The 247713-nt window shown below is 48.3% G+C and overlaps 4 protein-coding genes across 15 annotated transcripts; 2 read left to right on the top strand and 2 right to left on the bottom strand.

Moving 5' to 3' along the window:
- The first annotated feature begins 9350 nt into the window (after positions 1 to 9350).
- On the top strand, positions 9351 to 174496 carry STIM1 (stromal interaction molecule 1). 7 transcript variants are annotated; one of them, XM_039525511.1, is made up of 16 exons: positions 9351 to 9491; positions 10306 to 10537; positions 11326 to 11426; positions 11691 to 11970; positions 89088 to 89218; positions 105558 to 105672; positions 112512 to 112623; positions 115101 to 115216; positions 142431 to 142608; positions 149840 to 150017; positions 153737 to 153904; positions 158142 to 158242; positions 159375 to 159610; positions 160688 to 160768; positions 165341 to 165740; positions 171441 to 174496. In XM_039525511.1, exons 4-16 carry the CDS (start codon positions 11862 to 11864, stop codon positions 171988 to 171990), a joined length of 2475 nt encoding a protein of 824 aa, XP_039381445.1. In that variant the 5' UTR covers positions 9351 to 9491; positions 10306 to 10537; positions 11326 to 11426; positions 11691 to 11861; the 3' UTR covers positions 171991 to 174496. The 7 variants fall into 7 exon arrangements, with proteins under 7 accessions (XP_039381445.1, XP_039381428.1, XP_039381455.1 ...); XM_039525494.1 differs by having other exon boundaries at positions 10306 to 10883; XM_039525521.1 differs by lacking the exon at positions 11326 to 11426.
- Positions 174497 to 175970: 1474 nt separating this feature from the next.
- Positions 175971 to 215143, bottom strand: LOC120393412 (sodium-dependent proline transporter-like). 6 transcript variants are annotated; one of them, XR_005592035.1, is made up of 21 exons: positions 214872 to 215129; positions 212646 to 212843; positions 212216 to 212336; positions 211232 to 211401; positions 208375 to 208528; positions 205773 to 205923; positions 196938 to 197166; positions 189886 to 190017; positions 187739 to 187887; positions 187015 to 187064; positions 186316 to 186454; positions 184459 to 184593; positions 183911 to 184014; positions 183300 to 183424; positions 180905 to 181017; positions 180054 to 180188; positions 179627 to 179726; positions 178843 to 178961; positions 178253 to 178426; positions 176855 to 177507; positions 175971 to 176814 (listed from the first exon to the last, which is right to left on the bottom strand). XR_005592035.1 is itself a non-coding variant. In XM_039517952.1 (20 exons), exons 6-20 carry the CDS (start codon positions 205857 to 205859, stop codon positions 177370 to 177372), a joined length of 1929 nt encoding a protein of 642 aa, XP_039373886.1. In that variant the 5' UTR covers positions 205860 to 205923; positions 208375 to 208528; positions 211232 to 211401; positions 212216 to 212336; positions 212646 to 212843; positions 215024 to 215143; the 3' UTR covers positions 175971 to 177369. The 6 variants fall into 6 exon arrangements, 5 of the variants coding, with proteins under 5 accessions (XP_039373886.1, XP_039373855.1, XP_039373865.1 ...); XM_039517952.1 differs by having other exon boundaries at positions 175971 to 177507; positions 215024 to 215143; XM_039517921.1 differs by having other exon boundaries at positions 175971 to 177507.
- Positions 215144 to 216040: 897 nt separating this feature from the next.
- RRM1 (ribonucleotide reductase catalytic subunit M1) lies at positions 216041 to 240038 on the top strand. Its single transcript, XM_039520053.1, has 19 exons — positions 216041 to 216193; positions 217844 to 217932; positions 221170 to 221347; positions 222059 to 222159; positions 222926 to 222985; positions 225177 to 225216; positions 226008 to 226170; positions 226845 to 226986; positions 227569 to 227652; positions 229113 to 229274; positions 229974 to 230053; positions 230612 to 230813; positions 232192 to 232341; positions 233854 to 234075; positions 234354 to 234430; positions 235471 to 235606; positions 236315 to 236410; positions 238198 to 238386; positions 239001 to 240038. The coding sequence occupies exons 1-19, from the start codon at positions 216175 to 216177 to the stop codon at positions 239187 to 239189; spliced, it is 2379 nt and encodes a 792-aa protein (XP_039375987.1). The 5' UTR covers positions 216041 to 216174; the 3' UTR covers positions 239190 to 240038.
- Positions 240039 to 244967: 4929 nt separating this feature from the next.
- Positions 244968 to 246026, bottom strand: LOC120397498 (olfactory receptor 52K1-like). The gene has a single exon (XM_039523441.1). The coding sequence runs from the start codon at positions 246024 to 246026 to the stop codon at positions 244968 to 244970; it is 1059 nt and encodes a 352-aa protein (XP_039379375.1).
- Between the last annotated feature and the right edge of the window lie 1687 nt (positions 246027 to 247713).

Genomic DNA, 247713 nt, shown 5'->3' with positions numbered 1-247713 from the left:
AAGCACATGGTGCGAGAAGGGGATGCTGAATGCTCCGAGGTCAGACCCAGGAAGGTCGAAGCTGTGGAAGCTTCTTGCCCTGGAGACAGTCTGCTCAGAGAGAGGAGGCTCCCCCAGAGTCCTGCCTGGCTTTGTATGGAGCACTTCCAGAGCATCGCCCGGTGACTCTGTGACAAGGCATCACTCTGATCGCTGGCGACCATCATGTGGGGAAAACCCCAAAACCCTGCACCAGCTGCTAAAAGAGTAAATGAAGCTCTAAGGAAGGTGTAGCAGGGTGCGGCAGACCCCCCTGGCTTCTGCCTCTGCTAAGCTCACAAAGTCACTCTAAGACCTTGGGTTTTGTAACCACTGGTGCACTCTGTTCTCAGGCTTCTTCCCACCATCATTTCACCATGTACAAGTAACCGTTCACTGTCTGCGCACAGGAGGAGAGAGCTACCTCCCTGCTCCCATTGCTTGCCTGCCTGCCTGCCTGCCTGCCTGCCTGCCTTTCCCCTTTCCTCCTGCCCTCCCCTGGCTGCCTTCCCCTCAGGCTTCTATGCAGCCCCAGGCTAATTAGGTAGCAGCTGTTTCCACCTCCCCAATTAGGGCCAGGTTATCTCCAGCCGGCTCTAATTTGTTCCCCTAATGAGGAGAGGGCGTGACAGAGGACTGACTCTGCAACCCTTTGCCCAGCAGCCTGTCACAGAAGGGTGTGGAGTGGTGAAACATGGGGGGGGGGGGGGGAGCTTTACATTCTCAGTTGACACAACTAAGGGAATGATAGTCACCAAAAGGAAAATTCACGATTATAAAATGTATCTATATGGACAGCAAATAAGTATCGTTAAAAGTGTCACCTTTTTAGCTGTGATATCTGATAGCAAGCTCAGCTCACTTGGAAGGATCATATGGAAAATATTAGAGATAAGCAAAGGCAGGATCAACTCATTTAAAAGTCTTTCTGGAACTTCCTGGGGTGTGGCTAAGGCAGACAAAGCGCTAACGAGACCCATCGCCAAGTACAGGGAGAGTTTAGAAAGGACGAGTGTCCAGAGTCCTGAGAGCAAAGCGAGCTCAGGAAGAGCAGCACTGGGCGGAGAGCTCCGGGGTGGGGCTGGCCCTGGAGGAGGGAGCGGCTGAGAATTCCCTGGGTGAGCAGTAGAGCCGGACCAGGCTGGTAAAAGCGGAAGGTAGGGGGTCACCTACAAACTTTCCCAGGCCAGAGAGGGAGGGCTGAAGGGTGAGACCAGCTGAGGTAGATGGCTGCTGGATCCCTGAGCCAGAGGGCCAGAGAGGGCTGATGGCTAGGAGTGATGGAGAGGCGAGCCCACTGAGTTCTTCAGGCAAGAGATGGAACCCAAACCAGGAAGGAAATAGGGCGGAGAAACACGCCAGCTAGAGGGGCTGGGGTGAGGTGTGTGACAGCCACCAGAGCCGAGCTTGCGGGGGGGGGGGGGCGCCGGAGCCGCCCCGGGGAGCTGAGCTGGGGCTGGGTGGGAGCCGCAGGAGCCGCCCCTGGGAGCCGAGCTGGGGACGGGTGGGAGCCGCAGGAGCCGCCCCTGGGAGCCGAGCTGGGTGGGAGCCGCAGGAGCCGCACCTGGGAGCCGAGCTGGGGCCGGGTGGGAGCCGCAGGAGCCGCCCCTGGGAGCCGAGCTGGGTGGGAGCCGCAGGAGCCACACCTGGGAGCCGAGCTGGGGCCGGGTGGGAGCCGTAGGAGCCGCCCCTGGGAGCCGAGCTGGGGTCGGGTGGGAGCCGCAGGAGCCGCACCTGGGAGCCGAGCTGGGGCGGGGTGACAAATGCCGGAGCCGTATGTGGTGTAGGACTGTTGGGACAAATGTACTGGTTGAACAGTGCTGGGGGATTCTCATTTATGGTAGTGGGATGTTTGGTAATCAATTTACCCCACAAAAACGGCTAGCTGAATAATTCTCCAGAGGTTGCACTGAGTCTAACTGAGGAATCAAGGGGGAAACTGATGCCAGGGCTTCTGGCAGGGCTGCCTGGAGGCCATGCGTTCATAGGCATTTTTTTCCATGTGTTTTACAGATGGTTGGGAAAAGCCCCCACCACCGTCCAGAGCACTGATCCTCCAGAGCTGTCTTTTCTCGCTCACTCTGTGTGCAGCAGCACCCTCCCCCGTGTCACTCAGGCCTGTAACCTGGGCAGCTCCGGCAACTCCTCCCGCCTGTTCTCTCTGCCCATGCGCTTACAACTCTCATCTGGTCCCTCATTTTCTCCTGACCTGCGGCCTGCCTCTTCCACCTCTTGGTTCCCCAGCACCCGCGGGTGCCCGCTCCAGTCCGTACAAAAGCAGACGCCAAGACCACTGTCCTTGTCTGCTGATATCCCCCATTCCTTAAATCCCTCCACCGGCTCTTCCTTCCAGTGACTTTAACGTCTTGTCCTTACCCTCCAGGACTCTATAGAGCTCAGACCCTGCCAGAGGTGGACTGATGTCCATCTCTGGGGGGGCAGCCATCTCCTTGGGCTTGGCGGGAGTGTCCCTGAGCATGTGGGCTGGCTCCTTGCTGTTCCCAGCTCCTCTGGGGCTCCTGGCCTCTGCCCCTTCTGCCCTCCCCACCACACTGAGGCTTGTGCCGAGGTAGCTTCTCTCCAGGAGCAGGGATTGTAGCTCAGTGGGGCAGGCCCTTTCTGGCTGCTGGGCCCTGGGAGCAGTGGCTGCGGTAGGGGGCAAAGAGGGGGCAGCCCTACGCTGGTGTCAGTCATTGCCATGGTTACCATGGGGCCCACCATTGCCATGGTGGATGACTGCCCTTGCTGTGAGCGCAGGGAGATGGTGGGTGCCCGCCTGGTCCCCTCGCCCTTCTACGTGCTGGAACTCCCGGCGACTCTGGAGGCCAGTGGGAGCAGGCAGTGTCCCCTTATATCAGTGCCCAGGGCCCTGTCTCGGCACACAGGGATGGTGAGAAAGCACATAGCTCCCAAGATGTCTTTCGGGGCCCCAGCAAGTCTGGGGGAGGGATGAAAACAGGCCAGGCCTCCCTTCAGCAACACCACACCCTCCTGACGAGAGGGAGCGAGGAGGAGCAGAAAGAGCGGGGTAGCTCAGGGTCGCTCCGCCCCTGGGAGCAATGGGGACAGGACGGTTCCTCTGCTCCTGCCATCAATGCAACACCTGGCCTAGGGAGGGGCAGAGGGGACCCCGCTGCAGGCTCCCCAGAGCTGGGAGGGGGGGTGAAGAGCCCCTGGAGCTGTAGAAGGAGCAGAGGTGAGGCGAGGATTGGGGCAGAACTGATGAGGGGGCCGAATTGTGGGAGGACTGGCACAAGGTGGGGGGTCGCCTTGGGGAAGGCAAGGCAGGAAGAGGGGTGACGAGAAGGCAGCTGGTGAGGTGGCAGTGGACGTGGAGAAGGGAAGCAGGGGGCAGATGGGGAGCTGTCAGGAGGAGGCTGATCTGGAAGAGGCAGAGCAGAGAGGGAGGCTGGAGCATCCTGAGGGCACAGAAGGGGAATGTCAGCTGACGGCAAGGGGGGTGATGGGGGTCACTTTCAGACAGACATTGGGGCAGAGGGGTCGGGGACCCTGGAGGAGCAGCGAGAATGGGCGTGTCCAGAGGAGGGAGGGAAGGCAGGTGGAGGAAGGGTAGGATTTGGGGGGTGAAGTCAGGGGAGGAAGGAGAGAGAGAATGGGGTAGAGGAGGGTGGGGAGTGTGAGGATTAACACAGCACGAGGCAGCCCCTGCTCTGAACTGCTGCCATGGAAAGGGGCAGGACAGACACAGCACAAGACGGGATTCAAGCAGACGTCCCATCGAGAAGGGAAGGGGCTTGCCCAAGGTCCCACAACAGGGCATCAGCAGAGCGAGATTAGAATCCAGGGGTCCCGACTCCCACGCCACGGCCCTGGCCTCTGGACCCTGGGTGGAACCAGGGTTACTTACGGGGCCACCGCATCCAGCCTGTGCATCGCTCTCCCTCTGATACTCAGCACCCTGGCCCTCTCCTCCAGCCCCTGCGCTCAGCCCTGGTTTGCTGCATTGAAAGGGTGGCCACAGGCCATGTGTGCTGGCGATCTCCCTTGCAGGAGGTCTGAACAAGGGGAGTTCATTTCACTTGATGGGCTCTGTTATAACGGCTTGGTTTTGTCTTGCAAGCTTGGTGATAAAGGTAGTGTACTGCTGCTGCCCGATCTGCTCAGCCTCCCTTACAGAGACAATCACAGCAGGGTCGGCATTGTCTCTGGTGTCCAGCTTAACTCAGTCGACACTCTCTTCTGAGACGGCGTTGCCCATGACTTCTAGTGCCTCAATAAGTGCCTCGACATGTCATGCAAAAGAAGTCTGCGCACCTTTCACCCGCTCATGGTGCTCTGTGTTAGACCCTTCTCACGTGGTTCCTTCCTCCGCTGCAGCTTCAAATTCTCCTGTCAACCTGGCCACCTCCGGTCCTGCTATCATCCAGCACCAAAGGGCCTCTGGACTTTGTGTTAGGCCAACAGCTCCGCCATCTCCTTTGACTATGGTGTTATTTTGCTCACAAGCTTGGTCAAGCACGACTGCAAAGAAAACATGCCATGACTCACAAACTGTGACGTTCCCTGTAGTGGGGTGGTTACCCGCTCCAGCTCTGACAGGGTTAAAGCCAGCCCTGGGAGAGGGCTGTTGCTGGAATAAGTAGCTCCCAGGCTGATTGGGGAAGCAGCCGCAGCTGGGGCCATGCCCCAAACAGACCCAGCTGGCCCTGTAAAGGCCAGGGAAGCCAGGAGCAGAAAGACTCTCTCTCTAGTCTGTTGAGAGGGAGGGACCTGGCTGCTGGGAGCGTACCAAGGTACCTGAGCTGGAGCAGGGCTGGGGGAAGGCCCAGGGAGCTGGGGAGCTCCCACCTGGAAACCCCCAGGCTGCGGCCTAGTGGAAGGACAAATAGGTACTGGGGTTGCAGGGGGCAGCCCAAAGGGGTAGGCAGAAGCAGCAGGTCCAAACCCTCCTTGCCAGTGATGAGTGGCAATACTGCAGTCTGCCCAGTGAACGGGGCTAGATGGGGACTGGCAGTAGCCAAGACTGAGGCAAGGTGGGGATAGGGGGGGTGGGGATTCCCAGGGAGGGGAGACTCACCGAGACTGTGGGGGTACTGCAAGGGGCAGACCCCAGTGGAAAGGGGCACCAGGGTCCGGGAGGGACACGGGGGCCCAGCGACCACAAGACATCGGCCTGCAGAGGGCGCTCCAAGGCTGGAAAAAGAGTTAATCCCAGGATGCCAGCAGGAGGCGCCGCAGGGGTGAGTCTCACGCCGTTACATTCCCCTTTAGGAACTCTAGCTGTGTCTGGATGCACTGTGCCATGTCTCAGAGGCGAACAGGTGCCCAGCAAGCATAATCCATATGATCTAATGAAAGAACCAACGCACTCAACGCAGAGAGCAAAGTTTGCCTGGTGGATTGATGGCACACAGGTCAATGTAAGAGGCTCCTGTTGAAGCGTGGTATCCCCTGGGGGCATCTTCCCTCAGGACATTGGGTATACAGTGTGTGCACATTTGGAGCAAGATGTACAGACTGCTGGCTCGGCACACCTAGTATGTGTGACATGAGACCAGTGCTTAGTTTGTGCCAGGGATGAGTCCCGGCACCTCTAGGCTCGGCAGTTCATAACCCCAGTACCTCCAGACTTTTCGCGTCAGTTATGAATGTAAAAAAATTGCTTGAGCACCAGCACCGAATTGCTTGAGCCTGGGCACCTCTTTCGTTACCAGTTAAGCACTGCATGAGAGGCTTTCAAAGAGTCAGCTACTTTTGGAGAGGCCACTTGGGCCTGAGCAAGGGCTTCCGTCCATCCACTATCTTCTAGCCTTTCTCCAATCCACTTCAGACTTGCCATTTGTCACGGAGTGTGGGTGAGTCAGGGTCCGGCACCCCCGGCTTCCTGCGATTCACCAGGACTCTCAGCCAGCCAGTAAAGCAGAAGGTTTATTTAGACGACAGGAATACAGTCCAGCACAGGTCTTGCAGGCACAGATAACAGGATCCCCCCGGTTAGGTCCATCTTGGGGCCCCAGGAGCCCCACAGCCCCCATTGGGGGATCAGAGCCCTGTCTGTGCTTCCCTTCCTTCCCCAGCCAGCTCCAGTCTGCCCAACCCCCTCCAGCCCCTCCTCTCTGTTCAGCTTCTTTCCCGGGCCAGGAGGTCACCTGACCCCTTTGTCTCCAACACCTTCAGTTGCACCTTGGCAGGGGAGGGGCCCAGGCCATCAGTTGCTAGGAGACAGAGTGTCAGGCATTTGGGTGCACTGGCCTTTTGCTTTGCTAGATACTTAAGAACTGCACAGGGGACACTGAGGCACCAGCACAGCATTCACAGCCCCAGTAAGAACAGTCCCACTTCGTCACACCATTTCCAGATGAAAACCACCCAGCATGACAGATTTGTCCTCTCCATACCCAGCAGGCTACATCAGTTTGGTGATGGTGAAAAGGGGTTGATCCACAGTGATCGCTGGCACCTGGTGTGGGTTAGGTGGTGTACAGCGTTCCTTATCATATCCATGGCGAGATGAATCATTGCCACAGATGTGGAGTCATCTGGAAAGAGGGGAAGAAGCTGGGGCGGAGTCTGGCTCTGGCTGCATGCTGGCAAGGTAAGCTGCCCCCCAAATGGCTTGATCTCCATTTAAGGTATCCAGACTTGCTGCTTGCCTTAATTGTTCAAGCCACCTGCATTCTCCTTGCAGGGCTTGGGTAATCAGCTGGCAGTCAGTCTTGATTTCAGCATTTGCGGTGGGATGGGAGCGCTGGTTTTCTTCACGATCAGTAGAGGGACAATTGTGTAAGACTCAGGAAGTGATGATAGAGTCTCCTCCACTGGTGCTGCAGCCTCACAGTCCAAGATGGGAATTCCACAGACCTCTCCCTCCTCTTGAGCACTGGGATGCTGAAAAAGTGAGATCCCAGTTCTGTGGAAGGAGTCTCTTGCTGTGGTAGAGCTGGGCTTGTGGTCTGCAGCCACAGTAGTGAACAGACTACCAGGAAGCTTTAGAAGACAGATATATTCTCATCCTCGAAGTGTTGGCATGCACTGTTTGCCGTGCTGGTAGAGATGGCCAACACTGTCGTAGGAGATGGACAATCTAAGTTTAAAGATGGTAGCTACTAGCTCACTTTTTCACGTCTGTGCATGTGTCAAACCAGTGTAGATTGGTGAAGGCGTTTCTCAAGCTTTGTTGTGGTGCAAACTTTCTGTTCCTTCACGGCAACGGATATTGCTGTCATGCTGCAACTGTATTGTGCCGAAATAAGAGTAGCTGGATGAACGGAAACTTGCTCTGAGTGAGTTTTAATGTTTGGACCATCCAATATCATGGACATTAGAGCCAATAGTGACTCAGGCACAGATTTTGCTTGGCCTCCTGGGTTAAATGATCCAGAGAACTAGGGGCCACCAAATGAAATAAATGGGCAGCAGGTTTAAAACAAATAAAAGGAAGTTCTTCTTCACATAGCACACAGTCAACTTGTGGAACTCCTTGCCTGAGGGGGTTGTGGAGGCTAGGACTATAAAAGGGTTTAAAAGAGAACTGGATAAATTCATGGAGGCTAAGTCCATTAATGGCTATTAGCCAGGATGGGTAAGGAATGGTGTCCCTAGCCTCTGTTTGTCAGGGGGTGGTGATGGATGGCAGGAAAGAGATCACTTGATCATTACCTGTTAAGTTCACTCCCTCTGGGGCACCTGGCATTGGCCACTGTCAGTAAACAGGATACTGTGCTGGATGGACCTTCGGTCTGACCCAGTATGGCCATTCTTATGTTCTTATAAACTGTGTTTTCATTTGGCGTATGTCTGTTCAAATTTTTGCTGTTTGGGACAGGTGAAGTGCTTCTTCGTCACAGTCTTCCTCACACGCTTTTCTGAGGGCATGACAGTATCCTGGTTGAAGGCAAGGAGCACATCATGTCTGTCTTTGCATGCTTGGGGATCTGGAATGTGTGAAAGGATGTGTGATTTTAGTTCAGTGCTGTGAATGTCGCCCCCAGCTGTTCTAGTCTCTCTGTATAGAGCCTGGTGAGGTCTGCTCATCTGAATGAAGATGTGGCTCCAGTCTTTAGTTTTGTCTCCAACGTATGCTATCAGTTCAGCAAAGGCAATCCCGTGTGACATCTTCTCTGTGTTGCTTTGCTCAGTTTTCTTCTCCCTGACTTTGTTGTAGAGAGACACCAAACAGCTTGCGTGATACTTTGCCTTTTGGGTCACTAAGTCCCCTGCCCTTGGTTTTGCAAGCAAGCACTGGTCTTGCAGCTGCAGTGCACACTTGACTATTAATGCCCAGGGTAGAAGCTTCATGGAGGTCTTCTGCTGGCTTGTTTGTCTCACAAATCAAGCACGCTTCTTTTCCTGGAGGTCCTTTGTGTTGGTCGCTGAAACGTGTATTTCGTCAGCAGTTCCTCAGGGTGGTCCACAGCTTTTTCAGTTTGGTCCTGTTAAACTGCTGGAGTACGATAGCCAGATCTAACATGCTCTCGTTTTGATTCTGCTGGATTAGTCAGCTCTGCACCTGGGTCCTCCTGACAAAGCGCACACTTGCCCCTGTCTGTAGAGGAATGGGATGTCTCTGCTCATGGACCTGTCTCCCAAAGATTGCATCTTTCTGACACATTTGGAGCACCAGTAATAGGCAATAGTAATCTAATATCTTTCGCTACTGCAAACAATCAATATTATCACCAAGCAGCTTTCACACAACCATAGTAGCATCTGAAAGAAAAAAGAGAAATGTGATTAAATTTGGCCAAGGGCACACTGACAATCAAAATTTTATGGTCATGTTGGAGGAAAACCAAGAATAGATCCCTTGCACATCCAGACGTAGAACAACGTTATTTGCTGATTGTGACAATGTTGTTAAAATGACAGCCACAGCCAACATGGAAAGAGTTGGCGATGGCCCCATACCTGAAATTCTTTATTAGATCAGGCCCTAAGACTGTGGCAAATGCCCTGCTTTAATCATCAAGCCCTCAATTCCATCATCTTGTTGCACAAATAGGGCAGAGGCTTTGGGGAGGGTGTGTGTGTGTCTCCCTCTGGGCGGATGCTCTGGGTTCAGGACCTGGGGGCTTCCTGTGCTGGGCCCCTGCGCTCTAGGGGTCTGCAGGAGCCACAACCGGCTTCCCGTTGCCAGGCAGCGGGGCGCACTGTCCCCCAGCAACAGCCAGCCTCGCCCCGGGCCAGCCGCCGTCTCCCCTCCAAGCGCCGGCCCCGCCTGAGCCTGCTTAGCTCGCGCGCTCTGCCGCCCTGCTCTGAACAGCCGCCTGCAGCTCCCGCCCTTCGCCGCCAGAGGCCGCTGCCGGGCAGCGCGGAGCCCGCCAGGGGGCTGGGCCAGGCGGTCGTAGCCTATTGGCTGCCAGCGGGAAGGGGCGGGGCCTCTCCTGGTTCCTGCCCCGCCCCGTTTGGCGGCGCGGCGGTTGGCGCCTCCGCTGTCAGTGTCCGAGCGTGCGGCGGCGGTGGCAGCGGCAGCGGCGCTTCAGCCCGCTCCGGAGCTGGGCGGCGAGAGCGGGGTAACCGGGGACGGGGGGGTCCGCCCGAGGGGAGACACCTCTGCCGGGGGAGGGGCCTCGGGAGAAACTACCGGGCGCGGGGGAGCGACGGCGGGTCTGGTGCTGAGAGGACTGCCCGGGAGAGACCATTGCGGAGGGGGGAAGGCTGGCCCGGCCTGGGAGAAACCATTGCTAGGGGTCAAGGGGTGGGCTGGGTGAGACCATTCCTGCTGGGGGGAGGCGGGGAAGGGCTAGCCCTGGGGGAAACCATTGCTCAGTAAAGAGGGGTCAAGGGTTAGCCGGGGTGAGACCCTTGCGAGGGTTAAGGGTTAGCTTGGGTGAGACCATTGCTGACGGGGGGGGGGGAAAAGGGGAGGTTAAGGGTTCTTGTGGGTGAGACCATTGCTGGGGGGGGAAGGAGGGAGAGGTTAAGGGTTAGCCTGGGGGGGGAACCATTGCTGAAGGGGGTGAGGTTAAAGGTTAGCCTGGGTGAGACCACTGCTGAGGGGGGGAAAGGGGAGGTTAAGGGTTTTTGTGGGTGAGACCGTTGCTGGGGGAAGGAGGGAGAGGTTAAGGGTTAGCCTGGGGGGGAAACCATTGCTGAAAGGGGTGAGGTTAAAGGTTAGCCTGGGTGAGACCATTGCTGAGGGGATAGGGGGAGGTTAGTGTGGGTGAGACTATTGCTGAGGGGGAAAAGGGGTTAAGAGTTGGCCTGGGTGAGAGCACTGGTATGTGGGGGAAGGGCTAGCCTGGGAGGAATTTTTAGGGCTGGGGGAGAGAGGGGGTTCTGAGCAGAGAGACTAGAACCAGCATTAACGATACTGGCCTGTCCCAGGACACCCCAGGCCTACCGCGTGAGAGCTGCCGCAGGAGCAACGAGGACTAATCCCGGGAGAAGCCAGGCCTACTGGATGAGCAGACTGTCCCTGGAGAAGCCTGGAGTTGATAGGCGCTAGGTCTGACGAGTGAGAGCCATCCTGAACGCTGCTGGGATTTCTTATGTTCTGCTCGGACAGACTCTCTTGGGAAAATCCATGATTGAATGGATGCTGTTGATTTAAACTGGGGTAAAAGGAAAAAAATCCTTATATAGCCTATCGTATCCAACAGGCCTGTGATAGATCATCACTCAACTCTAGAAAGAGAGCTGTGGTGGAAATAAATTGAGCCAAACGAAGAGAGATTCTGGCAATTTTTTGAGTGAGAAGAGTTGCTGATAAAATAAAGTGATCTGGAAATCCCAACGATAAACTGAGATTTGCTGAAGTGCATAAAAATAAATCTTGATCAAAACTGAGTGTAAACCAAAATTTGGATTAAACGGTTCAGAGGCTTTTTGGATTAAACTGAGAAATTTGCCTTGGGTAAAGATACTAATCCTGGGAGACAGCAGACAAGACAAACCTGTTTCAGGTGGTAAAACTACTGCAGTTTTGTGCTGCTGAAGTGGGAATAGAGGACCGGATAATGGATGTTCTTCCATATTTTTTTTTTTAAGGGAGTGTTAGCAAGAAGCAAAGGAAGGGATAGGTTACCTGATACCTGGCAGAGTCCAGGTCTGTTAGTCTCCAGCTGAATAAGGTGGCCCTGTTTGGCATGTTTTTTATATTTTGTACTGTAATAGAGGATTGTGTCCTGTGGGGCGCTTTAACACTTTAATGCTGGGTTTTTAAAAATTCTTCTCTGCATCTCTAAAAGAATGTGCATTAGTGTCTTTGCAAATATCTTGCTCTTTAAAAGTATCTGATTAAAATGCATGTTATTGGAAATTTAAATTAAAGCATTAAGTTGTCACATGCACAGACGTTTAGCTGACCAAAAGAAAATTATTTTAAACAAGTTTGGTTTATTCTAGTCTTGCTAAATGGTTTGGAATCTGCAAGTGGGTTGAAGCTGTGCTTGACTGCGAACAGTTAGAACTTGGATGCTGCAGCATTTTGAGTCGAGACTTTGCTGGTAAATCATTCATGAATTTTTTTTTTGTACTTTTTAATACCAAAAATGTTAGGTATATTTTATCTTAACTAGTCTTTAAAAATACAAGACTTAAGATAACTTTCTTCAGGGCTAGCGAGGCTAATTTAAAATTTGTTTTATTTGGAGATCAATTTAATTGTGAGGCCATTTTTTGGGAGAAGCCATAGATTTAGGGCAAAATTTCAGTGTATGCTGGAGGAGGGGAAAAGAACCTCAAAGTATCTCCATCCTTTACTTCTGTAGCCTTTGGAATTAATCTGGCACTGCTCCTGGGATATCAGACACTTTACTTCCTACACCATTTTGGGATATAAAGGTGCAGAGTGAACTAAGAAACTCGAACATATCCATTGGGGACTGATGCTGAGGAAGAGCTGACATACAAAGGGATAAAGTCCGTAATATTATACAGAAATGGATGTGTGGTCAAGAGTAGCAGTGTGGATCCTGTGTGGTTTTCTTCTGCACCAAGGACAGGGGGAGAGGCCCCCAGGTACCTATTTGGATGAAACTGCAATTGCAGGTAAGGAAAAGGCTTCAGAAATGGTCTGTTTTTATATCCCCTCCTTCCCAGCGATGAGGAAAACATTAGAACTTACTGCTCGGTGAAACTTGTTGGTAGTCACAGGTAGGGCCTATATGCTGTTAGCTTTGATTAGTTCTTTGACAGAAGATAATCAGTTTTAGTTAATGATGCTTTCAGTTTCCCATACATTGCACGGGATTGGTTTGTCACATGGCGAAACTTAGAACGTTAAATTAAAGTTTTCAGCTTCTTCAGTAAGTGATGTCCTCAAGAATATATAACATATTAGGTTAGTGCAGACCCTGTAATAAATGACACACCCTGTTGGTGGAAAAATGCTCATCAGTTTTGAGAATCTTGCTCATGAGTTAGATTCAACTGATGTGTCAGGGAGTCAGGATGGCACATGGCACTTTCTCTGAAACCCATTGCTTTCAGAGAGGTTTAAGATGACTAAACAACAATCTGTTTATTTCAAAACGGATGCCAACTTTTCACCAGCTGCGGATTATTTCACTGTTTATTGTGGATACTGACGTCATCTGTTTGGGAAATTTCAGATTTAATGTAGTTTTTGGTTGTTTTTTGTTTTAAAGCCACCTCCCCAATGACTGCAAAGAGCACTGTCCCAGAATATAAGGGGGAAAGATAAAAAGGAGAAATTGCATACTTTGCATAGAAAAATCACAAGTCTAAAAATATTTTTTTCACTATTGCCCTATTGACGTTCTTGGGGAAATAAGCGTTTGATCATGTCTTGGCAGGGAGAGAGAGAATGAAAGTATGACAGCTGAATTTTTTTGCTGTCTAGTCCCGCCCCCCCCCCCCCCTCGCCTCCAAATCTGTCTGTCTCAGTCTGGTTCCCAATAGACAAATGTTGGCCGTGCATAAGCACTTGACTCCTTTGCTGACAGCTTGATAGTCTCAGTAGAGGAGTAGGTCATTTTTTGGACTGATATACCTCCACTCCGAGTGATTGTCCCTGTATTTCAGGATTGAGGTATAGCAGAGAAATTTGTGCTGTTGCTGCTTTTACTGTCACTATCTGTAGCTAAACAGTGGCCTTCAGTATTCAGGGCTGCCAGTCCTGCACTTTCACCAGCACTGAATTCAGATGCGCACACAAGAAAATAGAAGGGAATCCTATGAGCACTGGGAGACAAAAATATAGTTGATTTACATAGCAGAAAAAGTTGTTGCAAAAATGCTCTCAGGTTGGATGCAGGCCAGCTTTTAACAACCGAAGCATAACTTGCCTCTTGAAAGCATCCCATCCAGCAGTGTCATCAGCATCTGGATGGATCCTATAGCTGGCGGTACCCAAAAGCATTAATTGCATTCAGAATGGTTTGAACCTGATCAGAAGACTCATGAATGCAGGTTTCCAAATAAATACTTCTTCAGTTAAGAAGTGAAGATAAGGGTCCCTGGAATAAAAGGAGGAATGGCTGATTTATGAGTGCTGAGTAGTGTGTGTGTTTGTTAATTTTAATACTGTTATGGTAAATTTCACTTTTGTTAGTAACCAATAATTTTACTTGGTTTTAAAACTGTCTGTTACTAACAGTGTCAAACTCTTGGAACTCTTGAGCCCTGAGGTGAGAGAGAGAACATGTACCTGGTACTTCAGAAAGGAAACAGGATCTCTGCAGTCCTTTTGAAATAGGGTTTGTGCCTTCAAGTGGGGTAATTTTTGAAGGCATTGCAGAAATGTGGCAGCCCTGGTGATCCAGTTTCTAACTTGCTTTTACCTCTAAATGACAAGCAATCAAGTGCAGTGTGGGAGAGGAGAACCCTGTGAGGTATGCAGTCTTGGCGTAGATTACCTGCAGGCAGGCTTTCCCTTCTAAGGGGTTCCTATTCACTGTGTGTACTCCTGTCTGTTCAGTTCTAGTCTATATACAATTTCCATTTGTTTTTTTGATAAAAATAACTTCAGATTAACACGTGGCACCTAGAAAGAGCACCATAGTGATTACGGTTCAGAAATCAGCATAGAGATAAACGAGATCTGACTGGACTGCATAGACACATGTTGATGCATAATAGAGGTATTCACTCCCGAGGTCAGTAACTCATGGCATTTAACTACTCTGTGTGCGTTCCTTTGTTGGATAATCGTTGAAGGTTTTATTGTGCATGCCACACTTGGTTCAAAAGGCCCATAGCAAAAAGGCTCTTTAAGATAGTTTTTAACATTTGCTTTTTAGTTGTCGTAGTTACTACAGTACCTGTATTTAAGTGCAGAAGGCCCTCATACATCACATATCACTTTCTACCTCATGCAGTCCTCTAGGAACAGTCAGTATGAATTCTGTTAGTTGGATGCATGACTATACATTACCGTTATCATTAAATAGATGCAAACAGTTTAGGACTACTAGGTTTTGAAATGAGGTACAATTGTCTTTCTTTGACGTGGCCTGTTTTTAATATTTAAAAAAACTGATTGGGTTGGTCACTTGTCATCTCTGTAGAAAGTAATGAGATTCTCAGAAGCAGCAGGAAAGCAGTTTACTCAGAAAGCAGAGGGGTGGGTGTTGGAACAGTGTTTGCTGATTAGGCTCTTCCTGCTTTCAGAGCTCTAGATTCATGTTCATGCCCAGGTAAATTACATGCTTTATACTGGATAGGAGTGTATGTTTGTGATTTCTAGGCTGTTTAGCCCTGGATTTAGAGAGAGAGAGAGAGAGAGAGAGAGAGAGAGAGTGTGTGTGTGTGTGTGAAGTTTAACTCGGTCTCTGGGAAAACCATGCTTCAGACTGTGTTCAGCTTATAAACAATTGTCTTCATGGGCATCTGTTTTCTTTGAAAAATGAACATAAGAACGGCCGTACCGAGTCAGACCAAAGGTCCATCTAGCCCAGTATCTGTCTACCGACAGTGACCAATGCCAGGTGCCCCAGAGGGAGTGAACCTAACAGGCAATGATCAAGTGATCTCTCTCCTGCCATCCATCTCCACCCTCTGACAAACAGAGGCTAGGGACAGCATTCCTTATCCATCCTGGCTAATAGCCATTTATGGACTTAACCACCATGAATGTATCCAGTTCTCTTTTAAACGCTGTTATAGTGATCATTATGAGATAATGATTAGCCTTTTCACATCTAGGTGTCTGGTTCAAGTCTAGCTAAGGTTGGTAGTGCTTGAGAGGCTAGTTGTCTGGTCATTATGAGAAATGAATTGGCAGTGCTGTATAGTGGATAGATTTTTACGGCACGAAGGGACCAATATGGTCATCTTCAGTCGGACTTCCTGCATAACGAAGGCCAAACACCAGCACCTTGTAATCTCTGCATCAAGCCCATAACTTCTGTTTGAGCCAGAACAGAAGCTTTAGTAAGACATCCAGTCTTGATTTCAAGACTTCAGATGTCCCTAGGTCAATTGTTCTAATGATTAATTACCCGCATGGTCAAAATTCTCACCTTAAATCTAGTCTGAATTTGTCTGGCTTCAGCTTCCAGCCATTGGATTTTGTTACGCTTTTATCTGCTAGATTTTAAAGAGCTCTACTATCAGAAATCTCTTCCCCATGTAGGTACTTGCAGAACATAATCAAGTCTCCTCTAATTCTTCTCTTCGATAAACTGAATAGATAGAGCTTTGTACGTCTCACTGTAAGGCATATTTTCTAGACTTCATATTGTTCTTATAGCTGTTTTCTGAACACTTTCTAATTTTTCAACATTCCTTATGAAGTGTGGACACCAGAACTGGACACACTATTCCCGTAATGGCCTCGCTAATACAGTACAAAGAGGTAATACCATCTCCCTACTCCTACTTGATATTCCCCTGCTTATACATTCAAATATTGCATTTAACCCTCTTAGCTATAGCATTGCACTGGGAACTCATGTTTAACTGGTTATCTACCTTTGCTCCTAAGTCCTTTTCAGTGATCCTGCATTCCAGGATACAGTCCCCCATTTTGTAAGGGTGACCTGCATTCTTTGTTCCAAGACACATGACCTTGCGTTTGGTTGTATTGAAATATCTCTTGTTCAGATTAGAGCCCTGCGATCTGACCTGAACCAGAGTGGGACCCTGACTACATGTGTCGGGTCTGGGTTGGGTGGGAAAAGAACCAGACTCTCTCAACATCAGATCAGGTCGACTCTCCTTCTCCTGCCCATGGGGTCTGCATGGCAATGGCTGACAGCGGTATGCCCTGCTCCTGGTGTCCATTCCTCCCCCCCCCCCCCTTTTCTGGTGCATGGTGCGGAGCGAGTATGCCACTGCACATATGCAGTGCAACAGGGGGCAGCGAATGGCGGGAGCAGTGGGTGTGCAATTGCCAGTGTATGCTACCCTGCAGACCCCATGGGCAGAAGGCAACAGCGGTGGCAACTCAGATTCAGGGAGGAGGGGGAAGGTTTGGAGTTGGTTTGAAAAATGATGTGACCTGGTTGGGTCGGGGTGGACTTCGGTCTGGGTCAGGCCTAAAGATTCAGTCTGATCAGACGTCTAGTTCAAATGTATTGTCTGCAAATTACCAGCAATGGAAAGTGTGCAGCCTCTTCACTTTGACTTAAATCCATCTTCTGTTTCCGTCTTCATGTTAATAACAGGTGCCTGTGCGCCAGCTTTCCTGTACCTTACTCTGGCTTGTGTCCATACTATTTGAAAGGAAAAGGCTATGCCTTCCTGTTTCTGTGGGGAGAAATGCCGGACCTTGGTGGGATGCCTTGTATGAAGGAAATCAGTTTGTTCCTCCTTATGGCATGGCCCAGATAAAGTAAAGATCCTTGCTCCTGTTAACATTATTGTTGTGATATTCCTTGGATAACAGCTGTGGTAGATAGCATTCAGAAAGTACAGCATCTAGTCGTTCTTGCACTAACTGAGTAGCTAAACTGCAGTTGCTGACTTACACAATGCTTCCTCCATTTCTCTACATTTCCTTGGAAACTTGCTGGCTGTGGCCTGGAAATCACTTGACCAGTGTTGTAAAGTTCTCTCTCTTTTTCTCTCTCTCTCTGTGGCAGAGATGTGTTGAAAGGAAAGATCCCAGTGCTTGATTACTGCAGTAGGATAAATGCTTTTGTCATGGGCTGGGGGTTTTGCTCCTTGGCTGCTTCCACACTATAGCAGTTAGTTGATGTATTGTCCTCTGCATGAGTCGCACTCCACTGCATTTGAGGGTAAATGGAAGAAAATACATTTTCTTGGGGTCCTACTCAAAAGCCTAAGCAGTCTTTTTGTGTGGCTCCACTTAACTGTTGTTCCAACAGCTTGAGAACAATTTGCTGCTCTATCTATTGGTTAGGCAAATAGTGAGCTGAGACTTCTATTTTTCTGCTTAACTTTGTTTTGTTATCTCATTCTCTCATCCCATTTGTCTGTTTTGTCCACCTGTTGTGTCCTGTCTGACACCTGGACCATAAGCTCTTTGGGGGTAGGGACAGTCATCTTTATTGCTTGTCTGTACACGACTTAGCACAATGAGGCCTTGACTGGAGCTCCCAAGTGCTACCAAAATACCCACAATAAAAATGAATAGGATAGTAATAAAGGTAATAATTGGAGATATACGAATCTCCTAGAACTGGAAGGGACCTCGAAAGGTCATCGAGTCCAGCCCCCTGCCTTCACTAGCAGGACCAATTTTTGCCCCAGATCCCTAAGTGGCCTCCTCAAGGATTGAACTCACAACCCTGGGTTTAGCAGGCCAATGCTCAAACCACTGAGTTATCCCTCCCAGAGGGATGCTAGAGGAGCAGCTTGAAAGCATGTTGTCAGGACCACTCCATGTTTCTAAAGCACCGGTCTAGAACTGTTTATCCTAGATATCTTTAAGGCAGGGGTCCCCAACGTGGTGCCTGCGGGCATCTTAGTGCGCCCGCGTACTGGCCGGTGGACGCGCATCCGCTGAGATGCCGCCGAGAAGCAGCGTCATCCAGTGGCGTCGCCGCCGAAATGCCGCCAATCCCAGTGCTGTAATCGACCAGAGTGTCTACACTGGCACTGCTGCGCTGTAGCCCTGGCACAGAAAGCCGTACGCCCTCTCGTTGGGGTAGTTTTTTTTTACAGTGCTGCAACTGCGCAGTTTCTGTGCACTGAGTGGCTTGGCAGTGTGTACAGCTATGCATTGTCAATGGAAAAATCTTTGGCATATTGAAAATGTGGGACTAAAATACATTGAGTTAATATAAAACCAGACTAGCTGAGGTACTACTGAACTGGTTCATTTTTATATTCAGTTAACCCCCCCATGTTTAAATTTAAATGAAGCTGCTGCAGAACTTCATCTGTCACACGAGGGTGCCACAGAATCCAGGAATCTTGCTGTAGAATGTAGATTCAGTTTACTGTAGAGTACACAGGCCCTTGAGATAAAGTGGAAAGTAGAGATAAGTGAATAATGTAAAGAAGCAAAAGAATATGTGAAGAGAAATGACACAGGTTGTATTGCAAGATAAGAGAACTGAGTGGGACATGTGAGTTGAAGATATCAAGAGTGAAAGACAAGCACAGGCAAAGTAATTGACGATGAACAAGCAATGAAAATGGAAAGTATTTTGAAGAGCTGTACAGTGTGCAGAACACAGTAGGTGAAATGGTCTCGGAGAAGTTCTCCAATACAAACAACGGAAAGCAGATATGGGAATTCTTAGAAGTAGTAAAGATCTTGATAGAAAGTTTTGAAATAGGAAAATGTGCCAGGAGGTGACAACATGACTGCACAGCTGTTGCAAACAGGCAAAGTACTCACAGTAAAGTTGATGCACAAGCTGTTTAACAAGATTTACAAGGAAGAGTGAGAGCTGAGCGAATGGAGGAAAGCAATAATAGTACCGATTTATTAAAAAGGGGATAAGTGAAAATGCAGTAAATAGCAAGGAATCAGCTTATTGAGTGTTCTAGGAAATGTATTCAACAAGATGTTGCAGAGGAGAATGAAGTATGTGGAAACGGCATTGCAGAGGAACAGTCTGGATTTAAACCAGGATGAAGTAAAAAAGATCAGTTATTTGTGATAAGACAGGCAAGTACATCATCGGCGATCCCTTGAGGTCCCTCGTAGGTTTTATTTTTCATGGGTTCTTTGGTGACTGAAGAGTCCAATATTTGAGCCACAGGGTCGTTGGCAGATGTTGCAGGTGGTGTTGGAAGACAGGGTTGGGCTACAATTGCTGCGTGATAGTTGTCTGTCCTTTCTTTTCTGGTGTTTTTCTGTGACCAGGGCAAGGCGATTTTCGTCAAAAGTGGACGTTACCTGTCTGACAAGTCTTTGCCAGTTATCCCTAACCTGGGCTGCTGTCTTCCAGTGTGTGGTGTTGATGCCACATCTCTTGATATTTATCTTGAGGATGTCTTTAAAGCGTTTCTTTTGGCCTCCCCGTTTCCTTTCTCCTTTGAGTTGGGCATACAGCAGTTGTTTTGGTAAGCATACATCAGGCATGTGCACACAGTGCCTGCTCCACCTCAGCTAGTGCTGGATAACCAGGGCTTCAACACTGAAGATGTTGGCCTCTGTGAGCACACTGACATTAGTGCGATGATCCTCCCACTTCGTTGAGGATCGTCCGAAGAAAGTGCCGGTGCTGACATTCCAGGTTTTTCAGGTGTTTTCTGTAGGTCACTCAAGTCTCTCAGCCATTCAGGAGAGTTGGGATTACCACCGCTTTATAAACCAAAAGTCTGTGTTCTGATGATGTGATTGTTAAACACCTGGCGAGACAGTCTGCCAAAGGCACGGCTGGCGCAGTGGATTCTATCCTGAATCTTGACATCTATGTCTGTCATCTGTGAGAGATGGCTACCAAGACAGGGAAAGTATTCTAAACTGACAAAGAAGAACTGGAAAATGTAGTCCTTCTTTGCTGGGTCTGATGATTGACCGGGCATTGGCTGGTGGAGAACTTTTGTTTTGCTGATGTTCAGAGTTAACCCTAGGCTTTTGTAAGCTTCAGAGAAGCAATTAAAGGCTGTTTGTAGATCCTCCTTTAAGTATGCAACTACAGCACAATCATCTGCTACTGTTGCCGATATTACTTTAGTTCTGGCATAGAGACGAGAAAGGTTGAAGAGGTGGCTGTCAGTCCGATATTGGATGCCAGTGCCCTGTGGTAGACGGTCTTGGATTAATGTTTTCATAGCTGCTAAGAAAATGGAGAAAAGGTTGGGTGCCAGTACACAGCCTTGTTTTACGCCAGTTCGGATGACAAAGGGCTTAGAGGTAGAGCCACTGCACAAGATGGAGGCAGTCATCTGGTCGTGGAGGAGTCTTGCAATGGTGATAAATTTGCTTGGGCAGCCAACTTTGACATGATTTTCCACAGAGCCACACAATTGACAGAATTGAAGGCTTTGGTCAGATTGATAAAGGCCATATACAGCTCCTGGTGGTGATGTTCTTGACGTTTTTCCTGGATCTATCTGGCTGCGAAAATCATGTTGGTGGTGCCTCGTGATGGTCTGAAGCCACACTGGGACTCTGGAAGTACTTCCTCTGCAAGAGGAAGCAGGTGATTTGGTAAGATTCTAGCAAGGATCTCCCCAGCGATGAAGAGAAGGGCAATACCTTGATAATTGCCACAGTCGGCCCTGTCTCCTTTTTTTAAAATGATGACAATGTTAGCATTACGTGAGACAGCAGAGATTTCTTCAGTGCACCAGATTTTGAGGAGCAGCAAGTGAAGCTTGTTAGTGTTTCTCCCTCCGCTTTCAGTACTTCAGCTGGTATGCCATCAGGACCTGGAGCTTTATTGTTCTTCATTTGTTTAATTGCTTTGCAGACCTCCTCAGGTGTTGGTGGTTTGGCAAGAGTTTCCCAGATTGGGTGCTGAGGGATGGAGTCAATGGTGTCAGTCACAGTCGAGTCTCGATTTAGAAGCTTTTGGTAGTGTTCCTTCCAGCACTCTTTGATGGATCCCTTATCTTTAAAAAGGGCACTACCATCTAACAATTTACAAAGGCTTCTTGCGGATTCTCCATTAGTGACAATTTTAAAATCAAGATTGGATGTTAAGAAGGAGTTACAAAAAATAACTGAAAAGGTAAACGCAGAAAGCAGAACATTAGGACTGAAGATCAGCACAAAGTCACAACTGTGGCAATTGGCAGACAAGAGGAAAATGCAAAGATGAAAGTCAGACACAGAACTAGAACAAGTGGAAAAGTTTTTGTATATTGAAGGACTAGAATTGAAGAATGGGAATTTGAAAGTAACATAAAAAGAAGACTCTGTAATCGCTGTTGCATTTGGAAAATTCTGTAAGATCTGGAAGGTTAAAGTCATTTGGTAAAAATGAAAATATGTCTCTATGGGACGGTTGTCATGCTGATACTGCTGCGCGGGTTGGAGTGTTGGAGTATGAGGAGAGCTGATGAACATAGGTGACTGAGTGCAGAAATGAACTGGCTGAGGGGAGTACTGAGAGATTTAAGACTGCAGAAAATAAAATATGATGTCATAAGAAAACAGGGCAAGAAATAAAAATGTTACAGAAGATTAAAGAGAGAGGTGTCAAGAATGGACCGGAAAGGATACTATACATGGAGATACATAGCAGAGTGCAAGGGACTGCAAATAGAGGAAGACCGAGGATACATTGGATAGATACGGTGAAGAATGACCGAGAACAAAAAGGTATAAAGATAAACGAATCCATTCAGCTAATTCAAGATGTAAAGTGTTGGAAATACTTAATTCAGCCCCATTGTCACTGCTTGGCTGATGGATGGGAATCAAATTAAAAAATACAGGCCAGTGGCCATATACATGTGTATGATCATTCTGTTCCCAGTCCAGCCTCATGGGAACTCCGACTTTCTGCTGGAGCTGTGTGTTAATAATTATTGCATCCTCTTCTCTGCCACAATTCTGAGGAAACTTGCATAATAAGTGAGAAGGTATTGAAAGCTGCTTTTAGTTGGTGCTCTTCTAGATCAGCAAGGATTTTTGACCTTTTGCCTTCTGCTTCTGGCTTCAGTCAGTTCCAGTGATGTTAAATCACTTGCCTGACAGGCACCTTAATGAGAGGCATGAGCTGCAAATGCTAATGGCATTTGATTGGGTAACATGGGAGAATTTTAGTGAAAGGTGGAATGAGTGGTTGGGAAAAGTTCTCTGTTGTTTGACCTTAGTCTGTTTGCCAAGGCAGAAGTGCTGACAGGACTGGGTAATGCCCACTGCCAGTGCGTCAAGGTTAAATCAGGTGACCTACCTGGTAAAATGCTCTCGACTTGACTTATTTAATGTGACTTGACCCTCTGTAGAATTGATACTGGCTTTACAGTTTTGGCATTGTCCATTGAACACGTTACTGAAGAGACCATTACTACTTCCTTAGAGCATTTTTAAGAATCTTATCTGAAAATGTGAGGAGCCTGTTCCAGCTTGCATGGAAACCTGAATGGACAGCGCAGTCTTTGGCTTATTCAGAAATGGAAAAAGGATTTATCCTGGAGCCAACGATGTTTTGAGAACTGTAGAAATTGGAGCTAGAATCCATTTAGATATTTATATAGTCCCCATCATCATAGTGTCTGACCCTTTCACAAGTATTTAGGGACTTACCCTCACAAAATCCTCGTGGGTAGGGAAGTAGTATCTATCTGTCTTAGGTATTTATAGCTAGGGCAGGGTGATTAACTGATTTTTTTTTTGGTTTGCTGGCAGTTCTGAAGAAACAAAAAAGAAGAAAAAAATTGACCTGAACCAAACCCCAGATTGTTCTGAATTTTTGGCAAATCAAAAAGTGGATAAAAATTTTGGTTTGGGTCAAATGAAATGTTTAGTTTCAGGCCACTTTTAACTCTTTTTATTTTTATTTTTTTAAATAATGCGAGCAAGCAATCTCTCCATTTCTCCTGTTGAAGCTGTTCCAGTTTGTATAACATACTTGAATAGTCAGAGAGAGAGTGTGAGTGAAAGACTCGCTCTCTAGCCTAGTAGTTAGGGCACTTGTTTGGGGTGTGGAGACTAACGGTTCAAGTCCCTGTGCCAATGAATAATAATTTATACAAAGTGCAACAGCTTCAACAGGACCGAGTGAGCGAGCCGCACCCTACAGCCTGTGGTTAGGGTACTCACTTAAAGGGGAGGGAGACCTGGGTTCATAATCCCTGCTCCAGTGCAGGTTGTTCGTAACTCTGAAATGTTTGTAATGCTGAACAAAACGTTCTAGTTCTTTTGAAAGGTTGGAACTAAACATTGACCTAATACAGCTTTGCAAATTTACTATGCAGAAGAAAAATATTGTTTTTAACCATCTTAATTTAAATGAAACAAGCACAGAAACAGTTTCCTTACCTTGTCAAATCTTTTTAAACTTTCCCTTCATTTGTCTAGTAGTGTACATTTAATCCAGTACAGTACGTATTTGCTTTGTGTGTGTGTGTGGGGGGGAGGGGTTTGTGTAATTCTGGTTCCAAATGAAGGGTGTGGTTGACCGGTCAGTTTATAACTCTGGTGTTTGTAACTCTGGGGTTCACAACACCTCTGTGAGGCAGGGCTATTTTTCCCATTGTACAGATGGGGAACTGAGGCATTGAAAGACTAAATGACTTGTCTAGAGCCAGTAATTGAATGTAGGTGTCCTGAGTCCCTCTTCTACACAAGACCTTCCTCTAGGCCATGAACTGTTATATAATCAAGGCCAGCTCCCTACCAGTGTACAATTGTTATTTGTAGTACATTTTTCTAGCTTTAGGAGTAGGGTTGGGCTGTGTGATATCCTGTCATATATAAAACAGTTTAAGGAGTGACCTGAGCTCTCACTCTCCAAGACTGAGGAATGGACTCCCACAGGAGCTAAGGACTAACACAGAGCTCGCCACTTGTGGAAGGCATATTTGTTTGACCTTGCCTCCTCTAACACAAAGCTATAGCTCTCTCTCTCCGTGTATTTATCACTGTTTCCAGAGCAGTAGAGGCTTGTGTTACCACTTGCCCTGCAACCCAGGGTGCCTTACAGTGCTTTGCTGCTGTAGCTCCCAGCCTGGGATGCTCACAGCCAGTCTACAAGCATGCAGGGCACACCTAAGTGTCTTTGAACTAGACGGCCCTGGTTCAGCAGCTCTGACCCCAGTAGTGTGGCTACAGCCCTATTCTGACTTCCACCACGCTTGGTTACAACCAGCAAGGTGACACCAGCGCACGCCGTGTCCCGAGTTTCCCCAAATGGCATGTCCTGTCCTCTCTTGGATAGCTCAGAGAAATAATAAGATGTGTTTCTCCCTTATAGAGATATAAGCTGTATTGTGTTTTTTAACTTAATTGGGGTAAATATATTCTGCCCTTCAAACATATTAACTGAGTTAGTTCATAGTAAAATAAAACAAAATTATTAACAATAGGACATAGGTCAAGTGATGCCAAGTGAAAAATAAAAGTAGCGATGCAAATAAGTGAAAACACGTCTAAAACTTAATCTAGCAAAGTACAGGCGTTATTCAGGATGCTGGTTTCCCCTGTCTTCCTAGGGGAAAGATCTTTGCCTAAATAGGTTTCTCACCTATATTCAGTTACCAGAGACTTCAGCACCTCTACCCTGCCTTAACTGAAGGATCCATCCTTTTCTGCTTGCAAGAGAACTGTTCCCTTGTGTCTGTCTAGTGATGGATGCCAAATATGGCTTCTGTCTCTGCTTATATTTTCCAAAATTCAGTGACCTTGTTTCAAGAGACAGGATGATCTCATGCTACTGTTTTCCTTCTTGTGGGCTTCTTATCCCCTGATGATTTGAATTTAAATGGGGCTTCCATTGTTTTTGGTTTTGCGTAATTTCATTGGAGACGGGTAGGCAGCTGTGATGTTCCCTCCTGTCTGGGAGAAACTTGTTTCTCCCTTTGTTTGATCACAGACTGTAAAGCATAATATTAATAATTATCCATAATTCCTTATGTAGTATTAACACATAGAATTCACAGATATTAATCACTAGTGTGTCTCAGGCTTTCATAAAAGCCCTCCCTTTATACACTTAGGGCCCTACCAAATGGACCATGAAACCTGGTCTTTTGTATTCTTTTACCCTTTACTATACAGATTTGACAGGGGAGACCAGCGTTTCTCAAACTGGGTCCCGACCCAAAACAGGGATGCAGGGAGGAGGGGGTTTGCAGAGTTATTGTTGAGGTGCTGTGGTATTGCCACCCTTACTCCTGCACTACCTTCAGAGCTGGGTGGCTGGAGAGTGGCTGCTGCCTCAAAGTAAGGGTAGCAATACTATACCAGGCCATCCTTATTTCTGTGCTGCGGGTGCTGGCAGTGCTGCCTTCCAAGCTGGCCTCCTGGCCGACAGCTGCCGCTCTCTGGCTGCCTAGCTCTGAAGGTAGTGCAGAGTAAGGGTGGCAATACCCCAATAACTAGGGTGACCAGATCACCACACTAAAATATCGGGACACATTGGGGTGCCATGAGCCCTGCCCACAATCCACCCCCGCTCCTCCCAGGCTCTGCTCCAGGTCCCGTCCTGTCCCCTCCCCACTCGCGCCCCCCCACGCCCTTCCTCATCCCCTGGCCTGCCGCTGGCTTGCTGCGTCCCTCAGTCCCCCACCCACCGCTCGCCTCCCTGCCCGCTCGCCCACTTGGCTCTTCACATTGTATATGATATATATAAAAATCCAAACCAAAATGCACCTCTGCACACACCTTTCCCCCGGGAAGAGGATGAGAGAATAAGCATGTGACAGATGTCAGTCACGTCACTTAATGCATTACTGGAAGGTGCTTTGGTGATGAACACCATATAAGAACCTGTATAGAATAAAGTAGACCACATGGTTAGCCTGAAAATTATGTGGCCTACTAGCGAAGTGGTGCATAGGGAAGATACAGGGTCCTCTGTTCTGTGTTCCGCTCTTGCCCATTCGGTTTGTGTGTAGGCGGCAGGTTACATAAAATCCCTGGGTGCAGTGCCTTCATTCCTTGCTAAGTGGCCACAGCCTTTACTTCTCTGGGCAAGAGACAGATCTGCCTCTGGGCACGTTAGCGCTTGGGCAAAGATTGCAGGGGCAGCAGGGGGGTGATCTCTATTGTCAGGTGATGAGAGAATCTAAATTATTTTGTTTCTAGAGCTGTTTGCACGTTTCATTGCAGAACAGCACAACATTACAGCGTCATTCCATCGGGAATTATTTTTTAAATAAGGACATTTACCTTGAGGCTGTCTCTGTGCCTCTTGCAGTTCCAACTCTGAGGCTGGGCTAATTAAAATGACGGCAGTAGCACATATTCTCTTTATAGCTCATAAAGCCCAGATCTAGTGGAGAGGTTACCCTTTTGCTGCTTGACTGCAGCTGGTGCAGAACTTCTTTAAAATAGAGGTTCTAAAATTGCACCACGGTTATTTGCACTGAAAAACCTGCTGAATTGCTTCATTAGTCAGCTATACTGTAAAAATAAAGCTAGATGCTGGAGAAATGAAGTCCTGTGTAGTTCAGGAACAAGCTTGAAGCTTGGGCTAGTCTGTATGGAATAAGGTTATTTCGTGCAGCAATCCTGGGATGAACTCCAGTTCATTAGAGTGAATTTTGGGTTCTTCTCCTTTCTCCGGCAAGACCAGCTCATTTGGCCGAGCTATTAACATCTTGACCATGAGAAGAGAATATAAGGCAAGTTACCTTTTTGTTTTAACTGATTTGAATACTTGCTTGGCTCTCCAAACAGCCAGAGAGTATGTGGAAGACAATGTGTGATATTTGGCAAGGTTTTAAGGGTTTAGAAAGTAGTTTTAATTTTAATCAGCCCCTGCATTCTTCTCTTCGATTGTCACCTATGTGATATTCCAGCCCATTCTGTAACAGCTAACTCTGATCCTTGGGTATCTCAGTCTTTCCCTGAGCACTGCTCCATTTGTTACCCGTGTGAACACAGAGTCCTCTGGCTTCAAATCATAGGGCCTCTTGTGGAACGTGGTGCACCGTGGCGACTGTTAAGCTTTCTGTAGGAGTTGAATCTTGGTCACTGGGGTAGAAATGTGGCACTGAAGGCTTCTGCAAGTGTTGCTTTTTGACTATCTTCTTAAAACTAGGATTTGGCCCCTGAATTAAGAAGGGCAGACGGTATCTCAGTACATTATATTGGAATGTCAGGACCGGGTTCACCTGCAGGTGAGCAGATCCAGAGGCTGAATGTCAGGTTTGAGATGTAGGTTTTCTGAAGTGGAACGGGAGCAGTTTGTTGGGATGGGGATAGAAAGTAACAGAGTGAAGTTCCTTTCTCTAGAATAGGTGGTAGAACTTGTGAAGAAGCTACAGGAAGTTTTTGAAGAGATTGTATTGTACATCCATTTGTAAATGAGCCATGCATATGATTTGGTTATTTTATAAATATGAAGTAATGTCCATGGGGTTGCTTTGGATGTATGTCTGCTTGAATTTTGGGTCCATCCCTTGTGTAGCGTGTTTTTCCACCTTGGGAAATATATTGGTTCATTATGAGGTAGTCTGAATTTGTGCTCAGGCTTACTTTAGGAACCACTGGGGATTTCGTTAAGTTCTCTGAGCAGTATACGTCTCTTACCTGTATTGAATATTTATGTAGTTGACCTTTGCTGCTGCAAGCTAATTTTCCAGACTTGTGTGAACCACTCATGCAAGCCTAATACCCCTTTCAAAGAACAGTTTCCCTGAGGGGATAGTTTCACATAGGGTGACCAAATAGCAAGTGTGAAAAATTGGGATGGGCCGGGAGTAATGGGGTGTAATAGAGGCCTATATAAAACACAGCCACTAATATCAGGACGGTACCAATAATATCGGGATGTCTGGTCACCCTAGTTTTACATGCTCCTGGCTCTGCTGTCCCCTCACCTTTGGTGTGGGGGCTCTGAAATTGTAGCAGGTTGTTCTGATTCCAGCCAGCTGGCTCTATGTGGAAACATAAGGATGAGAACCTGATAGGACACAGTGATGCTTGTTAGCAAATATACATCTGCATATCCCACATGTCGCAATAAATGTAAATAACATTGTCTTTTAAGTACCTCCCACCTCTTTTCTTGAAGGAGAAGAGTGTTAAAAACATTGGTCGAATTCATTATTTCAGGTTTTGAGAGTCAGTGCCTGAAATTCTGAGGTTCTCAGTGGATAGAAACATAATAAACACATGAGAACTTTAAGAATGTTCAACATTCAAATTATAAATGAGCTGCCTTCTTGTTTGTACAGTTTGCTCATTTTCTTGTCAAGCTCAGCTTTGTGCTGCAGGAAGGGGAAAAATAATTCAGGATTAAAGCTGCTAAGCAATGGGTATGTTTAGGGTTGTAGCAGTGCCAGTGCAGTGATGATCTGTCACTCAGTGAAATGTTAGACTTCCTTCAGGAGGGGGTTAGATGCAGCATGCGACCTAATGAAATAGGTCCCATAAAAGCTGATTGTCCAGTTAACATGTGTGTCCCCTTCAGCACAAGTCATCCTACTTGCTTTACCATTTGAAACATGGTTCAGACTGGGCTGTATTAAAGAGGCTTGGTGCTCCCCTCCCCCCAAGGGGGCCATCTTGATATTTAGAATTGTAATATAAAGTCTGTAGTCCTTACAGCTGTGAAGATAACCTTCAAGATATGAACCAGATGTAAACTGACATGTTATTTTATAAACTGATCCCATTCATCTGAAGGATGTATTAACTCTGAAGCCTAACGATAACAAATAATTCTCATTATTACCTCTATTTCACTGCTGATCAAACCATGCCAGAAAGAAGGCAGTCGTGAAGATCTGCACAATCTACTGTGAGTGGCACCTCTAAATTGGTGGAACTAGGGAAAGAACCATTACGTTCTCTTCCTGCCTGCTCTCACTACACCATTGAGCTATAGAAAACAAAGGATTTTAAGGCTTTTTAAACAGAGAGACTCAGTTTTAGCTGCACGTTTCTTTTGTCAGCTTCATGATATCTTGCTGGATACTAATTATTATAGAAATACATCTTTTTGGTAAAACCTTAGTGTGACATTGTCTAATAAACTATAACCATGCAAATCATTATTGCTACCACTGCTATATAATTGCAGAAAATCTTATACAAAATATAATTCATGGCCAGAAAGGATTAAACAGCTTGCACGCTGACCCAAAGCCGACCTTTAAAGACATGTTAGAAATGTTACTTAGGACCATTGGCTGCCAAATAGGCATGATTTTCAAACGTTTGTAGTGGTGACCCCTTTCACACAGCAAGCCTCTGAGTGCGACCCCCCCGCTTATAAATTAAAAACACTTTTTTATATATTTAACACCATAATAAATGCTGGAGGCAAAGCGGGGTTTGGAGTGGAGGCTGACAGCTCGCGACTCCCCACATAATAACCTCCCGACCCCCAGTTTGAGAACCCATGGGCTAGAACTTTGAAATGCAAACCTATGTTGTTAGAAGTTAGAGGTAATATTAATTGTGTGTATCTTTAGATGCTACCCATGTAATCGGACAGTTCCTATCTTTCACTATAGCCACTAATTCAGAGATCAAAAGGGAATATTAATATTTAGATGAATCTTTGGTGAAATAATGTCTTGTCTATGTCTCTTTGAAGTTCGTAATAAACTGCCTAATGGATAAATTGCCCTATGTTAATTTGTGTAGCTAATTACTGGTGATGTTTAGAAAGCAGGAAGTTCCATCAAAAGCCTGTTATTTACCCAGGGCTGAGGTCAAGTGGATGCTAGAAAACTGTATAAAAGACTGTTGGGTCCTGATTTTGTCATCTCAGATCTGCTTGAGGCTTCATACAGGGGAAGCTTAGGCCATAAGGACTGAGATCTCAGTTCTAACTGGATCGCCCTGAAATATAAAAATTGGACGATAACCTATGGACTATTTCTGAAAGAACTCTTTGCAACTACAAAGCTCGCCATCTCTGCTATGAATCTGAATCTTAAGAATTGAACTCATGTCTGTATGTATATTGATCTTTTAACCATATTCTCTCTCTTTTTTGTTTTTTAATAAATGTTAGTTTAGTTAATAAGAATTGGCTGTAGCATGTATCTGGGTAAGATCTGGAATATTCAATAACCTGGGAAGTAATGTGTCTGATCCTTTAGGATTGGTAGAATCTTTTCTTTTATACCAGTAAATAAGATTTTCAGAAATCATCATATTTGACTTAGGTACCTGGATGGAGGCCTGAGGCTGGATCACTTTAAGGGAACTGTGTTGTTTGGACTTCTGCGTAACTAGTAAGGTAGTGAAGCTGGTTTATGCTGGCTTGGTAAATCTAAGTATTGGAATATCCACCAGCTTTTTGGGGATCGTCTGCCCCATTCTTTGCAGTTCACTCTGATTGATCACAGCTGGTCCCCACTGGGACCCTGTCACACTTAGAAATGGACATTAGAAACGGCTACAATCTTCCACGGGTTATATCCCTTTCTAATTCAGTTCCTGGATTTGTTTCCTCAACCTGCCATTCAGCTGCCAGTCTGTCCAAACTCATGCAGATGTAACGGGAGGGAAGGAAGGCATTCATGCTAATAACGAGCTGTCTTTCTTTTTTAGATGCATTGAACAGTTACTAGTTTTTGAAAGCTGTTCAGTACATAAGAAATTGGACATGGGAATAACACCTTAGTCGTATCAGTCATGATTCTGTATAATAGACATAAACCTGTAAGAGTCCATAAATGGTTTAGGGGTTTATTTGACACTGATTCAAGTTCACCCTGGCCCATCTGATCAGAAGATAGCAGTGAAGTGTCACTAGTTATTTCATCTTCTTTCCTGATGAAATTGTAGGTTAAATTGCAAACCTATCTACATTGTGAACACTTTTTTTTTTTAAATTCTGGAGAGGGTCTGAAGAGAAAATGTGGTATTTATCCCCATACCTTTCATCCAAGGATTTCAAAGCACTTTCAGAACATTAATTAAACCTCATCTCTTCCACAGGACTATATATGCATCACTTCACCAGTCACTAAAATGCAGCCATCTCTGGGATAGATGCAGCAGATTTAAACAATGCATAGCAGTGTAGGACAGAAAGTAAAAAATATTGTAGTCAAAGTGAAAGCCCACCAGCATCACTTTAAATATCCAGTGTTCCTTGGAGGTTTCTTGTCCATGTACTGACCTGGCTTATTTTGTAAAATTCTGATAGGACCACAGTGTAATGTAATATGACTGCGGCCAATTTAGTAAGGGGGCTAAATTATCGCCTCATATGTGATCAGCTTCTTCCCCACACAATAGATCATGTCAGATTTGTTGTGTCATCACTATGATAAAAAATTCTTAGCATGTGTCCATATTGCAGTCTTCAGTTGAATTTGAGTAAAGGGACATGGACCCGCTGTAGTGAAACTCCTGAATATTGATGCTTCCATAAGCCCCCAATCCATACTGATCTCTGTTCTGTGGGAAAACAGTTGCTTCAGTAATATTCTCATGCATTTCTGGGACTTTATGGGTTATATCCTCCTGCCAGCAGGTGGTTATTGTCAAAAGATTTCCCCAGTTTTGCCTCTCAGCTCTTGATATAGTGTTGTGGGTTGTTTTTTTTTTAAGCTTTGTGCTTTCCAGCGGGGGTTGCAGCCTCATTGTGTTTTTTAATGTGTTCTCTTTGACTCATCCATTTCAAATAGTTTGGTCTCTTCCAGGCAATACTGTATGTTATCTGAGGTTATTCTCTATGTTCTCAAAGAATATGAACAGAGGAGGAGAGGTTTCAGATGGTAGGGGATAATGTGAAGGTTCTCTGCTTGACACAGAAAGTGATGATTTAAAACTGCATGAAAGCCCTGAGCCTAATGAATTAATGTATGTAAATGACGTGCAGGAGACAAAGGTGGACCTGAGGCCACAATAGATAGTAGTACAGCTGTCCCCACAGATAAAGGAATTTCTTAGCTGGTAATGGAGTCCAAAGTAAATTCAGAAGGGAATACCATTGGAGCTTCCTGATTGAGCAGACTAGACATACTGTATACCCTGTTGGCAGTGTGGGCAGACGTGTGTGGGCTCACCTTACTGTCTAAAAGACATGGACAGTTGGAAGTATCTCTTCCCACAACTGTGGTAGAAACAAGAGCAATGTTTTTGGCCCTGCTAAACTTGGAAAAGATGTCATAGAGCTCAGCAGTAGGGGGGAACATGGAGCAAACTTCTCTCTGTCCAGTGTAATAAACTATTTGCCTTTGATGATATTGCATTTAGATGGTTCTCTCAATATCAGAGTGGGTTGGTTTAGTCATCCGCTAAACCCCTGGAAATGACTGATCAACCCACACTTTCAACAGCTGTGCTGACAATGGGACGTGGGGGTGGGGGTTCCAGTTGCAGACCTAATTGCATTCATGTAGAATTGCAGATTGCTTGGTTCCAAATTGAATGGTTCCGTTTGTCGATTCCAGGAGAGGCAAGTGGTGATAGGTATAGCCTCACTACTGTCAAGTAGCCGTGTAGCGGTCCTCCTAGAGCTGCTGTTCTGCAGAGTGCTACAGACCTGTGGTTCTCAACCAGGGGGCTGAGGCCCCCTGGGGGGCTGTGAGCAGGTTTCAGGGGGGCTCCCAAGCAGGGCCAGCATTAGGCTCGCTGGGGCCCAGGGCAGAAAGCCAAAGCCCTGCCGCATGGGGCTGAAGCCCGGGCCCTGAGCTCCGCCACTCGAGGCTGAAGCCAAAGCCTGAGCAGTGTAGCTCTGCGGGGGCCCCTGTGGCATAAAGCCCCAGGCAGTTGCCCTGCTTGCTACTCCCTAATGCCTTTTTATAGCGTGTTGGGACGGGCCTCAAAAAGAGAACCCCTGCTACAGCCCTTGCTGTCCTTGGTGGCTCATGCTGGATTATGCAGTCTCCTGAAGATTGTATTAGTATTTGGTGAAATCTGGGTTGGGCCCTCTGCCAGAATGACTGTGTGTGTTGGAATCTGTAAAATTCTTCATTAAAACTGGTTTGAGCTGTGAGAGGTGGTATCTCATTTGCTCCCTTTCCCTCCCCCACCTTGCTTGACTATTCCCCTTCTCGGGGGCGGGGGGGAACTGGGGGGCAGGGAGGGGAGAAATAATAGCTCTGTGTGCCTTAGTCAGGAAGTGACAACAGGTGGCATTTTCTGCTAAACCACCCTGAAGCTACATGTGCACACTAGAGCTCAATCAGTAGACAGTTCATTCCTTGTCATGTAACCTGCCTCCAGCTCGCTGCTGTGTTTGATTTTGCATTACAGCTGGGATAAGTTGGCCAGCTGGTTTGTTTTTCATCTTGTGGCTATTTTCAGTCACCCAGCCGAACAAGGTGAAATGTCTGAGATGCTTTTCTATTCCCTATGACTATGCTATAAGGAAGCATAGCACTCATTCAAGAGTAATCTCAAGGGAGGGCTTCACCCTAACATTTTCTATTGCTTACTAGCCTTTGGCTACCAACCCTTTTACTACCTGTTAACTTTATAAACGGCTAAAGAACAATAGGAGTGCCTGTCCAGACTCAAATATTGAGAGGTGGACTGAAATCATTTAATAAAACGGCTCTGTCATCTGGTTAAGAGATGTAGCAAATCCAACTCTTCAGCTGGAATTAGGAATCTTCTGTGTCACGTAGGGGTCTTGCTCCATTTCTGAGGAACACTGGCTGTAATACAACTTAAACCTTATTCCTAAAGCATGTGAGCTTTATAATTCTTTGCATGCCAGTTTGTAACACAAGTATCTGCCTCTCAGATCAAAGGTAGAAGATGGTTGCTCTGGATATGGAAAACAAAACCAAACTTTCCTGTCTTCTGACTGTAAATGGGTAACTAACTTGTACATATTTACAGTTCTCCTAGGTATTTGTTTAGTGCCAAAAGGAACTTTGAAACCACCACTCCCTCACCAAAAAGAGTAGTTTCAGCAAATCCTTTTCTCCCTTCTTCATGTTCTCTGTGCACCCCTGACTATAGGCAGAAAGGAGTAGCTCTCCCGAGTCGGGGCCAGCATTCCTAGGCCTTGACTGCATGGGAGATTGCCCCCACTTCTGGCACTGGTAGCAAGTGATCAGTGAAGCTGCAGTGGTGCAACTCCCTAGTATTGACTGCCTTTTGTTTATCTTCGGTACCTATCAGGCCCCCCTTATTGTAGTATCAGAGTGCACTGTTATCCCCATTTTGGGGAATCGAGGCACAGAGCGGTCCCACAGGAAGCCTGTGTCAGAGCAGGGACTAGAACCCAAGTCTCCAGCTAGCTCCTAACCCCTCTACCATCCTTCCTCCTGTAGACAGACTAAATCGCTATTTGTAATGGAGGAGCTTGCTTCTGGCCACTGATGGATGACTTTGGACAGATCCCTAGTATGGGAAAGACCCTGGAACTGTAGGGAAAGAGAAAAGGAGGTTTGTATAACTCACTGCTGCCCCCTTTTGGGAAGAAAGCCCAGCTAAGTGGATGTTGCTTTCCATGTCTGCCAGCTGGGACTGGATGGACTGCTGACTTCACCAAGGTGACCCTCCTACATCTTTACTCAGAACTGTGGTGAAGCAGCAAACCAGGATTAGATTTGGGAATACACAGCTTTTTCAAAGAAGACTGCATTCAGCAGTGTCATAAACAGTTAGTTAAGGGTTAAGGTTTTTGTCTACCTGTAAAGGGTTAACAAGCAGTACCTGTGGACACCTGACCAGAGGACCAATCAGGGACAAGATATTTTCAAATCCCTGTGGAGGATTTTTTTTTCCTGTTCTTTGTTTTCTTAGAGAGTCTCTCTTGGGAATTAAGAGAGTCCAGACATCTTAATCAAGTCCTCCCAGGTTTCTGCAATAAATTCTTCTATTCAAGCTAGTGAGTATTAGCAAGGAACTAGTATTCTTATACTTTTATTTCTGTATTTGCAATTCTGTGTTTTGCTATAGAATTTCTTTAAGTCTGTACTGTGATTGCTTTTACTGAGAAAGAAGGGAGGGGGAATTCTCTCCAGAGATTGATAAGTTTAGACCCTGTATATTGTTCCAATTTGGTTACAGAGACAGTGACTTTTCTTTTTATTCTTTAATAAATTCTTTTCTATTAAGGACTTGGTTGATCTTTCTTTGGGTGGATTCTCAGGGAAAGGGGAGGGGGAGGTATCCCTCTGTAGTTAGATCCCGGTGTCTCTCCTAGGAAAAGGGAGGGGGGAGGAAGCAGGGGGGAATGGTTTATTTCTCCTGGGTGTAAGAACTCCATGGATTTGGGGCTCTTGGAATCCCCTAGGATTTTGGGGAAGGACTGTGTCTCAATCCACGTACTTGATTGAGTGGTGGCAGCTTTTACTAGATCTAAACTAGGATTTTAGTTTAGAGGGAAACCAGTGCAGGTCCCCACATTGGAACCCAACAGCTCTAAGTGGGGGTGAGACCTATGACAAGCAGGAACGTGCTGCAGCCTGTTGGTCAGTCCAAACTTGCATTACTCTGGGGGGAAGAAAGGAGTGAAATCTTGCAGTATGTCTGTGTCTGGAGTCCTTCACTAGTCAGACTTTGAGTCCCAGCTCTATTAGATATGCTGATTTAAAAACAATGCTAACTTTTTAAAGCAGAAATCCAGTAGTTGAAACTTGATAGCCAACAGTAATCTGCTTGAGTAGGACAGTGTTGTGGTGGTCCCAGATATTATTAGTTAGTGGTCAGAGGGTTATAGTGGGTGAGACCGTTGGAGATGATGTTTTGTTTCTTGCATTTGCTCGGGAAGTAGATGTCACTGTTAAGTTTTGCTTCCTTTTTCTTCATGATGTGGAGTTTCCATTTCAGACAGCAAAATTTGATATCTTCCATTCTATTCACAGTAGTTGGTCCAATAAAAGATATTACCTCACCTTGTCTCCCCGAGTAGACCAGAGTCTAGCAAATCCCTTTATGTTAATCGAGGGAGAGAGAAGCTTTGGTTCAAGGCACACTGTGTACACTAGCCCCAGAGGTCATGCTGCTTGAAAGGCAGATTCAGACTAAGCAGGGAGTCAATAGGTAGCTCCTTTATTCACACCCCAAGCTCCCTGAATGCTGTTTTTATTCAGGTAAGAACATTTTTCCTCTGGTTTTGTAACTTTTTGAACCTATTAGGTATAACAACAAATACACTTTCCCCTTCTCCTTGTCCATTTTCTGGTCCTCTTTCCCAACAAACACATAGTAGAAGATGGGGAGAAGAATCTTCTGCAGAGCATGTTTGGGCTCTATGGGTCTGGCAGCCTCATTTTACATAGTAACACTTTCATATAATCTTTATCTGTTCTAGTGGACCTCGGAAAGTCATGCAAACTATATGAGATCATCTTTTTCTGTAGTGTCCTACAAAATATACATTTCTGCTGTTCAGGTGCAACAGAGGGGAATCTAGCCCCCTCCACTCTGGAGTTACCTAATGTTTCCACCTTCTGACTAGCCCAGTTAACTTTTGTGTATTTGCAAACTACAAGAAAGACTTCTGGTGCTTTATATCTGTTGATTTTCTCATCCCTAATTCAAAATGCTGGCTGACCTGTTCTTGGTAATTTATTTGTTCACTGGTAGTTATGCTCTTAAGACTTTACCTTGTCCTTTCTTGGTTTGGTCTTTTGGGCTGTTGGCCAGATTTGGTAGCTGATTCTGGTTGCTGGGCCATGGCCAGAAAGAGCTCTTCAGATCCCCATCGTTTGAACTAGCTCCCTGGAATTAGCCAGTTCTAGTACTAATCCCAATAAAGAGCTGAAACAGTTTTCCAAAGAATTTTAATCAAAGGGCAGACCAACCCTTCTCTTCTGAATTCCACTAAGTCGCTTTAATCTGCAAAATTTTTCTATTATAATTTGCCGTTGTCTGTGCCAAATAGTTGAGTAGAAGTTACTGCTGTCATCAACCCATTTTGCAGGCTAATTGTACTAATGCTGCAGTCTGTAGTAGATGTGCAAAGGTAATTTTTGTGTGTTTTTTTTTTTTGTAGTGGCTAAACTCTGCTGTGAATGACAGGAAATGCTCAATGAGGATTTGTACATTAAGGCAAACTTAGGCCCTGTTTACGCTATAAATACAACTCCAATAGTTGTACGTTCAATAGTGTTGTGCCAGCATAAAACTGGTATGACAGAGTGGAGAATCAGGTCTGAACCCTTCATCTTTCTCTACTTCAGCGGTCTCCTGTTCATTCAGTTCTTCATCAGTGTTTCAGGAGAGTGTTCTTTCCACAACCCCAAATCCTATCCAAGTAATAGAAGGAAAGCTTTCCGCAAGCAGCGGAGAGCCCAGTGGCTCAGAGGAGTAGGTAGGGAGCAGGTAGGATATAATACACTAGCATTCAGCCTGAAGGAGAGCAGCAATTTAAAAATAAAAAAAGTAACCTGTACCATGTTTTCTGCTTTACGGTGTGTAAACAAGAGGGGTGTGTGTGTGTGTGTGTGTGCGCGCGCTTGCACACAATTTCTGCTTAGATGTCTGCTGGAGGACTTTAGTGGCAGTGTGGGTTGAATCTTTAACAAAGATAGCCCCTTTTCCAAAATGTTGATGGGTCATTGAGGTTAAATAAGTTTTTTAAATAAAACAACCCCTCCAGAATTTTAAAGAACCCAACGGAAAACTTATTCCCTGCTCAATTGATCAAGTTTTACTATCTTGGCTCTGGCAATGCCATCGCTTCACTAGTTCTCTGGTTGTCAGAGACTTCCAGGAACAAAGATACTTGTTTATAATGGGAAGAAAACAGAGAACATTTATATATTTTTAAGAAAGAGATGAGTCTTTCAGGCGGCATTCATATACAGGCCAAGCATGATATAGTTTTCTTTGTAGATCATCTTTAAAATGAAATCAAGCCATTTCTGGCAGCCCTCCTGGCTTTGATTATGTCATTGTGCCTTGAAAGGGCCATTTAGCGAAACTTATTGTTCTAGTGGATAATCTCTCTTCTAAAGTGAAATCCTCAACCCTTTTTGCAAAAAATGACCCTCCAGTGATGGGGGGGCCTCGTAAATATCTAGAGCAGTGGTCTCCAACCCTTTTACGCCCAAGATCACCTTTTTGAATTTAAGGCAACCTAGGATCTACCCCACTTCCCTGAGGCCCCTCCCCTTCTCCAAAGCACCGCCCCGCTCACTCCATCCCCCCCACTTGCTAACTCTCCCCCCACCCTCACTCACTTTCACCGGGCTGGGGTAGTGTGTTGGGGTTTGGGGTGTGTGTGTGCAGGCTCTGGGCTGGGGCCGAGGGGTTCACAGTGTAGGAGGGGGCTCTGGGCTGAGCCTGGGGCAGAGGGTTGGGGTGCAGGAGGGGTTGAGGGGTGCAAGTTCTGGGACGGAGTTTGGGTGGAGGAGGGGGTTCTGGGCTGGGGCAGAGTGTTGGGGTACAGGGTGCTGGCTCTGGGAGAGGGCTGGGGGTTGGGATGCAGCCTCCTGCTGGGCAGCACTTCCCTCTGGCGGCTCCTGGTGGTGCAGCGTGGCTGCCGCTAAGGCAGGCTACCTGCCTACCACAGCCTCACGCTGCTCTTGGAAGGGGCCAATGCGCTCCCGGAAGGGGCCAATGCCACAGCTCCCCTTTCCCAGCCAATGGGAGCTGCTGGGACGGTGCTTGCAGGCAGGAGCAGCCTGGGACGGGAGACCCTCGCCCCCTGGGGCCGTGCTGGCCGCTTCTGAAGCAGCGTGGGGCTGGGTCAGATCGACTGTGAGGTGACCACTGATCTAGGGAGAGCTATCTCTTTTGTTTCAGGCACACCTTTTAGTTTGCTGTCAGGTACCTAGCCTGATAGGCAGAAGCTGGGGACGCCTTTCGTCTCAGGTCCTGGAAAACCACTTTGCAAAGCAGTCAGTTAAGGGCTGCACCCAATTACTTCAGAGGAAAAGTATTAGGAGACCCTCCTAGCAACACAGCAATTGAAATGGCGGGAAAAGCTGTCCCTGCCTTCATCCAGACAGTCAAAAGGGATGGTAGAATGATCTGTTATAGGAGCAGGCAGCCCCTTTGAATCTGCCGCTGCAGGCTTACAGAAACGTCACTCCAGCTTCTGCCAGAGAAAGCTTCTGAATGATACTTTTCCCCACCAAGCTCCTTTAAGAGCAATAAAACATAGCTCCAGGCCCAATTTGTCTAAGAGCACAATGTCCATTCTTCAGTCCCTGCTGGTGAAAGGCTGGTTCAGAAAGGTAGAAATTGTGCAGAAAGACATTGCAATAGAGCTGAAGAAATTCCCTCTGCCATGTTCATTCAATGAAATGAATGAGTTCAGTATAGGAAGTAGGCCATCTCTAATGGATTTAAGGTAGGCACTAAAGTGCCAGCACCTCAGATTCTAGGAAGCGACTCCTCTACCTTTACTGCTCCTCTTCAGACTCTTAAACGGGGCTCAGGACCATCAGAATAAAATGTACTAGAATTGGATCAGGTTTCACTCTGCTGCTGCTTCTGACTCGACTGCTTAGTGAACAGCAGCCTCCTGTGCACAGTCATAGAGGAAGAAAGGTGTTAATGTCCTAATGACAGTTAAACTCAGTCACTTGCTTTCTGGCCCAGCAGGATGTAAGCACCGCAGTGATGGTACATTCAGCCCTGAAGGAGTGAATGCCACTTATCTGAGTAGTGACCTAGTTGATTTGGAGTGAAGAGTGTCTCCATTAGCCCTCCCCAACCAGCCTTGTGACTGTGAGGCTGAGAAAAAGCCAAAGAGGAAAAACGGGGATTGACCAGAAACTTGCCATTAAAAGGGGTGCATAAAAAAGAGGAGAGGAAAAGCTGTGCACCACCCAGGAGAGAAAGAGGGAAATAGTACCCAACTCCACCTTACAAATAAAGCAGGTCACTTCTTTGGGTTTCTTTCAGCTCCTAATCAAATGAAGGTGGCTACAGGAATTGGTAACCAAAAATCTGAGAAATTAAACTCCCCCCTTGCCTTTCCTTACAAGCACAAATGGGATCAGCTCCCTGATATTGAGCATACAATGGTACCAGATGACCGAACAAGGAGTAATGGTCTCAAATTGCAGTGGGGGAGGTTTAGGTTGGATTTTAGGAAAAACTTTTTCACTAGGAGGGTAGTGAAGCACTGGAATGGGTTACCTAAGGAGGTGGTGGAATCTCCTTCCCTAGAGGTTTTTAAGGTCAGGCTTGACAAAGCCCTGGCTGGGATGATTTAGTTGGGTTTGGTCCTGCTTTGAGCAGGGGGTTGGACTAGATGACCTCCTGAGGTCCCTTCCAACCCTGATATTCTATGATATGGCAGTTGCGCCGATGGTAATGATTGTATGACTTAGATGCAGAAACAAGCAAAGTGAGATGGGCTTTGAGGATCACAGCTCTTGTTCAAACAGAAATATCTGTTGATTAGCAGTAATTTGCCTCAAACATATGGAAAGTTAATGGATTTCTGCTCAAATGACTAGCTCAGCGTGGACAGCTTTTTGCAATGTACTTTGAAACGGCAGCAGGAGTTTTTGATTGACAGCTGCTAAACTGGATTCCCCATTTGGGCGGCCTTTTTGTCTGTTTGCAGAACTGTAGGTACATGCTTCCTGAATGGCATGACAGCTCAGTATTGATTGGATATGCACAGTGCAAGTGACATTTGCATTGCAACAAAGCTGAGGTAATTTTACCAGTAGGTTTTTTAGATATCATGCTGAGGCTGAACAAAGCAGTCTGCTGTAGCACCAGCCCTCTGCAGGCTGGCTTTGTTCAAGTTAGAATTCAAATTTCATGAATTTTGATATTCTGCAGAGCACGTAGTTGCTGATGAGGTTGAAATGCCTTATCTTAAAGTTCAAGAGCGCATCTTAGTGCACCTCCTGTATGTACTGTGCTTGCTTAACTTCTTACATTGAGTGCGTAAGTCTTTACAGTAAATCTGCCCAATAAATCTTCCCTTAACATAGAAGCATAGTCTACCAGTTGAGCCCGCTCTTGGCCACTCAACAGACTGCTTGGATGGGATCCAGCTACTGAAACCTGCGATGTTCTAAAGTCTGAACAGAGTTCAGGCACTGCCACTGTCTTGGGGTCCATAGCCACACTCTTGGGATGCAGACCCCTGGAGACCTGTGACCAGGCGGCCCACTGCCCAGCCCCTAGAACTGGTGCTGGCCCTTCAAACACTCTCTCACTGCCTCAGCTTAAATGCACCCTCTCCCAGAACTCCTGCCAAACGTGTTCTGGGCCTGCAGTTTAAAAATAAACCCTACGCACATTTCCCTGCCTCACTTTCCTCACCACTCCAGGGCATGTTTTGGGTTGGGGCCAATGTCATCTGTGTCCGTCTTGGATCTTTTTGCTGCAGTGCATGCTTTGTCTTCTGAAATATGGAGCCTTCTCATCTTAGGTAGCTTTCTCTGACCTTGATTGGTCCAACCCCTTCGTTTTTTCTGTCTGAAGTTTCCTTTTCCTGTCCCAGTGAGTCTCTCTAGTTTTTATATATTCCACCACCACCATCTGGTTCCTTAGGTTTATTGCTAGTAACTTTCCACTTTACAGCCCTCATCCCCCTACCGGACAAGCTGGATAAAGTGGCTTCTCCTAGCTCCAGCTAACCTCCTTAGCAGATCTGTTGACTGGTTAGAGTACAGTCATTAAAGTTAAGTACTCTCCAGTGTCCTTAGTCTGGTGTGTGCCTGCTACAGGTTCTGGCACCAATGATAGATGCACAGACGTAGATAAAGGTAATAAAAGGTAATAACTGGAGATATACCAATCTCCTAGAGCTGGAAGGGACCTTGAAAGGTCATTGAGTCCAGCCCCCTGCCTTCACTAGCAGGACCAATTTTTTGCCCCAGATCCCTAAGTGGCCCCCTCAAGGATTGAACTCACAACCCTGGGTTTAGCAGGCCAATGCTCAAACCACTGAGCTATCCCTCCCCCCTATTAGGCCTTGGCTACACTGGCGCTTTATGGTGCTGCAACTTTCTTGCTCAGGGGTGTGAAAAAGCACCCCCCTGAGTACAGCAAGTTACAGCACTGTAAAGCGCCAGTGTAAACAGTGTGCTGTAAACTAATCCCCACAGGGAGGTGGAGTACCTGCAGCGCTGGGAGAGCTCTCTCCCAGTGCTGGCGCCGCGACCACATTCGCACTTCAAAGCGCTGCCATGGAAGCGCTCCCGCAGCAGCGCTGTACAGCTGCAAGTGTAGCCATCCCCTTATTCTATGATACAGCAATTTTCATAGAAACAACCTCATAACATCAACCAGAATTCATAAGCTATATGGACAGATTCCCCAAATCACCAGAGCTTATAGTTGAAACTTGATTGTGACCATCTCACTCTTCAAATCTCTTTTGGGAAAAGACCGGATGACAAGCTTCGGTTGGGATTGAACTGGTTTGGTTTTGTTTTGTTACCTTCCTGAGACAAAGCACACACTGTTCTTAAAGCCGCTTAAAGTTTGTGCGGGTATCAAAATGCATTTGTTTCCAGTTTTGGACAGTGTTTAAAATTACATGCAGAAAGGTCTGACTTAATTTATTCTTTAACTTTGCTACTTTGAATGAAAGCCAGGGTTGCAAAAAAAGATCCCCTTAAAATACAAAGTATTTGGTAGCACTGGTATTTCATTTTACTGTTGTTGTAGAAGATGGCCTCTTCCATCTGTATCATGAAATAGTGGGTCTGTTAAAGAAGTAAAGGTGATTTTTTGTTTGGTGAACACCATTTATACACCTTAAGCAGTGGTCTCTTGTTTGAAGCCTCACTGGTCTATAATTGACTGAGACATGAATTAAGTGTCCTCTCTCAAAGCTGAGAACACATGAAGGACGTTTATTTCAATTATTGCTGGCTGTGGAGACTAACGAGTGTTTAATGCTGTAGGATTAAAATAAAATGGAAAAGCATTACCTTTTCAGCACTTTGATTCTGCAGGGCTTGGTGCTATAGGAAAACCTCAGAGAAACACCTTCTAGTAATTATATTTTCATTAAAATAGATAAAAAATCAGCTGCGCAACATTTGTTAGAGGTGTCAGCCTCATGGCTAAAAGAAAGGGGAAACAGCATTAGTGCCGCGGAGTAGAATGACATATCACAGGAGTTATACAATAGGGAACAATCTGGCACTAGCTGGGGGCGGGGAAGTAGATGATCTAATAGGTCTTTTCCATTTCTAATGTCTGATTCAGTCGAGTGCCAGTTGTAAATCTGCAGTTTTTTCCCATGCATGTGTATGAAGGCATTGGGTGGTGGGAGGAGGGGGGGCGCGGGGAATAATTTCCGTAATCCCAGGCCAACTATAAATCCCTGCTGGGAATTATTTCTAGCCAGAGAGACTGGTTAGAAAGAATACAGAAATGCAGGGATTTTTAGGTGATCAGTACCTACATACTCTTCATACCTGAATTGTAAATCTGTGTTCCTGGAGGATTTATGGGGAACAGAGCAGCATAGTTTCTGCTTCATTTTCTACAGTTCTTGTCCTGTCGTGCACATCCAATTACCTGGTGTGCACTGGGACCTTTTGATACATTAGCTTCCAGGGCCAGATCTTTTGTTTTTTTTCCCAGTGCAGGTGCTTAGCTTCTCTTCCAAAGCCCTACAAGATTTGTGCCCCTTGTTGAAACTTTGTAGTGCTGGTATCTTACAAAAATAAATACACTTTGGAAAGCTAAACTATTTGTTAGTAGAAATAACAACCAGGGCCAAATTCAGCTCCCTTATTGGTGTTATGCCAAGGATAAATGTCACCCATTCCGTCAGTCTTCAGCATTTAGTAATTAAGAACTGGAATGTAGCTACCAGCATTCCTATTTTGGAAGTTAGTTAAAGTTTTAAGTGTAAACTTTCAAACAGGCCCATTTGCAGACTTCAGTAAAATTTTAAAAATATTAATTCATGTGGAGTATTGTAATGTACAGGTTTGTGTAAATGTCCATCATACCAAGAAGCAGCAAAATAAACCTTATATCACTACGAAAGTGCAGAAAGTAGGAGAAGAATGTTACCTTGTTAGTTCTGCATTCTGATGTCTTCATTTAAATGAATCCATTGGCGATTTCCTGTAGTAAGTTGTGTCCCACCTGTCTGGCTGGCTGCTTGTTCTGGTTTCCTTTACAGATTTTAAAGTTAGTGGAAGATAAAGATGGAAAGTTTTATTTTCTCCGTGGTGTTCTGCATAGGCTGTGGCTTCCTGCGGGGTGCTCAACCTCCCACTCTGCCCCAGGCCATGCCTCCACCCGATCCCTTACCCCAAGCCCCTGCCCCCGCTCCGCCCTGGCCTTGTCCCCATCCCTTCCTGCAAGTCCCCGTCCCCACCTCTTTCCCACCCAGTTCCGCCCGCTCTTCCTCCCTACCTCCCAGAGCCTCCTGCACCCCGCAAAACAGGTGATCATGCCAGGTGGTAGGCACTGGGAGGGAGGGGGAGGCGTTGATCAGTGGGGCAGCAGGCAGGCGGGAGGCACTAGGGGGTGGAGGGAGTTGGCTGCCAGTGGGTGCTGAGCACCCACTAATATTTTTTCTGTGGGTGCTCCAGCCCTGGAGCGCCTACGGAGTGGGCGCCTGTGGTGTTCTGTATCAGTCCAAATGCTTGAGTCATGCTTCTCTCTGCAAGCAGATGAAGAGAGGACTTGAGATTTTGACGATACCATCCTCCTACCTGTAAGTTGTTTCCTACACCAGAATCTTCAGTTATTTGTCTCCCAGAAAGTAAAACTGCTTCCCAGCCTCTCTAGCAGAGAAGAACCTCAGGCCTGATAAACGTGATTCTCACCTGCCCACCCTGCTGTATATGGGCAATATAATATCAGGGTGGTACTGGTTCCTGCTCCCATGTGCTGACTTTGGTGTAGGTCTCTGAGGATAACAGAGATGTAAGAGGCAAGAGGTGCCCCAGATGTAGGGCCTTTATATGGGCTTGTCTATAAGAACTCTTAGTTCACAGCAAGCTGGGATTTAAATTTACCTCTCACTAGCATGCAGCGCACTAACTGTCCGTGTGGACTCTGCAGCTGTGCACTAAAAGTTCCGTAGTGTGCTTTAATCTACTCCTGTTTCAAAGCAGACTACATCACAGTGTGGAAGGGAACTTGTAGCAGGGTCCACACAGACTCTTAGTGCACAGCAGGCCAGCGGAAGATAGATTTACATTCTGGCATTCCACGAACGAAGGGTATGTCTGCACTGAAAATGCTACAGTGGAACAGCTGCGCTGTAGTAGTGTCTACACTGAAGCACTAACTACACTGACAGGAGGGGTTCTCCCATCGTCGTAGGTAACTCACCTCCTCAGAGAACTGGTAGCTAGGTTGACAGAAGACTCCTTCCATCCACCTAGAGCTGTCTACACTGGGGGTTAGGTTGGCTTAACTATGTCGTTCAGGGGTGTGGATTTTTCACACCCCTGAGTGACATAGTTAAGCCGACTTAATTTTCTAGTGTAGACCAGGTTGAAGTGTTCCTAGACACAGGCCCTGTGACTGAACACTTGTGTGTATCTGTGTGTCCTTCCACCTAAACTGGAGAATTTTGCAGGACAGAGGGGTACCCTAGGAGTCAGATCTGCCTTCAGAAGACTGCCTAACATGGGGGGGGGCAGGGAGGGCGGGCGGGCCTGCTTTCTGTGTATCATTCAAGCCTGCTGTCTGAAGCACCTTCACTGAGTCTGTGTAACCGTGGGATCTACCACTGTTATCCTCACTCTCCTTTCTAGTAGTTTGTCGGTTACACCCCTTTGACACTGTGATGGGTTAGATCACAGAACCCCCCTTGGGAGCTGCCGGCTGGTGTGCCAAGACTGCTACTGCTCCTGCGTTCCCTGCCAGCTCAGGACCCCAGCACCCTGAGCCAGACACGCCCGTCTGCTCCAACACAGACACAGGGTCTGAATTAGTTGCCCCAAAGCTGCAGGCTTCACTGAAAGCAGCTTACAGAAGTGTTCTTATCTTTAACACTAAGATGCCTAACTCCCAGTGGGGTCTAAACCCAAATAAATCCATTTTACCCTGTATAAAGCTTATGCTGGGTAAACTCATAAACTGTTCACTCTCGCTAACGCTGATAGAGAGAGAGAGAGAGACACTGCTGTCTCCCCCCGCCCGCCCCCCCCGGTATTAATGCATACTGTGGGTTAATTAATAGGTTAAAAGTTATTTTATTAAATACAGAAAGTAGGATGTAAGTGGTTCCAAGTAGTAACAGAACAAAGTGAATTATCAAGCAAAATAAAATAAAATATGCAAGTCTATGTCTATACAGTAAGAAACTGAATACAGATAAGATCCTCACCCTCAGAGATGTTTCAATACATTTCTTATGCAGACTGGACGCCTTCCTAGTCTGGGCACAATCCTTTCCTCTGGTACAGCCCTTGTTCCAGCTCAGGTGGTAGCTAGGGGATGCCTCATGATGGCTCTCCCACTTTGTTCTGTTCCACCCATTTATAGATCTTTTGCATAAGGTGGGAATCCTTTGTCCCTCTCTGGGTTCCCACCCCCTCCTTCTCAAGGGAAAGACACCAGGTTAAAGATGGATTCCAGTTGAGGTGACACGATCACATGTCACTGTAAGACTTCATTACCCACTTGCCAGCACACACGTATACAGGAAAACTTACAGGTAAAACAGAGCCATCTGCAGTCAATTGTCCTGGTTAATGAAAGTCATCAAGATTCCAAACAACCATTAATGGCCCACACTTTGCATAATTACAATAGGCCCAAAGAGTTATTGTATCTAAAACTAGAAATATGAAATATAATGGTACATTTATATAAATAGGATGATCACACTCAGATTATAAGCTTTGTAATGATACCTTACAAGAGACCTTTTGCATGAAGCATACTCCAGTTACGTTAGCATATTTTCATAAAATCATGTAGAGTGCAATGTCACAGTCACATCTTGTGTCCAGACATAATGGGGCCTCAATACTGAGGGTGTATCTGTATTGTGGAGCCTATATCAGCAGAGCTAGTGTAGACGCGGCTTATATCGACAGAAGGAATTTCTCTGTCCCTGTAGGAACACCACTTCCCTGAATGACGTTGGCTGTGTTGGCAGAAGCACTCCTCTATTGACATAGCTGCATCTACGCTGGAGGTTTTATTAGCATAGCTGTGTTGGTCAGGAGCAAGTATTTTTCACACCCCCAACAACATAACTGTGCTGACATAATTTTTAAGTATAGACCATTCCTGATGGGGCCGCTGAGTGTTCTTGTGCTATAAATAGTAGGTCCAGCGCTGAAGTCCTGGTGAGCAGACAGGCTTTGGGAAAACTGCCTCTTCTAACTTCACTTATGTGAACTCCCTAAGGGAACTTGACTCTTTTTTGGCAATGGGTTGTTTTGAATATTTGTTGCCTTTCCATTCCTGCTATTAAACAATACATAGCTCAGGAAATTCTTCAATAGTGGTACGGAAATCCTGGAAAAAATAAGCCACCATGCTGGAGTTGAACACACTGACGTGATAAAATACAAAGGCTTCCCCAAATTTCGACAACTTTGAAATACACAAAAGAAGTTGAAAGCACAAATGTGAAGTGAATAAACAAATGTGAGTTATTCTGGGCCAAATTAATCCTTGATGTGACTCCAGTGAAGTTAATGGAACAGTAATAACATTAATAATGGAGCTATACTGGGGATGAGTTTGGCATACTCTCCTCTATTCAGAATGTTTTTCTGTTTTATAGCATTGCTGCTATAAATTACTCAGTGTTCAGATAAATTACGGCCCATTGAAATTGTTACATGTACGTAGAAAATGAAAACCACATTGCTGAGGGGGTCCCATCAGCTTTCCTTTAAATTAATTTTATTCTTATGGCAAATAACCTTGAAGGCTTTTGAGGGCAATCTAGAAAAGATGATGCTTGATTATTTTCCAAATCATTATTGTTTTTATGCTGGAAGATGTCAATAGCTGCCATCAAGTGGGTCTTTGATCTTCAGACAATTGTGGACCACATTAAAGCCGACGGGTGTGTTGAGCACCCTGCTTTCAGGCGAAATGGGAGGAGCAATTAAGACCTTCATGTAGTGAGATGGTTGGTGGCATCTACTGTTTCCAGCTAAAGCGCGGGGCAAGACCTGTTCAGAAATTAACCTGTGCGGGTTGACTGATTCCCTCTCTGATTGCCAACACGGATTATGGCATTGTTGGGCAAACTCTGTGCGAGAGAGAAGAAAAGTGAACAGAGCACCAGCAGACTGTTAGAGAAGCAGTTGTGATTGTGTCCCTGAGAGGGAGTGGGGGACATACCTCCTTGTGGCACAGAGCAGACTGGAGGAGCAGACTTGAACATTGTGAGAAAGGAAACTGTCTCCTTTTGTTTCTACTGTGTTTGGGGAAACAGGATTTTGTGTACATCCTTCGTAAATAAACAGGATTGCACTAGAGTATAACCTGACTCGTAGTGTACATTGCTTCTTCTAATGGAAATCCTGCAACGCCCTGAGTGTTGGCTAGTGACTCAGGAGAGAAGGACAACGTTGTTAGTACTTATATGCAGTAGCACCATCTGCAGCCTGCTAACAGGTTGAGCCCCATTGTGTGAAGTTCTGCAGAAATGTGTAGAAAATAACAATCCCTGCCCCAAAATACTAACAATCTTAAAAATAAATAAATAAATTGCTTTTTAATACCTCTGTAGTCTGAAGCAATCCCAGAAAATTTGGCATACAGATCGTTGAATGGAATGACATCTGCAATGATCTCTGGTTTTGTTCCATTTCATTGATTTGGTTTTAGAGGGCATGAAAGGAAGCTGATGGCAAAGGAAATTGCCTGTTGTTCTGTGCTTGGAACAGGTGGACTGGTGGATTAGTTTAGAAATGGACTTATATCTTAAAGAGACAATCTTCCTTTTTCTTTTTGTTTGCAGTTAGTAATAATCGTCTGTTTGCAAGAATCCCAAATGATCCATGACCCAGATTGGAAGAAAACAGCTGAGTTCTCTTTTTGAGTGGAGCTCAAATGTATTGTCTTGAACACGTTTTGGTGCTTAGCTGTAAAATACCTAATTCTGCAATTCACTATGAAAACTGGCTGTGTTCCCCACCTGCCTTTGTGAGCAGCAGGCTGGAGAATGATTATGGGTCTCCTCAGTGTTGCTATCCTGTAAGTTTAATGGCCTGAGTGGTTTTGAAAGTTTAAGATGTCTGAACTGAACAAAAGATCTTGTGCATTAAGGCTAGGGAAAAACATAACTGAACAAAGCCTTTACTTTCTGCAATGGACCTGTCTGTGAAAGGGCTGGTTTTTGTGACATCAGAATTAGTTGTTACTTGTTAATCCTCCTTTTGCTTGAGCAAACACCTGTAACTATATGTAGTGGTGACTTAAAAAAAAATCACTGCTTTGAATTTGGAATAAGTATAAATATTTGATTGTGATTGATTTGTGTTGCAGTAATACTGAGAAGCCTCAGCTGGGGATCAAAAACCCCATAATACTGGCTGCTGCACACACGTAATAAAAAAATATAGTGCCTTCTCCAAAGAACTTGCATCTAAGTGTATCATAAAACATACACATGCTTGTGGGGAGAAGACAGTAATAGTGGAAGTGATCACGTTTAGTATAACTAGCAGCAGTGACTGCATTAAATTTCAATGTTGTTTAGGCCTGGGCTACACTCGTGGGGGCGTTTGAACTAAAATACGCAACTTAAGCTACGCTATTCGTGTAGATGAAGTCGAAGTATCTTAGTTCGACTTACCTGGCTGTCCTCATGGCGGCGAGTCGACTGCCGCGGCTCCCCCATTGACTCTGCTTACTCCTCCTGCCGAGGTGGAGTATGGGCGTCAGCGGATTGATTTATCGCGTCCAGACGAGACGCGATAAATTGATCCCTGATGTGTTGAACACTACCTGCCGATCCAGTGGGTAGTATAGACGTACCCTTAGAGAGGCAGTATTATTCAGTATTTATATAGTGCCCAAATTGTGCTTGTAGACAAATAAGGAGACACAGGACCTGCCCTGAGGAGCTTACAATCCAAATAGATATAGTAAGGACAAATAAGAAGAAAAGAGATGCAACAAAAAAGAAAAGTGAACACTAAGTTTAGCATGTGTCATGTTAGTTCCATATTTGATTCTGGGTTTTTTGTTGTTGTTTTTGTTTTGTTTTGTTTTTTAAGCTTTCCGAACAGATTTTTTAAATGCCAGTATTACATTTCATGAAGGGGAGTGCTAATTTTTACAGGCTTTTTGGGGGAAAAGTGTGTTTTGAGGAGGGACTCAGAAGATAATGGGAGAAAGTAGTGAGTGTGGAGTATGGGTTAGAGACCATGGGATTGTGTACCTGAACTCCTAGGTTCTGTTTCTGCCTTTGCTAGTGATTTGAGCAAGTCCATTTAACTTCTCTCTTTTTGCTTTGGCTTTTCTCTCTTCAATTGGGAGCAATACCACCTCACAGGAAAGCTGAGAATCCAGAGAAGAGCAAAGATGGACTTATGGCTAAGGTACTAGACAAAAACTCAAAGATCTAAATTCTATCGCTGGTTTTGCCACAGACTTGCAGCATGACCGTGAGCAAGACACAGAACCAGATGTTACTTTTGTTGAAATTAATAACAAATTTCCCTTTGACTTCAGTGATGTAGAATCAAATCCTTAATTTCTCTCTGCTTCAGTTCCCTCTCTGTTAAGTGAGGATAATACATCCCTCCATCACAAGGGATTTTGGAGGGTAAATTAACTAATGTTTGTGATGCATTTGAATACAAACAGCCTATAAATGTATGAACTTTCTTGTAAAGTGCTTTGAGATCACATGATAAGCACTGATTGTGAATTGGTAAGTTTGCTGCATTCCAGAGGGATGGTTTTTAGTATACAAGGAACCCATCCATTTGATTTTCACTCTTTTAGTATTTCTTTATGTATTAGCTAAAAGGAGGATGCCTATATTTCCTGCCTTCAGTTACAAAAGAGTCCCCCAAATACTTTACAGATTGTATAATCACTTCACTAACATGCAGACAGCTGACCCATCCATGAAATAGAGGAAAAATGGTTCAGCGGTTAGGACGCTAGACTCGGTCTAGAGACCTGGGTTCGAGTCCCTGTTCTGCCTCAAACTTCATGGGTGACCTTTGGCAAGTCACTTAGCTTCTCTGTGCCTCCCTTCCTCATTTGTAAAATTGAGATAATAGCACAGCTCTACCTCACAGGCTGTTAAGGATAAATGTTAGATTGTGAAGTGCTCATATACTATCATAAGTGGGGCCACATAAGTACCTAAGATAGACATGATGGGGTCAGGAGAGCTACCACTTTATTTCTATGTGCTACAAAGACTCTTGGGTAGATAAAAGAACTATAAGAAATCCAAAGCCATGGTAAATTTTGGACTTACTTTAATACTGACGGGTGGCAAGATGGGTGAGGTTAATATCTTTTATTGGACCAACTTCAGTTGGTGAGAGAGACAAGCTTTTGAGCTATGCAAAGTCCTTCTTCAGGTCTGGGAAATGTTCTCAGAGTGGCACAGGTAAATACCAGGTGGAACAGATGGTTTAATTCTCCAATTGTTGGGGGAAAGAAGGGAGGGATCTGGGGAGGGATTAGTAGATTATAGATTGTTGTAACAAACCATAAATCAAGTGTCTTTATTCAGTTTGTGATTTTTAGTGTCCATTATAGCTATGAATTTAAGTTTCTAGGCTCATCTTTTGATGTGGTGTGCAGGTTTCCTTTGAGGAAAAGAGACTGAGAGGTTAGATACAGAATTATGGAAAGTGTTCATCTACAGGTGATATTGTGTGGGTTTTTTTTTTTTTGTCTTTTATCATTTTTCTGTGAGAGTTCATTCAAGAGTGTAATGATTGTCTTGTTTCACCCATGTAGTTGTTATTGGGGTATTTAGTGCACTGGATGAGGCACACCACATGTTGTGATAGGCATGTGTAGGACCCATAGATCTTGAAAGGTGTGTATTGGGGGTTCTTGATCATTATAGCAGTGGAGATATGTCTGCAGGTTTTGCATCCGTTGTTCTGGCTGGGTCGGTGCAGCTTTGAGTTGGTATGTAACAATGAGTTTGGTGAGACTGAGAGGTTGTTTGAAGGCCAGAAGAAGGAGTTTGGGAAAGATTTCTTTCAGGATATACCCCCCAGAGTACATGCTGCATATAATATTGTGCGGTGACATTTGAGGCTCTGTTCTGCAAACAGTTATACCTGTGTGAAGATTACTCACATTAGAGTCTTATTGGAGCCAGTGGGACTTCACATAAGAGTGACTCACTCACAGGCGTAACTGTGAGCAGGATTGGGCCATTGGTCAGTAAAATAAGATATAATCTGTTGTGACCCTCTGGTTTTATAAATGAGAGGGTTGTGGAGGTGAAGCACTAATTTGTATCTCCATTAGGTTGCACATTGCCACACTGCGCATTACTCTCCCTTATTGAGGAACCTTCCAGTTTTGGTGGTTCTCATTAATTACATGGAGTCAGCTTTTTATACTCTCAAATCCTCTCTCCTCATTTTCCCAGTCACCTTCAGAAAAATAATCCTTGTAGTGTTATTACACAGTGTGTTTAATTTTCAAAGTGCTTTACAATCACCAGTCCTCCCAACATCGCGTAGGAGGGAGGGATTCCCATTTTACAAACGGGAAAGGTGGGACACAGAGATTGGGATTGACCCGTGGCCATACTCTGAGTCAGTGGTAGAAGAGCAGGACCTATACTTGGGAATCCCTAGTTTCTGTGCTTAGATCTTTGCCCCTTTTTGAAAATCTTACCCTATAAGTAAGTCCACGGTTGACAGTTGACTCTAGAATGGGAGCTTTATTGTTAAAGACTGCACATGTTACCAGGTTTTGTTGAGTTTCTTTGTACTGCATATATTCCCCTTTCATCCTCTTGGCTGACTTAATTCAAGTACCCTCTCTCCAGAGGGTAACTTGTTTTTAATGGAAATAAAGTACAATCACAATATCTTTGCCTTTGTAGCTATACCAATATAGCTATACCAGCAGAGCCCCCTAGAATAGAGGCAGTTTATGCCAACACACCGACTCCCAGAATGATATTAGGTATGCTTCTGTCAGCATAGCTGTGTCTACCCTGGCTTTTTTGCCAGCATAGCTAGGACAGGTAGAAGGTATTGTGTGGTGGTAGTTTTTTTTCACACCCCTTACCAGCATAGCTATGCCAACAAAACTTTGTAGTGTGGACCAGCATAAGTCTGTGTTCTATACTGTTCTCCTCCCACTGCCCTGAGGATTCTTAGCAGAATTCTATCAGTAAATTGCCATTTTTCATAACTGGGGTTTTGCTTGGCAATGAATCACTTCCCTCTCTCTTTTACATCCTACGTGATAGGATGTTGCGAAGGTTTTTACAGGGAAATTACACAAACAAGCAAAGAACTCCAGGTTACATAAATTCTGAGCATCATTACCATGTGTGGTTGGTTAACAAAACACGCATATTTCCTTAATATAATAATATTTAGCAAGTTTTAAAAGAATATGTAATTCCTTCATCACTCTTATACCTCCCCCACCCCTCCAGTAATGTTGTGTCTTTTGTTCTACTGCAGTGTGTACAGAACATTGACAGCTGGTATTGTCTGAGCAGGTGGCGAGCTGAGACTATGGTTTGTTATGCAAAGCATGTTAGTTTTGCTGTTACCTTTTCCCCCTTCCTACATTCCCGTCTCACTGTTTGCCTATTGCCTTTGTCAGCCACCTGTTGCATCTTGTCATACTCCTCGATGGTTAGCGCTTTGGAAATAGAGGGGCTGTTGTCTTTTTACTTGGTTTTCTGCCTAGCACAGTTGGAGCCTGATCCTGGGACTGGGGCATCTCAGTGTGACTGTAATGCAAATAAATGAAAATAATAGACTCTTACTCTTTAATCTCAGGCACTAAAATCCCCACTCTGTTTTATCATTTATTTATTTTTGCTTCTTCCAGCTTGGAAAAGTGCCCTCATCTGGTGCTTTAACTGAATTTTTGGTATGGAGATTTTTAAAGAGACATTTCAATTAGTGTAAAACGTATAGCATTTTTCTAAGACATGTGCCCTGTAACCTCTTAGGCCAGATGCCAGCCTTTGAAAAGGAACCATGTCTCAGCAAGAATTTGCAGGTACATTATCCTGCCCCATGTTACACATTTGCAAATAACAAACTTAATGCTTGTGCTATCTAAGTGGGAGGAGCCTGTGCCGTTTTTACCGGGAATAGTACTCCTGTAAATCTATCAATAAACACAGTATTCTTAATTATATAGAATGGAGTTTCCTGCTAGCTCCTGGCTTGGAGTCTTGTTCCCACAGGCAGGATGTATGGCCTTCATGGTGCATGGCCCTGTTAGATAGAGTATTATTTCATTTTTGTTTTTCCCTTTTATTTTATTTTATAATTTGGAGATATACCTATCTCCTAGAACTGGAAGGGACCTTGACAGGTCATCGAGTCCAGCCCCCTGCCTTCACTAGCAGGACCAAGTACTGATTTTTGCCCCAGATCCCTAAGTGGCCCCCTCAAAAATTGAACTTGCAACCCTGGGTTTAGCAGGCCAATGCTCAAACCACTGAGCTATCCCTCCCCTCCCTTCCAAGGGCTTTGCCTTTTTTCATGCTTTCAGACAAAATAAAACCTCCTAGATGAGCTAAACAACTCTTTTAAAGGTGATTCATCCAAGGGCAGCAGAGATCTCAAGAACACACAGCCGACCCGAGTGAGGACAGTCTTCCCTGTTTAGTTTATTGGTGAGCAGTGGTTGATTCCCTGCTGGGAAGAGTTGTTCACCTTGCTGTTGCCAGGTTTTCTGCTCTTTGGTGGTGGCGATGTGGAAACTGAGGCAAGAGGCCAGCTCTTCTTTTAAGCCTCAGTTAATCAGGGACTAAGGATATTGAATTATGGTCTGGAAGTTATAACCTTTCATTTGTGTTGACTGGTTTTTTGGTTTTTTTTGTCAAGAGACTACCTAAGGTGCCCTAGACTCTCAAGCTCCCGCAAGAGGCAGTTCCCAAGCAAGAGATCCTCTCCATCTTGACTTTCTCTGAAGCTCTGTTCCCGTCTGAGGGAATAGTTACAAGCCCTGGCTATTTCCCCTGGGGTGGATACTCAGAGTGCAGAAATGGCAAGACAGACAGTGCTTCTAGTGGCTCCTAGAGATAAGGAAATACGCAGTCCTTGAAAAGTCTTTTGGAAGCTGCAGTTTTGGTGATTCATGCTCTGATCCATGTGGTATGTATTATGCTGCTATGGTTGGATGCAGATTCATAGTGGTGATTGCCTTCTAAGGAAATTCCCTTCACTGATGTATTGATCATTAGCTTACTTCTGTGGCATCATTTGCAATAGATTCTGGTTCTCTTCTTGCAGCATGAACTGTCATGCTCAGCTGTGCTCTGTGAGTCTGACTTGCTTAGTTGATCGGAGCTCAGAACCTGCTCATTCGGCACTCCTTTTAAGGAAGGCTTCCACAGGGTACTGAAGTTGTCAGTGGAAGCTCCTCTTGGTGGCCTCTCCCAGGATAGACTGCAGACATCCAGCACTCTATGAACCAGGAAACGTCAGGACTTGGATTTACTACCCAGGCTCCTGTAGTTGGGAATGGTAAGGGAAGGCTGTAGAGTGGTGCTCTGGGTCCAAAGCAGCTTGCTGACTCTGTCCGCAGTGCATGTACCCAGAAGGCTCATCGTCTCTCATGTGAGAGGTTCCATGTATTAGTAACTTGTTTTGTCTTAGCAGACAAATTCCTCCAAGAGGTAAATTTCCTTGATTCTTCCATGGATTTTTAATTTAAGGAATTAGTGCCCATATGCACCTGCATTCAGAGGTGTTTTTTTTTGAGGAAAACTTTTGGCCATTTTTCATCCTGAAAACACTCCACCTGATAACCAAATGAACATCCAGGTGGGTAGGAGAATTGCAAGGCCCTATCGTGTACAGAATTCAACTTGGTGTTTCACCAAGAGAAGGTGATAGCTAGGGAAGAAATGAGTAGCTGCCCTAAGGTGGATCACCATGTTCAGTGCATCTAGGGTGCTGTCTCTCAATAGCTTTGTTCATATGCTGGCAGTAACAAAGGGAGGAGACAGCATGTTTTTTATGGGATGGACATTTAATCATTCCTTTATAGCATTGTGAATCTAAACTACTGCTACTTTGTGGTAGAGCATGAGACCCAGGAAAGTGAAACTGACTGTACAAGGTGAAATGCAACTTGTAAGAACTCAGCATAGCTAGTGAATTCGGTTTTCCTCTAAGATCTGATAAGTTAAAATCTTATAACCGAAGCAAACTCTCTTTTAATTAACTGGTTCTTATTTTGCTTGGGAATTCATGGAACTTTATGCTTGTAAAAGTTACACAACCATCATTTATTGTAACACTTGTGAATACATGCCAAGGGCACCACCAAAACTGCTTTTTCAGGAAGATCAAAGAAACCGATGAGTAGAAAAGTGAAATCCCTTTCAAGTCAGGCAATCTCTTAATGATCTCTTTTTCTCAAAAGATTAAGAGCGTTAGGAATTCCACAGATGAATATTCCTCAACAATTCCAGTTGTGATTTAATATATTGGCCTTTTATGGAACACTTGAAAACTCAAATAGAAAAATGATCAAAATATTAGTAGTACTAGCAGCTACAAAGGATTGAAAAAACCCTACTTCTGCTCTTTTTGGCCAGTTTGTTACATTGCTGCTTAGAGCCTGGATGTTGGTGAAACATGTTTAAATACCAGGAAAGTTTGAAGGATAAAATGAAACCTCTAGAGGAAAGAAAATGTATACAGTACTGAAGAAAAAGCTTGAATGTACTGGGTAACTGACAGTATCAACACAAACAATTTCTTAATCAGAGAGCTCTGAACTGAAATAACACAGATCCAGATTCTTGCTGGCAGTAGAGTTACATACAGTGTATAACAGCAGCTTTTCATCTTGGCAGGTATGGGACTGCAGTCATGAATGTTTTGAAAAAGCCAGGGAATGTGTATAAATAGCTGTATGTGAGTGCACTGTCCCACCCTCTGTCCTGATTATAGAAAAATATCAAATGCACTCCGCAACATTAGCTCTTCCTTTTTGCAGAGGTGTTTGATCTCAGCCATATAACATACACATATAACAATACAAACTGTTTCTGTAAGCCTGCAACTCCCTTTTCCTATGTCTGCATAGTGAATAATTGCAAGAAAGCATCAAATTGGAATGTATGCAGGGCCTCCAGATTTTGCTGACAATCTCATGAAGCAGTCTTAGCAATGAAGATCATTACCTATGTAACAAGGGCCATTCTGGCTTTTGGCTTTAACTAGGTCTAGGCTTAACTCACACCGATTTACATTTCTCTACTCCAAAGTAAAGTAACTGGGTCAGAGTTCTGACTGGCTACAAAGCTCATCCAGAACCATTCAAAAGAAGTCCAGTGATCCTCTCTGGAAGTAGTGCCAGCTCCCCTCGATATCTACTTCCTGCTTCTCCCTGCAACAGCATCAGTACCTGGCAGCATAAACCCCCCAGAAATTCCATTTGAAGAAGAAGAACGAACGAGGTGGGTGAGGGATAAATATATAGGACTGGAAAAGAGAAGCAAATATACATGAGCTTAATCAGCTCATGCGCGGTGAAAAGGGGGTAATACAGGTGGGTGTGTATAAGCTGATCCTTTTGTACATCTCTTCTTCACACCTATGCCTGATTTACAGCTAAAAATTAATTTTTGCTCTGTGGGTAAAGAAGGTGACTCGTGTAGTATATGAACATGTATGGTAGCTACCGTGGGGGCTTCAGAGCTGCATGAATCCCAACTGTGGTGCACAGCCTCTGGGCAGTAGGGTTAGGAGCTGCAGGAGCGCCACGTATTCATATAGCATAGGATGCTTAGAAGCTCTGTGTGGTCTACAGATCTGGTGATTCTCCTCTCTGTGGAACTTATGAATACTGCCAGAGCAGAGCCACTGGCTCCAGGAATCAGAATGAGTTTCTGATCTCTGCATCCTATATGACTCAGGCCTGGTCTACACTGGGGGTGTGTGTGTGGGGGGTGTTGATGTATCTTATTCCTACTTACCTCCCGTCCTCACAGCGCGGGATCGACGGCCACGGCTCCCCCGTCGACTCCGCTACCGCCGCTCGCTCTGGTGGAGTTCCGGAGTCGACAGGGAGTGCGTTCGGGGATTGATATATCACGTCTTGCCGAGATGCGATATATTGATCCCCGATAAATCGATCGCTACCCGCTGTATTGGCGGGTAGTCTGGATGTACCTTAAGTGTTGATTTGCTCTATAAGCAACTCCCTTAAAAATGGTGCCCTTTTTGGTGGGGAGCTGGAAACGGTGGGCTTTACAGCTGACTGAGGTCAATAAATGTTAAAATATTACTGAAGGGTAGAAATAGCTCCCGCAACTAAGGTGTGTATATATAAAGTGTTCTTAGTCCAGGACTGACAACTGAAGGAAGCTCTTTTTTTTTTTTTTTAAATCGGAGAACAGCTTTTTACAAATACAGCACTTGCCTGTGGAGACTATGGCTATTTTTTTTTTAATTATCCTTTAGTTTTTTTTAACGCATTAAACTTTTTATACATTTGCCATAATATGATCTTGGGCCAGTATAACTTTAATTCTCTGCTATATTGTATTTATTGCAACATATACTATTTTTGGCTTGGGCTTTCAGTTATTCTGGTTTTGGCTGAATACTAAAATTAGACATGTAGTGCACCCAGTCTTTGATACCCTAGTGAAAGGTGCTATGCGCTGTGTCTTTGTAGCATTTAGTGAAGATGCTACCTGTGCTGATGGGAGAGCTTCTGCCATCGGCATAGGTACTCCATCTCCCCAAAAGGCCATAGCTGTGTCAACAGGAGAAGCCCTCCTGTCGACATAGCACTGTCTATACCGGGCGTTAGGTCAGCCTAACCACGTCGCTCATGGGTGTAGTGACACAGTTATACTGGCATACGTTTGTAGTGTAGACCACGTCTGAGGCCTAGTCTATGCTACAGAGTTAGGTTGACACAAGACAGCTTACGTCGCCTTAACTATGGAAGTGTCTATGCTAAAATTTTGTTCCCACTGACGTAATTGCCCTGCTACTCCGACTTAATAACTCCACCTCCTCAAGAGGCGTGGAGTTTAGGTTGATGTAGTTAGGTCAATGCAGTGTCAGTGTAGACACTGCGTTGCTGACGTTGACTGTTACTGGCTTTCAGAGGCCATCCCACAATGCCTCACACTGACAGTACTTCTGCAAGTGCTCCTGGTAAGGATGCGCACTGCCGACACAAGTGTAGCATGGACACGTAAAAGCAGCGTAATTACTGTGGCGGCTGTATATTGATGTATCTTAGGTCGACATAATTTTGTAGTGTAGACATGCCCTGAGAGAGAGGTATATCCTTTGTGCTCCTCTTCCAGCATGACAAAAGCTATAAATTGTTGTTTCAAAGCACACTACCAAACTACAGTCCTTTAGGTACTGTGCAAACTTGCAGTTGCCATGCTGACACCATTGAATTGGATTTGTGCATCTCTTCGCCCTGGTCCTACCAAATTCTTTTTATTATCCCCATCTTTTATAAATGTACCAAGAGCTGAGGTCTGGAAGTGATTATTGTTGGCCGAAAACTGTTACAATAATCTGCATAGTTCGGTGAAAATTAGGAGACAGAAACCCACTCACTTAGCAGGTTGCTTTGGGCTCTTTTAAATGCTGCAGGCAAGAATGACTCACCAACCTCCGTTATGTGGTTTCCTAGCTTTTAGCATTTTTCTCTTTCCTTTTTAAAAGAATGATTAGTTTTGCATGTGTAATACACAGCAGTGTGGCATTTAATCCTGTATAACGTGGGCTGTGGGTGATTGAAGCAGTTGATTTGTGTCTGTTATAGGCTTTGAACCTGCCGTTGTCTTTTTCCCCGCCTCCCTCCGGCCTCAGTTTTCTCTTTCTGAGGAATTATAGATCATAGAATTACAGGGCTGGAAGGAACTTTGAGTGGTCATCAAGTCCAGCCCTGTGTGCTGAGGCAAGTAAAGTAAAACCGTTTCTGATGGTTGGAGACCCCCTGGCAGCATTTACAGGAATAGGGGTGTTGACCCTCGTGTCCTCGCCAGAATCCAGCTACGATAATTGCATTCTGCTTCCTTGAATTCCTGATGGTTATAATTAAGGCCGGGAAATGTCCCGGAGGTCACGGAAATCACGGATTCCGTGACTTTCTGCAACCTCCGTGACTTCTGCAGCGGTTGGTGCAGCTGGCCCAGGGGCCACCTGAGCAGCTCCCCAGCACCAGTGGGGGTCCTGGGCTGCGCGCTGCTGCCTGCCTCCCCGGCACCAGTGGTGGTCCCGGGCTGCTCCCCCCTGACAACTTGTGGTATTCTCCAGACTGCCCCCCCAGTGCCCCAGGCACTTCCCCCCCCTAGCACCCATGGCGCCCGCTGGGCTGTCCCCCCACGAGCACCTGTGGCACCCCAAGTCCTCCCTCTCCCCAAGATTCAGTCAGGGGTATATAGTACAAGTCATGAAGAGGTCACGGGACATGAATTTTTGTTTACTGCTCGTGATCTGTCCATGACTTTTACTAAAAATACCTGTGACTAAAACGTAGCTTTAGTTATAGTATTTGTCCTCTCTTCCTGTCCTACACTGTTCTGGAGGGTTGTTGTTTCCTAGGAAGTGGCTACCTTTTTGGTGGTATGGGTGGTTGAGTCATTCATATCGCTCTTAAAGGTTCTGTATAGGTGCAAGGTGCATCTTGTTTGATTAAAAGGTGTTATATAAACATATAATAGTTTGTACTGAAAGACAAGGTGGGTGAGGTAGTAGTATCTTTTATTGGACCAACTTGTGTTGATGAAAGAAAGATGCTTTCAAGCTTACCCAGAGCTCTTCTTCGTGCCTGGAATAGGTACTCTCACAACTAAATACAAGGTGTAACAGATACGGAGTAAACACATATTGCAAGAGACCATTCCAGGTACAGTGGGCAATTAATATTTCTACAGTCTTAGGACAAAGGAGGTGTCATAACTATAAAGGGAAGGGAACAGCCCTCCTGTGTACAATACTATAAAATCCCTCCTGGTCAGAGACACCAAAATCCTTTTACTTGTAAAGGATTAAGAAGCTCAGGTAACCTGGCTGACACCTGACCCAAAGGACCAATAAGGGGACAAGATACTTTCAAATCTTGGTGGGGGGAAGGCTTGTGTTTGTGTGCTCTTTGCTTTGTTCGCTCTTGGGACTTAGAGGGACCAGACGTCAATCCAGGCTCTCCAAATCTTCTGAACCAGTCTCTCATATTTCAAACTTGTAAGTAACAGCCAGGCAAGGCGTGTTAGGTTTATCTTTGTTTTCTCAACTTGTAAATGTTCCTTTTTGCTAAGAGGATTTACCTCTGTTTGCTGTAACTTTGGACCTAAGGCTAGAGGGGGTTCCTCTGGGCTCCATGAATCTGATTACCCTGTAAAGTTATTTTCCATCCTGATTTTACAGAGATGATTTTTGCCTTTCTTTTTTTAATTAAAAGCCTTCTTTTTAAGAACCTGATTGATTTTCCCTTGTTTTAAGATCCAAGGGGGTTGGATCTGCACTCACCAGGAACTTAGTGGAGAAGTCTCTCTAGGCTACTGGGAGGAAGATAGTCTGGGGGGAAGGTAGACAGAGTTTCCCAAATAACTCTTAAAGGATTTGGGTGGTGGCAGTAAACCCAGATCTAAGCTGGTAATTAAACTTAGAGGTTCTCATGCAGGTCCCTACATCTGTACCCTAGAGTTCAGAGTGGGGAAGGAACCTTGACAGGAGGGTTAGGGGGCTACAGGTTGTTTTAATGAGCCATAAATCCAGTGTCTTTATTAACTTCGTGGCCTTTGGTGTCTAGCAAAGTGATGAATTTAAGCTCCCAGGCTCATCTTTTGAAGGTGTTGTGCAGATTTCCTTTGAGGATGAGGACTGAGAGATCAGATATGGAGTGATCATTTTGTAAAAAGCGTTCTCCCAGAGGTGTTTTTGTCTTATAATTTTTGTGTATGAGTTCATTTGAGAGTGTAATGATGGTCTTGTTTCACCCATGTAGTTGTGATTGGGACATTTAGTTCACTGGATGATGTATACTGCATGTTGTGATAGGAATGTGTAGGACACACAGATCTTGAAAGGTGTGTTATGGAAGGTATTAATCACCGTAGCAGTGCAGATATGTCTTCAGGTTTTGCATCTGTTGTTCTAGCAGGATCTGGTGCTGATGTGAGTTGGTGTGTACGAAGCTTGTTTCTGACGATGAGCTTGGAGAGGTTGAGGGGTTTCATGAAAGCCAGAAGATAGGGATTGGGAAAGATTTCTTTCAGGATGTGATTCCCATTGAGCATGGGTTGTAATCGTTTAATGACACCTGTAACCACGCCAAACATGCCTAGAAATCTGTTATGTACACCTAGGCGCACACAAACCACAGAGCATGCTTCGAGGAGAGAGTTTGGGATACACACCTTAACACACTTTAAAACTGTCTTCACTAAACAAAGACACTCCACCAGAGAAGTTAAAACATTAAAACTTTAGAACATAAGAACGGCCATACTGGATCAGACAAAAGGTCCATTTGGCCATTGTCGGAAGACAGGATACTGGACTAATGCCAGATGCCCCAGAGGGAATGACCAGAACAGGTCATCAAGTGATCCATCCCCTGTTGCCCATTCCCAGCTTCTGGCAAACAGAGGTTAGGGACACCATCCCTGCCCATCAATGGCTATTTTCCATGAATGTATCTAGTTCTTTTTTGAACCCTGTTATAGTCTTGGCCTTCACAACATCCTCTGGCAAAGATAAGTTGACTGTGTGTTATGTGAAAAAATACTTCCTTTTATTTGTTTTAAACCTGCTGCCTATTAATTTAATTTGGTGGCCCCTAGTTCTTGTGTTATGAGAAGGAGGAAATAACACTTCCTTTTTTACTTTCTCCACACCACTCATGATTTAATAGACCTCTATCATATCCCTCCTTAGTCATCTCTTTTCCAAGCTGAAAAGTCCCAGTCTTATTTATCTCTCTTCATACGGCAGCCGTTCCATACCCATAATCATTTTTGTTGCCCTTTTCTGAACCTTTTCCAAGTCCAATATATCTTTTTTGAGATGGGGTGGCCACATCTGAACGCAGTATTCAAGTTGTGGGCATACCATGGATTTATACAGTGGCAATATGATATTTTCTGTCTTATTATCTATCCCTTTCTTAATGATTCCCAACATTCTGTTCACTGTTTTTGGACTGCCGCTGCACATTGAGTGGATGTTTTCAGAGAAAGTACATCTTCACACAATGCACAGTTAATCTGTGGAACTCATTGCCAGGGGATGTTGTGAAGGTAAAAACCATAACTGTGTTAAAAAAAGAATTAAATAAGTCCATGGAGGATAGGTCCATCAGTGACTGTTAGCCAGGATGGTCAGAGATGTAACCCCGTGCTCTGGGTTACCCTAAACCTCTGACTGCCAGAAGCTGGGACTGGATGATAAGTTGCCCTGTTCTTTTCACTTATGTTCTTAAATATGCACTCAGTCAGCCTTTGATTCTGCATCAGACTTACTGCATTGCTGCTAGTTCGCTTGCATAACCTTGCTGATTGGCTGAAATCTCCTGTCACTCATAGCTGTGGAGGGGTAATAAAATAAAGGGGAAAAGTATGAATCTAATTTTTCAACTTTTATATAAGCCCTTTCTCCTCTCGCGAGATGGATATGAATCCCTTTACAGGCGAAACTCTCAGAAGTCACATAATCTAAACAGGTTTCTAAGGGCATTTCCATAGGAAGTAAATTCTTAGGCAAATTGCTCTCACTATATGCCTCAGCGTACCCTATTTGTGAGAGGCGATATTTAATTACTTACTTCCAGAGATGACTGTGAGAATAGCCTGTGTAAAGCACTTTGAAATTTGTCAAGGGAAGGAGTTTTATATTATAATAAAGCCTGTAGTAAGGAACCTCACAAAGGAATGATGAGGACTAGTCACTGAATAAAGATATCTGAGAAATTGTTCTTGAAAAGCTGAAAGGAATCCCATAAACCTATGTATGATTGATAAAATATTTTATATAAAACATTTTAACTCCATGTACACTTCTTATATGAATACATGTACTCAAATACAGAATTTTAAGTACAAATGGTCACTTCTAATCAAAATTATGAACCATCTGCCAGAATTACCCTAGCTGTAGGAACAATAAAAATACTTAGTTTATTGCATTTAACTACTGTCAGGTGCTTCAGTACAAAAATTTAACCCCCTTTGTTGAACAGCATAAGTGGGAATAATTTAGTGCAGAAACAGATCATGCGCAGAAAATGTAAAGTAGAAAACGACCTCTTGAATCACAACCCCGTGGTGTGTGTTGTCAGTAGCTACCGGTGTGGTGCTCTGCTCTTGTTTGATGATGATAACAGTCGGCTGCGTACGTGTTCCCTCTGTGTACTGCCCCAGTTCTGTGCAGGTAGCTGACACAGCAAACCCCGAGAGAACCCCCAAAGACCACAGACTCTAGTAAGGTACGAAGGAACCCGAGCCAGGTTTATTGTTAAATGAAGCACAGTAATAATTTCCTATAGACTCTACAGGACATACTACAAATATGTGCCGCCTGGCAATGGACACAACTCAGTCAGTGGCGGGACACTCCACTGGGCCGGACAAAGATATGCACTCTGGGACCTACTTTCATACAGTTCCAGGACCGATTACTCATCCCTACTGACGTATTGAGGTACAGCCCCCTGACTCATTGGGGGCTGTCTCCCCCTTTGATTATGTTGTTTCAAACAAACAGATCTATCCATCATGCTGTCCTTGTGTCCCTGTCTTTAAGATGCACCTGCCTGTTCCTTGTTATCTATGTGGAGTGTCCTCGTATCGGGATGTCCAGGTGCCATCTTGGCACAAGTTCCTCTTATTAGCACTTATATGTGAATGCACCTGCTTCTAGCAGCCCTCTTCTTGCCAACTTCTGTGAGTGGGGCTTGCCTCTGGCTCACAGGCCAGCTTTTGCTTAGCAGTGCCTGGAAGTACTTTGGTTCAGGCCTCAGACTGGGCCTTTGATATGAGAGTTTATGTTTCAGGCCTCATCTTACTACATCGTGGCTGTACACTTTGAAGCAGATGCACTGACTGTGCTTTGCCAAGCGCATTGTCTACATTTTCATGGATGTTTAAAGAAGAAAGTACATGAGAGAGAGAGAGAGAGAATGAATGTATTGTCATTCCTAAAAATCTTGTGCACTGTAGTTTGCCCTTTGAGACTTCACACCTTAAATTTAATTGCAAATATATAACCAGTCAGGCTGAAAATACTTTAGGAATGGAATTTGATTCCGTGATACTGAGAGGTGGTGGATGATTTGGGATGGAGGCCCTAAGGAAAATTCCATATCTGATGACAATACATTGTTTTCGTAGACTTTTGTATTGAAGTGAGCTCACAGTAACAAAAGTTGCCAAGCAACTTAAATGAAAGTTTGAGTCAGAGGAGAGGAGCAGATGTGAGAAGGGTCTGCAAAAAATCTGACTGATACTCTGAAAAACGGTGGCTGGTCTAGAAAAAGATGACCTTGCCATATATGTGATGTAGAGCACCAGCCTTTTTGGAAAACACATTCACTGATATTTCCCCCATAATTTTAAGTTAGTTTTTCTGAGTTTATTAGGAAAATGGAAGGTTTTTTGTTTTGTTCAAAATCTTTTTCTCTCTATGGTTCTGAAGCTCTAGTCTCTGGACCACTAGTGGCCTGAAGAACGGTTACAGGAAGTCCATAGAATGACACACTTTGGGAACCATCAGCAGGGTATTGGGAGGGGAGGGGTGAGAGAATCTCTTAAAAAAAATTGACGCACAGGATGAGAAGCTGGAGTCAGTGTGTGCATGAATGGACATGCCCAGGCACACGCAGCTTTATAGAATCACTCATTAATATGAGACTGCTGGCTTTGATTTTTAAGCGCATTGTACTATTTACTGTAAACAAAGGCCCGCCTTAGTATATAAACTACTGAGAGTAAACTTTGAAAACTAAGGAAGTTGGTGAGCCAAACATACATTCCTCTTCCTGGCCACGTTCTATGAATAGTAAGATTAGTAGAGAGAGGGGAAAGAAAAGATCTCACTAATCTAAAAATGATTATCCTGCTTTATTAGCAAGACAAGGTGGATGAGGTGGTAATCTTTTATTAGACCAACTCCTATTAGTGAGGGAGATAAGCTTTCAATCTTACACAGAGGTCTTCTTCACGTCTGGGAAATGTACTGTTAGGGTATATCTATACTGAAAAATGCCCTGCTGGTCCGTGCCAACTGACTCAGGCGCATGGGGCTTGGGCTAAGGGGCTGTTTAATTTTGGTGCAGACATTTGGGCTTTGTGCCAGAGCCCAAGCTCTAGGACTCTGTGAGGTGGAGGGGTCCCAGAACTTGAGCTGTAGCCAGAGCCCAACATCTGCACTGTAATTAAACCCCTTAGCCAAAGCCCCACAAGCCTGAGTCAGCTTGGATTAGCTGCGGGTGTCTAACTGCAGTGTAGACATACCCAGAATGTCCTGTCTGAGTGTACTTCCGAGACCTGAAGAAGAGCTGTGTGTAAGCTCATCTCTCTCACCAACAGAAGTTGGACCAATAAAAGATATTACCTCACGCACCTTCTCTCACTGATATCCTGTGACTAGCAAAGCTACAATAACATCTGCAGATCCTGCTTTATCATATTCTTGTGTGCGTGCACACACACACCCTTCTGCCTAATTGTGTCACAGTCCATTGGCTGAGCCAGTACAGAGCTGTTCAGTCAAGCGCAGAAGGAAAGAATTTTTCCTGTCAGCATGCTGTACAAGAACTAGAACAAAGTGTCACTCACTAATGACTTAATGACTCTCCCTGAAAACTTTTGGCCTCTCTGAGCTTATTCCTATATTTGGCAAGCTATTCACTGACCTTAATAGTTACTTTCTTATTCCTCTGCAGAAAGATAGTGTGCCCTGTATGTGGCTACTTCTGGATAATGACATCTTCACTGATAATGTGTGTGGTAGAGACTTCATCACTTGAGCAGCATGATTGTTCAAACCTTTAATGGGCTGAGCTAGGTTAGGCTTAGAGTGGGGTGGATTCTGTCATGTACTGTCTGAAAAAATACACGTTACTTAGTGGTGAATCAGGAATGAAGACCAAATTCAAGTTTTACTAATGGAAGAGGATTGCACTTGCCCTCATGTAGTCCCAGACTTAGTGGACTCTTAAGAGAATCAAGCTGTCTTTCCCACACAATGATGTAAATCAGGAATAATTCCATAAGGGGAATCAGGGCCAGAACTTCCAGATGTTGGCTGTGGTCCCCCAGCTCCATGAATGCTACTGTTCCTGCACAGACAGAGTTTGAGTCACAAGTTTAAGGCTATGTCTACACTGCAGCTTATGCTGACATAATTTATGTCACTTTGGGGGTGAATAAATTACTCTCAGAGCCATACAAGTTACACCGACATAAGTGCTCGTGTGCACAGCACTATGCTGGGAGAGCTTCCCCTGCCAACATAGCTTCTGCTGCTCATGGAGGTGGGTTTTTTATTCCGACAGAAGAGCTTTCTCCCATTAGCATAGAGCGTCTTCATCATACGCAGTGCAGTGACGTAGCTGTATCAGTACAGCTTCAGCACTGTGTGTATAGACATGGCCTAAGTTACGAAATCAGTACAACAGACCTTAGGGAAGGGAACTGTGATGGTTATGACCTAATAGAACCCCTGTGAGTTTGAATGCGAAGAGGTGTGGGCAGCTCACAATAACCTTAGCATGTAGGTTTACGTAAACTGATCAGTCTCCCCACAGCAGCATGCACACCCACCCACCTCTTCTGTTGTTTGTTTGTTCTGCCAGAAAGACCAAAATCTAACGCTTCAGAATGCTGGGCTCTGTAGGCCTTACAGACTTAGGGCAAGTCTACACTTAAAATGCTACATCGGTGCAGCTGTACTGATGCCATTGCACTGCTGTAGTGCTCTAACGAAGACGCTCTAAGCCGAGGGGAGAGAGCTCTGCCGTCGGCACAGTTAATCCACCTCCCCAAGAGGCAGTAGCTATGTTGGCAGGAGAGCTCTCCTGCCAACAGAGGCTGACTACGTGGGCGTTAGGTTGGTACAGTTATGTTGCTCAGGGCTGTGGATTTTTCACACCCCCAAGTGATGTAGTTATACTGATATATACTGTAGTGTAGACCACACCTTAATTTACTCCTTTAGTGTGGTTTCTGTCATTCCGATTGCCCCTTCAACCTGTGCTCAATATCCAAATAAATGAGTTTATCTTTTGCTACATTTGACCTTTCTTCAAAACTCCAGTGTATTTAGTCTCCAAGGAAACAAACAGGTTTGCTTGTTTTATGGCGATAAATTGCTTAGGATGGATGCAACAATATAATGATCTTTGGAGCCCAGGGCATTGAATGCAGTAGCCCAGGACCGAAGGTACCCTATGATAACTTTTGACCAGTACTAGAAAACTTCCCTGGATACTGCACCTTATTGCGGGTGGAGGCTTGTGTGTTCCAGTGGCCCTGAGAGCTTATGTTGCAGGGGGTTTTAACTCCTGGAAGGGCCACCCAAGCTGGACAGGTCGGAGGGTAGGGACCAGATGAAAAGCAGTCCACTCATCCTCCAGGTTGCGGTTGAGCAATAGGCCAAAAAACTGTTCTTGTTTTAAAAAAAACCCCCAACAAAACAAAAACGCCACACCAAGAGAGCCTGTTCTGGCAAATAGCAGGATTGTCAGGGAGGGCAGAGCCTTGTTCGTGCCCTTAGCAATGCCTGACAGTGAGGGAAGCAGAGAGAAGGTGGGTGAGGTTAATATCTTTTATTGGACCAACTTGTGTTGGTGAGAGAGACAAACTTTCGAGCCACACAGAGCTCTTCTTCAGGATTCAGATGTGCTACAGGGCAGTACTCTAAGCCGGAGCTATTTTTAGTGTCAAGCTGAAGCTTGAACCCTAATGTAGAGGTGCAGGTTTGGACCTGCTGCCTTGGCCTACCCCTGGGCTGCCGTCTGCAACGCCCAGTACCTGTTAGCCCTCTGCTAGGCCACAGCCTGAGGCTTTCCAGGCTGGAACTCCTCAGACTGTCCCCAGCCCTGCTTCACTCAGGTACTCTGTCCTTAGCTCCCTGCAGCCAGACCCTTCTCCCTCTATAGCTAGAGAGAGACTGTTTGCTCCTGGCTTCCCTGGCCTCTTTATACAGGCCAGCTGTGGCCTGATTGGGGTGTGGCCCAGCTGCAGCCACTTCCCAATCAGCCCAGTTTAGCAGCTCCCAGCCACAACCTTCCCCCAGGGCTGTTTTAAGCCCTTCAGGGCAGGAGCATGGTAAGCACCCTGCCACACCTAATAATAATTTTTATTCTTGTAGAGTGTAGAGCAGAGTAGAGCAAGACCTTTCTGGATACTATGGCGATGGGTGCCAGTGAAAGAACAAAGTTAATCATCTTCCTCCTCCCCCCGAAACTACTTACCATTTTCTTCTGTCCTTGCCACTCCCTGGTGAGAATGCAGAGTTCCTCACGGCCTACTGCTGCTCTGTTCCTGACAATGTGATTGCAGATGCACTCCCTTCACACTCTATTTCTGTTACGTTCCATGCCACTTTCATTGCTGTGGTCACCACTGCTCATTTCCTCCCTTTGAAGTAAAGAAAAGTGTTCAGATCTTTAATTATAACACAACTTACTTATTTTGGCTGAATTTAATGGAGCTTTGTCACAGGAGAATCTTTTGTTACTCTCCTTCTTAGTTTGATGAAATGCAAATATCTATATCTTTGAAACCCTGTGGAAGCCAGTCTAGCTAGCAGCAGTTTTTACAGGGAACAGGGAGGGGAACTGCTTTTGTTTAGCAATTGAAACACATTTCGTTCTGACATCTGGGGCTATGTCTACACTACACAGCTTTTAATGACATGGCTGTGTTGCTACAGCTGTGTCGCTAAAAGTCATGCAGCGTAGCCACTGCCGACAAAAAACTTCCACCCCCAATGAGCGGCATTTGTGTTGTCGGCACTGGTGCTTGTTGTGGCAAAACTTTTGTCTTTTTGGGGGGGCTAACACCTCTGAAAGACAAAAGTTTTGTCGTTCAATTGTCCGTGTAGACGTAGCCTAAGTCCTCTAGCATTTTGTAGTGGCTTTGCTGGGACTTGCGACACAGTCAGTTATCTGATCTTTCCTATCTACTGTTGTCTGGATTATTGAGCATTCCAAGTTTTCCATAATATTAGGGGATGATTGCAAGTTACTAGCAACTTTACCCTCCTTGAGTAAAGGTAACAAGGTCGAGTGAATCTAATAACTTTATCTGGCTGCTTCTGCTATTAAAGAACATTGCTTGAAGAGGCATTTATACTGACTGGAGGCCTCTTTAAAATTGTACTTTAAATCAGTATGCTCTGCACAGCCCAGAAGCGCTGAATTCAGTTCCTTTCAACAGAAAAGGAGAGTGGGGGAATCATCAGTTTGTCAGTCCAAGTGCCCAGGTTACTATGAACTACGCACACCTCCAATTATTCAAACTTACAGGGGTTCCATTCCCTCATACATAGGATGTTAAAATTTCACTAACTGCTCTGCTTGTAATGCTGCTTCACTTTGTCACCTTTGCAAACAATGGCTTAGCTACGAAGATTGGACAAAACTGTTTCCCTTTTCAGGATTTTTTTTTAAAATGCAACTTTGCAATTTTGTGCCCACTGCCCAAAGTAAACATTATGCAATCATTGAACCTGAACACAATTCATTTAAATATAAAATAGATATGGATGTGAGCATATTAAATACACAGGTTTGAGACTCTCTAATGGACTGCAACTGCTAACTTGGCTGTATATCATGCCTTCTGGTGGAAAAGCCTGTAGGAGGGGTTTCCCCCATCACTGAGCTGGTATGGGCAAAGTCTCTCTGGAAAAGCATGGGGAAGACCACCCCCAGATCTGGTGGATTGCTGTGAGGTCCTGGCCCTCTGTGTAGGGGTCTTGAAATTTGGCTGGGAATTAAGAATCCTGGAGAGGGAAGAAGCCAGACTGGTGCTGGAGGAAAAGATCTAAAGGCAACAGTTATAAATGGTGATCTAAGTGGGATTAGCAGTGAAAAGGAGGAGGAGATTGGGTGGTAATTGTAAATGTAGATGCTGGTCAAGAGTGTTTTTATTTTTGATGGAGAGAGATCTTAGCATACTGTTACTGAGAGGGAGATGAGCCAGAAGAGAGCAAGAGGAGGGGATGAGAGGGGGGACAAGGAACGTTAGTAACTGGGCATGGATCAAGTACGTGGCAGGGTTAGAGAAGAAAGCAATTGAGAAACCTCACTGTTGGTTACAATGAAGAATGAGGAGAGTGTATTGCAAGAGATGTGGGGACGGGAGGAGGGGAGAGAGAAAGGGGAAGTGACTGCAGATCTCAAAAAAAAAAATCAAAAAAATCAGTGAGTTCTTGGGTGAAGAAGCAGTGGTGGTGGTGGGGTAGCTTTTAGGAGGGAGTCAAAGGAGAGCTTTGAATGTTGCCCTGTGTTTTGAATGAAAAAGCCAGCAGTTTTTCAACTGTGTCACGCTACTGGCTCAGGAAGCCTCAACTAGGGAGGCAACCAGCCTGTTGGAAGGAAGTGGTTGGGTGGTTAGAATACTAGGAATACAGCTCACGAAGGGCTCAGTTCTGTAACCCCTTACTCACCTAGGGTAACACTTCCATGTGTAGTCCCATTGATGTCAATGGAACAGCTTAAATGATTAAAGTGCCACTCAACATGAGTACGGGCTACAGAATCGGGCCCTGTGGGTTTTGCAGGCTTTCCTTCCGCTGGATAATGTTGAAAGATTTTGTTTACTGCTGCTGTTAGCTGGAGTTGCCTGAAGTGGCACTCTAGGCATCACTGCAACCTTTAAGCACAGGTTAGATAGTCTGACCTTCTATGCAGTGGCCTGATTTCTGTTTGTATTTAGTTGTTTTACACCATTGTAATTCCATTAACTTCAGTTTACTCCTAATTTACACCAGTGTGAGTGAGATCAGAATGGAGCCCACTGTGTTGAATTTGAGGAGGAAGCTGGCAAATGTACTGGAGAATTCCTAGAGGGGCACTGCAGAGCAGTTTACACTGCAATAAAAAACCTGGAGCCTGGAGCCTCAGAGCTCAGGTCAGCTGACTTAAATAGCAGGGCAGGTGTTTGGGCTCAACCTGGAGCCCGAGCTCCAAGACCCACCACCCTTTCTTGGTTTCAGAGCCTAGGCTCCAGCTCAAGCCCTAGCATCTGTGGGGCAACCTCTAGCCCCACAGCCCAAGATCTGTGAGCCTGAGTGAGTGACCCAGGCCAGCTGTGGCCATGCTGCACGTCTTTTCTTTTAATGTAGGTGTATGGTTAGGAGAGACTGGTTCACTGTTCTGATTATGGTGTGCAGCAGGGAAGTGAGGCTGCTAAAAAGAAAAGCTCTTTGGCCCAAAAAAATGGCTGTTGCTCACGCTCAATTGGCTACGGGCATCTGCCTGGAAATAAAGCACTTGATTTATGTACAGTATTAATGTTTAAATGAAACCTGTCACCCCTTTTAATAAACAATCCTCAAACTCCTGCTGTTTCTACCTCACTAATGAATGTACTTCCAAGAAGATTAACAGAAAGAACAGGACAAATTTCTCACGAGTCTGGAACAGCCACTTCATACAAAAATGAAACAATCTCTTGCAGCTTCTAATCTGATCTGGTTATTAAATTGCTGTGTTCAGGTGAGGACCAAAAATGATTTGCAGTGTCTGGTGTAATGATGAGGTGGCAAATGGAAGAACCCCCCTGAATTCCCTCCCAGTCACAGTACCCCAAACCAAGCGGCTGTGGAGGAGATGGCAGTTCAACATAACGTAACAAGAATGTGCTGCTCCAGTGGTGCAAGCAACATACCTGCTTAAACACCTTTCAAGAGTGGGTTGATTCTCCATGTCACGGTTATTTTAGTAAAAGTCATGGACAGGGCAATAAGAAGAAATTCACAGGAGCTGACACCTTTCTGTGACTTTTACTAAAAATAACGGGGGAGAGAGAGGGCTCGGGGGTGGGGAGAAGGAATGATAGCTGGAGCCCCATGTGAGGGACTGAGAGCCCCTGCCCCACCGCCACAGGGGAGCACAGCCTCAGCTCCAGGCCCCACCACAACCATGCGATGGTGTGTGTGTGTGTGTACAGCCCCAACTGAAGCTGTGGGGTGGGGGGGCACGCAGCAGTGGCTCCAGCTCAAGCCAAAGGGACAGGGAGAGGGGGTGCACAGCCCTGCCTTCGGCTACAGCAACAGAGGATGGCGGGGGACAGAGGGATGTCCGGCACCAGCCGAAGCTGTGCGAGGATGAGACGGGTGGGGGGAGGAGGGGGAGGGAAGAGCGTCTGGCCCTGCCACTGACAGCTGAAGCCAAAGTCACAGAGGTCTGTGACCTCTATGACTAAATCTTATCCTTGGCCCTGATAAATCACGCAATGAACTTCACAATGAAAATTAAGCAGTGGGAATTTCTAGGACTGTGCAGAGACAGGGAGAATGACGTCCGTGCTTTCAGTATCACAGTCAATTGGGGTTTGGCTGTATGACTTTTTGGTATGAGGAGGATCAATTCATTACTCTGTCACTTTCAAAATAGCTATTTTGGCTCAGAAGACACTATTCCCTACTACAATACCATTAAAGGAAGGAACTTGTAGGAAAGAAATTGCAGGAATTTAAAAACAAATCAGTCATGGGGCTCTGATTGCTTGGGGGATACTGAGCCTTTCACTTCTAGATCATTGGTCAGTGGTGATTTAGATGAGATTCTAACTGCCATCTGACAATATCCTGGTTTATGTGGAGTGATGTGGGGGCCTGTGTAAATTCTAGGGCAAAGACGTCAGTGTGAACATAACCAGCACCGATTATCTTCCTTGCAGGTAGTTTTAGCAGCCAGACCCTGACTAATGTAGGGCAGGGAGCCTGAACACCCCTGAGAGTGATCCCTCCAGCTCGCTGTTGAGGCACATCTGCAGGGGTGTGTGGGAGAACCTGGAACTGTTCTTCACCTGTTCTGTGGGGCAAATGGAGAGCTTCTGTCTCCTGGCCCGTCCCTTTGATACATTTCAACAGTACTAAAAACACTTGAAGAAAAAGAAAACTGTAGTTGGTATGCCTGCATTGGGCAGTGCTCTTAGCACCTTGCCAGCTGCTGTGATCTACTGCCCTAGAGAATGGTCTTGTGCAGTGGCACTTTCCATTGGATGACTTCTGCAGTATGAAATTGGGCTCCAGTTACCACAGGGTGGGAAGGATTAGGGGAGAATTTTGTCTTGTTTCTTTGGCAGTGGTCCTAATCCTGGTCAATTTCAGCATTTTAAGAACCTGAGCTTGATTGTCTTTTTGTTATAGCGACTAAAAAGTAGAGACAGACACCTATGAAGAGAAACAGGGTCAGAAAGTTTATTTTATTTTATTATTTTTTTAATTAAATAAACTTGTTTTCTTATGTAACTTAACACCTAAGGCTGTTAGAGTCCACCCTTGTCCCAGACCTGAAGAAGAGCTCTGTGTGGCTTGAAAGCTTCTCTCTCACCAACAGAAGATGGTCCAATAAAAGATATTACCTCACCCACCTTCCCTCTCTAATATCCTGGGACTGATGCCGCTGCAACTACACAGCATGCAGAGTCTACTCTTGTAATATCTGCATCCTTATTTCTGGTAGTCAGTGGGTATTGAAGATACTTAGGACCTTGGGGTTTGAGTCTATTGTAATTTCCCTGTAGATACCCCTCTAAACTACCATTATTTAAAGCATCGTATTAACCTCAAAATCACCAAAAATCTAAAGGAAGAAATGACAGGCTCTGGGAATGACTGCTGTATAATGAGAGGTGAAATCGTTGAGGCAGAGGCAGACCAAAGCAGACAGTTTCCTTTGTGACTCTCGGTTGGAAATTCTGAGGTGAATTCTGTGAGAGTTGCTTTCTGACAGAGGTCATTATCCCCAGAGTGAGCTTCGGGGGGGGAATAAAATTTAAAATACTTATCTTTCATGTTTGTTCTTCTAAAGTGCTCATCTTTCTTCATATAATCTCAGAGACAAGATTGCCCTGTCCCATCATTTAATGAAGTGTTTTATACGTGGATAAGTATTTCAAGCTCAGACAGTCTTAACTTATTCTGCAGCCTCAGTGAGCTGCTCTTAGTTTACATAGCATAAGCAGAACTTCCCAATGAATTCCCTTGTCCCATCATAGAGACACATCTAGTTATGGGTCCAGTTCTGCCACCCTTGCTCATGTTGTGTAGTTCTACATTCTGCCCATAGTCCCAACAGAATCAGCGATAATACCTTTGTCTTCCTCTGGTGGCCTGTTGGCAGGTGTAAATGTTACACTGCCTGAAAGCTGGCGATTACGTGGGTCTGGGTTTTGAAGCTCTTCAGATACAATTTCCCCTGACTTCTTACTCTCAAGTTTAAGTAAGTAATATGCTAAAATGCCCCATCCACAGTTCATTTGGGAAATTCATCCTGTAAAATTATAGTTGGTGTGTCGGGGTATGTTTCAGGTCCCTTTTCGACAGCTTTTGAATGTCAAATATGAAGTGACTAGTGGCTAATGGCGCTGCATGTAATATAGTATGCCTAGCTGTACAGGGTAAAGTGGTAGTTTTAATAGTTTCTGTTGTCAGTGGAAGGGCAGCATCATACTCATCACTTTGTGAAGGTTGTGTTCTGTAGTAACTAGAGCTGGAGACGTAATACAAGGATTCCTAGATCAGTGGTTCTCAACCAGGGGTACGTACACCCCTGTGGGTGCGCAGAGGTCTTCCCGGGGGTACATCAACTCATCTAGATATTTGCCTAGTTTTACAACAGGCTATATAAAAAGCACTAATGAAGTCAGTACAAACTAAAATTTCATACAGACGATGACTTGTTTGTACTGCTCTATATACTATCCACTGAAATGTAAGTATAATATTTATAGTCTAATTGATTTATTTTATAACTACATGGTAAAAATGAAAGTAAGCAATGTTTCAGTACTAGTGTGCTGTGACACTTCTGTATTTTTATGTCTGATTTTATAAGCAAGTAATTTTTAAGTGAGGTGTAATCTGGGGCTGCCCAAGACAAATCAGTCTCCTGAAAGGGGTCCAGTAGACTGGAAAGGTTGAGAGCCACTGTCCTAGGTTATTTTCCCAGATCTCCCACTGATTGCTGTGTGATATTTTATATGTTACAAACCCTCAGCTTTAAAATAGGAATGATCCCTCCCTCCCTAACTTACAAGACTCTTTTGTGGCTTTGTTGGTGTTCATAAATTGCTTTTAATGTTCTCAGCTGAAAGGCCCTGAAGAAAAGCAGAGTATTATTACTTCTATGGGGGACTGCTGAGGAGAGAGGATAAGCTGGTGCCGCCTTGCTCAATTTAGTTAAACTCTTTAAAAGTCCTATTCTCAAAGGGAAGTTTATTTTCTGGATGCAGTTCCAGTATTAATAAACTGAGTTACATAAATCACAATTCTTAAAAGTGAACTAAGCTGCCATCTAATCCTATCGCAATGGCTGCCTTGATTATAATATTAAGTGCTGCTGGAGGCAATCAACTGTAATGGTATTAAGGCAGCTTTTCAAATGTTATTAGAGATGATAGGAACTCATGGATGAAAATTAAGAGAACCTGCAATTTAACAACCACTAAAAAATATCCCCCTTCAAAGCCATTTTCCCCAGGGAATAAATGAAAGTTCTGGAGTGAAATGTTTTGATGCCACTGATGGGTATCGTGAAAGCCGGCAGTCTTAGTGCAGCAGGCCCTAATGTGTAGCGCAGAATCTGGAGCAGCTCTCTGGAGTACAGTACCTTTCGGGGACAATCTCAGGGCTATTGGAAACAGGACCTGAAGCTTCCTGAGCACTTCAGAGTGGAGAGAGAGGATGGCTTTGTGCTGTGGCACTTGTGGCATCTGGGTTTAGTGTCTGGATCTACTACAGATTACTGTGGGATCCTGGGCAAATCACTTAATCTTTCTGAGCTCCCATTTTCCAACCGAGAAATGAAGATATGTCCTTATAAAGCGGCTGTGATAAATTCAGTAATGACTGCAGGGTGACTTTATGCTACAGTGACTGAGGACCCCACAAGTGCCTGCCTACAAACTACATTTCCTAAATTCAGGTGGTGTTTGGGCACCTTTCTCTAGCTTCTGGTGTATTCCAAACTGTAGAGCCTTCAGTACTCAGTGCCTCAGCTAGCAGAGCGCTTGTAATCCAGTGCAAATCGGATGCACATGTACTGTGCTGGAAAGGACATAAGTGTCTGTGCCCCAAATGGCTAATGAAGTGGCCAATACAACCTACAATACTGTTTGACTTTCATCTTCCTCCAAGGAGTAACACACTGCACAATCCCCTTACCCTTTATGTCACTTGCTGCATCGTGCTAAGGGCCACAGAGATTGTGTGGCCTGCATTGTGCAGGAGGTCAGACTAGATGATCATAACGGTCCCTTCTGACCTTAAAGTCTATGAGTCTATTAAAATAGACACTGTTTCAGCCTGTTTGCTGCTTGCGAGTGTAACCCACACACCTTCTGGGTGTGGTGTTCTGTCCCATCTAGTGGCACTGAGACCACTTAGAGAGAGTTCAATGAGTCTGCACTACAGCCTTAGCTGAGAGCCAGTTGGCTTTTAGCTCATGCGGTAGCGGCTCATGCACTAAGCTCCAGAGGCCCCAGGTTCGATCCCGCCCACTGACAACCCGTCTGTCAACATTACACGAGCAGACCCAGACCTGTCAGTCTCCAGCAGCAGGGAAATGCCCTGCCCCTGAAGTTCCATCTTGTATTATATGCCTCTCCTGTGGCCAGCGTCTCGTCCTGCCCTCCCCACTCCAGAGCTTTTCTGTGGGAAGATCCAAACTTTTATTTCAAAGTCCTATTTAAATTTGGCTCAGTAATGTGCCCGTCCAACTCCCAGCTGTGTTTGCCTGTCAGGGAGACTGTCCTGTCAGCTTTGCTTCCCCTTCTGTAGAGCCCTGCAAATCTGTAGATACCTGCTTCATATCTGTCAACCATGTTTGCGGATTGGGGCTCAGCTGTGGATGCAAATTTTGTATCCATGGAGGGCTCTACTCTTCTGTGGCGTTTGTGGTGGCTGGTGTTCCTGCAGGCTTCAGGGAGCGAGCTAGGCCAAGAAAGCCAAAGGCAAAAGGAAGGGCCTCAGTCTCCTGCTTTCACATTCTAAGTGGGCAGAGGGCAGTTCCCCCTTACAGCCCAGTCCAGGTGCATTTGCCTCAGCCGCCTCCTTTCTGGGCAGGACTGGGAAAGAACTGGCTCTGGGGCAAGCAGTCCCCCTCCCCGCCCTTCTCAGTCTCTGAGAGGATAAAGCCAGAAAGCAGCAAACCGAGTGGAAGATCAAGTCTGAATCCCTAGAGCTGCATCAGCAGCCACTCTTCTGACTGTGGAGCTCAGCTGCCGCTGCTCAGGCTGCAGCTGGAGGGAGGGAAATGGATGCAACACGGAGGTTGCCTACGTCAGAAAGAGCATTAAGGGACTTTTGGGCCCAGCTTCTGCCACCTCTACAACAGGCCTGTGCTACTCACATCCCAGGCAGGGGCCTCCAGAGGAAATGCAAACCTATCTGGCCCATGATACCCTATAATAGGTATCTCCAATTATTATTATATTATTTATCTCCTAGAACTGGAAGGGACCTTGAAAGGTCGTCGAGTCCAGTCCCCTGCTTTCACTAGCAGGACCAAGTACCCTAATAATTGAAAGGGGTAAAACCACTGGGGAATCCAGTCTTGAACCCCAGTACTTTCCTTCCAGGACCCAGAAACCCTATTTTGGGAGAGAAGACCGTAAAGCCAACATCTTTGAGGGCTGGGAGATCACTAATCTCTCAAAAATATTTTTGGAGCAATGTCTGAGCCCAATTTCACTCCCTCCTCTGAGGCGGGATGGTAGAGACAAACTCTCAGAAAAGATATATATAAATAAAGTCAGCATCCGGTTCCCTTGCTCAGCTTCATGGAGTGCAGCATGGCAGATTAACAGAGAAAAAAACAAACAAACAAACAAGCCAAAGTGCTGTGCTGGTTCCTTGGGTTCAAGTTCATCCAAAAAGAAGAAATATTTAAAAAAAACAGGACTGCTTTCTCCTTAGGGGGGGAAGGCCAGCTGTCGAAATCAGTTTTGTGGGATCAAATCACATGTATAATAAAATACATCAAAATCAAACAAAATAAAAAACCCACCCAGAGGATTGACTGTTTCAGCCGGAGCACTCTGAGTGATCATTGAACAGCTGATCATAGAATATCAGGGTTGGAAGGGACCTCAGGAGGTCATCTAGTCCAACCCCCTGCTCAAAGCAGGACCAATCCCCAAATATGTTAGAGATCTGTGACTGCCTGAGACAAGCCATAGCTGTTTATGCCTCCTCATGCTCCTTGGGAAGATACCATAATAGAGGAATGGCAATTTCTTGCCACACCTAAAAGACTAGCAAAGTGTTGAGTTGTCATCGCTTCTGGCCTTAAAGTCTGAGAACTCAACTGCTGCTATGGTCACCATGCCCTAGTTATTGGGCTGTTGTCCCTGGCTACTGCTGTGGATCCCCACACCCAAAGTACAGATCATTGTTCCTAGATACGGCTGCATTTTGCCATGCCTTGCTGCCACGACCACTTCTACCTCTTGCTTGTGGCAGCTGGCCATAGAGTGAGGAGAGGGAGAGCAACCCAAACGTGGGAGAACAAGCAGGCAGGAAGGGGCTCTTGGCTCCCCATATACTACTTTGTAACCTCGGTGGCCTCCATTTTGTAAGGCTGTAAGGCTCTCAGCATGAACCAATCGAAATTTAACTTGGCATTGCTATCAAAGGTAAACATGGCTATTGTCCCTAGGGGCCAAGGTCTCACTGTTTCTAAAGGGATGATAATTTACTTGAAAGAGTGGCCACTGCACTATCTGCAGACAGCCAAGTCTGGGCAGTGTTACCTTTTGGGCCTGAAAGCTCTCAGGTGGCATCAGACCACCACCATCAAAAATAAAGTAAAATTCTGCAGTGTCATTTGACCCTCTACCTAGCACCAGTACCTAGCCAGCAGTTCACTGTCAGATTCTTCTGTCTTCCTTCGCTCGCAGGACAGGAAGGATCTCAGAGAAGATCACTTGGACATTCTTCTCCTTCAGCGCCCTCTGAGTTCCCTGAAGTCATCTATAATCTGTAAGCTATCCCACAGTGCAGTGTCATTATGCGAATATATACCGTGACCATGGCCTGTTGACGTCAGAAGCCTGTCTAATCTTAGAGTGATGTCTCATGTTTTAGCTCTGAGAAGAAAATACACCGTTCTGCTGTCTGCCTGTCCCTTGCAGAACATTCATCCATTCTTCTTAGTACAGAATCTTCAACAAGGATTGTATGTCTTCCTTTGATGGTTGAAGCTTGATTTTTTTCTTACGGGTTGTGCTGAGAAGCCATCCACCGATGTGTTCCCCACACCTCTTCATGCCATTTGACTAGCTGGATCTTCAGAAATATCTTCCACAGTTTCCACAAACAGGACCTGACATTGATTGGAAACTTTTAGCTGAGTGGAATTACTCCTAGTCCTCTTCTCACAACCTGCCCATCCATGTCTGCCTCCAGCTGTGTAGAATGCTGCCATATCCTCTTGTCTCTGATGGTTATGAATGACCAAGTGTGACATTCCGTACCTTGCAGGAAAACCTGTAATCTTCATGTTCCTCATTTATATATTATTGTGATCTTGCATATAAAGCAGGCCATGTGAGGTATTAGGGGAAAGGTTATGATCTGCTTCAAGTCATTTTTCTATCCATATATGTATATCATTAATGTGTATGAAGGTATGAGAATTGTGTAGTATGGTTATCACTAAAACATGCTGTAAGTTGGGGAAACAGCCAGATATTCGCTCCCCAGAGGTAACAGCAAGGAAAATAACCAATGCTCAGATTGGGTGTCAAACAACCCATCAACAGCCATTGTCCAGCAGGGGGGCTACAATTCAATGACTCACCCGCATGAGGCCACACCAAGGGAATTGCTCAACCTTGCCTGGAGATTCAGCAGTGCCTCCAGACATGCCTGGACTTGTGTTCTCCAAGCACATGGAACTCAGGGCATAAAACAGAACAGAGCAGGCCCATGCTTCGCCTTTCTCCTGCCCCCACTCATGCTGCAAGCAACAAGGACGCTGAGAAGACTTAAGTGGAGGAGACTGACCCAGATTTCAAGGGTGAAATCTGTGTACTATGAACTGCAGTATCCAGTGGGGTGAGAAAAACTGGTCAATCTAGATGTTGCCCAGTCTAATAGGGTTGAGAGTTTAGACTGCCTGCTTAGATTTTATTTTATTTTATTTTATTTTGGTAACTTACTCTGACTTTTTGCAAATCACTTAATATCACTTAAAATCTACCTTTTATAGTCAATAAATTTATTTAACTGTTTATCTTTACCAGTGAGTTTGCCTAAAGTGTGTGGCAAATGTGCTCAGGTTTGCAAAGGCTGGTGTATGTCCACTTTCCATTGATGAAGTGTTGAACCAATTAATAAATCTGCACTGCTCGTCTCGAGCAGTGCAAGACGCTATATTCCTGAGGTACAGTGCTGGGAGCTGGGGGGAACTGGCTCTGGTGCCTTTCCCTGTGTGATTCATGAGTGGCTCTGGGAGCATTCATGCAATCTAGCTGGGTGTGGGGCCAGGGCCGCCCAGAGGATTCAGGGGGCCTGGGGCAAAGCAATTTTGGGGGCCCCTTCCATTAAAAAAAAGTTGCAATACTATAGAATCCTGTATTCTCAGGGGGGCCCCTGTGGGGCCCTGGGAAAAAATAAACATTTAAAAACCTTCTGTATCTCAGCACAAACCCAATTTTGAGAGAACTTCTTTTCAAGTCACCTTTACAAGGTATCACTGGTTCTCAGCATCAGCTAGTGCTAAAAGGCACTAAAGCTCATTAAAAGGGTTGGACAAATATTTTCCATCAAAACTTTTTTTTTGGATCAAAAACTAGGGATTTTTTAAAAGTGGGAAAAAATCACAGACAATGTCTGTTTCCTTCAAAATGTGTTGTGGTTTTTTTAATTGAAAAGCTGAAATTAGTCTGCCAAAACCTGAACATGAGTTGGGGTTTCAGAAGTGTGTGGCCAAATATTTGCTGCTTGCTGTATTTGATTGTTTAAAGAAACAATACAAAAATTCTGCTTAAAAAAAATCCAAAACTTTTGAACCACCTCAGCTTGTGACCAAACGCCTGAGCCTATCCAGGCAGAGACTTTTCCAGGTTTCTGATACTCTGTTGGCTTCCTTGACTCACATCTGTCTCCATAACTTTGAGTTCATTTAGGTTGGAACATAAGAACATACTGACAGTGACCAATGCCAAGTACCCCAGAGGGAGTGAACCTAACAGGCAATGATCAAGTGATCTCTCTCCTGCCATCCAGCCCCACCCTCTGACAAACAGAGACTAGGGACACCATTCCTTACCCATCCTGGCTAATAGCCATTAATGGACTTAACCACCATGCATTTATCTGTGTCCTAGAGACTGGCTCCGTGGGGTCCCTCACAAACTGACAGACCCCCAAATGTCCACGAACCAACCCCCCTTCCCCTGACCACACCCCCAGAACCTCTGCCCCCTCCCTGTCCCTTGACTGTCCCCGGGACTCCCTGCCCCTTATCCAACGGCCCTGGTCCTTTGTTGAGCTGTGTGGAGAAGGATATTCTATTTTGCAGAGGATTTCAATAGGGAGGATGGAGCCCTGGATTCTGAGCCAGTCTGGCAGGTGAGTTGTTAGGATCCAAGCAGGTGACCTGGCAGAAAACCAGGCAGGTTTAACTGAAACCAAACCAACTCCACAAAACACTTGTATTTCAACAAATGCTAAACTTCAAAGAAACACTTCACCGGAATATTTCTGACCAGCGCTAGGTCCTAGGACTGGGTGCGTTGCTGTGTTTAAACTCCAAATGCTTGGTCCATTCTGCTCCATTCCACAAGCAAAGTATTTGATCTTGAGAAGTGTTTTATGAGCCCCAGGGTTGAGTCATCTCTGGCAGCAATGCTTTATCACATGCAGAGAGAGAGTAAATGTCTGCAGTGGCAGGGAAAAGCACCTCAGCTTTGGTTTGGATTTGGCATATTAACAGCGAGCCCCCAGAAAGAAAGCATGGGTTTGTGGTTAAGGAGCTGGTTTGGAGTTTGTGCGATGTGTGCTCAATACTGGCTGTCACAGACTTTTTGACCTTTTATAGCCCAGGCCTCAGTTCCCCACCTCTAAAATGGAAATAAATCTTTCCTTGTTGGTCTTGTCCATTCAGATAAGAAATGTTGTGGGGCAGGGTGTCTGTACAGTGCCTAGCATCATGGGGCCCTGATCTTACCTGAGCTCTCTAGGTTCTGTTGCAACATGAATAATCCCCCAAGATCGCACTCCTGTGCACCAGCTGGTCCTGGATCTCAAGAGGTGAAAAGGCAAGTCCAGCAACCTCCATGGCTATCGAGTCCTTATATCTTTTCATACCAAATTTCAAGGCAGAGAAATTCTATTAACACCCTCATTAAAACCTTGATTATGATGGAAACACTGACTGGGCATTAGCTACATTGGTGCAAACTTCAACCGTGTAACTATAGTACAGAGGTAAAAGGACTCTTCAGTCCCCGGGACTCCCTGCTCCTTATCCAACCACGCCCCCCCAGCCCTGGCCGCTTACCCCCTCTCCCGGAGCCTCAGCATGCGCGTCCAGGAGCATCCCTGGCCAGCGCTGCAGCCGCGTGCCCCTGGCGGGGCCTGAGCTCCTCCCCGCTCAGAGCCGCGTGGTAAGGGGGCGGGGCTGTGAGCTCCAGTGGGACCAGAGCTGAGGTGCCGGGGGGATGGCAGGGGCGGGGGGCGAGCCTTAGCCCTTCTCGTGGGGGCCCCTGTGGGGCCCGGGGCCTGGGGCAAATTGCCCCACTTGCCCCCCCCTCTGGGCGGCCCTGTGTGGGGCTCCACATGTGGTTGTGCTGAGTGATAACAGCACCTGGAGGGGTTTGCTGCTGGTCACTAGCAAGGCATTGTGAGAGACAGCCCAGGCTGGAGAGAGTTCAGGGGGACACAGTGGTCCCAGAGTCCCAGGCTGCACCCCGGAGATCCCGTCACACCAAGTATCATTTATTATTTTGTCTTTCTCATTCCTGGATGTCCAGTTTCTTCCTTGAATCTGGGGTAGTGATGCTTCCTGAGGCGGGTTATCCAAGAGCTGTTCCTTCCTGAGGCTGCTTATCCAAGAGCTCTTCAGCTTTTCTGGTGGTCGGTAGGATCTGTACTTTTGTCCTTCCAATCTAAGAATCTTTTCTTCCAGCACAGTTCCTCCACGAGGACTCTAATGAGAATGTCTATGCAAAAAGGTCAAGTCTCTGTACTATAATGTTCTCAATACGGTCAAGAAAAAGGAAGTTTTGTAGAAACCCTGACATTAAACGCTTCCTTAGATCAACTATCCAGATTCCAACCCACAGTGTTTGGAACCTCATTCTGCTCCTTACTGCACTACCCTAATTGAACCCCTGTGGCTAGTATCGTTACAATTCTTATCCATTAAAGCAGACTTCCTGAGAACTACTGTTGCCAGTTGGATGAGTTTATGAAGTTGGGAGCATTCTCTGAGGAGGCCCATTCAGACATGCAGTCCTCACATCTGTCATAGCACTCACTTGCAAAGTAAATTCAAGAAACGTTCTTTTTCTGTCAAGCATGAAAGTCTAATCTGTAGGAGCACTGATAACTTCAGGGCAGAGAAGTCATGTCTCCTGTATTGAGACCAGCTCGATGGCCATGTAGCCATAAATTCACCAAATTCTACATATTGGTCATCTAATCATTAGCAAATACCATTTTTCGGCAGAAGCCTTTTCCAGGCCTCAGCGTACAGGATATATAATTTACCTCATTTTGGTTGTCCATATTTAAAGGATGATCCAGCTTCCCACCCTGGAGGCACATTGCTGTGAAAATCCCATTGTTAAGGCTCTGTAGACCCTAGCTCCATGTAGAACAGAAAAAAAAAATTGTTTTGCCTGAAAATTTCCTTTCCTTGAGTAATAAGGTCCATAGATCTGGCCCATCTCAGAGACAAATGGATCATCCAGAATAGAGAGAGGAATTGATATCCAAATATTCAGGTTTATTTTGTTAGGGAGATGTATCCCTGTGCTCTGCATTAGGAGAAATTGTTGTGATTTCACTTTAAAGTATAGTTAACACAATCTGTAATTTAGAAAAGTAGAATGGAATCATACCAGCAATGGACATTGTCTTGATTGATGGGAACTTCAGGGGTGGGGCACTCCCGTATTGCTAATGACTGACAGATCTGGTTCTGCCTCCAAGTTGTTAAGTAGGCTGAAATTCCCCTTGTAACAGATCTGTAGACCTTATTACTAAAAGAAAGGAAACTTGTAGGTAAGCACAAATACATTTTCCTATTCAGATGTCTTACCATGTTTGACCAAAGCAAACATTGTCAGCTAAGACCTTGTCTACCCTAGGAGAGTTTTGCTGGTATAGTTGTACTAATATAGTTATGCTAGCAAAATCCTTTAGGGTGGATGCACTTAATTGGTATAAAACGGCTTATAGCAGGGCTTTTACCAGTGTAGCTATCTTGGTAAAATATCACACCATTAACTGACAGAGCTACGTTGGTAAATTTCTAAGTGTAGACCACTCCTAAATTTCAGGGAAACGACATTTACATCTGAAGCCTACCCGTGGACATCTTTTTTTTATTAAATTAAATTCAATGGGGCATTTCCTGTTCCCAGAGGGAGGTCAGTATTCAGGAGGTCCTGTTCCAGAAGGGGCTGACAGAGCCCACAGCACTAGGAAATCAAGAAAACTAGCCCAGTATTCCATATTTAGACATCAGAGTATAAATGGGACCGGATACTTAACCATGATAATTGTAGCTTATATGCGCAGGGCTTAGCTGCTTACCTAATTTGGGAAGACCTTTTTTCATGGTATATTGGCAGGGGCCTTGGGGATTTTTATTTTTTCTCTGCGGCACTGAGTTGGGAGAGGGGGTCATCTGTTAGGATCTGCTGGGCATATCGCCCATTGCCTGATTTCCTGTGGTTGCAGGGGTTGGGTCATGGGAGATGGAAACTGGTGCTTTCCATCTTCTGTTCTGTGTTTATATTACACACTAACATACTGGAATTAGATCAGTATCAATGTGAGATGTCCTGTTCCAGCACTAGTGCCATAACTACAGCCAGGATTTTAAATGGGCCATCCCTGTGTAAAACTACATACATTTGTCAGGCCTTCAAAACACAACAGTGATGAACATGATATGAGAACTTGGACTCGTAGTTTGATCCTCAGTGAGACGCTGAAAGTGTAATTGGAGAACCTAGCTCTAGGTGCTTTTGAGAGAGAATGTTGTATGCAAAGTATGAAATTGGAAAGCATACATTTATTTATTGTAGACAAACATTAAAATGAAACTCTGGGTCCTCTGCTCTTGTAACTGAAATTGAAAAAAGTTTGTGGTCCTTCATCTCTTGGTTGTTAAGCCTCAAGGTAATAGCATCCTGTTTATAAGGTTGGTACCAAGCCACACCTGGGGAGTGTGCAGATATAAGCCAACATCTAACAGAGATCAGAAGTTAAAGGTACACCCACAAGGAAAACTGCTGCTCCCCTGCATGGTAGTGCAGCTGTAGTTTCTCACTGATGAATATTTTGGGACGAGTGACATTTATGGCTGTAGTTGCATTAGGTTCAAAAACTTTGGCAGCTGTATTTCCTGTACATTACAAGTGACCATTCAATTCTATGTGACCCAGTCATCTGTCTTTATCTGATAGAGGCACCTTTATTTCCAGTAAACGGTTAGTGATCATATGGTGCTGTACATGACACATACGCAATAATAACTTACCCAGGCACCTGTATTCTGAAAAAAGTGCCAGTGCTCATACATCTCCCAGACTCACCCATCCCATTTTATCTTCCATGCTCACTTAAAGCGCTCTCACCTGTATTTCTTGCCTGTCTCACTATGGCATTTGATCGGCTAATACGCTACCTGCAGTACCAAATGCTGTCATGCCAGGCATTGGGGCACTGGTAGCAGCTGAGAGAATTGCAGTCAGTGTTTGCTTGGGGAAATTACGTGCACCCGATACTTTATTTGTGTTTTAAACAGTCTGGAGAGAGAGGAGTGGGAAACCTGGAGAGTTAGTCTGGGTGTGGGTGGGACTAGGCCAGGAGCACAGGGTCATTGGAAATCTGATAGCGGCTGCAATGGCTTTTTTCATAAGGATGTAAGAATGGCCATACTGGGTCAGACCAGTGGTCTGTCTATCTAGTTATCCTGCCTTCTGACAGGGTCTGGTCCCAGATGATTCAGAGGGAATGAACAGAACAGGGCAATGATCGAGTGATCCATCCCCTGTCATCCAGTGCCAGCTTCTGGCAGTCAGAGGTTTAGGGACACTGCCACCATGGGGTTGCCTCCCTGATCATCTTGGCTAATAGCCGTCGATGGACCTATCCTCCAGGAGCTTATGTAATTCTTTTTTGAACCCAGTTAGACTTTTGGCCTTCACACCATTCTCTGGCAATGAGTTCCACAGGTTGACTGTGCATTGTGTGAAGCAGTACTTCCTATGTCTTCTCTTTTCTAAGCTAAAAGTCCAAGTCTTTTTAATACAGAAGCTGTTCTGTACCTTTTCCTGGCTGATGTTAGCTGTATGTGGCTAGAGGTCTGTGCTGGTAGCAGAGGGCTTCTAGGGTGGATCTGTCATGAAGATTGCAGCAGCCAAGGTATCTGTGAAAGCTAACGGGGGCAAGTAAAACTAATAATGAAACATTTAAAAACAGTTGGTGTGAATTTAGTGCTTTCAGAAGATTTCAGATTGACAGACCAAGAGACATAAATCTCACTTCAGTCCATACTTAGGCCCTCCCTGATCCAGCCAATCATTTAATTAAACATGTACTTAACTTTTTAAGCATATGCGTAGTCTCATTTCCTCTGGGTTTTTAGGTATCAAGTTGATAGATGCCTTAATAAATGCCAATTTATCCTCAGAAAAGATACGGTTCATATGGCAGCAGTGCAAGATTCCCTCTGCTGCCAGGGTGCCTGTTTTGTTTTAGAAGGACCATCATGAAGTCAGAGGGGAATTCCATCTCCAAGGCCCTTTTGGGTATGTCTATGCTGCAGTTAGACACCTGCGGCTGCCCCAGGCCAGCTGATTTGGGCTTGGGCTAAGGGGCTCTGGGATCCTCCCACCTCGCAAGGGCCTCTGTCTACTTCACAATTAAACGACTTCTTAGCCTGAGTCAGCTGGCACAGGTCAGCCGTGGGTTTTTAGACACATCCTTTGTTCCTTAGCCATTCTGCTTAGACTCAATCAGAATGCCAGTTCTAGTGGTGGGTTTTGTGATTTCATGTAGTCCTCAGAACTGCCATCAGAGGGTAAAAACGTTCAGTCAGTAGCAACCTGGAATAAATGCGATCTAGGTACCTGCTAGGTGAAAGGCTCTTCGTGCCATCAACAAATTCCTATCCGAAAGCCTCTAAAATTTCCTGTAAGCATGACACCTGTGTTTTTGAATCAGCATTCTCTACTTTTTAAGGATGAGGCACAATTTAAGGTGTTGGTTTATAAATATAAAGCTCTAAATGGCCTATCCCATATTTAATGGAAATACCATCTTTTTATTGAATAATTTATATGTATAAAACGAATAAAATAAATTTAACTAAACCCACAAAATGTCCTGTGGCTAAGCACTACTGTAATATACATAATAATGTCCTAATGACACACACTAAGCCTATATGAGAAATGAATCCCACTAAATACATACTAAAACCAATCCAGAAATCCTTCCCCCAGGCTAAAACTGATAGGTACGTTATAGGGGAAAACAGTCTCTGGCCTCTTGTGGAGAAGGCCCTGCCTCCCATGCACTCAAGCTGATCAGCATTTCCAGCGCTACTGCAGGAGCTCGTCCCTAAGATAGATTGGCCCAGGTTAGGCCCTGACCCATTCTTTTTTGTCAGGATTTGCAGCTATCATAGAGACCAGCTAGTCTTACTTTATGTTTGTGGGTCTGGAACACTAAAATATCCCGATGTATTCCTGCCCCAAACACTTTTCTTGCTTTTCCAAATGCAAGATGCGGAGCAAGAGAGTGAGATGGAAATTCTTGTGGTGGGGGCTACCTAATGCCAGTGTTTTCTCCCCAAACAGAGTTCTGTCGAATTGATGAGCCCTTGTGCCACATCGAAGATGAGCAGCTCAGCTTTGAAGCCGTCTGCAATATCCACAAGCAGATGGACGATGACGCCAATGGCAACGTGGATGTAGAGGAGAGCGATGAGGTTAGTTCACAGCTACTTTTCTTTCTTTCTCCCTCCTGTCCTTCCTCCCCTTCATGCCTTCCTCTTTAGGAGGGCAGCTCTACTTTGGATAATACTGTGTCGAGGTGGCCAAGATCAGCTGATAACATTTTCCAGAGTAGTTGTTGGCTGCCTTCATCTTCAGCCTGCACAGACTGAAGCTCCCAGAATTCCATAATAAGAGACCAATCCGTGCCCTGAATTGAAGGGACAGGCAAAGACACAGAGATGTGGCTTGCCGAAGGTCAGGAGAACCGAAGTATCATGACTCCGCAATCCAGTACCTTATCCATTAGGCCACACAACCCCCCAGCATGATACAAGCGCTATCCACTAGACGAGCGATCTCACTCAAATCACCACGAGGGCCACATGAGGACTAGTACATTGGCCTGAGGGCTGTATCCCTGACACCTTTTCATACAAAGATACAAAAGCCCCCCCTCTGCCCCTATTCCTGCCCCCACTCCACCCCTTCCATGAGGCCCCACCCCTGCCCCCCCTCTTCCCACCGCTTCCCTGCCCCCATTCCAACCCCCACCCCAACTCCTCCCCCTCCCTGCCGCATTCAAACCCCTTCCCCAAATCCCCACCCGGTCCTGCTTTTTCTCCACCACCTCCCCTGAGCATGCCGCATCACCGCTCCTCCCTCTCTGAAAGTCCTAAGCGCTGGGAGGTAGGCGGAGGAGTGGGGATGTGGCACGCTCAGGGGGTGGGAGGCCGGGGGTGAGGGGAGCTTGGCTGCCAGTGGAATTGGCACCTATGGTGGGCCACAGGAAATAACTCCACGGGGCACGTGTTTGAGACCCCTGCACTAGACCCTGGTACCTCCTCGAGGCAATACAGCAGAGTTGAGCTCTGTGTTGTAAATGGGACAGTTGGATCCTTTTAAAAGAAACTACAAAAGTGTAATCTGCAATTTCTGCATTGTGAAGTGAAGCCTTTGTTTTCTCCATTGTGACTGGTTTGGTCGGTTTACTGTGATGTTAGCTCTTGTGTAGTGCTCTGCCTGCTGAAAGCTCTCTACTAACATTGGACTGACTAATCCTCCCAACAACGAGTCTCTGCACCACCTCGCCCCCCTCCACCCCCGTATGATCCCCGTTTTGCAGATAAGGAAGTGGAGCCCCAGGGAATTTAAATACAGGCCTGAGCCCACACAGTAAATCCATGTGTCACACAAGCCCATAATAATGAAGCAGCTCTTCCTTTTAAAAATATTTGCCGCAAAGAAAAGGCTCATCAGTCCAAAATGTGAAACCATGTCAATTCAGAGCCAGCGTCTGCCCTCCTCGCTTGATGGGGCAAGTTGTTTGTTCTGTCACTACAGAGCTCTTCTCTCTTTGTCTCAGTTTCACTGCCCAGACTGATCAGAGCTCCCATCTGGATTCCCCGTCACTGTGAGGAAAACATTTTGTACAGTCCCTTTCCCTGTCTCAGATGACTTTTTATAAACTCTGGAGTTCTAATCCTGGCTCTGCCGCTGACTCATGGTATGGGCTTGGGTCAGTCAGTTCACTTGTCTGCCTCAGTTTTCCCATGTGTAAAATGGGGACAATTCCCATGTTGAAAGAGTTGAGGATTAATTAGTGGGTTTTGTATAGCACTTTGAATGTGCTAGATGACATTATAGAAACGCTATGTAAAGTATTGTTAATCTACAAATTAGTTTGCATAATTAGTTTTCAGGTTCTGATGCAAGAATCTGTCTTGTGTGTGCTTTGTATTGTCACTTTACTCTGGCCTCTGTGCTACTGAAATACAAATAATTAATATTATTATACTCCCTGTGGACTCCTTTCTGGATGGTTTTCTGAGCCTTCCCAACCCCTGGCTTGGCTGTATATTGAAGTTGCCACCATTACTACTGTCTAGTTTAAAACACTTTAATATCCAACCTTTTCAATCTGTTCAGACAACTAAATATGTCATCCAAGCCCTCTTCATCTCTTGTCCTGATTATGAATCGCTGCTTCCAGTCCATTCAAAATGCAGCTGCTAAGATCATATTCCTTACCCATAGACCTGACCACATCACCCTCCACTGGCTTCTCTTCTCCATGATGTCAAATACTTCTTGTCCTCACCTTCAAGGCACTCCCTAAATCTGGCCTCCGGGCTTCGCTGACCCTGGTGTCATGTTGCAGGCCGCTCTTTCCACTTCTTCAGTGACACCAATCTTGTTGCTTCATTTGTCTGTTTCTTGCACAGTTGTCCTTGTGGTTTTTTCCATGCTGCACTTACACCGTGAATGCCCTCTCAGAACTAATCTGCAAGACCATCTCCCACTCCAGGTCCCTCTTTAAGACCCACTTCTGCTATGATACTAAAAGAAATTAGCCAATTAATATAGTTTCCTAAAGCAGATACGATAGGAAACACACACACTCAAACAACTTTAGGCAGATAAGTCTTCCTTATTGCGTTATGCCACACACTAGCCCTCATTCGTAAGTCTACACTCTTTTTGAAGTTCCCTGCCATCCTCTCCCCAGGCCTGTGCTGTGATAACTGTTTAGTTATCCTTCCATTCCGTCACGTCTCATATTTAGTTTGTAAGCTGCTTGGGGCAGGACTCATGTCTTCCATGGTATTCTCTGGGCTGTTGCTTCCTGGGAATTTTGTAGTGCTGTCACAGCCTTCTTGAAACAGGCCATTAGAAAATAAATATATAGAAAAAATGACTCTCCCCAATGTACATAGGAGAATATTTCCTTATTATTATGGATAAAAAATGATTTTTCTCTTGGAAATTATAAAAGCTTTGTATTTCAGCCAACTGAAACAGCTAATTTTCAATGGGTTGCCCACCTACAACTTGGCTGTGAATTAAAACTCAGCTAAAAGATGAGAAATTGCAGCATCCTCTAGTCCACTAGACTGTCTTCCTCAAATTCTCCATCTGTTCTGCTCAACTGTAGGGCAGTCACAGCCTCAGCAGCTCTGCCATAAAGAATTTGTCTTTGTCATCATGTTTTCTGTGGCTTGATGAAAGAGGAGAACACCAGAAGCCATCAGAGGCATTGACTTAGTTCTCAATTTGAGGCCCAATTGCACATTCCTGCCTGCTGCGACAACTGTTGGAAATAAGCCTAAATCCGCCCCTCACACTCTTGTACCAAGGGCTGCTAATGGTGCAGGGTTAGTTTGATTGTCTAGCTCCTTCCCTTCTCTCTCTGCCTATTGCCTGGGGAACAGGATTTGCAGACCATTGACCTTTCATATGTCAAGAAGATGACTGCTCAACAGCTGTAAGAGAGGAAAGTCAGCCTTTGTGATGCAGAGCCATGTCGTTCTAGTATTTAAAGGTCCCTTGCGCGTCACTGAAGCTGTGAGAAGGGTTTTACCCCATGCTTTCCTCTGCCAGATACATGCAGCTCTGACATGGTGGGTTATAGGTCAGACGCTGAAGTTTGCTACTTGGATGACTTCTCTGAGAAACCCACAATGGATTAGTAAAGCTTTCTCAAAGCCTGGAAGTTAATTGTAACATGCAAAGGCAGATTTTCAGTAGGAATGTAGCTGTGTGCTTCTTGCAAATAAATCTGGGACTCTGAGATGTATATATATATTTTAAGTGGGGGTGGGGTAGCTCTGCAACATGCCCAGATGGGGCGCAAACACAGGCTTTGTCGGGATGGGGTTATCAGAGACAAGCCCCCTTCATTGGGAATGACCTACACCAGATTTGCAAATCTCACCTCAGGTATCCCAGCTGATCTCATCTGGTGAAGTAAAGCACAGAGAGAGAACAGCATCTCTCAAACCCAGGACCCAACCATAGCAAGCATAGTAACCGTAGCATAAATTGCACTTGGAAACAAACTGGAAGCCAATGCAGTCAGTGGAACACATGGCAAAATGTGCCACTCCATGTGTGAGTCACCAGTAAATCATCAGCTGCATTCTGCACCAGCTGAGGTCTCAAAAGAGTCGTCACCTGTGTAGAGCACACAGAATGAATCTAATCTGAAGCTGACAAAGGCATGGCTAGCTAGCGAATTCCACATCTGAGAGGGAAAAGGGCACCCTCTTAGACAATGGAGAATGTGCTCTGCCACCACTGCTTTGTGACCTCCAGCAGCAGCAGAGAAGCCACTAACCTGAGAACCACCACAAGAAGGCAGCTGTATGCCATCAATTGAAAGGGCAGACAGTACCTGAAAATCACAGCACTTTGTACAAAAGATTCAATACATATCTAAAGAGAGATGAGCCATATTTAATTATTTACAAAATAATATTTGCACACAAAATAAAAAAATAGCAAATGATTCTGAAAGTAAATTTCAAAAAGAAAATCCTTGGATTCTGATGAGCAGAAACATTTCAAAAACAAAACCTGATATATATACTCACAGACAAAACAAAAAATTATACTATTTAGCTTTGCTGTTTTTTTTTTTTGAACGAGAAGAAGACTGTGATGTGATGTTAAAAGTTCTGTTCTGGAAGTATGTACTGGAGGGAAGTCAGAGAAATTGTAAAGGCCAACTTGGAAGGAAAGATTAAAAGGAGTTAAATAATCATAATAGACTGTTTGCATTGGAAGAGTTCAGAACTCACTGTGGGACTTGAACACTTTGCCTTCTGACACAGAAGTAAATGGTGCCATTGTATGCTACCAAACTCCTGAGTAAGGGGGGAGCAAAGTTGCTTTGCGGTTTACTTTGTAGTAGACTTACTTCTGTGTCAGAAGGCAAAGTGTTCAAGTCCCACAGTGAGTTCTGAACTCTTCCAATGCAAACAGTCTATTATGATTATTTAACTCCTTTTAATCTTTCCTTCCAAGTTGGCCCCTTTACAATTTCTCTGACTTCCCTCCAGTTGACATACTCCTTTCCAGAACTGATAATTTAACATCAGTGACCATCTTCTGGTTCAAATTTGAAAAAACAGCAAAGCTAAATAGTAATAACTTTTCCTTGTCTGTGGAGAGTATATAACGTAGTCAAGGTTTTGAATTTGTATCTGCTCTCAGAATCCAAGTGATTTTCTTGTTGAATTTACTTTCAGAATAGCTTGCATCATTTGCATTTTATGTGCAAATATTGTTCTATGCAAATATTTCTGTGTAAATATGGCTCTGTAGATATGTATTGATCTTTTGCAACTGCAGGAAACGCATCATCATCTCTGTTTGCTTATTGGCAGAGTTAAGTATTGCAAAGTGCTGTGATTCCAGACTTCACAATGCAATGCAATGCAACGCGTCACTAGTAGATATAATTCATTGCCATTGGCGAAGCTTACATGGGAATCTGTGTCCAGAGCTTGCCTCTGTGTAAAAAAACTTGTAAATTGTATGGTCAATGCTAGCCTGCCTGGACACATCTGCACCTGAAGCTAGACTTGCCTGTTGAGTCAATGTTCTCCATCTTTCAAGGCTATACGATCCTCCTTATTTTGTCATGTATTTAAAACTTTTCTTCATTGCTGGCTGGAGGCCAGCTCCTGGGCAGATTATTTGAATGGATATAAATGCTCACAAATGTGAACCCGTATGGCTGTGTTTTATGTCTAATTTTCAGAGTAAACACAGCAGTTGTTCTGAGGATGTGAGGGAGATTCCCAAACCTCTGAGCCATTCTTTTTAGGTGACAAATCTGAGGAACTGTCCCAGATTGAGGTGTCATTAGAGGAGGTTTTGGAACAAATTGATAAACTAAACAGTAATAAGTCCCCAAGACGAGATGGTATTCACCCAAGAGTTCTGAGGGAACTTGAATGTGAAATCGCAGAACTACTAACTGTCGTCTAACCTATCATTTAAGTCAACTTCTGTACCTAATGACGGGAGGATAGCTAATGTGACACCAATTTTTAAAAAGGGCTCCAGGCCAGTAAGCCTGACTTCAGTACCAGGCAAACTGGTTGAAACTATAGTAAAGAACAAAATTGTCAGACACATAGATGAACATAATTTGTTGGGGAATAGTCAACATGTTTTTTGTAAAGGGAAATCATGCCTCACCAATCTACTAGAATTCTTTGAGGGGGTCAACAAGCATGTGAACAAAGGAGATCCAGTGGATATAGTATATTTAGATTTTCAGAAAGCCTTTGACAAGGTCCCTCACCAACGGCTCTTAAGCAAAGTAAGCAATCATGGGATAAGAGGGAAGGTGCTCTCATGGGTTGGTAACTGGTTTAAAAGACAGGAAACAAAGGGTAGGAATAAATGGTGAGGTAGCAAAATTTACTGATGATACAAAACTACTCAAGATAGTTAAGTCCCAGGCAGACTGCAAAAAGCTACAAAAGGATCTCTCAAAACTGGGTGATTGGGCAACAGAATGGCAGATGAAATTCAGTGTTGATAAATGCAAGGTAATGCATGTTGGAAAACATAAACCCAACTACACATATAAAATGATGGGGTCTAAATTAGCTGTTACCACTCCCAGAAAGAGATCTTGGAGTCATTGTGGATAGTTCTCTGAAAACATCGAGTCAATGTGTAGTGGCAGTCAAAAAAGCAAACAGAATGCTGGGAATCATTAAGAAAGGGATAGATAAAACAGAAAATATTGTATTGCCTCTATACAAATCCATGGTATGCCCACATCTTTAATACTGCGTGCAGATGTGGTCGTCCCATCTCAAAAAAGATATATTGGACTTGGAAAAGGTTCAGAAAAGGGCAACAAAAATGATTAGGGGTATGGAACGGCTTCTGCAAGAGGTAAAATTAAAAAGACTAAGACTTTTCAGCTTGGAAAAAAGGTGACTAAGAGGGGGCTATAATAGAGGTCTATAAAATCATGATTGGTATGGAAAAAGTAATTCAGGAAGTGTTATTTACTCCGTCTCATAACACAAGAACTAGGGGCCATCAAATGAAATTAATAGGCAGCAGGTTTAAAACAAACAAAAGGAAGTATTTTTTTTTCACACAATGCACAGTCAACCTGTGGAACTCCTTGCCAGAGGATGTTGTGAAGGCCAAGACTATTACAGGGTTCAAAAAAGAACTAGATAAATTCATGGAAGATGGGGCCACTAATGGCTATTAGCCAGGATGGACAGGGATGGTGTCCCTAGCCTCTGTTTGCCTGTTCTGTTCATTCTGTTCACCTGGCATTGGCCATTGTCAGAAGACAGGATACTGGGCTAGATGGACCTTTGGTCTGACCCAGTATGGCTGTTCTTATGTTCTTCTAGGACATGAAATTATCCTGAGAATAACTGTAGAATGTCAGGCCATTTTAGTAAATTTGTGTGAAAACGACGGAGGTAATAGTCCGTTCGGAGAAAGCCATCGTTTTACCTGTCCACAGTTGACACCAGGAGCAAAGGCTTGGCCTGAGATACCCACCGAGTTAGTGTGAACAGAAAAGCAACTGGAAAAACTGTCAGTAGCTCACACATCAGGGAAGCTGGACCACCCAGCCCTTTAATTTAATGGTAGCCAGTGACATCAAAGGGTATGGGAGCTATTTGTTTCTTGTGTGCGGAAGTACACCTAATAATGTAGGCCCAGGGAAGTTCTCTAGCACGATCCCTGTGAGCCCTAGTTAGTTGAACCTGAGCTCTAGGACTCGGTGATGCAGGGTTGGTTTTTTTTGCTTTGTAGACAGACATCATCTGGCTTGCTGTCAGCATTCCCGGGTTCTGCTGAAGATGGGCTTATTTGTGCATAATAGAAGAGGCCTTAGTCCTGGGGCCAGACACTTCGTCATAAAAGCAAAGCCTTAGAATTGCTTTCCAATTCCATAGTGCGCAAATGGGGAGTCAGCTGCTGGGTTGTAGAGGAATATCCCTAATGCTGGAAAGTCCCTGTTTCTGAGTCAGTTGCCTTTCTGTCCATCTTTAATCGTTTCCTCTGTTAACTTTCTTGAACTAGTGAGGGGGAGATTAGGGGTGATTTTGAAGGTTGAGTGCAGTCACCTTAGTGAGAATTCGTACATCTTCAGCAGATGTTCTGAAAGGCCAGCAGGCCTGAAAGTCCTCCTGCTGGCTTGTTTGGCATGTTGTTATCCCTCCACTCAGCTTGCTCCGTTCTTGTGAGCAAGCTTGAGTTGCAGAGTTGTGATGTCTGCATGCTCGTGAGCGCAAATGAAACCCAGTGCTCTGGCTTTGTAGTGAGTTAGTCTTTGCTCAATTGAGAAATTGGGATTTTATCCACACTGTAGCCATCTTTTCCATGGGGGATGTAATTGACACATTTTTTTTCTAAATTAAGGTCTGTTTTTAAAAAACAAAAAAACCCAAAACACCTATATTTAAGACCAGTGAAAATTTGTCTGTTAACCTTAAACTGTCCTTTTAAAGCATCATTGTTTTTTCCTTTTGTTGAGATGAATTTTCATCAAGTTTAAATATGATAGCGGTGACCCCAATTAAAGAGAAAGCCCTGGCTCTTATGGGAAAACCCTTCTAATTAGCAACCTATTTGTGATCATATTCAGTCAAAGGTGGTTCCAGTTCTGTTTAAGGACACCTATGTCTTATGATTTAATTGAACAAACTTTAGTTTGTGGGATGTTTTTTCTATTTAAATTCCAGGTCTGTAGTGACCAAAATATCCGCAGCCAAGATTTCTAGAGCTGGATACAAAATTTGTATCTGCATCTGATCCATGATCCACAGACCATTTTTGTGGATATCCACATCTTCGGATGCAGATATCTGCGGATATAAAGCAGCCTTGTGGAGAGGTAGATGAACCTTACATAAAGTGTGGCAGCCAAAGGGTTAAAATGTTTAATGAGATTATGTAAATTGATTTATAATTATGCATTTGTTTCTTAAGGTGCCACATAACTGCTCTCAAGAATCTGAAATTCTCATTTTAGAAATGTCTCTGAAGCTTGTGGTTGCAAAGAAAACTTTCTGGCTGTGAACCTAAAGGAACCATTATAGTGATGTCAGAGTCTGCACGCAGCCAGAAATAATAGTTCTGATAGATGTTGGACTTGCTCCTGTTTAGCTACCCTGGGTGTTAGTTAACGTTGAAGCCTAGTGGTGATAACTCGGCGATTTGTGAAAGGGTAGTTATCTGATGCTATTTATCAGTAACTTTAATTACAGTGGCTTGAACACTTGCACTAGTATACTGCACATGATCTGTGTGGCCATATGCTAAAAACTAGGAGCTCCCATATTTCCTTTGGGTTCCCCCCCCACCCCCAAGCCCCTCACCTTATTGAAATCCTCAAGTTGTCTGTACTTGGCTGTTAGCCAAGATGGTCAGGGATACAACCCCATGCTCTGGGTGTCCTTAGCTTCTGATTGCCATAAGCTGGAAGTGAACGACGGGATGGAGCACTTGATGATTCCCTGTTCTGTTCATTCCCTCTGGGGCACCTGGCACTGGCCACTGTCAGAGGACAGGATACTGGGCTTGATGGACCAGTATGGCTGTTCTTACGTTCTTATGGCACTTGTTCACCCCTTAATGTAAATGTTTTTTCTGCACCGTGCTAGCCAGGTTCTTAGTCCCCTGTTCTTTTTCACGTGTACAGATGGTGTTCTCTTACTTGTGTTGACATTTGACAGCTCCTGCTGTGTTTCACAATTCTCATTCCAGTTGGTTTTGAACACCAAATGACTTTAAAAGAAAGTGTAACAATGCAGAGTGGCTGTTGACTGTTATGTCCAGCAGTGGTCTCTTCTGCTTATGTTTGCCATTCCCTGTAATGGTAATTCTTTTCATCGTGCTTCCAAATTGTATGCTCTCTTCTTGGGCTTATTTTTGACATTGAGATTGCTTTAGAGGAGTTTGTTGGCTACACTGTGAAGCTGCCATAGGAGAACGTATATCTGTGAAGTTATCACATGCATATTTATCTGTGAAGTTATAAAACTTGCCTCGGTTGAAATCTCTTTATGTTCTGTAATGTGATGGCAACACACTCTGTGGTTCTTGTGCACTTAGTGACCTTCCCTGCAAACAGTTACAGAAAAGGAAATCTAATTTTAACACTCAAGTGAGCTTCAATTTTTCATAATTTAACTGCCTTTAATGTGTCAAAGCAGTTAGTTTGTCTGAAAGATGCAGTAGGAAATAAAGTTGTGGTGTATTGTGCCTCTGCTCTTTGTGCAGGTCACTAGTAGGTCACCTTAACGGCTTGTCAGAGGAGTTGGGAGTCTTGTAACACTATCAAATCTAGCTTTCTTCTTCCATGAGAGAAGTTGAAAATCCCATACAACACTGTCCTCTTCTGAGAGTACTCGGAAATCTGGTTTGATGGTGCTCTGTTTAAGGAAAGCGGAGAGATCACTTTTCCTTTCTGTACTCCCTGAGCTAAATATACAGAGCAACAGCTGATCTTCTGTGTCTCTGTGGGTGTTTACAGGCACTCTTAGCAGCCCGTTGTGGCAACTCCAAATGACATTGCTGCATATCCCATGTAGGTCACAGATCAAAAAAGGGGGAAATAGACAAGTTTGCATCTTTTGCTTTGCTCCCTTCTTTGGCTCACTTATTTACTAACTTAAAGCTTGGTGTCCTGTGAAGTTTATAACCATAATGGAGCATAAACTAGTACTGCTGAGAAGAACTGAAGGGAGGAGCTGATGTCACATGGGGTGGTGATCAGATTTTCCCCCCTGCCTTTGTAACTTCAAAATGTTCAGCTAAATCAGGGGTCTGCAACCTTTCAGAAGTGCTGTGCCAAGTCTTCATTTATTCACTCTAATTTAAGGTTTCGTGTACCAGTAATACATTTTAATGTTTTTAGAAATCCTCTTTCTATACGTCTATAATATATAAAGAAACTATTGTTATATGTAAAGTAAATAAGGTTTTTAAAATGTTTAAGAAGCTTCATTTAAAATTAAATTAAAATGCAGAGCCCCCCGGACCAGTCAATGTAAGTGCCACTGAACATCAGCTTGCGTGCCTCCTTTGGCATGCGTGCCGTAGGTTGCCTACCCCTGAACTAAATCAATATGGTCTTTTCACCACTATTCAGCAGAGCTATTCAGAGCAAAAAAATAATTTTAAGAATATTGTATAGTATACACTGTGTATACATATCAACTTGTATAAGTGCAGCATCAGCACCTTATACATTTGAAAACAGAGCAAGGTAAGTCCTTTAGAGTTCCTGGTAATAATGGATTTTGCTTGCCTAATTTTACTACTAATCACCAAAGAGAGTCTGTTTTTTCTTTTTTGTGAAATTGCCTTCATGGATCATCACCCTGGGAGTCCTGCACTCTGCTGCAAGGATGTGGAGTAATGAAATAAAGTTGGTCAAGCTCAGACCATGTGTCCTGATGCAAGTTTCAATTGACTGCACATGTAAGGTAGAAGAAAGGTTCTGGAGGCCAAATTTAGGCTACTAGATAAGAGAGAGAAGTCCAGGACCTCATTGCATTCTCTGAAATGCTTCCAGTTCCCCTTGCAGGGCCAGTTAGACAGGCAGAACTGCAGGGTCTCAATGTGTGGATGAGATGATGGTGTAGGGAGAAGGGATTTAAGTTTATTAGGAAATGGGGAACCTTTTGGGAAAGGAGGGGCTCCACCTAAACCAAAATGGGACCAGATTGCTGGCATGTAAAATTAAAAAGGTCGTAGTGTGGAGTTTTTAAACTAAGAGTTTGTGGAAAGCCGAGAGATGCTGAGGAGCACGTGGTTTGGATGCAGATATCCCATAGGGGAGGATCTGTTGGCAGGGATTTTCTATATCCTACTAAAGAGGAGAGACTACAAGTTGATAAAGTACAGGTACGAACTGAAGAGAAACAGTCAAATTAGAGTCCCAGTCAGTTACATCACATAATGACAGACAGCTAAAACATGACAATTTTTTTTTATAAGTGCTTGTATATAAATGCTAGAAATCTAAATACGAAGGTGGGTGAACGTGAGTGCCTAGTATTAAATGAGGATATTGATATAGCAGGCATCACAGAAACTTGGTGGAATGATGATAATCAGTGGGACATGGTGATACCAGGATACAAAATACATAGCAGGAGTGGCCAAACTTACTGACCCTCCGAGCCGCATACCACAATCTTCAGAAGCTCGAGAGCCAGGACATGCCTGCCGGGGCTCGGGGTTTTGCCCTGCTCCTGCTCCCGGCAGGCATGCCCCGTGGTGCTGAAGCCACGCGACATATCTTCCCCTCTGCCCCCCTGCTTTGGTTGGAAGAAGCTGGAGGTGACACATGGGGGGCACATGACCAGATTTTTGCCAGGGTTTGCTGGCCAGGCTCTGTCACATGGTGCTGCCAGGCCCTCTCCCTGCACAGCAGCTACTGGAGCCATCAAGCTGGGAGCTGTGGCCCTGGGGAGAGGCAACGGCAAACAGCTGGGAGCTTCAGGGAGAGCCATTGCATTTGCTGCTGCCTCTCCCCATGGATATAAAGCAGCGGCCTCTCCTGCAGCTCCCAGTTCTTTGCCTCTGCCTTTCCACATAAAGCTAACACCTGGGAGCTGCAAGGAGGGGCCGCTGAGGTTAAGAGGGATATGTGTGCCGGATGGGGGGGGCGTGATTCAAGCTGTTGGGGGGGGGACTTTAAATTGTGCCCCCCACTCTCAGCAGGCACCAGTCGTCTCTGGCAGAAGCGCTGAGCTTCCTTTCCTCAAGTCTGGTAGGCGGAGAATGGGGGGAGCCTGGGGAGCTCTGCGAGCCCCACTTCTGATACAGAGAAAGGACAGTGTAGGTCGTGCTGGTGGGGGAGTGGCACAACATGTGAAAGAGAGCAGAGTGTCAAACATAGTAAAAATCTTAAATGACTCAAACTACCATAGCATGTCTATGGATAGAAATTCCATGCTTGAATAAGGGTATAGCAGTAGGAATATACTACTGACCAGGATGGTGATTGTGAAGTGCTCCAGGAGATTAGAGAGGCTATAAAAATAGAAAACTCAATAATAACAGGGGATTTCAAGTATCCCCATATTGACTGAGTACATATCACCTCAGGATGGACTAGAGATAAAGTTTCTAAACACCATTAATGACTGCTTCTTGGAGCAGCTAGTCCTGGAACCCACAAGAGGAGAGGCAATTCTTGATTTTAGTGTCAAGTGGAACACAGGGTCTGGTCCAAGAGGTGAATATAGTTGAACTGCTTGGTAATAGCAACCATACTAAAATTAAATCGAACATCCTTTTGTGGGGGAGGGAGGGGAAATATCAAAGACGCTGACCACAGCAGCATTTAACTTCAGAAAGGGGAACTACACAAAAGTGAGGAAACTAGTTAAATGGAAAAGGTACAGTCACAAAAGTGAAATGCCTGAAAGCTGCATGGACTCTTTAAAAAAACAAACAAACAAAAAAACAAAAAAAAGGCACCATAATAGAGGCTCATATTAAATGTATACCCAAATTAAAAACATAATAAGTACCACCATGGCTAAACAACAAAGTAACAGAAGCAGTTAGAGGCAAAAAGGCATCCTTTGAAAACTGGAAGTCAAATCCTACTGACAAAAATAGAAAGGAGCATAAATTCTGTCAAGTGTAAAAGTATAATTAGGCAGGCCAAAAATTTTTTGAAGAGCAACTGGCAAAAGACTCAAAAGCCAACAGCAAAAAGTTAAAGTACACCAAAAGGAGGAAGTCTGCCAAACAATAAGTGAGGCCACTGGACGATCAAGATGCTAAAAGAGTACTCAAGGAAGATAATATGGCCATTGCAGAGAAGCTAAAAGTATTCTTTGCAGCCCTTTTCATTGCAGAGGATGTGAGGGAGATTCCCACACCTGAGCCATTCTTTGTAGGTGACAAATCCAAGGAACTATCCCAGATTGAGGTGTCAGTAGATGAGGTTTGGAACAAACTGATAAATTAAACAGTAATAAGTCACCAGGACCAGATGGGATTCACCCAAGAGTTCTGAAGGAACTCAAATCTGAAATTGGAGAACTATCAACTATGGTATGTAACCTATCACTTAAATCAACTTCTGTACCAGATGACTGGAGGATAGCTAACGTGGCTAATGTGACACCAATTTTTGAAAAATGCTCCTGAGCTGATCCCTCCAATCCGGGCCAATAAGCCTAACTTCACTCCTAAAGAACAGAATTCTCAAACACATAGATGAACACAATTGGTTGCTGAAGAGCCAACTCAGTATTACAATAGCTGTACTCCTGGGTGAATTCAGAATCGTACTTGCTGACGTTAGTGATAAAAATATGTTTTTACTGCTTTTTATGACTCTTTTTAGCTCTGCAGAGCCAACCTCCAGTCTTCATCAGTGTCTAATACCTGATTGCCTCTGGCACTGCTGGTGAGAAGACACTGGCAGGCTATCTTAGCATCAGCTCTTTGGCCTGTGACTCCAGTATTGAAGAGAGGATCCACTTTGGATGACCTTGATTTTAGAATCCAGGACTGAGGATTTCTTATTAAGTCTGTGCCTACAGTGGTGTAGCTTTTGGAAACTGGTTTAAAGTTGGTTATGTTCTAGTGGTGGATTGGTAATTTGTTCAGTGTTTTGATTTACAGAAAAACAGGAATAAAAATTGCAGAGTTGGGTTAAATGCATAGTAACATGTCTGCTTTAAGGGGTCACATTATCTAATTGTAGGTACCTAATAATATAGTCAGGCATTTTGTGCCCTTGCTAGATGAATTGCCACTGGTCTTGTACACTTGCTTTTGTTTATTCACAATAATATGTTCCGTCAGGCAGTGCCTGTAGACCATATTAATGTCCATGCATTCGCAGTCATGTCCGGTTGTGCCTGCAGTTGCTAGTTTTACACGTGCAGCTGAGGCCTATCTTTTTGAAAACATAGCTCTTGCTTTCCAACTGCTCTGTGTGAGCTTTGAAGCAAAGCAGGAAAGAGGCTCCAGGGAAGAGCTTTTGGGAAGTAAAGCTGGAATTCTGTGGGCAACTTGACCCTAGAGATTTGATAGTAAAGTCTCTGACATACCAGATCTGTATTTCCAGTGTCTGAGATGATATCTGGGTCAGTTGACAGAGACCTGCAAATCAAAACTGGTCAAAGTCACATTTATATTTTTGTCCTGTTACACTGGAGTACACCTCTACCCCGATATAACGCTGTCCTCGGGAGCCAAAAAATCTTACCGCATTCTAGGTGAAACCACGTTCTATTGAATTTGCTTTGGTCCTCCGAGTGCGCAGCCCCCCCCCCAGAGCACTGCTTTACCGCGTTATATCCGAATTTGTGTTATATCGAGTTGCGTTATATCGGGATAGAGGTGTAGTTTACATTTCTTGCTATGGCATACAGGAGAATGCCTGAGGCACTGTAATCCAAAGAAAAGAAAAGGTTGGAGTCCAAAAAGCCTGAATAGTTTTCCATATTAATTTAAAAATATATTTCCTTTCGTTTGCAAGTATTTTATTGGATACAACCTGATTTGCCCTCCCACAAATAGAACTTTCCAAATGCACTTGAGGGGATGTTCGTGTTTAGCCAATTCAGCATACCCTGTCCAGAGCAGGGATGAGTAATACTTCTGTAGCAATCCTTTTGAAACACACTAACTTGATGCTACTGAGTCTGAGTTTTTGCCAAGTTCAGTTCAATGTCTTTCATTCTCAAAATGAAGTTCTCCTGGTTAGTTTTCTCAGGGGGCTCCAGAAAAGTTGAATATATCAAGGGAGTAACAGATCACCAAATCCTCTTCTTCCTTGGCTGTTTCTGTTGATTAGGTGGTTTTAAATATTGCTGATTGGGTCAAAGGTCTCTTGTGTACCTTACTGGTATGATATAAATCATTGCTGGTAAAATGTGCAGATGACACAACATTTAGTGGATGGTAAATGATAGCTTGTATATAGTGCAATCTGGATCACTTGGGCTCAGTTGAACAATACAGCCGAATGCAAGATCCTACATCTAGGAACAAAGAGTTTGGGGCATACTTAAAAGATGTGACACTCTGTGCAGTGAGACTGAACTTAGGGATATTGGTAGGCAAGCGAGCATCGGCTCCTAACTAAGGGGGTGTAAACGTCCACTGTTGGGGGTTCGCCCCTCCGTGGGGCGGCTGGGAGCCAGGCCGCCTCACTACACAAGTCCCAGTGAGCTGGTGAATTAATTCAAGACTGGGTGTTTTTCTAAGAGAGATGAGATAACACAAATAGAATCCTCGAAATGTAGGGCTGGAAGGACCTCAAGAGGTCAAGTCCAGTCCCCTGTACTGAGGCAGGACCAGTTATACTTAGACCATCCCTGACAGGTGTTTGTCCAACCTGCTCTTAAAAAAACTCAATGAAGTGGTTTCCAACCCAACTTCCTTTGGAAGTTGAGTGTTTGCTGCAAAAATTACTGGGTGATTTTCTATTGTTTGTGTTATGCAGGATGTCTGACTAAACGGTCATTAAAAATCTATGAATTAATGACTAACCCCTTTGTATTCTTTTCCTAGTTCCTGAGGGAAGACTTAAATTATCATGACCCAACAGTCAAACACAGCACCTTCCATGGGGAGGATAAACTCATCAGCGTGGAAGATCTCTGGAAGTCATGGAAAACGTCCGAAGGTAAAAATTCTCATATCTAAACACTGATGCATCCATTTTGTTTGTATTTTCGGCAGAAAGATCATGGTTGGTTCCAGCCTCTTCTGTCACTTTTTGCATGGACTTAGTTTTCCAGAGGGATAAGAGGAGCACAAATAAAATATCCAGAGTAGTCCATTGAAGCAGAAAATTGAGTGTGTACAGAGAACAACAATACAGTTGCATTCAGCACCTTAGTAACAGCCAGATAATAAGAGAGAAACCCCACAGAAATCATCTAAATGTGAGGACTGTTAGACGGTGGAATTGATTTCTGAGGAAGTATTGATAGCTCCATTGCTTGAGACATTTCAAATTAGACTGGACAGACACTAGAATTGTATCCTTTAGAGCATGTGTTCACAGAAACAAGTAGGAAACCAGTGTGGCTTCTGGAAAACAAGTAGGTATTTATCTGTTCCCTAAGGCTGTTTCTGTACTAGCTGAAACTTCGGAGTGGTCTTTAAAGATAGCCCCATAGTGCTCATTACAATAATCCCGTTGGCAGATCACAATGACATAAATGGCCATGGAAAGGGCCACATTAGAGAGCTGGCCATAAGCTTCTAGTTTACTGTATACGCAGGAAGAAAAAGGCATTTCTGCTCACCAGTAATGCCTCGTGCTGCTGGGTTAATTGGGATCAAGAAAACACTTCTAGATCGCATACTGCCTTCACAAAGGGTGTGAGCACCTCCTGAATAATATACAGATGCCTCTTCTGCCGTTCTTTGCAAATACTTCCCCTGCCTTCCTTTATGATATGGCTCTGGATGTTGTCACTATTATTGCCTCATCCACCTCAAGGGGCTGTTAAATCTGAAATTTAACAATGACAGTGAAAATGTCAACATTAACCATGCCATTACTGAGAATGTTAGCAGAAGCATCCAGCTAACTGTGTGTATCCCACAGTCTTGAACTGCCTTTAATGGGGACAGAATCCCCATGTGTTCTTAGTCCAGCTACCCAAACCTCCAGCTTCCCTGACATCTCCGAGTCATAAATACTGGAGCTGATCAGAAATTTTTTTATGCTGATTTGTCAGAAAATGCTGATTTGTCAAAATTGAAATGTTCCACAGGAATGTGTCGGTTTCAACAAAACTTTCAAAAGAAGCCAGGCATGTTTCCATCAGAAACCTGCTTGGTTTCCTGCCCACCTCCCTGGCTCCTCAGCTGCCGGGCTGCTGGGCTCCCCAGACTGCCAGACTCCCTGCCTGATGGGCTGCTGCGGTGCGTGGGGCTCCCAAGCTCACCAGCTGTCCTAGAGCCTGGGTTCCCAGACTCCTTGCTTGATGAGTTGCCAGGGCTTTGGGCAGCTCAGGGAAATTGGGAGCACTTCAAAAAGATCAAAATGAAATGTCACGATGTTTTCCTAACCAAACTTCAGCTTCCTGTTTTGAGGGACACTTGGAAATGTTTATGTAGTTTGTGTTCTAGTTCAGAACAATATATATTTTTTTCTCTCTCAATCAATCAGTAAGTTTGGAATTTCCTAAGGAATGGAAATTCCAGTTTCTGGCCAGCTCTAATAAATACAGAAATCTGCATTACCCAACAATGAAAAGGCGAGGGCAATGTAGAATAAGTGGAATTTAATATTGAAACGCGGGGCCATTCTGCTGACTTTATCATGCGTTGTTTATTGAATTTAAAATCTCCATTTTTAATTTAAGTGAAGCTCCCACAGAGTTTCTAGACGGAGAGTCCATGCAGTGTGCCACATGCAGCCAGCTTGTCGCAGAATATGTGCCTTGACAAAGGTTGTAATTTATAACACATATATCCTCCTCCCACTCCTTCCTCCTTAGTCCATTCATGCCCTTCTATCATCCTGCCTTTGCACCTGGAACAGCCTTCTCTGCCATCCATCCTCTCCTCCCCTCCGCCAAGTCCCTTATTAAAATCCACCCGTCGGGCAGTTTCATAAACTCATTAAAGTAATACTTCTTCAAGTAATCTTCTGATCACTTTATTGACAACTTCCAAACCTTTCAGCTTCTCAGCCTCGTCCTGTTTCTTTTATGTCTGGCTTGTTTCATTTACATTATAAATTCTTTGGGGCAGGGAGCATCTCTGTCTTCAAAGTGCGGTGTTGACATGTGTCTTTATATAAATTATAATTTAAAAACAACAACTGGTTTCATTATCCCTTATGGTCTCTGAGGAGCAACTTAATAAGTCACCAACAGCGTACATGAGTCTGTGGTACTGGAAAATGAAGCAATGACATGCATGAATGTGGAATCACTTTTCTAGGTTCCAAATTACAACCAACTGGAAATTCTCTCTGGAGAAAAGTGTTGGGAGAAGAACAGAAGAATGGGGTATTTATTTAAAAAAAAATTGAATTGTTTGGTTCCCTGTCCCATTTGTTTTATTCTTCTGTTCACTAAGGTGGCCAATATGTTTAAAACTTCTTGTCCAAAGCACTTTAAAAATCAGATTGATTCCTACAGGGCACTTTGTCTTCTGTATGTCCGAGGAAAGCCTGACATTAGAAATATTTATTCTATTGTATCGTTGTTTACAAATGGCTTTGCCTAAGTGTATCTGAATGGCCGTTTAAACTCAGAAGCTCTTAAGTGCTGGAACATCCTAGGATGCTCTCAAGATACGTTACTCCGTTGTTTTGATTTCTTCTTTTTCCTGAAACACATTTTAAGTAGCATTTCCTTAAAATGTTTCTGTTACGTGATTTTTCCCCTGGCTCAATTGGGCTTAGTTATCTCTTCAGTTTTTCTGCTGCAACATGCCTCATCTTGTTAATAAAATATGAAATGGTTAGTTTCCAAGGTTATTCTCATTCTCATACGGAGGCTAATCCCTCTGAGCATGGACTTCTTTTGAATTCATTAGTACATCCATTGTGGAAGACTGGTAGAATCAGGCCCACAAAGAAGCCTGTGCTTTCTTGGTGCAATTGTCAGGTGAAAGATGGCTTTGAAATGGTGTGGTAGGAGTCTCTCGCTGACTTGACGCCCAGAGCAGATTTGTTCCGTTTACAAATTAAATGCTTTTTTAAACTGCCATCTCTGCAGATTCTGCTGAGGTCTGAAAATCAAACTGTTCTTTTTGCCTTTTACACTGTCACCAGAACTAAAGATTCTTCAGCTTTTAGCTTTGAAGTTCAGACAGAATAGACTCCAGTTCACTCTCCTATAGCTTTGTTGACTCTGGACTGCTTCTTAGACAGTTCCTCTAAGAAAACAAAGACAAGACAGGTACATAATGTCCAAAGGAAAGACTAAAATAGGTCGCTTCTGAGGAAACCAGGGGCTTGAATTCATGTAAACATACCCAATGACCAGTGTTTTAAGCAGATGATGATCAACTGTTTAGGTGAGCTTAGATGTGAGGAACCAAAAAATGTCTCCCAAAGAGAGCAGAGCTGGCAATACAGCAGCCATGAGGGGGAAACTGCCTTCAATACAGTAAAAAAGCTCCATTTAGCTGAGGGCAGCACTACCAGTAAGGCAGGTATTTGCCACGCTCTCTGGTGAGGAGGTTTAACAGCACAGAATTTGGAGCGATAAGAATTCAGCTGGGCACAGGCCCAAGAGTGGGGATCTACTTTCTACTGTAAGCAAGAATGACTTCGTATTTCTAGCAATTTTCTTGTGTTGGAGGCTGCAGTTCCTCTCCTTGTAGGTAGGAGGTGCAGAGAAGAAGGCTGTAAATCTGAAGTAGATTTGTATTTGCCTCTTTGACAGCAGAACCAGTATCCAAATAAGCATTAAATTTTGTCTTGATTTTTTTTTTTTAAATAAAAGGAGATTTAAAGTGGGCATTGATACTCATTCCAGCCCCTCGTGATGCTTACTAGTAGAGATTAGAAGGCTTTGGTATTTAACACCAGGTTCTTAAGATCCAGTTTTAATTTCTAATTCCCTTGGGTGTGTTCATGCTTGATAGTTGCCAGATGTAAAGGGAATGTTTTATGGCCCACAGTCTGGCTTCCATCATGTCTAGTATCTAAATTAATGCCGTAAGAGAGTTTTCTTAAACTGGTGGGGTTTACTGTCATGGTTCGTGCTGCTTTGTATCTCTCTGTACTGACAATCCCGTGAGATTGCATTAAAACTATATCCCCTTCCTCTGGCTCCCCATATTAGACTCTAGCTTCTGTCAAACAAGGGAATTCCCACCCTGTCAGGCCTTCTCTCCAGCTGGAAGTATTCATCTCCTCTGAGGGAAGTGGAAGATGTTCTTACATTCTTATGCATCCATTCAAAGTTAGGGAGCTGAGGTATACATTACTGTTGGTATTAGTTGACTATTGACTTCAATGTAATAGAACCATTTCAGACCAGAGGTGAAGTAGGCTGTGGTAACTAGTTAGAGATCTAAAAACACTGTGTATGAGAGATCTCTTCTGAAGTCTTGGATAGAAGAATGTGCAATAGTCATAACCAATTGAAGCAATGATTGGACAGCAAATAGAGGATCCTGTTTGAATGATTTGGGATTTATCTCAATGCCACTGGATGAACCAGGCAGATGCTGTATGCAGGCTACACTAGACATATCAGAGTAAAGCAAACACCCACTCACCCCTGGCTAATGCTTGTATTGCTGCTTGACTTTTTTCTGTTTTATCAGTGTCACTGGGGTACAATCAAGATTAAAGGCAAGAGAGGAAACTAATTTTGTAGGCCAAAATTTTCCACTGTCCACTTATTTTGGAGTCTTCTGATATCAAGCTGCGTCTACATGAATGCACCTAAAATTAGTCGACACGGTTTTCAAAGTTGGGGCCAAAGAAACTCCCTCCAGAAGCCTAGCAAAGCATGTGAAGGAGGTGAAGAAAGCACTAGACAAGTGCCAGTGATTTCGTCCAGCAAAGCAGTTTCACGGACCATTTTTAATCTGTCTCCTGAGTGCTTTGTATCGCGGCTTTTGAGAGCCTCTCAGCTTCCAATTGTTATGATAAAGCCACAAACGCTGCTGCCTAGGAGTTGGGATTGTGCTGTAATGCACACAGTGAGGAAATCGAACACGATCTTTGCCAAGAGCGGTTTCAGACTGCTGGTATATCTGATTCTGTCCTCCTCCTCCTCCAATGAGTTGTAATTGTGGTGTAAAATCCCCCCCACCCCCGGAAGGTTTATTGCCTTAGATAGCTGTTGGGGAAAGTGACAGTTTTGGGACATTGTATGCTGGTTCCTGTTTGTCCTAAATCTTCTGCAGCAGACTTATCATATATACAGGACAGACTATGAAAAATCATCACACAACCAAAGATGTTACAGGCTAAAAAAAAACCTATAAGGTCACCTAGCCAATTCCCACGTGACATTTTGCAGGTCTTCATCTAGTTACTTAAGGTGGCTTATCTGTGTGTGCAGTGCTGCCAGATTTGCTCCATGTTTCCAGGGGGATGATGGGCTTGTCAGGTGCATCCTAGCACTCCTAATACAGCTTCCTCGAAATGTGCTGCTCAGACATACGAGCAGCCTTCCAGCAATGAAGGATTTAAACCCTTGTCTCCGAGCTCACCTTCTCCTTGGCTTCAAAGCATGCTCTGCCTCACCCAGTCTCAGTCAAGGAGGTTTATTTCTTTAGCATAGGTTATCAGACAAACAGAAAACTGACTTAACTGCATCCTGGGCCCCAGGCTTCAGGGCCACCCCTCTCAGGAGTCTCCGGCACACCAGCTCCCTAGCCTCAGCCAGCTCCGGTCCCTTCTTGGAGCAGAAGCCACCTGGCTGCTTCCCTGAGCCCTTGTTCCAGGGACCCACCACATGTTCTAGTTCCACTCCAGTGTGACTTTCCCTCTCCAGGCTCAGTCCTTACTCCTGCTGACTAGCAGCCCTTTATAGGCTCAGGTGTAACCCAGCCCTCTAGTTAGCTGGAGTGGGCTCACCTGCCCCAGGCCAGGGGGGCTGGGCTTTATCTGTCTACAGGGATCAGCTACCCTGTGACAACCCTCCACAGCTTTTATCTTTACTGTGCAGAAGGAGAAAGGGAGGGATGCAGCAGGGGAAGCTACTGTCCTGGGGTGTTGGGTATGATGCTCTATATAAATATATCAGAGGGATTAATATCAGGGAGGGAGAGGAATTATTTAAGCTTAGTACCAATGTGGACACAAGAACAAATGGATGTAAACTGGACACTAGGAAGTTTAGACTTGAAATCAGACGAAGGTTTCTAAGCATTAGAGGAGCGAAGTTCTGGAACAGCCTTCCAAGGGGAGTAGTGGGGGCAAAAGACATATCTGGCTTCAAGACTAAGCTTGATAAGTTTATGGAAGGGATGGTATGATGGGATAGCCTAATTTTGGCAATTAATTTTGGCAATTGATCTTTGATTATCAACAGGTAAGTATGCCCAGTGGTCTATGATGGGATGTTAGATGGGGTGGAATCTGAGTTACTGCAGAGAATTCTTTCCTGGGTGCTGGCGGGTGAGTCTTGCCCACATGCTCAGGGGTTAACTGATCACCATATTTGGGGTCGGGAAGGAATTTTCCTCCAGGGCAGATTGGCAGAGGCCCTGGAGGTTTTTCGCCTTCCTCTGCAGCGTGGGGCATGAGTCGTTTGCTGGAGGATTCTCTGCAGCTTGAGGTCTTCAAACCACAATTTGAAGACTTCAGTAACTCAGACATAGGTTAGGGGTTTGTTATAGAAGTGGATGGGTAGGATTCTGTGGCCTGCGTTGTGCAGGAGGTCAGACTAGATGATCATAATGGTCCCTTCTGACCTTAGAGTCTATGAGTCTATGAAGATAGCAGATGTGTTGGTGCTGCCAGCTGACTGAGTTTCAGCTCCACAAGAAAAGGATTCAGCTGTTTGGTTTTTTTGTCTTCCCTTGCAGTGTATAACTGGACAGTTGATGAGGTGGTGCAGTGGCTAATCACCTATGTAGAACTGCCACAGTACGAAGAAACCTTCAGGAAACTGCAGCTCAGTGGACATGCCATGCCCAGGTTAGTGCCGATTGCATCTTCTCACTTACGTGTGTGTGTGTGAGAGAGAGAGAGAGAGAAGAACATATTTATGGGATTAAATAATGGCAGGTGAAATTCCTCCTGGAGCAGAGGGGCCAGCACAAGGCCTGCACCACTTAAGGCCTGTTCTGAGGATTTATAAGGTGCATAGGCTTTGCACTGGCCCTCTGCACAGAGATGAGTAAGAGGATGTGAGCTGAAGGAAAGGAGAGGGTGTGATATGCTCTAGGGGGAGTTCGGGTAGGGCAAGAACTTGCGGGGAAAAGGTTATACTTTACCACATGGGAGACACTGACCTGAATCCCAGATTTCATCTCTCTCTCCTGCAGTCAACAAGACCTGGCTACACCATAGGGGAAGTATGACCTTGTGGTTAAAGCCTGGAATACGACAAATCAGATGTGGATTCAGTTCCTGGCTCCCTCTGTTACCTGGGGCAACTCGCTGAATCTCAGTTTCCCATCTGTAAAATGTGGATAATCTTTCTTTTCTCCCACCCTGTATCTGACTTGTCTGTGGGGCAAGGACTATCTCTTATGTGTGTGTACAGTACTTAGCGCAGTTCTGCCCTCACCAAAGGCTCGTAAGCAAAGTAATCTGTCATGGGATAAGAGGGAAGATTCATTCATTCAGTAACTGGTTAAAAGATAGGACACAAAGGGTAGGACTAAACGGTCAGTTTTCAGAACGGAGAGAGGTAAATTGTGGTGTCCCCCATATTCATAAATGATCTGGAAAAAGGGGCAAACAGGGAGGTGGGAAAACTTGCAGATGATACAAAACTACTCAGGATAGTTAAGTCCAAAGCAGACTGCGAAGAGTTACAGAGGGATCTCAAAGGGCAACAAAATGGCAGATGAAATTCAATGTTGATAAATGCAAGGTAATGCGTGTTGGACAACGTAATCCCAGCTATACATACAAAATGATGAGATCTAAATTAGCTGTTACCACTCAAGAAAGATCTTGGCATCATTGTGGATAGTTCTCTGAAAACATCCACTCAGTGTGCAGCAGTGGTCAAAAAAGCAAACAGAATGTTAGGAACCATTAGGAAAGAGAGAGATAATATGATAGACAATATCATAATGCTGTTATATAAATCCAGGGTATGCCCACACCTTGAATACAGCGTGCAGTTCTGGTCACCCTGTCTTAAAAAAGCTATATTAGAATTGGAAAAGGTACAGAGAAGGGCAACAAAAATGATTAGGGGTCTGGAATACCCTTCCGTATGAGGAGAGATTAAAAAGACTGGGCTTTTAAGCTTGTAAAAGAGACAACTAAGGGGGGATGTGGTAGAGGTCTATAAAATCATGGCTATGTGGAGAAAGTGAATCAGGAAGTGTTATTTACCCCTTCACACAACATAAGAACCAGATCTCACCAAATGAAATGAATAGGCAGCAAGTTTAAAACAAACAAAAGGAAGTATTGTTTCATACAATGCACAGTCAGCCTGTGGAACTCATTGCCAGGGGATATTGTGAAGGCCAAAACTATGTAACAGGTTTCAAAAAAGATCTAGATTAGTTCATGAAGGATAGGTCCATCAGTGGTTATTAGCCAAGACGGTCAGGGATACTACCCCATGCCTAACGTGTCCTTCGCCTCTGTTTGCCAGCAACTGGGAGTGGATGACAGGGGATGGATCACTTGAGGATGACCTGTTCTGTTCATTCCCTTTGGGGCACCTGGCACTGGCCACTGTCGGAAGACAGGACACTGGGCTGGATGGACCATTGGTCTGACCCAGTCTGGCCATTATGTTCCTATGCCCTGGTCTTGGGTGGGGCCTCTAGGTACTCTAGTAATACAAATAACAAACAAGAGCTGCGGAATCTCATTCTGCTCAACAGAAACACTTGCTGTTGGATTAGGAGTGGGGCTAACAGACGGAAACCCCCTAGGCCATCCTTCCTAGCAAGGGGCCTGTAGGCAGGGTGGGGAGAAGGTGGTGTAAGTGGTCATAAAATAAGGCTTCTGTGGCAGTGCATGTTTTGCTCCAAAGCCTGGGCGTGCTGATCTGATCAGGTTTTCTCCCATCTGGGAGATCTCTCCTGTGTTGGCTGTGCAAAGGATGAGGTGCCAGTTGCCAGCTATATGGAGCTGAGGAAGCAGCCGATGGATGGTGTGGCCAGATAGAGATTCGGGTGGGTCTGGGGGGAAATGCCTTTGAGTTCCAGGTTTAACTGAAAAAAATGGCACTTGTCACTTTCTGAATCTTGTGCTAATACCCACTTGATTGCCAAGGAAGCTGTTTTTTAAATATCTGGCCTGCTTCAAAGGCTGAATTTTGAGTTCTCTAAGGGTCTTCCACCTGCCTTGGTACCTGAGAGGACAGTGCCCTGGTCCTGTTCATTGTATTTCTCCTCCAAGAGCTCAGGCTCTGGTATCCTTATCCCATTGCCATTTCCAGATTGAAATGTGACCGCTTGCTCTTTTTTTCCCTGTAGGTTAGCGATAAACAACGCCACCATGATGGGAACTGTACTGAAAATGACTGATCGGAGCCACAGGCAGAAGCTGCAGCTGAAAGCCCTGGACACAGTGCTGTTCGGACCTCCTCTCTGTGAGTAATGCTGCAGAGCTGGCTCGTTAGAGAAGGGTGGAAGGAATCCACCCATTCCAGACGGTGTCTAGGATGTACCTAGTGCAGGTGAAACCAAACTGTTCCCTACCAAAGTTCATGTAGGTAACTTGCTAATAGCCTGATTTGCACAAAATGGAAGCAGAGCTACCAACATATTAACTATGGAGGTGCAGCCCTGAAGACTACAGGTCCCAGAATGCAATCCTGCATTTTTATCGACTTGGACACTGACTGTAACAGAAATGAAGCATTGCATGCTGGACCCACAGTCTCTGTGGGCTACACCTCGTATTCAGTGGAACAACAGTTTGGAACACACTGTAGAATTCTGAGGTCTGCATCTGATCTCTGGGTAAATCTCTTATTTTCTCTGTTTTGGAATGCAGCTGCCATGTATCCTTGCTTGAAAGAGCTTGTCATGTTGTCACAGCACTATAATATCAGTGGGGCGGAAGCAAAACAGCCTGATCTTGGATGAGGAAAACAGCAGTGCAGATTACTTGAGCAGACATTTTAGACTGCTGGGAATTGAGTTCTTGTCATGCCATACCAACTAACGGTGTCTGTGGAGCTGGAAATCTGGTTGATGTGCATTGTGTTTCCTCTCTTCCAGTTTGTTTGTTTTTTTGTACTCATTTTCCCTTTCTCGTTATTTATTTCTGTACAATCGCACGTAGGGTACATCTGCACAGCAATTCAACGCTTTAGCTGGCTTGGGCTGCAGAATTGCCATGGAGACTTTCAGGCTTGGGGTGGAGCCTGGGTTCTGGGGCCTCCCACCCCCTCATGGGTCCCACAGCTCAGGCTCCTGTGTGAGCCTGAACATCTACACTGCTGTTTTACAGCCCAAGTCAGCTGGTGCAGGCCAGCTGCGGGTGTTTAATTTCAGTGTAGACTTGCCCCTAGAGGCCCCGCAGCGATGAAGGCCCCATTTTGCCAGGCACTGTACAAACGCAAAATAAGAGAGAGTTTTTCTGTTCCCTTTTTCATCTTTTCCCTTCTATTACATATCAGTATCTATTGCTCTGTGCTGGCTACATTAGCCCTGCTCCTTTTTAACCCAGTAGGTGTTGTCTGTCTTCCCCACTTACCCTTCTTGTACCTTCCAGGGAGAAGTTGGGGCTTCCTGATCCATTCTCCTGTCCCGATCTAAGTTTTCTCTCAGAGTGCAAATGCAGCCAGCATTCTCTTTCCAGTGATTTTGGGGCAGGTCTTCAGTGAGAGTTGCCTTAGTGCAAGCCCTGCCTGCCCAGAAATCAGCCGAGTTGAGGTTTGCTACCTGCTGGATGAGATTTAAACTGTGTGATTTAAACAGATTCATTTGATCCAACAGGCCTCTCTTGTACAGTTAGCAGAACAGCCAGTTCTGCTCCCAAATGTTAAAAAAGTCTGATTCTGAGACAGTTCTGCTTTCATTATTTCTACTGAGTTTATGTTCTAAGGTTGAAATTTTTGATAGTGGTCAGTGGCATTGCAGACTAATGGTTAGAGCAGGGACTCCTGGGTTGAATTTCTAGTGGAACCACTGATTTAAGATGTGCACTTGAACATGTTAATCTCTGTGCCTGACTTTCCCCATTTCTGAACTGGAGATAACTGACAACATATCAGTTTTAGGAGAATGAATGTTTGCAAAGGGCTTTTAGATTGTCTGATGAAAGGGGTTTTTTAAGTGCAAAGTGAATGCTGCATTATTCTTAGCCATTAATGCAAGCATTAGCATCACCCTCATTTGTGATATTCCATCCTGCTAAAATGGCCATAATAGCATTGTAATGCTGAGTCCTTTCTGCGCTCAGACTGCTGTACAAACACTAGTGAATGCGATGATTGCAGTATTTGAATAGACAAAGGTCAGCATGTCTCTGGTACAGAACTTGCGGTTAGGAATTGTCACTGGGTAAATGGATGGAGGCAATACCTTGGAAATGATTAACAATTGAAATAAAGAATAAAACCTGGCTAATTTAATAGAATGTTCCAGGTTAAAACTGCATTTTATATACTTAGGGAGCTATTTATCTAGAACTAATTCCCAAAGGGTTGCAAAGCTGCCAGGTTTGAACAGACATCAGTGATTAGCTGTGTTTCAGGAAGTGCTTGGCCACCAGTTAAATTGTAAAGTGGGTGTTTGCCCACTGCTGGATTTAGTGAATTCAAAGGAATTACTATTACGCACCAAGTTTCCTTTTTGTCAGTCAAATAAAGGTGTTCTCCCACAACAGCTACATCCCCTGGCAGTGTGAAACTGCCAACCAGTAGGATGAGGTTTGTGGGTGCAGGAGACAGAACTTCCTGGAGTGGGATCAGGACTATGGAACTCGCTGCCAGATGAACCAAGGCTGAGTAATCTGACCCCATTCAGAGCTACATGCAAAACCCACCTCTTTGTTCAGGCTGTCGTGCTTGGGCAGCCTCACTTTCATTCATATGGTTGACCAAAACACAGTGCTTGCTTCTTATCTGCAGACAAGGAAAAGGGAAACGCTCACTGAAGACATTCTGATATTGCCGTGCTTGGGGCCACATAAGAATTTAGGAGGACTGGAAAAGCCACAGTCTGGATTAGACAAATGTAGCTTCCCACTTCAATCACATAAGGCCAAAGCCATAAAAAATCTCTGTGGAGTGGAGATTTCGAGAGGGATGATACAGTGTTTGCTCATTAAGGCAGAACGTATTTGGCTGGAATTTTCCAGTCCTTGATGCCAGAAGTTTGTTCAGTAGTGAAACTATGAAATCTGATGCAGAGGCTCCAGCAGACTCCTGGTCACCTATGGCTTGTCCAGCATGGCTACCGCTGGGTAGATCCTTGGGATTTGATGATGACTGAACTTGACTTGCTGTATGTGTTATATTATAAACCAACCCCCGCATTGTCCCTGTTGCAAAATCATGGTCCTGTGCTTAATCAGAGTGTTGAAAAATGAGGGAGAAGAGGAAAGTGCCATAAAGTAACACAAACGTGGCAAAGATGCTTTGGGGGTTCCATAAATGCAGTTGGTTTAAGCATCAGTTTGGCTGCGGATCTCATAGTATGTAAATAAAACTGTACCAGAAAGATTGATTTTTGGAATGCACAACAGAGGAGGAAGTGAACTGCTGGCTTGCATGTTACCTTGAGAAGGTAAAGTTCCGATATATCTAATGTGACATAGGGAAGAGAGTTAACTTGTTGGTGAATTTATAAGATACTTTAGCTTGTTTCTTTAAGAGCTATTGTCAAGGGAATAGAACAGTGTCAGACAGCAGTGGTCACTTCATGAGCATACGTTTACATAGCACCTTTTCTCCCAAAGGATCCGAAAGCACTTCTCAGACTTGGGAGTCACTCCAGCCACCCCTGGGGTGGACAACAACAGGGGCCGAATACCTTATTTTATTTCATGAGCTCTGTGTCTTGCATGCTGAATATGGTCCCTGATCCAAGGAGTTTCCAGGTCATAAAGACTTCCATATTTAAGTGAAGTTATATGGGGAGTTTAGGGATACAGAGTGTAATTAACCAATTAGGATTTTAGCTAGGACGCCAGCATTAATATCCCTACTCTTGTGAAAAGAACCATAAGATTTTTAATCACCACAAGCAGTTAAAAAATTGGATTTATGTCTCCTCCCACAAAAAATTGCCCTTTGTACCACGCAGTTCCATTGTCAGAACTGGCTTGAGAGACGAGTGCACCCTGCTGAATTACCTACTCTAGGCTTTCTTTGGAGGCTGCCCAGCCAAGTACTAATTAGGCCTGACCCTGCAAAGCTTGTGAAATCTTAAGATATTTACTTGAATAAATATTTCTCTGGTTCCATTTGCTAGGGCTGATAGGCATCTTGTGTCATTCAGGTCACAGTTACAAAAGTACGTAAGCCATACTAGGTCACCAGGTAAGCCTCACGTACATCTTCACTGCCATACTAATACTCATGCTAACTTTGGTGATCTGCTAGGACTGGAGGAACAGATTCCACAGGAGAGAAGTCTGTTATGAGAAGGCTCTGCGTCCAGTCCCAGCAGCAGCGACAGCATCCCAGCCAATCTCAGCTGCTGCGATGGGACATACAGAACAAGGCAAAGGTCCCAGCCCGAGACCCTGCGATAATGTTCTGTTACTGTGATTTGTTTCCTCTTACAGCAGATTATTAATGGAGATGCGCACTTCAGATGCTAGTGCAGCTGTTTGTTGTTCCATTGCTGCTCTCAGCTCCTGTGGACCCTGCTGGGAAATGAATAATTCCCAGAAGGTGGTCATCACCATTCAAGTTCAAGCCTTAATTGAATAATTGGCTGAAATAGAAAGGCGGTTCCTGCGCCAATCAAAGCAGCAGCTTATCCATAAAAGGACAGGTTTTTAAACCAGAATATTGCACGTGTCAGAATATTTGTTAGTTTCTGCATGGCCTGATATTTTTTCTTTTTATTAAATGTTTATTCCATAAGTATCATCCATCTGAGATAGACCAGTCCAGATTTCCTTTGGTTTAAATTTCAATGAAGCTATCTTTTTCTATAATAATTAAAAGCATATTTGGCAAGTAGTTTGATGGCTGTTGGGAAGTTATTTGCTTAAAGCAATAGAATTTATTAACCAAATATAAAATTCATTATCACTCCCACATGTACCGTCCACTTTAAATATTTACACTCAAGTGAGTTGTGTTTAGATTACCTGCACCTACACTGAACAGCAGCATCGAGCTGAGCCCCATTAATAATCCTGTAAATGACTTCTTTGCTTAAAAATCCATTAGCTTTATTATATTGTTCTGTCAGAGTTCATGACAGCAACTACAGTAAAATAACCTGTAACTTGAAGTGCCTTTGAAGAAACAGTAACTATGAAACTAACAGTGACCAAGGGAGAGGTAGAATTGTAAGGCCTGTGTTATGATGCCCTATTTTCACATGCATGGGTCAGTATGTTAAAATTTTAGCCTCCCGAGGAAAGGAATTAAGAGAGGTCATGATAGAGGTATGTATATAGAATATTGAACTAGATAAATTCATGGAGGATAGGTCCATCAATGGCTATTAGCCAGGATGGACAGGAATGGTGTCCCTAGCCTCTGTTTGCCAGAAGCTGGGAATGAGCGACAGGGGCCATTCTTATGTTCTTATGGGTGCTCCAGTTACATGTTCTCATAATATCAATGTCTCTGCAGGTTTTATACTCCCACCCAGCATTGTAGTAACCATGCACCTTCTGTATAAAATTGATATCAGTAGCAAAGACCCTAGTGGACTTTATGGAGTCTCTCACACGTTTTCTTCTGTGGGGTAAAACTCTGATTGGGACTTTTTAAAAATATTAATTTACTTTTACTGTTTATTTTTTAAGCTTGATTTGTTTCTGAGATTTTTGTTGTTGTTTTGGCTTGGTTGGAGGTGGGTGGCATGAGTTGGTTGGGTTTTTTGGTTAGAAGGGGTGTCAGTGTTGTCACTGTCTTATGGTGGAAAGACCTTTTCGAAGAGGAAGGTAAAGACAGACTCTGGATTTGCCTAATCTCTTCTGGAAGTTTGTCCCGTAGCTGGATTTTCTCAGCCAATAATGTTGTGTCCTCAAATCTCTGATGAGGGACATAAGTTTTCAAGTACATAAAAGATTGTTGGAAAGAGGAGGGACAAAAATTATTCTTGTTAACCTCTGAGGATAGGATAAGAAGCAATGGGCTTAAATTGCAGCAAGGGAGGTTTAGCTTGGACATTAGGAAGAACTTCCTGTCCGGGTGGTTAAGCACTGGAATAAATTGCCTAGGGAGGTTTTGGAATTGCCATAATCAGAAGTATTTAAGAATAGGTTAGACACGCACCTGTCAGAAACGGTCTAGTTATTACTTAGTCCTGCCTTGAGTAGTGCAGGGGACTGGACTAGATGATCTCTCAAGGTCCCTTCCAGTCCTACGCTTCTATGCTTCTTTGATTCTATAATATAAGAATAAGGAGACATATGAAATTAAGAGAATAAATTCAAAATAGATAAAAGGAAATATTTTTTTACACAACACACAATTCTCCTATGTCAAGTATCAGAGGGGTAGCCGTATTAGTCTGGTTCTGTAGAAGCAGCAAAGAATCCTGTGGCACCTTATACACTAACAGACGTTTTGCAGCATGAGCTTTCGTGGGTGAATACCCACTTCTTCGGATGCAAGCTTGCATCCGAAGAAGTGGGTATTCACCCACGAAAGCTCATGCTTGCAAAGCGTCTGTTAGTCTATAAGGTGCCACAGGATTCTTTGCTAATTCTCCTATGGAACTTACTGCCAACAAGAGATCATCAAGGTCAAGAGTTTAGGAGAATTCCACTTCTCTCTGTAGATGAGAACATTCACAGTTACATTAGAAAGGATTTAAACCTTTTTTTTTTTTTAAGAAGAGCTCTAAGCCCTCATCATTCAGTGCATAAGCAAACTACTGACAAGCTGAAGAAGGAACTAGGCTATTCCATAACTGTGTGCTGTGAGGTTTAGTTTAACATCAGGTACTGGTCACTATCAGAGACAGGTACTGGACTACCTGGACTGATCTGGTATGGCAGTTCCCCTGTTCCTGTGCGTTGTGTGTTTCACTACAGCATTAAATCACTTTTAAATTAAGCAGCCAGTGTAGCATTTAGTGCACATAGTCCTTATTTTTGTATTGTCACTTCTTATACAAGTCTCTCTAAAATTACTGAGTTAGAAATGTCCCAGTGCTTTTTTATTTTTAAGAGATGATTTTTGTGTCTTGGATTTTTATTTGGAGAATGCGTTTACATCCTCTATAGCTTGATTCAATTTTTAAACAGAGCCAGCATTTGTCCAGTGTGTAGTTGAAACCCTCTAGTTACTTCATGCGCTTTATTTCCGTGAGTCAGTATGTACTGTGCATTTCTAATGCTGTAACAAAAGAAAAAAAAGAGTAATAGCTGGATTAGAAATCAAGAACATAGAACTAATTAACTCCTGGTTTTCCTGCTGCTAAATGCAGCCAAGTTGCTCTGAGTTTCTGGATCTGATTCAGCTTCATCCCTCTCAATATTGAAGCCAAATTCAGAAAGTTACTACAATGTAGCAGGAGTGTTCTTAATCATGGCCCCAGTTCGTCCTATTCCATTATTCCTAGCTGGAGTATTCCGGCGACCAGCCTGCTTTGAACACTCTAATTAGCAGGAGTGTGCTGGGCAGTTAAATATTCACTTGTGGGGACAAATTCTTTGTGGTGTTCCAACCTGTACTCTTGGGGGAATTCTGCGCCAAAAAAATAAAAATTCTGCACACCATATTTTAAAATTCTGCATATTTTATTTGTCAAGATAACACAGTATAATCACACCAGTTTCAATTATTTTGGTAATTTATTTCAAAATACCCATCAGTGTGTGTGTCTGTAACAAAAGATTCAGGGAATGTTTTTTTGACAAATAGATTCCTTATGAGGCATTTTAATAACGTAATAATTCATTTAAACTACAATACAGAAATGTATTTCCCACACCTCTCAGAAGCAGTGCAAAGACTTGGGGGAGTCAGGGTAGCGGAGGGAGAAGGAAGTAATTGCTAGAAAGGAGTCTGGGAATGAACCTGGAGGTTTGTTGGGTGTGAGTAGGAATAGTATGGAACAGTTTGGCTGTTTGTTTGGGGTTTTTTTTTTTGGGGGGGGGGGGAGGGATTGTTAGGGAGTTGGGGAGCTTCCCCCATGCTGATCCTTAGCCTCTCCTATTCAGTCAGACATGTCTGCTTCTGTCTCCGTGTCCCTGCACCCCCACTCAGTCACTCCTCTCCCCCACTTCTTGTGTCTCTGCACCCCTGACTCTCATTCAGCCTGTGGCTAAATGCTGTCACCCCACTAGCTGTTGTATCCCCACTCCAGTCTGTCTCCGCCACTAGCCCTTCTGAACCCCAATCTGTGTGACCCTCCCCAGTGGCCCCATGTGCCCCGCTCTGTCTGTCCATATCCCGTACCTCTGTCTCCTCCCTCTCTGTGGCTGGCTGTTTCAGTCAGTGAGCCAGCAGCCCTCTCTTCTGGCTCCACATCAGCCTCTGGTGGGTGAAAGGTGTAATTGCAGACTTCTCTTCACCTCCCTGTCAGAATCAATTACTCTGCGGGGGAAAACAAATCTGTGGGGGACGTTAATTCTGCGCTTGCACAGTGGCACAAAATTCCTCTAGGAGTAAACCTAGGAAAGTGTCCACAAAGCTGCCCTAATAACTCAGTTAAGGATTGGCATAAGAGAGTCCCTGGCTGGCAGAGAGCCGGTTTAGCCAGCTTTACACCAACCTCTCCCAGTACCCTGTCAGAAGAACACGCTGTGTTCCATCCAGTGATCTTTCACCTTCATGACAACCCATAAGAGTCTGTTTACCAGATAGCATAAATTAGAGCAGTCCAGAAGCTGCTCTAAATTATTCTGGGTACCTAACCACTCCCTAACAGCCTCAGGGATCAGAGAACCATAGTGGTGGCCTAAAGCCATATTTGTTGCTTCCTCTCCATAAGGGCATTGATTAGAGTTGTTGAGGATCTGGCTCTTGGTTTCTGGTTCTCAAGAACTAAGAATTGAAAGGGTTACAGCGTCAGTGAAGTTAAATCATTGCAATCATTTGGAACTGGGCATTTTACCAGCCACTTAAGCAACCTGAGGCCACTATTAATCTTCTGCCAGCAGTCTATGGAAGAATAGAAATTGACATATGAGTGTAGAAGCCCATTACCACAGCAGATTCGGTATGATTTAATCCCAGAAAGTGGACATGTTATAACATTTTGTGTGACTGTGTAGAGTGCTCCACTTTGAGGTACTGAATCAGTCATTGATAATGTGAGCCTTGCTGATCTTGCTTCTTTAAATCAGGAAGAAATTTTCAGTCCCCAAAGGTCTCCCTTCCATCAACCGGGTAAAAAAGCATGAAGAGAAATAGATTTTTATTTTAGCTTGTGTTGCCACACCTTGACGCCTTTCTAGCTCGGGTTACGTGTTTAATTTTGATTAACAGCAGCTTCTTTGTTTTGGAATCAATAACCTGAGAGAGAGGACAGCACCTTGTGAGAGTGAGAGCACAAAAGGAGCAGAGTGGAAGAAGAGAAATGTAGTTGCAATACAGAACAAAGTATACTGGTCTGCGCCTTGCAAATGACGAAGAAACCCAGTGAGAGAGAGTTGTGTTCAATTGGAAACAAAAGCTCTGAGCTACAGAGGCAGAAATCTGCAAAGGAGAAATGCTAAGACTGTCTTCCTTCTTCCACAGAGCTTTCCGCAGCCCGGGTGCAGAATACCTGAAAGCTCTGGTACGCTCTGTAAAGAGGATGGAATCTGAGAGTAGGAAATTATCTCACTATGCTGCCATGGTGATACAACACCCCAAAGGGTCACCTTAATAGCACTGTGTGTATGTAGGACTGTGTTAGAGTAAACACAAGTCTTGGCTGGCAATCAATGGAAAGCCGCCAGCTCTGATGAATGATGCTGATCTAATCATGTTCCATCCCAGAGTTGAGTAGGCTTTGAAAATGGCAACGGAGGAAATAGGAAAATACAAGAAATTAGTTAGTGAAGGCTCTGATGTATAATCAGAATTTCAGAGTATGCCTAAGAAACTGGAAGATTTTCTGCTTCATGGCCAGTTGCTTTGTTTCTTAAGGTCTGTGAAAGGAAATTGACCGGAATAGTCATTGTGGAACAAGCTGTTCCATAATAGCTCCCCATGTGGACACTCTGTTCTGGAATAAAAGTCAGTTAGTTCTGGAATAATTTGTGCACTCCCAAAGCAGAGTAATTATTGTGGAATAAAGTCATTTTTATTCCAGAATAGCTATTCTGATCAATTTCACCATGTAGCTAAGCCCTGAGTGGTTTACAATACTATTGGGGAGGTACTGTGTGTTTGTTTGTTACAGGCATTTATGTGTCAGTCTTCACCATCCTGTTTGGAAGGGCTCTGTATAATTTAAATTGAAGCAAATGCAGTTCCCATGCACAGGGAACTAATACTCATGTATGGAGATATGCCAGCAAATATGTCCCCTGTTGTACATATCTAGTAACACAGGAAGTGTGGTCTTATGTTTAGGACATGGCAGTTGGAGTCAGGAGGCCTTTCTCTGCCACAGACTGGCATGTGTGACGATAGGTGACTCACTGAACTTCTCTTCATTTCTCATCAGTAAAATGGGCCTGGTAATGGTGAGTCCTAACTCATCAATCTTTGCAAATTGCATTGAGAGCCTTGGAAGGAAAGTGCTGTAAGAAGTGTGAGGTATTAAATATGCCAAGGAAACATACTGCACCACCGAGCTGTGTCATGCTCGTGTCAGCTAATCTTTGATGGTAGATACAAAGAAGGAAGTTGGACTTAGGGACTCTGTGGTTACTAATCCCTACCCTCATGGTATCTTTAACTTGCATGCGTGAACAGCCCTCTGATTTCTCCTGGCGGTTCTTGATTTTACACTTCACTTAGTTGAATATAGCTGGGAAGAAACCCTATGGTTCTCATCAGCTGTGCAGCACCTACTAAAATACTGTGCGGAGTACCTAGAAAGTGCATCCAGGGGAGCAGTTCAGAATCTAAATGATAATGCAACTGTAAAATTCAGACTCTCGTAATTGCTAATTTAAGGGAGGTTTTCCATTGTAGAGGAGGGAAACACTGTATCTCTGGAGGAAGGAGCTTATTAAAATGGCTGTCAAGAAAACCCCACTTAACCGATTTAAAAGCAAATTAGTGTGCTTAGTGTCTGCACGTGTGTGAACAGGTGAGTGGCATGTACCACTGGGGGGGAATTACACATGAGTCATGGCAAATAGTGGTGATCATGCACTTTATCAAAACTCATTACGTCTGAAGTTTCCCTTGCCTTCCTCCCCCCATGCACTTCTTCCTCCCCCTTACAAAGGCCGTCTTTGTGGAGCCCATCTGGAGAGGCCAGAGCAATGCTTCTACCCAGAGGCTGCTTGGGCCACCAAAGGGGTGACACATCTTTAGATTTCAAAACCTCAGGGTCTTCCACAGCATTTGCCATGGTGACACAATTACTGTCCTGTGTCTGAATGTCGACACTGATGGGCAAGCACACAAAACAGGAGGGTAAATTAACTCACAGGTTTCAAACGTACAGTATGATGCCTGTGGGCTAGATCTTTGATCTGTGATCCTTTGAATTACTGCCTTGGCAAGCAGTGACTCACACTCATTCTCCTTTGCTGGGATTAATAGGACCAACGGGGCGGGGGCGGGGAGGAAGCTGGTACAAATTACTGGGGCCCGGCGGTCATTGGCCCTGTTTAGCCGGTCCACTCTTGCTGGGGGGTCTGAACCCGCTCTCGGCGGCCCTGGGGATTAACTAGGGGAGACCATTTTGGTAACCTCAGTTCTCCTTCTTGTGGCAACCACGCTAAAGCAAGGAACAGATTATAGAAACCAAAAAGGCCCTTTGTTTAGAATGACTTTGCTACCTCTGAATTTTCCTGGTATCTTCTCTTTGGAGAGCATACAACTGAAAAAGCAGGACTCGTTGTCAAATGCTAAGGACTCTTGGCAGCTGGAAATATAAAATAATTCAGAGATGAAAGATACAAATCCAGGGTGCGGCTAGTAAACTAGATACTTCACTGGTGCAACACACACAGCCTCGGGCTAAGGAGAGTCTAGAATTTGGCTGGCAAGGCATCAGTAATGGAAAATTACTGGGAAAGTAGCTATCAAGAATGGTGAAAGGAAACTGAAAAGGGGAGGAAGGATTAAGCAATTGAGTGTGGGTGGAAAGTAGAATAATAGATGTGAAAATTCTGCCTTGCAGTTCTGGTCTACTAGATAAAAGGGATTAGGAACAAGATACCTGCAGAAACTTGGCAGAATTTAGTGCACTGCACTTCTTGGGAAGGGGATGTTGTGGTTAACTGGCCTGCCTGGGAGTTAAAGTCAGTGTTAATCTGAATTATTTCACTGATTTTGTGAGTGAATATGTTAAATGGATGATTACATTTTTCCATGCCGATGAAACTCCTCCATGGCCTTGGTTTATGGAGGCTTGTATTACTGTTGTCAGAGACCAGGATGTGGGCAGCTGAGCCAGTGGCTGGAGCTGGAGTAGACAGCCAAGAATGGGAGCCCGAGGTTAGAAGCCAGGAATCCAAGCCAAGGGCCAGAACCGGGTTACGTGGAGCGAGAGAGGGCAGGAGCAGGGCTGGGTCCGAGGCAGAGGCAGGAGCTATCTCAGCCATGGGCAAATGCAGAGAGCAGCCACCAAATTGCTGCTGGGCTTAAGAGCCAGTCTGCTGACTCTTCCAACCAGTCAGGTGGCGTAGCCTGTCAGGCAGCCTCCTGCAGGCCAGCTGGGCTCGTCGATCAGGGACTGGCTCTGCTACATGCCCTGTTCCTGCGTTAAGAGAATGCAAGAGAATGGAGGTGGTTGGTTCTGGAGCTCTTGGAGCCATTCATATGGTTGCATCTGCATGATTATTGTTGTTAAATCTTTTAGCTAAAGCTTATATGTACAGAAGCTTAATATGCCTGAGGCCTGGTCTACACTACGACTTTAGGGTGAATTTAGCAGCGTTAGCTTGATTTAACCCTGGACCCGGCCACACAACGAAAAACCCTTTTTTTCTACTTAAAGGGCTCTTTAAATTGATTTCTTTACTCCACCTCCAATGAGGGGATTAGCGCTGAAATCGGCCTCGCCGGGTCGAATTTGGGATAGTGTGGATGCAATTCGACGGTATTGGCCTCCGGGAGCTATCCCAGAGTGCTCCGTTGTGACCGCTCTGGACAGCACTCTCAGCTCAGATGCACTGGCCAGGTAGACAGGAAAAGGCCCACGAACTTTTGAATTTCATTTCCTGTTTGGCCAGCGTGTTTGCAGAGCTCATCAGCATGATGTGCACGTTGTCCAGCCCGTACTTTGTGAGATGTCTATGACCATGTCCCTCTCATCACCGCGCTGCCGTCGCCTCCTCACCTGGTTTTGCGTGAAACAATTGTCTGCCGTTGCTCTGGTGGAGGGAGGGGCGACTGACGACATAGCTTACAGGGAATTAAAATCAACAAAAGAGGTGGCTTTGCATCAAGGAGAAACACAAACAACTGTCACACAGAATGGCCCCCTCAAGGATTGAACTCAAAATCCAGGGTTTAGCAGGCCATTGATTTCACAAAACAAATCGGGTCAATTTCTTGTTTTGATCCATCTATCTTTTACATCATAGGCCATCAGCAGACGGTGCAGTATGACTGCAAACCATCATCATCTCCTGGGTGCTCGGCAGAAGATTCTGTATTACGATTGCTAGCCATCATCATCTCCTGGCTGCTCGCCAGAAGATGGTGCAGTAGGACTGCTAGCCATCATCATCTCCTGGCTGCTCGCCAGAAGATGGGAATGACCTGGTTGAGTCACTCCCATGTCTGCTCAGGCGCCCCTGACCAATTTCACCAAGGTCGGCTAAAAGAGCACCCAGGAATATGACAACGATGGCTACCAATCGTAATGCACCGTCTTTGCCAAAAGGCAATGAGCTGGTGCTCTGTAGCAATGCAGTCCCACGTCTGCCAGCACCCAGGAGACGTATGGTGACGGTGAGCTGAGCGGGCTCCATGCTTGCCGTGGTATGGTGTCTGCTCAGGTAACCCAGGAAAAAAGGTGCGGAACGATTGTCTGCCGTTGCTTTCACGGAGGGAGAAAGGGAGGGAGAGGGGGGCCTGACGACATGTACCCAGAACCACCCGCGACACTGTTTTTGCCCCATCGGGCATTGGGATCTCAACCCAGAATCCCAATGGGCAGCGGAGACTGCTGGAACTGTGGGATAGCTACTCACAGCTACCCACAGTGCAACGCTCTGGAATTTGATGCTAGCCTTGGTACTGTGGACGCAGTCCGCTGACTTAATGCACGTAGAGCATTTTGTGTGGGGACACACACAATCAACTGTATAAAAATGATTTCTAAAAAACAGACTTCTATAAATTTGACTTAATTTTGTAGTGTAGGCATACCCTTAGAAATAGCTAAGATAAAAGTGGCCAGCAGACAGTCTTGGGATGGGAGGATACCTATATAAGTGCTGGTCTACACTGGGGGGGGAAATCTATCTAAGATACACAACTTCAGCTACGCGAAGTCAAAGTATCTTGGTTCGACTTACCTGGCCATCCTCACAGCGGCAAGTCGACCGCTGCGGCTCCCCTGTCGACTCCGCTTACTCCTCCTGCCGAGGTGGAGTATGGGCATCGATTTGGGGATCGATTTATCGTGTCTAGATGAGATGCGATAAATCGATCCCCAATAGATCGATTACTACCCTCCCGGCGGGTAGTGTAGACGTGGCCTAAGACTGGAAGATTAATCAGATTTACTTGGGCTTATTGATGATCTATTTTCAGGGCCGGCTCTAGGTTTTTTGCTGCCCCAAGCAAAGTAATTTTTGGCTGCCCCCCACCCCAGCCCTGGGCTCCCCCCTGCACTCCCCTGCTGCCCCAGCCCTGGGCTCCCCCAGCCCCACCCACACCACCTACCACCCCATCTCTGGGCTCCCTCCTTTCTCCCCCACCAGTGCCCTTTTGTAATTATGTAACAAATATTATTATTCCCTTATCCAACTCTTGACAGAAACAAATCGACAGTGGGTACCTGGGGAAAGACACCAGGCTGTGGTGGCATAATAGTGCCACCCCAATGAGGAATTGTTTTGTCGGCTTCAAGGAAATCTAGCCAGGGGAAGCTCCCATTAGTGCTTGCCAGTGTTGGAAAGGAATTTGAATGTGCAGGGAGTTGATGTGTGACTGAATATTATGATGAGATAACCGGCTCTGTGGATGAGGGGAAAGCAGTGGATGTGCTATTTCTGGACTTTAGCAAAGCTTTTGATACAGTCTCCCACAGTATTCTTGCCAGCAAGTTAAAGAAGTATGGGCTGGATGAATGGACGGTAAGGTGGATAGAAAACTGGCTAGATGGTCGGGCTCAACGGGTAGTGATCAATGGTTCCATGTCTAGTTGGCAGCCGGTATCAAGTAGAGTGCCCCAAGGGTCTGTGCTGGGGCCGGTTTTATTCAATATCTTCATTAACGATCTGGAGGATGGTGTGGACTGCACCCTTAGCAAGTTTGCAGATGACACTAAACTGGGAGGAGTGGTTGATACGCTGGAGGGTAGGGATAGGATACAGAGGGACCTAGACAAATTAGAGGATTGGGCCAAAAGAAATATGATGAGGTTCCACAAGGACAAGTGCAGAGTCCTGCACTTAGGACGGAAGAATCCCATGCACTGTTACAGACTAGGGACCGAATGGCTGGGCAGCAGTTCTGCAGAAAAGGACCTAGGGGTTACGGTGGACGAAAAGCTGAATATGAGTCAACAGTGTGCCCTTGTTGCCAAGAAGGCTAATGGCATTTTGGGTTGTATAAGTAGGGGCATTTCCAGCAGATCGAGGGATGTGATCATTCCCCTCTACTCAGCACTGGTGAGGCCTCATTTGGAGTACTGTGTCCAGTTTTGGGCCCCAGACTACAAGAAGGATGTGGATAAATTGGAGAGAGTCCAGCGGAGGCACATGACTTATGAGGAGAGGCTGAGGGAACTGGGATGGTTTAGTCTGCAGAAGAGAAGAATGAGGGGGGATTTGATAGCTGCTTTCAACTACCTGAAAGGGGGTTCCAAAGAGGATGGATCTAGACTGTTCTCAGTGGTAGAAGATGACAGAACAAGGAGTAATGGTCTCAAGATGCAGAGTGGGAGGTTTAGGTTGGACATTAGGAAAAACTTTTTCACTAGGAGGGTGGTGGAGCACTGGAATGGGTTACCTAGGGAGGTGGTGGAATCTCCATCCTTAGAGGTTTTTAAGGTCAGGCTTGACAAAGCCCTGGCTGGGATGATTTAGTTGGGTTTGGTCCTGCTTTGAGCAGGGGGTTGGACTAGATGACCTCCTGAAGTCCCTTCCAACCCTGTGATTCTATGATTAACCAGGATCTTGATTTTGCATCTTAAGGTCATGAATATGAAATTATTTCTGTATACTTCTTTATGTATTCATACGCCAGCAGTGCCTAGAACCATCTTCATCACATACAGAGACAGGCCTTCCTCAGAGGATCCATTCAGTTTCTCTCTTTGCACTTAGATAACAGGTTTGCATTGTTTGTTTGCATTCTAGCAACTAGTACTTTAAATATATTTAATCAAATGGTAGGCTGAGAAAAGCAATAGCTAAGATTTATTGCTATATAAGCACCTTAATTGTTTAGTGTGTAGCAGATGGCTTCAGTTTTTGTTTATCAACAAAGAGGGTAATTGTTTAAAATTCCTATAATAAGATGCTCCAGTTTAAAATTAGTTTTTTGTTTTAATTTGCAAGGTGAACATTGTGCCATTTTTATTGAACTGCAGAAATGGTCCTATCTCAGACCTTTCAGGATATGTTCCCTTTGCATTTTGGCCTGTGCTTTTCTGTTGGCCAATTTCTGCTGAAGTTCTGGTAGTCGTAGGCCTGGTGTACACCTAAAATTTAGGGTGACATAGTTCCATCACTCAGGGTTAGCTATGCTGACTTAACCCCCAGTGTAGACACTTCTAGGTCGATGGGAAAATGCTTCTGTTGGCCTAGCTACCATTGCTCAGGAAGGCGGTGTGCCGTATCGAAGGTGTAGGCTGTGTATAAGGCAGCATAGCTATGCTAATGTAGTCCCTGGAGTGTAGACATGGCCCTATTCTGATAAACAAGAGGAGATTATTTCTCAACCTTAAGGATGCCAGATTAGTTTTTGGTGAAAAAGAAGAGTAGCAATGGCTGGAGGAAAGCTGAATGACTCCAGATTTGTTTTACCCTCTGCTGTACCAACATGCTTCTCCTCCTGAGGCTAAAGTGTCAGGTGTCTCCTTGGAAGCAGCCTGTCTTCACTTCCTGCTCCCATAATACCCTTTAACATAGCCAACAGGACCAGCCCATGCGTACGTGGCTGCAGGCTCAGCCGGCAGCCTGCACGCCAAACGTCTCTTCTTCACTCCCATGGCACGCAGCCCAGCCATAAGGGCCCATATGGTCCAGCCTCATGGCCATCCTCACTTTGATCAGCGTGTAACCGTCTCGTGAGGTCGGGAACGGGAAAGGGTAGCAAAACACAAGTATCACAGCAAAACTAACTAAGAAGAATAATGCACAGAAAAGAGGAGATGGCAGCAACTGTATTGGGACATGACACAAGGCAGCATGCCAAGAAGCCAGTCCATCCCAGCTGGGGCCTCCGACCAGAAACATTTGAGGGAACGTCTACACTTAAAATGCTGCATTGGCACAGCTGCACCAATGCAGCCGTGCCACTGTAGCACGTTAATGAAGACACTCTAAGCCGATGGGAGAGAGCTCTCCCATGGGCGTAGTTAATCCGCCTCCCTGGAGGTGGTAGCTACATCGGTGGGAGAAACTCTTCTGCCGACATAGCACTGTCTACATGGAGGTTAGGTTGGTATAACAATGTTGCTCAGGAGTGTGGATTTTTCACACCGCTGAGCATTGTAGTTTTACTGATCTAAGTCTGTAGTGTAGACCAGACCTGAGAAACACTGAAGTAGGGTGTTCTCTAAATCTCAAGGCTGTAACACTGAGAGTGTCATGTGCTCATTGTCCATTGCTCATAACTCTCTTTAGTGGCATGTCTTTCCAGCAGCTTCAGTTTGAGTTTTAAGGGGGCGGGGGGCTGCTGTATGAGCTGAATCAGGGAGGAACAACAAATTCATCAAGAGCCATCAATCATATATAATGGAAGGAGTCTATTTATATCATGATTCGCCAGGCTCCATCGCCTTATGATAAATACCCAGAATGTTCCTGTGTCCTCCTCTTCATCTTCCCCAGTAGTAGCAACAGCATCATACTTTGCTTTGGTGCTCACACCTTCCATGTCCGTGATATTCTCAGAATAGGGTCAGTAACACCTGCTCTCAAGCCACTGGCCATTTATCTGCTGCCTTCAGGGTCCAGCTTTTCTCCTTGTTCCCAGGATGAGCAGATGCTGCGAAAAGAGGCAAAATCAGTATTTCAGTTTTGTGGCCTTTTTTGTAGTTATCCTTCCCTCACCTCCAGGCAATCGGTCTGATGGAGGTTATGCTTGTAGTTTTACTCCAAAAGAGCCTGGGTTTCTAGCATGTTGAAAACACCATAGTCAGTTTTCACTAGGTAAGATAAGCACAGCCCTCCTCAGCACAGGTAGCATGGATTCTTCACATCCATTTCATGTGTTATTTTGCATATGCTCGTGGCTTTTGTCTTTTTACTTCTTGTCACGGAGGCGCCTCCTCCTGGCAACTCTGGGATTAGCTCTTGCCAGGTGCTGCCTTCCTCTGGTGTTGTCTCTACCCGTTGTCTCTTTCACCCTGCAGCCCCCTCCTGGAGCTGCAGCTTGCTGTCCATGGCTTGGCCCTCCGGCCAGGTCACTAAGGTCCTCCCCTTCCAGTGGAATCAGACTCCTTCTGGACCAGCTGTCTGTCTGGCATCTCCAACGCCCTGCGCCACTTCCCAGTGGCTGGTAGGGGAACCCAGGCCCACCCTCTACTTTGGGTTCAAGCCCAGGGACCCTAGAACATGCAGCGAAGGCCTGTATGGTCCTAGCCCTTGCTGCTGTTTCCCTGGACTACTTCCTATATAACTGGCTCCCCTCTCTCTTTGGGTTTGCCAGCCACTCTCCCTCCTCTCAGGGAGTGACAGTGGCATCCTTCCCTGTCGCCCCCCTTTGCTACTTGCAGCTCCTGGGCTTTGTACAGGTCTCACTTGTTCCTGCCCAGCGGTGCCTGTTCCTAATTAGTGGCCTCCTTTTAGCCTACATCTCTCCCCTACTTGCTGCTTAATTTGTTAATTAGGCCTGACTGGCCTAATTTGCCCTCTCAGGGCCAATGTGGGGAATACACCCCATCACACTTCCCTACCACAGACTTCAGCAGCAGTGTACGTGAGTGACTCCAGAAATCATTACTCATCGTCACTGATAAGGATGACCCTATCAGGTTAATGCAGCTTCATTTCCAGCAGAGTGAATGTTGTTATTGGCATCATAGAGAAACCTAAAGTAAATAGACCATGACCACTGGGAGCAAAGGTCTATAATGCGTTACACTGCATAACAGATTGAGCCAATGAGGACTGTGCCAGAGTGAAAAGCTTGCTCGTGAGTCAACAACTACTGGTGATATCACTTTTCAGTTTGTTCCATCCATCTCCCTTACTCATTTAGCATTTATAGAAGAAATGAGCGAGATCTAATCCTAATATTCCTTTAGGCGGTCTTGGTAGAAAATTGAATACTGCTTCCTTGGATTATGCATAATGTTCTCCCTCTCCACCTCTTGCAAAGTATGTTCCTATCTTTCTCATTCATACTTCAGATTGCAAGGACATGTAAACTGAACCCATGTGAATTACTTTCTCTTTTGAACCTTATTTGCTGCAGTTTCTAACTCAGCCCTCCACAGGTGGCAGAGGTTCAGCAGTATTTAGCCTGTCCCCCAGATGGTGAAATGTGGTATTTCATCCAGTTTGCCTGCTAAGGTTCACTGTGGCCCTTTCCACTTTCATTCATTTTCTCCACTTCTGCAGGATAGAGCAGTTGCTGCACATGGCGGCTTTTCTTGGCTTGAAGCCTTTTGTGAGCTTTCCTTATGCAGAACATTCTTTGAGTCTCCCGGTTGGCGCTGCCATTCAGGCGACTCAGCCTACTCATTGATACGTGCTGCTTTCTTTGTCACGTTTCCCAGGGTCTGCTTCTGCATGTCTGCTTCCTGCTGCATGTGCTCTCATAGTGCTTGATGATGTCGTTCTCAGATTGAGCTACACATGCCTTTCCATGGACTGTAATGCTTCATCTCAGAGCCGTGATTTCCATATCCACTGGCATGTAAGCATGAGTGAATTCAGTCTCCCCCCAAGTTGTGTGGTATTTCTTTCTTTCACTGCAGCAGTGGGTTCAATTGGCTTTTTCTTTCTCTCATGCTGCATAGATTATAACTAAATTGCTGATGTGTTTCTTGTATGCAGTTAAGGGGACAGTTTGATCACTGAAGGCAGCAACTACTTATCTGATCTGATATCAGCGCCTGGCAGAGGGAGTGCCAGGGTTTTCCATCCTTGTTTTGAATCCTGTTTAGCTGAGCTGGAGGGGCCCAAGTGTGCTGTTTCCTGGAGGTGCATTGATATACAGAGATTACAAAAACATACTGATTCCCAGAACAAAAACCAAATATTGAATCGTTAAGGTCTTCCTTTGTTCATTCTCTCTCTCCTTGGTGGGCTGGTCAACATCCTCCTCTTCCACTTCCTTTAATCAGCAGCTCTTCATGTTTTGGCTCCATATCAGTGTCTGAAGCTGGATTTTTTTAGAACTATTCAGTTCCATCATCCTTGTCTTCTGTGCCTGGGGCATGGATTGAATGAGAGGGAGGTGAATTGACTAGAAGTCTATTGACTATACTGGATCCCAGTAGGGGTGCAAATGTAACCCATGCACCTTCTGGAGCTGGTATTCTGTCCTGTCTAGTGGCATGGAGACCACTTAAAGAGAGAGCAATTAATGAGTCTGCTCCACACCCTTAGCTAACAGCCAGGTGGCTTTTAGCTCATGCATTAAGCTCTAGAGGTTCCAGGTTTGATGCTGACGACCGGGGTCTGTCAGCATTACAAATTGGGGCTCATCCGGGATTTCAACTGGGAAGTCTCTGCAGCTCGGGATGGGCTTCTCAGCTAGGGGAAGTATGTAACCCACACACCTTCTGGGTGTGGTGTTCTGTCCCATCTAGTGGCACTGAGACCACTTAGAGAGAGTTAAATGAGTCTGCTCTACACCCGTTGGCTTTTAGCTCATGCAGTAGAGGCTCATGCACTAAGCTCCAGAGGCCCCAGGTTCGATCCTACCTGCTGATGACCGGGGTCTGTCAGCATTACGCAAAGATATCTGTAAATGGAATAAATATTGCTCCTGTCCCATTTATTTTACAAGGACACATGTATCGCATTGTAGTGGCACAAATTACTGTAAAATGCTAATTATATCAACTTTTTGCCTTTCCTTCAAGGTTTGGTCAAGTGCTGTCTTTCTGGCCTGTAACTGATTATTTCTTGACAGCATAGAACCATCTTGAGCTGTAGGGGCTTCATCTCTTATCTGAACGTCTCCCAAACTTTCCCTAATGCTTGGGCTTCATGAGGAAAGGATGGTGCAGCATTTCATATGCCCTTCTGAATATCCTGTCGGTTTTACATTGCTCGGCCCTTCATGAATACATCAAGGGCATAGATGCATTCCAGGAGGTATAGCAAGCACATCCTGGTTAGGAATAGATTGTGTTAATCCATTTTTATCCTGTTTCCTGCCAGTGTCCCGCCTGCTAGACTTCTCGTTCCAAAGATCTGTAGTGTTTTGTGCGTAGTTGCTCTTTCCCCTCTCTGCTTTTGTATATGTTTATCTGACTATCTGTGTACTGTACCTTATACACGATAGGATATTATAAATGGCACATTTTTACAGGCTTGAGTCTTAATGTGATGTGGTGTTACCAAATGTCAAACAGAAAGATTTGTGAACAAATGAAAAAGGTAACTTAAGCCTGGTTTACACTGAGGGGGGATTGACCTAAAATACGCAACTTCAGCTTACCTCGTGCCCTCACGGCGCAGGGTTGACAGCCGCCGCTCCCCTGTTGACTCCGCTTCCGCCTCTCGCCGCGGTGGAGTACAGGAGTTGACGGCAGAGCGATTGGGGATTGATTTATCATGTCTACACTAGACGTGATAAATCGATCTCTGATAGATCAATCACTACCCACCGATTCGGCGAGTAGTGTAGGCGTACCCTTTGAGTTGCAACACTTCCATTTCTTACCTGGCACAATCAAAGCCTGTTGTTAGAACCCAGTGACAAAAAGAAAAATGCATCCATTAGCTTCTTGTTAATAATCTTAAACTGTATTCATTTCTCCTAGATTACAGGGAAAAGAAATCTGGGTTCAGTTTACCCACCCATCACTCCAGCTTGGCCCAAATTGAGCTAGAAATTTACACATGCGGAGACCCAAATGGAGTTTATTGTGGTGGGGGAGCTGTAGACACCCCACAACTCTGAGCAAGGTGGGCGAGGTCGGTGGTGAAGTCACATGCAGAGGGGTACCAGCCCAGCCACCCACTCATTCCTCCTCAGTCAGGAGAGAATAAGAAATGTAAAAATCCAGCACTTGCTGTTTCAGAGTCATTACCACAGCAAACAGGAGGCACCGTAATAATCTGCTTAGGGGAAAGGAGCCAACTTCACAAAGACATAATGGAAATTTCCCTGGGAAATACAGCATTGTAGTAGGTCTTGAAGGTGCCTGTTAATCCACTCTTACTGCTAGGATCCAAACCCCAAAGCTGTTAAAACTTAAACCAAGATGGGGTTTCATAGTATGCTATGGCAGATAATGGCCTCTCTTAATGTCTTCCAGTATCTTTGCCTAAATCTCCAGGAAAGGATGGAAATGAAAATGGGACTTTGAGCTCTGTCCAACTCAGAAATCACTCTTCAGCAAATGTCAGCACACAGCATGTGCACCACTCATGCCCTCAAAATAGGGCTGCGGTGGGGGTTGAGCCCTGCATAGGCTTCTACGCAATGTAAATCATGGGTAATCTAGGAATCACTAGCTCCCCATCAGTGACAATCTCTCACTTTTTTCAAGTGATGAGGCACCTCATTGCATTCGTCTTCTATCCAGAGTCTAAGCCATACTTTCACACGAGGAATTGTTGTCTAATAATTTCATAGATTCGTAGATTCCAAGACCTGAAGGGACCATTGTGATCATCTAGTCTGACCTTCTCTATAACACAGGCCATAGAACCTCCCCCAAATAATTCCCATAGCAGATCTTTTGGAGAAACATCTAATTGTGATTTAAAAAATGTCAGTGATGAGAATCCACCACAACCTTTGGTAAATTGTTCCAGTGGTTAATTACTTTCAACTTTAAAAAATTATGCCTTGTTTCCAGTCTGAACATATCTAGCTTTAACTTCTAGTCATTGGCTCATGTTACCCCTTTCTCTGCCAGATTAGAATAGGGCCAGAACGGCGGAGTTCTTTTTTCACAGCTCTTTCACTGACTTTTAGAGTGATCTTGGACAAGTCATTTGTGTCTCAGTTTACCCATCTGTAAAATGTGTGTAATGTATTGTGTACCTCTCAGGGGTGTTGTGAGGCTTAATTTATGTGTATGGAAGTGTTTGAAGTTCCTCAGATTAAAGTGTGTGTGGAGGGAAAGTAACTATTTTCTATCATCTTTAAATTATCTAGATGTGATTTTTCTAGGCACTTTGGGATCTGTCCCATGAAGTTTTAGCCATTTATTTTTTGAACTTCCATCACAAATACTCACTTCTCCATGTCAAGCTGTTCCCACTGACAGGACTAGGAGGAGTTGGATGCTTATTTGATGAGGCTCACTGCGTTACGAGAAGTATCAAATCCCATCTTTACCTGTTGGACCACAGTGGGTGAAATCGCCCTCCAGCCTAATTACTGTTAGTGGAAGAATCTCACAGATAGTACCTAATAAAGCATTTGGCCTGTGAGAGGGAGCGTAGCTTTGAGGATCTGCTTACATTACTGCTGAGGTGCAGGCTTCTTAACATGTAAAGGAAGAGATGGGGATATCATCTGATCTCCCCAAAAAGACAGTTACTTTCTTTATAAGGTAGCTGTGAGAATGCATCACACAACTTAAATGATAATCCCTCTAAGAACCGATCTTGCGTTGCTTGTTAGCCCTCTTATAGCTCTTTGGATCTTAGCCACTCTAATCTCCGAATCCAGAAATGGTCTGATTGCTCCAAGTACTTTGGAAATGCCCTGCACCCTCAGGGTTAACTATTCTCTTGAGGGTAGGCGTTATGTAAACTCCTCATAAAAATCCTTCCATTTTAGATGAAGTGAGGCGCTCCTCTTAATGATTGATTTCTGGGATGTTTCTTTTGATTCCTCATTTTGTACCTGCCAGGTGAACAGACTCCTGTGGGCCTGGTCTGCAGCCCTGACTCATCCAAGTAGGCTCTCGTGGAGTTGACTTGAATGTAGCTGAGGGTCACAGGATCTAGCTCAGTGTTTGTCCCAGTGAGAGGAAACCAAAACGTAGTTTTGGTTAAATATTAAAGGTGGCTAATGTCTGATATTCTCTGTCCTTGGAAATCCTAGTAAGAGTCTATTTTTCCAGGATTTTTATAAATTATACACCAGAGGTAACCCCTAGCCCCCAGTGTGGTTAGATGCCCAGCTATGATGACTCTTGTTCCCGTGCAAAAGGTTAAATGGCTTAGCCTAATTAGGGCACTGGGAAAGAATTTCATATCTTTCTAGGTTCTGTTTGTTTATCTTAGCGCTTTATGGTGCCTCTCATCACTGTAGGATCTAAGCATACTCCCTTTAAAAGCAATAGCAAATTCCCAAGTGGATTTCTGTAACCGGGTCCTTTCCTGGCCTGCCTCCCCGCTGCTCTGGGCTCCTTTAATAAAGCACCTTCAGGCTTCTCTTTTGCAGCACCCGTGGTTTTTATTTACATCTAGTACCCACCACCAGCAACACTATATACAAAGTTTACAAGGCTTTGGTCTCCTCTTTACAGGGGTTCTCCCTTCTCTCTGGAGACTACCCCTTCCCTGGCCAATCCCCCCCTTGCACTGGCTGCCAGCCAGCCGTTATAGCTCTCCTCTGAGCAGGCCCACAGGTGCAGCCAGTTCCTGAGGCCAGGCACCAGCCTTCTCCCCAGCCCCAATCTATTTCCCCTGATTGAGGCTGGCTGAGCAGGGGCTAATTAGGTGCTTGTGCACCAGCACCCTGCTACAATTTCATTCACCTTTTGGCACTTCTCCCTTTTTGAGGTCAGCGTTCTGCTAACAACAACAGGGTGGGGTGGGGTTTAAATTTTATTAATTCGATCCTTTTTATTGGTAAGGGCTTAGAGAAAGAGGGACTGTCAGTGTTGTGTCACTATTAAGATAAAATGGCTTTTTTATATATGAAGATTTTGCAACGTTCTCTAAAGATAATCAGACTCCAAATTTGCCTCATCTTCTCGGCAAGTTTGTTCTGTAGCCAGATCCCCTCATCAGAGAATGCTTTCTCCACAGCTCTCCTGTGCTTTGTCTTGGGCTTTGAGATCTGCACTGGCCCAGAGGAGTGCAGCTGTCATAATGGTTGACAGATCAGCATTCAGTCTTTGATGTAGCTAGGACATGACCCATTTGTGACATTCCCCTCTGGTGTTATCTGGACCAGTGATCTGCTAGGTCACTCCAATCCTTGACTCTGGGAGCCAGCCTTACCCTGCTCTGCTGTGAGAACCCCCACTCCCAGGCTGTTCACGCACAGCCTCTGGCATGTGAGCTGCTCCTCGGATTGTGCAACCGAATAACACTAGCCAGTATCTCCGGTCCCAGACACAACACTAGGAACCTCCGTCTTGCAGTGTCCAGTTATGCCTGCTGGATGCTGCAAGCTTTTATGAGTTTGTCAGTTTAACAAAGAAATTGATATGTACCAGGCTTGGTATCCCAAGGGGAGTCTCTGACATGCTTCAAACCAAGCGCACTGCTTCAGGTAGAATAAACAAACAGATTTATTAACTACAAAAGATAGATTTTAAGTGATTATAAGTCAAAGCATAACAAGTCAGATTTGGTCAAATGAGATAAAAGCAAAGTGAATTCCAAGCTGATCTTAACACTTTCAATGTCCCTACAAACTTAGGGTAGGTCTATACTTACCTGCCGGGTCGACGCGTAGAGTTCGACTTCTCGGAGTTCGAACTATCGCATCTAATCTAGACGCGATAGTTCGAACTCCAAACGCGCGCCCGTCAACTCCGGAACTCCACCACCGGGAATGGCGGTGGCGGAGTCGACGGGGGAGCCGCGGACTTCAATCCCACGGCGTCTGGACAGGTGAGTAGTTCGAGTTCAGCTACGCATACCGTAGCTGAACTTGCGTACCTTAGTTCGACACCCTCCCCAGTGTAGACCAGGCCTTAGATCCTTCTCACCACAGGCTGGCTGGTTGCTCTTCAGCCAGGCTCTCCTCTTTGATCAGCGCTTCAGTCGCTTGGTGGTGGTGTCTATAGATGTAGGTAGAAGAGAGGAAGAGCCTGGCAAACATTTCTCCCTTTTATCATGTTCTTTCTTCTCTCTTGGCTTTGCCCCCCCCCCTTCAGAGTCAGGTGAGCATTACCTCATCACAGTTCTAAACGGACCAAAGGAAAGGGGGGTGACTCACTTGAGAGTCCAACAGATTCTTTTGTTGCTGCCTAGGGAAGTGTCCTTTGTTCCTGTGAGGCTGGGCTGGGTTCGTCCCATATACGCCCTGTTGAGGTGTGAACTGGCCCTCTGCTCCTGGAGAGTTTTTGCCTGGGCTTATTTTAAGCCATAAGGATACATTTTCAGCCTCATAACTATATACATGAAATTACAACCTGTAACATCACTATAACAACCATGCTCAGTGCATCATGAGCCTTCCGAAGACACCCAACATGACAAACTTTGCACTGGATACCACACAATCATTTTACAAGGATGAACATGGGGGTGCTGAGTGTTCCCCCAAGGTACAGAGCGTTACACCATTAAATTAAGGGTTCTTATACCATGCCCGTCACCGAAGTGTCTGAGCCTTCTCTCCAGCGTTGGTTTGGGGTCGTTTGTTAAGGAAGATAGGTGTGTTTTCTGGTGATTTCAAGGGGATTTGTAGGTATGGGTGGGCATCAGTCCTTCTTGCCTGCTGTGTTTCTAAGGGCTGGTCTACACTACGGGGGGAAATCAATCTAAGATACGCAACTTCAGCTACGTGAATAACGTAGCTGAAGTCGAAGTATCTTATATCGAATTACCTACCGTCCTCACGGTGCGGGATCGACGTCTGCGGCTCCCCATGTCGACTCCGCTACCGCCGTTCGGGTTGGTGGAGTTCTGGAGTCGACAGGAGCTCATTCGGGGATCAATATATCGCATCTAGATGAGACGCGATATATCGATCCCCGAGAAATCGATTGCTACCCGCCGATACGGCGGATAGTGAAGACGTAGCCTTTGTCCATAATTCTTTCTAGTGCTGTTAATTTTTTCCTTGTGGTCCAAAGAAAACATGGCAAAGCAGATCATCATATTTCTGTCTTTGAATTAAACTATCTATTTGCAACTCTTTTTTTCCCCAGTAACTCGTCATAACCACCTAAAGGATTTCATGTTGGTGGTGTCCATTGTCATTGGAGTGGGTGGCTGCTGGTTTGCCTACATCCAGAACCGCTACTCAAAGGAGCACGTGAAGAGGATGATGAAAGACCTAGAAGGGCTTCATAGAGCTGAGCAGAGTCTACACGACCTTCAAGAAAGGTGGGTCCTACTTAAGCTTTCTCTGGAGGTGGGTGGTTAAGTCTCCACTGCTAGTTTGAATTAAGCCAGTAGCAGTCAGCCTCTTCTTCTGTGAGGGTGTCAGCCATAAGTACCTGACTGCTTAGGTCATCATAGCAAACCTATTACCCAGTTGGCATTACTGATGTGGCTGCACAGTCTTCGAATGCATTTGGTCAGCTGGTTAAGAAATTTGGACATAACCTCACCCTTGCCACTCCCTGCACAATGTGCACTGGTTAGATGTACTTGGGATGTGCCCCATCAAGACTAGAATAGTTAAAACTAGCCTCATATGCTATTATAAAGCCTGCTGCTGTCGTGTAAAGTCACTATGCTGAATTGGCAGCATGAGACACAAGCATCTCATGTATTTTTAGTGGACTTGAGCAGCGCAGATAATAGTTAAGGCTGAATGCTGATTTCCACCTTAATTCCCTTTTGTTGGTTGGTCAAGTTGTTCTCAAATTTCGGTTGAGCTGTAATTTTTAGAAAGAGAATGAATTTTGTAGGATCATTTTCACCAAATCAGTTGTGCTGACTTTGAGACGGTTAAATATGAAGGGCCTCTTCCCCCCCCCCCCCCCCATCCATGATATTGTAACTAGAACTTTCGTACTTTGATAATTAACAACTGCAAGCACTCGGATTCTTACCTCACATGACTTGGATGCCCCTGCTGTAGTTGACAGGGGCTTGACACCCTTGTGTTTGAGCCTATTGTCTTACTTGAAATGGGAACTTGCTACTGATGCGTCATACTTTCCTGTGCTACAGCAGTGAAGCCGGTCAGCAATTGTTCCTTTGTGTCATTCCAAATTATATTGAAAGAAACCAGAATTCTTTTGCTTTCCTTTTAAAATCACAAAATAGACCTGTTCCTACAGGAAGAAAGGGCCTTTCAAAAAGAATGTTAAGTAATCTGGCTGCTTCAGAATCCACCATCTGGACTGACTAAGGTTGCATCTTCATATTAGCCAAGAGAGAGGGTGAAACACATCAATATTCTGGAAATGGTTCAGGAGAGGAATTTGGCCAAATTTCCTCATGGATTCTTCCTCTGAAGAATCTGGAGGAGCCACTGCTTCCCAGGCACTACAGGGATATCCAGATCTCATGAGTTGTTTACTAGGAAGCACAAAAAAAAGTTAGAAAATTCAATACTGGAACATTAAACATAAGCAGCTGAACTGTCTCTTGTTCATCATAAAAATGTTTCATTTCTTCTTTGACAAAATACTGTGGGCTGAAGAATGCAACTTTTACTCACATGAGTAATGGCATTGACCTCAATGTGGCTACTTACATATGTAACGGCTGCAACAGGCCCTATTTATGGACAAAGGGCTACTACTGACAATCTCATTTTCTTTTTTAAAAAGGTTCATTTTTTGCTGAAATCACCATTTTTAACAGAGCCTGGTAGATTTTGGCTCTAATTATTTTTACTTATCTCTTGAATATCATTTTCAAAGATAAAGAGTCCAGTCTGGTTGCCATAGAAGTCGATGGCTAAACTCCCAATGACTGCAGTGGGAGCAGACTTGTATTCCAATTGTGTGTGCGCTAGCTAGCATGAAAAGTTGCCTGTACATGTGCCAGCATCTCAAGAATGTAAACCTACCGTGAAGATTTTTACAAACACTTCAGCCATTGGAATCAGTGCAATATACACTCTCAGTACTGGAGCCTGGTTCCTCACCTATCCTGTCAGAACAGCTGGTAGAGAGTAGCCCTGCTCATGGATGATGTGTTTGTGAGAACTTTCTTCTGTTAAGTAGCTCTGTGTGATGACATTAGTTGGCATTCACCTGAAAGGAAAGATGTGTGTCAAGATGATGGTGCCAAAGTCCCAGCTTTCCCTTCTCGGTGACACACACATATGATCTGCTTTGTTCCTGACGTGAAGAGAGGGAAAAACTACATTTACTGTATGTCTTTGAGGCAGCCAGTTCTGAGCAACAAATCATTTCAGAGTTGTGTATAATTTTACCATTGCCAGATTGGCAATTCCCCAAAGAAAAAGGATTTGCTAAAGTGAGAAACCATTAGGATTTCCTAGTTTAAGTCTGACTGCCCATTGAGATAATTACTGTGGAGAGCGTCCGAATTTTACTCTGTACCTGTAGATGGGTGGACTCACCCCTGCGGCGCCTCCTGCTGGTCGTCCTCGGGAATTAGCTCATTCCTGCATCTGGAGCGCCCTCTGCAGGCCGGTGATCCGCCTTCCAGCTACTGGCCCCCGTGTCCCTCCCAGGACCTCAGTGCCCCTTTAACTGGGTCTCCCCCTCCCAGGGGAACCCCCACCCCACTAGCCCCACTTTGCCTCAGTATTGGCTACTGCCCAGTCTCCATCAAGCCCTCGTTCCCTGAGGCAGACTGCTGTATAAGCCATTCATCATCGGCAAAGGGGTTTGGACCTGCTGCCTTTGCCTACCCCTAGGCTGCCCCTGCAACCCCCAGTACCTCTTGGCCTAATACTAGGCCGCAGCCTGGGGCTTTCCAGGCTCTCCTCTGCCTTCCCCAGCCCTGCTTCACCCAGGTACCCTGTCTAGCTCCCTGCAGCCAGGCCCTTCTCCCTCTACAGGCTGAGGAAGACTGCCTGGGCTCCTGGCTCACAGCCTTTTATAGGGGCCAGCTGTGGCCTGATTGGGGTGTGGCCCAGCTGCGGCCACTTCCCCAATCAGCCCAGCTTTGAGAGCTGCAGCTCTCAAGCCCTGCCAGGCTGCTTTTTAAACCCCTCAGGGCAGGAGCAGGTAACCAACCCGCTACAGTACCTTTCAGTGTATGCTTTTAGGTAGGACCTGGAGATAACTGCTGAGTTTATGCTGGGGATTCAAGAGTAAGTTACCCTGTAGGCATTGGGCCTAAATACTAACGGTGCGGTGTAAGACATGACCTTGGGATCTGCCATTGAAGACAGGACAACAGAAACCAGGAGATGTGTCGGTGAACATTAGGTAATGTTACCTAAAGCCAAACAGGAAGAAACCTGAAACCGCACATGCCAGGCACGGCTAAAAGCTCCTCCTGACAGTTCTGCAGAGCATTAGGGTAGGAAGGATTGTCTGTGGATAGAGCACTGACCTGGAAGGAAGGAGGGGAGTGATCATTTCCTGGCTTGGCCACAGACTCCCTAGTGACCTTGTGCAAACTGACTTGCCCAGGGTAGACTCAGTCCCCTTCTGTAAAAAGGGAATAACACTTCCCTACCTCACATGCTGCTGAGAGGATACATTTATTAGTCTGCGAGGTGCTACAGTGATAGAGAATGCTCTGTACAAGACGTCTTTCAGTGGTCCAAATGGAAGTCCTTCCATGGTTCTCTTTGAAAAATTGTGAATAATCTGGGTTCCAGACAAACAATGCAAGTCGCACTGAAACAGGTGTCTGTCCCAGATGCTGAGTACATAATATCTTTTCCACGGCCTGTCAAATGGCTACTCCTTTGCCTCGCTTAGAACTTTGTGAGGGCCGTTGAGATACCTAGAGCAGGAAAGGTTGATCCAGCAAGCCAAATTCTGTTCTAATCTAGAACATTTACAGGATATCCCTTAATGGAGACTGTTCCCAGGAAGTCTTCCAAATTGCTTGCACTTACATCAGTGTAAATTCAGAATATTTCCACTGAACTCAGTGGAGCTCCACCAGTGTAAAACTGTGTGTGTGTGAATCCAGTCACACTGACTGAGAACATGCAGGGGAAAGTTTGTTGTTGTTGTTGTCTCTGGTGAGCAACAGAGGAAATGATGGACTGTCGTTTTCATGAAACATGAATAATAAAAGGGTGGGGAACAGAAGAAGTCTGACTAGGGCATTCAAGAGAAATCTTAAGGATCTTAAGGATTAATTCCTCTTTCCCCCTTCCCCCCGACACGCACACCACCGGGACATTTCCCCTTTAAACAGAGGGTATTCTAATGTGTGTGGAGTGTTAACAAGCCTAGTATGGAAGTGATGGAGCTATGATCCATGGAGGGCAGAGAGCGTGGGCTTATCTCTAAACTTGGAACATCTCCATAGGATTCTTTTAAAATTAGGACTGAAAACATTTTGTGTTTCTCAGCAGAACTGTAAATTGAAAATAAACCCTTGTCCAGCAGCACAGCCAACAAAATGGCTGAAGAAAGTCCAGTTTTGAATTGCCATCTCTACACCGTGAGGAGACTTGTGTTTACACTGTTCTCAGTGAATTGCACTCTTAAGTGGAGCAGTGGACTGCTCCCCTCTAGCCTCTGCTCCCAAAACATGGGTTTCATTTGTGCATAGTAATGTTTCGAAATGCGTCTTTAACATTCTTCCCATTTTTTAAATCTGGGCTGTGAAGTAAACAGAAGGCACATGCAGTCCTTTAGTTTTGTACACGGTCTTGAAGAGAGCAGTCTAAATGTGTATATTACACAGAGCAGAATTCTGTGATAAGGATCGGCTTCACCTCATTTTGTTTGTTTGTATCTGAATGGTCACTTGTGGGCCCATGAACCAGGCGTTTCACAAAGTCTCGTGCTTAGAAGCAAAGTCTTGTGCAGGCAAGTTCTGCTTCCCGATCCCTCTTCGAGCTTTAACAAAAAATCAGCCCTCCTGGCGTCTGGTTTGTTCGCACAAGTTGCTTCCCGCAAACAGTCCCTCTTCTTGGGGCTGGAGGTTTTCCTTGCCATCCCTCCTCAGAGGATCTTGATTACTCCCAGTACATCTAAAGGAAACCTGCCAGCCAACGCTTCTAGTGGCCTGGGCAAGTGTCCTTGCCTTTGATTGCAGTTTGTTCCTGGGGCACCTCAGAGCCGCTGTGCTGCACATATCTCACAGTCCTTTCCCTGCTTTTGGTTTGGACAGGGGGGTAAATAATCAGAAACTGGGCTGTTATTCCATTTGGGGGTTGGATACCCTGAATAAGCAGAGATTTGGTGACGGGAAATGCTTTTGCTTTTAGCTGGGATGATTCATCTTGCAGTTTAGTTTTTAAAAGTCTTCCGCAGCCTGGTCTATAGCTATTTTCGTAGCCAGTCATTGAATCTTTACGCTTAAGCCCAGTAATGGTTTCATTGGCTCAGTTTATGCCTGCCTGACCTCAGAAAGCTTGTATCCTTGTAACTACTAAACCATACTGAAGTTATCCTAAAACTCCAACAAATCCTAAAAAGGAAACTGACTGACCAGAACCTGGAGTATAAATAGAAAGGATGGGTTTGTTTAAGTTGGGACCGTAACCTGACCTGCAAGGACAAGGGACAGAAACGTCCTCACAATGCACTCTGGGTCAGAAGGTCTCTACTATTTAAACACTCTGTTGTGTCCGGCTATTATTGATTTACCTTCTACTGTAGCACAGGATCTCTGGAGAAAAGAGGAAAACAGCTCAGAGTTTAAGGCCAGAAGGGACCATTAGATCATTTAGTCTGACCTCCTGGACACCGCAGACCATAGAATTTCATCCAGTTACCCTGGCATTGAGCCAGGTAATGAATTTCATCCATTACCCTGGGTAATGTGTGTTTGACTAAAGCATCTTCTAGAAAGGCATCAAAAGATGGAGAATTCACCACTTCCGTTGGTAGTTTGTTCCAGTGGTTAATCACCCTGTTAAAAAAGTGTGCCTTATTGCCAGTGCTTAATTAGATGCTGAGGGCTCAAGCAATTTTTTTACTTTCATAACTGATGCGGCAAGCCCAGAGGTGCCGGGACTCGGGACTGCCAGGCCCAGAGGTGCCAGGACTCGGGACTGGCACAAATTAAGCCCTGCTTATTGCTAAGTTGAATATGTCTGGCACAGCTTCCAGCATTGGTTCTTGTTCTGTTTTTCTCCACTAGATTAAAGAATGCTCTAGTACCCAGTGTTTTCTCCCCAGGAAGGTACTATCATTTGTAGCCTAAATGATAAAGTGAACCCCGCCCACAAACACACACATTTCAACTGAATAAATGCTGCAGAAACATTGTCTTAAAATGAGCAGTCAGTCTACCTGTTAGAAATGATCATTGTACTTAGTTTATTTTAAAGAATAACTAACATTTGGAATTTGAAGTGGTTTTGGTGACAAACACTAGAGATTTTTTTTATATGGAGATATACCTATCTCATAGAGCTGAAAGGTCATCAAATCCAGTCCCCTGCCTTCACAGCAGGACCAAGTATCGTCCCTGACAAATTTTTGCCCCAGATCCCTAAATGGCCCCCTCAAGGATTGAGCTCACAACCCTGAGTTTAGCAGGCCAATGCTCAAACCATTGAGCTATCCTTCCCCCAGTGACCTTGTTCTTTGTACAGGCCAGTTGGAGTGAGTCAGGTAGAATTTGTCCTAGTGCATCCTCTCCTGCTTTGCAGTTTACGTTTTCTTCCTCTGTAGCTTAATTCTTCCCCGGTGCACTCAGGAGGCTGCAGCGCCAGGGGGCTGTGTCAGAGGGAGGTAGCAGCAGAGGCTTGGAAGCAAATGAAAATGCAGTAAAAAGCCTGACCCAGCAGGCTGAGCGAGGGTACCCAGAAAGCTATTGAACAGAGCAGTGTTGGGTCCTTGAAAATCCTGGGATTCGCCAGCATCAGTTTCCCTGACCCAAGGGTAAATAATCTGTAATTTTCTCTTGCATCCATGCAAAATCAATACTGATTTAATCCCATGTTGGAGAAAATTAACCACTCCTGGGAGGAGGGTGTGTCTGAATTTGGATCCAGTGGGAAATGGAGTATGTTGGCAAATGTCATATGCAAATATACATGTGCACAGCCACGTCCCGAGGCCCATTAAAACTCAAGTATTTACCTCCTTGGAGTAGAGTGATATAGATTATATCCATTTCCATAATGGCGAAGGCCTTTGTTTCTGGGTTTCTGTGAATGCGCAGAAGACTCAAATGAGTTTGCAGCGCATTACATCAGACTGTGGCTTGTGTTCTTCTGGTATTTAAAAAATGAACGTGGCTGAAGTTGGTCATTTAGTTTCATGGCAAACTTTTCCTTGAGTTTTCTTAATGTTGGCGTTTCAGTGCCACAGAGACTCTGTGCTGAATTGTGCTTTCCCTCTGGATTTACAGCAGCATCTCTCCACTGTTATCCGTGGAGTTTCTCTGGGTTTACCCCAGTGCAGGTGAGAGCAGAGTTTGGCCTTGTATGTCTTCACGAGTGTGCAGCTAGTTATGCAGTAATTGCTTAGTGGGCTCCTTCGCCCAGGGACACACAGCCCTGCGTGCACTAGCAGTTCCGTGTGCCTGTGTGCATTAGGCTGCAGAAGGCCCAGGAGGAACACCGCACGGTGGAAGTGGAGAAGGTGCATCTGGAGAAGAAGCTCCAAGACGAGATCAGCATCGCCAAGCAAGAGGCACACCGGCTGCGGGAGCTGCGCGAGGGGACGGAGAACGAGCTGAGCAGACAGAAGTACGCGGAGCAGGAGCTGGAGCAGGCAAGCATTGCATACCATACGTACAAGCAGAAACGGGGGGCGGGACACCCACACGCTGTATGGCCATTGCTGCATCCCCCTGGGAAACACAGCTAGCCTCTCCTTAATATGCCCTGTTGCCACCGTTCTCCCAGTTGACCTTAGGGATAGGAGAGATCCAACTATTTCTGCCTTCCTCAGATAATACTTTCCCCCAAAGGCACCTTCTCATGGGGCCCATCCGTGCGGCGCTATGCAGAGGGGATCCCTGGAGAGCAACACAAGAGACACTTCCAGTGCTGAATGTGCTGCCCCTCACTCCACAGCCTCTGCCGTCCCCGAAGGGAAGGTATGGAGTTTGATCCTTCTGTGCTGAGACCCAGCCAGAGGGCCGGCCCCTTCCCCTTCGTACGGCACTTTACGTACTGTGTTTTAGGAGAACTTGAGGCAGCAATTAAATTAATTCTAAACTGCTTCTGCAATGCCTCCATCCCCCTCTTCCCCTAAGAGCCTCCAAGCAACTTAAACACCTGCTGCCAGAGTTGAGTATTTACATACAGTTTCCCAAGACAGTAGTTTCCTGTTTAGGCTATCTCACACAAATACACCTTAAAATACGCTACAGTCTAGCACAGCCACCCACGTGTTGTCATGTAAATACAAGATGTATTGTTTACATTGTGTGTGTGTCAAGTCACACCCATTGCCCCCTTCCCGCCTCTTTAAATTTGTAATGAAAGCTGAAGCCAGCGGTGACTTAACCAATCTGTTGTTTCTTAGAGGCCTTCCTGTGGGATTCATTGAGTGGGTGAGTAATGGCTTTATCCACCCAGCGTGCACTGTGTGATGTAACACAATCACCACTGAAATGAACTAGAGGCCACAGAAGTAATTCACTAGCCACTCCCACTGACTGTACAAGCCAAAGGCAACCTGTCAAAGTCTGATACTTTTGGGTCCCTGCGAATCCTGAAATCTGAGCTGCTCTTGCACCGGTTGATGCTGCTAAGATGATGATCTGGTTTTTCAAAGACCGTGTTGGAGGCTCCTACTGGAGAGCAAAGTTAGCCATGCCAGAGTTTACACACTGACCCCTTCCAGTGATGTCAAACCCGACCCAGATTATAAACCCTGCTCGTGCTTCAGTCTTTCCAGAGCCCGTTCCCCCCTTATGTATTGGTCCCTTTACTGTCATTTTACGCTGCTACTTTCCTGTTCAGTTTCTCAAACCAGATTTTTTTTGTTTCCATGTGAACCCTGCTGTTCATAAACATTTTGAGCAAATGTCCAGTCTCAGACCCAAGTGGTTCATCTCGACGGTTCTGCTCTGCCTCTGTGCTCAGCACTCCCAGGCACTCAGATACCATGGGGTTGAGTGTGGAGTCAGAACCTAGACGGATTAGAGAGGACAGAACTCCATGTATGGTAGGAGATCAGATCAGTGGAAGTTGAGATTGGTGTGGAGAGTTTAGTCCATCATGAAGATTATGATGCTGTCCCTGTATTTCTATGAACAATTTAGGTAAATTATGTTTAAAATTTATTAAAATTGCAGACAGTAGTAAAATGGTGGGTAGTTAACTCTGGAATGTGGCTGCTTTATAAGTCCCTCTAGACCAGTGGTTTTCAAACGGGGGTACGTGAGCTCTTGTCAGGGGGTACGCAAGAAAAATCCTGTAATGGCAGACAACACAGTTTGTTTGGTAAGACGTGGCGATCTAATCGTAAAGTATATTATGACCCTATCTCACATGGGGGTACGCTGTAGACTACTTTATTTGGTAAGGAGTTCACAGCCTAAAAAACATGAAATTCACTGCTCTAGACGGACTGGCAAATGTGCTGACAGACAGAATATGAAATTTCAAATGTCTGAGTGTAGTGTGATGCCCTTGGCTAGAAATAATGCTCAAGCCAAATGCAGTTTAAATGGAGCTGAGTTAGTTAACACGGTAAAGGAAACTGATCTGGGTTTACTGAGAGATTCCTTTAAACATTTACATTCTCAGTCCGGTGTGCAGCTGTCTATCCTGGAAAAAGAAAGGGTGTTCGCCAAAGCTATGTTGACACATGCTTCTTGCTAGCAAGGTGCTAACGTGGTCTGAACCCTAGACAGGACCTGCTCCAACCCCCAATAAAGTCAGTGGACAGACTCCCGTTGAGGTCACAGGGTGCTGGATCAGGGCCAGAGTGAACAGAGAGAACGCAAGTGATTCTCCTTTATTAACAATCCAAGGTGTTGTCCCAGTTACAGGGACGTGGTTAGGTTCTGCCCACACTGTAAACTTTAACTGTGTGAATATCAAATCAGGAGACAGCTGTATTTGTACTGTAGGTGGGGCCTAAATGGGTGGAATAAGTGTGGTGTAGTCATCGAAGGGGCTTGTTTAAAACATTTAGGGTTGGTGTTAGTGCTTTAAAAGAGAGAGCACACTATCTACCCCTTAAAGACAGCCTTAAACACAATAAAACCACCTGTGTTTCTAAGCAGGTTTGAGAGGTGCAGTGATTTAGGGGTTAGAATGCACTGCGGGGAACTAGGTCTTCTGGCTTCTGACCTGCTCTTGCTGTCATTCCGAATAAGCCACTTAGCGTCTTTGTACCTCAGTTTCCTCATCTGTAAAACGAGGCTAATGCCTCATGGACATTGTTTGAGGTTTAATATTTGCAAAGCACTTTGAGATCTGATGAAAGGCACTAAATATGTGTAAATTCTTGTTAATGATTACCAAAGCCACGCATTTGTCCAGGGGTTTTGCGCCTTCGCTGTGCTTGCCACCCCCGGGTTTTTGATCTTCCTGTGAACTCGGCGTTCCTTCAAGTCCAGGCCGGGGAAGAGGCTTGGCTGGACTGCAGAGAGCGGAATTGCGGATGATACATGTGACTATACTGACCAAGCAGCACACTTTGTGTCTAAATGTTTCTGTCTTTTTGCTCCAGTGTGAAAGTCTCTTTTTAACAAGCCCGTTGTGTTTGGTTTAGTCACTGCACTGAAAAGAGGCAGCTGCCTGCTCAGAGTTCTTAGCATGTCTTTGCGTGAAGGAAAGCTGCAATCCCATACCTTGCAGATCAGAAGGGAGGGGGACAGAGATTTACAGGGCTTGGAGATAAACACTCTGAATATCTTTACTCTGGGCTTGGTTCTCCTCTCATCCAGTCCAGTGTTATTGCACTAAATCAACTGTAATTACTCCTCTTTTCCCTCACACCAGTGTAAATCAGAATCAGGCCCTCCATCTTCACAGACTTAGAGAGATGGACCAGATCTGCATTGCATAAACATTCTGCTAAACCAAGCTGGTAGCTGAAGTGATAAGGGACAACCACAGCCCAGTTCCTGATAACGGTAGAGCAAAACGAATCAGAAAGGGATCGAGTCTGCAGAATGGAGGGAAGTCCTGTAGGTTGCTCCAATTGCTCATGCAGCAACTTCTCCCATGCAGGATGATCCCCAAGGAAGAGAATGGTGCTGTCCTACCGCCCTGGTAGCACAATTGTCCCATTGGCTCAGTGCACAGGAATTCTCCCTCTTATACTGACCCTAAGCCACAGCCAGGAGTGAAACTAGGCTTGCTGGAGATTTGTTTTTCTTTTTGGTGCCATTACAAGTGTTGGGGCTGAAGGCAGCTATCCGATGAAGGGACTACCTTGGAGAGCACTAACTGGAATGAAAGGGTCCCCTCCCCCTCCCCCTCCTACGCCTTCCTGTAATGCTGCTGCTGTGACTGTTTCTGTTACAGGTCCGAATGGCGCTGAAGAACGCAGAGAAGGAGCTTGAATCCCACTGCAGCTGGGCTGCACCAGAGGCCTTGCAGAAATGGCTCCAGCTGACCCATGAAGTGGAGGTCCAGTACTACAACATCAAGAAACAGAATGCAGAGAAGCAGCTGCTGGTGGCCAAAGAGGGGGTGAGAACTTCAATCTCTTTAGTCCTAAATTCTTCCCTCCCTGAGGCTGGGGAATGAAATCCATAGATATTTACAGCCTCATAGACCTAGAACGTCTCTCTCTGTGTGCTGTTCGCTCCTGCCTGCTCCCATCTCTTCTTTCTGCGAACCACCTTCTGATTGATCTTGCTTGCCTGCCGTAGTGCAATATAAGGAAATCCTTGCTTGCAGGGACTCGACCCCAGCCCTGTTGCCATGTGTTGCGCTTCGTAGCTCTGGTTTGGGGAGATACCGTGTAACATCTTGGCAATAGTATGTGACTGTTACTCGGTGCATAGAACCATAGAAATGTAGGGCTGGAAGGGTCCTTCAGAGGTCCTCTGGTTCATCGCTCCACCCTCCCCCGGCGTTGAGGCAGGATCAAGTAAACCAAGACCATCCCTGTCAGGTGTTTGTTCAACCTCTTCTTAAAGCCTCCAATAATGGGGATTCTGCTGCTTCCCTTGAAAGCCTGTTACAGAGTTTAACTATCCTTGTAGTTAGAAAGATTTCCTAATAGCTAAGCTAAATCTCCCTTGCTGCAGATGAAGGCCATTGCTTCTTGTCTTACACAGTGGACATGGAGAACAATTGATCAGCATCCTCTGTATAACAGCCATTCACATATTTGAGGTCTCCCCCTCAGTCTTCTTTCCCCAAGACGAAGCATGCCCAGGCTTTTTAACCTTTTCTGATAGGTCAGGGTTTCTAAACCGCTTATTATTTTTGGTACTTTCCTCTGGACTGTCTCCAGTTTGCCCACATCTTTCTTAAAGCATGGTGCTCAGTACTGAACACGGGAGGCCGGTGAGACCTCACTGATGCTGCAGATAGTGGGACAGTTACCTCCCGTGTCTGACATATGACACTCTTGTTAATACATCCCAGAATGATATTAGCTTGTTTCAAAACTGAATCACATGGCTGGCTCATGTTTAGTCTGTGAGCCACTCAGATCCCTTTCAGCAGTACTGCCGCCTGGCCGCTTAGTCCCCGGTTTGTAGCTCTGCATTTGATTTTTCCTTCCTAAGGGTAGTACTTTGCACTTGTCATTATTGTTTTTCATCTTGTTGATTTGAGACCAATTCTCTAATTTGTCAAGATCATTTTCAATTCTAATCCTGTCCTCCAAAGTGCTGGCAACCCCTCCAGCTTGGTGTCATCTGCAAATTTTATAAGCATTCTCTGCACTCCATTAGCCAAGTCATTAATAAAAATATTGAATAGTACCAGGCCAAGGACAAAACCCTATGGGTCCCCACTAGATACATCCTCCCAGTCTGACAACAAACCATTGACTACTACTCTTTGAGTACAGCTTTCAACCGTTTAACCACCCACCTTATAGTAATTTCATCTAAGAACATAAGAATGCCCATACTGGGTCTGACAATGGTCCACCTAGCCCAGTATTCTGTAGACTGGCAGCCACTGCCAGATGCTTCAGAGAGAATAAACATAACAGGGCAATTGTCGAGTAATCCCTGCCCTGTAGTGCAGTCCCAGCTTCTGGCAGTCAGAGGTTTAGGGACACCTGGAACTTGGGGTTGTGTCCCTGACCATCTTGGCTAATAGCCATTGATGGACCTGTCCTCCATGAACTTATCTAATTCTTTTTGGAACCCCATTATAGTTTTAGCCTTCACAACATCCTCTGGCAAGGAGTTCCACATGTTGACTGTGCATTGTGTGAAGAAATACTGCCTTTTGTTTGTTTTTAAACCCACTGCCTATTAAGTCTATTGGTGACCCCCTGGTTCTTGTGTTATGTGAAAGGTTAAATAACACTTCCCTATTCACTTTCTCCACACTATTCATGATTTTATAGACCTCATTCTTATCCACCATCCCTTAGTTTTCTCTTTTCTAAGATGCACAGTTCCAGTCTTTTTAATCTCTCCTCAGATGGAAATTGTTCCATATCACTAATCATTTTTATCGTCCTTCTCTGTACTGTTTCCATTTCAAATATATCTTTTATGAGATGGGGTGGCCAGAACTGCACAAAGGATACAAGATACGGGCATACCGTGGATTTATATAGAGACATCATGATATTTTCTCTCTTATTATCAATTCCTTTCCAAATGGTTCCTAACATTCTGTTTGCTTTTTTGACTGCTGCTGCACATTGAGTGGGTGTTTTCAGAGAACTATCCACAGTGACTCCAAGATCTCCTTTTTGAGTATTAACAGTTAATTTAGACCCCGTCATTCTGAATGTATAGTTGGATTATGTTTTCCAGTGTGCATGACCTTGCGCCACATTTCCCTACTTTGCCTGTGAGAATGTTTGTGGGCCTGGGGGAAAAGCCTAACTAAAATCAAGATATATCACTTCTACAGCTCTCCCCTATCCACTAGGCCAGACATCCTGTCAAAGAAGGAAATTAGGTTGGTTTGCCAAATCCATGTTGGCTATTGCTTATAATCCTATTAATTTCTAGGTGCTCCAAGTTGATTGTTTAATAATTTGTTCCAGTATCTTTCCAGATATCAGAGTTAGGCTGACTGGTCTATAATCCCCTGGGTCCTCTTTATAAAAACAGGTATTGGGCTTGTCATTCTCCCGTCCTCTGAGACCTCATCCATCCTCCTTGAGTTCTCAAAGGTAATTGCTAATGATTCAGAGATTGCTTCAGCTGGTTTCTTAAGTACCCTAGAATGAATTTCATCAAACCCTGTCAGCGTAAATACATGTAACTTATCTAAATATTTTTTTTAATCTGTTCATTCTCTGTTTTGGCTTGTGTCCTTCCCACTTGTTTTTGATATTAGTTGTGTTGAGCATCTGGTCACCATTAACCTTTTTAATGAAGGCTGAAGCAAAACAGGCATTAAACACCTCAGCCTTCTTGATGCCATTCATTGTTAGCTCCCCTTCCCTGCTAAGTAGTGGCCCTATACTTTTCTTCATCTTTTTCTTGCTCCTAATGTATTTATAGAACCTCTTCTTATGCCGTTTATGTCGCTTGCCGTGTGTAACTCATTTTGTGCATTAGCCTTTCTGATTTTGTTCCTACATCCTTTAAGTAGGTACTCATTTACTTTGGTACTCATGCTTAGCAATTAATCCATGTTTCCATGGACGTTTGATGACCGTGGATACATGATGATATCTAATACTGGTCCATGATACCACCAGGTACTGGTGTAATGTTTTACATTTTCAAAGTGCTGCACAAACCTTAATTAAAGCACCCAACACAGTTGTTACAGACACTTTACAGCTGGGGAAATTGAGTCACAAAGAGATGAAGTGATTTGTGCAGCGTTATACAGTGAACTAGCCACCGAGCTGGGTTAGAACCATTGAATTCTAGGCTCCCAGCCGCATACTCAGACCACTGGGCCACATTGCCGCTCACTGAGCAAGTGGCTCTTTGGTGGATAAGTTTAAACCTGCTAATGTGCATAACTAGCTGTTGCATGTAGTGTCATGCATTGTGAAACATCTGCGACAGGAACTCTCCACAGCCCCAGTGAGACCAAATCCGGCCCCCAGGGTCACACGTATTAGGGCAGTGATGTTTTTGACATGTAAAATGTGTATGTGGTCTTCACTGGCCAAGTCACTTCTCTGTTCCCAGCTGTTTAAAATCTTCTGAGCGAAGCAGAGAGCAGGAAGCTATTGCAGCCAATGTGCTTGGCTCTCTTGACATTGTACAGCAGTCAGAGGTGACAGGACAAATAGGAATTTGTCGGTCTTAACACATTCTGACCACAAACGCTGTAGCACTTCAGCCATTTCCCCGAGTAGTGTCAGCTGCAGCGTTCCTGCCCCCGGGTTGCCTTTTGCAACTCAGCAGCAAACATTATTAGAGCATAAAGACCGAGGATCTGTATGTAGAGACTTTAGAACACGGTGTTTATTTGAATCTTAAGAGGAGGCAAACCCCCATTTCAGGATGTTAGGATCCTGTTGATAAGGCTTTCGTTGGTCTTTCTGGTAACGAGCCTGTGGCGTGGGAGGAGTCCTTAGCTATACGCAGTTGTAGCTGGTGCTCTGGACTCTTGTCCTGACTCCGCTCCCAACTGACACCCTAGCCAGCATGTTACGTGGCATAACGTCCTTAGATAAAGTGACAGTTCAAGCTACTTGTGTGTGTGCAAACAGCCACAGGACTATTTCTGTCTTATCCTGTTCAGGAGATTATTGTCCTGGAGGAAACACAAGGGCTGATTGTTCCGGTGACCTTTTTCTGTTAATATATTTCAGGCTGAAAAAATTAAAAAGAAGCGAAACACCCTCTTTGGAACATTTCATGTTGCTCACAGCTCATCCCTAGACGACGTTGATCATAAAATCTTAACTGCGAAGTGAGTATCCACCGCGTGTCTTCCTGCCATTTCCCCCAAATCCCTCCCCCCCCCCCGCCACGCAGGCGGCTGTAATACACGCATGTCCGCAAGGCTGGTTTCATTTTGCTTAGACTCACTGGGGAAAGGCACAGACGTACAGCAGACTTCTACGGATCCTGACCCCAGGGAAGAGTCCTTCTGTAGTGCGTGTTCTGCACAGCCTGTTCTAAATCCATTCTGTTGCACAGCATGAATTCGTTGGCCTATTCCTTTGCCTCAGTAGACGTTGATCCTTATTTAATTCACATTTGTCAGGTTTTGATGAATGTGTGAAATGCAATGGGTAACTAGTAACATTTTACCCCGTTAAGGTGGAAAATTGAAGTCCCGACCATTTACAGGTATTACAGATCCCACGTTTCTGCTCGGAGAGAGGAATGTTCTCCCCTGAGGTTCCAGTTGGACAGGGTTTCCTGCACTAGCCTGTTGTTATATGCTGTGGCCGTGTTCCCTCGGTGGTTGGTAAAGTTGTGCATATGGCTGATAGATATATTCCTGTAAATCCCTTCCTTTCATGGTGGAAGCATTCACTGGGATTAGGAGAAGATACCTACCTGTGAACTGCATCACACTTACCCACCAAATAACCTGAAGGCTCATTTATTTATCACTACGATAAAGCTTCAGACACCACTAGCTTATTCATCTTAACATTGATTCATTCATCTTACTTGTCATAGAGTCATAGAATGTCCTTCCAGGGTTGAGATTTTCCAAGCCAGCTAGAGGTGTTAGCCCGACAGCGCCCATTAAAATCCAAACGAATTATAATCTCCTGGTCAGCTTTAAAAATCCCAACCCAAGACTCTGAGATTTGCATGGCTCAGAGCTGTATCACGATACTTTGACACTGACTCTTGTTGTCACACTGAGAACCTGTCTGGGGGTTAACACACAGAAAAATCCCATTCAGATGTGGTTACTACGCAAGGCTGTGCAAGGAGGTCTGGAGAAATACACACAGGGAGGAATCTCAGCTTAACCTTCTGACTCCCTGTTCCAGACTCACTGGGATCTTCTATCCGGTGTAATTTGTTTCCACTGTTCCTCATTTGTTTTTCCTTTTCCCTTGTTCGAATCTTGTTTTCAGGCAAGCCCTGAGCGAAGTGACAGCTGCACTGCGGGAGCGCCTACACCGCTGGCACCAAATCGAGCTGCTGTGTGGCTTCCAGATTGTCAACAACCCAGGCATCCACACGCTAGTGACAGCCCTGAACATCGATCCCAGCTGGGTGGGCACTTCCCGGCCCAACCCAGCGCACTTCATCATGACTGATGATCTGGATGATCTGGACGAAGAGATTGTGTCTCCCATGTCCATGCAGTGTATGTATCCTCTGCTAGATGATGCACACTGAGGCGAGTTAGCACTTAGCTACTGCTCCAGTGAGGGCACTGTGATACTCTAGATAGATAGGTGCAGAGAGCTGGGATATATTGGAAGGGAACGGTGTAGCCATAGTGATTTTTAAAACAACAGAGAAAGCATGAGAGTCATTCTAGTGCTGGCATGTCAGTATAAGCCCCACCTCCATTGCTGGAGATATTTGGAAGACATTAACTCCAGAAGTACTTACTAGCTCCAATGATGGAGAGACGTGTTGCTGCCCGTGTTCTTCGTGGCGGCCTAGGGTAGAAGTGAAGACAGAGCAGGAAGTTCTCAGTGTGAGCTGGGCAAAGGAAGAGAGGGCAGTGCCGCGGTTGGAGGAGCAGTGGGTCCCAGCGATAACTTGGCTGAGTCTGACTTGCAACCACTTACTAGTGATGGCTTCATTATAAGCATGACAGGTGTGCCAGCTAGAGATTTGCCTGAGGAGATGGGTTCCTGAGAACCGGCAGGCAAAAATATATCCACCAATCTTAATGGAAACCCCTGAGTACAAATTGGAGTGAAGATTCCAGATTTGATCCATACATAGTATGGGCCCTGTGCTGAATTTTCACATCTTAGATTTTGGGTGCCCCACGGGAGACCCCTAGGGCATGGGTTTCTGAGGTACTGAGCATCCGCAGTTCCTGTTCAAATCAATGGCCAAGGTTCTCAGCTGGTGAAAATCAGGCCAGCTCAGGTGACGTAATAGAGCCGTGCTGATTAACATCAGCAAAGAGCCTGTCTGGTTCACGGGGGGCTGTGTATGCTCAGCACCTTTGCAGATCAAGCCCATGGCATCTCAAGTTGGGCTCCCAACATCAGTGACCCTTCAGTGTCACTATTGCCCCACCCCCCGGGGCTCAGGAGGTGCCATTGTCTGTGTGCAGGGGCCCCTTAGGGGAGGAGGGCAGTTCTGTGGTTGATCCGTTCCTGTCCCGTTCGGGTTGAGAATGCTGCTGAGTGCCAGTGATAATTATACCTGTAAATCAAACTTTTCTCTCTCCCTTTCAAACCTGATTGGCTAACCCCAGACGCAGCCTGGCTTTTGGGGCGCAGGTTCAGTGACCGCTCGTCTATCTCCACGGAGGATCTGTCCCTCTGGAAACACCCCGGTTTGGTTCTCTTGGTTTTTTTTTCACCCGCTGGACTAAAATATATCCACAATTTTTCCAACTTTTTGGCACAAAAACTAATTCACACGCTCTTTTCCAGTGAGACATTAGCAACTTTACTAACCTCTGGGCAGAGTCTGCTGGGATGAAGAAGAATTGCATGTTAGCTCCTTCCTCCTCACTTTGTGTTTTGGATTTTTAAAACCAAGGTTTGAAAGGCAGTTTTGGTCAGGGCTTTGAGAGTAATGCTGCTCCCCTCCCCCTCCCTGGAGGACCTGGAGTGTCAATGACAACAGTGCCCTCCCTCTCTTGGGGTGATTCGGGCTGATGGAGGGAGATGTCCGCCACAGGGGTGATTGTTTTGATGCTATATACAGCACAGTGGAGACCGCATACAGCTCCTGCTTGGAGGGAACATCTCAAGCGATTCCCCACTTCCGCTGGTTAATCCTCCCTCAGTGGAAGTGTCACGATACAGAGCCTGTCTGTGTGTGATGGCGGAGGGAGAATGTGGAGCTTCCTGGAGATCTGCCTCTAAAATATCAGAGTCTGGGGTCATCCTGCTAATCAACAGAGTAGGGAGCAAGGTACCAGATGGTTAGGGCTTGATCCACCACTGGCTTACAGCAGTGGAGCTCCATTGACTTCAGTGGAATTATGCTGGGGTAAACCTGGAGTACCAAGGCAATAAGCCAGGCCCAGAAAAGCAGGCAAGGCCTTTGATGGACAATCTGTTCATATTTATGAGTCCGAGTATCCTCATGTAAAACGGGGACACACTAAGGTTGTGAGTTACCCTAGGCCACATGGGGTATGTGTACAGCAGGGTGAACACCTGTGGCTGGCCCGGGGCAGCCGACTCGGGCGCTGGGGCTGAAAAATTGCTGTGTAGACGTTCGGGCTCAGGCTGGAGCCCTGGCTCTGGTACCCTCCACCCACGCAGGGCTCCAGCTGCAGCTTGAGTGTCTACCCAGCAATTTTTAGTCCTACAGCCCAAGCCCGAGTCAGCTGACCCAGGCCAGCTGCGGCTGTGCCATAGGGCTTTTACCGCCATGTACACGTACCCACAGAGACACAGGCAGGATTTGAAACCAGGAGCCTTGATTCCCAGTCCCGTGCTCACTACAAGAGCTTGGTAAACAAAACCCAGGGACATGACAGGAGTGTAAGGGACGAAGTTGGGGGATGAACAGCATTAATAGATTCCAGGGCCAGAAGAGACCATTGTGATCACTAGTCTGACCTCCTGTGTAGGGCAGATCAGGGAACTGCCCCAGCATGGAGGAGGCGAAAGGCCCGGAGAGGAGGATGTGTCCCAGTAAGGAAAGAAGAGCCCTCAGGAGATCTGGAATCCCACAAACGTATCCTCCTCCTCCAGCTGTGTGATAGAAAAGCTGCTCCTCAGACCCCCCACCCCCGGGCCGCTTGACCGGGCCGGCATTGGTTCACATCAGCAGAGCTCCGTTTGAAGAAGCGGAAGGTGTATAGCCTGAATAGCTCCCAGATCTGGCCCCTTGCTGCTCCAGCAATCTCCTCCGGCCACCTCCCTGACGAGTGTTTCAGGGGCTAGAGATTTAGCTTCAATTTTAGCTCCACGTGACTTGATTTATTAGGTTGATTTCAGTTCAGGATCCAGCAGGAAAGAAATTCTAGAAATGTTTAGGCTGCACAGTCGAAAGAGGGCCTCTGAAAGAATCATTGGTTGCCGAGGGCAGTAAGGGAACGGAGACCCTCATCAGTGGGAATCTCCTGGAGGAAACCGTGGGGCTAACCCTGAGAGTGTTAAGACAGCAGTTTGTTTGGATTATTTTTGTTGCATTTCTTACTGTACAGTGACATTCCCCTTATACTGCACTATACCCAGGCAGTGATCACTCCGGAATCTGTACGTATTTGAACCGCAGGATGCCCTGTTCTCCTAGCTGTGGAGTGGGTGTGACAGCAGCGTTTTGCTGGTTCTTCAGTTCCCAAAAGAGCTCTCCCAGTACTTCACTTCCGAGCTTTTCTGTCCATTCACCTTTTTAACATCACTGTCTTATGTGTGTGCATCTTTAGATGCCCGAAAGTTTTGAACCCCCCTGCAAAGGAAACATACAGAACAGGACAGCCCAAAGTGCCGCCCGGTGACAAGTGTAGCCACAGTCACCCTTGACTGCCGTAGGGAGATGCAGCCTATGGAATGCTGTGTCCCAGCATGCAATGCTCTGTCTTGAGCTCAGTGGCCATTGCAGATACCAGAAGTCACTGCAGGATATATCCTTACTGAAAATGGGGGCAAGACTCCTCTGCTCCAGTTCAGGCAAATGAGGGGTGTCCCTCAGCTGGGTAACGTTCAGGCACCCTGGATAGAAGCTGTGGTGGTTTAAGGGCTTTGGGGCTTAGAATGGAAGAGCACAGAGATGTAGTAGTGCCACCAGACATCAGTGTTATGCTATAAAGCTGTGCAAAATTACTGTCCGCCAAGCACAGCTCCACCAGGGTTGCATTTAGCAAGCAACAGCTGAGAACTTCCTGTGTCACATCCTAGCTTCTCCTCATTGGAGCACCGAGTTGGGTTGGGTAGGGTCAGGGAGTCTGGAAATCAAGAAAGAAGGGGTGGTGGCCTAAACATTAATGATCCTTTATTTCAAGATCATGACCTTTTTATTTCAAGGATTCTGGTACTCAGCAATTAAAAAAAAAAATCTGTATGGAAGTTCAGGCAAGAAATGCATTGCAGCTGATAATTACCACATTAGAAATGCATTGCAGCTGATAATTACCACATTAGAAATGCATTGCAGCTGATAATTACCACATTAGAAATGCATTACAGCCCATAATTACACACACCAGCTAAAGCACGCTGTGAATCCACAGCTGGGAATGGTCAGACTTTGAAGGTAGTCATTTCCACTCAGTGCTGGTTCCTGGGCATAATTTTATAAATGCTCAGTGTGCACTGGATAAGGACTTATCTTACAAGCACTCTCCACTCTCAGAGGGTGAGATTTACCCTTTGCAGAGGGACTGGCTTATGTCCCAAGTTAGACTTTAGTGCCTAGGCCATGTGCTGGCCTCCTGTCCAGGGCCGAATTTCACCCCAAGTCGGTTCTACTCTGAGAAATGACTCTGTAATGCCCTCCTGGTGCTCCGTGTTTATCAGTGCGCAGTGCCTTGAACAGCAGATATAAGTAGCGGTGTTTTTTCTGTCTTTTGGCCTGGGGAGCACCACTACTAGTCTATGTAGGTTTTAGACTGCGCTCATCACTGGAGCATCTGAACAATTACTCCTAGATCCTGCAGGCCAAGCTCTGCCCTCGGTGACACCTGTGCTGCTGCACCGCTTTCAGATTATACTCTGACTTGTCCGCCTGTAATTTGGCCTCAGAACCTTATTCCAAGAGACGCTTACGATGAGACTTGATTGCGATCTACAAGTATGTACAGCGCAAGTCTTTTTAATCTAGCAGACGCAGGTACAGTGAGATCCAATGGTCAGAAGCTGAAGCTAGAAAAATCCAGACTAGAAATAAGGTGCAACTTTTTGAGGGTAATTAACAACATTGGAACAACTCACCTAGGAGCTTGGTAGATTCTTCATCACTTGAAATCAGTGTGTTGAGATTTGAGGCCTTTCTAAAGGATGTGCTGAAATGAAAGTTATGGGCTTGATGCAGGGAAGAGTGGGTGAGGTTCTCTGGCTAGTGCTATGTAGGAGGTCGGATTATAAAATCGCAATGATCTTTTCTGGCATTAAAAGCTGTGACAATGCATGAGAAGGAAAGGAGCCAGGTTGGCTTTCAGAGTCTAAGATGAATTTGGTATGGAAAAAAAATCTTGCAAACTGAGCACTCTGATGTGAAAAGGGAACTGGCTGATGTCATTTTTCAGAGCAGATCTGCACTTGGTGGGTGTAAATAATGAAAAACGGTAACTATCCCTACTAACATTGGTTAGACCAGCTGATACATCTCAAAAAGTACTCCCTTGTCTTGCACTGGGCATCTCAGCCATCCAACCCTGCAGACAAAGGCACACAGTGAAAGCACTGAGAGCTTCCTGCACCTTAATGGAAGCTTTCCCTGTGCTTCAGTTGAAGTGCAACTGTACTTAATCAAAGGACAAATCGTGCTCTCAGCAGCAAAGGGGTAACTCTGGAGCATTTCCTTTGAATCAGTGCAAATACACTGGGGTAGAACTGGTATCAGTAAAATCAAAATCAGACCCCTTGCTTCAGTCTCAAGCTAGTAATATAAACCTCTGATAGTGCACACTCCTCTCTGGTCACCTATGACAAGCATGGGGATCAAATAAGGGATGTAAAATCCTGGTTCTCTTGGGCTGGTCATTGATCGAAGCAGAAGCAAAGACGTACCGCCTCTTCTGTTTCAAATCGGCACAGCTCCCGGCACCCCAGACGGGCTGGGGTGGCTGAAAGGGCCAAAGCGGTGCTCCATTGGCATAGAGTTTGATTTTCTGTGACCTGTAATGCTGACATGGGATGGTGGCTTTATGCCAGTGCAGCCTGGCTGGTTTAGTGCACAGATCCTTCTCCAGCTGCACTCAGTGTTCTCTTCTCTGTCGTTACAGCTGCCCCCTTGCCGAGCGGTGTCCGCCAGCGCGTCGTGGACCCGCAGCACTCCCTCGGATCTCAGAGGTTGGTAGAGAGTTACGTGCATGGCCAGAACGAGCCAGGCCAGCCTGCCCATTACCTGACAGGCAGAGTTGCTCTCCGTCGAATGCACAGCCTCACTTCTGGACAGTCTTTTAGTTCCGACGCTCATGGAACCAGCCCAGCGTCTGTCACCACCGTCTCTTCCACCTCTTGCTCCTCCACCGCCACCACCACTGCATCTTCTCCTGCTTGCCATGCCCACCCTATCTATTACCATCACACCTCCTCCTCTTATATCCTCCAGCTGGACTCCACCCCTGACCTGCCCCCTCCTGATGTCACCTCGGGGATTCGCTGCCACACTGAGAGCTTTGGGTATACCGCTCCTTCTTTTCTAGCTCCCTCTAGCCTGCCGTGCCTCGGAACTGGTGCTTGCTGTGGCGTTCTTCCTCCTGGAGTCCTTGTACCCTTTCCCTTCGGGCTATAATCGTTCCTTGGTTTCTGCAGCTTTTGCTTCCTTAGCCTCTCTCCTGTGTAAGCGGAGCCGTTTTAGGAACTTGGTCCAGTGCCTCATCTGTCCTCTCAGTGGTGATTAACCAGTGAGGTGCTGTGGTTTTGGCTGAGAATTGCCTGTGTCTCCGAATAAATCGGTCTTTTATGTGGGTGCTGTGCCTGCGGGAACAAAGGTAACACGACTAATCAAACAAACACTGACCTTATTTGAAACTTTGTCTCATCTTTGGCTCTTCCCAAGCAAATTGCAAATGAGTGTAAGTGGTTAGCTCCTGGCGAGCGCTGCTGGGAGCACGCGGCAGGAGCTGAAGTGCCCCATTGTGTTCAGGGGGTGACATGGACCAGCAGGATCCAGGGGACTTTTGCTCAGACTGACACTCTCCTCTGTGTCTCAGCAATGGATGGCCGAGTGATGAGTGTCTCAGCTGTAGGTTACCAGCTGTAGTCCGGTCCATGTCCGTAATGACTAGGAGGCAGTGATGGCTGTTTGGTGGCCTATGGGAAATGACTTAGTGGACTTGGTCCAGTTCAGACCATCTCACTGCTGATCAGAAGCCCTGTGAGCAGTGTCAGCAGAGAGGCCTTGGGAACTGAATGTCCTCTTCCTCCCTAGACGGGGTCCTTCTAGAAGATGGCTGAAGCCCACTGTGACGAGAGCTTGTGCTGACACTGCTCATGTTCCTAGCTGTTCTGTGGCTGAAGTAGAGGATTCCACTTCTTGTGCTGCCCAGGGCGCCTTCCGCCACAATTCAGTTCACACACAAAACAAACAGGACAAGCTTCTCCGCTTATCACAAGGATGTGTCTTGAGAGCACCTTTTGGGTCATGGGATTGAGGATAGCAGGCAGAGAATCTACCACTGTTAGATTAACTTCCAGCAGGCCCTAGTTCAGGACAGAAGCTGCTGTTAAGCACACAGTTACGGAAGGAGTATGGTCGAGTGCTTAGGGCCTGGGACTAGGGTTCTGGGTTCAGGTGTTCTGGATTCTCTTCCAACTTCTCACTTCTCTGGACCCAGTTTCCTCATCTGTAAAACTGAGAATTCTCTCCTAGCTCAGTGGCAGTGTTAAATAATGAGTGAGTGGCAAATGGCTGGAGATGGGAGGAGATGCTAGAGAAGTGCAAAGCGCAGCCCACTGCATTAGTAGTAGTCGCCCTACTTGTACATACTGCCCAGGTTATAATCAACTTGGCCAGAACTTTCCACAGCCTGGGCTTCAGCTGCCCGACTCTCACGCCCCGCCTTTGTGTCTCAAAGCAGATCTCTCCGAGACGAGGGCTGTTGGTTCAGTATGTTCCTGATGGCCCAGAGCAACCTCTGAGCCACGGGCCACAAATCACAGCTCTTGTAAAGCACAAACTAATGGTGCGTTTTAGACGTGTGCATTCTGGAGCAACAAGCCTTGTGAACATTCACGTGGGAGACTGGCCCTGCCCATGCTCCATAGCGGGTTATTAAACAGCACCGCCTTGGCTCATTTATGGCTTGTGGAAGGGGAGCAAAGAACCATTTGAATATAATTTAGGTGAATTGCTTGCCAAATTTCAGTCCAGTCGGGCCTGTCCCGTTTGGTCTGGAAACAGCTCCCATGGCAAGGTACAGCTCTGAGTAAGTTCTTACAACCCAGTGTCCAGTCCTTGGAAAAGGGGGTTACACTAGGAGCCTTGACATCAGCTTGAAGGGCAGTTTGTCACGAGAAGCGGCATCTCACTCCCCAGAGCTGTTTGCTGCTCTGGGCAGATGTGCATGTTTGCTGGCCCTGTGAAAAGCCCAGGCCTGCAGACCAGTAAGTCCGAGGCCGCAGGGGGCTCGGCTTGATCCTCAGCTCCCGGGCAGAGGTCGCTTCTGACCCTGACTGTCGTTTTCAGTGAAAGAGCGAGATTTGGGATTTGTTTCTGCTCTGTGCCCAGGGAGGAGACCTGCCGGCAAAAGGGCACTTCCTTAGCACCGGACACCCCTGCCCCATTGAGAATGTCTCCTGGAAGGGTAGCCACCAGTGCGCTCTCCAGAGCAAGGGCCCGAGGTGGGAGGAGAGCTGGGCGGTTAGGCCCCCAGGCTTCATTCACCTCTTGTTTAATTTGCATTTGTGTCAAATTGCATCTTTTTATTGCACTTCTCTAGTCCTTTTTGTCTGAGGAGCTCAGAGCCTCTCCAAGGCATCACTTGAGCCATGCAACATCCCCAAGAGAGATGAGCATGACATGGGGAAACTGAGGCACAGAGCCCCCCCCCCCCTCTGAGAGTCAGTGCTGGAGTCAGGAACAGACCCCAGGAGTCCCCATGACACAGGCGGGTACCGCCCCAAACTCTGTGATATAATGCATGGCTCTTTTTAGCTCCAGCAACGCCCAGGAGACAGCTGCTGATGAGCCTTTGCCAGGGAAGTGTCTCTGCCAGCCTCTTCCTTTCCCCTAAGGAAAGAGAGAGAGTGAGTAGCTCTGGGCACTGCATCATGCTTAGCAATCTGCTTCCTCCATGTCCCGCAAATACTGACAGACCCTTCTCTAAAGGCCGGGCCACTGGATTGACTGTCACAAACTCCTCACTCTTCACTTCTCTTTTGCAATTGGCTTCAGAGGACCTGGTGCAAACAAGGTCAGCGCTGTTCTGGTTTTGGAGACTGGTGTGTGTCTTTGAATGCTAACATTCAGGGATGGGGGTGGCGGATGCTCTGTGCACAGAGGTTTCTGCTCTCCACCGCCTGCTCCTGAGCCGTGCCAGTGGTTCCCGTGTGGCGGGGAGGGGGCGGGCGATGGAGTCTTCCGCCTGGGTGCCCTTCGTCTATAAGGTGGGAGCAGGGGCTGGTGCCAGAGCCATTAGATGGGGTGGGAATTAATGATGGGGCTCCCCAGTGAGTCGGGGCCTCTTCCCAGTCCCAGGCTGCTTGATGCTGAGGGCAGCAGCGTAACCAAACTGCAGGTCAGGCCCAGCTCCGCTGTAAGCAAAGCTGTGTGACGCTCCCCTTGGAGTAGAGCTGGGCCCCCGCTGGCAAAGGCAGGGACCAGAAGAAAGGAAAACAAGGCCCGTGTGTACTGGGTGGGGAGCCAGGCCCTGCTCTGGCACGCTCGGGCTGAACGGCCTTGACCCCATCCGTAGAAAGGTCAAGAGTACCTCACCCCCCGCGGGGCCCGTGTGATACGGGCAGTGGAAGCCTGTTGAGAGAAAAGCACTCAATGGGCAGCAGAGACCAGGGCAGGCGAGGAGCCCCCTGTTCTGCCTTTCCCCTTCCATTCTTCCACATTCTGCTGCTCATCCCGTTCCTGTGCCCCTCCCCTCTCTCATCCACCCCCAGCACTCGCCAGACCTGGACTAGTGAGTTAGGTGAGCGTAGAAAAGAACATGCAGCAATCTGTAAATCAGACGTTCATGCCATTGGCCTCACACTGTCAGTCATGTGGCTTTGGTGCCTGTGAACACGCTTGGCTGCATTTACAAAAAAAGTCAAACACTGTAACGACGCAGCCAAGACTTGCAAAAACAGGGACCCAAAGTTAAATGCTGGAGTCCTTATTTTGGCACCCAAATCGGTGACCTGGTTTTCCATAAAGCTGAGCACCTGGCTGCTCCCACGGGAGTCAGTGGCTGGGGGTTTCTGACGCACAAGTCCCATGAAAACCAATGGGATTTGTGCTCCAAGTCACAGGGGTAAATCTCAGCCACTGGCTCCAAGAAGAGCCGCTAGGCGTCCCAGCTTTCGGAAACCCAGGCCACCAATTTGGTTCCAAAAGGAGGGCTCGGCAGTTTAACTGGAGGCACCGGGTTTTGAAAGTCTTGGCTTCAAGTGGCTGGTTCAGGAGCAACAGCTGGGCAGGACGGTAGCGCCTAACCTCTCTTCTTCCCCTGCACCCTTCCTGCTTCCTTCTCTCTCGTCCCTCTTGTCTCTGGATCCCTCTCCCCTTCTCCCGCCCTCCAGCCACTACCGAGGGCCGTATGGTTAGTCCCTGGCGCTGAAGGCGGGGGGGTGGGCCGAGGTCCCTGGGGCCCGTACCAAAGGCTGCCATCACATGGGCGATGGTCTCGCCCTGTGAGAGGAGCCTGTGCAGGGATAGGACTGGCAGTTTTATCGAACAAGAGCATGGTCCACTTGACCTCTCATTACGCAGGGTCCCGTGAGTCCGGCAGAGGGTTTTCTAGAGCCAGCGGGGGTAGCTGTGGAGCCTGCTGGCTGCAGCAGTGTCGGGCGAACCCATTGCACCCCAACCGCTAGTCAGAACTGAGGGTGCAAAGGGAAACTTGTGGCTCTGCAGCCCTCCCTGCCTTCTCCGCTCTGCAAAGACCAAAGATCCCCTGAGGATTGGCTCACCACTGGCCAATCCCTTCCCAACGCGAGGCTGGTGCCACAAACCCCTGTGCAGTCTGGCTGGCAGGGCCGGTTGTGCATCAGGAGCGTTCATTCAGGCATGGCTTTGCGTGGGAAAGCCTCACCTCGAAGCGTGACGCTTGCAGTTCGAGGTTTGCACTGGCTGCCTCGGCGGCGGGGTGGGGGACAGCCAGGCGAACGCTGTCTGTCTTAGGTCAGTCTGCAGCCTTCAAGCGGAGAGGGGCTGTGTGCGCACCTGCAGGCTGAGATAATGCAGTGGGACCTTGCTCTGTTCAAATGAGACCCGGGGTATCGGCATCAGCACCATGCCGTGGCCCCTGGAGAGCAGCACTCACTCTGGGGGGAGATCCACTCCTCCGTCCTGCTCCTTTCTCTCCGTTCACGGCAGTCCCCGGGGAGAGCTGTGGGGTTTGGAGGGTAAAGTCACAGGAAAGGTTTAAGTGCCGCTACCAGAGGGTGGGGAGCTCCCTGCCCAGGCAGAGCTCAGCCGGCTGGAGGAGATGCCTGCTGCCGCCGTGTTGCTGATGGTTGTTACGCCCCTGTGAAGGGCTAAGTGGAGTGAAGCTGAACTCCTGCAGCTGTCTGAGCCCAGGAAGTGCAGGGCCAATGGACCAGGTCCTGTGAACAGGCCCCAGGTCCCTCTGTGCTGCCCCCACGGTCCCTGCACTGTCCGACAGTGGAGTTTCTCCCTGGCCCAGGGTGGCCGGATGTCTCGATTTTATAGGGACAGTCCCGATTTTTGGGTCTTTTTCTTATGTAGGCTCCTATTACCCCCATCCTGATTTTTCACACTTGTTGGTCTGGTCACCCTACCCTGGCCTTAGGCCCAGCCCCGATTCCAGGCACAAGGGTGCACCCCTAACACGGACAGCCAAAGCTAGGGAGCCTGCCCTGGTTCCCACTAGCTGCAAACAGCAGCTCTGCTCCATGTGCCAAGTAGCATGCAGGGGCAGGGCAAGTCCTCGCTCGGTTGGGCCTGCCAGCAGCCACCCCTGGAGGGGAAGCACAGCGGTAGAGCAGGACGGGGCCCGGCAGGAGCCGAGCAGCAGGACTGGTTTGCTCTGGAGGCTTGTTGCAAGTTTCTCCCTGCAGAATAACACATGAGAGAGTTCCACTGTGTTAGCTGGGCTGAGCCATGGTGCATGGGTGTGTGTGTGCACGTGTGTGTGTGCACGTGTGCGTGCGAGGCTCCTCCGGGCACGGGACGCTGTTGTGACCTCCTTCTCCTCCCGCCCACAGGGACCTAACTCACTCCGACTCCGATTCCTCCTTCCCGTACATGAGCGACCATCAGCGCATCCCAGGCTCTGCTCCCAAGCTCCTGGCCGCCAGGGCCCCCCTGCTGACCAGGTGCGCAGAGGAGGCGGCTTCAGGCCACCCTGCCGGCTGCACCCCGACCTCCAACGGAGGCAGCAGGCACGGCGAGGCCTCCTCGCTGGGGGCTTTGCAGGAGCGGCTGGCCGAGAGCCCGGTGGTGGCAAAGAAGATGATGATGCTGAACCATGGTATGGAGAAGTCCGCCAGCCTCGGGGAGATCAGCCACGCGACGGCAGGCAGGCAGAGCCACTCTGATTCCTCCCGCTCACACAGCCCCAGCTCCACCGAGCCCGACACGCCCTCCCCCATCTCTGACTCCAGGCCCGGCAATGCTAAGAACACCCGCATCCCGCAGCTGGCCGCCAAGAAGAACGCCGGGGAAGAGGACAGCGGCTCCACGGGCGAGGAGACTGACTCCAGCCAGGGCAAGAAAAAGTTCCCCCTAAAGATCTTCAAGAAGCCCAAGAAGTAGGAGGAGGAGGAAAGCCAGCCACCAACCCAATCCATTGGGCAGGGAGGGGCGGGGCACAGAGCCACGGGCGAGGGCACCTTCCCACCCCTTCCAGGAGCCACATGGGTGGGGTGCTTGCAACTGCCCCCCCCCCTCCTCCCCGCCCCCAGAACCCCTCTGCCTCCCAATCAAGTTATGTAAAATCTGCAGGGGGAAGAGCTATTTCAATGTATTTATTTCCTGAGGTGGAAACCAGCCGCCCTTCTCCCTCCCTCCCTCCCGTTCAGTAGCCCCCTGCTTTGCTGTGCATGGCTTCTCCTGACTCCCGAGTGCTCCCGCCTCCCCTCGCCCACACGGCAGTTAGGGTTTGGTTAACGGGCTTTGATTTTTCCCCTTTCGGCTTCTTCGGGACTCCTGCATGCGCGGCTCCTGCTCAGCTCGAGAGCCCCACCGGGGCGGGGTCCCTGGCCCAGACCCCCCGCTTGCATCTATGCACCCGCCGGGCTTTGGCCTCCCTCTCGCCTGGGCTGGGGCAGCGGCTCCGGGCGGTCAGGGCCTAGTCCTGGCTACTCAGGGTTGAATCCGCTGCGTGGCTTTGCAGCTCTCGGGGGGGGGGGGGCAGTGTAGGGCACCTGGGGACAGATGCCCCGTGGCTGGGGTGACTGGAGGAGGACGGGGCTTATGCGTTTTTGGCAGGGGAAAGCAGAAGGCGCCTGCCAGCGAGTGGGTTCAGGGCTTTGTGTGGAGGGCGCAAGGGCCTGGCCGGTGTTTCTGCATTCAGGAACCGTGGCCAAGTCTATTCTAGGCACTGTTTGTTTCTTTAGCTGGCTCAGGGGATGGCTGCAGCCTGCCGGGTGGGGGCCTGCTCGGTGAGGATCCCCCAGCAGGCCCTGCTCTGGCTCAGCCTTCCCCGCCGCTGGAGCTGGAGCTGGGCTTCCCTCGGCCAGGGACGCACTGGGCAAAGGAAATCGGGTCCGGGGGAGGCAGGTGCTGCGAACCCCAGAGCAGCCTCCCACCAGGTCCCGGGGCCGCAAGCCGAGTGGGGACAGCCAGGCCCCTTCACTGAGCTGCCAGGGTTAGGGCCAGAGGCTGGGCTGCTCCCCGGGACCTGGCCCCCGCGGGTTGGGGGTGAATGAGAATTGGGGGAGGGGCTGCAATGGCTTGAGGGGGAGTCGGCTCTGCTGTGCACCGAGGAGGGACTTGGCGGTTCTAATGCTGCCCGGCCTCCGGGGCGTCCTGCCTGCTGTGATTGCTGGGGGTGCCACAGCAGGAGCACAAGGCCAGGCTGGGGGCGCTCGGTGGTTTCTGGGGCGGGCGGAGTTCTTACTTCCCAGGGCAGCTGCAGGCAGCCTGTGTCTGCCCCTCGGGGCTGGGCTGCTGCAGGGGGAGCAGCATGGGGAGGGGACGGGAACCAGAGCCGTCTCTTCGGCTGGTGGGACGCCTGCTGCGGCCGCATGGCCAGGGAGGAGCGATTGGCCTCGGCCACGCTCTGCTCTGCCCCGGGGGGGGTTCCCCTGTGCAGCTCTGCTCCCTGTTTAGACTAGAACCAGGCCGGAGGGGCCAGCAGCCGAGAGCCCCCCAGTGCCCCCAGCTGGAGCAGTGTCAGTGACCGATTGACCCACTGACTTGCTACCTCCACGTGGACGGCTGGAACCTGTCTGCAACCTTCACTTGAAGGAGAGCACCCAGCCCCCCCACCCGCCTGTGCACTGCCCCCCACGCCTGATCCCTCCCCCCACGGAGCCCCATGGCGCTGGGCCTGGCGTGCTGCCTACTCGATTGTGGAGGAAGCCTGTGCTCTCGGGGAGCAGGGCTGGCTGCAAGGCTCCTTGGGGAGGGGAGGGGAGGGGAGGGCTGGCGGGGGCCTTTGCTTGGAGCTGGTGTAATGAGGTGTTTTAGAGCCGGTAGCTAGACGATTATTGTTGCTTTGAGAGCAGTGAAAAATCCTCCACATTGATCAAGTGCCTGCGATTCCTCACGCTCCTGCCCCCTGGCTGCTGCTGGCCCCCGTGTCACCCGCGAGCCCCAGCGAGAGGGGCCAGCCCCTCGTCCTGCTGCAGGGGCGGTGGCCAGCTCGTGCCAGGGAGCCCGGGTCCCAGCCCTTTCCTGACGGTCCGTGATGGGTGTTACGCCAGCTTGGGGCCGGGCCCGATCCACACAGCTTGGATCGCGCTGGGCGGTTTCAGAGCAGCTCCGCTGGCTTGGGAAAGGCCCCCACACCCCGCTGAGGGAAGCCCTGGGGCCGTGCCTTGCCGCAGTGCCCAGCTCCCTCCTGGCAGTGGGTCCAGAGCAGGGTGGGAAGGGCCCCGGAGAGGTGTCTCTCAGCCCACCCCCAGCAGGCCCGGCTGCTGTGCTGCTTCCTCCCTGCTCCGAGCACGGCCCGTGGGCAGGGCACCCCACGCCGCTGCTTGCTGGAGAAGGTGGTGCCATTTATAAAGCAGCGATTGTGCCGCATCTGCCAAGTCTGATTTGTTTTGTCATTTCATAAAACTGTTTTCAATCCAATAAAGCATGTAGGAGATTTTGAGCGAGGGGCTACGGGTCTCTTCTTGGCTGGCTCAGGCGCTGCTGCGAGGAATGGGGGCCCGCCAGCCTGCACCGGGCACGAGAGGTCGAGCCTCAGGGGCTGCCAGGCCCCCACACGCAGCTCCGCTGCCCTGGGCACTCGCCGCTTTGCAGCCTGGTAGGATCCCTGCAGCCCTTCACCTAGATACACACCCTGTACCGGGGGTGGAAAGAGGCTGCTGGGGCAGCACTGATGCACTGGCGGGGGCTGGCACAGTTACCCTGTAACTGAAGTGCAGCTGGTGTGGCCCCAGGGCCACATGTAGCAGCCAGGGGGGCGTGAGGTGCCCTCTAGCAGCCCCCCCCCATGAGCTGGGGGATCTCTCAAAGCAATCACACGTGGGGGGCCAGGGCTCTGCCTGCCCCCCCCACACATGTCACTAATAGGGTCACAGCCCAGTGAATGTGCCAGCCCTGAACACTCTGCCAGCTGTCCCAGGTGTGGCAGGGGCACTGCCCCCCCACACCAGGCCCCTGGGGGAGTGAGGGCCTTGCTCCCAGCAGGCCAGGCCCAGGGCAGCCTGCACCACGACAAAGTGGCCCTGCAGCCACCGGAGCTCCCGCCCCAGACGATCCCCGCACGCCCCGCTGGGAGCCTGTGCCCTGCACCGGGGAGAGCCGAGCTGGGCATGGCTGCGGGTGGCCCTGGTACAGGAAGCTGCAGAGATAAGTTCAGTGTCAGCCCGGCACTGGCTGGGGTGGGGCTCAGACCAGGCACAGCCAGCGCCCAGCAGGCAGGACCAGAAGCATCTGTCTCCCCCGCTGGCCTTGGGCATGAAAAGCCCTGAGCCGCCTGAGGTGAGCGACTGGAGCCGCCTGTTGGCATCAGAGCCCGGGGAGCACAAACTAACCCAAAGCCGCCCACGTGCCCATGGCTGGAACGACCAGTCCAGCCCCGCCCCGGTTACACTAGGCTGGGCCTGGCCGCCTTTCCAGTAGGCTCTAAATCCTCCTGCAGGGCCCCGAGGAGCCTGGCCTGGCCCCCCCCAGCTCGTCCTTGGGGCAGCTCGACCAGGCCTCGGGCATGCAGCTGGCCCTGAGCCGGTGGCTGGGCTGGGGCTACAGCAGCTGCGGGGGGTGGAGAGCTGCCCTTGTGCCAGCAGGTCTCCTCCAGCTCCCCAGGCCCTGGCAGCGCCGAGGGGTCAGCACTCAGCCCCCAGGAGCCAGCGGGGCACCTTAAACCTAGAGCGCCCAGTTCGGCGAAGGGCTGGCACTGGCCCCTGCCCAGCAGGCAGAGCTCACGCCTCTCCTCGGCAGCTGGGCTCCAGGCCCTGGGGAGAGGCCTGCCCCAGCCCTGCCCACGGGAGCCCAGCTCCAGCCTTTCTCCCCCTCGCTGTGCGCTGAGCTGGGGCACGAGGAGCCAGCCTGGGAGCACCCAGCACTTCACCCCCCTGGTACCGCAGCCTCCCAGCGATTCCCCCATCCCTGCAGGGTGGGTGGGTGTTGTGGGGGGGAGGGCGGTCCATGGTGCCGTGCAGATCGAGGCCCTGCCTGACCATCGCCCCCAGACTGACGCAGCCCCACACAGGGACCAGGCAGCACCGTCCCCATGGCCGCTAGCGGGGCGACAAGAAGCGACGGTCCCGTTCTGTTTGGGAAACACCGAGCCTTTATTTCTGCAGCAGAGAAATGCCAGCAGGTGGAGAGCCGGGGCCCCCAAACCCAGCCCCTTGGCAGGGCCGGCCCATGGAGAGACACCCCCCCACCCCCCGCACCTCGCCGGGACAAATCCTCCCCTCTGCCAGCCCTGCTCGCAGCAGCCGCCGCCCCCACACGTGGGCAGATCCCATGGAGCAGGTGAGAGCCAGGTGCTTCCCAGCTGTGCACCATGAACCTGGTGCCGCTACCAACCCGCTGGCCCCAAGTCCTCGCCGCTGGGGCAGGCTTGGGCTGAGACCCTGGCGGCCGCCCCCTGGCTGAGACCCCGGCAGGAGCCCATTAGAGCCATGGCTGGGTTGGCTAATGGAGCAGTCGGCCTGAGTGCTCAAGCCAGAGGAGGGGAACCCGGGGACTAGACCTCGGGGGATTGGCAGGCGCAGAGCCAGAGGAGCCCCCACCACAACTCTCCCCCCAAGGTGCAGCCCCCAGGAGCCCGGCCAGCCCCCGGCACAGACACTAGTGCTGGGACAGCAGCAGCCCAGCCTCGCTTCAGCGCTGGGGAATCCCTTCCTGCTGGGGGTGCAGCGGGGCAAGGAGCGCATGGCTCTGTCCACGCCCTGGGGCGCCCCCTGTCCACGCCCCTCTCTGTCCACGCCCCGGGGCATCGCTCTGTCCGTGCACCTCTCTGTCCACGCCCCGGTACACACCTCTGTGAATGCACCTCTCTGTCCACGCCCCGGGACACCTCTCTGTGCGTGCACTTCTCTGTGCCCCGGGGCACCCCGCTCTCAGCGCACTTCCGCACCTCAGAGCGGCCCCAGCTGGGCACCTCTGTCCATGCCCGGGGTGGGAGGGCGCCTGCGCACCCACCCGGCCGCGTGCCCAGCTGCGCCGGGGGCACGTGCAATCGATTCTCAAGTACAATCCTTTCCCTGTGGTTTTAAGAAGGTTCAGAGGCCAGGCCCCTCTTGCAAAGCGCGCGGCCGCTGGCTGGCCAGAGTCCTGAGCAGAGTCCTGCCCCCCACCCCCCCGCTGGCACCGCTGCGGCTGGAGAGCAGCAGGTTCCAGCATCGTCTCCTGCAGGTGAGGGCCAGCTGCAGCCTCCAGCAGATCCAGGAGCACCGGCCCGCGGCCTCCGCCTGGGAGGCTGCCACAACGGAACCAAGAGCAGCTGCCCGGAGCGGCGAGGGCAGCGACCTGCCTGGAGCCCCCGTCCTGCTGCCCGGCCCCGGCCCCTCAGGCCTCGCTGCTCCCCTGGGGCGGGCTGGCGAAGTCGCTGTCCACCAGGTTGATGGTGTAGGGGACGTCGATGACCTCGGCGTGGGTGGTCGCCGTGCGCCAGGAGTTCAGGGGGTGGATGGCTTTCCGGAACCGCTGCAAGGAGGGTGGGGGTGAAACAGGCGCCAGGCCCAGCCCTCGGGGCGGAGGAGGAGAAGCCAGGCGCCAGGCCCAGCCCTCGGGGGGAGAGAGGGTGGGGTGCCAGGCCCAGCCCTCGTGGGGTGGCATTAGGAGCCAGGCCCAGCCCTCAGGGGGAGGGGGGGGCAGGGGCCAGGCCCAGCCCTCAGGGGGAGGGGTGGTGGTGGTAGGGAGCCAGGCACAAGGCCCAGCCCTCGGGGGGACTAGGGGGGGGGTTAGGGAGCCAGGCCCAGCCCTCGGGGGGAGTAGGGGGGGGTTAGGGCGCCAGGCCCAGCCCTCAGGGGGAGTGGGGGGGGTTAGGGAGCCAGGCACCAGGCTCAGCCCGTAGGCGGGGGAGGGGGGTTAGGGCGCCAGGTGCCAGGCCCAGCCCTCGGGCGGGGGAGTGGGGTCCAAGGACTCGCGGGGCGGGGGGCTGAGGCCCATGACCGCTGGAGCAGGGCGGCAGCATTTGCCCGACGGCGAGAGGGGTGGGCCACGGGGCTGGGGGCAGGAGCCCGAGCCCTGCCCAGGAAGGACAAAGCAGGGCCCAGCAGGGGCCCCAGGTGGTGAGATGGCAGGTTCCAGATCCCAGCATGCCCCACTCTGCAGGGTGACTCCCCCACAGCCCCACAGCCGGGAGCTCCCAGCTCCTTCCAGCCACGCCCTGCCCTGCCCTCCCCAGCCCGGGGGGGGTCCCGGGGAGGGGGCTCGGCTCCGCACTCACGTCCGTCAGCGTCCCCGACTCCCTGCCGATGGCCACGAGCGCCCAGAGCGGGATCTGGATGCAGGTGACGGTGCCCATGCACACGCCCAGGGCCTTGCCCCAGCGCGGGTAGACGTAGGCGCCGTAGTGCAGGGACGTGTTGTACATCTCCAGGAAGATGTAGAAGAGGATGAACTGGAAGGGCAGATCCGAGCAGCCCGGTCAGACACCCGCAGCCCTTCCCCCGCCATCCACACCCGCCTCTTGCAGCAAGGGGGCTGCCCGCCCCCGCCCCAGGAGGTGCCCAGAGACCCGGGGGATGGGGCTCACGAAGGCTTCCAGAGCTTGGCCTATATGACCTGTGCAGGCTGCAGCCACTAGGGGGCAGCGGTGCAGCACGGTGGAGTCTGGCATTGCCCCGGGGATGCTGAGGGGGTTACAGGCTGGGACACCAGGGGGCTGCACGGCCCCATCCGGCTGCCGGGTCAGGAAGGCCTGCGAGCAGCTCGGCTCCTCAGCACCAGAGTCGTCCCGGGCCCGGCGACAGAGGCAGGCTCTGCTCTTGCATCACGCAGCTGCCCCTTGCGCGTGGCGGCAGGGCCGGTACCTACCAGCAGCAGGCACGGCGTGATGAATACCCAGCATGCCTTGAAGTAGAGCACCAGCTTGCTGCACCAGGGCGGGCACCGGCAGATCATGTCAACGATGTCCCGGCAGAACTGGTTCACCCCTGAGGTGGGGACAAATGGGGGTTTAAAGAGGAGAAGCTCCGGTGCCGTGGTCACCCCCTGCACCAGGCCTGGGGCGTCCCCGGCACTGGGCGAGCTCCCCAGGCGCACACCAGCAGGGCTGCCCAGAGGGGGGAGCAAGTGGGGCAATTTGCCCCAGGCCCTGGGCCCCACAGGGGCCCCCACGAGAATCTAGTATTCTAGAGTATTGCAACTGTTTTTAATGGAAGGGGCCCCTGAAATTGCTTTGCCCCAGGCCCCCTGAATCCTCTGGGCTGCCCTGCACACCAGGGCAGGGCTAGGAAGCCAGACCTCCCAGCGACCCCCGGGGGCTGCAGAGAGGCGCTCGGTAGCTCCGAAGGTGGCGCTCTTTCCGGGTCAGCGGTTCCATAAGGTGCTGCTGGTTTCTGGAGGAAGCACTGGGGTCCTGACCCTTGGCCGGAAACGTTCTGCCCTCCAGGGTGGAGATCAGCCAGGGGCCACGGCCCCCTCTGCATCCTGTACCATGCACGCGGCTGATGCTTTAACAAGGTAGGGTGGTGTTGCTATGTGCTGTGAAGCAGCTGCCACGTCGCGCCCCAGAGGAGGCTGCATTTCTGCGGTGGGCGAGGAGGGAGGTTAGTCCAACGCTCTGGGATGCGCCGAGCCCCGGGTTGGGGACACTCACCGTAGAAGAAGGCAATGCCAATGCACATGAAGAGGGTGATGATGATGAGGCCGAAGCTGGTGCTGTAGGCGTCGATGAGGGTGAACCAGTAAATGCCGCCCTGCAAGCGACAGTGCAGCGGGCACATGAACATGGACTGGGCACAGGCGGGGAAACGCGCCCAGCACCTGCCATGCTGGAGGGCAGCCTCTGTTCCCACGGACCCACCACGTGGCCAGCTGAGCCACAGGCCCGGCCACCCGTCTCCAGCCCGAGTGCAGCACAGCTGGGTGAGCACCCCCCAGTACCCCCGTCCACTGGGGAAGGCCCCGCCCCTGTGCCAAGCAGGCAGTCGTGGGCTCCTGCCCCGAGGTCGATGGCGTCTGTGGGCTGGAGACAATTCGGCCCCGACAGCCGGTTCCCCGTGGGGGGCTGAGCTCTGCCCTACCTCGGTGATGAGCAGCAGGCCCAGCAGGTAGAAGGTGAAGCACAGCGCGCCCAGGAAGAGGGTTTTCCGTCTCCACTCGCGCAGGGCCGGGAACTCATCCAGCACGGCCGTGGTGATGCCCTCCATGTTCCCGAACTGGGGGAGAGACGGGGGGTCAGGGCACCCCAGGCACCTGCCCGTGGGCACTGCCAGTCTCGGGACGTGCACTCGGTGCCCTGGCACCCTGCGGAGTGTCTCCAGAACGCAGGGGAGCACCCCACACATCATGTGGGGCTAAGTGCAGAGGGAGCTGGAAAGGGTCACTCCTGACTGACTGTCCGACTCAGGGTGGCGAGGATCCCCCCTGCCCACCCTCTCCAAGGAGAACCCCACACCCCTCCCGCACCGCATCCTCCTGCCCCACCCCTCCAAGGAGCATCTGCTGCCCCACCACATGTTCCTGCCCCACCCCTGCAAGGAGCACCTGCTGCCCCACCACATGTTCCTGCCCCACCCCTGCAAGGAGCACCCCCTGCCCCCTCTATAAGGGGCATGACAACGTGTCCTGGGGGAGGGGGCTGACACCGTCCCCCATGAACCCAGCTCTGCCAGAGAACGACCTCCTGGACCAGCAGGATTTGCAGATGCCGGGGTGAGCAGTGGACGCTGCTGGACCATGTGTCCAAGAGGCAGATGGACCAGACGGGCGGCCGCAGAAGCTTCTCTGCATCGCTAGGGGCCAGCTCGTCCCAGATCCACGGCCAGGAGGGCGACACCTCTGCGCTGCAGGGAGGTGAGGGCCCTAGAGGCCAGCGACCCCCAGCGGCGGAGGGAAGGGGCGTGCGAGCGATGACCTGCCAGGTTATACCCACCAGGGTGTCTACTCCCAGCGTGAACATCATCAGGAAGAACAGGACCGACCAGAAGGCAGAGGCAGGCAGCAGAGCAAGGGCTTCTGGGTAGGCCACGAAGGCAAGCCCGGGACCTGCGGGGGAGGAGGAGAAATGGAGAACACGGCGTCCCGCAGCAGCACACCCCAGCAATGTTCACTCCTGCCCAGCGTGTTTCTACCCCGGTCTAAGGATAAGGCCTTTGTCAGCAGCCACATCGTAACTAAAGCCTAAGGCCTTCGTCTGCTATCACCAGATAAACATAAGCTGGCTAAAGAAAACTCTGTTTGACAGCATCTGTCTGGCAAGAAATCACTTCTCAATAGTGGTGGTTGTGAAATCCCCATTGCTGTACTGTTTGGTCACTACCATCCCCCACTTCCCCCACTGTTTATCTGTATGGTCTGTCTGGTTCTTTAATTGTTTCTGTCTGTTACATAATTAATTTACACCCAGCAAAATCAATCAGGGTGATGAGGGAGGACTGGTTGGAGAATTGTGTTACACGACGTTAGGATCGGTTAGTAACATTTTACTACAATGATTGGTTAGGGTACAGCTAAAAAGGACTCGTTTCACTATAGAAACTCGGGTCCAAAAGGAAGTTCTGGGAACCAACTCCAGGACACAGCCCCAAAGATCAGAGCTGCCAGACCTCAGCACCCTGCCAATGACGCCGTGCAGAGACTGGAGTCCCCCGGATGGACCTGATCCTGGCTGGCCAGCAAGAAAAGTTCACGTCTGGTTTGGAGTGTGTCGCGTGTGCAGCCCGGTTTTGGTGATTGGTAATAGATAGAGGTTATGTAGCGTATTACTGTGTAAGGCTCTTTCACTGGGAAAAGGTCCTGCACACCTGCAGAAGTAGTATACACCCAGAGCCCTGCGGATTGGGAACGGGTGCGGGTACCTGCACGGACCGGGTTAGTTACACCCGGAGCCCTGCGGACGGGGTCCGGGTGCGGGTACCTGCACGGACCGGGTTAGTTACACCCGGAGCCCTGCGGATGGGGTCCGGGTGCGGGTCCTTACACGGACCGGGTTAGTTACACCCGGAGCCCTGCGGACGGGGTCCGGGTGCGGGTCCTTGCACAGACCGGGTTAGTTACACCGGGGCCCTGCGGATTAGGTCGGGTGCGGGTCCTTGCGGACCTGGTTCGTTACACCCGGAGCCCTGCGGACGGGGTCCGGGTGCGGGTCCTTGCACAGACCGGGTTAGTGACACCCGGAGCCCTGCGGACGGGGTCCGGGTGCGGGTCCTTGCACAGACCGGGTTAGTGACACCCGGAGCCCTGTGGACCGGGTCCGGGTGCGGGTTCTTGCACGGACCGGGTTAGTTACACCCGGAGCCCTGCGGATTGGGTCCGGGTGCGGGTCCTTACACGGACCGGGTTAGTTACACCCGGAGCTCTGCGGATAGGGTCCGGGTGCGGGTCCTTGCACGGACCGGGTTAGTTACACCCGGAGCCCTGCGGACGGGGTCCGGGTGCGGGTCCTTGCACAGACCGGGTTAGTGACACCCGGAGCCCTGCGGACGGGGTCCGGGTGCGGGTCCTTGCACAGACCGGGTTAGTGACACCCGGAGCCCTGTGGACCGGGTCCGGGTGCGGGTGCTTGCACGGACCGGGTTAGTTACACCCAGAGCCCTGCGGACGGGGTCCGGGTGCGGGTCCTTGCACAGACCAGGTTAGTTACACCCAGAGCCCTGCGGATGGGGTCCGGGTAGGAGCTTTTCGCCTGGAGCCCTACGAATTCCCTACGAACTGGGAAAAGGTGGGGTGCCCCACTGTGTGCACGTCACACCGGAGCAAGGGCAGTGCCAGCCAGACGGGCAGGCCAGCGCCAGTAGCAGCCCCTGAAGGGAACGTGAGCCCAGGGCCGCCCAGAGGATTCACGGGGCCTGGAGCAAAGCAATTTTGGGGGCCCCTTCCATAAAAAAAAGTTCCAGTACTATAGACTATTCTAGTCTCGTGGGGGCCCCTGTGCGGTCCGGGGCCTGGGACGAACTCCCCCCCTCTGGGCAGCCCTGCGTGAGCCGGGGGCTGGGACACATTCAAGAAGGGTTGGGGTGAGGGTGGCACATTAGACACTCCAGCAGTGCCCTGCTGGGACACCGTGAGGGCGGGCTGCACCCCTCGCAGGGCTGGGCCTGAATCGGCCCCGGAGGCTCCTCAATCCAGGGCAAGGAGCCGCCCGATCCTCTGGGGGATGGAGCGAGGGCAGCTCCTGCTGGAGGCCCAGCTGGCCTGATCTGGAGAGGAATTGGCAGCAAGACACCCCCACCCCCTCCGGCCAACATCACTGGGGTGGGCATGGAATTTGGCTGGGGCGGGGCAGGATGGTTTCACCCAGGCAGGACAGCCAGCCAGCCCCCCCGTACCTGAATCGGCCACCTCCCACACCGGCACTCTCTTCCTCCACGCCATGTGGCCCAGGATGGAGAAGATGGCGAATCCAGCGAAGAAGCTGGTGCAGCAGTTCCCGATGGCGATAACCAGGGTGTCCCTGTGGACAGCAGAGCGGGAGGGGGTGGGGGGGAGGTTGTACGAGGAGTTGGCAGGAGCCTGGGCTGCCCCTCCCCGGGCCCAGGCTCTCTGGCACAGAGACCGTCAAGCCTTTGGGATGAGACGTTCACACCATCAAGCAGCTCCCCATGGAGCCCAGGGGGTGGCAGAGCTGCCAAGGAGTTGGGATCCCAGCTCCCTGCCCCAGTGGTGGTAGCCCGCTGGCGTTCCCAGGCTCCCCTGTAGCTCGGCTGGCAGGACCTGGCATTCAGGAGCAGAAGGTCACAAGTTCCAGCTCTGGGACAAGAGTAGAGACCCAGCTGGCTCTGGAGTCCTCATGGCAGCAAAGACACGCACCTCCCCCCGCCCCCTCCCACACAGCTGGGCAGCCTCCCCTGCAGCACATGTGTGGGGTCACTCAGGACCACGCTGCCTCGGCCCCACCCGGCCTGGCCAGGAGCACTCCCTGGCCCACTCGCCTGCTCACCTGATCACGTTGTTGTCGAACTTGTTGTAGGAGGCCATGGAGAGTAGCCCCCCGAAGCCAATGCCCAGCGAGTAGAAGATCTGTGAGGCAGCGTCGTTCCACACCTAGAGGGGGGGAAGCTGGTTGGGAGCCGGCTCCTTCCCCACCCTGAACATGCTCCTTGCGGGCCGCGTCCCGCCGAGCGCAAAGCCGGGCCGCCGCCGATGCCGCATCCCACCACATCCCACCGCCACCGCACCTACCAAGCGCAAAGTTGGGGCGCTGCATCCCGCCGAGTGCAAAGCCAGGGCGCCATGTCCCGCCGCCGCCGCGTCCTGCCAAGCGAAAAGCCGTCCCGCCGCCGACGCCACGCCCGCCGAGCGCAAAGCCGGGCCAACACTTGAGGCCCGGCTTGACAAAGCCCTGGCTGGGGTGATTTAGTTGGGTTTGGTCCTGCTTTGAGCAGGGGGTTGGACTAGACACCTCCTGAGGTCCCTTTCGACCTTGATATTCTATGATTCTATGGCAAGCAGGGGGGGGGGGGTCTGAGGTGCCCATGGGGGGGGTACCTGAGCGCTCTGTAGCCTGCTCCAGTCCGAGGAGAGGTAGAAGCGGACGCCCTCAATGGATCCCTCCAGCGTAGCTCCTCGGATGATGAGCACGATGAGGACCAGGTACGGGAACGTCGCTGTGAAATACACCACCTGCACGGGCACACCCCCAGCTGTAACCCCCCCTCCATCCCCGCACAGGCACACCCCCGGCAGCTGTAACCCCCCCCACCATCCCCGCACGGGCACACCCCCAGCTGTAACCCCCTCCATCGGCACACCCCGGCTGTAACCCCCTCCATCCCCACGGGCACACCCCGGCTGTAACCCCCTCCATCCCTGCACAGGCACACCCGGCTGTAGGCACACCCCGGCGGCTGTAACCTCCCCACCTCCATCCCCGCACGGGCACACCCCAGCTGTAACAACCTCCATCCCCGCACGGGCACACCCCGGCGGCTGTAACACCCTCCATCCCCGCACGGGCACACCCCAGCTGTAACACCCCCACCCCGCACGGACACACCCCCAGCTGTAACCCCCCCTCCATCCCCGCACGGGCACACCCCAGCTGTAACCCCACTCCATCCCCGCACGGGCACACCCCCAGCTGTAACCCCCACTCCATCCCCGCACGGGCACACCCCCGGCAGCTGTAACCCTCCCCACCTCCATCCCCGCACGGGCACACCCCCGGCAGCTGTAACCCTCCCCACATCCCTGCACAGCCACACCCCCGGCGGCTGTAAACCCCCACATCCCGGCACTGCCACACCCCCGGCGGCGGTAACCTCCCCCCTCCCTCGCCGCATGGGCACCCCGCCAGCTGTAACCCCCCCTCCATCCCTGCACAGGCACACCCCCAGCTGTAACCCCTCCATCCCCGCACGGGCACACCCCAGCTGTAACCCCCCCTCCATCCCCGCACGGGCACACTCCTGGCGGCTGTAACCCCCATCCCTGCACGGGCACACCCCGGCGGCTGTAACCCCCATCCCTGCACGGGCACACCCCAGCTGTAACCCCCTCCATCCCTGCACGGGCACACCCCAGCTGTAACCCCCTCCATCCCCGCACGGGCACACCCCCAGCTGTAACCCCCTCCATCCCCGCACGGGCACACCCCGGCGGCTGTAACCCCTCCATCCCCGCACGGGCACACCCCGGCGGCTGTAACCCCCTCCATCCCCGCACGGGCACACCCCGGCGGCTGTAACCCTCCATCCCCGCACAGGCACACCCCGGCGGCTGTAACCCCCTCCATCCCCGCACGGGCACACCCCCGGCGGCTGTAACCCCCCTCCATCCCGCACGGGCACACCCCAGCTGTAAACCCCCTCCATCCCCGCACGGGCACACCCCGGCGGCTGTAACCCCCTCCATCCCCGCACGGGCACACCCCCGGCGGCTGTAACCCCCTCCATCCCCGCACGGGCACACCCCGGCGGCTGTAACCCCTCCATCCCCGCACGGGCACACCCCGGCGGCTGTAACCCTCCCTCCATCCCCGCACGGGCACACCCCGGCAGCTGTAACCCTCCTCACCCCCATCCCCGCACGGGCACACCCCGCGGCTGTAACCCTCCCCTCCATCCCCGCACGGGCACACCCCAGCTGTAACCTTCCCCCTCCATCCCTGCACGGGCACACCCCCAGTGGCTGTAACACCCCTCCCACACACACAGGCACACCCCCCGCTGTAACCCCACCCTCCATCCCTGCACAGCCACACCCCTGGCGGCTGTAACTCCCCCCCTCCATCCCTGCATGGGCACACCCCTGGCGGCTGTAACACCCCCCTCCATCCCTGGCACGCTGCTCCCACCAGTCCCCCACTAGCTAGCAAATCCCGGCCACGCCCTGCCCTGCACTCACCTTGCCCGAGCTGCGGATCCCCTTTAACATGCACAGGAAGATGACGATCCAGGCGACCAACAAGCATATGGCGAGCGGCCACCTCACCGGGCCTGGGTCGTGGAGGCCGGAGCTGTGTGTGACCCCCAGCACCTGCTCACTGCATGGCACAAGTGCAGGTTAGAGACACGTGGAACCAGCCTGCACTGAACAGAGGGTGTCGCCCCCCGGACCAGAATGGGGGTTAAATCCTGCCACCGTGCCCACTACCAGATCCCTTTGCCCCCTCCTGGCTTCACACCTGCCTCCTACTTTGGCAAGAGCTTTCCACCCGCCAGCCAGCCCCTCCCGCTCATGACACAGGCCTACATGGGGCAGGACAGTCCCACTACCCCCACAGCCAGTTTGCCAGCACTGGGGCTCTCTCGTGCATTGTGCGCCCTGCGGCAGTGAGTTCCACAGCTCCATGCAGGGGCAGTCCCTTGATGCAACTGTTTTTCCCCGCCAGGGAGTCCTGGACCCTTATCCCAGCACCCCGCTGACTGCAGCGCCCCCTGGTGTCGAGAGCGGAGCTGGCAGAGGCAGACCCCAAGTGAGCGGCGGTGGGAGAGGCTCCCGCAGGAGCGCAGGGGGAGAGCGCCAGGCAGGCTGAGACCTGCAGCGAGCGGGGAAGGGCGGTGACTCAGTCTCAAACACAAACACCGTAACGCAGCCACTCACTTCCAGAAGGCCTCGCTGGCACTGAACCGACTGGCGTTTCCTGATGCGTTCTGCAAGAGACAGCGCGGGCGGGTCACCGGCTCCGCATCCCTACGCCGGCCACCCCCAGGCAGAAGCTTGTTCCTGTTCCTTGCCCCACAGCACAGGGAGGCAGGCTCCCCAGAGAGCTCGCGGCCCCCAGCAGCCCTGGCCTAACGGCGTGCTGCTGCCCCCCATCCCTGGGCACTGGGTCAGGCCCAGCGTTTGCTAAGGGCACATCCGCTGGCCTCTTGGTTTGGCCTCTGCCCTGCATATCACAGCCTGCTGCTCCTCTTCCCTCACCCGCCCCGGGGCTGGGGGGGAGACCCCCTCTGGCCAGGTGAGGAACAGGGCTGAGTAGCTCCTGTAGGCGGCTCCATCTCCTCTGTAGCCAGGACCCAGCCTGCACCCCGCGGTGGGGTTTCTGCAGGATGCTGCTGGGGGGGGGGTCACCTGCACCTCCCCAAACAGCAGGAGGCCCCCGAGGGAACAGCAGCATCCTCACACTATGGCTGGCTGGCCCCACCTCCTACGGTAGCCGTGCCCAGGACCCAACAGCCGCACATACAGAGGCCCCCTCCTAGCCCACCCACAGCAGCACGAGGAGCAGCCGAGTGTTTTAAGCAGCGCCAGCCAAGCTGCCTAGCTGAGGGGACTAACCCAGCCCGCCCCAGTGGAGCGGCCGCCCGGGAGGAAAGCGACAGACCTGGCAGAGGGGGGCGTTCTGCGGAGCCTCGCACGACCAGGGCAGGGGGCTCTGGAAGGACGTGCCCAGGTAGTAGAAAGTCCAGGCGATGATGACGTTATAATAGAGCGACACCAGCGAGGAGACGAGCAGCATGCCCACGCCGATCCCTGCAGGGGAGGAAGGTGCAGCTGACGCTGGCCCTGCTCGCTCACTACCCTGCGGGCATCGGCAGGGATCGAAGCTGGGCCCGTCGGCATTCACAGCCGGCACGTCTGCTGTACGGCAGTGACGCCATTGGGCCCATCGCTGAGCAGGGCCCCCTGCGCTCCGTGGGCACAGGAGAGAGACGCTCACACGTCAATCACGAGACAACAGGTGGATGGAGACAGGCTGGGGGTGCACGAGCCAAGAGGCCACGTGTCTGAGCTGCACTAAGAGCGCGAGGTTGTGAGGAACTGGTCACTGCATGCTACCAACGATGGGAGGCGGCACGTGCTGCGGCCAGCACCCCTCAGACCGCGGCCATGACCGCAGGCTGCGCGAGGCGCTGGCCACACACAACGGCACGTCTCCTAGGCCGCTGAGAGGGAGCGAAACAGAAGCAGGCAGAGCGGCAGCGCAGTGGATCTGGGGGTCCCCCGCCAGCGCGGGCGGCTGGGAGAAGACCCGTCTGCAGCTACAGAGCGTTCAGATCTAGACACCGCTGCATGCGGGAACTAGACAAGGCCCCCCGGGCACTCTGGTCCCCCCAGGTCTCTCCAGCGAGTCTGCAGGCTCTGTGCCCAGCGATCCTGCAGGCAGCGTTCTCCCAGCCTGATCCATCTCTTGTCGGGAGGTTCAGCCCATCAGCCCACGTCCCCTTCCTTTCCCCGGCCCCCTCACTGGTTGGTACCTTCACGTCTCATCCAAATCTCTCCTCCCCAGGCAGGCTTCCCGCCCTCACACAGGGCAGGTGCGTCCAGCACTGCTAGCTATGGCGTCCGTAGACACAGCCCAGCACCCTGCTCGGACAGGTGTGCTCAGGCTGTCCGCAGGGTGACCTGCCTGCTCCTGGGACAGAGCTGCAAGCTCTAGGGCCGAACCCCCCAGGAGAGGGAGCAGGGGACACACACGGCTGAGCTCAGGCGGTTTGAGTGGTGCTGGGCGTCTCTCCCTCCCACGCTTGCACTGAACGGCGTGGGGCCGGAGCAAGGACCTGCTGCCCAGCGGTGTATCAAGGTGGACGACTGCGGGGACGATCGAGGGAGAGTTTTGCTCCGTGGGCTCAGAGCCTCGGCACGCTAAGCGTCCCCACCCCGTCCCACTCCCAAGGGGCTGGCGGGGGGAAGAGCTGGAGACGGTCGACAGCCTGGCTGAGCACCACCGCTCTGCTTGGGAACCATCCGCTGCGGAGAAGGCCGACGGCGCCGGAGACCTCCAGCATTTTACAGTCATGAGAGGGCAGGACGCGCTCACTGCTAATGCACAGGGCAGGAAGTCAGGAGCCCGGGCTCTGCGCCCAGCCCTGCCAGTCACTTGTGGGACCTGACGTTCCCAGGTGCCCATAGCCCTGTGGATTTCAGTGGGGGCTGCCGTGCTGGGTACATCGGGGAGGTCAGGCAAAGCCATTGGTCTCTCTGGGCAATGGCGACAACAGCTGCTCCTCCCAGGGGGCCGTGAGGGCAGATTCTTTAGTGCTTTGAATGGGGGAGGAGAGGAGAGGCTGGGTTTTGTGTTACAGCCTATGGGGCGGGCTGCTCAGAGCTGGGGGTCTCGGAGAGGGCTGCAGTGAGGGGAGGGCGCCGACCTTGCGAAGCAGCTCAAGGAGGCATTTCCTGGCGCTTGAGACAGTGCGGCGACAGCTGGGGGAGTGGCTAACCCTAGCCGGAGGCTGGAGGGGGGGCTGTGCTAAGGGATGTGGTCAGATACGGGATGGGGGTGGAGCTCTGCCAGGCCCGGAGGGGGGGGCGGACAGGCTGGTTGAACTGGACACAGTGGAGGAGCGGGACTGGAGGAGGGATCTAGAGCGGGAGGTGATGGGGTCAGAGCGAGAGGCAGAGGACCTTGTCCGCTGTGGCTTGTGGGTGACGGAGAAGTGGCTGGGGGAGGTAAGAGGTACAGCGGCTGGCTCTCCCCACGCCCCGCTCAGTCAGGGGACCGGGGCGCCGCGCCGGGCACAGACTCACCTTTCAGCAGGGGGCAGCACTTCCAGACGGTGATGGGCCCTGCAGCGCCGTACTGGCCAAGGCTGAGCTCCAGCAGGAACAGGGGCAGGCCGGTGAAGAGCAGCATGACGAAGTAGGGGATCAGGAAGACCCCTGGGGAAGAGGGAGCAGACACGGTTAGCAAGGAACTGGGATGGGAGGAGGCAAGAAGTCGGCTACTGAGCCACGGGGAAGGGGCAGAGCAGAGACCCTGCCTCGCAGGAGCCCGCAGCGGGTGGGAGTGCCAGCGACCAGGGCAGAGCAGGCCTGACTGCAACACCCTGACAGCCAGGTTGTGGCTGGGGAAACCTAGAGCAGAGGCAGCATGTTCAGCTCCAGCTGCTGGTGCCCTCGGCACAGGGTGCGTTCCTGCTTTACCCCTCCATGCGGAAGGCACGTTTGAGGCAGGGAAATCACGTGTCTGGGTTGAGACACTGAGGCGTGAGGCAGAACGGGCTCCCACCCCACTCAACTCCGACCAGCCAGCCTCGCCCTGCTCCTTCCGGCACTGCCAGCCAGGAGCTCTTTCCCCGCCAAAGGATCCTGTAGGGGGATGAATGGCAGCCTGACAGAGCAGCACAGAAACCCCACCCAACCAGGGGCTCTGCTTCCTGCCCAGCTCCCACCCATCACTCCCAAAATCAGAGTGCTCACGTCGCACCTCCTCACCTGTTCTAACTGCCGCAAGCACCGTTCCTGCATTTTACTGATGGGTAAACTGAGGCACAGAGAGGGGACAGGACTGGCTCCGGCAGCCAAAGGCAGAGCTGGGATTCACCCCCCAAGGCACAGCCCACGCAAACCATACCTTGAGGGTGGGGGTGGGATTCTAACGGTGCACGGGCCATGTGCAGGGCCACTGCGCAGGGGTGAGCTGCAGCCAGTCAATGGCATGTCTTGGACACGGACACGGGCAGAGACCGGCCAAGAGAGAACACGAAGCAGCCCCCCGCATGCGGCACAGCGCCGCTCTGCACGGAAAAGCAGAGCCATGTGCTACTTTGTCCCCAAACAGGGTCGCTTGCACTGAACACTTTGCTCAGGGGAGGGAAATCCACCTTTGTCGGCTCTAGAACGGGCCCATCCCTCCACTGCACATGGGGCGTTTTCCACTGATGAAGAAAAACGTCTGATGGGAAGGGGAGGAGGAAGATACTTTTTCCATTTCAGTCAAACACTCACACTGAGCATTTCCCAGTGTAACTGTGAAACCTCTGCCGAGCTCAGTGTTACCGTGCCACTCCAGACTGAATAGCAACCCCTAAACATGGCCTCCTCCACACAGCCACCTCGCCATGTCTGTCTCCAGGCACGCAGCCGCCAGACCCTCTGAGACAAGGAGAGCAAGCAGGGCTCTCTCGCTTCATTGCGAGTGGAATCTTCACCTAAAGTTTTAGCGACAGAACCTTTATCGCCCATAAGAGGGCAGCAAAAAACACAACACAAGGCAAGTATCAGAGGGGTCGCCCTGTTAGTCTGGATCTGTTAAAAGCAACAAAGAGTCCTGTGGCACCTTATAGACTAAGGGACGTATTGGAGCACGAGCTTTCGTGGGTGAATACCCACTTCGTCACACGTGCCAGGTTTTTAGAACTCAGATGGCGCTTTCAGCTCTGGAAGCCAGAAACTCTTTTGACTTGTATCAGAGGGGTAGCCGTGTTAGTCTGGTTCTGTAGAAGCAGCAAAGAATCCTGTGGCACCTTATAGACTAACAGACGTTTTGCAGCATGAGCTTTCGTGGGATGCCATGGCTTGCATCCGAAGAAGTGGGTATTCACCCACGAAAGCTCATGCTGCAAAACGTCTGTTAGTCTATAAGGTGCCACAGGATTCTTTGTTGCTTCTTTTGACTTGTTAAGTCAAATCTATTGTGTCTGGAATCGAAAGAGTTGACCCAACTATAGGCTCCTACGATGTTATCATTAAGGTCTGTCCTTGGGTTACAAGCGCACAGACACTGACAGACATCAGCTAAATCACTCCAGGTGCTTTAGGGAACAGAAACCACAAACTGAGACTTCTCCAAAAGACCCAGACCCTCAGGTGAGCTAATCCAGGCCCCTAACAGTAGCCCCACTACTTCAGATGTTGGACACACACACACTGCTACGTACACACAGGTCTGGCATACTCCATCCAGGAGAAGGCAGCAGTTCCCATGAACACACAGAGCTTTCCTGTGCTTGTCCACTCAATTCCCACCCATGATGGTCCATTCCGGCCAGCCATAGAAAAGGCAATGCCATCCCATCACGTGTACTGTCATTCATTGACCTGACACTCCGGAGAGCCACGTAGGAAAAAGGTCCAGAGACTCTTATGATTTCCTAACACAAGCCCATCACCAGCACAAGCTCCCCAGTTCAATACAGCCCTCCAGAGCCCGCATGCAGAGAGCTTGTTTATGAAACCAGTGCCAGCACTAATGCTCCAAACGGGTCATCTTCTGGAAGAGGCTACATCCCGGCGCCTTCAGAGAGCCTGGAGAGACATCTTGTGGTGAACACACACTTGTCAGCATAGCAGGTTAAAGTACAGATGCAGTCAAAGTATTTCCCCTTGTGTTGCATGCACAAAGTGGCTGGTTAGGGTTGCGGATAAACGCCAGGGAGCTGGCAGGGAAAAGTTCGTTTTTTACTCCTGAGGGAATTCTGCACCAAAAAATTTAAAATTCTCCTCACGTTTTAAAATTCTGCAAATTTGGTCTGTCAATAAATAAATGTGGAGGCTCCGGCATGGCAGGGGGAGCACCGGCCACTGGCTGTGTTGAGGTGAGAGATCATCCTGCAGCCCCCACCTGCCCCGGTACAGGGACTCGGGCACGAGGCTGCACCTGACCCTGACGCAGCATAAGGGGCCCCAGAAACTCCCCAGGGCCCGGCCCCTCTGTGCCAGGTGTGGGTGGGCAGGCTCAGCCCAGCAGGATCCCAGAGTGGAGGGGCTCAGTGTGGGGGGATCGGGTTCTGTGTGGGGCAATCTTGGTGCGGGCAGGTCAGTGGGGGATCTGAATGCACAGGGCCTCGTTGAGGGGTTCCAGGTCAACGGGACACTGCAGGGGATCCCGGTGAAGGTGGTTGAGGCTCAGTGGAGTGTGGGGGGCTCGGAGGGGACCAGGTGTAGGGGGCTGGGGCTTGTCAGGGGGAGGGTTCGATGGGCCTGCTTAGCAGAGGAGCCCCAGCTGCTGCTGAGGGAACACCCTATGCCAGGCTCCCAATTCCCCCCTGCGATTCCCCAATCCCCTTTTCTTCTCTATCCCCCCCCCGTGCCCTATTCCACCCCCTTCCTTCCCCACTGCCTCTTTCCCCTTCCCTCATTTCCCCCGCCCCACCACTGAAGTGAGCTGTAGCTCACAAAAGCTCATGCTTAAATAAATTTGTTAGTCTTTAAGGTGCCACAAGTACTCCTGTTTTTTTTGAGAAAACAGGAAGGCTCCCAGCACACAGAGGGGAGATGACCGGCACTAGGACCCAGGAGGCGGCGTTCAGCTGCGGATTAGTCAGTGGAGCCCAGACACAGCCTCCTTCAGCTGGGCAGAATGGGTGGGGGGGCAGTGGCATGTAACCGTGTGTGCGCCCCCCCATGCCTCACCTCTGTTTGGAGGGGCAATCCCTCCCCCCAAAACTGGACCCATGGTCGTCCCCTTCCCCCCACCCACGCGGCCTCCCTGCCAGCAGCAGGGAAACGCAGGAAATCTGAGGGGGGGAGGCATTTTTTTACGGGCTTGCAGTGATGCAGAATCCCCCCAGGAGCAGTTTTGATCTCCCCCTGATAGAGCACCCCCCACCATGACTTTGCAAGCGGACCCAAGACTTGAGACACGAGTGGCCCTGCTTGCAAGAGGAAGGGTTGTGCTACCGCCTGTCACAGAACCATCGGAACGGACCGTGAGCGGTCGCCTAGTGCAGCTGTTCTCAAACTGTGGGTCAAGACCCCGTTTTAATGGGGTTTCCAGGGCCAGCATTAGACTTGCTGGGACCCGGAGCTGAAGCCCAAGCTCCATCCCTGCCCAGGGCTGCAGGGTTTGGGCCCTGCCCCCCCGGGTCACTCAGTGCTGTCAGAGAGGGGTCGCGGGGCAATGACGTTTGAGACCCGCTGGCCTAGTGCAGCCCCTGTGCTGAAGCAGGGCCAAGCATACCTAGACCTGCCGCAGGAGGCCAGACTAGATGGCCCCAATGGTCCCTTCACTCTCGGAACAGGGCACTAACGCTGCCGCGAGGGGCACTCAGCTGCCGTGGTTAAAAGTCTACACAGAACCCCGCTCCGGGGAGAGCAATAGCAGCATGGAGGGTCACGTGCTTCTGATCTGCACAGCGGTGGATAAAGTCACAGTGTCTTCCACACTAGGGTCTTCCTCTTGCCCTGCAAGAGAGCGCCGGGGGGGAATCGGAGCCGTGAGCCTCTCCACTCTCACTGCTAACCCCCTTTCTTAGCTCTCTGGCGCTCCTCTCTCCCGCCTCTGCGACTCTCACTAGGCCTCCTCTGCTCACGCTGGTGTGGAAATTTCCTTCCTTCTGTTGCTCTGGCCAGACTCCACCCTGGCTCCCTGTCCCCTCCCCCCCCCACCTCCAGCTTCCTCCCTGTCACCCCACTGTGACTCTGTGCCTGCCCTCAGGGCCCACCATACCTCCACCAATGGGGCCACTGGAACTGGCTGGGGCACACGAGGGTTAACTCCTTCCCTCCTCCTGCAGAGAGGGACGAGGGAGCAGGCACCTCCAGCAGCCTGGCACCCCTCTCCTCCGCCAGACACCATGCTGTGCCAGAGGTACCCTGGGGTTCCTTTGGAGATCGCCCCAGCCAAGCAGTGCCCAGGACTGACCCTGCCTCGCTTTTAAGGCTGCAGCAGATCCCAGCCCACGGCTGCATGCAGAGTATCTGAACAGAAGGCCTGGCTGCAGTGTTGCTGTAGCCATGCTGGTCCCAGGTTATGAGAGACTAGGTTGGGGAGGGAATATTTTTACTGGACGGACGTGGGCTGGTGAGAGAGACCGGCTTTCAAGAGCCGCAGAGAAGAGCTCTGTGTAAGCTCAGAAGCTGCTCTCGCTCACCAACAGAAGTTGGTCCAATCAGAGAGATTCCCTCACCCTCTTTGGTCTCTCTCTGTCCATTCTGAACCATGTACTCCCTAGATCATGTCAGTAGGCAAGCGCTCAATCAGGAGCTGCTCGGCTACCCGAAACCTGCAGCTCCCCGGTGCACAAGGAAAGCTCCATCAGACCCCATCTAGTTAGGAGACCCAGTTCCAAGCTCCTCCCATACCAACCAGCCGGCACTGGTTTCCCCTCTCTACTGTGTGCATTGCAGAGGGGATTAGCCCTGCTCTGCAGGGAATCTTTCACCATGAGGTAATCACCAGAACCTCCCTTCATTAGCAGTCACTAGGGGCTCCCTGAGGGCATGGCTAATTCCCTGGGCAGGCTGGATTGCTCCTTTTAAAGCTGGAGAAAAGGTCGGGCAAGAACCACAGCAGCAGCAAGAACAAATTAACTGTGCCCCCCACGAAGCAAAAACCCCACTGCTTGGAAATAGCTGAAAGATTCCAGCTCGACTGGGCTGCTCTGGGGTAACATCTCTGGGGCACGTGTCTTGCAGTACCTCAGATGTGTTGTTCTCGCACAGATCTGCTCATTCAAGAGCCAGAGTTGAGCCCAGCAGCCTTGACTAGCGTGTCCTAACCTTTCATCCCAAAGCCACCAGGCAAGACTCTCCAGACCTGGGGTTCTATTTAGGGCTGGGGAGAGATTGCCCCGGTTCAGAAAGTTAGTTACCAAGTCTCCAAAACATCTCTTTCTGAAAACTTATGGATCGTCTGCCTGCAGATAAGCCAGACTCCTTCCTTTACGGCCCGCCCAGGGCCAAGAAAATATAATAAGCGCTTTTGACACCGACCTCTTCATAAACAAACTAGAGAAATACCTAGATGGAGCTACCACAAGGAGGGTGCATAACTGATTGGAAAACTGTTCCCAGACAGTAGTTATCAGTGGTTCACAGTCAAGCTGGGAAGAGCATATCGAGTGTGGTCCCGCAGGGATCAGTTCTGGGTCTGGTTCTGTTCAAGATCTTCATCAATGATTTAGATAATGGCACAGAGAGGACACTTATAAAGTTTGTGGACAAGACCAAGCGGGGAGGTGTTGCAAGTGCTTTGGGGGATAGGATTAATATTCAAAATGATCTGGACAAATTGGAGAAATGGTCTGATGTAAATAGGGTGAAGTTCAATAAGGACGAATGCAAAGTGCTCCACTTAGAAAGAACCCATCAGTTGCACACGTACAAAATGGAAAATGACTGCCTAGGAAGGAGCACTGCGGAAAGGGATCTGGGGGTCACAGAGAATCACAAACTAAATACGAGTCAACAGTGTAACGCTGTTGCAAAAAAAAAAAGCAAACATCATTCTGGGATGTATTAGCAGGAGTGATGTAAGCAAGACACGAGAAGTAATTCTTCCTCTCTACTCTGCACTGATTAGGCCTCAGCTACAGTATTGTGTCCAGTTCTGGGCGCCACATTTCAGGAAAGATGTGGACAAAATGGAGAAAGGCCAAAGAAGAGAAACAAAGATTAAAAGTCTAGAAAACATGACCTATGGGGGAAGATTGAAAAAAATTGGTTTGTTTAGTCTGGAGAAGAGAAGACTGAGGGGAGACACGATAACCGCTCAGCACCTCTGAGGAGCAGCGGTGGGAACAGAGCCCAGGTGTCCTGAGTCAGTCAGATCTCTACCTGCTAGGCCATGCCACCACCCACAAGTGGCCCTGCTATTAGACAAACACTGCTCCATGCAAACAGCACCATCCGTTCAGAGCAGCACTCCTTTCGTCCGGGACTCGGCAGATATTCCGTCTCTGCTCATCACCGGCTTCCTACCGCCTGGTGGATCCAGGCATTAGTTCCAGAGCAAGAGGGGTGTGATCACGTGACCCGAAGGCAGCTGCCTCCCACTGAAGGGATCCGTTACCTAATCTCCTCTGCTTCAGTCCTGCGTTATCAGACGGACAGCAGCAAAGAGGCCCGCAGGGACTCACCTCCTCCATTGCGGTAGCAGAGATAGGGGAAGCGCCAGACGTTGCCCAGCCCCACGCAATACCCGATGCAGGAGAGCAGGAACTCATACTTCCCACCCCACGTCTCCCTGGGCTGGCTGGGGGCAGGGTCCGGGGTCACGGGCTGGATCTGGAAGGCAGGCTGGGGCTGGCTCACGGACTGCGGGCGGTCAGACTCCAGGGTGTCACTGTTCAGCTGGACCGGACTCCCCTGCAGTGGGAGGAGAAGGGGGAAAGGAGTCAGAAGCCGGAGTGCCAGCATGCACGCTCGCACGCCCCCGGGAGGGAGGGCGGGTCCATCAGCCCACAAGCAAGTTCTGAGCAACCTTCCCCCAGGCACCTCTCCTGGATGACCCATGCCAGCAGCCCCACCTCACAGAGAAATGGAGGAGACTGTCCCATATACCTAGGCCATTCAGGGAGCCCCCATGGCTTGGGACAGAGCCCTGTGGAGGGAACAAGCCCCCACGCTGGCCCTTGGGGAGCTAGGCCACATGGGATGCCGGAGGGTTCTCCTATTTCTAATGGCTCTGATCCACCCGTCTCCCTCGGCCCAACCCTGCATCTCAGCCTGTGTCACCATCAGCTTGGTCAATGTGGCCAAAACTCAGCCCTCAATCTTTCCTCCCAAGGCCTCCCCACAGCCCCTGTTCTCCATCACCGCATGCTGAGTGAACCACCATCCTCTCCAGCAACCAGGCCCGACCCCCAGGAGTCAGCAGAGACTCCTCGCTCCATTCCCCCCGCACACACACACACACACACACACACACACACACACACTCAGGCTGTCCACATCTCACTGCCTCCCCTTCCACCATTTCTCTGCTCTGTCCTTTTCCTTCCGTCTCTTGCCCAGGCCTCACATCGTACCTTCCCCACCCCCAATCCATCCATAACACAGTGAGGGCCACCTTCCCTGCCAGTCACACTGGCCACAGGTCTCCGCTCTGGAGCCCTCCACTGGCTCCTCTTCTTCTCGGCCATCGAATCCAAGTGTCTCACCCTTGGCCCTTCACGGCTCAGCCACTCGCTCCCCATCACCTCCTCCACCCAGCTGGTGGGACCACCCGTGTGTCTGCTCCTCACAATTTCTCTTCCCCCTCCTCCCCCGCCCAATGCAGCCTCCCTGAACTGCTCCATCAGCCTCTCCTCCTGCTTCCCATCCCCGAGCCAGACAGGCCGCTGCCAGGCCGCATGCAAGCGAGCGGCCCCTGTTTGCTGGCTGGGCTGTGGTTAATACCTATGCAACAAGGTATCTCAGTGCTGCCCCCTCGCCCCATTTCATCAGGTGTCTCCTCTCTAGGGCAGGGACTGTATCCACCTGTTTGCGCAGCACCCGGCACAAGGCCCAGATCCTGATCAAAGCCTCGTATAAATCCCCCTCTTCTCCAGCTGGCAGAGCTCCAGGGCAGCTCCAAGCCTGCTTCGTCTAGGTACGAGGAAACAAGCATGTGGGGGTGGGGTGGGGGCCGGGGGGGTGTCACTTTTCCTTTCACCCAGGGACTGTCTGATCATCAGCACTTGCCATCCCCCTGCACAGAGGCTGCCAGGACTAGCACCCTGGCAGAGCAGCACTGCCTGGGCACCATCTGCCATGGACAGACAGATCAGCAGCTCTCATCACCAGCAGCTGCCTCCCCCCTTCACCAGCGCCTCTCTTCACACATCACCTGTCAGAGCAATGCCTGCGACTGCCAGCTGGGCTGGACAAGGCTTGGTCTCTTAGCAGCACTCAACCGGGAAAACACAGACAACAATTCAACAGGGAAACTCAACTGCAAGCTGCAGGGTCATCAGAAAACACCCAGCAGGCGAGGCAGGCGCGGCTTGGGATTCCACATAGAGCAGTGGTTCTCAACCAGGGGTACGCATACCCCTGTGGGGTACATCAACTCATCTAGATATTTGCCTAGTGTTACAACAGGCTGCATAAAAAGCACTAGCAAAATCAGCACAAACTAAAATGTCATACAGAGAAAATGAGAAAGTCAGTAATATTTCAGTACTAGTGTGTGGGGACATTTTTGTATTCTTAGGTCTGATTTTGTAAACAAGTTGTTTCTAAGTGAGGTGAAGCTTGGGGTACACAAGACGAATCAGGCTCCGGAAAGGGGCACAGTATTCTGGGAAGGCCGAGAGCCACCGATGCGCCAGGATGAGCCGTAGCGCGTTCAGCTCCCCCAGCTCACAAGTTCACTGGGCGGCAAGGAGTGGGATCCAGCGAAAGGTTTCTCGTTTGCGCACAGTACAGAACCCCGGCACAGATCAGCACCTGCTCCTTAGCTGGGCTCAGGGCTGGACCAGCAGAGGGGGATGCAGGCAGGACGGAGGTGCACTGGCAGCGATGTCGTCGGGGCAGGACGGGAGGCTCAAAGCAAGGAGCACGCTGCACCGGCAGAGGTACCTGGCTGCACAGGGGGAGCAGCTTGTGCATGCTGCAGGGAAGTGCTGTCCATCTCCAGCCAGCGCTGCCAGCCCCTCGCTGCTGTGAGTGCATGAGGTCTGCTGAGAGGGAGGGAATCTGAACGGGTTTGTGTCAGGGCAGCAGCTCCCCTCCTGTCCCTGTGTGTAACAGGGCCGGGGCAAGGATGTTCGCACCCTAGGCGAAACTTCCACCTTGCGCCCTCCCCCATCCCTGAGCCCCCACCCTGAGGCACCCCCGCCCCCCACGGCAGCTCCCCTCCTCCGCCCTGAGGCGCCCCCCCTGTGGCAGCTCCCTCCGCCTAAATGCCGGCGGCGACTGGGGTGGCCGAAGATCCGGCCGCCGCGGTCGCTGCCGAAGAAAATGCCGCCCCCCAAATTCTAGTGCCCTAGGCGAGTGCCTAGGTCGCCTAAATGGTTGCACCGACCCTGTCCGGTAGGCCCTAGAGAATCCAGAGACACACACGGGAGGGGGGCGGAAGCGAGCGACTTGGCACCAGTTCTCTCAGCATTGAGCACTGGCTCCCTGCAGAGCGGGCTCAGCTCCCAGGCTCACCCCTGCGCTGCGGTCCCAGAGGGCTGCCCCATCCCCTCTCCCCGGCCCCACCATGTAAGGGGCACGGCCCCACCAGTCTGCCTGCTCCCAGAGCAGAACTATCACACGGGCACACAGGGTGGGAAGGAAGCCTGGGGGCAGGGCACAAGTGACCCAGAGTTGCAACATTTGGCTCCACCCCAAAATCTGTATCTGGCCGTCTCTAGCATCAGCAGGGCCAGCCCCAGGCCTGTGGGACTCCGGCGAGCTCACACTCCATCCATCTCCCCTGCCCTAGCACCGAGGGGGAAGGCCGCTGGAGGGCAGCTGAGCCAGCAGGCACCCTGAGAGAGGGGCAGGACAGGGCTTGATTAGTCCATAGGTCACCAGAGGAAGGAAGGAGCAGAGAGAAAGGGCTGCAGGGAACATGGCAGATGCATGACTCCCAGGGCTCTCAGCAGCGCTGGTATGAGTGGAGCCATCAGCTGCTGAGCAGTGGGTTTCACAGTCCGCCAATCTTCAGGGACAGTTAGCAGCAGCGACTGAGCGGGGGAAGATTTCACCCAAATCAGACTGCAGGGTAGGAGCCGGGTGAGCCCTCGACACTCCCCAGCCCCCGACTCAGGTCAGCACTGCTCCTTGAACCCTAACAGCAGCCGGGATGCTCCTGGTGGAAGCCGGAGACCTTGGGAGCTGGCAGCAGCTTCTCCCTTAGCAGTTCCTGGGGGGTCTCTGGAGGCAGGTCACTGGCTCAGGCACGTATTTTATACAGCGCTACACGGAGAAGAGCCAGTCGCCAGCAGAGACGGAGCTGGAAAAACCAGGTCAGAGCCAGCAGGTAGAACTGAGAATGTAGGGACCAGTCCAGTGAGTGCTGGGGATGCTCAGCACCCTAGAGAAGCCAGTGGGGCCCAAAGGGGCTCAGCACCCAACTGGGTCAGGTCCTTAAGTTATAAACTCCTCTGGACTGAGGGTAATCAAAGCACCATGCTCTGGCATTGAAGACTGTCAGGTTGAAACACACACAGGCAGCCTGGTTTGGAGCACCGGCCACAGGGCCAGGAACTCATGAGTTCTAATCCCAGCTCTGCCACTGACTGGATGTGGAGCCTTGGGCAGACCACTTAACCTTTATGACTCAATTTCCCCATCTGTGAAATAGGGATAATGGTATTTAATCATCTACCCCACAGGGGAGGATTATTAGTCAGTGCTGTCAGAGCCCACTGTAAATTATGTGTCTTGAATTAAATTTCCCTTTGAAACAATGGGTTAGGTCATGGAAAAACTGTTTCACAAAATGCAACCGCTAAGGAAAATGGCCATAGAGGGGTCACAGAATCGCAGATCCAGCACGTTCTCCCAACCCCACCTCTGCCTTGAAGAATTACAGAAAGCAGAAGAGTCACTGGAGGTCAGAGCTCGTTTTGGAGCAAAGCTGATTATTATAGAAATTGAATACTCTGCACCAGTACTTAATTTGTAATGAAAGAGGTTCTGGACTCAAGCAATTATTTTACATTCATAACTGATGCAGCGATCTAGAGGTGCCGGGGCTCGGAACCGCCAGGCCCAGAGGTGCCGGGGCTCGGAACCGCCAGGCCCAGAGGTGCCGGGGCTCGGAACCGCCAGGCCCAGAGGTGCCGGGGCTCGGAACCGCCAGGCCCAGAGGTGCCGGGGCTCGGAACCGCCACAAATTAAGCCCTGTTCTGCACTTACAGCCTCACTCAGAAGATCTGAAAGTCCTGCACAAACATGAATTTGTCCTAGCCAGGCTGGTCAGTATTGTCACTCCTGGTTTAGAAATGGGGCAACTGAGGCACCCAGTGATGAAGTGACAAGCCAAAGGTCACACCGAGTGGCAGTAGCAGAGTAACCGAACCTAGAAACCCTAACTTCCAGGCCCCTACTTTAACTATTAGAGAATGCTACCTCCAACCCCACTTCTCTCAAACTAAGATTGTTTTTAGGGAAAGACACAACATTTACTGTGTGTATTGGGTGGGATGGGGGGGAAGGATTCTGATAGCCAAAGTGGGCGAGAGACAGAAATTCTCTCGGCCCCTTAGCACAGGCTGCACAACCTGCAGAGACTCCATGGATGGATAAAATAGACTCAACGCCTGCAAAATGTGCTTGTAGGTGATCTGTGGAACACCATGCTGCCAGCACACACTTACCTCCCCAGTTCTCTGTCACACCCACTTGTCGCACTGTCTTAACTTACACCACAAGCTCTCTTCCTGTGCATTCCTACAGCACCCACCAGCACAACAGGGCTCGATCCTGAGTGGGGCCTCCGGGCGCCTGTGCAATACGCAATTGGTCATTTTAACTGGCTCTAAATCCTGGCACAATTCTTACCACCTCCCCACACTTCTCTTCTAATGGGTATTTTCAGCTTCACCCCCACCCCTGCTCCCTCGGAAGTAAAACCGTTGGGTAACAGCAGCAAAGCAACATTCCCCAAAGTGGCACGGCCTATTGCTCAAGTCTATGTCGCCAGCTGCCTGCCGGTCATTTCCACCAGCCTTGGAGGCCACATCCAAGACACAACAGCCTCTGCACGCTGGGAAGCAGAAAACAAGTGACAAAATCCCCCAGGGCTGTGCCACGTCTCTGTGCTCACACGCTGGTTCCCAGGAGTTTTTAGTTCCCATGAGGTATTGCATGAGCAACAGCTGCCTTCACCACAGCCCCACTTCAGTTCCTCTGCTGAGCTGCTAACAAGAGGGGATCAGTCAGGGCCAGTGTCTGGAGGGGGGATTTTCTGATGGGGAAGCCCTGTTATCCACTACAAGCCAGCCAGAGACCCGGACTGGCAGACACATTTCACCTAGGACACTGGACACCCAACCCTACCAAAAAAGGCTGTACTAGCTGCCACCATGGTGTGAAGGAGGGGTTGGCCAGTTTAACGGAGGAAGAATGGACTAAGGGTTCAGGTACTGGAGTGGGACCCAGTAAACCCAGGTTCTATTCCCAGCTCCATCACAGGACTTCCAGTAATGCCTTGGGCCAATCACTTCGTCTCCCGGCGCCTCAGTATCCCCGCCTGTAAAAGGAGGGTGACAATGACTCCCCCTGACAGGAGTGTTGTGCAGACTAACTCATTAATGTACACGAGGTGCTCAGATACTGTGGCGACCGTACACGTGTCTAGACATGGAACAGTGCATCTTGCTCCTAGCTCCAGCAGTCAGGCGTGTCTAGCATACGTGTATTATTGTATATGAAGCGGCCCCTTAGTCAGTCAGCAGGGAGAACCTCTTTCCAGCAGAACTCCAGTAGGTAGCTCAACAGGCTGCACCTCCTGCCTTCCAGACACGGAAAGAGACTGTCTGAAAAGCACGGTATCAAGGGGAAATTCATACAGGAGGAGAGGGGGTGCCATCCCTCCGAACACCTTACATTTATTATCTTAGCGCCTAGGAGCCCTAGTCTGGCACTGGCCACTGTCAGAGACAAGATACGAGGCGAGATGGACCACTGGCCTGAAACCGTGCAGCTGTTCTTATGTTCTTGGTCAAGGAGCAGGAACTCCATTGCGCTAGGCGCTGTACAGACGCAGAACAAAACAATGGGCCGTGCCCCCAAAAGCTCGTGGTGGAAAACAAGCAATGAAGAGACAGACCGATAGGGGAGCACAACAAGGCCATCCTGCTCTGCCACTGGCAGTGGGCTCAGGACACCAGCAGTTTCTTTTGTAGGCCTCACGGCAAAGGAGAATTTTGTGACGAGATTCGAAGGCGGACAGTGAGGTAGCTCCGTGGGTGCTTACAGAGAGGGCCTTGCAGGCGCATGGGGCAGCGTGAGAAAGCACCAAGGTGTTTGTTTCGACATCTAACAGGTGGGTAATGGAGACTGGCACTCTTGGCCTGGCCCTGTTAACAACAGAGGCAGACAGAGCCCGTTCGGAGCCTGCTGAGGCACCGAGCGGCGTATTCGTTACACTCGGTGTTTCACAGTGTTGTTATGCAGTTATCTCAATTCCATAGCTATCGTCTCTGTGTACGGTAAACACACCAGGGCCGGCTGAGCCACCGCCCTCGGGTGAGTCACGTCACTTGGTACCGCCCAGCAAAACCCAGCTCGTTCACGTTCCTTTCAGCAGGAGGCCTGCCCAGAGCCACAAGCCGGGCTCTGCGATGGGCAGTACCTCAGGCGAGAGTGCCCCAAAGACTATTGGGGGGCAGGGAGGGGAGGTGGGAGATCAGAGGGTTGCCATGAGCCATGTGTATGGGATCAGGAGTTTGCCATTCTGCATCCCAGCCCCCTTATCAGGAGGGGAGATGGGGCTGACCCGCATGCTGCCCCCCCGCAGGCAGTTGTGCTATTTGTGATAGGACCAGCACTGATGACAGGGGCCTGTTGGTTTTCGCTGTGGTGCAGCAACACAAGAACAATTGCCAGAAACCTGAAAGGACAGCCACACCCCAGCATAGCCTGCAGCTCTCGCAGACAGCCCAGCTTTGCATGACTAACGCCCATGGCAGGGTCCCACGCAAACCCAGCTGCACAGAACCGAAAGACACAGGATGGCAGCTCTGAGCAGTAGACACCCTTTACCTCTGTGGATCCTGCGCTGATAACCCACAGCACCACACGCTTAGTCACACGAGGGCTGCAAAGGCAAGAAGAGGAAGAGAGCTCTGTCTATTTCAGTCTCCTACACAGACACACTGGGAGCCACAACCATTAGTCACATTTGCTCAGTGCCATCAGGGTGCTAGCCACGGTGTATCAACGGGGTCTGCTGTATGGGAAATACACCAGCCACAGTCTTTCCTGCATGCATGCAGCAAGGCAGACTAAATTAGTGGGGTGGAGAGATCTGGTGCATCTCACTTGGATCAAGAGAGAGCACTGCATTCTGGGAGCTATATTCTCCACAGGTCTCTCCCTCCTCCCGCATATTAAAGGAGAAGGCAGGTGCAAACTGCTTCATTTCCTGCATTCGGTGAAACTTTTATGCACCTGGCAAGTTGTCACTGTCGCCACATCAGTGTGGGAAACCCTGTTCCAGACAAGGGATGGGCAAGGTCTGGATAGGATTTATGGTCTAGGAGTTTTTACACTCCTCCGTTGGTGGATTGTACTACCATAGAGCTACAAGCACAAAAATAGGAAACAAACACCATAAAGCTACACTCCAAAAGGCTTAAATCAGATAATTTATAATCTTTGATCTTGGATTCTTTGTAACCAGATGCAATATGTACTATCTTAAAGGTGCTTCAGGGATTAAACACACACACACACACACAAAATCCCCCCAAGGAAATCCAGAACTAAGGCAATTGGTGGGCCAGATTCCAACCTCAGTCACTCCAGCGGAGACCCACAGTAACTCCAATGAAGCAAACAGAGGCATCACTCCAAATCTACCTGCGTAACTAACCCAGATTGGCATCGGTAGCAGCCTGCTCTGGGCTAATGGGGAAGGGGGCGCAGGAGAACCCTGCTTACGGTAGGAGCTATAAAATGTAATAACAAGGGGAGTTAAGTACATACAGCCAGCCTGGCAACTCTGAACTCCATGGGTTTGGATGGGAGCCTGTCACCTCTAGGTCACAAGTTCAAGCCCAGCCAACACCCGGAGAGGAAGAACTGGAAAGTTCGGTGCTCAGGTGAAAGTAGTTGTGTGCATGGGCTGTCTCAGACATATGCTCAAATCTCAGCAGAGAGTGATCCCAGCTGAATGGGGACCTCCTGAGCTCCCCCTTCCCAAGTCATGGTTCAGGTGGAGAACCCTGCCCCAGGGCTGCCAACCCTGCACCCAGTCTGGGGCTAATCAGAGACCGCATCCCCAGACACCTAGAGAGGAAGCGTCCTAGCCCAAGCCCTGCTATACTCACCGGCATCACGGTGGCTGGCATTTCCTGCTCCGGGAAGTCACTCTGCCTTACACCCTCAGCAAACCATTGTTCAGGGAACAGCTTCATTCCACGACTGCAGGTGAATGAAAGAAGTCAGCAGAGGAAGAACCTACTACAGCCTAAGCCCCGGCTAGGGAGGAAGAGACACAGATATTAGGGAACTGTAGCCCATATCGCTCTCACCTGGGGGCCAGGTGAAGCCCCGCCCCTTAGCCTCACATGTCACCTGGGATTCTTCACAGTAACCAGAACCCACCCTCACTCAGGCAAGGCAGCTCTCCCCAAGCTTAAAGAGACACCGTCCCTTTCGTGCCGGCAGCAGGCAAAGGAATAAGGGAGATGTCACACAGCGGGTGTGTTGCCTGCCTGGGAAGATCTTAAGGAGCTGGGTGCTTTGCAGACATGTGAAGAGGCATGGTCTCTGCCCTAAGGAGCTTGCTTATGGGCATCTCCCACCTTTGGCAGGGAACAGGGGGAGGGTTAGTTCAGTGGTTTGAGCATTAGCCTGCTAAACCCAGGGTTGTGAGCTCAATCCTTGAGGGGGCCATTTGGGGCAAAAATCTGTCTGGGGATTGGTCCTGCTTTGAGCAGGGGGTTGGACTAGATGATCTCCTGAGGTCCCTGCCAACCCTGAGATTCTATGATGGAACTTGGTAATTAGGATTCATTCGTTAATGTTTGTGCAATGCTGGCAAAGTGCTAATTACACCTCACTCACCTCCCATGGGGGCAACAAAGTGTCAGGATCAATGTGGGGAAAGGGGCAAAGATTCATAGATGTCCCTGCAAGCCAAACTGTATCCTTCAGCCAGCCTCAAGGACCCTTCACTTGTCCCCAAAATTCAAGCTGACTTCCCATCTCCTGGTCTTGGTGGAATGGGGATGTGTCCTGCTTTGTATGCAAGAGGGTGGAGGTTCAAGTCCTTCTAGAGAGAGCTGGCCCAATGGGGAGGGTGCTAGCCAGGCTCTTAGACAACCCAAGTTCAACTCCTTACTCGGCCCCAGATTTCCCCTCTGACCTTGGGCAAGTCCCTTAGTGTCTGTTTGGGTAATTGCCCTGTCCTACCTCATCCTCACTGGTTGTTGTGACATTAAAGATTGTAAAGTGCTGAAATGCTATAATAATAGGACCCACATAAGTACTTACACTAGAGAGGTAACTTCAGACTGTAGGGTGTGACAAGCTATTCCTGAATGGACTGTTCAGAACAGTTCCAGTCTCAGGAAGCTCTTTACAACTTTCAGGCTGAGGTAAGCATGGGCAGAAGCTCTCAGGCAGAATTTATTTAGCTGCCCATTAGGTACTGCTGTTCTTATCTCCAGAGCCAAGGGAGGTGTCTCAAAGACCTCCTTTAAAATAATCTCACACTGAGCTACACTTCCCTCACAGATGCATCTTACCACTGATGTCACTGAAAACATTATGTTAAAAGAACATTGAGAGTCTCATGGGTAATAATTTATGCATGCCAGAAAGAGTCCAAAAGGCATTTATACACAAGACACACAATGGTGTCCTTAAGAGCCACTGCCTAATCCACTGCTCTTTCTAGGCTGCAGAAAACAGTGTACATTGTCTAGTAGGAAATAACACATGTTCATGCATTTGTAGACTGAATCAAATGAATAGAGGCAAATATTTCCTACTTTGGGGGTACTTCCCCATGCAACCTGAACATTAGGCTTAGCAGAACTGTTACGAATTTAAATGGATCGATCAATGTTTATTTTGAAACAATTTAAATGTGTATTTCAATTTTCATACTTGTCCCAGACAATAGTTATTTAATGACAGTAGACATAGAGATTCAAAGAGCTAAAGCTCTAGAACTGCTGACACACAAATTGTCAATATCACATCACAATATATAAAGTAAATATCCTTAAATCAAACTCCAAGTTCTCAAGCAGCATTTTTCTTACTTTGCCTATTTGTAAATTTTGATTATTATCATTGGAAATATTTGTTCATCTGGGTATGTACAGTGAAATTGACATTTATTAACATTTACCGATAAAAATCTAATTCTTCCAAGCCTACTTAACACTCATTTAACATAGTTTTTTAAATAGAATTTCCTAGGGTGGGTGTTTTTTAAAAGAAAAAACACAGAGAAAAGGCCACACCCCACCATGTCCCTCACAAGGTCCACAGGAGGGAGACCCTTCCTCTATGCCATAGCAACACCCAGGTTTTTTTTTTACCATAGAGGGTTTACACAGAACCCTGCCTCATTCTCCGTGTCCCTCACAGGATGGGCAGTGAGTGAGATGAGAGCTACTGAGGAGCCTTGCCTCACTATCTGCACATCATACAAGCCACTCAGGTAGTAAACACACATCCAGATAGGCAGACAGAAAGGGTTCCATGAACGAGACATGGCATACATTGAATGAGGTAGGTCTCCCATGCACACCACACCAACTATGCATTTTGAAAAAACAATGCATCTTTAAAATGTACAATAAATAAAGCAGGACCCCACTCTGCACATTCCTCTGCACTGAACTATGCATGTCCTTATCTAATGTGCAAGGCCTAATCTAATGTGTATGCTTTCAAGGCACATCAGACACCTACCTGCAATCCAAATGTTGGAGCTACTGAAAAGTGCAGGGCAGCTCTGATCTAGGGAGCAGAGCAAGGGTGGCAATGGGAAAGCAGATGTCACTGCAGAACAAGTCTGATTACATCCACCAATTATTTGTTGTCTCTCCTTCTCGCTCTCTTTTTCCTGTTGAAGTAAAATGGAAAGAAACTTTAGAATAAAAATTCAGAAGTCCTGGATCTCAGCTCCCCAGATCATCTGCCCCCCTGGGTTGATGTAATGGCCCTAAAGATTTGTTTGCTGGTGCAAATTCAAATGAGAAATAATAAGGCACAAATTTTGAATAGTGGGGGTGATTAACCACCAGAACAAACTACCATGGGAAGTGATGGATTCTTCATTCCTAATTGCAGGATGGAGTTCAATAGAATCATAAAATATCAGGGTTGGAAGGGATCTCAGGAGGTCATCTAGTCCAACCCCCTGCTCAAAGCAGGACCAATCCCCGGACAGATTTTTGACTCAGATCCTTAAATAGCCCCTCCCAAGGATTGAACTCACAGCCCTGGGTTTAGCAGGCCAATGCTCAAACCACTGATAGATTCAACCCCTATAAACTTCTGTGTAATGTGTTAGCTTTTCCCTTTGAGTTTTAATTTTTATTTTCATTTCCAGAGCGCTAATGAATTTTCTGATTGTTTTTCATTTTGAATCAGTGACCTCTAGTGCTCGGTTTGGTAAATTACGAGAGTGTTATGACATTACATTTACATAGAGCCTGATTTCCAAAGGTACTGAGCAGCTACAACTCCAACTGAAGTCAAAGCGAGCTGCATGTGCTCAGCATGTCTGAAAATCAGGCCCCCATCCTGCATGCCCATGCGGAGCAGATGAGGCCTCAGTTATTATTAGGCTTGGAAGACTAGGATTTTTATTAGTAAATGTCAGTAACAGAAATTGATGAAAAAAATTTACAAATAGGTAAAGTATGAAAAATGCTGCTTGAAAACTTATGAGGGCTTGATTTAAGGATATCTACTTTGTATATTTTGACATGTGTTGTTGAAAATTTGTATTCCAAAGTTATAAAGCTTTAACTTTTGAATCTCAATATCTACTGTCATTAAATAACTACTGCCTGACCCCCTAATGTTTGATGACCACATACTTTCCTGCAACTGTAAATATTTAAATTGATAAAAAAGCTGAAGCCTCATAATTTTGACCAACTGCTAAAATTTTAATCCATCAAAATAAAAAAAATGCTTAAAATTAAACAGCGATATGATCTGCTGAAATTATATTTAAAAAAATCAAATTCTGCCAAAGGTTAGTAATTATGGTCTTGTACAGTAAACTCCCTGGAACTCATTTCATTTGAGGGCTGAGCCATATTGCCAGGATTTCAAAATGACCTCACAGACCATGGGCATTTCAAACCTGTGTTTCCCAGTGACTCTCAACCATTCCACACTACTGTATCTGACTTGTTTTGCATACCCTCAAGTTTCACCTCACTTAAAAACTACTTGCTTACAAAATCAGACATAAAAATACAAAAGTGTCACAGCACACTAGTACTGAAAAATGACTGACTTTCTCATTTTTACCATTTAATTATAAAATAAATCAATTGGAATATAAATATTGTACTTAAATTTCAGTGTATCGTATATAGAGCAGTATAAACAGATCATGGTCTGTATGAAACTTTAGTTTATACTGTAGTGCTTTTTATGCAGTCTGTTGAAACACTAGGTAAATATCTAGACGAGTTGATGTACCCCCTGGAAGATCTCTGTGTACCCCCAGGGGTATGCGTACCCCTGGTTGAGAACCACTGTTTTAGATCTCTCAGCTATAGCTTTCTCTAGCCTATGGCTATCCCAGGGTTTGCATGTGTTACACTTACCAGCACTTCCCACTGACACTGGAAGAATAATCACTACAACCCTCACGGAGGTGAGGACTGCACTGTGAGATGGGACATGTAAGGAAATACCAAGGAAGGCAGGAGGGGGGAAGAGAGAAACAGGGACAGTGAGGAACCTAGAGGAGGGAATAAAAGTGATCCTGTTTTCAGTACATGTGCCCTCTGCCCCCTCCAAGTTAAACAGTCTCTTGGGGAGGAAAAGAACCAGCAGAGGACAGCAGTTTGAGCGGCATCTCCACATGCTGGGCAAAGCCAGAGGCCACAAGCAGCAGCGGCACCAGTGTTGGTAATGATACACAGCTCAGCGGAACCCACAATCTGAAAATGCCTGTGACTCATTAACTTTCAGCCTCTCGCTCTTTTAAAATGAATTTTTTATATCTATAAATTTGATGTGAGTCTAGTGCAGGCGAAAGGTGCCAGACTGGCAGCCCTTGGACAGCAACATTCTTTTCTCATCCACAGCTTCTGTGCAACACAGACAGTGAGGAGGTAACTTCTCCCGTACCATCCCCACCTGGGCAGAAGCGGGGAGGGGGTAGTTTTAGTCTTCAGGTCTATTCAGCCCTTGGGCTCTTTGCTGACTATGCCAACCAGCAGGGCAGTTGGTGGTCTCTGTGATGTAAATGCCTGTCCATTTGGGACTGGACTGAGGCCATCACCTCCTTTGACAAAGGCCAATCACCAGACAATAACTATCATTGGAACAGAGCTAACCTTGAACACTGATCTAGCTCTGAAAGGCTCTGTATCATTTCCAATCTCCGGCTCCAGCCAGTTGCTCATCTCCCTGGTCTTGTTTTTATCTATCCCTTTTTGTCACCATACTTCGCAGTGAATGGCAATATCTGATCTCTCCTAAGTCCCTGCTTCCCTGCCACAAGCAGCCCTCTGCCCATTTAATGCCAAACCCAGAACACCACATTCATTTCTCTGAGTCTGCCTTGCATACGTACCTTTCCATGGCATTTCAGGAGCTCTGCAGGAATCTCACTCAATTCTGTATCTGGATGCTGCTGTTTACAGCTTTTTTTCAGTGGAGCAAAATCCTGAGAAGCAGAAAGTGTCCATTTCATCCAAGTCTAGTCCCAGCAGCCATGGTTGGGAGGCTGGAAGATGTGGAAAACTGAACACATCAAAATTAAAAAAATAAATATATAAATAAATTTCAGCTGAAAAACTTGTTTATCCAAAATCCCCCATCACAAAATCTCCCATTCAGCTGAAAACCCTGTGTATCTTAATGACTTTACATACAGAAACCTCCTTCTCTGTGCTGTGTTGAAAATCTAAGCTGAGTAGTCCAGGAGAAAAAAGGAAGCTGGCCATACAAACTTGTTTTGTTGGAGGGAAATGAAGCAAGAGGAGACCTGCCTTGGGGCACTGTGGTAACTTCCACTTCACAGCATCTTTCATAGCAGGGTTACGGTTACATGACTGCCCAAGGGCCAAACCCTTGTGACAAGAGCCACTGAAATCTAGTGAGTAAAGCAACCAAGATTTAACCCCCCCAAAAGTAGCTGTAGCCTGATTCTCCATCACCTGGCACCCTATGTAGTCAATTCTGCCTGTGCAAAATGCTGTCAAGTAAGCGTAGAATGGTAGAGGTTTACACCCATTTTACACAGATGTAAGCTCACTGATTTCCACAGCAAAACTTGATCATTCTACAGTCCCATTGCAGGTGCTTAAGTGTTTTGCATAACAGAGATTGACTGGACATAAGTATCTAAATAAATAGGCCATGGAGAACCTGGAACCTATACTTCCTTCTTCTTACAGGCCAGATCCTGCAAAGTGCTGAGTGTTCATAACACAGCATAAGAACCTATATAGGCTAAACTAGAATTTCCACTGATGTCTGTAGGAGTTGAGGGCACCGTGTGTTTCTTCTGATCATGCTGTACATGTTCTGTTTACTGGAAGAAATACATTCCTACCATTGATCTCCATTCTAGTCCACTTCACCCATGGTCATTATCCAGAAAACCGTGAGTTCAGTTGACAATGGTGTGCAACAGAAAAGACCTGATTTCAGTTGTTCACATGACCAGGCTGTATCTGCAGGGTTGGCAGGTAGAAAGAACCTGGTTAGACGGAACGCATTTTACTGTGGAAATCAGCGAGAGAATAATTATGGGAGCCTGTTTGTACAGAAAGAACGAGGAATACTTGTGGCACCTTAGACACTGACACATTTATTTAAGCATCAGCTTTCATGTGCTAGCCTCATAAGAACGGCCATACTGGGTCAGATCAAAGGTCCATCTAGCCCAGTAGCCTCGTTCTTTTTGCGGCTGCAGACTAACATGGTTACCACACTGAAACCTATTTGTACAGAGGTTCTTTCCTGCCCTGTAGTTTCCCTACCAAGGAGGCAGTGGGCTGGGAGGTAACACAGCAGTTCCAATAAGCCCTCTCTTTGTTGCATAATTTCCTTCCATAATCATCTCCGAGTGTGAAGCTTCTTTTTTAATTTTGATCTTTCAGATGTAGTCGCAGTCACGCCCCAGAAGGAGAAGTCTGGTTTCCTCTGTCACAGTTTAACCCATCGGGTACTGTCACGTTCTAGTAAAATAAATCAGCCTTGTCAGTTACTATAAGACACTCAAAGAAGGCCCAGTAAAACAACCGGGAGAAAGATCAGTGAGCACAGCGTGGGCTCCAACTGAACCAGACTGTGTTCTCCCCTCAGCAGACCTTTCCAAGACATACTACTTCAAAATATAGCACTGCAGATTCTGAAACCTGTTCTGCTTTATTCACTAATCAGTTCCAAGAAATTCCCTCTTCACATTTGTGATATTAAGGTACTGCAAGACTTGTACAGCATTTCCTAGTAGCTTTCACAAGCTGAGCAGGGTTACTGTTTAAACGGGAGACCTGAAGAGTCTCATAGTGTTGATTAGTCAGTAGTTGGCCATTTTTGGTCTGAGTCAGTACTGAACCGATGCCCTAATGTGCAGCTAAGGAGCACCCGCTGCTGCAAGCAGCACATTTTTTTCAGAAGAAATGAATAACTGAGGTCCCAACACTAAAGCTCCTAGGGCAATTTTTGTTAGAACCGTGGTTAGCCCCACTGTCCCAGCCAAATAAGATTACATTCTGCCTCCTTAATTTTCCTTGCATGATGGCATTCTCCTCAGCTTCCTGTCTTATGTAGTTGCATAACGTTGTTAAGCAGCTGTGGCATTTCCCCCAGAGATGGCTGTCTTTCAAGGGTAGAAGTGATTTCTGTATCGAATTAGTAATCAGCATGTCGTCTTCTGGATGAAAGGTGCTGTATATGACAAATATTATGGGTCAGGCTAAATCCTGCTGTTATGGGTGGGGTGTAACTGCCACCTTGCATTCAGGATAAATATAAAGAAGCCATTGTAAACAGGGGACTGAAACCGTTAAGCAGCCTCCACCTCAAACACTGGCCAACGTCTCCAGTCAAAACAAAGCCATTACGGCCATTCAAAATGCATCTGCAAAAATCTTTCTCCCATACTGCTCCTTCTGCATGAGAGGCGCTCACTGTGGAAAACTGCGAAGCGACCACATTGGCCTCTTTTAAATCTCTTATTAAAACCAACCTACGCTGCTAAATACTAAACGCTTGGTAACAGCTAGGCTGCTGAAGTTCTATGACTGCTGCTAGTTACATAGTCCTTAGACATAATCATAGCTGCCTCGTTATTTGCATGGTCTCCCTCCAGCTGTTTGTTATATTAAACTGTTATCTCGGCTTATTCTTAGACTGGCTCTACACTTAAAATGTACATTGACATAACTACATTGCTCAGGGATGTGAAAAATCCACATCCCTGGACAATGCAACTATGTAGGTATGCAGGCCTAACTCCACGTGTAGACACAGCTAGGTGCTACCCTCGCTCAGGGAAGTGTTCCTACAGTGGAAAAGCCCCTTATGTTACTGTAGACTGTGTCTACACTACAAGGTTGTCAGTACAGCTGCAGCACTGTACCTATGCTTCTATAGTCCCTGTAGTATAGACGTGGCTTTAGATAGGGAGGGACAATTTTTTGTTATATGCATGCACAATACCTAGTATCCTGGGTCCCTCATATTTGATCAGTGGCATAGAGAGACAGGTATCTGCAGCAGGTACTAGCCTAATACAAACAATGCATAATAATAGTAATATGTTTTTGGGAGAGTGAATGGTAGAAAAAGTAGTCTAATGATGCCATCTACTGGGGAAGTGGAAAAACTGCTTTAGTTAGGGATTAATTTACAGATTAAAGGGAGGACAAAAACAGAAACTGATTTATTATTTTTGTGTCGACAACTCCTCCAGGTGGACACGCTATTCCCGAACAAAAGTGAGTTTATTCCAGAATAATTACTCGCTTTGGAAGTAATTATTTGGGAGTAATTACTCTGTAATTAAATCACTTTTATTCAAGAACAGAATATCCACATGGGGGAATTATTCCAGATTAGCTAAATTAGAGCAGAACTGTTATTCCGGCCTAGCGGAATGACTGCTGTGGAACAGCCAAGTTAAGTCAATTTCCCTGTGCAGACAAGCCTTGGGGAAAATGCCTTGGCAGTAGCATGGCTAGCGGAAGTGGGGCCTTCCCTACCTCTGCAAAGCCAGGGCAGCCCCCAACTTCTACTCTTGAGTTATTTACACCAGAACTGAAGCTCCACCAAGAGAGGGTGAGCGACGGGGCTGGGACCCCACAGCAGTTTAGCCCTCCTGCGTGAATCCCTCTCCCAGGGGCTCGGGCCCCACCTTCAGGCTGTTCAGGCAGGTTGAGAGGTGCAGACTGGCCCCAAGGGGAGAGACCGCCAACAGGTCCCCCCTGCCCATGAGGGGCCCTCTTCCCCCAGGGAGTCTAAAAGGTAATAATAAAAAAAAGGTAATAATTGGAGATATACCAATCTCCTAGAACTGGAAGGGACCTTGAAAGGTCATCAAGTCCAGCCCCCTGCCTTCACTAGCAGGACCAATTTTTGCCCCAGATCCCTAAGTGGCCTCCTTAAGGATTGAACTCACAACCCTGGGTTTAGCAGGCCAATGCTCAAACCACTGAGCTATTCCTCTCCCCTTCTCTTCCCCACCCCCCACAAGTGTCCCCCACATCCGTGAGTCTCCCCTCCCCCGAGTGCTCCCCATCCCCCAGGGAGTCTCCCCCTTCTCTTCCCCACCCCCGAGTGTCCCCCACATCTGTGAGTCTCCCCTCCCCCAGGGAGTCTCCCCCTTCTCTTCCCCACCCCCGAGTGTCCCCCACATCCGTGAGTCTCCCCTCCCCCAGGGAGTCTCCCCCTTCTCTTCCCCACCCCCACGAGTCCACCCTCTCTTCCCCTCCCCACCCTCATGGAGTCCCCCATCCCCCAGGGAGTCTCCCCCTTCTCTTCCCCGCCCCCCACGAGTGTCCCTCACACCCGGGAGTCTCCCCTCCCCCATGAGTGCTCCCGCCCCGGTCTGCCCCTCCCGCCATGAGGGAGCCCCCCGGCCGGGCCGCTCCACTGGGCGAACCCTGGGCCGGAAGCCGCCCCGCTCCCGCCTCAGCGGCGTATCTGAAATGAGGGGACGGGAAGGCGGGATCTCGGCCGCCATCTTGGAACCGGGCAAGGCCCCCTCCCTAGTCCCGCGTTGGTCCCTTCCCCTTGTGCCGTGTTCCCGGGGACAGAGGGCGAGGAGGGAGGGGCCGAGGAAGCGCTGGGTCCCGGGCCGGGCTGGAGCCCAGGGTCGGGCCGTTGCCCGTATCGAAGATGGCGGCCGCGGCCTCGGCCGGACGGGAAGGGGCGGGGCGGGCGGTACGGCGGCGCGACGGGATCAACGGCGCAGTTGGCGGGAGCGGGAAGCGGTAGGTCGCGCCTGGAGCTCAAACACCCACCCGAGAGCGCGAGCGCCTGGCCCAAGCCGCCGCCGCCGCCGCCATGCACGTGATCAAGCGAGGTGAGACCCCGGTGCCCCCCCCCGGCTCCGGGCTCCCCACCCCCCCCGGGGGCTCAACGGGCCCAGCCCCCCCCCCCGGCTCCGGGCTCCCCCCCCCCGGGGGCTCAACAGGCCCAGCCCCGGCTCCGGGCTCCCCACCCCGGGGCCTCAACGGCCCAGGCCCCCGGCTCCGGGCTCCCCGGGGCCTCAACGGGCCCAGCCCCCGGCTCCGGGCTCCCCCGGGGCTCAACGGGCCCAGCCCCCGGCTCCGGGCTCCCCCTCCCGGGGCTCAGCAGGCCCAGCCCCGGCTCCGGGCTCCCCCTCCCGGGGCTCAGCAGGCCCAGCCCCGGCTCCGGGCTCCCCCTCCCGGGGGCTCAGCAGGCCCAGCCCCGGCTCTGGGCTCCCCCTCCCGGGGCTCAACAGGCCCAGCCCCGGCTCCGGGCTCCCCCTCCCGGGGCTCAACAGGCCCAGCCCCGGCTCCGGGCTCCCACCTCCCGGGGCTCAACGGGCCCAGCCCCCGGCTCCGGGCTCCCACCCCCGGGGCTCAACAGGCCCAGGCCCCGGCTCAGGCTCCCGGGGCTCAGCAGGCCCAGCCTCCCCGGCTCTGGGTTCCCCCAGGGGCTCAACAGGCCCAGCCCCGGCTCCGGGCTCCCCGCCCCGGGTCTCCTCAGCAGGCCAGCGCCCTCTCGCCCCCCTCGGCTCTGGGCTCCCCATCCCCCCCGGTGGCTCAGCAGATCTGGGCCCCTCAGGATCTCTGGAGTGCGGAGCCCCCGACCCCAGCAGTGTGACACCCCTAACGCCAGCCCTCCCCAGCCAGTTCCTCTTTCCCCAAGGGGAGACCCCACAAATAGCGCTAGGCACCCTGCCTCTGGAGTGTGGGACCCCCTACACATAATGCCCACCCACCCCCGGCTAACTCCTCTTTCCTGTAGTGTCAAGTATCAAGTAGCCGTGTTAGTCTGGATCTGTAAAAGCAACAAAGAATCCTGTGGCACCTTATAGACTAACTGACGTTTTGCAGCATGAGCTTTCGTGGGTGAATACCCACTTCTTCGGCTGCAAGCTTGCATCCGAAGAAGTGGGTATTCACCCACGAAAGCTCATGCTGCAAAACGTCTGTTAGTCTATAAGGTGCCACAGGATTCTTTGTTGCTTTTCCTGTAGTGGGGGACCCTACAGATGGCACCGAGCCCCGTGGAGTGTGTGCCCCCTAGACGTAACACCGGCCCCCTGGCCAAGCCTGTCTGTTGGCATATGTGAGGACATCTACTCCCTGTGACTCTGGACCTCTACTAATTCCCCTCTCCTTGAGTGGGGCACCCCTCAGGTGGCACCACTGGAGGGGCAGCCCCCCTGGAGACTGGGATCCCTACATCCTGTGACTCTGGGCCCCTAACATCTGGATCCCCACCAATCCCCCTTTCCTTGAATGGAGAACCCCACAAATGACATCAATAATCCCCCTAGGGCTGGGCTCCTCAGCTGCTGCTCACAGAGCTGTGGAGCAGAGCCCTTGGAGTGTTGGGGAGGGCACAGAGATAACTTGGTGGCCATAGATGGTGGTGAGGCCCCACAGACCCCTGCTGCGTGTGGCCGGCTGTGTCATTCATGCTGCTGTATAAAGGCCCATCTCTCTTTCTCTCCTCCTCTCTCTTCCCATACACCTGGTAGATGGGCGCCATGAGCGTGTCATGTTTGACAAGATCACTTCTCGGATCCAGAAGCTCTGCTACGGACTCAATGCTGACTTTGTCGATCCTGTGAGTTGATTTGTATCCTCTCCACCTTCCTCCATGCTACAGTGGTGATCATTGAAAAGCCACCATTTGTAATCCAGGTGCCACCCAGTTATTTCCCTTTCTTAGTGTAAGGCAGTAGTCTCCAACTTTTTCCGGGTGGCGGGCGCTGGACGACGACCCACCGAGGACCGTGGCCGGTGGACAAGCATTCGCTGAAATGCCGCTGAAAAGCAGCGTCACCAAGAGGCATCGCTGCCGAAATGCCGCTGTAGTAACATCATCAATAGGCGTTGCCACTAAAATGCCGCTGAAAATCAGCGGCATTTCGGCGGCGGTGCCTCTTGGTGACGCCACATTTCTGCGGGATTTCGGCAGATGCTTGTCCACCGGCCACTACGCGGGCGCACGTAGATGCCCGGGTGGGCACCATTGGTACCATGGGCACTGCTTTGGGGACACTGGAGTAAGGGGAGATGTTGGCATGTTCCATCACCCCTATGTGTGAACTGTTATCAAATGCTGCTTTTTTAATGGTAACCACTGTGTCCTTTACTTTTTTTTATACACAGTAGAACCTCGAGTTATAAACACATTGGTAATGTTCGTAACTCTCAAATGTTTGTAACTCTGAACTTAGGGTTGTTCTTTCAAAAGTTTACAACTGAATGTTGACTTAATACAGTTTTGAAACTGTACTGTGCAGAAGAAAAATGCTGCTTTCCCTTTATTTTTTAGTAGTTTACGTTTAACACAGGACTGTACTGTATTTGTTTTTTTTTTTTGTCTCTGCTGCTACCTGATTGTATACTTCAGGTTCCAAATGTTGGTGTTCGTAACTCTGAGGTTCTACTATAACTTGATTCTTTCAGAAATTTTTGTTTGGCTTTCTCTCCCTTACAGGTGCAATGTCTGAGACAGAGATTTGTGTTTACCTGTTATAAATTCCTTTTAGTGGATCCCTCAAACATGGTTTGAAGTGATCATGTTCCTGGTGTTAGGAAGCTCCCTGCCATTTCATCTTGAGTATCTTGCTTCTCTTCATTAAAATAGTGTAGCAATCACATGGCTTTTTAAAAAATGTCCTTTTTACAACTCTCTTTATATTTATGTCCATGCCAATCTGAAAGAGAAGTACTAGTTCTCTTTGTTAAAACACAAAAGTTTTCTTCAATCAGAAGTGAATTTCCCTCTCTTAACAGTACCACTGCCCTATTCGTTTGAACAGCCTAGGAGTTGATATTGACCCTGATCCTGCAAGCAGCTCCCCTCAGTAGCCATGCATGGCCCCATTAACATCCATGGGGTTTTTTCATGGACGTGAGAGTCCATCCATGTGGAGTAAGTTGTAGGATTAGGGCCATGGGTCACAAAGGCCCTATCTTTATTTATGTCTGTAAAACACTTAGGATGCTGTCAGTGCATTAGAAATAAGTAGTACTTCTCAGCCATGGATCTCAAAGAGCATTACAAAGAGGCCCGAGAATCATTATACCTGTTTTACAGTTGGGGAAACTGACACATGGAGAGGTGTGTTGTCTTGCTGTCAGAGCAAGGAATCAAATCTAGGTCTCTGGATCCCTAGTACAGCAACCCAGTGACTGGGCTAATAATAACGAAGTTAGTTACTTTTTAGTTTTACTTCTGCTCAAGATAATTAAGTCCCAAGAAGACTGCGAAAAGCTACAAAAGGATCTCAGAACTGGGTGACTTGGCAACAAAATGGCAGATGAAATTCAATGTTGACAAATGCCAAGTAATGCACATTGGAAAACATAATCTCAACTATACATATAAAATAATGGGGCCTAAATTAGCTATTACCACTCAAGAAAAAGATCTTGGAGTCATTGTGGATAGTTCTCTGAAAACATCCATTCAATGTGCAGTGGCATTTAAAAAAAAAAAAAAATCCCAGTGGGTAGATGTGAGAGAATCTCCACTTCTTGCCAAACTGTTTTAGTATTAACTATTTTTAGTTTAAATATAACAAATTACATGCCTGATCAGGCATGTGAAAAGCCAGAATGCTGTTTAGAGTTTGAAAATTCCTGAGCAAGTACAGGTTTGGATGCGGCGTTCCTGCTTTTGTGTTACCACTTCAACAGGACACATTAACATTTAGGAAATGAACTGGATAGAAAACCTTGTGCATGATCAAATGATTCCTGATCAATACCTCATTTTTATATTTCTTGCCCCTTCATTCCCCCAAGATGTCGCTAGACGTTTGTAACTTTACGGCCTGGTGCTTTCCCTCTATCAAGGCAGCTCAGTCCATAAATCACTTTTATCATCTGCTGTTTAAAGTGAAGCACATATTGTAATAACTTTGCTTGCAAACAGAAAATACGATGCTAGGCATTGGGAAAATGAGGTTCTTCTAGACCAGAGGTGGGCAAACTATGGCCCACGGGCCACATCCAGCCCACGGGACATCCTGCCTGGCCCCTGAGATCCTGGCCCAGGAAGCTAGCCCCCAGCCCCTCCCCTGCTGTCCCCTCTCCCTCGCAGCCTCAGCTCACTCGCTCCAGCACAGTGCTCCGGGCAGTGGGGCTGTGAGCTCCTGGGGCAGCGCAGCTGCATAGCCCAGCCTGACCCGGTCTCCATGCTGCGTGGTGGCAGCGGCGTGGCCTGGCTCCAGCCGGGCAGCGCGCTGGTAGCGCCGCCAGCCACTGGTGCTCCAGGCAGCGCGGTAAGGGGGCAGGGAGCAGGGGGCGTTGGATAGAGGGCAGGGGAGTTTGGGGTGGTGATCAGGGGGCGGAGGTGTGGATGGTGGTCGGGGAACGGGGTTGAATAGGGGCAGGAGTCCTGGGGGCAGTCAGGAAGGAGGCAGGGTTGGATGGGGTGGTAGGGGGCAGTCAGGGGCACTGGTGGCAATCAGGGGACAGGGAGAAGGGGTGGTTGGATGGGGCAGAGGTCCCGGGGGCATGGGGGAAGAGTCGGGAATGAGAGGATGGGGTGGCGGGGGTCCGGGGGCGGTCAGGGGACAGGGAGCGGGGGGGTGTGGATGGGGCAGGGGTCCCAGAGGGGCTGTCAGGGAACGGGGCGGTTGGATGCGACAGGAGTCCGGGGGTGGCAGATAGGAGGTGGGGGCCGGGTCACGACCCCCTCCCCTAACCATCCCTCCATACAATTTACGAAACCCGATGCAGCCCTCAGGCCAAAAAGTTTGCCCGCCTCTGTTCTAGACTGTTGCTGTAGAGATGGGTTTGTCCCTGAAACACAGGTAGCTAACCTGCAGAATTCTGATTTCCCCAGGCACAGATCACCATGAAGGTGATTCAGGGTCTGTACAGTGGTGTCACAACTGTGGAACTGGATACACTGGCTGCTGAGACAGCTGCAACCCTCACTACCAAGCACCCTGACTATGCCATCCTAGCAGCAAGGATTGCGGTCTCCAACTTGCACAAAGAAACCAAGAAAGTGTTCAGTGGTGAGTGTGTCCATGGGCACTTGAGTAACAACCTGTCCTCCCTTGTTGAGGAGAGAGCCAGTGGAGAGCTTGGAGCATTAGATGATATGACTATGGTAAACTTGTTCTTAAACAGGAGTGATTAAGTGTTGAACACGTGTATCTGAGATGTTTAGTTCCACCGGCTCGTCACCTGGCTGATGGTGATGCTATCGAATGGCTGGGCACACTGCACATATGCTGAGAAAGTTTGATTATGTAGTATTGCTCACATTATAGAGACGTTTCTGCTGGACCATTTCACTGTTAAAACCTGGATGGCCTCACTGTCTCTCTCTCTCCTCATCCTAAAATAGAAACAGCTGTGTAAGGATGAGAAGAGACTAAATTAAAAAAAGTAAGTTACTTTTAGCCAAGACCCATTTGGTAAACTTTATATGGAGTAGGCTTATTTAACATCTATATGACGACCACTCGACACTTTGTGTTCCTAGAATTTCTTTCATAAAAGCAAATTATTTTATGGCTTCTGAGTAGTAGATATTCCCTGCCATTGGACAGGTAGAAGAACAAACAAACGTGTATTTTTTTGAAGACACTCCATGTGGGCTAGGTTTGTGAGAAGTGCAGTGGTCCAGGCATGTTCAATGTCTGTAATTATAGTTTTCAGACCATGTAAATAAAAGTCTGTGAATGGCTTTTCTTTGACTCTTCTTTCCATTTCCTTTGTAGATGTCATGGAAGATTTGTACAATTATGTAAACCCTCATAATGGCAGACACTCTCCAATGATCGCCAAGGAAACGCTAGACATTGTTTTGGCTAACAAAGATGTATGTAGCACTTCATGGGATCTGATGTTCCTAAGATCCAGCAAACTAAGTTCTGTGATATTATTTTAAACTTCTAAATAAGAAAGTAAACCATGGTGGTTGTAGGACCAAAAAAAAATCGTGCACTGATGTAAATACTAACACAGACAGTGACTTCTCCATTTTGGACAACAACATTTGGAATTCTGACCACTGAAGGATACTTCTAATGCTGTTATTGAAGGACATCTATCCCTGCTCTCATATGGCCCCCAGCACTGTAGGATTAGAGTGTCTGAGGCTCATTTGGTAATTGGACAAAGAGTGGCTCTTAATGTAATAAAATAACAGAATCTCCTCATTTATTTAACAGAACAGTCTTTCAGGAAGGGAGATGAGGGTTGTTATTTGTATCCTTTTAGGTTGCAACCTGAGTGTGATTTTTTTTTTTTTTTTTTGTTCTGAATTTTCCTGTGTGAGGTCTAACTAGAATGCAGGTGTATGGCTGAGCAGGGCCAGAAGCCACGATGTTGCCCTTAGAGGAATTTCATTAATACTTAGCATAGGAGGCCAGCTGTATTTGCCAAGAAGGCCTTGCATATGCTGGTTTTCTGCCTGGTGCCTGTAGCTATGGAGTCATGTTGAGGCCAGAAGCATGAAAATCCGAGGCACTGAACAATAAGAGCACTGTTGTTTTGGTAATGTGAAGCTGTGTGGGTCTGATGTTAGGGTAGATGGTTTCCTCAGTCTAAGTGCTTAACCTGTCTCTGGATTGTTTCATCCCCAGCGCCTGAACTCCGCCATCATCTATGATAGAGACTTCTCCTACAACTACTTTGGCTTTAAGGTAAAGACCAGATTTCATGTGAGAGTGAAGATTTAGGGTTTTTTTTCCAAAGCCTTAACAACATAAGGAAAAAACCTAAATCATTTTAATTGCTGCAGAAAGAGTCTGTAGTAGTGAAGAAAGCTTCCAGAAAACAGTGGCCAAATTGAATGAGTCACGTGCTCCTTCCTCTATGATTTCTCAGCCTTGCTTTGTCTATGGTGCCTGAGGGGTATGCCAGTATTTTCTGAAAGCTTCACTGTGCCATTTTTATCTAGCACAAGTGCTATTTTTGACAGCCTCAAGACATCCATTAATGCACATTAAATCCTTTGAGTGTATAGTTAGTTGGCCCTGGGGCAGGAGGGTGGTGGTGGAAAACTTTGCAGGGGAGCATACTCTTGTGCTGTGGCTAATAAAGCAACCTGTTTTGATTGGGATCATGTGTGATGGGGCTCTCCACAGTCACTCAGCATTGCAGTATATGCTCATGTGTTTAGCCCTCTGCACAGCTTCTGCACCATTGTGGTGGACTTGCATGCTTGACTGCTTTAGTTTGTGTTAGTTGGGGATTAGGAACAGGACACAGGCCCAGCATAAACTGAAACTACTGAAGGGGAAAGCAGGAAGAAAGGGTGAATGTGTATGACAGCCCTGGGCCAGTTGATGCCCAGCACCTCTGTTTGTAATGACTCTGAAGTCTACATGCCAAATAGCTTCTCTCTATAGAAGAAAAGTGGGTGATGTGGAAGCTAAATACTCTGGGAAATTCTGCAGACAACCAGGCCAGTGTGAGGCTGCAGCCTCTTTGACCTGGGTTGATGTATTACAAGGCCAGGGCAAAGGTGCATTCCATTGTAGCATTTGGGGTGTAAGTTCCCTGCAGCAGAGGCATTGGACGCTCCGCCAGATTCTGCTTTGCACATGCTATTCCTCAAGGAGTAACTGAATCCAAACACATCAGGTCTTCATATTCCAGATAAAAGCTTTCCCCCACTGTTCAGACAAGCCACACATCTGTCCCCTGCGTGTCCTCCCATTCATCTCTGTGCATTCTTCCATGCTGTTGCACAGACCCTTCTCCCACAGCCAGTCTGCGTTGCCTCTGTTTTCTCCTCCATATCCACCCTTAAAACACACTTCTTCAGGGAGCTGTTTAGGGTCCAACCCTGTGAGATACCCACTGAAGTCCATAGGAGCTGAGGGTGCTCGGCACTTCATGGGATTGGTCACTTAAACCCTAGCTCTGCCCTCCTTGAAGCTCTAACAAAATCAGCCCCCCAGTTCAGAACTGGGCAGGGGAGATGCCCCCCACCTCCAGCACTGGGATCCCTGTGGCATCCCCCTCCAGCTATGTGGACTTAAGGAAGAGAAACTTCAGGGAGGAGCCAGCCAGAGGCTCAAGCTGATAGAGCAGCGGCATAAGCAGAGACACGGATGATGCCGTCAGTATTTTCTACATTTCTGATTAGACGTTCTGTCCCCTGTGCTGATTGCTCCAGCTCCCTTTTCCATCCTCCCCAGTGTCTTCACCACAGCCTGTCTCCACACCTGCCCCTCTTCACCTTCCTCCTCTTCCTGCACTTGTTTTCCCATTTACTTTATCCCCTCCTCACTAACCTATTTCAGCTCCCCTCCTGTCTCCATCCAGTCTTGTGGAACTAACACGATTGCCACCATTGCACTGTCTACTCTTTGTTATACGCACTTTCCCTACCCTTGTCTATTGGATTGTAAGCTCTGGCGCAGCGACTGTCTACTACGTGTTTCTTCAGTGCCCAGCACAACGAGGCTCTGATCTTGGATAATTAATGATGACAGTATTAGGAAGTGTACTGAGGGAAATAGTACTCTTCCCTCGCCCCCAGTCGCTACCAAAACCATGGATCGAAGGCAAATACTAAACCTCACCATGCATTCACTCCTTTATCTGTACTGTGTCTGCGTAGATTGCGGACTCCGCAGGGCAGGGACCTTGCTGACGTATGACTAGATAGCATCTAGCCCACCTCGGATGCTATATCAGTAATAAAGGTTGAAGAAGAGCAGGGAACTGAGCTTGTATAGGAAACATGGTACTAGGAGAGCCAAGCTGCTTGAGAGTTGTGTTTTTGGTCCCAGAGCTTTGTGCATTAATCGGTACAGCTTTTAAACTGGAATCTGAGCGACTGATAACTGAGATGCCTCTTTTTCTTTATTTTATTTTTTTAAGACTCTAGAGCGCTCCTATCTGCTGAAAATCAATTCAAAAGGTAAGAACGGACTGTTCCTGTTGGATGTATTCTCTGCCAGGGTCTAAATGGGGCTAGGTAGCTTCCTTCACAATTTTCAGTGTCCATTATTTTCCAAGAGGGTACAGCATATTTGTAATTTGCTTGTCCACATCAGAAAGACTTGCTTGTGTGTTCCCCCTTCATCCACAAATGCTCCCTCCCCAAACATCTTTTAGTAAGAAATAAGCATCTCTTTGCCATAGCTGCGGGAAGGCTTGTAATTATTAGTTACAGTGGCGCATTGAGTTTAGTTGGGTGTTTTGTTTTAAATAATGGTTGCATGGGGCACTTCATGCATCCAGCACGTGGTTCCTATTGGCACAGAGACCACTCGTGCACCAGAACACCCAGGGTGTGTTCATCTCCAGCAGGCTGATACCACGTTTTAGGAATTGCGGTGCGAGAAGTCCATTTGCAATTTCACTGTTTGGTGTTTGGGTATTTGTAATAGAGCTGAAGTTGTCATGGCTAGAACGCCATCAATTTCAACTGTTGTCACCGTGTGTCTGAAATTTCATGGGCATCCCTAATAGTGAGAGATCGATTATTTATTTATTTATTTTTATTATAATGTACCTCGAATCCCGAAAATGGTTAGCCTCTGATTCTAACCACATCAGTATAAGTAAGAAATTTGGGGCCTAGAATTCTGACCGTTCAGGCTTCTTCAGTGGCATATTTTAGTCCCTCTTATTAGCACGATCTGCGTCTGTCAAAACTGGCTTTAAATGGAATGCTTATGTTCCTGTTCTCTCCCTCCTGGTGTCTAGTCGCTGAACGCCCCCAACACATGCTGATGAGGGTATCGGTGGGAATCCACAAAAATGAAATTGATGCTGCGATAGAAACCTACAACCTCCTATCTGAGAAGTGGTTTACCCATGCATCTCCCACACTCTTCAATGCTGGCACCAACCGACCTCAGCTGTCCAGGTACCTCAGGATGCCAGGCTTGGCTCAAACTATATGCAGAGGAGAGTGCTGGGCAAGAGGTGGTTTCTGTTTGAATGAAATGTCCTGTGAAACTTTTAAAATGGGCAGCTGCACTTTGGTGACCCTTAATTAAAATTATCTGTAATTTGTCAAATATGGCCCAAAATGTGTGTGTTTTTTTAATATTTAAAGAAAAAATCCACAAAAGCCTAAGCCAATAGAAGTGATTCCATAACTATCTTTTTAATCCCTAAAAAATTGTTTAAACACTCCCTTCTCCTGAAGTGCATTAGAACCTAAAAGTGAAATGAACTAGAAACAAGATTTAATCATGGCTAGTAACTATTCGTTGTCCAAGCTGAGATGCTAAAAACACAAAAATAAATGGTAAGAAATAGATTTGATTTGTAAAATGTTTTAGTCTCTGTGTTACTTAAAGAAATTGGCTTTTAAAAAACCACGATAATTAACCTCAGCTGCGCATGTGAACCTCTTTAAAAAGTGAGAGCTTTACAATGCTCTGCAAATTGCATCATAGTCTTTGCTTCACTTACCTGACCCCTAAAGCGTTAATGATGCCAGAGAACCCCCGGCAGGTTTCTGCATGCCTTCTATGGTATTGTTCGCTCTGATTTTGAATTGTCTGATGTCAGCTCCCCTTTGTTTCCATTCAGCTGTTTCCTGCTGTGTATGAAGGATGACAGCATTGAGGGAATCTATGACACTCTAAAGCACTGTGCGCTGATCTCCAAGTCTGCTGGTGGAATTGGTGTTGCTGTGAGCTGTATCCGAGCCACTGGCAGCTACATTGCTGGGGTAAGTGCGTAAATGGCACACCGTGCTGATTTATACCTTCACGTGTCAGGGAGGTACATCTAACCCGGTAGCTTGCACCTTCTTTTTATGGTATGAAGCCAGGTATCATCATGTTCCTATTACAGTGCTTTGGTTTCAGATTGAGGTACGCTCAGAAAGAAGTCAGTGTTTCATCAGACAATTAGTTTTTAATTTGTAAAGAAGTAAGATATGAGAGCAGATACCTCAGGACTCATAAACTGCTGCATTTCTCCATGTTATGCATGAGCAATAACACCTCTTGCAAGTTTCCAAATAATGCTTTTGAGTATTTTAACGCAAATTTAAAGCAAAGCACATTCGAAATATGGCTTGTATAAACAAATGCTTATTAGAGCCCTTGTTAGCTGACAGTGAGTGCTACTTCCATGTTGTATTTAAAAAATTAGTTCTCTTGTAGCCAGCTTTTATCTGCAGTGGGCAAGAAATGGCTTTCATTGTAAGGGCCTTGATGTTTGCTGTGTCTCACTGGCAGTCTGTCTAAGAGCAGCCTCACAAACCAACCAGCTTCCAGAGGTTGATGGTTTTCATGTGTCTTTGCAGACAAATGGAAATTCCAATGGGCTTGTCCCAATGCTGAGAGTCTACAACAACACCGCCCGCTATGTGGATCAAGGTGGTAATAAGGTATGTCATCTTCCAACCAGGAAGGAAGGTGGTGATGGAAACTCTAATTGAATGTCTTAATAAGCCAGCAGTGGGCTGTGGAAAGATTGACGATCAGCACTGATGAACTGGAGCAATGGCTCTACATGGCATGTACTAAAAAGCAGTATCCTGTTCCCATCGCATGGGTATTTGGTTCTCCCTTCATTACGAACTGCACAGTGCAAGTGTACCTTTCACTGCCTATCCTAGCATTTAAGGCAGGAAGGGCCCACCACTGTATATCCCAGGCCAGCACCCTCACCCAGTGCCCTCACACTAAACCCAACAACCAAAATGAGACCGAAGTATTACAAACCACAGGAGATTCAGCTAGTATGTACCCCAGGCAGAGAGCAGGGGGACTGAGGTGCACCAGTGCATGAGGCCTGTGCCATGGTGGTGAAATGATTAAGTGAGATATACCCAGATATTCCTGGCAGGTGACCCATATCCACACACTGCAGAGGAAGGCAAACCCCCCACAAGGTCACTGCCAGTCTGACTTGTGGGTGAGAGGAATTTCTCCCCATATGGCGATCACTTAGACTCTGAGCATGCGAGCAAGAACCAGCCAGCCGAGCACCTGAGAAAGAGAGAGCATGCTCGGTGCCACCTCAGCCCTGGCCCAACCCGTCCAGCGTCCCATCTCCATCTGTGGCCATCCCTCATGCTTCAGAGGAAGGAGATAAAAAACTCCCCCAGAATACACTGCTGGGGGGAGGGGACATCCCTTTCTCATCCTGCAGGTGGCTAGCTGAAACCCTGTGAGCTTTTTAGGAGCATAATACATAAACGAGAAGCGAGCCCCAGAACTGCTGAGATCTGCCCCACACCATCACAAGCAACCACATCATACAGTTACACTCATAAATTTGTCCAGCTGTCTCAAAACCAATTGTTGTAGCCTCCCAGTAAGAGTTGTGGGGGCAACAAGTTCTGTTTCTGTAAAATACCCACACCAGTAAGCTCAGCCTCTTCCATTCGTTTATAAGTAGTTCCTGGAGTGCCTTACGTTGAAAATTGTCCGGAAAGAGTCCTGCAAAAAATGAAGCACTCCACAAATAACCCAGAAGTCAGTAGAAAGCTTGACCAGGCAAGGAAGTCTTTCACGTGCCCAGCTCTTGTTGAGCACTGGAGTTGAAGACGTTTCAGATGCTTGTTCCTTTTGACTGAAACACCATGTGGCCAGTCCCAGAGAACTCAGTCCCAGGAAGTGAGAGTGAGTGTGACTCAGCACCTGGTGTATCTGCCTTGATGGGACTTCAGAAAGACAAGCTCCTTCTAACAATGGGGGAAATTATCTGGGCCCCAAACCATGTAGGATCTAGTTGTGCACAGATGGTGTCTGTGTTTACACAGCAGCTATGTGATTATCACTCTACTCCCATGTGTTTCCCTTGCGTGTCTGGTTCTGATCTTGGCCGTGTTTTGTCTGACAGAGACCCGGGGCCTTTGCCATCTACCTGGAGCCATGGCACTTGGACATTTTTGAGTTTCTTGACCTGAAGAAGAACACCGGGAAGGAGGAGCAGCGAGCCAGGGACCTCTTCTTTGCCCTCTGGATTCCCGATCTCTTCATGAAACGGGTAGAGACTAACCAGGTGAGGAGATGTGTTGGTGCAGGACAGGGTTGGTTAATGGAGCAATAGCATTATTCCAGAGTCTGCAGCACGACCCTGAGATGGAATTTGAGATGTGCTGTCTCTTCCTACCAGCAAAAGAACTACCTAAAACAGTTGCTGCAGAGCAGCTTACCTATGCAGATAATCTACAGAGCGCTTTGGGTGAACTGCAGGGCACTGATTATACCACATCACGTGCGTCTTTGCTCGGCCTCAGAGCACTGTTCACTCACCCTCTTGTTCTCAGATTAATTTTTGACCTCTGGAAATTTCTTTTAATGCTGAAAAGCTGCAGTAAGTGAAACATAGAACTTTCCTCAATAAACAACCCCCCTTGTGCCTGTGCACATATGCTTAAAAGTGGATTCTGTTTTGAGGAGTAAGCAGTCATTACGGGCTGAATATTGTCCTTCAAGCGGAGGCTTAGGTTTATCTAAAATCAGTTACCTGAATAGTTTTAACTCCTGCTAGTTTGCATAACCCTTCCCCTTCCCTGAAATTGCAGGGTTAGCCTCATGTTTCGGGAGGTGGGGAAATTAATTTGTTCATCGTTTTCGCATCAGTACTGTGCATGGGTCAGGAGGTGTTCACTGGGTACCCCGGGATAGCAGACTTCCATTCTGTTGATGGAGATGGGATATCTAAGGATCTTCTCTATCTTTTTCCTCTCCTTCATAGGACTGGTCCTTGATGTGTCCAAATGAGTGTCCTGGCCTAGATGAAGTTTGGGGAGAGGAGTTTGAGAAACTGTATGAGAGGTATGAAGAATGGACAGAATTCAGAGCAGAGCTGGCTGTTTACATCTCCCATTCACTGAGTTTCCATCCCTCTTTATATGGGTGGCTGTGTCTGTATCTGGGAATTTGGAGCCCAGTGCTGTCCTACCATGTCCCTGAGAGTTCTGTTCATGGGGTTATTAATAAGGATGGTGAGAGGGGATGTCTCCTTCTCCAACATTGAAATTCTGCCCAACATGGGGACAAGCCTGAACGATGATCTCCGTTTAATAAAGACAAACAGGGAGAAATCTCAGTAAGGGGATTGGTGGCTTCAGGTTGGACTAGCCTCATTTGTTGCCTGCCATGCAGGAGAGAGTGCATTGATCAGTTTCATGCCCCTTGTGAGTGGGAGCAGACCCAGCATCCTGTCCCTAAGTCATCTGACTGGCCAGTTCAGATCTGGCTTGGACCACAAATAAAAGGATCTGGCTGCCCAGTGAAGTGTCACTGTACTAGACACTCCCCCCACCCCCTTCACTGGCTCTTTGTTGAGCCCAGGGAAAGAAGCATTAAAGGAGTGTTTGCTTTGTCTTGCAGTTACGAGAAGCAGGGCCGTGTCCGCAAGGTGGTGAAGGCCCAGCAGCTCTGGTATGCCATCATAGAGTCTCAGACCGAGACCGGGACCCCTTACATGCTGTACAAGGACTCTTGTAATAGGAAAAGCAACCAGCAGAACCTGGGAACCATCAAGTGCAGCAACCTGTGCACAGAAGTAGTGGAGTACACCAGCAAAGACGAGGTGGGTAGGGACGTGGGATTTACTCCAGCGCCGATGGGGGAGCTGTGCCCGTGCCAGGCTCGGACATTCAGATACAAATCTATTTTCAAATGAGGGGAAGCTTTGTCTTGGGGTTCTTCCGTTTGACCTGTTTTTTCCCCTATCCTTGGAGTTCTGGGAATCATGGCCAAGGGATCTTCAAGACAGTCAGTTAGGGAAACTGCATGGCATGTTGAATTTAGGAAGCCATTGTGTGTGTCTACGGCTTTTCCATAGGCTGTTCATGTTTTCCTATAAGAAGTGGGTATAAGGGCTCAGTGGGGGAAGTGCTCTGCTCCATTTGCACCTGCCCATGGCTGCTATAAGGGTGGGTGGGGCTCGTCGTCACTATGGGGGGCTGGGGCTTATATTGGTGCTCTGGTGAAGCCTGTGCATCCTCTTTTCTATGGGGTCAAGAGGGAATCCTTGAAACCTCCGGAGTCCTGGGAGTAAAGTGGGGCCCTGAACAGGATGCTGCATAACTGAGACCTACACAACCAGCTGTCTGCTTTCTGTTCCTTGACTGGGGGGCAGCTGCTCTGGGCACTGGAGGAGCAGAGTCCCTAGTGAAGCAGAGGAAGAATGAGGAAAGGAACCAGTGCTTGGCCCAGTTTTGGGCATAGCCAGTGTAATGCCACGCCCCCAGTGGGTCGTCAGCAGTGGTGGTCTAACCTGAGACCACTAGGTCTAAAAGCAGGCGCCTCTGCTGCCTGAACTAAAGGAGACAGCTCAGTTAGCTCAAACGCTCTAGCCCATTACACAGCCACTGTGTAAGCACGGGTTACGCTAGGAATTGTTGGTTTGATCCTTCTGGGGCTGGCGGGATTGTATAAAAAATGAGCAAGGAGAGGCTGCCTGCATATCCCTGACCTAGCAGGACAGTTGGTGCTGGGATCAGCCACTCTAATGTTGTGGCAGAGCAAGGTGATAGAGGAAATGGTTGGGGATCAGGGCCTGGAAGGCAAGGAGAGGCAAGACCGTCAGCAGATAAAGTGAGCAGAACTCCCATAGTGCTGAGGGATATCAGCAAACCTACAGGGATTGCTCCACTTTCTTCTGAGGTGCCTGGTACTGGCCACTATCACAATAGGGCTAGATGAGCTTGAGATCTGATCCATTACAGCATTCTCTATGTTCCTACAGAGGCCAGGGGTCTTCAGGCAATCTACATACTTGCCACTCTTGGGCTATGGGATACATAGGATGAGGCAGATGTTCTACCATCTCTGCCGGTTGCACTGACCTGTTAGTTTCATCTCCCTGTGTCCATTTCCTCTGGGTAGAGAACATGCTCCGGGGGCTGGGACTCTCTTGTATTGCCTAATGTTGGCTGATGCTTCTGCTCCTGCTTTTGTTCCAGGTTGCAGTTTGTAACTTGGCCTCCATAGCCCTGAACATGTACGTCACGTCGGAGCACACTTATGACTTCAACAAGCTGGCTGAGGTCACCAAAGTCATAGTCCGAAACTTGAACAAAATAATTGACATCAACTTCTACCCTGTGCCAGAGGTATGGGGGAAGGTGCAGCTGGGCTGGAGTGGGGGTGGAAAGGGCCATGCGAACAGTCTGGGAACAAGGGAGTTGCTGTTTTACAGCTGGCTGGATTAAGGTTGAAGCAAAATTCATCCTGCTATTGCATGCTATAAAATTGTCTGGAGTTCTGAATCTGGCTAGTAAGTGTTTTCTGCAAATAGAACTGTGGTAATGAAACACCCATCTACCCTGCTGCAGCAATAGTCCCTCATCGGTAGCCTGGCTCAGCACCCTGAAGCTTGGCAAATTCCAGATGTGATGGAGGCTTAGTTGGAGGAGTAGATCCTCCCCTACGAATGCTTTGCATGACTTACAATAGGACATAGGCAGTCCCTTCCCTGAAGAGCTTACAGAGTAAGGAAGACAGGCATGGTAGAAAGAGTGCGCCAGGAAGGCTGAAGGAAGTCGTACGAGGTGTTTGGTTTTATTTATTGCTGACTGTTTCTGTGGGCTTCACAGACGTACCTCTCAGGAGGTGGAGGGGGGTTGAGCTTAGTGCAGAGGAATTGGGAGGGCATTCCCTGCATAGGGCAGTGTGGAGACGGTTGAGGGAGAGTGAGACTGGCCTCCTTGGTCGGTGGAGCGGAGGTGAAAGCAGGTCAGTACGCCGTAACGGACCAGCTTCCGCAGGCAGCAATTTAAAGGGCTTGGGGCTCCCAGCAGTGGCTGGAGCCCCGGGCCCTTTAAATTGCTGCCAGAACCCCGCTGCCGGAGCCCCAGGGTAGCGCAAGCGATTTAAAGGGCCCGGGGCTCTGCTGCAGTAGCGGCGGACGGATACCCAGGGCCTTTAAATGGCCCTGAGCCCTGGGGCTCCCAGCCTCTCCCCAGATGGTAGTTCTCGCAGTGATTTAAAGGGCCCGGGGCTCCCAGCCACCACTACTGCAGCCGGAGCCTGGGCCCTTTAAATCTCGATTTAAAGGGCCTGGGACTCCAAAGGCCTTGCCTCTTCTGGTTGAGGCCACGCCCCCTGCTCAGTTCTCTGGTCTACTGGTAAGTCTGTTAACTTACTTTCACCCCTGGGGTGGGGCAGTAAGAGACCATGGCCAAGATCCAGGCTGGAGTGGAGTTTTGCAGGTTTTGAAGGAGAGAACAAGGGCCACGCTTCTCAAAAGTGACTGGTGATTTTTGGGTGTCCAGCATGAGACTCCTAAGAAGGACCTGATTTTCAGGAAGTGCTGAGCACCCACCCTCAGAGCACCAGACTCCTTTAACGGGCCTCAAGTTGGGCACCCAAAGTCACTTGTCTCTCTTGGAAGACATGGCCCTTGTCCTCCCCTTCAAGGCCCTATGTAACATCAGGTGGCAAAGAACTAGTAGAGGGAATGAAAGAGAGGCTGCTCTGGCCGGACTGATGGACAAGGAAGGGAAAAGTGAGAGGCTGTTTTGTGTGGACTGAAGGGGATGGTGGCCGCAGGAGTGAGTGGATGTGTTGTCAGGGTCATGTGGTTCTGATTTCTACCTTATATTGTCCTCCCCACTCAAACACAGGCTGAGCTCTCCAACAGACGCCATCGTCCCATCGGCATTGGAGTGCAAGGTCTGGCGGATGCATTCATCCTGATGAGATACCCCTTTGAAAGCCCCGAGGCCCAGTTGTTGAACCAGCAGATCTTCGAGACCATTTATTACGGTGCTTTGGAATCCAGCTGTGAACTCGCCAAAGAGCTTGGCCCGTACGAAACTTACGAAGGCTGCCCTGTCAGCAAAGGCGTAAGTGACAGTGTCAGGTCTCCAATAGAGTAGAGCTAGTATGAGGGCACTTAAAGTAATCACTAGGCTAGCTGTTCACTATCCACTAGTGAAAATGGTGGTGTGGGGGTCTGCAAAATTCCAGTAACACATCTTCACTGTCTGACGCTGAGCGTTGAGTATTGAAGTGACTTTTTTGTTTGATTGATTTTACACGGTGGTCTTCAAAACACAGATGAATTGCTGCCCCTACCCCAAAGAGCCGCTGTCTAACTCAGCCCACGCCTCTGTTCTTTTAGATCCTACAGTATGACATGTGGAACGTCACCCCTACTGACCTGTGGGACTGGAAGGCTTTAAAGCAGAAGATTGCCAAGTGAGTAAATGCCCCAACGAGTATTGCTCAGTCTGTGTTAGATGCAAACATCCTTTGATGATGGTAGAGATTACTGTTTTAATTGCCTGAAATGTGCTGGTTTCTTTTGAAAAAGATTGTGTAGAAATGGCACAAGCTTACTCAACAGATCAGCTTTTAGTGACAAGTGTTTTACTGTCTCCTATTCCCGCTAGCTCTGGAGATTCCGTGCAACAGAGACTGAGCGAGCTGGGCTTTTCTGGTTCATGCATTTCCAATAGACTTGTTTGTTCAGTTCCAGTGGATTACAGGTCACTGCATTTGCATAGGTGTGAGGTGGAAAGAACCCGATCTGGCTCTAGGAGCAGAGGCTGGGTTTGCAGGCTGACAGGGGAAACAAACCATCTAAGCTGAGCACCTCGGATCCAGGAATCATGGAGAGGCAAATGTGAATCCTCGTGATGCTTTAAGATTCACTTGAAGGGGGTTTAACTTTCAGGTTTCCCTCAGCAAATCTTTCCCACTGTTACTTTGAAAGGTGAGATATGTTTGCCCAACTTGGCTGTCAGGATGCTATTTCCTTTTACCTGGAGGGGCTCCTGATCATCTTGGAAGCAAGTTTTTTGGGAAAATCCTCTGCACGTCCACTGGGGGGAAGAGGATGTATTTTCACGCAGTGCTTGTTTGTCAGTCCACCTTAATCTCTTCCCCATAACTGAGCCATTTGTGAAGCTCTGGTGAGGAGGAGGATCGCTGTGGTGGAGTTACACTTCCACGTCACCCAGACTGCAGAGTGCTTGTCGGTGAACGCTGAGTCTGTGTGAGGTGTTTCAGGTCAGGCTGTTGAGATGTGGCGGTGAGGAGTCAGGGGGCCTAAGTGGGGTTAGAAAGGGCACTGCTGGATTTGCTTGCCCTTTCTGTTTTACAACATGGTTCCTGGCGCCGAGTTCAGACTATGCTTAGGGTTGTGCTTTCCGGTGGGATTCATCTCGCAGGTGCTGGTGTCGTTCTCTGGTTGGCTGAAACTTTAACCTCTGATTGTCCTTGCCTCCCTGCATTAGATACGGTGTTAGAAACAGCCTGCTCCTTTCTCCAATGCCAACTGCTTCTACTGCTCAGATCTTGGGCAACAATGAGTCCATTGAACCCTACACCAGTAACATCTACACGCGCAGGGTCCTCTCGGGCGAGTTTCAGGTAAGGAGGCCGGGGCAAATGTGGTAAATGGCTTTTAAACATGCAGGCTTTTGACAGCCAGCAATGTTCACTAAGACAGAAGCAGCACATTGTATTAGTCAATTTATTGACCCCGTATGTCCCTCTCCCGTGCAAAAACATGCCAAGGAAGATAAATGACTAAGTCAGAATGTTCATACAGCGCCACAGTGTGTAACTTGACTGCCCTGGGATATGCTAAAGGGGCCTTAATTTCAAATTCAAGAAATGCTGGTTCTGCTAGAGAAGGTCCCTGTGGGACCTCAGTGTTGCCTGCAGGATTGATTGCCGAGGCGGGGAGACGCCTAGGCCTTAGGGAAAGTTCAGAGGCCACAGGGCTCATCACGGAAGTGTCAGGGGGAAAGGTTTCTGCATGTAAAGCGTTTACTAAAGTGTATCGACAGGAGGTGTAATTAAGGTACAAATGCTAGGGGACTGGTCACACTGCAGGAAAGGGAGGAGCTAAATGAAGGGAGAGATTTAGGGATAGATAAGGGGAAAATCTGACACAGGGGCTAGCTCCTTAGAATGTAAGATTGGGTTCTGGGGCTATTTGGGGACCTGCCTGCACCATGTAGGTGGGGGTGTCCCCTACAGGGGGAGTTATTCCTGCCATAAGGCAGGCGATGGGCTCTGTGAGCACAGAGCTCTTCCCTTCCCTGTACATCTAACGGGCTCCGCTCTCTACAGATTGCTAATCCGCACTTGTTGAAAGATCTGACGGAGAGAGGCTTGTGGAACGAGGAGATGAAAAACCAAATCATCGCCCACAGTGGCTCTGTGCAGGTATGTGAGAGGAGCTGGGATGAATGTGGTTGTGAAGGCAGCAGGTCAGGCGTTCCCAGGAGCTGGCACGGGTGCGTGAGGAGGAGGGCGGGACCTGCCACACATGCTCAGTGTGTGTTTCACGCTGCTCCGCCTTTGCAGCGTCGCTGTGGAAGGCAGAGCTGGGATGTTGCATGCTGGCTCTGACAAAGCAGAGAGCCTCTGAGAAGCATTCGAAGAGTTTTCTGACCACAGGGGTAACTTGCCATTTCTGAAGTTTTCTGGAATGTGTGCAAGGGGGCCTCCACTGGTTACATGTGTTCCTACCAATTAGTAGAACAGGCACTAGGTGGATGAGTTGTTCCCTCTAAGCCAGGGGTTCTCAACCTTTTTCTCTCTGAGGCCCCCCTTGACATGCTATAAACATTCCAGGGCCTAGCAGGGCCGGGGTACCTTGGGGTAGGGGCCTTGGCATCGTGTGACTTCTATTTCTGGGGGGCAGGGGCCAGTGGGGCTTGAGCCACCTCTGCATGGCGGGGTCCAGGGAGGGAGTGCCACTTCGACCCCCGACTCACCTCAGCAGGCCATCCGCCATCCGCCTGACTGGGCTGGGGGTGGGGTGCGCAACCAAAAATTATAACTCAAAGTTGGGGGGCTTAGCTCAAGAAGTTTGAAAACAGCTTAGGGTGCAGGGAGCAGGTATCTAGGGGCTGTGTGCAGACAGGGTAGCTCAACGTTCAGGGAGAGAGTAGCTGGGGCTGTGTTCTCACAGGGGTGTGCTGTGGTGCAGGGAGAAGGGTATTAGGGGCTGTGTGCTGGGAGGACTCTCCTGTGGTCCCTGTTCCTGGATGGGTCTGTCAGCCACAGAGCCGGGGATCCCCACCCAGGGTGCTCTTACTGGCTGCCTCTTCGGGAGCAAAGGGGACTGGGAGCTGAGGAGCAGCTTCAACCTGGGGCACCAGCAGCAGAGAAGGGAACGCTGCTGCTGCCTGCCCCATGGCACCAGCCAGAGCAGCAGCTGCCCCATGGCACCAGCCAGAGCAGCTGCTGCCCGGCTCCGGCTTCCCACCTGCGACCTGGCCAGGGAGTGGGGAGAGGAGATTTTTGAGGGGGGGGGAAGCTGCCCCTGGGACCTCTGTGCTCTTGCGCTGCAGTTCGGGGGTGGGCAATGCCCTCCAGGTCCCCAACTCTGCTCATGAACTGACGGCTTCTGCCCCACAGGGAGCACCAGGGCTCTGAGATTCAGCCCCGCACCTCCAGGCTTCCACCCCGCGGGGGTGGGGGGCGCTGGGGATCGAGGCTTCAGCCCTGTGCCTCCTGGCTTCAGCCTCACGGGAGGTGCCGGAGATCGGGACTTCAGCCACGGGGGCCCGCGGACCCCTGGTTGAGAACCGCTGCTCTAAGCTGTCCCAGAGAATGGTAGTCTGCTTAGCTGTGTGTGTAAAAGGGGGAAACTTCAGAGCAACCAATAGACCGAAACCAAGAACCTGCTGTGGAGATGTTGGCACCCAGACATGGAAAGCAAAGGAGTCTCTATGGGCTCAGTAAATTGTGCCCTTGAAACATGCTGAGGGTGAATATCCTGCTAATAAAACCCTTTCCCTTTGCCCTGAGTTGGGAGGGTAACAGCTCCCTTTCTTGTCCTGATTGGTTCTTGCCTTGGAGACCTGGTTGAAAAGGGCCTTCTCCATTAAAGTGTTGCAGTGCGGTTTGGTTTTAGCCAGAGTAGCTTGTTACGGGTTGCCATTATGTGGCCATTAAGGTGGTCATTGGGAATGCTGCCTAGTAACCAGTCCTCTTCCTTTCAGAACATCCCGGAGATTCCAGATGACTTGAAGCAGCTCTATAAGACGGTCTGGGAAATCTCCCAGAAGACCATCCTCAAAATGGCAGCTGACAGAGGCGCTTTCATTGATCAGAGCCAGTCCCTGAACATCCATATTGCAGAGCCCAACTACGGCAAACTCACCAGCATGCACTTCTTTGGGTGGAAGCAGGTATGTGGGAGGGGGAGCCTGCTCGCTAGTTGATAGCGTTTGGATTGACGCATTCGGTCACTAAAAGTTGGCTCATGTGGTTCTTAGAAATAAGTCTGTTTCCCTTTCATTGCCATTAGCAATATCTCTCCGCTGCTGCGGCCTGGTCTATACGAAAAACCTAGTTACGTCACGCGGGGTGTGAAAACCCCTCACCCCTGAGCCCTGTAGATAAGTCAGCCTAGCCCCTGGTAGGTAGTACTAGGTCAACAAAGGAATTCTTCTTTCAGCCTAGCTACTGCCTCTTGGGGAGGGGGAGTCCCTACGCCGACAGGAGAGCCCCTCCCATCGGTATAGGTAGTGTCTACATTGGCGCAGCTGGAGTGTTTCAAGAGTAGACAAGCCCTGAGGACGAATGACTAGGTGGTTTGGGTGCTCCCAGCATTATTCCTATCTATGGATCCTAGCATGGTAGCTATAGATTGTTAGCTAATACTGTGGGGTGGTTACGTCCTATTGGGGGGCCATTAACGAAAGCAGCTGCTTGGCTTATGGGAAGTGTCTCTCAGTAGCCAGAACTCAGCCTGAGCTCCAGCATGGTATGATTCCCTGACTCACGTGCTTTCACCCTGCAGGGTCTGAAGACAGGCATGTACTACCTGAGGACAAAACCAGCGGCCAAGCCCATCCAGTTCACCCTGAACAAGGAGAAGCTCAAAGAGAGAGAGAAGGTGTCCAGGGAAGAGGAGGAGAAGGAGAGGAACAAAGCAGCCATGGTGTGTTCGCTGGAGAACAGAGATGACTGCCTGATGTGTGGCTCCTAACACACCTGCCCTTTGGTGCCAGCACAGCTGCTCCATCTGGCTTCATCTCTTCTAGAGTAGATAGGTCTAGTTTTACTTCAGTACATAGGGTCTTGCTGGGACTGTGATGGGGGGTGGTCAGGGAGTAGTGTACAGTGCTTTCCCCATCCCGGGGTTGAGGCCTGTACACACACACACACATATCACGCAAAAGACGTTTATATGTATCCCTTTTGCAGCTGAGCTTCCTGGAAACTAAGTGCTTTTGTATAGTCTTGCATTATCCACTGTAGATAGAATTTTCCTAAACGTAGACAGGTAACAGGCATTAGCATTTTTCCTTAAGGATGAGTTCTGTGCACTTCAGACAGTTGTCCTCATTTTACTACTGTGCTTATGTGGCTCCTGATGAATGAATTTCCTTTGCCACAGTAACGTGGCAGTGAGGAAAACCTCCCTGTGCTCTGTCTGTTGTGGCCAGGGGCGTGTTGTGTTAAGCTGAGGAGTTCGGCTCACACCTGCTTGAGCGACCCCTCATAAGGAGCTTCTGGTTCTCCCCAGGTGCTGGGGGGCAGACTGGCTATGTGTATGTGTCACATGCACGCTTCTTCGCCATCCGGCCGGGGGCGGGCAGAGCATTGCACTGCAGAGGGGTTCCCTTTTTTCCTGTTACCAGGAAACGGAAAAGCTGTTGCAGCACACTTGTCTGTACCAAAAAACCTGGGTGCTGGTCAGCTTCTGAGTAACCAGCATAAGTGTCCTGCTCTGAGAGAGCCCTGCTGAATTGCACATTCTGTCTCCTTTCAAGAGCCAAATCCATCTGGCTGGGCTAATTGTTTGATGGTTCTAAAATAAATGTTTTTACCTTTCTGTGTTCTTAACTTCCGTTACTAAGGCAGCCAGGACTTTGTGGCCTAGTTTTTGAATATTTATTGAATTTCCATATCATGCCTACTAACTCAGCTCTTTGAACTAGCTGAAGACAATAATAAAGTCTAAATGTTGAGGGCATGTACAATATCTCAGTACTATAGTAGAGTTGTAGACCTGCTGGTCACAGGATATTATGGCCTTGTCTACACTGCCACTTACAGCGCTGAAACTTTCTTCGCTTGGGGTGTCTGAAAAAACACCCGCCTGAGCGCTGCAAGTTTCAGCGCTGTCAAGTGGCAGTGTAGATAGTGCTGGGAGCTATTCCCTCGCCGAGGTGGTTTTATTATAGCACTAGGAGAGCTCTCCCAGCGCTGGAGCAGTGACCACCCAGGCCTGCTTAACGTTGGCTGTGTAGGACATACCCTTGGAGAGACAAGGTGGGTGAGGGGATATCTTTTTATGAGGCCAACTTCTGTTGGTGAGAGAGACAAGCTTGTGAGCATACACAGAGCTCTTAAGGTCCCGGAAATGTGCTCTGTCACAGCTGAACACAAGGTGGAACAGATTGTTTAGGGCAGTGGTTCTCAAACTTTTGTACTGGTGACCCCTTTCACATAAGAATGGCTGTACTGGGTCAGACCAAGGGTCCATCCAGTGCAGTATCCTGTCTACCAACAATGGCCAATGCCAGGTGCCCCAGAGGGAGTGAACCTAACAGGCAATGATCAAGTGATCTGTCTCCTGCCATCCATCTCCACCCTCTCACAAACAGGCTAGAGACACCATTCCTTACCCATCCTGGCAAATAGCCATTAATGGACTTAACCTCCATGCATTTATCCAGTTTTCTTTTAAACCCTGTTATAGTCCTAGCCTTACCATTTATTCCTACCCTTTGTTCCCTGTCTTTTAACCAGTTCTTAATCCATGAAAGGATCTTTCCTCTTATCCTATGACAACTTAATTTATGTAAAATCAGCAAAGAGTCCTGTGGCACCTTATAGGCTAACAGACATATTGGAGCATGAGCTTTCGTGGGTGAATACCCACTTCGCTGGATGCATGGAGTGGAAATTTCCACTACATGCATCTGAAAACCTGTCTCTGGAAATTTCCACTCCATGCATCCGACGAAGTGGGTATTCACCCACAAAAGCTCATGCTCCAATATGTCTGTTAGTCTATAAGGTGCCACAGGACTCTTTGCTGCTTTTACAGATCCAGACTAACATGGCTACCCCTTTGATACTTAATTTATGTAAGAGCCTGTGGTGAGGGACCTTGTCAAAGGCTTTCTGGAAATCTAAGTACACTATGTCCACTGGATCCCCCTTGTCCACATGTTTGACCCTTTCAAAGAACTCTAATAGATTAGTAAGATGATTTCCCTTTACAGAAACCATGTGGATATTTGCACAACAATTTATATTCTTCTATGTGTCTGAGTAGTTCTGCAATTTCACATTTGAGGTTTTTAAGAACTCTTGGGTGAATCCCATCTGGTCCAGTGACTTGTTACTGTTAGTTTTATCAACTAATTCCAGAACCTCCTCTAGTGACACATAGCAAGCATCTGAGTGTGACCCCTCCCCCCAAGCTAAAACCACTTTTTTATATATTTAACACAATTATAAATGCTAGAGGCAAAGCGGGGTTTGGGGTGGAAGCTGACTGTTCATGGCCCCCCACATAACCTCACGACTCCCTGAGGGTTCTCAAACTGGGGGTTGGGACCCCAGCGTTTAGGGTAAACACATTTCAGGGGAGCATTCCAGGTGAAGTGGCCTGTTAGCACTTGTCCAGTCACGCCGTCTCACCTGTGGGTGAACACTTCACAAAGCGATCACTCTCTATATCTGACCTATCTGTCCTCATCCTTAATGGAAACCTGCACGACACCTGCAGAATTCAAGCTGGCGAGTTTAGTCATCTTGTAGCCACTGCATTAATTCCTGTGGGGGTTGATGTCCACACGACCCTCCTGTTGGCGGTGCACTTCCTCTCCAGCAGCGCTTCCACCGACTGAAGTGGGGCAGCGTGGGGGACTGAGAGCTAGGGCTCTCGGCTCCTTGCAGCTTGGAAGCAGGGGTGAAGCCACCCAGGGCTTGCCTCCGGCAGGGCGATTCACACCCTGAGTCCAGTTGATTGCCATGCTCCCGGTGGGGAGCCAGGACCACAGAGGGCTGCAGGGATCCCAGCGGGGAGCCTGGGTGCCAGCCCGGCTCCAGCTTCCTTGGAGCCATGACATTGACAAGAGTGACAGCCAACCGTGTATGTAAGGAACGTAGTGTCTAAACCAGAGGTGGGAAAACTACGGCCCATGGACCACATCCGGCCTGTGGGACCCTCCTGCCCGGCCCCTGAGCTCCTGACTCAGGAGGTTAGCCCCCAGCCCTCCCCTGCGGCCCCCACTCCCACACAGCCTCAGCTCGCCCCGCCACCGGTGCAGTGCTCTGGGCAGCAGGGCCGCGAGCTCCTACGGCAGCGCAACTGCAGAGCCTGGCCTGACCCGGTGCTTTGAGCTGCGTGGTGGCGGCGTGGCTGGCTCTAGCTCAGCGGTGCAGCTGTAGCGCCGCCAGTGGTCCGGGCAGGGAGCGGGGGGGCTGGGATTGGAAAGGGCAAGGGAGTTTGGGGGTGGGGGTGTGAATACGGGTTGGGGGGAGAATGGGGTTGAATCAGGGCAGGGGTACCGGAGGGCAGTCAGGAAGGAGAGGGGGTTGGATGGGGTGGCAGGGAGCAGCTGGGGGCAGGGGTTCCTAGGGCAGTTGGGACAGAGAAGGGGTGGTTGGATGGAGCAGGGGTCCCAGGAGGGCTGTCAGGAATGAGAGGAAGGGTTGGATGGGGTGGTGGGGGTGCTGGGGGCAGTCAGGGTGTGGGGATGTGTGGATGGGGCAGAGGTCCTGGGGAGGCCGTTAGGGAATGGTGGTTTGGATGGGGCAGGAGTCCCGGCGGGGGGGGGGGGGCAGATAGGAGGTGGGGGCTGGGCCACGACCTCCTCCCCTACTGGCTCTCCGCACAATTTACAAAATGCAATGCAGCCCTCAGGCCAAAAAGTTTGCCCGCCCCTGGTCTAAACCGACACTGCATCGCTCTAACTACACTGCCGTGAGTCCTACACCTCTCAAGGTAGTTTATGGTGTCAGCGTAGCCGGGGAGTTACATTGGTGGGAGGAACATTTCAGTGTTTACAGCTCCATTGTTTTGTCAACAAACACTGACTTGTCAACAAAACTAGTGTAGACAAGGCCTAAACCGTACGGGCTGAGCAGAGAGAGTGGATTTATGGCTTATTACTGTGATCTATAACCCCCTGCACAAAACTCTCATCCTTGCTCCTTATGGAAAAGGAGGTTGACCCCAAAGAGGAGACCATGACTGCCCAGTGTCCCTTAATTAAGCAGAATATTTCCCCCGCCATTGAAGTTAAAACCCAAGAGTGCCGCATAAAGCACTGTTGCGTGATGATTACTATTTAATACATATATTGCTATAGCATCCAGAAGCTTCAGTAAGGACTGGAGCCCTGTTGTGGTGGGTGCTATACAGATGCTGTGCCAGTGTCGTCCCTAGCGTAGCTTCAGGGGGCTAGCAGGGCTTCTTACAATTTTGAATAGTGGAGGTGGCTAATTTATTGACACCGAGCACTGATTTACTGGACCTGGAAAAACTGAGCGCTCTCCTCAGAGTGGCCTGGAAGGCAATGAAATACAGCCCCAGTCAAATGCAAAGGAGGTAATACAGCTCCTGGTTACACAGAACACGCTCGACATACTGTTTTGACTCTTGAAACGTGAAACGCTCCCTTCTTCCCACCCACTGGACGTTGGAAGGCCTTTTAGAACGCGGAATTATGCAGCCTGCAGTCTAGGCCCTGCTGCATTGAGACTGACCGGCTGCCTAGTCGCAGTTCTGCTTTCAGCCAACATGCCAAGTGCGGTTTTACAGAGTTCTAGAGCAGGGGTCGGCAGCCTTTCAGAAGTGCTGTGCCAAGTCTTCATTCTAATTTAAGGTTTCACGTGCCAGTAATACATTTTAATGTTTTTAGAAGGTCTCTTTCTATAAGTCTATACTATATAACTCAACTATTGTTGTCTGTAAAGTAACTAAGGTTTTTAAATGTTTAAGAAGCTTCAGTTAAAATTAAATTAAAATGCAGAGCCCCCCAGGTCGGTGGCCAGGACAGTGTGAGTGCCACTGAAAATCAGCTTGTGTGCCGCTTTCGGCACGCGTGCCTTAGGTTGCCTACTCCTGTTCTAGAGCCTGCTCCGGCAAGAGGGTGTGGTCCCTGGACTCGGGAGCTGCAGGGTGTCGAGCGCGGGGGGAAGAACCAACCCGGACTGTTTTCAGTTATTTCAGGCAACGTGGTGTAAGTGCCGTTCACAGCAGTGGCCTGGGAGGAGACCCAGTGCATCCAGCTGTCTCTTCTGCCTCATCTCCTCACATGTTGTAAACCGGAAAGGGACCTCTCTCTCAATGCTAGGAACCTGTCTGCTCCTTACTGTCAAAGATGATCCTGTTCTACATTTAATTAATTGGTGTGGAGGCTCTCTGGGCCTTGGGTCTCCGTCACATGCTGTTTGTAAAGACCCCAGCAAATGTTGGCAGCTGTATGAAGAAACTAACAGGCAGAGCTGCTCCAGGGCCTTGTACACAGTAAGGAACGGCGTGCTGGTTCCAGGAAGGGGTCCTGAGATCATTGGGTGCTCAACGTGCGCAGTCCCAGAGCGTCCCTGTACACGCGTCACTGGGCTGCTGTGTAGCGCAATGGCAGCTTGGTGCATTGGTGTGATCAGATGTATGATCTGTCAGCTCTGAAGGTCCCAACCCTGCAAGGTGCTGAGTGCCTCCAGCTCTCAGCATGGTCACGGGGAGTTTAAGGTGCTCGGCTTCTGCAGACTAACAATCTCTCTGTTACCAGTTACACGTCTATCCTCCAATGTTCTCTGCGGCAGCTCCGCGATCCTCTTTCTTGGTGGTGGAGGGCAAAGCCTTGTCACCCCGAGCAGGGAACGCCTCATGTGGCTCAGCACTGGCGAGTTGCCTTCTCCCAAAGGAACTAAGGACACGCTGCTTGATCTCTTTCGTCCTCACGCCGTAGATGATGGGGTTGACGGTGGATGGGAGTAGCAGGTAGATGGCACTCAGCAGGTTATGCACGTCCTGTGAGGTGGCCTGGCCAGCCCGGTACACGATGGAGGAGGAGAGGAAGGAAGAGTACATGAAGAACATCACCAGCAGCTGGGTGCTGCAGGTGTGGAAGGCTTTCCGCCGTAGGCTGCCTGAGGCGATTTGCAGGGCCGTGTGGACGATGGAGGTGTACGAGGCCAGGATACAGACGGTATCGAAGATGATGATGATGGCTGCCACCACCATGCCCAAGATGCTGTTGCGGGACGTGCTGCTGCAGGCCAGACTCACCAGGGCTATGTGCTCACATGCAAAATGCTGGATGACGTTGGACTGGCAGAAAGGCAGCCTGGAGGCTAGAACGACCACGGGGCAGACCACGGAGATGCCACGGATCAGGGCAGCGAGGGTCAACGTCGCCAGCAGGCGCTTGGACACGATGTTTATGTAGCGCAGCGGCTTGCAGATGGCGACGTACCTGTCCAGCGCCATCATCAGGAGAACAGAGGAGTCCATTATGATCATCAGGTAGATGAAAAACATCTGGGCCAGGCAGCCGGGCAGGGAGACACGGCCGGAATGGAACAAGAAGCCCAGCAACATCTGGGGCATGATGGCGTTGGTACTGCAGAGCCCCACAGCAGAGAGAAGGGAGATCAGCAGGTACATGGGGGAGTGCAGGCTCTCCTCCACCTGGATGGTGTAGATAACAGTGCAATTCGCCACCACATTCACCAGGTAAAGGCAGAAGAACGGAATGAAGAGGAGAGGGTGAAACTCCTGCAGCCCAGGGAATCCAAGCAGGATGAAATCTGTGTAGGAGAGATTCCCTTCTGGGCTTTGTGTCTCTCCTGCCATGCTAGGGATCGCAGAGCTCTGATGGGAAGGATGCCACCTTTCTGTGTTAGAATTTTTCTGGCAAGTTATAATGGCTACAGAATGAATGGCTGGTTTGCAGAGCGGGTCTGTCTCTTTATAATGCCCCCATGCCTGTGGTATCTCAGCCCCAGTATCCTGACAACATTATTAGTATTAGATCCAAGATTACTTACAGTCCTTTAATAGTCCCTGTCAAGATGTAAAGTGTCCAGAGTGGCTCTTAGGACCACTGCTGAGATGATTCTGGTCCAGCTCACCTGGCCAGGGCAGCGAGGAGACTGTCTTTAGTTCATGCACTGAGTGAAAGGAGCTGAAGCATGCAGGGTATTTATGCTCCTCCTGGAAACCCCAGTGGAGCTGATGTCACTATACCTGAATCAGAGACGTATGAGGCTTGGGCTCTGTATGGCACAGGCATGTAGTAATTCTCCATCCCATCCGGCATCAGTGGTTTATAACGACAGCGCCTTGGCTGTTAGAAATGGCTGGCCTCTGTTGCAGACTGGTTTGTTATTGTAGGGTTGCGCCCGGGCCCCGGTGTGCTGACTGTGCTGAGCAATACTGATTGAATCATATACGTGTGGGGCTGGAAGGGGCCTCGAGAGGTCACCTAGCCCATCCCCTGCACTGAGGCAAGAGCAAGTAAATCTAGGGCAGTCCTGGCAGGTGTTTGTCCAACCTGGTCTTAAAAACCTTCAGTGACGGGGATTCCACAATCTCCCTTGGAAGCCTGTTGCAGAACTTAACTCCCCTGAATCTCCCTTGTTGCAGATTAGGCCCATTACTTCTAGTCCATCCTTCAGTGGACATGGAGAACAATTGTTCACGGTCCTCTTTATAACAGCCCTTAATCTATTTGAAGACTATTATCTGGTCCCCCCTCAGTCTTTTTTTCGCAAAACTAAACATGCCTAGTTTTCTAAACCTTTCCTCGTGGGCCAGATTTTCAACACCGTTTATCATTGTTGTTGCTCTTCTCTGGACTGTCTCGTTCGTCTCCATCTTTCCTAAAGTGCGGTGCCCAGAACAAGATGCAGGACAGCAGGTGCTGCAAGCTGACTGTGCATTGTGCGAAGATGTACTTCCTTTTGTTTGTTTTAAACCTGCTGTCTATTCATTTCATCCAGGGTTGCCAGGTGTCCGGTTTTCACACTGGCCGCTCCGGTTGGCACTGCAGACCAGGCTGTTAAAAGTCCAGTCAGCGGTGCAGCGGGGGCCCAGGGCTAAGGCAGGATCCCTGCCTGCCCTAGCTCCGCACAGCTCCCAGAAACGGTCGCTAGATCCTTGCGGCCCACAGGTGCATGGGCGGCCAGGGAGGCTTTGCGCGCTGCCCCCGCCCCAAGTGCATAAGAACATAAGAACAGCCCTACTGGGTCAGACCAAAGGTCCATCTAGCCCAGTATCCTGTCTTCCAACTGTGGCCAATGCCAGGTTCCCCCAGAGGGAATGAACAGAACAGGTTATCATCAAGTGATCCATCCCCTGTCGTTCATTCCCAGCTTCTAGCAAATAGAGGTTGGGGACACCATCCCTGCCCATCCTGGCTAATAGCCATTGATGGACCTGTCCTACATAAATTTATCTAGTTCTTTTTTGAACCCTGTTATAGTCTTGGCCGTCACAACATCCTCTGGCAAGGAGTTCCACAGGTTGACTGTGCATTGAG

This window comes from Mauremys reevesii, linkage group 1 (assembly GCF_016161935.1).
Source record: "Mauremys reevesii isolate NIE-2019 linkage group 1, ASM1616193v1, whole genome shotgun sequence".
NCBI classification, from domain to species: domain Eukaryota; kingdom Metazoa; phylum Chordata; order Testudines; family Geoemydidae; genus Mauremys; species Mauremys reevesii.
Note: the sequence above shows the minus strand (reverse complement) of the source record. Positions and strands in the feature narration are given on the sequence as shown.

What these genes read in the sequence shown, in the direction of transcription:
- STIM1 (XM_039525521.1), top strand. Translation starts at nt 11,862, where the DNA reads ATGGATGTGTGGTCAAGAGTAGCAGTGTGGATCCTGTGTGGTTTTCTT. An exon ending in AGTGGACATGCCATGCCCAG is followed by an intron (nt 112,624 to 115,100) that starts GTTAGTGCCGAT and finishes TTTTCCCTGTAG; the next exon opens with GTTAGCGATAAACAACGCCA. An exon ending in GTCTCCCATGTCCATGCAGT is followed by an intron (nt 159,611 to 160,687) that starts GTATGTATCCTC and finishes GGCTAACCCCAG; the next exon opens with ACGCAGCCTGGCTTTTGGGG.
- LOC120393412 (XM_039517952.1), bottom strand. Translation starts at nt 205,859, where the DNA reads ATGAAGCTGTTCCCTGAACAATGGTTTGCTGAGGGTGTAAGGCAGAGT. An exon ending in CTGCTACCGCAATGGAGGAG is followed by an intron (nt 190,018 to 196,937) that starts GTGAGTCCCTGC and finishes CCTCTTCCCCAG; the next exon opens with GGGTCTTCCTGATCCCCTAC. An exon ending in AGTCGGGGACGCTGACGGAC is followed by an intron (nt 177,508 to 178,252) that starts GTGAGTGCGGAG and finishes CCCTCCTTGCAG; the next exon opens with CGGTTCCGGAAAGCCATCCA.
- RRM1 (XM_039520053.1), top strand. An exon ending in AACCGACCTCAGCTGTCCAG is followed by an intron (nt 226,171 to 226,844) that starts GTACCTCAGGAT and finishes GTTTCCATTCAG; the next exon opens with CTGTTTCCTGCTGTGTATGA. An exon ending in TCCTCTCGGGCGAGTTTCAG is followed by an intron (nt 235,607 to 236,314) that starts GTAAGGAGGCCG and finishes CGCTCTCTACAG; the next exon opens with ATTGCTAATCCGCACTTGTT.
- LOC120397498 (XM_039523441.1), bottom strand. Translation starts at nt 246,026, where the DNA reads ATGGCAGGAGAGACACAAAGCCCAGAAGGGAATCTCTCCTACACAGAT.